At 49.5% G+C, this 254,125-nt stretch overlaps 4 protein-coding genes across 4 annotated transcripts; 2 read left to right on the forward strand and 2 right to left on the reverse strand.

The window, feature by feature from the left end:
* The first annotated feature begins 76,899 nt into the window (after positions 1-76,899).
* Positions 76,900-106,240, forward strand: LOC141264852 (thiosulfate sulfurtransferase-like). The gene is made up of 2 exons (XM_073677224.1): positions 76,900-77,521; positions 105,705-106,240. Exons 1-2 carry the CDS (start codon positions 76,945-76,947, stop codon positions 105,983-105,985), a joined length of 858 nt encoding a protein of 285 aa, XP_073533325.1. The 5' UTR covers positions 76,900-76,944; the 3' UTR covers positions 105,986-106,240.
* A 12,492-nt stretch (positions 106,241-118,732) lies between these two features.
* On the reverse strand, positions 118,733-149,000 carry RPS10 (ribosomal protein S10). The gene is made up of 6 exons (XM_073677226.1): positions 148,844-149,000; positions 125,434-125,583; positions 125,172-125,343; positions 123,641-123,718; positions 123,503-123,558; positions 118,733-118,822 (listed from the first exon to the last, which is right to left on the reverse strand). Exons 2-6 carry the CDS (start codon positions 125,581-125,583, stop codon positions 118,778-118,780), a joined length of 501 nt encoding a protein of 166 aa, XP_073533327.1. The 5' UTR covers positions 148,844-149,000; the 3' UTR covers positions 118,733-118,777.
* CCDC13 (coiled-coil domain containing 13) lies at positions 148,964-192,601 on the forward strand. The gene is made up of 15 exons (XM_073677221.1): positions 148,964-149,116; positions 165,644-165,856; positions 166,285-166,433; positions 168,323-168,456; positions 168,816-168,899; positions 177,006-177,122; positions 177,506-177,610; positions 183,185-183,349; positions 183,431-183,607; positions 184,036-184,242; positions 185,876-185,988; positions 186,922-187,005; positions 189,526-189,791; positions 190,031-190,133; positions 190,970-192,601. The coding sequence occupies exons 2-15, from the start codon at positions 165,651-165,653 to the stop codon at positions 191,127-191,129; spliced, it is 2,070 nt and encodes a 689-aa protein (XP_073533322.1). The 5' UTR covers positions 148,964-149,116; positions 165,644-165,650; the 3' UTR covers positions 191,130-192,601.
* Positions 192,602-193,347: 746 nt separating this feature from the next.
* RPS23 (ribosomal protein S23) lies at positions 193,348-196,917 on the reverse strand. Its single transcript, XM_073677227.1, has 4 exons — positions 196,779-196,917; positions 194,932-195,091; positions 194,115-194,235; positions 193,348-193,540 (listed from the first exon to the last, which is right to left on the reverse strand). Exons 1-4 carry the CDS (start codon positions 196,780-196,782, stop codon positions 193,394-193,396), a joined length of 432 nt encoding a protein of 143 aa, XP_073533328.1. The 5' UTR covers positions 196,783-196,917; the 3' UTR covers positions 193,348-193,393.
* Between the last annotated feature and the right edge of the window lie 57,208 nt (positions 196,918-254,125).

A 254,125-nucleotide genomic window follows, 5' to 3' on the forward strand; every position in this document is an offset into this window, starting at 1 on the left:
AACACACCCGCACCTGATCAGCTTCTGCACCCCAACACCCCCCCCACTGATCAGCCTCTGCACCCCAACACACCCCACTGATCAGCTTCTGCAACCCAACACAACCCCCACTGATCATCCTGTGCACCCCAACACACCCCCCACTGATCATACTGTGCACCCCAACACACCCGCACCTGATCAGCTTCTGCACCCCAACACCCCCCCCCACTGATCAGCTTCTGCACCCCAACACCACCCCCCCACTGATCAGCTTCTGCACCCCAACACCCCCCCCCCACTGATCAGCTTCTGCACCCCAACACCCCCCCACTGATTAGCTTCTGCACCCCAACACCCCCCCACTGATCAGCCTCTGCACCCCAACAAACCCCCCGCTGATCAGCTTCTGCACCCCAACACCCCCCCACTGATCAGCCTCTGCACCCCAACACCCCCCCACTGATCAGCCTCTGCACCCCAACAAACCCCCCACTGATCAGCTTCTGCACCCCAACACACCTTCCACTGATTAGCCTCTGCACCCTAACACCCCCCCCACTGATCAGCCTCTGCACCCCAACACACCCCTCACTGATCATCCTGTGCACCCCAACACCCCGCCACTAATCAGCCTCTGCACCCCAACACACCCCTCACTGATCAGCCTCTGCACCCCAACACACCCCTCACTGATCAGCTTCTGCACCCCAACACACCTTCCACTGATCAGCCTCTGCACCCCAACACCCCCCCACTGATCAGCCTCTGCACCCCAACACACCCCTCACTGATCATCCTGTGCACCACAACACCCCCACTAATCAGCCTCTGCACCCCAACACACCCCTCACTGATCATCCTGTGCGCCCCAACACCCCCCACTAATCAGCCTCTTCACCCTAACACACCCCCACTGATCAGCCTCTGCACCCCAACACACCCTTCACTGATCATCCTGTGCACACCAACGCACACCCCACTGATCATCCTGTGCACCCCAACACCCCCCCACTGATCATCATGTGCACCCCAACACACACCCCACTGATCATCCTGTTCAGCCCAACACACTCCCCACTGATCATTCTGTTCACCCCCAACATACACCCCACTGATCAGCCTGTCCACCCTCAACACACACCCCACTGATTATCCTGTGCACCTCCAACATACACCCCACTGATCATCCTGTGCACCTCCAACACACACCCCACTGATCATCCTGTGCACCCCCAAAACACACCCCACTGATCATCCTGTGCACCCCAACATACACCCAACTGATCATCCTGTGCACCCCAACATACACCCCACTGATCAGCCTGTCCACCCTCAACACACACCCCACTGATCATCCTGTGCACCCCCAACACACACCCCACTGATCATCCTGTGCACCCCCAACACACACCCCACTGATCAGCTTCTGCAACCCAACACAACCCCCACTGATCAGCTTCTGCACCCCAACACACACCCCACTGATCAGCTTCTGCACCCCAACACACCCTCCACTGATCAGCCTCTGCACGCCAACACCCCCCCCACTGATCAGCCTCTGCACCCCAACACACCCCCACTGATCAGCCTCTGCACCCCAACACACCGCTCACTGATCATCCTGTGCACCCCAACACACCCCTCACTAATCAGCCTGTGCACCCCAACACACACCCCACTGATCATCCTGTGCACCCCAACACACACCCCACTGATCATCCTGTGCACCCCAACACACACCCCACTGATCATCCTGTGCACCCCAACACACACCCCACTGATCATCCTGTTCAGCCCAACACACTCCCCACTGATCATTCTGTTCACCCCCAACATACACCCCACTGATCAGCCTGTCCACCCTCAACACACACCCCACTGATCATCCTGTGCACCTCCAACACACCCCACTGATCATCCTGTGCACCCCCAACACACACCCCACTGATCATCCTGTGCACCCCAACATACACCCCACTGATCATCCTGTGCACCCACCAACATACACCCCACTGATCAGCCTGTCCACCCTCAACACACACACCACTGATCATCCTGTGCACCCCCAACACACACCCCACTGATCATCCTGTGCACCTCCAACACACATCCCACTGATCATCCTGTGCACCCCAACATACACCCCACTGATCATCCTGTGCACCCCCCAACATACACCCCACTGATCATCCTGTCTACCCCCAACGCACACCCCACTGATCATCCTGTGCACCCCAACATACACCACACTGATCATCCCGTCCACCCCAACATATGCAACACTGATTAGCCTGTGCAGCAACAACATACACCCCACTGATTATCCTGTGCACCCCCAACATACACTCCGCTGATCATCCTGTCCACCCCAACATACACCCCACTGCTCATCCTGTGCACCTCAACAGACACCCCACTGATCATCCTTGCTCCCCAACATACACCCCACTGATCAACCTGTGCACCCCAACACACCCCCCACTGATCATCCTGTGCACCCCAACACACACCCCACTGATCATCCTGTGCACCTCAACACACACCCCACTGATCATCCTGTGCTCCCCAACATACACCCCACTGATCATCCTGTCCACCCCAACATACACCCCACTGATCATCCTGTGCACCCCAACACACACCCCACTGATCATCCTGTGCTCCCCAACATGCACCCCATTGATCATCCTGTGCACCCCAACACACGCCCCACTGATCATCCTGTGCTCCCCAACATACACCCCACTAATCATCCTGTGCACACCCAACATACACCCCACTGATCATCCTGTGCACCCCAACATACACCCCACTGATCAGCCTGTGCACCTCAACATACACCCCACTGATCATACTGTGCACCCCAACACACACCCCAGTGATCATCCTGTGCTCCCCAATGTACACCCCACTTATCTTCCTGTGCACCCCAACATACACCCCACTGATCATCCTGTGCTCCCCAACATACACCCCACTGATCATCCTGTGCTCCCCAACACACACCCCACTGATCATCCTGTGTCCCCACCTCACATCCCACTGATCATCCTGTGTTCCCCCAACATGCACCCCACTGATCATCCTGTGCACCCCAACGTACACCCCACTGATCATCCTGTGCTCCCCAACGTACACCCCACTGATCATCCTGTGCACCCCAATGTACACCCCACTGATCATCCTGTGCACCCCAACATACACCCCACTGATCATCCTGTCCACCCCAACATACACTCTACTGATCATCCTGTCCACCCCAACATACACCCCACTGATCATCCTGTGCACCCCAACATACACCCCACTGATCATCCTGTGCAGCCCAACATACACCCCACTGATCATCCTATCCACCCCAACACACACCCCACTGATCAGCCTGTGCACCCCAACATACACCCCACTGATCATCCTGTGCACACGCAACACACACCCCACTGATCAGCCTGTCCACCCCAACATACACCCCACTGTCATCCTGTGCACCCCAACACACACCCCACTGATTATCCTGTGCACCCCAACACCCCCCCCACTGATCATCCTATCCACCACAACATACACCCCATCTGATCATCCTATGCTCCCCAACATACACCCCACTGATCATCCTGTGCTCCCCAACATACACCCAACTGATCATCCTGTGCACACCCAACACACACCCCACTGATCATCCTATCCACTCCAACATACACCCCACTGATCATCCTGTGCTCCCCAACATACACCCCACTGATCATCCTATCCACCCCAACATACACCCCACTGATCATCCTGTGCACCCCAACATACACCCCACTGATCATCCTGTGCTCCCCAACATACACCCACTGATCATCCTGTGCACCCCAACACACACTCCACTGATCATCCTGTGCTCCCCAACATACACCCCACTGATCATACTGTTCACCCCAACATACACCCCACTGATCATCCTGTACACCCCACTGATCATCCTGTGCTCCCCAACATACACCCCACTGATCATCCTGTGCACCCCAACATACACCCCACTGATCATCCTATCCACCCCAACACACACCCCACTGACCAGCCTGTGCACCCCAACATACACCCCTCGGATCATCCTGTGCACATGTGGCACCCCAGGGGTCTGGTTTCCACAGTAACAGCAATGTTATGTCTGAGAGCAGGTGGGAGGTCTCTTGGTCAGGGATCCTGTGCATGCCACACCTCCTGCCCAGTCCTGGGAGGGGAAGAACTTCCCCTATATAAACCTAGGGCTGAGGCAGGGTTAGTGTGTAGAGAAGAAGTAGAGAAGAGAAGCAGATATAGGAAAAGAACATCAGGAGCTCTGTGGGAGCAGTGCTATAAGGAGTCAGGGGCTGGCAGCTGCAGAGCTCGCCCTGACTGAGAAGCTATCACCGGACCCGGAGTCCGAGGCTGTGGGGACTAATCTTTACCCAGCAGCAGAAACCGCCCGGCAGGGGATTTCAGGTCCTCTGGCCAAGAAACCCGAAGGCACGGTCACACGCGTGGGACCAGCACCGCCGTCGTGGAGCGGACGCCACTAGAAGGCCCCGAGTCACCGGCCATACGGGTGAGCACCACACGGTACACTCAGGGACGTGGGCTACTTATACCCGCCTCTAGCAAGGTAGCCAGAAGAGTACAGTCAGTTTGGGAGGCCTACAACTCCGCCTGGCCAGGGGAGATCCCATCTGCTCAAGGACTGACCAGGCCCCGATCGCTAGCCAGTACTCCGGGAGGGTCTATCTTTATCACCAGTAAAGACCCTGAACTACACCGCATCGTCTCTGAGTGATTCCTGCTACCCCCATCATCCACGTCGGCTGCCCTGAGGCCATACCCCTCCCGTTGGGGGTGATACTATCACGCTGCACAATCCTACCACCGGCCTCAGCGGTCTGCCCTGCAGCGGCAGCTCCTTCGCTGCATTCAACGGGTGGCGTAGTCGTCCAACATCTACTGCTAATACAACGCCACTTAGTCTGACTCCCTGGGCACGGACCGGGTCACCGCCACGAGACTACAACCCTCAACAGATCCGGCTCCGGGTAAGCTCCTGCATGCGCAACGCTGTGCGACACAGGTCCAGGGGTGCGTCAACTTTTGGCGTAGTCGGCAGGATCTCGTGCCCGCAACCACCGGGTACTGCGTGCCTGAAAAAGACTGTTCAAACTTACCAGTGGTGAAGATTCCCGCCATCCGTGGAGGTTTCCCGCCACCCGGCGCCATCTTCTACCTTCTTCCCGCCATCCGCGAAGTTTTCCCGCCATCCGGCGCCATCTTCTGCCTTCTTCCCGCCATCCGTGGAGTTTTCCCGCCGTTGGACGCCATCTTGAAGACGCCGCGCGGGAAGAAGAGGGGCGTGGACTACGAAAGCGCGCGAGAACTGAAGCCCCGCCTCACGTCCGGACGTTGCGTAAGGTCCTGGAAGGAGCCCAGCAGACGCCAACGTCACAGGAGCGCGACGGAAGGTCCTCAACCCTGACGATCCACTGCGGAGCCGCGGCCTACGGAAGAGGATCATCGCAAGGTAGGCCACGGTCCACTAGGGGGGAGGAAGATGTCGGATACGGAGGAGAGCTTCACTGCCTCAACCCCCGCCAGCGCCACCGCTGCTGCAGTCATGCCTTTCACCATGCCCTATATCCCGGGAGCGGCCTGGCTACCCCAGTACTCAGGGGAGTCACATACCCTGCATGACTTTAGAGAAAAGCTGGATAGCCTCTTCCAGGTGTATCCCCTCACAGAAGAGCAAAAAGTGAGCATCCTGGTGGCCCAATTAACCGGGGCAGCCCAAAGGGAGGTAAAGTCCTGGCCACCTGGGGGGAGGACTGTTGCAGGGATACTAACCCGGCTGAGGGACACCTTTGATACCCGCACCTCAGCCGAGATCAAGCTTAGATTCTACGGGTGCAAGCAGCGAGCACACGAGAGTATAAGGGACTATGCCCTGAACCTACAAGAGGCCCTGAGAGCCATTAAGCAGACCGACCCTGACGGCGTGGGAGACGAGGACAGGCTGTTGACTGAACAATTTATAGAGGGTTTATATTGCAATGCCCACCGAACCCAGTTGCGGGCAATGGCCTTACAGGACCCTCATCTGGGATTTGCACAGTTCAAGGACAGAGCCATCCGGGTGCTCCGAGAACCGGCACCAGGTGGCGTTGTGACCCACAGACGCCCCACTACCACTTACCACCAGGAGGCGGCACCCTTGTCGGCAGGGCCTGTGGGAGCTGATGCGCAGGCTTTGAACAATGACCCGGCTCCAGACCTGCACCATCAGGTCCAAGAGCTAGCTAAAAGCGTTGCCGCGCTAACCCGAACTGTGCAGTCTTTATAGGTTTCCACTCCAGGGAAGATCCAGCTGGCATCCGGACCGGAGGACATCCCGTGGCGTCGACCAAGGAGGACCCCACCGGCCAGAGGAAGACCCAGCGACCGATACAACGAGGACGGACAACCCATCTGCCGCCGCTGCAATCAACCCGGACATATGGCAAGGTACTGTCCTTTAAACTGGCACAACCTGGGGTAGAGGGCCAAACCCCAGGAAAAAGATCATCAGGCCCATCGAACTGGCACGACAAATATGTGGGAGGACGTCCAGTCTTGCCTGTGGTACTGGATGGCATCCCCATGAGTGCCCTACTGGACACCGGGTCACAGGTTACCACTATCCCGTACGTTCTCTTCAAGCAGTACTGGAATGACTCGGATATCACCCGCTACCCTGACGACGACTTGAGTATCATCGCCAGCAATGGTCAGCCCGTGCCACAGATTGGATTTAAAGAGGTGACCATTAAAATCGGTAGAGTCGAATTGGCGGCACAGGGACTGATCATTGTAGACATTGACAAGCGCGAGAGTCACCCAAAGATAACTCTAGGAACTAATGTAATTGAAAATTGTCTTGCAGAGGTGATTTTCCTTTTACAGCAGGTTGCCAAGAACGCCAGCTCCGGCCAGCAGCGAGTGCTCCAGAAAGAGATCCGGGCACTGATGCGACGGCAACAGATAGAACTCTCCGGTGGTGAGATTGGTAGCGTAAGAATGTGTGACCCTTTCCCTATTGCCATGCCCCCAAAAAGTGAAATGATGATTTGGTGCCGGGCAGCTATTGGTCTGAGAGGTAGAGATTACCAGGCAATGGTAGAACCAGTTTACTCAGACAGTAGGCCCACCATTTTGACAGCACGGGGGGTGGTCAATTTACGCCATGGGAGGGTGCCCGTTCGCATAATAAATATCGGGAAGAGGGAAGTGTACCTGCCCCGGTATGCCACGCTAGCCAAATTGTATACCATCAATCAAAACTCCATACAGTCCGTAGAACCCTTGCCTCCATCTTCCCCGGAGGAAAGTAACGGCTCTAAGGAAACAATGGAGGACTGGTGTCAGCAACTACATTTGGGTACTGACTCCACTCCCTCACACCAGAGACAGGGAGTCTATCGGGTGGTTCAAGAGTACGAGAGAGTGTTTAGTAAACACCCGTTAGACTTCGGGCGAGTCAAGGGGGTAGAACACCACATCCCCACGGGAGACCATCTTCCCATAAAAGAGAGGTATCGACCCGTACCCCCTGCACACTACCAACATGCCAAGGGGATGCTTAGGGACATGAAGGAGGCTGGGGTGATCAGGGATAGCTGTAGCCCCTGGGCAGCTCCACTAGTCTTAGTCAAAAAGAAAGACAACACCATGAGGATGTGTGTAGATTACCGGAAAATCAACCGTATCACACACAAGGATGCGTACCCCTTACCAAGGATAGAGGAGTCTTTGGCTGCTTTAAGATCTGCTAACTTCTTCTCTACCTTGGATCTCACTAGCGGGTACTGGCAGGTTCCTGTAGCAGAGGCGGACCGGGAGAAGACCGCATTCACCACCCCGATGGGACTTAGCGAGTTCACCTGCATGCTGTTCGGACTCTGTAACGCACCAGGAACCTTTCAACGATTAATGGAGTGCTGTCTGGGCCACAAAAACTTCGAGACGGTCCTGTTGTACCTGGACGATGTCATCGTATATTCCAAGACTTATGAGGACCACCTGAAACACCTGGCGGAAGTGTTCGAAGCTCTGGCAAACTACGGCCTAAAGGTAAAACCCTCCAAGTGTCACCTCCTAAAACCAAAGGTGCAGTACCTGGGACACGTGGTGAGCGCTGACGGAGTGGCTCCCGACCCTGATAAGATCACCGCAATTAAGGAATGGCCAAGTCCCTCCAGTGTAAAGGAAGTGCGGCAGTTCCTCGGATTGGTAGGCTATTACCGCAGATTCATCCCCGGTTTCACCAAAAAGGCAGCTCCGATGCAGGACCTCCTGATAGGCCAGTCCCGGAAGGCCAAGAACCAGAAGCCGCCCTTCAAATGGGAGAAGTTAGAAGAAGAGTCCTTCCGCCAGCTGAAGATGGCCCTCACGGGGGATGAAATCCTGGCGTACCCTGATTACAGCCAGCCCTTTATCCTCTACACCGACGCAAGTAACATCGGGCTAGGAGCCGTACTGTCCCAGATCCAGCAGGGGAAAGAACGAGTAATCGCTTACGCCAGTCGAAAACTGCGACCCACCGAAAGAAACCCTGAGAATTACAGCTCATTTAAGCTAGAGTTCCTGGCAGTGGTGTGGGCAGTCACCGAACGCTTTAAGCACTACCTCGCTTCTTCCTGGTTCACCGTGTACACGGATAACAACCCGTTGACACACCTGGACACGGCAAGACTCGGTGCCTTAGAGCAGAGATGGATGGCCCGTCTGTCCAACTACGAGTTCACAATCAAATACCGGGCAGGACGCTCCAACACCAACGCGGACGCCCTGTCCAGGATGCCAAACCTACCGGACGTAGGAGAAGATCCAGAGGGACTGGAAGAAGTCGAACTCCCCGCGTTCCACCGTCATGGGACTATCCAGTATTCCCATCGGGTAAGGAGTAAGCAAGCCGCTACGTTTAACCCCTTGCCTCACTACAACTGGGAGGAAACGCAAGACAGTGACCCTGCCGTCCGACTGGTGAAGGAGATGCTGACTCGGCCAGAGGCTCGCCTTGACCCAGACGCTCCGGAGGAAGCCAAACAACTGTGGGCTGAGAAGAGTCGACTGTTCCTTTACAAGGGGAAGTTGTGCCGCAGAATGGTTAACTCCCGGACGCATGAACTAATCTGGCAAGTAGTGGTGCCACGAAGAGACGCAGCCATGGTGATGGAGGCATACCACGACGGGGCTGGACACTTCGGATGGAAGAAGCTGGAGTTCCTGCTGCGCGGGCGGTTCCACTGGGTAGGCATGAGGGGAACCATCGAGAGGTGGTGCAGAGACTGTGGCCCGTGCAACCTAAGAAGGAAGGACCGTGCCAGCCAGAAGACCCCCCTTCAGTCCATCGTCACCAAGCAGCCGTTGGAACTGGTAGCCTTGGATCATGTAAAACTGACCCCAAGCAGAAGTGGCTACGTCTACGCGTTAACCATTGTGGATCATTACTCCCGGTTCTTGGTTGTCGTCCCCGTTAAGGACTTAACAGCTCAAACAGCAGCTAGAGCCTTCCAGCAGCACTTCTGCCGTCCACACGGGTACCCGGACCAAGTGCTGACGGACCAGGGACCTGCCTTTGAAGCGGAGGTCTTCCAGGAATTCTGCAATCTGTATGGCTGCCGGAAGATAAGGACGACACCCTATCATCCGCAAACTAATGGACTTTGTGAGAAAATGAACCAGGTGGTAATGGATCTTCTGAAAACGTTGCCCCTGGAAGAACGCAGTCTGTGGCCTGAGAAGCTGCCCGACCTGGTGGACCTATACAACTACATCCCTGTAGGTTCCACCAACTGTACCCCGGCTTACCTAATGAGGGCAAGGCCTGGTAAGCTACCTGTTGACCTGGAGATGGGAGTCCTGACACCCGAGGACACTTCACCGGAAACAGACTGGGACACAGAGAGGCAGCAGCAGTACCGGAAAGTACAGGAGAGCGTGGAGCGAAGTCTCTGTCTCGCTAGGGAAAGACAAGAGAAAACTTACAACCAGTATGCTCCCGCTGTTCCCCTGGTACCCGGAGAGCAGGTCTTGAAGAGGAAGAGACGGCTCCACAAGTTGGACGACCAGTGGGAGAAGGACCCGTACACCGTACTGCCCTCAAGCCACGACAACCCAAAGGTCTGTACCATCAGTAAAGACGGAGGGGAAACCACAGCCATTGTATCCCGGGATCACCTGAAGAAGTGTCCCGAACAGCTACGGAACCCAGAAGGAGAGCAAGAAGACCCTCGACCCGTAGAGGAAAGGGAAGATATGGTTAGTACTGTGCTCGGAGACTTCCCTCGGTCCTGGACTCAAGTCAATGGTGCAGTTGTGGTACCCGTCCTCACGTTCCTCCAACCAGCATCCCAAGTGCCTACGGAGCAACAGGTAGAGCTGGAAGAGCAGCCGGTCCAGGAGGCAGCAGACTCCACACAAGCAGAACAGGAGGATCAACCCTCTGCTCATAGTGAGCCTGCCGTACCCCTAGTGAGCCAAAGAGCCCGTAGACAGCTGCCCAGTTTACCCTTGACAGCTCCTACACCCTGTAGTTCAGGGCCAGACAGTCAGCTCCGTAGGTCCACTAGGGCCACTAGAGGCCAGTTACCCGCACGTTGGAGGATTTGAAGTGTTTAAATTGTTTTATTTGTGGTCACCTGTCTGTTACTTGTAAATAATTATGTGTTTCTAGTTATTTTTAGGAGTCCTTGGTGGATTTACCGGGAATCCTTGTACAATTGGTTGGAGCGTAACCTAGGAATGGACTAAAGACTGTTAAGGACTCGGGGCAGGACAGACCCCTACCTGGTTACGTCTCCCTGTTTTGGTGAAATGGACACCTTGCTTTTCTTCAAAACTGCACCCGGTTGCGGACACGCCGTAACCATCTTTATGTGTTTTTCTTATTGTATTATTATTGTTTATACCTTGTTATGTTTTTCTAAAAATATGTTTAGTCCCGGAGTACTAAATTTCACTAGGGGGGAATGTGGCACCCCAGGGGTCTGGTTTCCACAGTAACAGCAATGTTATGTCTGAGAGCAGGTGGGAGGTCTCTTGGTCAGGGATCCTATGCATGCCACACCTCCTGCCCAGTCCTGGGAGGGGAAGAACTTCCCCTATATAAACCTAGGGCTGAGGCAGGGTTAGTGTGTAGAGAAAAAGTAGAGACAGAGAAGAGAAGCAGATATAGGAAAAGAACATCAGGAGCTCTGTGGGAGCAGTGCTATAAGGAGTCAGGGGCTGGCAGCTGCAGAGCTCGCCCTGACTGAGAAGCTATCACCGGACCCGGAGTCCGAGGCTGTGGGGACTAATCTTTACCCAGCAGCAGAAACGGCCCGTCAGGGGATTTCAGGTCCTCTGGCCAAGAAACCCGAAGGCACGGTCACACGCGTGGGACCAGCACCGCCGTCGTGGAGCGGACGCCACTAGAAGGCCCCGAGTCACCGGCCATACGGGTGAGCACCACACGGTACACTCAGGGACGTGGGCTACTTATACCCGCCTCTAGCAAGGTAGCCAGAAGAGTACAGTCAGTTTGGGAGGCCTACAACTCCGCCTGGCCAGGGGAGATCCCATCTGCTCAAGGACTGACCAGGCCCCGATCGCTAGCCAGTACTCCGGGAGGGTCTATCTTTATCACCAGTAAAGACCCTGAACTACACCGCATCGTCTCTGAGTGATTCCTGCTACCCCCATCATCCACGTCGGCTGCCCTGAGGCCATACCCCTCCCGTTGGGGGTGATACTATCACGCTGCACAATCCTACCACCGGCCTCAGCGGTCTGCCCTGCAGCGGCAGCTCCTTCGCTGCATTCAACGGGTGGCGTAGTCGTCCAACATCTACTGCTAATACAACGCCACTTAGTCTGACTCCCTGGGCACGGACCGAGTCACCGCCACGAGACTACAACCCTCAACAGATCCGGCTCCGGGTAAGCTCCTGCATGCGCAACGCTGTGCGACACAGGTCCAGGGGTGCGTCACACACCCAACACACACCCCACTGATCAGCCTGTCCACCCCAACACACACCCCACTGATCATCCTGTGCTCCCCAACATACACCCCACTGATCATACTGTTCACCCCAACATACACCCCATTGATCATCCTGTGCAGCCCCAGCATACACCTGTCTGTGGGGAACACCATACTGTGTGTGTGGGAATCTATAGGGGACATCATACTTTGAAAGGGACTGTGGGGCAATCCTACAGTGTGTGGAGAGCTGTAGGTGACATATTTCTGTGTATGTGGAGCTTTAGAGGACATCATACTAAGCATGGGGAGCCATGGACGCATCATACTGTATAGGGGGGGCCTGTAGGGGCATCATACTGTGTAAGGTACTATGGAGGTATCTTACTGTGTGTGGAGGGATCTGGGGAATTATACTGTGTGGGACAGTGGGGGCATCATACTGTATGGGGGGAAATCATACTATGTGGGGACCTGTGTGGAAAATCATACTGGGTGCGGAGCATCATACAGTGTGGGGAGGTGGTGGACATCATACTGTGTATGGAGAGTTGTAGGCAGCATTATATTGTGTATAGGGAGCTGTGGGGACATATTACTTTGTGGGGGACTATGGGACATCATACTGTGTGTGGAATGCTATAGGGAAAGCATCCTGTGAAAGGGACTTCGGGGGCATCATACTGTGTGTGGGGAGCTGTAGGAGACATATTACTGTGTATATAGAGCTCATCATACTCTGTATGGGGACCTGTGAGCATATTATACTCTATAGGGGACTGTAGGGGCAGCATAACGTATAGAGGACTATAGGGACATCATACTGTGTAGGGTACTGTGGGATATCATATTGTGTGTGGATGGCTTTGGGGGAATCATACTGTGTGTGGGGGAGCTGTGTGGGAAAGCATACTGATTGGGGGCATCATACATTGTGGGGATCTGGTAGGGCATCATACTGTGTGTGGGGATCTGGTAGGGCATCATATTGTGTTTGGGAAGAGATGCGGGCATCATACTGTGTGTGGGGAGCTGGTGAGGAATCATGCTGCATGTGGAGAGAGCTGTGGGGACATTACATTGTGTGGGGGACATCATACTATGTGTGGGGAGCTATGATTGGTGTAACGGGTCTGGGAGGCGGAACCTCTGAGCTACTATACAAGGGGGCGGTCCTTGTAAGGGAGCGGGTGGCAATCAGGGATGACGGGCAAGCAGTCACAGCAGGTGACCGGGACAGTCTCTGAGTGGACGGGCTGGAGGTCACGGCAAGTGACCGGGGCAGTCTCTGGAAGAACGGGCAGGAGGTCACGGCAAGTGACCGGGGCAGTCTCTGGATGAACGGGCAGGGAGTTACGGCAAGTGACTGGGGCAGTCTCTGGATGAACGGGCAGGGAGTTACGGCAAGTGACCGGGGCAGTCTCTGGGTAAAGGGTAGGTACGACCTGTGATGGCAGAGCCTCCGGGTAGGCTAGCAGGCAGATGGTAGATGTGTGCTCCCAGGTGAGCAAGCGAGAGTCTCTGGAATGGTAGGTGGTCACAGCACGTGACGGCGAAGCCTCCAGGTAGGCTAGCAGGCAGGTAACAGGTGGGCGCTCCCAGGTGAGCGGGCAGGAGTCTCTGGAAAGGCAGATGGTCACAGCACGTGACGGCGGAGCCTCCAGGTAGGCTAGCAGGCAGGTAACAGGTGTGCACTCCCAGGTGAGCGGGCAGGAGTCTCTGGAAAGGCAGATGGTCACAGCACATGACGGCGGAGCCTCCAGGTAGGCTAGCAGGCAGGTAACAGGTGTGCGCTCCCAGGTGAGCGGGCAAGCTGGTCCATAGATAGACTGACAGGAGTTGGAAGGCAGACCGTCGGACCTCAGGCTAGCAGGCAGGTGACTGGATATCAGGCAGGACAAAGGCAGGAATCTGGCAGGTAACTGGCAGGTAACTGGCAACGGGACCTGAGGGCTGAAGCACAGGTGAGACACAGGTGCAAACAACATTGCTCGGGCACCTCCATTTTGGAGGAGGTGCCCTTTATATGGGAGGTCCTCCGGCAATTGGCCGGGGACTCCTTAGGACGGCGCGCGCGGTCCCTTTAAGAGAGGGGGAGCGCGCGCGCCCTAAGCACACTGCCGGGGAAGGAGCGCGCGCCGGAAGCAGCGGGGAGAGCAGCGCTGGAGGACGCCGCGCCAGGAGCGGGGAGGTGAGAGGGACGGCGTCTCTGCCTAGAACGGGGCAGAGACGCCGATGCTACAGTACCCCCCCCCTTTAGGCCCCCCTCTTTTTTAGGCCAGAAAGAAATTTTTCAAGGAGAAGCGGGGCGTTGATGTTCTCCCTGGGTTCCCAAGTTCTCTCCTCAGGACCAAACCCCTTCCAATCTACCAGAAAAAAGGTTTTTCCTCTTACCCTCTTGGAGGCCAGAATACTCTCTACCTCAAAGATGTCATCAGCGGAAACCGGAGCAGGAGGGGCACCTGGATTTTTGGAAAAAGAGTTAAAGACAACGGGTTTGAGGAGAGATACGTGGAAGGAGTTGGGGATCCGTAGGGTGGCCGGGAGTTTTAATTTGTAGGCCACAGGGTTAATTTGCCTGAGGACTTCGAAGGGGCCGATGAATCGAGGACCCAACTTGTAGGAGGGTATTTTGAGCCGCACATGTTTGGATGAGAGCCAAACCTTGTCTCCCGGACGGAATTGGGGCGGATCCAGACGTCTCTTATCAGCATATCTCTTCATCCGCTCAGAGGAGAGAAGAAGAGCGGACCTGGTGCTCTCCCAAATAGTAGAAAATTCGCTGACAAGAGACTCCGCAGCAGGGTTGTCCACAGAAACGGAGACAGGAAGTGGAATCCGGGGATGTTGGCCACCAACTATAAAGAACGGGGATTTGGAAGAGGACTCGCTCTCATGGTTGTTATAAGAGAACTCGGCCCACGGTAGAAGATCCACCCAGTCCGAGTGGTGAGCATCCACGAAGTGCAGGAGGTAGCTGGACAAGATCTGATTGATCCGCTCCACTTGACCATTGGACTGAGGGTGGTAAGCGGAGGAGAAATCCAGGGTAATGTCCAGCAGCTTACAAGTGGCTCTCCAGAAACGAGAGGTGAACTGAACCCCACGATCCGACACGATGTGGAGGGGCAGACCATGGAGACGGAAGATGTGGCGGATAAAGTCTTTAGCCAACTCGGGTGCAGACGGAAGACCAGGCAGGGGAATGAAGTGGGCCATCTTAGAAAAACGGTCAGCGACAACCCAAATGACGGTACAACCGGCAGAAACTGGAAGGTCGGTGATAAAGTCCATAGCGATGTGTTGCCAAGGAGCAGCAGGTACGGGAAGGGGCAGGAGATGGCCGGCAGGTAGATGTCGGGGAACTTTGTTACGAGCACAGGATGAACAGGCCGCGACGAAGTCTACCAAGTCCTTACGTAGGGTAGGCCACCAGTAATGCCGGGCAATAAGTTGAAAGGTCTTTTTTTGGCCAGCATGGCCAGCTAGTTTAGAAGAATGTCCCCAGCGAAGAACCCTCTCCCGATCTGGCACAGCTATGAACGTCTTACCGGGTGGAAGACGAGTTAGATCCAAGGGAGCCACATTCATCACCTTGGAGGAGTCGATGATGTGCGTAGGTTCCTCCTCTTGATCGGAGGACAGGAAAGACCGAGACAAGGCATCAGCTTTGACGTTCTTGTCCGCCGGACGGAAATGAAGAGTGAAGTCGAAGCGGGCAAAAAACAACGACCACCGGGCCTGGCGAGGATTGAGCCTCTGGGCATTTTGGAGATATGCCAGGGTTTTGTGATCCGTGTAGATAATTACCGGGTAGAGAGCCCCTTCAAGCAGATAGCGCCACTCTCCTAGTGCCAATTTGATGGCTAGCAATTCCCGGTCTCCAATGGAGTAGTTGCGCTCCGACGAGGAGAAGATTTTGGAGAAGAAGCCGCACGTTACCATTCTCCCGGTAGAAGACTTCTGGGTGAGCACCGCTCCGGCTCCGGAGGAGGAAGCATCAACCTCCAGGTAGAATTGTTTATTACAGTCCGGACGGTGCAGGACGGGAGCAGAGGCGAAGGCTTTCTTTAGGGAAAGGAAGGCCTCCTCGGCTTCAGGCGACCATATCCTGGGGTTAGCCCCCTTACGGGTAAGTGCAGATATGGGAGCAGTCCGAGACGAGAAGTGTGGGATGAAAATACGATAATAATTAGCGAAGCCCAGGAATCGCTGTATCGCCTTCAAACCTTCAGGACGAGGCCATTTTAGAACGGAAGAGAGCTTCTCGGGATCCATTTGCAGACCTGTTTGGGAGATGACATAGCCCAAGAACGGAAGGGAGGTCTGATCGAAGAGGCACTTCTCGTATTTGGCGTAAAGGTGGTTCTGCCGAAGCCTAAGCAGGACCTGACGAACATCCCTCCGGTGTGTGGGGAGATCCGGAGAGAAGACCAAGATATCGTCCAGGTATACCACTACGCAGGAGTACAGGAGGTCACGGAAGATGTCATTGACTAGTTCCTGAAAGACCACGGGAGCATTACAGAGACCGAAGAGCATCACAAGGTACTCGTAGTGACCGTCCCGGGTATTGAATGCCGTCTTCCACTCGTCTCCTTGACGGATACGGACCAGATTATACGCTCCTCGAAGATCCAGCTTGGAGAAGATCCTGGCGCCCTTGAGCCGGTCAAACAATTCGGAGATGAGTGGCAGGGGATATTTGTTTTTTACCGTAATGAGATTGAGTCCTCTGTAGTCAATACAAGGACGTAGCGAGCCGTCTTTCTTTTTGACAAAGAAGAATCCGGCTCCAGCCGGGGAGGTAGATTTTCGGATAAATCCCCTAGCCAGATTCTCTTCAATGTACTCAGACATGGCTCGGGTCTCGGCTGCAGATAACGGGTAGATACGCCCACGGGGAGGAGTGGTGCCAGGTACCAGGTCGATCGGGCAATCGTATGGCCTATGGGGCGGCAACGTCTCAGCTTCCTTCTTACCGAAGACGTCCGCATAGGGCCAGTAGGGAGCCGGGAGACCAGGTAAGTTAGCTGGAGTAGGCTGAGGGCGAAATGGACGGACCGGAACCAGGCAGGTCCTATGGCAGTCAGGACCCCATCGGAATACTTCACCGGGCCGCCAGTTCAATACGGGTTCATGTGTCTGGAGCCAAGGTAGACCTAGCAACAAGGAGTGAGAAAGTCCGGACAGCACATGGAATGAGATCTCCTCAGAGTGCAGCATTCCCACCTGTAGGGTTATAGGTTCGGTGACGAGCAGGATGGTCTCCGAGAGAAGTCTTCCATCCACGGAAGCAACTGACAATGGCTCCGCCAGGGACTTGGTGGGAATATGGTATCTCTCTACCAGAGACTGGGCGATGAGGTTTCCAGCAGCTCCAGAATCCAGATGGGCGAGTTCGAAGAGACGGTTTTCTCCCCAAGCAATAGAGACCGGTAAGGTCAGAGACGGAGAGGACTTACTTTTGTCTAGGACGACCTCTCCGAGTGGTCCTAGACACTGGCATTTCCCGGCTTTTCCGGGCAGGAACGGATGAAGTGCTTCTTACTGCCACAATAGAAACAGCTTCCCTCGGCTCGGCGAGATTCTTGGCGAGAACCGACCATCTTGGTCTGGTCGACCTGCATAGGCTCAGGAGAGACGGAGGGAGTGACGGGTTGCTGAAAAGTAGGAGCTAAGCGTGGAAACCTCCTCTCACGGGTGACCTCTTTGGCACGCTCCTGGAACCGCAGGTCAATCCGGGTGGCAAGAGCTATCAGGTCATCGAGGGTGGTAGGAATGTCCCGACCGGCAAGTTCATCTTTAATACGGCCGGACAGACCCTCCCAGAAGACTGAAACCAGAGCGTCATTATCCCAGGCCAGCTCCGAGGCAAGGGTACGGAACCGTATGGCATATTGGCCCACGGTGAGGCTTCCCTGACGGAGGCGTAGCAGTGACGATGCGGATGAGGTCTTCCGTCCGGGTTCGTCGAAGACTTTCCGGAAGGCCGTGAGAAAGGCAGGCAAGTTGGACACCAGGGGGTCTCCTCTCTCCCATAGAGGATTTAGCCAGGCCAGAGCCTCTCCGGTGAGATGGGACATGATGAAGACAATTTTGGCCCGGTCGGAGTTAAACTGGTGGGACAGGAGTTCAAAGTGCAGGGTGCACTGATTTATGAAGCCCCGAGCATGAGCGGAGTCGCCTCCGAAGCGAGGAGGTGCAGAAAGCCGGGGTCCGGGGTAGGATACCATGTTATTAGTGGGCAGTGGAGCTGCCGGATTGCGAATCATGGCGCTGGCGGAGGTTGCTGGCGGAGCAGTCAGAGTGTCCAGGCGAGAATTGACATTCCGCAGGTGACCCAGGATGGACTCCTGTTGGGACCTCTGGCGGGACAGTTCATGACACAGGTCCGAGAGCGAGGGAGCTTGGGTGCCACCGGGTTCCATGGCCCGAGCAAACTGTAACGGGTCTGGGAGGCGGAACCTCTGAGCTACTATACAAGGGGGCGGTCCTTGTAAGGGAGCGGGTGGCAATCAGGGATGACGGGCAGGCAGTCACAGCAGGTGACCGGGACAGTCTCTGAGTGGACGGGCTGGAGGTCACGGCAAGTGACCGGGGCAGTCTCTGGAAGAACGGGCAGGAGGTCACGGCAAGTGACCGGGGCAGTCTCTGGATGAACGGGCAGGGAGTTACGGCAAGTGACCGGGGCAGTCTCTGGATGAACGGGCAGGGAGTTACGGCAAGTGACCGGGGCAGTCTCTAGGTAAAGGGTAGGTACGACCTGTGATGGCAGAGCCTCCGGGTAGGCTAGCAGGCAGATGGTAGATGTGTGCTCCCAGGTGAGCAAGCGAGAGTCTCTGGAATGGTAGGTGGTCACAGCACGTGACGGCGAAGCCTCCAGGTAGGCTAGCAGGCAGGTAACAGGTGGGCGCTCCCAGGTGAGCGGGCAGGAGTCTCTGGAAAGGCAGATGGTCACAGCACGTGACGGCGGAGCCTCCAGGTAGGCTAGCAGGCAGGTAACAGGTGTGCGCTCCCAGGTGAGCGGGCAGGAGTCTCTGGAAAGGCAGATGGTCACAGCACGTGACGGCGGAGCCTCCAGGTAGGCTAGCAGGCAGGTAACAGGTGTGCGCTCCCAGGTGAGCGGGCAAGCTGGTCCATAGATAGACTGACAGGAGTTGGAAGGCAGACCGTCGGACCTCAGGCTAGCAGGCAGGTGACTGGATATCAGGCAGGACAAAGGCAGGAATCTGGCAGGTAACTGGCAGGTAACTGGCAACGGGACCTGAGGGCTGAAGCACAGGTGATACACAGGTGCAAACAACATTGCTCGGGCACCTCCATTTTGGAGGAGGTGCCCTTTATATGGGAGGTCCTCCGGCAATTGGCCGGGGACTCCTTAGGACGGCGCGCGCGGTCCCTTTAAGAGAGGGGGAGCGCGCGCGCGCGCGCCCTAAGCACACTGCCGGGGAAGGAGCGCGCGCCGGAAGCAGCGGGGAGAGCAGCGCTGGAGGACGCCGCGCCAGGAGCGGGGAGGTGAGAGGGACGGCGTCTCTGCCTAGAACGGGGCAGAGACGCCGATGCTACAATTGGCAGCATACCCCCCAACCTACTGTCTCCATCCTCATTCCTGTAGAATGTAAGCACGCAAGGGCAGGGTCCTCTTCCCTCTGTACCAGTCTGTCATTGTTAGTTTTGTTCACTGTAAGTGATATCTGTATTTTGTCATGGAATCAATGGCGCTATATAAATTAATAATAATAATAATACTGTGTGTGGGAGGGCTGTGGGGACGCCATAATGTGTCGAGGCTGCTGTGGGGATATAATACTGTGGGGGGGGCTGAGGCGGCATCATACTGTGTGGAATAATGCACTGTGGGGGTATTGTAAGAAAGTCCTTAATTAGAGCTGAAAGATAGGAGAAGACCCTCTAAACAATTCCTCTTTGAAGCAGGGACTGAGGTTTATTAGAGAAGCCCAACAGAGCAGATACAGAAGACAGGTGAGCTGAAGCACACGGACACGCGCAGGGGTCCAGACAAGTAACACTATGGTGGGCGATCTGGCCATGGTCCGGCCTCCAACAACAGTATAAGGGACTTTTTATACATGGTTAGACAAAAGAAACTACATCCTGCAGAGAAAAAGGTGCGTACATGATACGAGGATTACAACAAACCCTAATATAATCCATAAAACACCAAGAACCTTTTAGCTAATGTCATTACTCATATAATTCTTTAAAGAATGACATCCCTATTGTCCTGGTTTCTATCTCAATTCAACATATACACTACTTACTACCATATAATCAGGGGCGTAACGACCGTGGGCTTATGGACTACGGTCACCACTGCGACCGGGCCTGCAGGCTGAGGGGCCCGCCGATGCCAACCCCTGCTTCACCTAGATGTGCGCGGCCGGGAAACACTAAGAAGGTGAGTAGCAGCATTTATTGTTTGTTTTTTTTATGTGTGTTGAACAACAGCAGGGCCATATAGCAGGATGGGGCCATATAGCAGGATGGGGCCATATAGCAGGATGGAGCCATATAGCAGGATGGGGCCATATAGCAGGATGGGGCTATATAACAGGATGGGGCCATATATCAGGATGGGGCCATATATCAGGATGGGGCTATATAACAGGATGGAGCCATATAGCAGGATGGGGCTATATAGCAGGATGGGGCCATATAGCAGGATGGGGCCATATAGCAGGATGGGGCCATATAGCAGGATGGGGCCATATAGCAGGATGGGGCTATATACCAGGATGGGGCCATATAGCAGGATGGGGCCATATAGCAGGATGGGGGCTATATACCAGGATGGGGCCATATAGCAGGATGGGGCCATATATCAGGATGGGGCCATATAGCAGGATGGGGCCATATACCAGGATGGGGCCATATATCAGGATGGGGCTATATACCAGGATGGGGCCATATAGCAGGATGGGGGCTATATACCAGGATGGGGCCATATAGCAGGATGGGGCCATATACCAGGATGGGGCCATATATCAGGATGGGGCCATATAGCAGGATGGGGCCATATAGCAGGATGGGGCCATATAGCAGGATGGGGCCATATACCAGGATGGGGCCATATAGCAGGATGGGGCCATATACCAGGATGGGGCCATATATCAGGATGGGGCCATATAGCAGGATGGGGCCATATAGCAGGATGGGGGCTATATACCAGGATGGGGCCATATAGCAGGATGGGGCCATATATCAGGATGGGGCTATATACCAGGATGGGGCCATATATCAGGATGGGGCCATATATCAGGATGGGGCTATATACCAGGAAGGGGCCATATATCAGGATGGGGCCATATATCAGGATGGGGCCATATAGCAGGATGGGGGCATATACCACGATGGGGCCATATACCAGGATGCGGCCATATACCAGGATGGGGCCATATACCAGAATGGGGTCATATACCAGGATGGGGCCATATATCAGGATGGGGCCATATACCAGGATGGGGCCATATAGCAGGATGGGGCCATATAGCAGGATGGGGCCATATAGCAGGATGGGGCCATATACCAGGATTGGGCCATATATCAGGATGGGGCCATATAGCAGGATAGGGCCATATATCAGGATGGGGCCATATACTAGGATGGGGCCATACACCAGGATGGGGCCATATATCAGGATGGGGCCATATACCAGGATGGGGCCATATATCAGGATGGGGCCATATAGCAGGATGGGGCCATATAGCAGGATGGGGCCATATACCAGGATGGGGCCATATAACAGGATGGGGCCATATAGCAGGATGGGGCCAGATACCAGGATGGGGCCATATACCAGGATGGGGCCATATATCAGGATGGGGCCATATACCAGGATGGGGCCATATATCAGGATGGGGCCATATAGCAGGATGGGGCCATATATCAGGATGGGGCCATATACCAGGATGAGGCCATATACCAGGATGGGGCCATATATCAGGATGGGGCCATATACTAGGATGGGGCCATATACCAGGATGGGGCCATATATCAAGATGGGGCCATATACCAGGATGGGGCCATATAGCAGGATGGGGCCATATACCAGGATGGGGCCATATAGCAGGATGGGGCCATATAGCAGGATGGGGCCATATACCAGGATGGGGCCATATATCAGGATGGGGCTATATACCAGGATGGGGCCATATAGCAGGATGGGGGCTATATACCAGGATGGGGCCATATAGCAGGATGGGGCCATATAGCAGGATGGGGCCATATAGCAGGATGGGGCCATATAGCAGGATGGGGGCTATATACCAGGATGCAGCCATATACCAGGATGGGGGCTATATACCAGGATGGGGCCATATATCAGGATGGGGCCATATACCAGGATGGGGCCATATATCAGGATGGGGGCATATACCATGATGGGGCCATATACCAGGATGCGGCCATATACCAGGATGGGGCCATATACCAGGATGGGACCATATACCAGGATGGGGCCATATACCAGGATGGTGCCATATACCAGGATGGGGCCATATACCAGGATGGGGACATATACCAGGATGGGGAGATATATCAGGATGGGGACATATACCAGGATGGGGACATATATCAGGATGGGACCATATATCAGGATGGGGGCATATACCACGATGGGGCCATATACCAGGATGCGGCCATATACTAGGATGGGGCCATATACCAGAATGGGGCCATATACCAGGATGGGGCCATATATCAGGATGGGGCCATATACCAGGATGGGGCCATATAGCAGGATGGGGCCATATAGCAGGATGGGGCCATATAGCAGGATGGGGCCATATAGCAGGATGGGGCCATATAGCAGGATGGGGCCATATAGCAGGATGGGGCCATATACCAGAATGGGGCCATATACCAGGATGCGGCCATATACCAGGATGGGGCCATATACCAGAATGGGGCCATATACCAGGATGGGGCCATATATCAGGATGGGGCCATATACCAGGAAGGGGCCATATATCAGGATGGGGCCATATATCAGGATGGGGCCATATAGCAGGATGGGGCCATATATCAGGATGGGGCCATATATCAGGATGGGGCCATATAGCAGGATGGGGCCATATACCAGGATGGGGCCATATATCAGGATGGGGCCATATACCAGGATGGGGCCATATATCAGGATGGGGCCATATACCAGGATGGGGCCATATATCAGGATGGGGCCATATAGCAGGATGGGGCCATATATCAGGATGGGGCCATATAGCAGGATGGGGCCATATAGCAGGATGGGGCCATATAGCAGGATGGGGCTATATACCAGGATGGGGCCATATAGCAGGATGGGGCCATATAGCAGGATGGGGGCTATATACCAGGATGGGGCCATATAGCAGGATGGGGCCATATATCAGGATGGGGCCATATAGCAGGATGGGGCCATATACCAGGATGGGGCCATATATCAGGATGGGGCTATATACCAGGATGGGGCCATATAGCAGGATGGGGGCTATATACCAGGATGGGGCCATATAGCAGGATGGGGCCATATACCAGGATGGGGCCATATAGCAGGATGGGGCCATATACCAGGATGGGGCCATATATCAGGATGGGGCCATATAGCAGGATGGGGCCATATAGCAGGATGGGGCCATATAGCAGGATGGGGCCATATACCAGGATGGGGCCATATACCAGGATGGGGCCATATATCAGGATGGGGCCATATAGCAGGATGGGGCCATATACCAGGATGGGGCCATATACCAGGATGGGGCCATATATCAGCATGGGGCCATATAGCAGGATGGGGCCATATACCAGGATGGGGCCATATAGCAGGATGGGGGCTATATACCAGGATGGGGCCATATATCAGGATGGGGCCATATATCAGGATGGGGCTATATACCAGGAAGGGGCCATATATCAGGATGGGGCCATATATCAGGATGGGGCCATATAGCAGGATGGGGGCATATACCACGATGGGGCCATATACCAGGATGCGGCCATATACCAGGATGGGGCCATATACCAGAATGGGGTCATATACCAGGATGGGGCCATATATCAGGATGGGGCCATATACCAGGATGGGGCCATATAGCAGGATGGGGCCATATAGCAGGATAGGGCCATATAGCAGGATAGGGCCATATATCAGGATGGGGCCATATACCAGGATTGGGCCATATATCAGGATGGGGCCATATAGCAGGATGGGGCCATATATCAGGATGGGGCCATATACTAGGATGGGGCCATACACCAGGATGGGGCCATATATCAGGATGGGGCCATATACCAGGATGGGGCCATATATCAGGATGGGGCCATATAGCAGGATGGGGCCATATAGCAGGATGGGGCCATATACCAGGATGGGGCCATATAGCAGGATGGGGCCATATAGCAGGATGGGGCCAGATACCAGGATGGGGCCATATACCAGGATGGGGCCATATATCAGGATGGGGCCATATACCAGGATGGGGCCATATATCAGGATGGGGCCATATATCAGGATGGGGCCATATACCAGGATGGGGCCATATATCAGGATGGGGCCATATAGCAGGATGGGGCCATATATCAGGATGGGGCCATATACCAGGATGAGGCCATATATCAGGATGGGGCCATATACTAGGATGGGGCCATATACTAGGATGGGGCCATATATCAGGATGGGGCCATATACCAGGATGGGGCCATATAGCAGGATGGGGCCATATACCAGGATGGGGCCATATAGCAGGATGGGGCCATGTAGCAGGATGGGGCCATATACCAGGATGGGGCCATATATCAGGATGGGGCTATATACCAGGATGGGGCCATATAGCAGGATGGGGCCATATAGCAGGATGGGGCCATATAGCAGGATGGGGGCTATATACCAGGATGCAGCCATATACCAGGATGGGGGCTATATACCAGGATGGGGCCATATATCAGGATGGGGCCATATACCAGGATGGGGCCATATATCAGGATGGGGGCATATACCATGATGGGGCCATATACCAGGATGCGGCCATATACCAGGATGGGGCCATATACCAGGATGGGACCATATACCAGGATGGGGCCATATACCAGGATGGTGCCATATACCAGGATGGGGCCATATACCAGGATGGGGACATATACCAGGATGGGGAGATATATCAGGATGGGGACATATACCAGGATGGGGACATATATCAGGATGGGACCATATATCAGGATGGGGGCATATACCACGATGGGGCCATATACCAGGATGCGGCCATATACCAGAATGGGGCCATATACCAGGATGGGGCCATATATCAGGATGGGGCCATATACCAGGATGGGGCCATATAGCAGGATGGGGCCATATAGCAGGATGGGGCCATATATCAGGATGGGGCCATATAGCAGGATGGGGCCATATAGCAGGATGGGGCCATATATCAGGATGGGGCCATATATCAGGATGGGGCCATATAGCAGGATGGGGCCATATACCAGGATGGGGCCATATACCAGGATGGGGCCATATATCAGGATGGGGCCATATACCAGGATGGGGCCATATACCAGGATGGGGCCATATATCAGGATGGGGCCATATAGCAGGATGGGGCCATATACCAGGATGGGGCCATATACCAGGATGAGGCCATATACCAGGATGCAGCCATATACCAGGATGGGGCCATATCTCAGGATGGGGCTATATACCAGGATGCAGCCATATACCAGGATGGGGCCATATCTCAGGATGGGGCCATATAGCAGGATGGGGCCTTATACCAGGATGGGGCCATATACCAGGATGGGGCCATATACCAGGATGGGGCCATATAGCAGGATGGGGCCATATACCAGGATGGGGCCATATACCAGGATGGGGCCATATACCAGGATGGGGCCATATATCAGGATGGGGCCATATACCAGGATGGGGCCATATATCAGGATGGGGCCATATATCAGGATGGGGCCTTATAGCAGGATGGGGCCATATATCAGGATGGGGCCATATATCAGGATGGGGCCATATACCAGGATGAGGCCATATACCAGGATGGGGCCATATATCAGGATGGGGCCATATACTAGGATGGGGCCATATACCAGGATGGGGCCATATATCAGGATGGGGCCATATAGCAGGATGGGACCTTATAGCAGGATGGGGCCATATACCAGGATGGGGCCATATATCAGGATGGGGCCATATACCAGGATGGGGCCATATACCAGGATGGGGCCATATATCAGGATGGGGCCATATACCAGGATGGGGCCATATACCAGGATGGGGCCATATATCAGGATGGGGCTATATAGCAGGATGGGGCCATATATCAGGATGGGGCCATATATCAGGATGGGGCCATATAGCAGGATGGGGCCATATAGCAGGATGGGGCCATATAGCAGGATGGGGCCATATACCAGGATGGGGCCATATACCAGGATGGGGCCATATATCAGGATGGGGCCATATAGCAGGATGGGGCCATATATCAGGATGGGGCCATATACCAGGATGAGGCCATATACCAGGATGCAGCCATATACCAGGATGGGGCCATATCTCAGGATGGGGCTATATACCAGGATGCAGCCATATACCAGGATGGGGCCATATCTCAGGATGGGGCCATATAGCAGGATGGGGCCTTATACCAGGATGGGGCCATATACCAGGATGGGGCCATATATCAGGATGGGGCCATATACCAGGATGGGGCCATATAGCAGGATGGGGCCATATACCAGGATGGGGCCATATACCAGGATGGGGCCATATACCAGGATGGGGCCATATATCAGGATGGGGCCATATAGCAGGATGGGGCCATATATCAGGATGGGGCCATATACCAGGATGAGGCCATATACCAGGATGGGGCCATATATCAGGATGGGGCCATATACTAGGATGGGGCCATATACCAGGATGGGGCCATATATCATTATGGGGCCATATAGCAGGATGGGGCCTTATAGCAGGATGGGGCCATATATCAGGATGGGGCCATATACCAGGATGGGGCCATATACCAGGATGGGGCCATATATCAGGATGGGGCCATATACAAGGATGGGGCCATATACCAGGATGGGGCCATATATCAGGATGGGGCTATATAGCAGGATGGGGCCATATATCAGGATGGGGCCATATACTAGGATGGGGCCATATACCAGGATGGGGCCATATACCAGGATGGGGCCATATAGCAGGATGGGGCCATATAGCAGGATGGGGCCATATAGCAGGATGGGGCCATATACCAGGATGGGGCCATATATCAGGATGGGGCTATATACCAGGATGGGGCCATATAGCAGGATGGGGCCATATAGCAGGATGGGGGCTATATACCAGGATGGGGCCATATAGCAGGATGGGGCCATATACCAGGATGGGGCCATATAGCAGGATGGGGCCATATAGCAGGATGGGGGCTATATACCAGGATGCAGCCATATACCAGGATGGGGGCTATATACCAGGATGGGGCCATATATCAGGATGGGGCCACATACCAGGATGGGGCCATATATCAGGATGGGGGCATATACCATGATGGGGCCATATACCAGGATGCGGCCATATACCAGGATGGGGCCATATACCAGGATGGGACCATATACCAGGATGGGGCCATATACCAGGATGGTGCCATATACCAGGATGGGGCCATATACCAGGATGGGGACATATACCAGGATGGGGAGATATATCAGGATGGGGACATATACCAGAATGGGGACATATATCAGGATGGGACCATATACCAGGATGGGGCCATATAGCAGGATGGGGCCATATATCAGGATGGGGGCATATACCACGATGGGGCCATATACCAGGATGCGGCCATATACCAGAATGGGGCCATATACCAGAATGGGGCCATATACCAGGATGGGGCCATATATCAGGATGGGGCCATATACCAGGATGGGGCCATATAGCAGGATGGGGCCATATAGCAGGATGGGGCCATATATCAGGATGGGGCCATATATCAGGATGGGGCCATATAGCAGGATGGGGCCATATAACAGGATGGGGCCATATATCAGGATGGGGCCATATAGCAGGATGGGGCCATATACCAGGATGGGGCCATATAGCAGGATGGGGCCATATACCAGGATGGGGCCATATATCAGGATGGGGCCATATACCAGGATGGGGCCATATATCAGGATGGGGCCATGTAGCAGGATGGGGCCATATATCAGGATGGGGCCATATACCAGGATGAGGCCATATACCAGGATGCGGCCATATACCAGGATGGGGCCATATCTCAGGATGGGGCTATATACCAGGATGCAGCCATATACCAGGATGGGGCCATATCTCAGGATGGGGCCATATACCATGATGGGGCCATATACCAGGATGGGGCCATATACCAGGATGGGTCCATATATCAGGATGGGGCCATATAGCAGGATGGGGCCATATATCAGGATGGGGCCATATACCAGGATGAGGCCATATATCAGGATGGGGCCATATGTCAGGATGGGGCCATATACTAGGATGGGGCCATATACCAGGATGGGGCCATATATCAGGATGGGGACATATAGCAGGATGGGGCCTTATAGCAGGATGGGGCCATATACCAGGATGGGGCCATATATCAGGATGGGGCCATATACCAGGATTGGGCCATATACCAGGATGGGGCCATATATCAGGATGGGGCCATATACCAGGATGGGGCCATATACCAGGATGGGGCCATATATCAGGATGGGGCTATATAGCAGGATGGGGCCATATAGCAGGATGGGGCCATATACCAGGATGGGGCCATATATCAGGATGGGGCCATATACCAGGATGGGGCCATATATCAGGATGGGGCCATGTAGCAGGATGGGGCCATATATCAGGATGGGGCCATATACCAGGATGAGGCCATATACCAGGATGCGGCCATATACCAGGATGGGGCCATATCTCAGGATGGGGCTATATACCAGGATGCAGCCATATACCAGGATGGGGCCATATCTCAGGATGGGGCCATATACCATGATGGGGCCATATACCAGGATGGGGCCATATACCAGGATGGGTCCATATATCAGGATGGGGCCATATAGCAGGATGGGGCCATATATCAGGATGGGGCCATATACCAGGATGAGGCCATATATCAGGATGGGGCCATATGTCAGGATGGGGCCATATACTAGGATGGGTCCATATAGCAGGATGGGGCCATATACCAGGATGGGGCCATATACCAGGATGGGGCCATATACCAGGATGGGGCCATATATCAGGATGGGGCCATATACCAGGATGGGGCCATATATCAGGATGGGGCCATATAGCAGGATGGGGCCATATATCAGGATGGGGCCATATACTAGGATGAGGCCATATACCAGGATGCAGCCATATACCAGGATGGGGCCATATCTCAGGATGGGGCTATATACCAGGATGCGGCCATATACCAGGATGGGGCCATATCTCAGGATGGGGCCATATAGCAGGATGGGGCCTTATACCAGGATGGGGCCATATACCAGGATGGGGCCATATATCAGGATGGGGCCATATACCAGGATGGGGCCATATAGCAGGATGGGGCCATATACCAGTATGGGGCCATATACCAGGATGGGGCCATATACCAGGATGGGGCCATATATCAGGATGGGGCCATATACCAGGATGAGGCCATATACCAGGATGGGGCCATATATCAGGATGGGGCCATATACTAGGATGGGGCCATATACCAGGATGGGGCCATATATCATTATGGGGCCATATAGCAGGATGGGGCCTTATAGCAGGATGGGGCCATATACCAGGATGGGGCCATATACCAGGATGAGGCCATATATCAGGATGGGGCCTGTGATGAAAGCCGGCCGGTGGGTGCAGCTCTCTGGCGCCCCCTTACCTCTCAGGTCAGTCAAGGTACTGCACCTAGAGAAAGTAGTGCCAGGAAGCTGCAACCAGCGCAGGGAACACGGTAGTGTGTTATCCCTTTAACGTCACTAAGCCGTAACGTCACTACACAGCACAACTCGCTAGCGCCCTCTTAGCCTCAGGTCAGTCAAGGAACTGCACCTAGGATAAGCGGTCGCCAGGGAGACTGTCCTGTAACCTACTGGGTATCGGGGCCCTCTGTAGTGAGGGCGGTATATATATCTTCCTTGGCCGCGCCAGGAATATATATATCTGAACCTCCGACCGTCACTACCAGCCTTCCCCAATCCCCAGTTGGTATGCTGCCACCAGTCCCTATTTTAGATATACGCCCAGTCCGTGAATGGGCCTATATCGGGTCAGGAACCAACCCTGGGTAGCGTTTTTGGCTTGAGCCGAGCTCACACGGACGTGCGTTCGTTATGCAGAATAAAAGGCAGGCCCACAATTACTTGAGGTAATTGATTATAATAATACACTAGATACACGATATACAACTAAATATACACAGGTATAAGGTCAGGCTAAACTATACAACAATGGAATACAACACACAGAATCATCACAGCATATCAGTTACCGGTTTCTTGATTTTCTTGTGACGCAGGGAGAGGATTCTGCGGTCGCAGGCACGGTTCTTTGTTACAGGCTGAGGCCTACCACCGCATGGTCAAACTGCTCCTCCCCTTGGTGGCCTCAGCTGGTGCTCAGATGTTCAGCACACCACTCTTGGGTCAAAAACTGACTTGTCTCTTGTCTGTCCTGCTATCTTACCTGCCCCGTCCCGCCCACTGCTGGTGAGGTCAGCTGGCTCAGTCTCCACCCTCAGGTCTAACTTCGATCAGAAGCCCAAATTCTATGGAACCCAATAACTTCTTCTGGGATGGTCTCATGATACCCCCAGGGGTTCCCATGGATTCGGGCCGCCGTAACCGACCTTTTGATATCAATTATGATACCATACGGTCCTCAGGAATGGCTCCGCGCTATATCTTGGCTTCCAGAGCACGTACAAACGTCTACCGCGGAGGCTTGTGTGCGCAATGGCTCCGGGACGCCGTGATATTTTTTTATTGGCCCATCCCACGCAACATGCGTGTACTATTCATGTTTCTATATCTTATGCCTCCATGCTTGTGACAGACAAAGAAACTAGTCCTATGGGACAAATGGTCAGGTACAGATAGACGAAGCACCCCCCCCTGCTGGCTGTGTTTCCTCTCGAAGTCTTTGAAGCTCCTAGCATTCAAGTGTTAAGTAGGCTTCTTATCTTACAGGAGCCTGGATGGGGGGAAACTATCTAGTTGACGTTTTAACAGAAGGTCCCAAGGGTGGGGGCTGCTGAAGTGTGGCCATCCCTGGATATGATTTATCATTACCAAGATGGCGGCTACAGGTTCATCACACCTCCCCCTATACGAGGGCGCGAGGGGGTAGCACATTCCTGTGTTCCCCCGTGCGTCCTTCTGCACCCTCCCCTTGCCGGGATAACCCGTCAGCGTTACCGTGGTCACGGCCTCTTCTGTGGCGAATGGAGAAGTGGTACTGCTGGAGAGCGAGGCTCCAGCGTAGCAACCTGCCATTCGACCCAGAGACCGTGTGTAACCAGCTGAGGGGGTTGTGGTCCGTCTCCACGGTGAAATGGCTCCCGTACAAGTAGGGCTGCAGACGCTGCAGGGCCCATACAATTGCCAGGCATTCTTTTTCCACCGTGGAGTAAGCCACCTCCCGGGGCAGTAGCTTCCTGCTCAGGTACAAGACAGGATGTTCCTGGCCTGTCGTGTTGACCTGACTTAGCACAGCACCGAGGCCAAAGTCACTGGCGTCGGTCTGTACCACAAACGGCCGGTCGAAGTCGGCAGCTTGCAGTACAGGGGAGCTACTTAGGGCGGCCTTGAGTGCCCCGAAAGCTGTCTCGCAGGCGACTGTCCAGTCGACTGCGACGGGCAGCTTCTTCTTGGTGAGGTCCGTCAGGGGCTTGGCCAGGGTGCTATAGTGTGGGACGAACCTCCTATAGTACCCGGCGGTCCCCAAGAAGGACATCACCTGCTTTTTGGTCCTAGGAGTGGGCCAGGATGCGATGGCATCCACTTTCCCCGGTTCTGGCTTCAGAACCCCCCCGCCTACCCGGTGACCCAGGTAGAGGACCTCACTCATGCCCAGCTGGCACTTTTCCGGCTTGATGGTCAAGCCTGCCCGGTGGATCCGACCGAGCACCTGCCGCAGGTGCTCTAGGTGATCCTCCCAAGTGGGACTGAAGACTGCAATATCGTCCAAGTACGCAGCCGCGTACCCTTCAAGTCCCTCAAGCAGCGTATTGACCATCCGCTGAAAAGTGGCAGGGGCATTCTTCATGCCGAATGGCATCACTGTGGACTCGTACAGTCCAAAAGGGGTGATAAAGGCAGAGCGTTCCCTTGCCGCTGGGGTCAGAGGAATCTGCCAGTACCCCCGGCTCAGATCCATGATGGTCAGGTACTTAGCCCCGGCCATCCGATCGAGCAGGTCATCGATGCGTGGTATGGGGAACGCATCGGTGACCGTTACAGCGTTGAGCCCCCGGTAGTCCACGCAGAACCGTGTAGTTCGGTCCTTCTTTGGTACGAGGACTACAGGCGAGGCCCACGCGCTGCTGGATGCCTGGATCACCCCCAGCTTCAGCATCTCGTCTATCTCTTGGCGCATGTTTCCCTGCACCTCGAAAGAGACCCGATATGCTGAACGCCGGATCGGCGGGTGATCGCCAGTGTCCACGTCGTGGACAGCCATCTCAGTCCTTCCGGGCAGGCTGCTGAACAGCCCCCGGAAGGGGTGCAGGGTGGTCCCCAGCTGGGACCGTTGGTCCTCCGTGAGCTGGTGGCCAACCCCCACATCCTCGATGGACCCACCCGCCTTGGCTTGGGTGAGCAGATCCAGGAGGGTTTCTACCTCTCCTTCCTCAGGAAGGTTGCACACTGGGTGGGCAGTCGCTTCCCGCTCATGATGAGCCTTCATCATGTTCACGTGGAAGGCCTTCCTCCTTCCACGGGCGTGATCCAGGGTGACCAGATAGGTGACGGCATTGAGTTTCTGGTGCACGAAGTAGGGACCTTCCCAGGCTGCCTGAAGCTTGTTCTGTGGTACGGGGACCAGTACCCACACCTTTTGACCCACCTGGTAGGTCCTCTCACAAGCATTCTGGTCGTACCACCGCTTCTGGTCGGCCTGGGCCTGGGCCATATTGTCCTGCACCAGCTTTGCCAAGGCCATCATCCTGTCCCGGTGGCGCACGACATACTCGATGACCGACACCTCGGGGGTGGCCAAATCCCCTTCCCATGCTTCCTTCACCAGAGCCAGGGGGCCCCGTACCCGTCGCCCGTACAGGAGCTCAAAGGGGGAGAACCCCGTTGAGGCCTGCGGAACCTCCCGGTAAGCAAATAGGAGGTGTGGGAGGTAACGCTCCCAGTCTCTCCCGTGGGAGTCGACCAACATCTTAAGCATCTGCTTTAAGGTGCCATTGAACCGCTCACACAGGCCATTAGTCTGTGGGTGATACGGGCTGGCCACCAGATGTTGCACCTGCATTTGCTTACAGAGGGACTCCATCAGCCGCGACATGAACTGGGTCCCTCGGTCGGTGAGCATTTCTTGGGGGAAACCCACTCTGGAGAAGATCTCCAGTAAGGCGGTAGCCACCTTGTCGGCCCGAATGGACGACAAAGCTACCGCTTCCGGGTACCGGGTGGCATAGTCCACTACCGTGAGTATGAAGCATTTCCCGGAGTGGCTGGGAGTGGACAGAGGTCCAATAAGATCCACAGCGACCCTCGAGAAAGGCTCTTCGATGATTGGCAGAGTTACCAGTGGGGCTTTGGGGCGCGGCCCCGCCTTCCCCACCCTCTGACAGGTGTCACACGAACGGCAGTAGGCACCCACCGCGGCTCCCATCCCAGGCCAGTAGAAATGCTGAGCTATCCTGGCCTTGGTTTTAGCGATCCCTAGGTGTCCGGCCATCGGAATCTCGTGTGCGATCCGCAACAATTCCGCCCTGAACGGATAGGGTACCACTAACTGTCGGTCCCTGGGCCACGCCTCCGGTGAACCCTGCTGGACCGTTACCCGGTACAGCCGTCCCTGGTCCCAGACCACACGCTCGCAGTCCGACTCCATGGGAGGCTGTGCCGCCTGTTCCTTGAGAGCTTTCAGGCTGTCGTCTGCTTCCAACGCAGCCTGAAATTCCTGACTTGATGTGGCCAGAATCGACGAAACTGCCACATCCTCTGTCAGCCCCTCCGGGCATGTCACCTGGCCGCTGTCTGACCCGGCAGACACTTGGTCAGAAGTGGGGAAGCCGTCGGACCTCTGCAAGGCTCCTTGGGCTCCGGCGCTCCCACTCCTGGTGACAGCGGCTATGACCGCTGTGACCGTGGGTAGTGCCTGCTTCCCCTCTGTTTCTGACCAAGCCGCCCGATCAGGCAGGCTTCCTAGGCCTTTGGACATCTCGGATGTGGGGAACTCCTGCCCTGGGGTCTTACCTGGCGGCTCCTCTCTTGGGACACCCCCACCTCCCATGGCCTGTTCCTCCCCCTGCAGTGGGCCTATACTCAGCAGCCTGGATACCCCTGGGAGCCCTACACTGCCGGTAGCTGCCCCCCTCTCCATCCCTGAGCTTCCCTCTACAGAATCCTGCCCGCCCCCTCCCTCACCGGAGGACAAGAGGTCACGGCACGCCGGCTGAGCACCTCTGCGGGCATCCCCACACTCCCCACCTGCTTTCACTAACCCTGTTTGTGTTGTGTCTGTGCAGGTGTTACCCTCAGGTTTCACTCCCTCCTCCTCAGCAGGACACACACTACATACAACATGGTTGGCATTAGCAGCAGACAAATCAATACACTCTTGGGGGGCCGAACTTGGGGGTTCAGAGGGTACATACTGCGATACTAGACGCCCCAAGTCGGTCCCTAATAAAACATTTGCGGGAATATTTGGCGTTACTCCCACCTCCCGCATCCCCCTTCCGGCACCCCAGTCCAAATACACCATGGCAACGGGAAGTGCCGGCTCCACGCCTCCAACCCCGGAGACGGAAAGAGTCTTTCCTGGTACCAAGTCCTGGGGGGACACCACCTCAGGCCGTACCAGTGTTCGTTCAGCGCCCGTGTCCCGCAGTCCCATGACCGCAGAACGGCCTATGGTGACGGGTTGGATGTTGTCCAGGGACCTACCACCACCCCCTCCCACACACAAAACATTGGGCGCTCTCTGGGACTGGGATGGGGTCTTTTGGCGCTGGGGACACTCAGCCCTAAAGTGTCCTGGTTTGTTGCATAGATGACAACGTCTTACGTCTGGTCCTTGCCTGGAGAGGGCAACAGGGGGATACACCCCTTGTGTTCTAGGGGCCGGGGAAACAGGGGCATGACTGGGCTTACCCCCTCTCCAGGTGCTGCTGGCAGACTTCTTCAGCTCAGGCGCCCTGTTATTGGCATACTCGTCTGCCAGGGCGGCTGTAGCAGAAGCCCCTGTTGGTTTTCGGTCACGGAGGAACTGTCGGAGGTCCTCTGGGCAGTTCCACAAAAACTGCTCCGTGACGAACAGTTCCTGGACCTCCTGGCGGGTAGTAAGCGCTAGACCCGAGGTCCAGTGCTCTGCGGCTCTCAACAGCGCCCGCATATGATCGGTCCAGGTGTCCTTGGGGCCACGCAGCAGGCTCCGGAACTTCTGGCGGTACGACTCGGGAGTGAGGTTGTACTGCCGGATCAGGGCCCGCTTGATGCAGTCGTAGTTCTGTACCTCCCCGGCAGGTAAGTCCCCCAAGGCATCCAGGGACTTACCCCTCAAACGGGGGGTCAGGTATCTGGCCCACTGATCCCGGGCCAGATGGTGCTGAAGACAGGTCCGTTCAAATGCCACCAGAAAGGAGTCCAGGTCCCCATCCTTCTCCAGTAGAGGGAAGTCCTCAGCTCGGACTTTGGACGACTTGGTCTCCTGATGGGTTGGTCTAGCGGAAGCCCCCGCTGGGCCAGGTCCAGTTGGTGCTGGCGCTCCGCAGCTCGCTCTGCACGCTCCGCAGCCTCCCGGCGCTCTGCAGCTTCACGCTCCGCAGCCTCCCGGCGCTCCGCAGCTTCGCGCTCCTCCTCCGCTGCCTTCTCTGATGCTGCCAGGAGGGTTTTGTAGACGGCATCGCCATGAGACTGGAGACTTGCCATAGCCGCTTGTAAAAGGGCTTGTGATCTGGACAGGCTGGGCTGGGTAGGTGGTGGGCAGCCCACTGCGGGACCGTATACTGGGGACTGGCTCCCTGAGGTGCCCGGGCTGGACTCCTCCTCGCCATGAGTAACAATGTCCTCCCCTCCTGCCACACGGACCGTAGCATTATCCTCCTGCAGGGTCTTGCTCCTGGTGCCGTCTGCCATCTTGGTAACCGACACCGCTGCAACCCTGAGTTTGCACACACCTTGTTATACTTTTAGCCTGACCGTCTAACGTTGGGCTGACCTTAAGACTCCAGCAGTGGAAGTTACCACTGGCAGTCTTTAGTGCCTGGGAGTAGGGGTCCCACAACACTATTATTCTGCAATCCCACCGCTCTGCCACCAATGTGATGAAAGCCGGCCGGTGGGTGCAGCTCTCTGGCGCCCCCTTACCTCTCAGGTCAGTCAAGGTACTGCACCTAGAGAAAGTAGTGCCAGGAAGCTGCAACCAGCGCAGGGAACACGGTAGTGTGTTATCCCTTTAACGTCACTAAACCGTGACGTCACTACACAGCACAACTCGCTAGCGCCCTCTTAGCCTCAGGTCAGTCAAGGAACTGCACCTAGGATAAGCGGTCGCCAGGGAGACTGTCCTGTAACCTACTGGGTATCGGGGCCCTCTGTAGTGAGGGCGGTATATATATCTTCCTTGGCCGCGCCAGGAATATATATATCTGAACCTCCGACCGTCACTACCAGCCTTCCCCAATCCCCAGTTGGTATGCTGCCACCAGTCCCTATTTTAGATATACGCCCAGTCCGTGAATGGGCCTATATCGGGTCAGGAACCAACCCTGGGTAGCGTTTTTGGCTTGAGCCGAGCTCACACGGACGTGCGTTCGTTATGCAGAATAAAAGGCAGGCCCACAATTACTTGAGGTAATTGATTATAATAATACACTAGATACACGATATACAACTAAATATACACAGGTATAAGGTCAGGCTAAACTATACAACAATGGAATACAACACACAGAATCACCACAGCATATCAGTTACCGGTTTCTTGATTTTCTTGTGACGCAGGGAGAGGATTCTGCGGTCGCAGGCACGGTTCTTTGTTACAGGCTGAGGCCTACCACCGCATGGTCAAACTGCTCCTCCCCTTGGTGGCCTCAGCTGGTGCTCAGATGTTCAGCACACCACTCTTGGGTCAAAAACTGACTTGTCTCTTGTCTGTCCTGCTATCTTACCTGCCCCGTCCCGCCCACTGCTGGTGAGGTCAGCTGGCTCAGTCTCCACCCTCAGGTCTAACTTCGATCAGAAGCCCAAATTCTATGGAACCCAATAACTTCTTCTGGGATGGTCTCATGATACCCCCAGGGGTTCCCATGGATTCGGGCCGCCGTAACCGACCTTTTGATATCAATTATGATACCATACGGTCCTCAGGAATGGCTCCGCGCTATATCTTGGCTTCCAGAGCACGTACAAACGTCTACCGCGGAGGCTTGTGTGCGCAATGGCTCCGGGACGCCGTGATATTTTTTTATTGGCCCATCCCACGCAACATGCGTGTACTATTCATGTTTCTATATCTTATGCCTCCATGCTTGTGACAGACAAAGAAACTAGTCCTATGGGACAAATGGTCAGGTACAGATAGACGAAGCACCCCCCCCTGCTGGCTGTGTTTCCTCTCGAAGTCTTTGAAGCTCCTAGCATTCAAGTGTTAAGTAGGCTTCTTATCTTACAGGAGCCTGGATGGGGGGAAACTATCTAGTTGACGTTTTAACAGAAGGTCCCAAGGGTGGGGGCTGCTGAAGTGTGGCCATCCCTGGATATGATTTATCATTACCAAGATGGCGGCTACAGGTTCATCACAGGGCCATATACCAGGATGGGGCCATATACCAGGATGGGGCCATATATCAGGATGGGGCCATATACAAGGATGGGGCCATATACCAGGATGGGGCCATATATCAGGATGGGGCTATATAGCAGGATGGGGCCATATATCAGGATGGGGCCATATACCAGGATGGGGCTATATACCAGGATGGGGCCATATATCAGGATGGGGGCCATATACCAGAATGGGGCCATATAGCAGGATGGGGACATATACCAGGATGGGTCATATAGCAGGATGGGGCCATATTTCAGGATGGGGCCATATATCAGGATGGGACCATATAGCAGGATGGGGCCATATACCAGGATGAGGCCATATACCAGGATGCGGCCACATACCAGGATGGGGCCATATCTCAGGATGGGGCTATATAGCAGGATGCAGCCATATACCAGGATGGGGCCATATATCAGGATGGGGCCATATACCAGGATGGGGCCATATACCAGGATGGGGCCATATACCAGGATGCAGCCATATACCAGGATGGGGCCATATCTCAGGATGGGGCCATATATCAGGATGGGGCCATATACCAGGATGGGGCCATATACCAGGATGGGGCCATATATCAGGATGGGACCATATACCAGGATGGGGCCATATACCAGGATGGGGCCATATAGCAGGATGGGGCCATATACCAGGATAGGGCCATATACCAGGATGCGGCCATATACCAGGATGGGGCCATATCTCAGAATGGGGCCATATATCAGGATGGGGCCATATATCAGGATGGGGCCATATACCAGGATGGGGCTATATAGCAGGATGGGGCCATATATCAGGATGGGGCCATATACCAGGATGGGGCCATATACCAGGATGGGGCCATATATCAGGATGGGGCCATATATCAGGATGGGGCCATATACCAGGATGGGGCCATATACCAGGATGGGGCCATATATCAGGATGGGGCCATATACCAGGATGGGGCCATATATCAGGATGGGGCCATATACCAGGATGGGGCTATATACCAGGATGGGGCCCTATATCAGGATGGGGGCCATATACCAGAATGGAACCATATAGCAGGATGGGGACCTATACCAGGATGGGCCATATAGCAGGATGGGGCCATATATCAGAATGGGGCCATATACCAGGATGGGGCCATATATCAGGATGGGGCCATATAGCAGGATGGGGCCATATACCAGGATGGGGACATATACCAGGATGGGGCCATATATCAGGATGGGGCCATATACCATGATGGGGCCATATACCAGGATGGGGCCATATACCAGGATGGGGCCATATCTCAGGATGGGGCCATATAGCAGGATGGGGCCTTATACCAGGATGGGGCCATATACCAGGATGGGGCCATATAGCAGGATGGGGCCATATAGCAGGATGGGGCCATATACCAGGATGGGGCCATATACCAGGATGGGGCCATATATCAGGATGGGGCCATATAGCAGGATGGGGACATATACCAGGATTGGGACAAATACCAGGATGGGGCCATATACCAGGATACGGCCATATACCAGGATGGGGCCATATCTCAGAATGGGGCCATATATCAGGATGGGGCCATATACCAGGATGGGGCCATATACCAGGATGGGGACATATATCAGGATGGGGCCATATACCAGGATGGGGACATATATCAGAATGGGGGCCATATACCAGGATGAGGACATATACCAGGATGGGTCCATATATCAGGATGGGGGCCATATAGCTGGATGGGGACATATACCAGGATGGGGGCTATATAGCAGGATGGGGGACATATAACAGGATGGGGCCATATATCAGGATGGGGGCCATATAGCAGGATTGGGCCATATACCAGGATGGGGCCATATAGCAGGATGGGGGCCATATAGCAGGATTGGGCCATATACCAAGATGGGGACATATATCAGGATGGGGCCATATACCAGGATGGGGCCATATACCAGGATGGGGCCATATAGCAGGATGGGGCCATATATCAGGATGGGGGCATATACCACGATGGGGCCATATACCAGGATGCGGCCATATACCAGGATGGGGCCATATATCAGGATGGGGGCCATATAGCAGGATTGGGCCATATACCAGGATGGGGACATATATCAGGATGGGGCCATATACCAGGATGGGGCCATATACCAGGATGGGGCCATATAGCAGGATGGGGCCATATATCAGGATGGGGCCATATATCAGGATGGGGGCATATACCACGATGGGGCCATATACCAGGATGCGGCCATATACCAGGATGGGACCATATACCAGGATGGGGCCATATACCAGGATGGGGACATATACCAAGATGGGGAGATATATCAGGATGGGGACATATACCAGGATGGGGATATATATCAGGATGGGACCATATACCAGGATGGGGCCATATAGCAGGATGGGGCCATATATCAGGATGGGGGCATATACCACGATGGGGCCATATACCAGGATGCGGCCATATACCAGGATGGGGCCATATACCAGGATGGGGCCATATACCAGGATGGGGCCATATACCAAGATGGGGCCATATAGCAAGATGGGGCCATATAGCAGGATGGGGCCATATACCAGGATGGGGCCATATACCAGGATGGGGCCATATATCAGGATGGGGCCATATACAAGGATGGGGCCATATACCAGGATGGGGCCATATATCAGGATGGGGCTATATAGCAGGATGGGGCCATATATCAGGATGGGGCCATATACCAGGATGGGGCTATATACCAGGATAGGGCCATATATCAGGATGGGGGCCATATACCAGAATGGGGCCATATAGCAGGATGGGGACATATACCAGGATGGGCCATATAGCAGGATGGGGCCATATTTCAGGATGGGGCCATATATCAGGATGGGACCATATAGCAGGATGGGGCCATATACCAGGATGAGGCCATATACCAGGATGCGGCCATATACCAGGATGGGGCCATATCTCAGGATGGGGCTATATACCAGGATGCAGCCATATACCAGCATGGGGCCATATATCAGGATGGGGCCATATACCAGGATGGGGCCATATACCAGGATGCAGCCATATACCAGGATGGGGCCATATCTCAGGATGGGGCCATATATCAGGATGGGGCCATATACCAGGATGGGGCCATATACCAGGATGGGGCCATATATCAGGATGGGACCATATACCAGGATGGGGCCATATACCAGGATGGGGCCATATAGCAGGATGGGGCCATATACCAGGATGGGGCCATATATCAGGATGGGGCCATATAGCAGGATGGGGCCATATACCAGGATGGGGACATATACCAGGATGGGGCCATATATCAGGATGGGGCCATATACCATGATGGGGCCATATACCAGGATGCGGCCATATACCAGGATGGGGCCATATCTCAGGATGGGGCCATATAGCAGGATGGGGCCTTATACCAGGATGGGGCCATATACCAGGATGGGGCCATATAGCAGGATGGGGCCATATAGCAGGATGGGGCCATATACCAGGATGGGGCCATATACCAGGATGGGGCCATATATCAGGATGGGGCCATATAGCAGGATGGGGACATATACCAGGATTGGGACAAATACCAGGATGGGGCCATATACCAGGATACGGCCATATACCAGGATGGGGCCATATCTCAGAATGGGGCCATATATCAGGATGGGGCCATATACCAGGATGGGGCCATATACCAGGATGGGGACATATATCAGGATGGGGCCATATACCAGGATGGGGACATATATCAGAATGGGGGCCATATACCAGGATGAGGACATATACCAGGATGGGTCCATATATCAGGATGGGGGCCATATAGCTGGATGGGGACATATACCAGGATGGGGGCTATATAGCAGGATGGGGGACATATAACAGGATGGGGCCATATATCAGGATGGGGGCCATATAGCAGGATTGGGCCATATACCAGGATGGGGCCATATAGCAGGATGGGGGCCATATAGCAGGATTGGGCCATATACCAAGATGGGGACATATATCAGGATGGGGCCATATACCAGGATGGGGCCATATACCAGGATGGGGCCATATAGCAGGATGGGGCCATATATCAGGATGGGGGCATATACCACGATGGGGCCATATACCAGGATGCGGCCATATACCAGGATGGGGCCATATATCAGGATGGGGGCCATATAGCAGGATTGGGCCATATACCAGGATGGGGACATATATCAGGATGGGGCCATATACCAGGATGGGGCCATATACCAGGATGGGGCCATATATCAGGATGGGGCCATATATCAGGATGGGGGCATATACCACGATGGGGCCATATACCAGGATGCGGCCATATACCAGGATGGGACCATATACCAGGATGGGGCCATATACCAGGATGGGGACATATACCAAGATGGGGAGATATATCAGGATGGGGACATATACCAGGATGGGGATATATATCAGGATGGGACCATATACCAGGATGGGGCCATATAGCAGGATGGGGCCATATATCAGGATGGGGGCATATACCACGATGGGGCCATATACCAGGATGCGGCCATATACCAGGATGGGGCCATATACCAGGATGGGGCCATATACCAGGATGGGGCCATATACCAAGATGGGGCCATATAGCAAGATGGGGCCATATAGCAGGATGGGGCCATATATCAGGATGGGGCCATATACCAGGATGGGGCCATATACCAGGATGGGGCCATATATCAGGATGGGGCCATATACAAGGATGGGGCCATATACCAGGATGGGGCCATATATCAGGATGGGGCTATATAGCAGGATGGGGCCATATATCAGGATGGGGCCATATACCAGGATGGGGCTATATACCAGGATAGGGCCATATATCAGGATGGGGGCCATATACCAGAATGGGGCCATATAGCAGGATGGGGACATATACCAGGATGGGCCATATAGCAGGATGGGGCCATATTTCAGGATGGGGCCATATATCAGGATGGGACCATATAGCAGGATGGGGCCATATACCAGGATGAGGCCATATACCAGGATGCGGCCATATACCAGGATGGGGCCATATCTCAGGATGGGGCTATATACCAGGATGCAGCCATATACCAGCATGGGGCCATATATCAGGATGGGGCCATATACCAGGATGGGGCCATATACCAGGATGCAGCCATATACCAGGATGGGGCCATATCTCAGGATGGGGCCATATCTCAGGATGGGGCCATATACCAGGATGGGGCCATATACCAGGATGGGGCCATATATCAGGATGGGACCATATACCAGGATGGGGCCATATACCAGGATGGGGCCATATACCAGGATGGGGCCATATACCAGGATAGGGCCATATACCAGGATGGGGCCATATACCAGGATGCGGCCATATACCAGGATGGGGCCATATCTCAGAATGGGGCCATATATCAGGATGGGGCCATATACCAGGATGGGGCTATATAGCAGGATGGGGCCATATATCAGGATGGGGCCATATACCAGGATGGGGCCATATACCAGGATGGGGCCATATATCAGGATGGGGCCATATATCAGGATGGGGCCATATACCAGGATGGGGCCATATACCAGGATGGGGCCATATATCAGGATGGGGCCATATACCAGGATGGGGCCATATATCAGGATGGGGCCATATACCAGGATGGGGCTATATACCAGGATGGGGCCCTATATCAGGATGGGGGCCATATACCAGAATGGAACCATATAGCAGGATGGGGACCTATACCAGGATGGGCCATATAGCAGGATGGGGCCATATATCAGAATGGGGCCATATACCAGGATGGGGCCATATATCAGGATGGGGCCATATAGCAGGATGGGGCCATATACCAGGATGGGGACATATACCAGGATGGGGCCATATATCAGGATAGGGCCATATACCATGATGGGGCCATATACCAGGATGCGGCCATATACCAGGATGGGGCCATATCTCAGGATGGGGCCATATAGCAGGATGGGGCCTTATACCAGGATGGGGCCATATACCAGGATGGGGCCATATAGCAGGATGGGGCCATATAGCAGGATGGGGCCATATACCAGGATGGGGCCATATACCAGGATGGGGCCATATATCAGGATGGGGCCATATAGCAGGATGGGGACATATACCAGGATTGGGACAAATACCAGGATGGGGCCATATACCAGGATACGGCCATATACCAGGATGGGGCCATATCTCAGAATGGGGCCATATATCAGGATGGGGCCATATACCAGGATACGGCCATATACCAGGATGGGGACATATATCAGGATGGGGCCATATACCAGGATGGGGACATATATCAGAATGGGGGCCATATACCAGGATGAGGACATATACCAGGATGGGTCCATATATCAGGATGGGGGCCATATAGCTGGATGGGGACATATACCAGGATGGGGGCTATATAGCAGGATGGGGGACATATAACAGGATGGGGCCATATATCAGGATGGGGGCCATATAGCAGGATTGGGCCATATACCAGGATGGGGCCATATATCAGGATGGGGGCCATATAGCAGGATTGGGCCATATACCAAGATGGGGACATATATCAGGATGGGGCCATATACCAGGATGGGGCCATATACCAGGATGGGGCCATATAGCAGGATGGGGCCATATAGCAGGATGGGGGCATATACCACGATGGGGCCATATACCAGGATGCGGCCATATACCAGGATGGGGCCATATATCAGGATGGGGGCCATATAGCAGGATTGGGCCATATACCAGGATGGGGACATATATCAGGATGGGGCCATATACCAGGATGGGGCCATATACCAGGATGGGGCCATATAGCAGGATGGGGCCATATATCAGGATGGGGCCATATATCAGGATGGGGGCATATACCACGATGGGGCCATATACCAGGATGCGGCCATATACCAGGATGGGACCATATACCAGGATGGGGCCATATACCAGGATGGGGACATATACCAAGATGGGGAGATATATCAGGATGGGGACATATACCAGGATGGGTATATATATCAGGATGGGACCATATACCAGGATGGGGCCATATAGCAGGATGGGGCCATATATCAGGATGGGGGCATATACCACGATGGGGCCATATACCAGGATGCGGCCATATACCAGGATGGGGCCATATACCAGGATGGGGCCATATACCAGGATGGGGCCATATACCAAGATGGGGCCATATAGCAAGATGGGGCCATATAGCAGGATGGGGCCATATATCAGGATGGGGCCATATACCAGGATGGGGCCATATATCAGGATGGGGCCATATAGCAGGATGGGGCCATATATCAGGATGGGGCCATATACCAGGATGGGGCCATACACCAGTATGGGGGCCATATAGCTGGATGGGGACATATACCAGGATGGGGCCATATACCAGGATGGGGCCATATATCAGGATGGGGCCATATACCAGGATGAGGCCATATATCAGGATGGGGCCATATAGCAGGATGGGGCCATATATCAGGATGGGGCCATATACCAGGATGAGGCCATATACCAGGATGGGGCCATATATCAGGATGGGGCCATATACTAGGATGGGGCCATATACCAGGATGGGGCCATATATCAGGATGGGGCCATATAGCAGGATGTGGCCTTATAGCAGGATGGGGCCATATACCAGGATGGGGCCATATATCAGGATGGGGCCATATACCAGGATGGGGGCCATATACCAGGATGGGGCCATATACCAGGATGGGGCCATATACCAGGATGGGGCCATATACCAGGATGGAGCCATATACCAAGATGGGGCCATATAGCAAGATGGGGCCATATAGCAGGATGGGGCCATATACCAGGATGGGGCCATATATCAGGATGGGGCCATATAGCAGGATGGGGCCATATATCAGGATGGGGCCATACACCAGGATGGGGCCATATATCAGGATGGGGCCATATACCAGGATGGGGCCATATATCAGGATGGGGCCATATAGCAGGATGGGGCCATATATCAGGATGGGGCCATATACCAGGATGAGGCCATATACCAGGATGGGGCCATATACTAGGATGGGGCCATATACCAGGATGGGGCCATATATCAGGATGTGGCCATATATCAGGATGGGGGCCATATAGCAGAATTGGGCCATATACCAGGATGGGGCCATATATCAGGATGGGGCCATATACCATTATAGGGGCCATATAGAAGGAGGGGCCATATGCCATGATGTGGCCATATACCAGGATGCAGCCATATACAAGGATGGGGCCATATATCAGGATGGGGCAATATATCAGGATGCAGCCATATACCAGGATTGGGACATATACCAGGATGGGGACATATAGCAGGATGGGGCCATATAACAGGATGGGGACATATACCAGGATGGGGACATATAGCAGGATGGGGCCATATACCAGGATGGGGGCCATATACCAGGATGGGGGCCATATAGCAGGATGGGGCCATATACCAGGATGGGGACATATACCAGGATGGGGCGATATATCAGAATGGTGCCATATACCAGGATGGGGCCATATACCAGGATGGGGCCATATATCAGGATGGGGCCATATACTAGGATGGGGCCATATACCAGGATGCAGCCATATACCAGGATGGGGCCATATATCAGGACGGGTCCATATACCAGGATGGGGCCATATATCAGGACGGGTCCATATACCAGGATGGGGCCATATACCAGGATAGGGCCATATATCAGGATGGGGCCATATACCAGTATGGGGGCCATATAGAAGGATGGGGCCATATACCAGGATGGGGCCATATATCAGGATGGGGCCATAAACCAGTATGGGGGCCATATAGAAGGATGGGGACATATACCAGTATGGGTCCATATACCAGGATGCAGCCATATACCAGGATGGGGCCATATATCAGAATGGGGCCATATACCAGGATGGGGCCATATATTAGCATGGGGCCATGTACCAGGATGGGGGCCATATAGCAGGATGGGGGACATATAGCAGGATGGGGCCATATATCAGGATTGGGCCATATATCAGGATGGGGCCATATACCAGGATGGGGGCCATATATCAGGATGGGGCCATATACCAGGATGGGGGCCATATATCAGGATGGGGCCATATACCAGGATGGGGCCATATATCAGGATGGGGCCATATACCGGTATGGGAGCCATATAGAAGGATGGGGCCATATACCAGGATGGGGCCATGTACCAGGATGGGGCCATATATCAGGATGGGGCCATATAGCAGGATGGGGCCATATACCAGGTTTGGGCCATATTCCAGGATGGTGCCATATACCAGGATGGGTCCATATATCAGGATGGGGGCCCTTATAGCAGGATGGGGCCTTATACCAGGATGGGACAATATACCAGGATGAGGCCATATACCAGGATGAGGCCATATACCAGGATGGGGCCATATACCAGGATGGGGACATATATTAGGATGGGGGCTATATACCAGGATGGGGCCATATACCAGGATGCTGCCATATACCAGGATGGGGACATATACCAGGGTGGGGACATATACCAGGATGGGGACATATATTAGGATGGGGGCTATATACCAGGATGGGGCCATATACCAGGATGCAGCCATATACCAGGATGGGGACATATACCAGGATTGGGGACATATAGCAGGATCGGTCCATATACCAGGATGGGGCCATATACCAGGATGGGGCCATATACCAGGATTCAGCCATATACCAGGATGGGGACATATACATGGGTGGGGACAAATACCAGGATGGGGACATATAGCAGGATGGGGCCATATACCTGGATGGGGCCATATACCAGGATTGGGGCTATATACCAGGATGCAGCCATATACCAGGATGGGGACATATACCAGGATGGGGACATATACCAGGATGGGGACATATACTAGGATGGGGCCATATATCAGGATGGGGCCATATAGCAGGATGGGGCCATATACCAGGATGGGGACAAATACCAGGATGGGGCCATATATCAGGATGCGGCCATATATAAGGATGGGGCCATATACCAGAATGGGGCCATATACCTGGATGGGGGCCATATATCAGGATGGGACCATATACCAGGATGGGGCCATATACCAGGATGGGGCCATATACCAGGATGGGGCCATATACCAGGATGGGGCCATATACCAGGATGCAGCCATATAGCAGGATGTTCCCATGTACCAGGTTGCAGCCATATACCAGGATGGGGACATATACCAGGATGGGGGCCATATAACAGGATGTTCCCGTGTACCAGGATGCAGCCATATACTAGGATGGGGCCATATACCAGGATGGGGCCATATACCAGGATGTTCCCATGTACCAGGATGCAGCCATATACCAGGATGGGGCCATATACCAAGATGGGGCCATATACCAAGATGGGGACATATACCAGGATGGGGGCCATATATCAGGATGGGGGCATATACCAGGATGGGGCCATAAACCAGGATGGGGCCATATATCAGGATGGGGGCCATATAGCAGGATGGGGCCATATACCAGGATGTGGCCATATACCAGGATGCAGCCATATACCAGGATGCAGCCATATACCAGGATGAGGCCATATACCAGGATGGGGACATATACCAGGATGGGGGACATGTACCAGGATGGGGCCATATATCAGGATGGGGCCATATATCAGGATGCAGCCATATACCAGGATGGGGAAATATACCTGGATGGGGCCATATACCAGGATGGGGACATATAGCAGGATGGGGCCATATAGCAGGATGGGGCCATATAGCAGGATGCAGCCATATACCAGGATGGGGCCATATCTCAGGATGGGGCCATAAATCAGGATGGGGCCATATACCAGGATGGGGCCATATACCAGGATGGGGGCCATATACCAGGATGGGGACATATACCAGGATGGGGCCATATATCAGGATGGGGCCATATATCAGAATGGGGCCATATACCAGGATGGGGCCATATACCAGGATGGGGCCATATATCAGGATGGGTCAATATACCAGGATGGGGCCATATACCAGGATGGGGGCCATATAGCAGGATGGGGCCATATACCAGGATGGGGCCATATACCAGGATGGGGCCATGTACCAGGATGGGGCCATATATCAGGATGGGGCCATATAGCAGGATGGAGCCATATACCAGGATGGTGCCATATATCAGGATGCGGCCATATATAAGGATGGGGCCATATACAAGAATGGGGCCAAATACCTGGATGGGGGCCATATATCAGGATGGGACCATATACCAGGATGGGGCCATATACCAGGATGGGGCCATGTACCAGGATGGGGCCATGTACCAGGATGGGGCCATATACCAGGATGCGCCATATACCAGGATGGGGCCATATACCAGGATGCAGCCATATACCAGGATGGGGCCATATACCAGTATGGGGCCATATATCAGAATGGGGCCATATACCAGGATGGGGCAATATACCAGGATGGGGCCATATACTAGGATGGGGCCATATACCAGGATGGGGCCATATATCAGGATGGGTCCATATACCAGGATGGGGGCCATATAGCAGGATTTGGCCATATACCAGGATGCAGCCATATACCAGGATGGGGCCATATAGCAGGATGGGGTCATGTACCAGTATGGGGGCCATATAGCAGGATGGGGCCATATACCAGGATGGGGACATATGGGGCCATATATAAGGATGGGGCCATATACCAGGATGCGTGTCATAAAGCAGATGGGGGCCATATACCAGGATGGGGCCATATACCAGGATGGGGGCCATATAGCAGGATGGGGCCATATACCAGGATGGGGCCATATACCAGGATGGGTCCATATATCAGGATGGGGGCCATATAGCAGGATGGGGCCATATTCCAGGATGGGGCCATATTCCAGGATGGGGCCATATACCAGGATGGGGGCCATATAGCAGGATGAGGCCATATACCAGGATGGGGCCATATTCAAGGATGGGGCCATATACCAGGATGGGGCCATATACCATGATGGGGGCCATATAGCAGGATGAGGCCATATACCTGGATGCAGCCAAGTATCAGGATGGGGCCATATATCAGGATGGGGCCATATATCAGGATGGGGCCATATACCAGGATGTGGCCATATATCAGGATGGGGCCATATACCAGGATGCGGCCATATATCAGGATGGGGGCCATATACCAGTATGGGGGCCACATACCAGGATAAGGCCATATACCAGGATGGAGCCATATGCCAGGATGGGGCCATATATCAGGATGGGGCCATATATCAGGATGGGGCCATATACCAGGATGGGGCAATATACCAGGATGGGGCCATATACCAGGATGGGTCCATATATCAGGATGGGGCCATATACTAGTATGGGAGCCATATAGCAGGATGGGGCCATATACTAGGATGCAACCATATACCAGGATGGGGACTTATACCATGATGCAGCCATATAGCAGGATGGGGACATATACCAGGATGGGGACATATAGCAGGATGGGGCCATATACCAGGATGGGGCCATATATCAGAATGGGGGCTATATACCAGGATGCAGCCATATACCAGGATGGGGACATATACCAATATGGGGCCATATACCAGGATGCAGCCATATAGCAGGATGGGGCCATATACCAGGATGCAGCCATATACCAGGATGGGGACTTATACCATGATGCAGCCATATAGCAGGATGGGGACATATACCAGGATGGGGCCATATACCAGGATGGGGCCATATACCAGGATGCAGCCATATACCAGGATGGGGACATAAATCAGGATGGGGTCATATACCAGGATGGGGCCATATAGCAGGATGGGGCCATATAGCAGGATGGGGCCATATAGCAGGATGGGGCCATATAGCAGGATGGGGCCATATACACACGTGGTCAAAATACCCCTCGTTAAATGAAAGAAAAACCCACAATGGTCAAAGAAAAAACTTGAATCTGACAAAAGTAATAAATTAAAAATCTATGAAAATGAAGAAATGAAAGTCAGACATTGCTTTTTTGCTTCCACAGAATTTTTTAAAAGATTAAACTCATGAAATCGGCCTGGACAGAAATGATGGTACCCCTGAAAATAATGTGACAAAAGGGACCTGTTGTAACGGGGCCCGGTGGTGGAACCTGTGTGCCTTGGAACAAGGAGGGACCCCCAGGGCAGGTGTTATACTGGGGACGACCTTGTAATAGAGCAGGTGGCTCCCACGGGTCAGGTAGCTGGGACTGACCGGAGTAGCGGGTGGACACAACAGGTAGGTAGCAGTCTCTGGGTGAGTAGGCTTGTGGTCAGGGAAGTGACGGAAGAGCAGGTAAGAGTCTCTTGGCTGGCAGGCAGGTGGTCACGGCAAGTGACGGCTGAACGGGTAAGAGTGTCTTGGCTGGCAGGCAGGCGGTCACGGCAAGTGACGGCTGAGCGGGTAAGCGTCTCTTGGCTGGCAGGTGGTCACGGCAAGTGACGGCTGAGCGGGTAAGAGTCTCTTGGCTGGCAGGCAGGCGGTCACGGCAAGTGACGGCTCAGCGGGTAAGAGTCTCTTGGCTGGCAGGCAGGTGGTCACGGCAAGTGACGGCGGAGCGGGTAAGAATCTCTTGGCTGGCAGGCAGGTGGTCACGGCAAGTGACGGCGGAGCCTCCAGGTAGGCTAGCAGGCGGGTAGCAGGTGAGCGCTCCCAGGCGAGCGGGCTAGCAGGTACGGCAGGTAGCAGGCAGGTGACTGGCAGGTGCTTCCTGGTCCGCAGGTGGACTTGCCCATAGACAGACTGGCGGATGCAGGAGACAGACTGTCGGGCTGAAGAGAAGACAAGCAGGCAAACAGGACTGGTAGTCAGGCTGGCAACGGGACCTGAGGGCTGAATCAGAGGTGAGTATGCTTTGCAACAACTTTGCTCGGGCACCTCCATTTTGGAGGAGGTGCCTTATATATGGGAAGTCCTCCGGCTATTGGCCGGGGACTCCTTAGGACGGCGCGCTCGGTCCCTTTAAGAGAGGAGGAGCACGTGCGCGCCCTAAGCACAGTGCCCGGGAAGGAGCGCGCGCCGGCAGCAGCGAGGGAAGGAGCGCTGGAGGACGCCGTGCGCTGAACAGGAAGGTGAGAGGGACGGCGTCTCTGCCTAGCAGGAGGCAGAGACGCTGATGCAACAGTACCCCCCACTTTAGGCCCCCCCTTTTTTAGGCCAGAGAGAAATTTCTCAAGGAGAAGCGGAGCGTTGATGTTCTCCCTGGGTTCCCAAGTTCTTTCCTCAGGACCAAACCCCTTCCAATCCACCAGAAAAAAGGTTCTCCCTCTTACCCTGTTGGTGGCCAGGATACTCTCCACTTCAAAGACGTCCTCAGCAGAAACCGGAGTAGGAGGAGTACCTGGATTGTCGGAAAAAGTGTTAAGGACAACGGGTTTGAGGAGGGATACGTGGAAGGAGTTGGGAATGCGTAGAGTGGCCGGGAGTTTTAATTTGTAGGCCACAGGGTTAATTTGCCTGAGGACTTCGAAGGATCCGATGAATCGAGGACCCAACTTGTAGGAGGGTACTTTGAGCCGCACATGTTTGGAAGAGAGCCAAACCTTGTCTCCCGGACGGAATTGAGGCGGATCCAGACGTCTCTTATCAGCATATCTCTTCATCCGCTCGGAGGACAGAAGAGCGGACCTGGTACTCTCCCAAATAGTAGAAAATTCGCTGACAAGAGACTCCGCGGCAGGGTTGTCCACAGAAACGGAGACAAGAACTGGAATCCGTGGATGTTGGCCACCGACTATAAAGAACGGGGATTTGGAAGAGGATTCGCTCTCATGGTTATTATAAGAGAATTCGGCCCATGGTAGGAGATCCACCCAATCCGAATGGTGGGCATTAACGAAGTGCCGGAGGTACCTGGTCAGGATCTCATTGATCCGCTCCACTTGACCATTGGACTGCGGGTGGTAAGCGGAGGAGAAGTCCAGGGTGACGTCTAGCAGCTTACATGTGGCTCTCCAGAAGCGTGAGGTGAACTGAACCCCACGATCCGACACGATGTGGAGGGGTAGGCCATGGAGACGGAAGATGTGGCGGATAAAGTCTTTAGCCAGCTCGGGTGCAGATGGGAGACCAGGCAGGGGAATGAAGTGGGCCATTTTAGAAAAGCGGTCAGCGACCACCCAAATGACTGTACATCCGGCAGAAATAGGAAGATCGGTGATAAAATCCATAGCTATGTTCTGCCATGGAGCAGCAGGTACGGGAAGGGGCAAGAGATGTCCAGCTGGTAGATGTCTGGGAACTTTGTTACGGGCACAGGATGAACAGGCCGCGACGAAGTCTACAACGTCCTTACGCAGGGTAGGCCACCAGTAATGCCGGGTAATGAGCTGGAAGGTCTTCTTTTGGCCAGCATGGCCAGCTAGTTTAGAAGAATGTCCCCAGCGAAGAACCCTCTCCCGATCTGGTACTGCTACAAACGTCTTACCGGGTGGAAGACGAGTCAGATCCAAGGGGGCCACATTCATCACCTTGGAGGAGTCAATGATGTGCGTAGGCTCCTCCTCTTGATCGGAGGACATGAAGGACCGGGACAAGGCATCAGCTTTGACGTTCTTGTCCGCCTTGCGGAAATGAAGAATGAAGTCGAAGCGGGCAAAAACAACGACCACCGGGCCTGGCGAGGATTGAGTCTCTGGGCATTTTGGAGATATGCCAGGTTTTTGTGATCCGTGTAGATGATTACCGGATAAAGAGCCCCTTCAAGCAGATAGCGCCACTCCCCCAGTGCCAATTTGACGGCTAGCAATTCACGGTCTCCTATGGAGTAGTTGCGCTCAGACGAGGAGAAGATTTTGGAGAAGAAGCCGCAGGTTACCATTCTCCCGGTAGAAGATTTTTGGGTGAGTACCGCTCTGGGTCCGGAGGAGAAGGCATCAACCTCCAGGTAGAATTGTTTATTACAGTCCGGACGGTGCAGGACGGGGGCAGAGGCGAAGGCTCTCTTTAAGGAAAGGAGGGCCTCCTCGGCTTCAGGCGACCATACCTTGGGATTTGCCCCCTTACGGGTAAGCGCAGATATGGGAGCAGTCCGGGACGAGAAGTGTGGGATGAAAATACGATAGTAATTGGCGAAGCCCAGGAATCGCTGTATCGCCTTCAAATTCAAACCTTCTGGACAGGGCCATTTTAGAACGGAAGAGAGCTTCTCGGGATCCATTTGCAGACCTGTCTGGGAGATAACATAGCCCAAGAATGGAAGGGAGATCTGGTCGAAGAGGCACTTCTCGTATTTGGCATAGAGGTGGTTCTGCCGAAGCCTAAGCAGGACCTGACGAACATCCCTCCGGTGTGTGGGGAGATCCGGAGAGAAGACCAAGATATCGTCCAGGTATACCACTATGCAGGAGTACAGGAGGTCACAGAAGATGTCGTTGACCAGCTCTTGAAAGACATCGGGGGCGTTACAGAGAACAAAGGGCATCACAAGGTACTCATAGTGACCGTCCCGGGTATTGAATGCTGTCTTCCACTCGTCTCCTTGACGGATACGGACCAGGTTATATGCTCCTCGTAGATCCAGCTTGGAGAAGATCCTGGCGCCCTTGAGACGGTCAAACAATTTGGAGATGAGCGGCAGGGGGTATTTGTTTTTTACAGTGATTAGATTGAGTCCTCTGTAGTCAATACAGGGACGTAGGGAGCCGTCTTTCTTTTTGACAAAGAAGAATCCGGCTCCAGCTGGGGAGGTAGATTTTCGGATAAATCCCCTAGCCAGATTTTCTTCAATGTATTCAGACATGGCCCGGGTTTCGGCCGCAGACAACGGGTAGATACGCCCACGGGGAGGAGTGGCGCCAGGTAACAGGTCGATCGGGCAGTCATATGGCCTATGGGGTGGCAACGTCTCTGCTTCCTTTTTACCGAAGACGTCCGCATAGGGCCAGTATGGAGCCGGGAGACCGGGTAGATTAGCTGGAGTAGGCGGAGGGCGAGCTGGGCGGACCGGAACCAGGCAGGTCTTATGGCAGTCTGGACCCCACCGGAGTACTTCACCGGATTGCCAGTTCAATACGGGTTCATGTGTCTGGAGCCAAGGTAGACCTAGCAACATGGAGTGAGAGAGTCCGGATAGCACATGGAAGGAGATCTTCTCTGAGTGCAGCATTCCCACCTGCAGAGTTAAGGGTTCAGTGACGAGCAGGATGGGCACTGGAAGGAGTCTACCATCCACGGAGGCAACTGACAAAGGTTCAGTGAGAGGCTTGGTGGGAATACGGTATCTCTCTACCAAGGACTGGGAGATGAGGTTCCCAGCAGCTCCAGAGTCCAGGTGAGCGATTTCAAAGTGCCCATCCTCTCCCCAGGAGAAAGAGACAGACAAAGTCAGGGAGGGAGAGGACTTACTTTTGTCTAGGACGACCTCTCCGAGCGATCCTAGACACTGGCGTTTCCCGGCCTCTCCGGGCAGGAACGGATCAGGTGCTCCTTGCTGCCACAATAGAAACAGCTCCCCTCGGCCCGGCGTGACTCCTGGCGGGATTTGACCAACTTGGTCTGGTCGACCTGCATGGGCTCGGGTGAGTGCGCCCGGGGAGTGACTGAAGAAGAGACAGGTCTCTGGAAGTTAGGAGCAAGGCGGGGAAACCTTCTCTCACGGGTGGTTTCCTTGGTACGTTCCTGGAACCGGATGTCAATCCGGGTAGCTAGTGACACCAGGTCGTCCAAGGTGGTAGGGATGCCCGACCAGCAAGTTCATCTTTAATCCGACCGGAAAGACCCTCCCAGAAGACGGACAGCAGGGCCTCGTTATCCCAGGCAAGCTCAGAAGCGAGGGTACGGAACCGTATGGCATATTGGCCTACGTTGAGACTCCCTTGGCGGAGACGTAGCAGAGAGGAAGCTGACGAGGTCTTTCGTCCCGGTTCATCGAAGACTTTCCGGAAAGCAGTGAGGAAAGCTGACAAGTTGGATACCAGGGGATCCCCTCTCTCCCACAGGGGATTTAGCCATGCCAGTGCCTCCCCAGTGACATGGGACATGATGAATGCCACTTTGGCCCGGTCGGTGGTAAAGTGATGTGCCAAGAGTTCAAAGTGCAAGGTGCACTGGTTAATGAAGCCTCGAGCCAAGGCGGGATCTCCACCAAAACGAGGCGGTGCAGAGAGCCGGGTACCCGGACCGGGTACCATGGCATTGATGGGTAGCGGCGCTGCCGGGGCGTGAGTCGTACGACTGGAGGCAGGTCCAGGTGGAGCAGTCAGTGTGTCCAGGCGGAAGTTGACATTACGCAGGTTGTTCAGAATGGATTCCTGTTGGGATCTCTGACGGGAGACTTCGTGGAACAGATCAGAGAGCGAGGGAACTGTAACGGGGCCGGGTGGTGGAACCTCTGTGCCTTGGAACAAGGAGGGACCCCGAGGGCAGGTGTTATACTGGGGATGACCTTGTAATAGAGCAGGTGGCTCCCACGGGTCAGGTAGCTGGGACTGACCGGAGTAGCGGGTGGACACAACAGGTAGGTAGCAGTCTCTGGGTGAGTAGGCGGGTGGTCAGGGAAGTGACGGAAGAACAGGTAAGAGTCTCTTGGCTGGCAGGCAGGTGGTCACAGCAAGTGATGGCTGAGCGGGTAAGAGTCTCTTGGCTGGCAGGTGGTCATGGCAAGTGACGGCTGAGCGGGTAAGAGTCTCTTGGCTGGCAGGCAGGTGGTCACGGCAAGTGACGGCGGAGCGGATAAGAGTCTCTTGGCTGGCAGGCAGGTGGTCACGGCAAGTGACGGCGGAGCCTCCAGGTAGGCTAGCAGGCGGGTAGCAGGTGAGCGCTCCCAGGTGAGCGGGCTAGCAGGTATGGCAGGTAGCAGGCAGGTAACTGGCAGGTGCTTCCTGGTCCGCAGGTGGACTTGCCCATAGACAGACTGGCGGATGCAGGAGACAGACTGTCGGGCTGAAGAGAAGACAAGCAGGCAAACAGAACTGGTAGTTAGGCTGGCAACGGGACCTGAGGGCTGAAGCAGAGGTGAGTATGCTTTGCAACAACTTTGCTCGGGCACCTCCATTTTGGAGGAGGTGCCTTATATATGGGAAGTCCTCCGGCTATTGGCCGGTGACTGCTTAGGACGGCACGCGCGGTCCATTTAAGAGAGGGGGAGCGCGCGCGCCCTAAGCACAGTGCCCGGGAAGGAGCGCGCGCAGGCAGCAGCGAGGGAAGGAGCGCTGGAGGACGCCGTGCGCTGAACAGGAAGGTGAGAGGGACGACGTCTCTGCCTATCAGGAGGCAGAGACGCCGATGCAACACCTGTTAAATCAAGTTGTGTCCACTAATTAGCATCACAGGTGTCTACAATCTTGTAATCAGTCAGTGGGCCTGTATATAGGGCTACAGATACTCACTGTGCTGTTTGGTGACATGGTGTGTACCACACTCAACATGGACCAGAGGAAGCAAAGGAAAGAGTTGTCTCAGGAGATTAGAAAGAAAATTATAGACAAGCATGTTAAAGGTAAAAGTTATAAGACCATCTCCAAGCAGCTTCATGTTCCTGTGACTACAGTTGCACATATTATTCAGAAATTTAAGATCCATGGGACTGTAACCAACCTCCCTGGATGTGGCTGCAGGAGGAAATTGATGACAAATCAAAGAGACGGATAATACGAATGGTAACAAAAGAGCCCAGGAAAACTTCTAAAGAGATTAAAGGTAAACTTCAAGCTCAAGGAACATCAGTGTCAGATCGCACCATCCGTCGTTGTTTGATCCAAAGTGGACTTCATGGGAGACGACCAAGGAGAATACCATTGTTCAAAAAAAATCATAAAAAAGCCAGACTAGAATTTGCCAAACTACAAACTTTTGGCAAGGCACATCAGCTCTATGTTCACAGATGGAAAAATTAAGCATATCAAGAAAAGAACACTGTCCCTACTGTGAAACATGGAGGAGGCTCTGTTATGTTCTGGGGCTGCTTTGATGCATCTGTCACCGGGTGTCTTGTATCCGTGCAGGGTACAATGAAATTTCAAGACTATCAAGGGATTCTAGAGAAAAATGTGCTGCCCAGTGTCAGAAAGCTTGGTCTCAGTCGCAGGTCATGGGTCTTGCAACAGGATAATGACCCAAAACACACAGCTAAAAACGCCCAAGAATGGCTAAGAGGAAAACATTGGACTATTCTGAAGTGGCCTTCTATGAGGATGGAGGGACATATACCAGGATGGGGGTCATATACCAGGATGGGGAAATAAACCAGGATGAGGCCCAGGAAGGGGGCCATATACCAGGATGGGGCCACATACCAGGATGGAGGCTATATACCAGGATGGGGCCATATACCTGGATGAGAGCCATATACCAGGATGGAGGCCATATACCAGAACGGGAAACATATACCAGATTGGGGAACATACCAGGATGGGGGATATATATATACCAGGATCTGGCCAGGATGAGGGACATATACCAGGATGGAGGGCATATATATATATATATATATATATATATATATATATATATATATATACCATAATGAGGAACATATATACCAGGATGGAAGACATGTACTGTATATATTTTTGAGGGGGGGGGGGCCAAATCTTGTGCCAGGGCCCATCAGACTCTAGTTACTCTACTGCATATAATACCACATATTAACCATCATAGTACCCTGCAGCTATTCCAGTTCCCGGATATAAAAGCCCTAAAAGAAGGCTTTTGGTGCCAAGAGAGTGTAAGGTGCAGACGTGCACAGGAGAAGATGCTGCAGCCAGAGTGACAGGCTGCAGCAGGAACCGTGTGCCAGCAGGGTGCTGGCAGCTTGCAGACAGGAATCATGACAACACCAGATCAGATCCAGAGCCCCAACTACACCAGTCAAGACCCGAGGACCCGATCTATACCGGTCAAGACTCAAGTCCAGACTGCGTCGGTCAATGCCCGAGGACCCGATCTATGCCGGTCAATACTCCAAGCCCAGACTGCGCTGGTCAAGGCCGGAGAACCCGATCTATGCCGGTCAAGACTCCAAGTCCAGACTGCGCCGGTCAAGGCCAGAGGACCCGATCTACGACGGTCAAGACTCCAAGTCCAGACTGCACTGGTCAAGGCCGGAGGACCTGATCTACTATGGTCAATACTCCAAGTCCAGACTGCACCGTCGAGGCCGGAGGACCTGCTCTACGCTGGTCAAGACTCCAAGTCCAGACTGCGTCGGTCAAGGCCCGAATCCTAGACCTGCGGCAGTCAAGATACCATACCCTATCAATGACACTCAAGATCCGGAGCCCAGCTATCTCCTGCCCAGATCCGGGAGATAACAGTCGTCAGTCAAGGAGTACAGGGATCTGCCTGGGTTAGGACAACAGGTGGGGTGGGGGCTGGTTGGTACGCAGGAAGCTCATCGTTCATTGATAGACTTTGTAAGAAGGACTTGTAGCCTAGCGGGAAAACCCGGTGACCACTACTAGGGCCATTGCTTCTGGAAGAGCTAACGTAGTAGCTCCTCAGGCACGGGTGTACCAACCTTGTGAGAAGGACACTAATCCCTGAGAGACATTTTCATTATTCAAATTGTATTCTGAACTCTACTGTATGTGTATTGCCATATGGTTTACTGCTGTTTCCTATTATTAACTGTTCCCTGACCACTGTGAATTTCCACCATATCGGGAGGCAGTTAAATGTGTTTTATATTAATTTATGTTTATGAATATAAATCCCTCTGGGGCTGCAGTTTAGCCTACATTAATGGCTGGCCCAGAGGGGGAACTGAGAGTTAGTGCCAAGTTAAGGAAGTGTCAGTTCAGTTGGGAGAAGTAAGGAGAAGTGACAGAAGTAGTCACAGGCAATAGGCTGCTAGGGCCAACATGAGCCTGTTACACGGGGCAGTGGATTTCCAAAGAACCCTTCCGTGCGAATCCGTCTGTCGGCCTGGGAACCACAAGATGTAAGTCGGGGCCCGGGGGGCACACTCAGTCTGCAAAGCTGCAGGGAAAGATGGACTCAAACTCACGCGGAGGGTGACGGAATCCGGGTGCACTGCTTGTGGTGGAGAATAATTCCTAGTGCTAGGGAAGTTAGCAAGAAGGATACTCTACCCACACCGAGAACCATTATGTCCAGTACCTGTAGGAAAGACTGTAACCCGTTGGGCCCTATCCTATATGCCTGATTGTACAGACTGCAAGCTGTCAAGTATAAAAGTTTGATTGTTTTTCCGAATTCCGTGTCTCCTGGATTGTTTGCTGCAAAGGCTCTGGAAGAGGAAAGTCCGGAGCCAGCTAAGGCCTAGAGGCCAGAAGTAAGTGTGATGCACCCCACACACAGCAGCACACCGGGATGGGGACTCGTTTTGCCTGTAGGGTGTCAGAGCGAGTGGAAGCCCACGACTACCTCGCTCAGGCACCTTACAGTTGCATTCGGTCACCTGCATTACATGGGCACATATAAATGACTTGTGAGGTCAGAGTAATGGCTTACCTGCCAAGTATACGCAACACAACATATACACCTGGTATGAGCTGCCCCTAAGAAAACTGCTAGTCCTTAAAGGAAGAGGCAACAATAAAGGACAGAGGGGCAATCCATAGGCTGCAAACGGGGGTCACAGAGTTCACTCGTCTTCCAAACCTACAGATCATTCACCTCCTCCCATATCTACGGGATATCAATACATTATTCTACCGCAGTAATGATGACAAGCCACTTTCCACTACCTACAACGTATGTAACAGTCCCTCGACCGCGGTGCACCGTCACCGGATTTATATCACACAGTTCAAGGTTATAACGAGCCGTCATGTAATATTATACTTTTGTCATTAGTCTGATTATTGTCATGTTCCTCTGATATCATATCTCACTTGTTTTACTTATGGGTCCTTCATTGCATTTATGGCCCATTATTTAACAATTTACTGTAAGAACTAATCTATTCACCACTTCACCTAATTACAGTTATGTAGAGGAGGTGCCCAGGTTATACCAGCGTGGTCCATGGCACGTCATACAAGATGTATAAATCGTACCAGCTGTACATATACAATTATATACAGGAGATGCCCAGGTTATACCAGCTGTACATATATAATTATATGCAGGAGATGCCCAGGTTATACCGGCTGTACATATGTAATTATATGGAGGAGATGCCCAGGTTATACCACCTGTATATATATAATTATATACAGGAGATGCCCAGGTTATACCAGCTGTACATATATAATTATATGCAGGAGATGCCCAGGTTATACCGGCTGCACATATATAATTATATACAGGAGATACCAGGTTATACCAGCTGTACATATATAATTATATACAGGAGATGCCCAGGTTATACCAGCTGTACATATGTAATTATATGCGGGAGATGCCCAGGTTATACCAGCTGTACATATATAATTATATGCAGGAGATGCCCAGGTTATACCAGCTGTACATATGTAATTATATACAGAAGATGCCCAGGTTATACCAGCTGTACATATACAATTATATACAGGAGATGCCCAGGTTATACCAGCTGTACATATGTAATTATATGCAGGAGATGCCCAGGTTATACCAGCTGTACATATATAATTATATGCAGGAGATGCCCAGGTTATACCAGCTGTACATATGTAATTATATACAGAAGATACCCAGGTTATACCAGCTGTACATATGTAATTATATGCAGGAGATGCCCAGGTTATACCAGCTGTACATATATAATTATATACAGGAGATACCCAGGTTATACCAGCTGTACATATATAATTATATACAGAAGATGCCCAGGTTATACGAGCTGCACATATATAATTATATACAGGAGATGCCCAGGTTATACCAGCTGTACATATATAATTATATACAGGAGATGCCCAGGTTATACCAGCTGTACATATGTAATTATATACAGAAGATACCCAGGTTATACCAGCTGTACATATGTAATTATATGCAGGAGATGCCCAGGTTATACCAGCTGTACATATATAATTATATACAGGAGATACCCAGGTTATACCAGCTGTACATATATAATTATATACAGAAGATGCCCAGGTTATACCAGCTGCACATATATAATTATATGCAGGAGATGCCCAGGTTATACCAGCTGTACATATATAATTATATACAGGAGATACCCAGGTTATACCAGCTGTACATGTATAATTATATACAGGAGATGCCCAGGTTATACCAGCTGTACATATATAATTATATACAGGAGATACCCAGGTTATACCAGCTGTACATGTATAATTATATACAGGAGATACCCAGGTTATACCAGCTGTACATATATAATTATAGACAGGAGATGCCCAGGTTATACCAGCTGTAGATATATAATTATATACAGGAGATGCCCGGGTTATACCAGCTGTACATATACAATTATATACAGGAGATGCCCAGGTTATACCAGCTGTACATATACAATTATATACAGGAGATGCCCAGGTTATATAAGCTGTACATATATAATTATATACAGGAGATGCCCAGGTTATACCAGCCATACATATATAATTATATACAGAAGATGCCCAGGTTATACCAGCTGTACATGTATAATTATATACAGGAGATGTCCAGGTTATACCAGGTGTACATGTATAATTATATACAGCAGATGCCCAGGTTATACCAGCTGTACATATACAATTATATACAGGAGATGCCCAGGTTATACCAGCTGTACATATACAATTATATACAGGAGATGCCAAGGTTATATAAGCTGTACATATATAATTATATACAGGAGATGCCCAGGTTATACCAGCCATACATATATAATTATATACAGGAGATGCCCAGGTTATACCAGCTGTACATATACAATTATATACAGAAGATGTCCAGGTTATACCAGCTGTACATATATAATTATATACAGGAGACGCCCAGGTTATACCAGCTGTACATATATAATTATATACAGGTGATGCCCAGGTTATACCAGCTGTACATATATAATTATATACAGGAAATGCCCAGGTTATACCAGCTGTACATGTATAATTATATACAGGAGATACCAGGTTATACCAGCTGTACATATATAATTATATACAGGAGATGCCCAGGTTATACCACCTGTATATATATAATTATATACAGGAGATACCCAGGTTATACCAGCTGTACATATATAATTATATACAGAAGATGCCCAGGTTATACCAGCTGTACATATTTAATTATATACAGGAGATGCCCAGGTTATACCAGCTGTACATACATGATTATATACAGAAGATAACCAGGTTATACCAGCTAAACCTATATAATTATATATAGGAGATATCCAGGTTATACCAGCTGTACATAGATAATTATATGCAGGGGATGCCCAGGTTATACCAGCTGTACATGTATAATTATATACAGAAGATGCCCAGGTTATACCCGCTGTACATATATAATTATATACAGTAGATGCCCAGGTTATACCAGCTGTACATGTATAATTATATACAGGAGATGTCCAGGTTATACCAGGTGTACATGTATAATTATATACAGGAGATGCCCAGGTTATACCAGCTGTACATATATAATTATGTACAGGAGATGCCCAGGTTATACCAGCTGTACATATATAATTATATACAGGAGATGCCCAGGTTATACCAGCTGTACATATACAATTATATACAGGAGATGCCCAGGTTATACCAGCTGTACATATATAATTATATACAGGTGATGCCCAGGTTATACCAGCTGTACATATATAATTATATACAGGAAATGCCCAGGTTATACCAGCTGTACATGTATAATTATATACAGGAGATACCAGGTTATACCAGCTGTACATATATAATTATATACAGAAGATGCCCAGGTTATACCAGCTGTACATATTTAATTATATACAGGAGATGCCCAGGTTATACCAGCTGTACATACATGATTATATACAGAAGATAACCAGGTTATACCAGCTAAACCTATATAATTATATATAGGAGATATCCAGGTTATACCAGCTGTACATAGATAATTATATGCAGGGGATGCCCAGGTTATACCAGCTGTACATGTATAATTATATACAGAAGATGCCCAGGTTATACCCGCTGTACATATATAATTATATACAGTAGATGCCCAGGTTATACCAGCTGTACATGTATAATTATATACAGGAGATGTCCAGGTTATACCAGGTGTACATGTATAATTATATACAGGAGATGCCCAGGTTATACCAGCTGTACATATATAATTATGTACAGGAGATGCCCAGGTTATACCAGCTGTACATATATAATTATATACAGGAGATGCCCAGGTTATACCAGCTGTACATATACAATTATATACAGGAGATGCCCAGGTTATACCAGCTGTACATATATAATTATATACAGGTGATGCCCAGGTTATACCAGCTGTACATATATAATTATATACAGGAAATGCCCAGGTTATACCAGCTGTACATGTATAATTATATACAGGAGATACCAGGTTATACCAGCTGTACATATATAATTATATACAGGAGATGCCCAGGTTATACCACCTGTATATATATAATTATATACAGGAGATGCCCAGGTTATACCACCTGTATATATATAATTATATACAGGAGATACCCAGGTTATACCAGCTGTACATATATAATTATATACAGGAGATGCCTAGGTTATACCAGCTGTACATATATAATTATATACAGAAGATGCCCAGGTTATACCAGCTGTACATATTTAATTATATACAGGAGATGCCCAGGTTATACCAGCTGTACATACATGATTATATACAGAAGATAACCAGGTTATACCAGCTAAACCTATATAATTATATATAGGAGATATCCAGGTTATACCAGCTGTACATAGATAATTATATGCAGGGGATGCCCAGGTTATACCAGCTGTACATGTATAATTATATACAGAAGATGCCCAGGTTATACCCGCTGTACATATATAATTATATACAGTAGATGCCCAGGTTATACCAGCTGTACATCTATAATTATATACAAGAGATGCCCAGGTTATACCACCTGTATATATAATTATATACAGGAGATACCCAGGTTATATCAGCTGTACATATATAATTATATACAGGAGATCCCCAGGTTATACCAGCTGTACATGTATAATTATATACAGGAGATGCCCAGGTTATACCAGCTATACATATATAATTATATACAGGAGAAGCCCAGGTTATACCAGCTGTACATATATAATTATATACAGGAGATGCCCAGGTTATACCAGCTGTACATATATAATTATATACAGGAGATGCCCAGGTTATACCATCTATACATATATAATTATATACAGGAGATGCCCAGGTTATACCAGCTGTACATATATAATTATATACAGGAGATGCCCAGGTTATACCAGCTGTACATATATAATTATATACAGGAGATGCCCAGGTTATAGCGGCTGTAGTTATATAATTATATACAGGAGATGCCCAGGTTATACCAGCTGTACATATATAATTATATACAGGAGGTGCCCAGGTTATACCAGCGTGGTCCATGGCACGTCATACAAGATGTGTAAATCGTACCAGCTGTACATATACAATTATATACAGGAGATGCCCAGGTTATACCAGCTGTACATATATAATTATATGCAGGAGATGCCCAGGTTATACCGGCTGTACATATGTAATTATATGGAGGAGATGCCCAGGTTATACCAGCTGTACATATATAATTATATGCAGGAGATGCCCAGGTTATACCGGCTGCACATATATAATTATATACAGGAGATACCAGGTTATACCAGCTGTACATATAAATTATATACAGGAGATGCCCAGGTTATACCAGCTGTACATATGTAATTATATGGAGGAGATGCCCAGGTTATACCAGCTGTACATATATAATTATATGCAGGAGATGCCCAGGTTATACCAGCTGTACATATGTAATTATATACAGAAGATGCCCAGGTTATACCAGCTGTACATATACAATTATATACAGGAGATGCCCAGGTTATACCAGCTGTACATATGTAATTATATGCAGGAGATGCCCAGGTTATACCAGCTGTACATATATAATTATATGCAGGAGATGCCCAGGTTATACCAGCTGTACATATGTAATTATATACAGAAGATACCCAGGTTATACCAGCTGTACATATGTAATTATATGCAGGAGATGCCCAGGTTATACCAGCTGTACATATATAATTATATACAGGAGATACCCAGGTTATACCAGCTGTACATATATAATTATATACAGAAGATGCCCAGGTTATACCAGCTGCACATATATAATTATATGCAGGAGATGCCCAGGTTATACCAGCTGTACATATATAATTATATACAGGAGATACCCAGGTTATACCAGCTGTACATGTATAATTATATACAGGAGATGCCCAGGTTATACCAGCTGTACATATATAATTATATACAGGAGATACCCAGGTTATACCAGCTGTACATGTATAATTATATACAGGAGATACCCAGGTTATACCAGCTGTACATATATAATTATAGACAGGAGATGCCCAGGTTATACCAGCTGTAGATATATAATTATATACAGGAGATGCCCGGGTTATACCAGCTGTACATATACAATTATATACAGGAGATGCCCAGGTTATACCAGCTGTACATATACAATTATATACAGGAGATGCCCAGGTTATATAAGCTGTACATATATAATTATATACAGGAGATGCCCAGGTTATACCAGCCATACATATATAATTATATACAGAAGATGCCCAGGTTATACCAGCTGTACATGTATAATTATATACAGGAGATGTCCAGGTTATACCAGGTGTACATGTATAATTATATACAGCAGATGCCCAGGTTATACCAGCTGTACATATACAATTATATACAGGAGATGCCCAGGTTATACCAGCTGTACATATACAATTATATACAGGAGATGCCAAGGTTATATAAGCTGTACATATATAATTATATACAGGAGATGCCCAGGTTATACCAGCCATACATATATAATTATATACAGGAGATGCCCAGGTTATACCAGCTGTACATATACAATTATATACAGAAGATGTCCAGGTTATACCAGCTGTACATATATAATTATATACAGGAGACGCCCAGGTTATACCAGCTGTACATATATAATTATATACAGGTGATGCCCAGGTTATACCAGCTGTACATATATAATTATATACAGGAAATGCCCAGGTTATACCAGCTGTACATGTATAATTATATACAGGAGATACCAGGTTATACCAGCTGTACATATATAATTATATACAGGAGATGCCCAGGTTATACCACCTGTATATATATAATTATATACAGGAGATACCCAGGTTATACCAGCTGTACATATATAATTATATACAGAAGATGCCCAGGTTATACCAGCTGTACATATTTAATTATATACAGGAGATGCCCAGGTTATACCAGCTGTACATACATGATTATATACAGAAGATAACCAGGTTATACCAGCTAAACCTATATAATTATATATAGGAGATATCCAGGTTATACCAGCTGTACATAGATAATTATATGCAGGGGATGCCCAGGTTATACCAGCTGTACATGTATAATTATATACAGAAGATGCCCAGGTTATACCCGCTGTACATATATAATTATATACAGTAGATGCCCAGGTTATACCAGCTGTACATGTATAATTATATACAGGAGATGTCCAGGTTATACCAGGTGTACATGTATAATTATATACAGGAGATGCCCAGGTTATACCAGCTGTACATATATAATTATGTACAGGAGATGCCCAGGTTATACCAGCTGTACATATATAATTATATACAGGAGATGCCCAGGTTATACCAGCTGTACATATACAATTATATACAGGAGATGCCCAGGTTATACCAGCTGTACATATATAATTATATACAGGTGATGCCCAGGTTATACCAGCTGTACATATATAATTATATACAGGAAATGCCCAGGTTATACCAGCTGTACATGTATAATTATATACAGGAGATACCAGGTTATACCAGCTGTACATATATAATTATATACAGAAGATGCCCAGGTTATACCAGCTGTACATATTTAATTATATACAGGAGATGCCCAGGTTATACCAGCTGTACATACATGATTATATACAGAAGATAACCAGGTTATACCAGCTAAACCTATATAATTATATATAGGAGATATCCAGGTTATACCAGCTGTACATAGATAATTATATGCAGGGGATGCCCAGGTTATACCAGCTGTACATGTATAATTATATACAGAAGATGCCCAGGTTATACCCGCTGTACATATATAATTATATACAGTAGATGCCCAGGTTATACCAGCTGTACATGTATAATTATATACAGGAGATGTCCAGGTTATACCAGGTGTACATGTATAATTATATACAGGAGATGCCCAGGTTATACCAGCTGTACATATATAATTATGTACAGGAGATGCCCAGGTTATACCAGCTGTACATATATAATTATATACAGGAGATGCCCAGGTTATACCAGCTGTACATATACAATTATATACAGGAGATGCCCAGGTTATACCAGCTGTACATATATAATTATATACAGGTGATGCCCAGGTTATACCAGCTGTACATATATAATTATATACAGGAAATGCCCAGGTTATACCAGCTGTACATGTATAATTATATACAGGAGATACCAGGTTATACCAGCTGTACATATATAATTATATACAGGAGATGCCCAGGTTATACCACCTGTATATATATAATTATATACAGGAGATGCCCAGGTTATACCACCTGTATATATATAATTATATACAGGAGATACCCAGGTTATACCAGCTGTACATATATAATTATATACAGGAGATGCCTAGGTTATACCAGCTGTACATATATAATTATATACAGAAGATGCCCAGGTTATACCAGCTGTACATATTTAATTATATACAGGAGATGCCCAGGTTATACCAGCTGTACATACATGATTATATACAGAAGATAACCAGGTTATACCAGCTAAACCTATATAATTATATATAGGAGATATCCAGGTTATACCAGCTGTACATAGATAATTATATGCAGGGGATGCCCAGGTTATACCAGCTGTACATGTATAATTATATACAGAAGATGCCCAGGTTATACCCGCTGTACATATATAATTATATACAGTAGATGCCCAGGTTATACCAGCTGTACATCTATAATTATATACAAGAGATGCCCAGGTTATACCACCTGTATATATAATTATATACAGGAGATACCCAGGTTATATCAGCTGTACATATATAATTATATACAGGAGATCCCCAGGTTATACCAGCTGTACATGTATAATTATATACAGGAGATGCCCAGGTTATACCAGCTATACATATATAATTATATACAGGAGAAGCCCAGGTTATACCAGCTGTACATATATAATTATATACAGGAGATGCCCAGGTTATACCAGCTGTACATATATAATTATATACAGGAGATGCCCAGGTTATACCATCTATACATATATAATTATATACAGGAGATGCCCAGGTTATACCAGCTGTACATATATAATTATATACAGGAGATGCCCAGGTTATACCAGCTGTACATATATAATTATATACAGGAGATGCCCAGGTTATAGCGGCTGTAGTTATATAATTATATACAGGAGATGCCCAGGTTATACCAGCTGTACATATATAATTATATACAGGAGGTGCCCAGGTTATACCAGCGTGGTCCATGGCACGTCATACAAGATGTGTAAATCGTACCAGCTGTACATATACAATTATATACAGGAGATGCCCAGGTTATACCAGCTGTACATATATAATTATATGCAGGAGATGCCCAGGTTATACCGGCTGTACATATGTAATTATATGGAGGAGATGCCCAGGTTATACCAGCTGTACATATATAATTATATGCAGGAGATGCCCAGGTTATACCGGCTGCACATATATAATTATATACAGGAGATGCCCAGGTTATACCAGCTGTACATATGTAATTATATGGAGGAGATGCCCAGGTTATACCAGCTGTACATATATAATTATATGCAGGAGATGCCCAGGTTATACCAGCTGTACATATGTAATTATATACAGAAGATGCCCAGGTTATACCAGCTGTACATATACAATTATATACAGGAGATGCCCAGGTTATACCAGCTGTACATATGTAATTATATGCAGGAGATGCCCAGGTTATACCAGCTGTACATATATAATTATATGCAGGAGATGCCCAGGTTATACCAGCTGTACATATGTAATTATATACAGAAGATACCCAGGTTATACCAGCTGTACATATGTAATTATATGCAGGAGATGCCCAGGTTATACCAGCTGTACATATATAATTATATACAGGAGATACCCAGGTTATACCAGCTGTACATATATAATTATATACAGAAGATGCCCAGGTTATACCAGCTGTACATATATAATTATATACAGGAGATGCCCAGGTTATACCAGCTGTACATATATAATTATATACAGGAGATGCCCAGGTTATACCAGCTGTACATATGTAATTATATACAGAAGATACCCAGGTTATACCAGCTGTACATATGTAATTATATGCAGGAGATGCCCAGGTTATACCAGCTGTACATATATAATTATATACAGGAGATACCCAGGTTATACCAGCTGTACATATATAATTATATACAGAAGATGCCCAGGTTATACCAGCTGCACATATATAATTATATGCAGGAGATGCCCAGGTTATACCAGCTGTACATATATAATTATATACAGGAGATACCCAGGTTATACCAGCTGTACATGTATAATTATATACAGGAGATGCCCAGGTTATACCAGCTGTACATATATAATTATATACAGGAGATACCCAGGTTATACCAGCTGTACATGTATAATTATATACAGGAGATACCCAGGTTATACCAGCTGTACATATATAATTATATACAGGAGATGCCCAGGTTATACCAGCTGTAGATATATAATTATATACAGGAGATGCCCGGGTTATACCAGCTGTACATATACAATTATATACAGGAGATGCCCAGGTTATACCAGCTGTACATATACAATTATATACAGGAGATGCCCAGGTTATATAAGCTGTACATATATAATTATATACAGGAGATGCCCAGGTTATACCAGCCATACATATATAATTATATACAGAAGATGCCCAGGTTATACCAGCTGTACATGTATAATTATATACAGGAGATGTCCAGGTTATACCAGGTGTACATGTATAATTATATACAGCAGATGCCCAGGTTATACCAGCTGTACATATACAATTATATACAGGAGATGCCCAGGTTATACCAGCTGTACATATACAATTATATACAGGAGATGCCAAGGTTATATAAGCTGTACATATATAATTATATACAGGAGATGCCCAGGTTATACCAGCCATACATATATAATTATATACAGGAGATGCCCAGGTTATACCAGCTGTACATATACAATTATATACAGGAGATGTCCAGGTTATACCAGCTGTACATATATAATTATATACAGGAGACGCCCAGGTTATACCAGCTGTACATATATAATTATATACAGGTGATGCCCAGATTATACCAGCTGTACATATATAATTATATACAGGAAATGCCCAGGTTATACCAGCTGTACATGTATAATTATATACAGGAGATACCAGGTTATACCAGCTGTACATATATAATTATATACAGGAGATGCCCAGGTTATACCACCTGTATATATATAATTATATACAGGAGATACCCAGGTTATACCAGCTGTACATATATAATTATATACAGGAGATGCCCAGGTTATACCAGCTGTACATATATAATTATATACAGAAGATGCCCAGGTTATACCAGCTGTACATATTTAATTATATACAGGAGATGCCCAGGTTATACCAGCTGTACATACATGATTATATACAGAAGATAACCAGGTTATACCAGCTAAACCTATATAATTATATATAGGAGATATCCAGGTTATACCAGCTGTACATAGATAATTATATGCAGGGGATGCCCAGGTTATACCAGCTGTACATGTATAATTATATACAGAAGATGCCCAGGTTATACCCGCTGTACATATATAATTATATACAGTAGATGCCCAGGTTATACCAGCTGTACATGTATAATTATATACAGGAGATGTCCAGGTTATACCAGGTGTACATGTATAATTATATACAGGAGATGCCCAGGTTATACCAGCTGTACATATATAATTATGTACAGGAGATGCCCAGGTTATACCAGCTGTACATATATAATTATATACAGGAGATGCCCAGGTTATACCAGCTGTACATATACAATTATATACAGGAGATGCCCAGGTTATACCAGCTGTACATATATAATTATATACAGGTGATGCCCAGGTTATACCAGCTGTACATATATAATTATATACAGGAAATGCCCAGGTTATACCAGCTGTACATGTATAATTATATACAGGAGATACCAGGTTATACCAGCTGTACATATATAATTATATACAGGTGATGCCCAGGTTATACCACCTGTATATATATAATTATATACAGGAGATACCCAGGTTATACCAGCTGTACATATATAATTATATACAGGAGATGCCTAGGTTATACCAGCTGTACATATATAATTATATACAGAAGATGCCCAGGTTATACCAGCTGTACATATTTAATTATATACAGGAGATGCCCAGGTTATACCAGCTGTACATACATGATTATATACAGAAGATAACCAGGTTATACCAGCTAAACCTATATAATTATATATAGGAGATATCCAGGTTATACCAGCTGTACATAGATAATTATATGCAGGGGATGCCCAGGTTATACCAGCTGTACATGTATAATTATATACAGAAGATGCCCAGGTTATACCCGCTGTACATATATAATTATATACAGTAGATGCCCAGGTTATACCAGCTGTACATCTATAATTATATACAAGAGATGCCCAGGTTATACCACCTGTATATATAATTATATACAGGAGATACCCAGGTTATATCAGCTGTACATATATAATTATATACAGGAGATCCCCAGGTTATACCAGCTGTACATGTATAATTATATACAGGAGATGCCCAGGTTATACCAGCTATACATATATAATTATATACAGGAGAAGCCCAGGTTATACCAGCTGTACATATATAATTATATACAGGAGATGCCCAGGTTATACCAGCTGTACATATATAATTATATACAGGAGATGCCCAGGTTATACCATCTATACATATATAATTATATACAGGAGATGCCCAGGTTATACCAGCTGTACATATATAATTATATACAGGAGATGCCCAGGTTATACCAGCTGTACATATATAATTATATACAGGAGATGCCCAGGTTATAGCGGCTGTAGATATATAATTATATACAGGAGATGCCCAGGTTATACCAGCTGTACATATATAATTATATACAGGAGATGCCCAGGTTATACCAGCTGTACATATATAATTATATACAGGAGATGCCCAGGTTATACCAGCTGTACATATATAATTATATACAGGAGATGCCCAGGTTATAGCGGCTGTAGATATATAATTATATACAGGAGATGCCCAGGTTATACCAGCTGTACATATATAATTATATACAGAAGATGCCCAGGTTATAGCGGCTGTAGATATATAATTATATACAGGAGATGCCCAGGTTATACCAGCTGTACATATATAATTATATACAGGAGATGCCCAGGTTATACCAGCTGTACATATATAATTATATACAGGAGATGCCCAGGTTATAGCGGCTGTAGATATATAATTATATACAGGAGATGCCCAGGTTATACCAGCTGTACATATATAATTATATACAGGAGATGCCCAGGTTATACCAGCTGTACATATATAATTATATACAGGAGATGCCCAGGTTATACCAGCTGTACATATATAATTATATACAGGAGATGCCCAGGTTATAGCGGCTGTAGATATATAATTATATACAGGAGATGCCCAGGTTATACCAGCTGTACATATATAATTATATACAGGAGATACCAGGTTATACCAGCTGTACATATATAATTATATACAGGAGATGCCCAGGTTATACCAGCTGTACATATATAATTATATACAGGAGATGCCCAGGTTATACCAGCTGTACATATATAATTATATACAGGAGATGCCCAGGTTATAGCGGCTGTACATTTTACTATCTTACTGTATTTATGTCAGACTTTACTCAAGGAGTAAACATATTTACATCCTTCGTGCAGTATGGATTGATTGATTGATTTCCTCAGCAGCGGACAAAGTACCTTCTAATTAATATTATCAGATTAATCATTAACAAATCAGCGTCTTCGTTATCAGTCGCACAGAAACAAATAATCATAAATAATTCCAGCCTCTGTGACCGGCGGTGAACGAAAATCTGCTCGTTATCATATCTTTACTATGGAAAGCGACAACCATATGATTGATCGCAGGGTCATACCCCACAAAGGTTGTCAGCAGCTTCCACGATTGGCTGCACTGTTGGGTTGAGCGGTGTCACCACTGAGTGACAATCTCTATGATACTCAGCTTTCCCACGAGCTGATATGTAGAAACAGGACTGAGGGACTGAGCCGTCGGACACCCAATGACCAGCAAGTTGTCACCGGACAGCCCCTTTAATTCTCCAGCCATGTGTTGATGATACATTCCATTGATCAACAGTATGATACAAAAGTGCAGTTTGATATTTGGCCACTGGGAGGCAGCACATCCTGATTCTCCAGCCTGTTTATCACTGGTTAAAAGGTGAAAATGGGAACATCTCACCTGCAATCATTGCAAATTTTAATTTCATCACAACCCTCCCAATCTATATGATCTGATGATGTCACACCGGAAAACAATCAGCAGCTGAAGCGTTAATTGCTGCTAATAAGTTAGAAACAATATATTTCACAATAATATATTACGACACCGAATGTTGTTAAGGGCCAAGATACAAGAAGTTGGCCAACAAGAGGCAGGATTGTGTGCACTCCCAGCTACACGGGGACAAGTGATACTTTCACCACAAATTGATACTTAATGATCTAGAAACCCAACTTTCCCTGACTCCTGAGACCACGACCAGGTGGCGCCCGCACCGTGAGACTCTGTCTTGTGTGTAATGTATCAGTCAATGTCACCACCTTCAGGAAACTAATTATTTTACACTTTTTTCATCCAAGTTTTATAGTTTTTTTTAGAGTTATTTTTTCTTTATTGGAACCTTTTTGGAGGAAATATAAAGCATTGAAAAACTTTTCCAAAGTTGCTTTTGGTTGTTTTTTTTTGTGTGAGAAGGGTGAATAAAACAGAAAGTTCGGCAATTTTAAGTGCGCGCGTGAGGTGACAGCTCATGGATGGGTTCGGGGTGACTGTTTTTTGATTTGTTTTGCTTTTTTATGTTTTGGTATGGACAGGCTTGTCAGCAGCTAAAGCGTTAATTGCCAGCTGAGGTCATTCTAGATGCCAGAATACAAATTTTGTGTATTTTATTTTATTTATTAATTTCAAAGGAGTTTAGAAAGTTATCCTCCATCCTTAAGAAAGGGTTAAGTTACTTATCAATGGGGGCCGGACCACTAGAAGCACCAACCAATCGGAGAACGAGACTCTGAAGACCCTGTCTGAATGGAGCCAAGGTCGAGCATGCTCACCTCCATTCCATTCATTGTTTTTGGGACTTTTGTTTCATTTAATTGGTCTTTTCAGAGCCCAGTTCTTTAAATTGGTGGGGGTCCCAGAAGTCAGACCCACAGTGATCAGTAAGTTATGTCTGGTCCTCTGGTTAACGGATAATTTTCAAATGTGGAATAACTGGAGAATAAACTTTTTTATTTTATTTATTTTATTTTACTCCCTTATATAGCGCCATTAATTCCACAGCGCCTTACATACATTATCGTCGCTGTCCCCATTGGGGCTCACAATCTAGATTCCCTATCAGTCTTTGGAGTGTGGGAGGAAACTGGAGAACCTGGAGGACGCAAACACGGGGAGAACATACAAACTCCATGCAGACGTTGTCCTTGGTGGGATTTGAACCCATGATCCCAGCGCTGTAAGGATACAGTGCTAACCACTGAGCCACCATATAGTGCTAACCACTGAGCCACCGTACAGTGCTAACCAGTGAGCCACCGTACCGTGCTAACCACTGAGCCACCGTACAGTGCTAACCACTGAGACACCGTACCGTGCTAACCACTGAGCCAACGTACCATGATAACCACTGAGCCACCGTGCCGTGCTAGCCACTGAGCCGCCGTACCGTGCTAACCACTGAGCCACCGTGCTGCCCAACTTTTTTGTGTTTTTTTCTTCTTTTTAATATTTTTAAGTATTGTATTTAATCAAAAGCCTCTGAGAGACCTTTATAAATATAACACATTATGGGTACATAGCCATCCATCTGCACCATATCCACGTCCGTCCCATAGAAGTGAACAGAGTGGCGGTTATTACGGCTCCATTCATACAAGGCACTTCTTGGATCCTCGAAATATCATCTATCATTGAATCCACTCTTCTACTAATCCACTCTTCTACTAATCCATGATTGTCAGTCTGCACTGTAGATCTGGCATTGTATTCATAAACCAGGAATTTCAGGATGAACAATGCCATAGATTCTCCAGGGTCAGGGATGTGGGTAGCTCCTGAGTGCTCTCAGCCCTGTCCTATCTAATGACTATGCAACCTACCTTCTGTAGCTGTCAACTCACTAATAATAATGACCTGAAAGCGTCTGATAAGCAGTGTCTACGCCACCTCCACACGGATGCCAAGATGCTGTAAGGCAATAATTAACTGCTGGATCTGCATAAGCCCCAGGAGCCTCCTCCTTAGAATAAAAACTATGGACAAGTGTCTTCTTCACCCATTGAAGCAGCCATGGTGAACCGGGCATTGGTCTCTGCAGGTTGGCTCGCTGTAGCCCTGAATGCCAAGAAAGCCCCATCCCTAAGGGTGCTGGACACAACCTGGTACTCACCAGGGGGTAAAGATGCCAGGAAGGAGTTTGCAGAGCGGCACATACCAGGAGCCTCCTTCTTCGACCTGGAGCAATGCAAAGACCAGCAGTCGCCCTATGAGATGATGCTGCCCAGTGCCGCCCAGTTTGCCAGGTACGCTGGTGAACTTGGCATCAGCAATGACTCCCACGTGGTGGTCTATGACTCCGACAGCTCGGGCATGCTCTACGCCCCCAGGCTTTGGTGGATGTTCCGTCTTTTTGGCCACGACAATGTATCGGTGCTGGACGGGGGTCTCACTAATTGGATGAAGCGGGGGCACCCGGTGACATCTGAGGACACAAATGTGACGCCCGAGACGTTTCAGGTGACAACGAACCATGCTCTGCTGAAGAGCTTCAAGGACATTGAGGAGAACATCACCAGCAAAAGGTTCCAGGTGGTGGACGCCAGATCCGAAGGGAGATTCCGGGGTCCGGAGCCAAAGCCCGGAGAAGGTGAGGACTAGGGGATAGCAGAGCACAATGATCATCTTGTGTGGGAAAATGATGAAATATATATATATATATACATACAGCAGGTGAAATAAGTATTGTACACGTCACCAAATTCCTAAGTAAATCTATTTTTAAAGGTGCTTCCTGTATGGAGAAACTAGTCGCAGGCATTGCTCAGGTGTCATTTTAGCCCATTCTTCCACAAAAATACTCTTCACATCCTGAAGCTCCCGTGAACTACTTCTTTGAACTTTGAGTTTTATATATGAATTCATCTAGGGGTGCAGTGATCATATTGATACCAAAGGTGTGTATCACAGAATTTTATACCATTGGACAGCAAAGAAAAAATACATTTTTACCACCATAATTTTGTTTTAGCCACATATTTTACAATTTCACATAGGGAAATGGGTAAAATGGCACCAAAATTTGTCCCCCAATTGCTGCTGAATGTGACAATACTCCATATGTGGCTGTATAGTACTGCTTAGCAACACAGCGAGACTCGGCAGAGACAGAGCGCTATTTGCCACCTGGAGCGCAGATTTTCCTAGAATAGTTTGCAGACTCCATATCCAGAGCTAGTGCTAGAAGAGCAGAATCCCTCCTCAAGTGACCCCATTTTGGAATTGATACCCCTTTGTGAATTTATCTACAGGTGTAGTGATGATTTTGACTCCATGGGTGTTTTCCAGAAACAATCAGCAGTGGATGTTGCTGAGTGAAAATTGCAAATCTGATATCGTAGTGACCAGTACATTGTAATGACCAGTACAATGTAGTGACCAGTACGTGTAGTGCCCAGTGCGTTGTAGTGATCAGTGCGTTGTAGCGACCAGTGCGTTGTAGTGACCAGTGCGTTGTAGTGACCAGTGCGTTGTAGTGACCAGTGCGTTGTAGTGACCAGTGCGTTGTAGTGACCAGTGCGTTGTAGTGCCCTGTACATTGTAGTGACCGGTGCGTTGTAGTGTCCAGTATGCTGTAGTGCCCAGCACGTTATGCCCAGCTCATGCTTCTGGAGACACGCATCTGTAAATTAGGCGAGCTCTCATCGCTACAGAAATGCCAAACATGTGGCTGCTAAATGTGGTTTAGGCACACTGGGGCTCAGAAGGGAGGGGGCATTTGGATTTGGGGGAGCAGAATTTGCTGAATTTCTTTTGGGGGACGAGGAACCATTTAGTTTTCCCAAATCCTTTGTACTACCAGTAACGTGGAAGTCCCAATATTTCCATTGACAGATGATAGACCTGAGTGGGGACTTGCTTTTTTCGTGGATTGAGTTGAAGCTTTTATTGGGAACATTTACATAACATTTTGGATCACATATGAGCTGGGGCTAAAATAACATTTTTGTGGGAAAAATTTGATTTTTTATTTTCACAGTTCAATGTTATAAACTTCTGTGAAGCAACTGGGGGTTCAAGGTGCTCACCACACATATAGATACTTTCTTTGAGGGGTCAAGTTTCCAAAATAGAGTCACGTGGGGGATTCCACTGTTTACGCACATCAGGGGCTCTCCAAACGTGACATGGCATCCGCTAATGATTCCAGCAAATTTTGCGTTCCAAAGGTCAAATGGGCTCCTTCCCTTCCGAGCCCTGCCGTGCGCCCAAGCAGTACTCAGGAGAAATTGCACAAGTTGTATGGTGCATTTTCTCCCGTTACCATTGTGAAAATGCAAAATTTGAGGCTAAAAGAGCATTTTTGTGAGAAAAATTACATTTTTTATTTTCATGCCTCTACGTCATAGACTTCTGTGAAGCACATAGGGGTTCGAGGTGCTCACCACACATCTAGATACATTCCTTGAGGGGTCTAATTTCCAAAATGGCATCACCTGTGGGTTTCCACTGTTTAGGCACATCAGGGGCTATCCAAATGCGACATGGTGTCCACTAATGATTCCAGACAATTTTGTGTTCAAAAAGTCAAACAGCGCTCCTTCCCTTCTGAGCCCTGCCATGCACCCAAACAGTAGTTTTCCTCCACATATGGGGTATTATCGTACTCAGGAGAAATTGCACAACAATTTCAGATTCATTTTCTCCTGTTATCCTTATGAAAATAAAAAAATTTGGGGCTAAAAGTACATTTTTGTGGAAAAAAATTTGATTTTTTTTGTTTTCACGGCTCAACGTTATAAATTTCTGTGAAGGACCTGGGAGTTCAAGGTGCTCACCACACACCTAGATAAGTTCTTTGAGGGGTCTAGTTTCCAAAATGGGGTCATCTGTGGGGGATTCCACTGTTTAGGCACATCAGGGGCTCCCCAAACACGACATGGTGCCCGCTCTCGATTCCATCCAATTTTGCTTTCAAAAGGGCACTTGGCGCTCCTTACCCTTTTGAGGTCTTCTGTGCGCCTAAAGAGTGGTTTTCCCCCACATATGGGAAGTCGTCATGCTCAGGAGAAGTTACACAACAAATTTTGGGGTCCATTTTCTCCTGTTACCTTTGTGACAATAAAAATTGGGGTCTAAAGTAAAAGTTTTTTTGTTCATTTTTTCCTTCCACATTGCTTCAATTCCTGTGAAGCACCTGAAGGGTTAATAAACTTCATGAATGTGGTTTTGAGCACCTTGACGGGTGCCGTTTTTAGAATAGTGTCAATTTTGGGTATTTTCTGTCATAAAGGCCCCTCAAAGTCACTTCAAATGTGATGTGGTCCCTAAAAAAATGATTTTGTAAATTTTGTTGGAAAAATGAGAAATCACTGGTCAAATTTTAACCCTTATAACCTCCTAACAAAAATATATTTTGGTTCCAAAATTGTGCTGATGTAAAATAGACATCTGGGAAAGGTTATTTATTAACTATTTTGGGTGACATATCTCTCTGATTTAAGGGTATAAAAATTGAAAATTGCAAAATTTTCAAACTGTTCGCCAAATTTCCGATTTTTCACAAATAAACGCAAGTCATAGCAAATTTTTTTTACCATTATCATGAAGTACAATATGCCAGAAAAAAACAATCTCTGTCCTTGAATCAGCAGGATCCGTTTTAGCGTTTCAGAGTTATTACCTCATAAAGTGACAGTGGTCAGAATTGTAAAATTTGGCCTGGTCATGAAGGTGAAAACAGGCTTGGGTGGTGAAGGGGTTAAAAGGTTTAAAAAAAAATGTGTGCAGCATTTACAGTAATGTGTATCCTGTCCTGTATAGATACACAGCACAGTACCACTCCTCCTGTCCTGTATATATACACTGCACAGTACCACTCCTCCTGTCCTGTATATATACACTGCACAGTACCACTCCTCCTGTCCTGTATATATACACTGCACAGTACCACTCCTCCTGTCCTGTATATATACACTGCACAGTACCACTCCTCCTGTCCTGTATATATACACTGCACAGTACCACTCCTCCTGTCCTGTATATATACACACTGCACAGTACCACTCCTCCTGTCCTGTATATATACACTGCACAGTTCCACTCCTCCTGTCCTGTATATATACACTGCATAGTACCACTCCTCCTGTCCTGTATATATACACTGCACCGTTCCACTCTTCCTGTCCTGTATATATACACTGCACAGTACCACTCCTCCTGTCCTGTATATATACACTGCACAGTACCACTCCTCCTGTCCTGTATATATACACTGCACAGTACCACTCCTCCTGTCCTGTATATATACACTGCACAGTACCACTCCTCCTGTCCTGTATATATACACTGCACAGTACCACTCCTCCTGTCCTGTATATATATACTGCACAGTACCACTCCTCCTGTATATATACACTGCACAGTACCACTCCTCCTGTCCTGTATATATACACTGCACAGTACCACTCCTCCTGTCCTGTATATATACACTGCACAGTATCCCTCCTCCTGTCCTGTATATATACACTGCACAGTACCACTCCTCCTGTCCTGTATATATACACTGCACAGCACCACTCCTCCTGTCCTGTATATATACACTGCACAGTACCACTCCTCCTGTCCTGTATATATACACTGCACAGCACCACTCCTCCTGTCCTGTATATATACACTGCACAGTACCACTCCTCCTGTCCTGTATACACTGCACAGTACCACTCCTCCTGTCCTGTATATATACACTGCACAGTACCACTCCTCCTGTCCTGTATATATACACTGCACAGTACCACTCCTCCTGTCCTGTATACACTGCACAGTACCACTCCTCCTGTCCTGTATATATACACTGCACAGTACCACTCCTCCTGTCCTGTATACACTGCACAGTACCACTCCTCCTCTCCTGTATATATACACTGCACAGTACCACTTCTCCTGTCCTGTATATATACACTGCACAGTACCACTCCTCCTGTCCTGTATATATACACTGCACAGTACCACTTACCCGGTCCTGTATATATACACACATTGCACAGTACCACTTCTCCTGTCCTGTATATATACATTGCACAGTACCACTTCTCCTGTCCTGTATATATACACTGCACAGTACCACTCCTCCTGTCCTGTATATATACACTGCACAGTACTGCTCCTCCTGTCCTGTATATATACACTGCACAGTACCACTTCTCCTGTCCTGTATATATACACTGCACAGTACCCCTCCTCCTGTCCTGTATATATACACTGCACAGTACCACTTCTCCTGTCCTGTATATATACACTGCACAGTACCACTCCTCCTGTATATATACACTGCACAGTACCACTTCTCCTGTCCTGTATATATACACTGCACAGTACCACTCCTCCTGTATATATACACTGCACAGTACCACTCCTCCTGTCCTGTATATATACACTGCACAGTACCACTCCTCCTGTATATATACGCTGCAGGTCTTTTTTTTATTGATAGAATAAGTACAGTACATGACAGAACAATAATACATTACAGGACACCGAACATAAGAACAAAACAAGACGACAAATCACAGAAAATAGAAACAAAATAAATCACCGCAGGAATATATACAAGAAATAACTATTATAAAACCTATAAAACCCCCGGCCCAGCTTCATTCATAATACTATATACAATCCCACACAACACTCACACCGTCCTATATACACATAAAACACCGTCCTATATACAAGATTATATACAATAAAACACTAAACCTAATATAACGTATATACAACCGGGAACTAACACTAACCTACTGGTCCCACTGCCTGACCTTAGTCACCCCCTTACCGCACCTCATTCACACCACAGAAAAACAAAAATAACAATATATACAATAGTGACATGAACAATTTTTTTTTTTTTTTTTTTTTTTTTTTATATTTTTTTTGTAATTTTTAATATATATACATAAAACACAGACCTACACTAACTATCCCGCCACCCCTGATCCAGCTCTGGCCACAAAGTTCAGGATTACTCCGAGCTAGGATCAGGCCCCAAAGTTTTTCCCCAGGCGGGGCCTGGACCAGGCCAGATCAGTCCTCTTATCACCGCCGATGAAAACCCCCCCAAATCCCCCACCCAACCTAACTAAAACCCCCTATTATACATTATATACAATATATACAGAACACAACCTACACACTCACCATCCAAGGCTCAAGTTCGATGCCGGCAAACCTTCTATTCAGGAGACAGAAATACAAAACAAAAATCTAGGGTGAAAAGACATCGGCCCACCACCAGGATATAGGAGTACTACCGGACTAAGGCACCCTGAAGGAAAAGCCCCTCCAGAGACGGGCCGCCCTCCGGGCACCCAGTCTTTCATACTCCAGAGAACGTACCTTCACCAGGTCACCTAGGATGTTCCTACAGACTTCATCTACATGGAGGATTTTACTCTGCGTCGAGACTAAAACTCGTGCGTTCCACGTGAAATACCTCACCACTGCGCTGACTATGAATAAAGTGTCTCGGTCCCTTCTCCCAAGGTCTCCGAACGCTCCATAGGCCCACCCGGCGTAGGACAGAGTAGCCAGCCGCGGCCAACCAATGGAAGCCCCCACCCTGTTGTACACCTCTGTATTAAAGGGACAATGAAGCAGGAAGTGCTCCATGCTTTCCAGCACGTTAGCACAAGCCTCACGGGGGCAATTCCTGTCCTCGGAGCTCCTGTACTTCAAATTGTCCCTCACATACAGCTTACCATGGAAGCAGCGCCAAGTCAAGTCCCAGTACTTCTCGGGGATCCTGGTAGAATTTAACAAACTCAACTCAACCTCCAGATCCCGACTTGGGCAGTCTTTGAGGGCCAATGGACTCTGAAAATGAGAAAGCAAGACCCTCATATCGAGGAGTTTCCTCGGGAGGGACCTCACCTCCCACATTCCCAGACCCCACCGGCGGATCATTTTCAGAACCGGGGTAACATAAGCCGGGAGATGCCCGTGTGGTGTGCGAAGATCCTTCAATCTTCCCCCTGTCTCCCATTCCTGGAAGAAAGGCTGAAACCATCCCTTGCAGGAGAATACCCACGGAGGAGCCCTCTCTTTCCAGAGGTTTGCCACGTTCACCCTCAAGAAAGTATTCACTAGGAACACCACGGGGTTCACCATATTCAAACCCCCTAGTCTCCTCGTGCGGTAAGTGACCTCCCGCTTGACTAGGTTCAGTCTGTTCCCCCATAACATCTGGAAGAACAGACTGTAGACCCGTGTCCAGAGAGGCTCTGGCAAGACACAGACGCTGCCCAGGTAGATTAGCAAGGGGAGCAGGAAAGCTTTGCACAGGCCAACCCTTTCCCTCAGGGTCAAAGACCAACCCCTCCATTGGTCCACTCTTTGGGCGACACCTTTGATTCTGCCTTCCCAGTTTTTCGTGGGGTAATCACCCTGGCCGAATTCGATGCCCAGGACTTTGGCATGTTCTTGGGGTTCGGGGAGGGTGTCCGGAAGATCAAACCCGGGATCTCCGCCTCCCAGCCAGAGACTCTCACACTTATCCTGGCTGACCTTGGACCCGGATGCCTCCGAGTAGCGCTCCACTTCTGACATCACCGCTGCTGCCTCCTCTTGCGAAGAAACAAAGACGGTGACATCGTCCGCGTAGGCCACCACCCTCAGGATAGTCTCCGGCGCCGCCCCGCCCATCCGCACCCCCGCCAACGGTCTACAATCGATCCTTCTGAGGAAGGGATCGATCGCAAACGCGTAAAGCAAAGGGCTAAGAGGACAGCCCTGACGGACACCGGATCCTACCCCAAAAGGTCGTCCAATCCACCCATTCACCAGAGGGAAAGTCTCAGCCCCTGCATACAAGGTCTTAAGCCAGTCCACAAACCCTCCAGGCAGACCATACCTCAAAAGAGTGGACCAGAGGTACTCGTGGTTAACCCGATCAAAGGCTTTTGCCTGATCCAGGGTCAGCAAGAACCCCTTCCAGAGGCCCGCCCTGCCTTGCTCCACGGCCTCTCGGACACCTAGAACAGCACTAAAAGTGCTACGGCCAGGAACGCAACAGTGCTGAACCTCCGAAAGGAGCCGGGGTGCAAACTTCACCAGCCTGTTGAAAAGTATCTTAGCCAAAATCTTCCTGTCCACATTGAGAAGTGCTATGGGACGCCAGTTCTCAATGCGTGACGGATCCTTACCCTTTGACAAAATGATCAAAGCTGACCTCCTTAATGATCTCGGCAGAGTGCCCGAGGAGAGACACTCGTTAAACACCTGAGTCAAGAGGGGGACCAAAGAGTCCCTAAAGGTCCTAAAGAACTCGGATGTTAAGCCATCCGGACCTGGCGACTTTTTGGGCCTAAGCCCATCGATCGCCAGTCTCACTTCCTCTTCTTTGATCGCTTCTGCCAAATCGCCCAGCGAGAGGTCAGCCCCTGGCTCAGGAACAGATTCAGCCAGGAAAGCCGACATCCCGTCACGATTAAGCTCCCTCCTTCCCAAGAGGTGCGAGTAGTAGGAACTGACAACCTCCAAGATCCCTGATCTGGACCTTCTCAGGGACCCCGTACTGTCCACCAGCCCCGTCACTATCTTACTATTCACTGACATCTTACAGTTTCTGTAAGGGTCGGGCGAGCAGTACTTCCCGTAGTCCCTCTCGAAAACCAAAGATGCGTGCCTATCGTACTGACACCTCTTCAGCAAGGACTTCACTCTGGAGATCTCCTCGCGGCTACCTCCAGTCGAGACAAGATACTCGAGTTTCCTCCTCAGGCTCTGATACAGGCGATCCCTGTTCAGGCTTCTGAGGTTCGAGAGCTGCCGGAAGAATCTCGCCACCCGATGTTTGAACATCTCCCACCACTCCGACTTAGTGTTACTTAGGCCCAGCAATGGTACCTGGCTCTGAAAGAATTCCTCAAAAGACCGTCTTACAGCTTCTTCCTCAAGGAGTGATGAATTCAGCTTCCAATAGCCTCTTCCCATCCGAGGAGTCTCTGTAACGTTGAGAGAAAACATAATCAAACAGTGATCGGAGAACTCCACCTCCACAACCGACAACGGCGAAGAGACGGCCTCCTCCTTCAAATAAAACCTATCTAGCCTAGACCTGCACTGACTACCTCTAAAAAAGGTGAATCCCGTGTCGCCCGGGTTGTGCCGGATGTGGACATCCACCAGGCGAGCCTCACTCACTATCCTGTTTAACGCGACGCAGTCATAAGCCAGCCGGTCTCCGGAACCTCCTCTATCACAGGATCTCGTGACATTGTTGAAATCCCCTCCGAAGACCACCCGCCGACTCGAAAATAAAAAAGGTTTGATCTTCAGGAAGAGACATTTGCGGTCCCACTTGGACTGGGAACCATAGATGTTAATGAGCCGAAGCTCTTGTCCCCCCATGGAGACATCTAGGATCAAGCATCTCCCCATTTCTAATTCGATCACTCGTCTGCATTCAACCGCTGCGGTCTTAAAAAGGACCGCCACCCCGCTATACGGCTCGGCCGCAAGAGACCAGTAGGAGGGCCCATGCCTCCACTCCCGCCTTGCTTTATGCAAGGTTGATATATCGGTCAACCTGGTCTCCTGCAAAAACAAAATGTCGGCGTCAAGTTGGCCGAGAAAATGAAAGGCCGTGTACCTTGCCGCATCTGACTTTATGCTGCAAACATTAATAGTTGCCAGCGTCAACGGGGTGGGTGCCGCCATCATGATTGATTGAATTAGATAGCCTTTTTCTTCCCACCACTGACAGTCCCAACCTCTTCCTCTGATAATGACGGGTTTTTAGTGCGCTTAAGACAAACAGATTCATCCATTCTCTCCTTACATAGATTCTTGCCCTCGTCTGGTGGTCCTGGGTTAGTCATCCCCCCAGAGGGCTTTGTATTTGCCCCCCGAGAGGAAGACCCAGCCATCTCCTGAGCCCCAACCACCTTGTCCGCAACCTCCGGCCCCGGGTCCCCACTTCCCCCCTCCAGAGGGAGGTCCTGGAGAGCCCCGAACCGGTTGGAGAGATCCACCAGAGGGGGGGCGGCTGAACCCTCCAATGGCGCTTGGATCATGGCCAGAGAGTCAGAGGGGTCGCACTCCAAAGAGGCAGCTCGAGACCTGGTCCCCCTCCTACCTCTGGCCGTTTTCCTGTTACCCTTTTTCTTTTTCTGTGACCACTCCCCCTCTCCCTCATCTAGACTGTCACCAGAAGAGGGTTCCTGGGAAGACGTGGCGTCCTCTCGCTCTTCCCTTTCAAGTCTCTTGACTTCCTCGCTCAATTCACTGTCTTTAGGATCCTCAGCTGCAAGTGAAGTACCTGGGTCAGAGTTTAGGGACATTACTCCCTGCCCCCTGTCCCCACGGCGCTTCTCCTGCCGCCTGATGGTGGATGGCGGCAGCTTGCTCCTCACCGGATCCCTGCCTCCCCCGCCCCTACTGGTCCCTTCACCGGCAAGATTAGTCCCGGCTTGCGCCTGTCCCACACTCGCCGCTTTCAGGACCGCATTGGCGAAGGAACGCGGACAGCGACTGAACGGGTGACCGAGGTCACCACACAAGTTACACCTAATCCTGCGACAGGCAGCAGCAAGATGACCGAGGTCCGCACACAGTGCGCATTTCTGGGTGGTACACTGCGCACTGAAGTGTGTGGGGCTACCGCACCTGTGACAGACCTTAGGCTGCCCCCGGTAGAAAATCAAGATCCTATCCCTCCCCAAAAAGGTTGAGGAGGGGATATGGGTAACAGTGTTTCCCGAAACCTTCAATCTCACCATGAAGGTCCAGGCCCCTGACCAGATACCATGGTCATCCAGATTCTTTTCGGGAATATTGGTGACCTCTCCGTATCTACTCACCCAGGTGGTAATGTCCATACAGGAAAGCGACTCGTTACTAGTCAGAACGGTCACTTTCCTGACTGAATCTTGGCGAGTTATTGCCAGGGGAAAGAGACCATGCCATTCGGGGCGACTCCGAGCCAGCTCATGGCGAGACCAGAAAAGCTCAAGGCCCTCCGGTCTCACGAAGCTGACATCGAAGTAGGAGGTCCCATAGGGATGGATCAAGGCAAAGATGTCATATGCCGCAAAGCCCATCCCCAGCAGGAGCTCAACCACCTTCGACCTATCAGGACAGGCATCCTTGCTTACCCACTGGAGACGGACCACGTTCCTACGGTTACTCCTCTGCCCCGTTGTCGGCAGAGACCAGACAGTCTCTGCCCCTCTATCTCGGAAGGCTGAAAGACCATGTCTCTCTATCCAGAAAGACAGATCAACCTCCCTCCCCTCTACAGTGATGGAGCTCTCCCCTCTCCTCAGGGCGTCCAGGAGCTGCTGTTGCAAGTCACCATCCCCAGGGCCACCAGACGAGGGCGCACTACTACCCCCAGCACTGACAGCTTCTGAATAGCTTTGGGCTGAAGCCCCCGCCAATGCTGGGGGGGCAGCGGGACCTACTTCCCCCCCACCAACACCAGTGCTGCTCCCACCATTCACTCCAGTACTATTCACACCATTCGCAGGACCATTACTCCCATCGTTCACTCCACTACTACTCACACCATTCGCAGGACCATTACTCCCACCATTCATTACACCACTACCCCCAACATTTGCTACACCACAACTCCCACCATTCCCACAACTCCCAGCATTCATTCCGCCACTACCCCCACCATTTGCTACATCATCATTCACTGCACCACTACCCCCACCATTTGCTGCATCATCATTCACTGTACCACTAATTCCACCATTCCTACTACTCTCATCATCTGCTCCACCATTACTCTCACTATCTGCTCCACCATTACTCCCATCATTCACTACACCACTATTTCTATTCTCTTTACTTGTCACCCCATTACCTCTGCTGTTCTCTGCACCTTCCACAGTCACCTCCATTCCTTCCTCCCTTGTGTCTGGTGTCTCTGCACTCACACCTGCTGGGCCGGGGGAGGGGAGCACTTCCAGAGACTCCTTTCCACACCCGTTTCCCTTTGGTTGCTGCTGGCTTTCTGCAGGTCGTCTGCTGGAGCGCCCCGCCCCCCTACTGCAGCATTTTGGTCCTTGTTCTGGCCAGACTGTTTTCTCGGCACCTCTGCCCACCCTGCACCCACAGACTTCGGGGTCTTAGTGTCCTTTTTGGGCGCTGGGGCACACTGCCCCCCTGTCGCAGCAGTGTGCCCAGTGTTCTTTTCTGATGTGTTTCTGATGTGTTTTTCACATCTTTCCCTGCCCCCCCAGCCCCGGTGATAACCGGCTTAGCCGCAGAGGGCAGGGTGGGAAACTCCACAGAACTCCCTTTGTCCGGCGCTGTGAGTACCTCCACAGCCTCGCCCCCTGCACTGTTCCCCGCACAGATGGCAGCATCGCCGGACGTCCGCCTCCTCTCCCCACCTTGCCTCTGCCTCGAGCCCACTGCAGAGCCCGTGCCTTTAGGTTTGGTGGGGTTTAAACAGAAGGTGGCAGGCGCAACATCAGACATTGGTACATACTTATAACTCACCACCTCCTGTGCAGCTCCTCCGGTCTTCTTCTTCTTCCTCTTCCCTGTCTCCTCCACTGGTTTGTCCTCACCGAAGGAAAACCGCGTCAGGTCCACTGGAGACTCCAGCAGTCGGATCTCCCTCAGCAGTCCTCCCTCCTCCTCCTCCCCCGACACTCCAGCCTCTGCTGTGGGAGTCCTCTGCCCTGCAGGGAGACCACTTGAGCTCCGGCTCTGCCCCTCACTGGCTCCAGCAACTGAGACTCCAGTCACCTCTTCATCCTCCTCCTCCTCTTCACTAAGGACGCCGGCTGGCGGTTCTCCTGAGGTGTTTAACCCCTTCATTTCTGAGAACCGCCGCTGGTTCTTAAACCTCTCCAGGAAGGGACCTGCGCTTTTCTCAATCCCCTCCCGGAGGAGCACTAACCTGACCACCTCGTCTCTGAGGGCTTTAACCCTCTGGGAGGTCGCGGGTCTCTCCTTGTTGGACGCCCGGGTGTTCAGGACCCGGGCCTCCCTCAGCTCCTCTTTCAGCTGGGTTAGTGCTTTGCCGGCGTCCTCGTACTCTCGCAACGTGGCGACCACTCGGGAGGAGAAGGAACTTGTGGACTCGCTGGAGCTCATCTCCCCCCAGGATCTTGCTGGGCTCTTGTTCCTGGGGCCTGGGGTGCCCCGGTCTCCCTCTCTGGGCTGGCGGTGAACAGTCTCGGGGTTGGAGCAGGTGGATGTATTCTTCCTCACCCTTCCCGATCTCCTCACTCCCTCCTGGGCCGGTTGTTGAGGCTCCTTCTCCCCCGCCGGCATAGACCGGGGGATAGGAGGCTGGGAAGCCATGCCGGCCTCCCAGTAAGCCTGCCTCTCCCTGGGGAGAAGAGAGGCAGACGACAACCCTCCTCCTGGAAGTGCTTGAGCTCCACAGACAGCTGCTACTCTCAGCACCACTCCTCCTGTTCTGTATATATACACTGCACAGTACCACTCCTCCTGTCCTGTATATATACACTGCACAGCACCACTCCTCCTGTCCTGTATATATACACTGCACAGTACCACTCCTCCTGTCCTGTATATATACACTGCACAGCACCACTCCTCCTGTCCTGTATATATACACTGCACAGTACCACTCCTCCTGTCCTGTATATATTCACTGCACAGTACTACTCCTCCTGTCCTGTATAGATACACTGCACAGTTCCACTCTTCCTGTCATGTATATATACACTGCACAGTACCACTCCTCCTGTCCTGTATATATACACTGCACAGTACCACTCCTCCTGTCCTGTATATATACACTGCACAGTACCACTCCTCCTGTCCTGTATATATACACTGCACAGTACCACTCCTCCTGTCATGTATATATACACTGCACAGCACCACTCCTCCTGTCCTGAATATATACACTGCACAGTACCACTCCTCCTGTCCTGTATATATACACTGCACAGTACCACTCCTCCTGTCCTGTATATATACACTGCACAGTACCACTCCTCCTGTCCTATATACACTGCACAGTACCACTCCTCCTGTCCTGTATATATACACTGCACAATACCACTCCTCCTGTCCTGTATATATACACTGCACAGTACCACTCCTCCTGTCCTGTATACACTGCACAGTACCACTCCTCCTGTCCTGTATATATACACTGCACAGTACCACTCCCCCTGTCCTGTATACACTGCACAGTACCACTCCTCCTGTCCTGTATATATACACTGCACAGTACCACCTCTCCTCTCCTGTATATATACACTGCACAGTACCACTCCTCCTGTCCTGTATATATACACTGCACAGTACCACTTCTCCTGTATATATACACTGCACAGCACCACTCCTCCTGTCCTGTATATATACACTGCACAGTACCACTCCTCCTGTCCTGTATATATACACACTGCACAGTACCACTCCTCCTGTCCTGTATATATACACTACACAGTACCACTCCTCCTGTCCTGTATATATACACTGCACAGTACCACTCCTCCTGTCCTGTATATATACACACTGCACAGTACCACTCCTCCTGTCCTGTATATATACACACTGCACAGTACCACTCCTCCTGTCCTGTATATATACACTGCACAGTACCACTCCTCCTGTCCTGTATATATACACTGCACAGTACCACTCCTCCTGTCCTGTATATATACACTGCACAGTACCACTCCTCCTGTCCTGTATATATACACTGCACAGTACCACTCCTCCTGTCCTGTATATATACACTGCACAGTACCACTCCTCCTGTCCTGTATATATACACTGCACAGTACCACTCCTCCTGTCCTGTATATATACACTGCACAGTACCACTCCTCCTGTCCTGTATATATACACTGCACAGTACCACCTCTCTCCTGTATATATACACTGCACAGTACCACTCCTCCTGTCCTGTATATATACACTGCACAGTCCCACTCCTCCTGTCCTGTATATATACACTGCACAGTCCCACTCCTCCTGTCCTGTATATATACACTGCACAGTACCACTCCTCCTGTCCTGTATATATACACTGCACAGTACCACCTCTCTCCTGTATATATACACTGCACAGTACCACTCCTCCTGTCCTGTATATATACACTGCACAGTCCCACTCCTCCTGTCCTGTATATATACACTGCACAGTCCCACTCCTCCTGTCCTGTATATATACACTGCACAGTACCACTCCTCCTGTATATATACACTGCAGGTCTTTTTTTTATTGATAGAATAAGTACAGTACATGACAGAACAATAATACATTACAGGACACCGAACATAAGAACAAAACAAGACGACAAATCACAGAAAATAGAAACAAAATAAATCACCGCAGGAATATATATATATATACAGGAAATAAATATTATAAAACCTATAAAACCCCCGGCCCAGCTTCATTCATACTACTATATACAATCCCACACAACACTCACACCGTCCTATATACACATAAAACACCGTCCTATATACAAGATTATATACAATAAAACACTAAACCTAATATAACGTATATACAACCGGGAACTAACACTAACCTACTGGTCCCACTGCCTGACCTTAGTCACCCCCTTACCGCACCTCATTCACACCACAGAAAAACAAAAATAACAATATAATAGTGACATGAACAATTTTTTTTTTTTTTTAATTTTATATTTTTTTGTAATTTTTAATATATATACATAAAACACAGACCTACACTAACTATCCCGCCACCCCTGATCCAGCTCTGGCCACAAAGTTCAGGATTACTCCGAGCTAGGATCAGGCCCCAAAGTTTTTCCCCAGGCGGGGCCTGGACCAGGCCAGATCAGTCCTCTTATCACCGCTGATGAAGAACCCCCCCAAATCCCCCACCCAACCTAACTAAAAAACCCCTATTATACATTATATACAATATATACAGAACACAACCTACACACTCACCATCCAAGGCTCAAGTTCGATGCCGGCAAACCTTCTATTCAGGAGACAGAAATACAAAACAAAAATCTAGGGTGGAAAGACATCAGCCCACCACCAGGATATAGGAGTACTACCGGACTAAGGCACCCTGAAGGAAAAGCCCCTCCAGAGACGGGCCGCCCTCCGGGCACCCAGTCTTTCATACTCCAGAGAACGTACCTTCACCAGGTCACCTAGGATGTTCCTACAGACTTCATCTACATGGAGGATTTTACTCTGCGTCGAGACTAAAACTCGTGCGTTCCACGTGAAATACCTCACCACTGCGCTGACTATGAATAAAGTGTCTCGGTCCCTTCTCCCAAGGTCTCCGAACGCTCCATAGGCCCACCCGGCGTAGGACAGAGTAGCCAGCCGCGGCCAACCAATGGAAGCCCCCACCCTGTTGTACACCTCTGTATTAAAGGGACAATGAAGCAGGAAGTGCTCCATGCTTTCCAGCACGTTAGCACAAGCCTCACGGGGGCAATTCCTGTCCTCGGAGCTCCTGTACTTCAAATTGTCCCTCACATACAGCTTACCATGGAAGCAGCGCCAAGTCAAGTCCCAGTACTTCTCGGGGATCCTGGTAGAATTTAACAAACTCAACCCAACCTCCAGATCCCGACTTGGGCAGTCTTTGAGGGCCAATGGACTCTGAAAATGAGAAAGCAAGACCCTCATATCGAGGAGTTTCCTCGGGAGGGACCTCACCTCCCACATTCCCAGACCCCACCGGCGGATCATTTTCAGAACCGGGTTAACATAAGCCGGGAGATGCCCGTGTGGTGTGCGGAGATCCTTCACTCTTCCCCCTGTCTCCCATTCCTGGAAGAAAGGCTGAAACCATCCCTTGCAGGAGAATACCCACGGAGGAGCCCTCTCTTTCCAGAGGTTTGCCACGTTCACCTTCAAGAAAGTGTTCACTAGGAACACCACAGGGTTCACCATATTCAAACCCCCTAGTCTCCTCGTGCGGTAAGTGACCTCCCGCTTGACTAGGTTCAGTCTGTTCCCCCATAACATCTGGAAGAACAGACTGTAGACCCGTGTCCAGAGAGGCTCTGGCAAGACACAGACGCTGCCCAGGTAGATTAGCAAGGGGAGCAGGAAAGCTTTGCACAGGCCAACCCTTTCCCTCAGGGTCAAAGACCAACCCCTCCATTGGTCCACTCTTTGGGCGACACCTTTGATTCTGCCTTCCCAGTTTTTCGTGGGGTAATCACCCTGGCCGAATTCGATGCCCAGGACTTTGGCATGTTCTTGGGGTTCGGGGAGGGTGTCCGGAAGATCAAACCCGGGATCTCCGCCTCCCAGCCAGAGACTCTCACACTTATCCTGGCTGACCTTGGACCCGGATGCCTCCGAGTAGCGCTCCACTTCTGACATCACCGCTGCTGCCTCCTCTTGCGAAGAAACAAAGACGGTGACATCGTCCGCGTAGGCCATCACCCTCAGGATAGTCTCCGGCGCCGCCCCGCCCATCCGCACCCCCGCCAACGGTCTACAATCGATCCTTCTGAGGAAGGGATCGATCGCAAACGCGTAAAGCAAAGGGCTAAGAGGACAGCCCTGACGGACACCGGATCCTACCCCAAAAGGTCGTCCAATCCACCCATTCACCAGAGGGAAAGTCTCAGCCCCTGCATACAAGGTCTTAAGCCAGTCCACAAACCCTCCAGGCAGACCATACCTCAAAAGAGTGGACCAGAGGTACTCGTGGTTAACCCGATCAAAGGCTTTTGCCTGATCCAGGGTCAGCAAGAACCCCTTCCAGAGGCCCGCCCTGCCTTGCTCCACGGCCTCTCGGACACCTAGAACAGCACTAAAAGTGCTACGGCCAGGAACGCAACAGTGCTGAACCTCCGAAAGGAGCCGGGGTGCAAACTTCACCAGCCTGTTGAAAAGTATCTTAGCCAAAATCTTCCTGTCCACATTGAGAAGTGCTATGGGACGCCAGTTCTCAATGCGTGACGGATCCTTACCCTTTGACAAAATGATCAAAGCTGACCTCCTTAATGATCTCGGCAGAGTGCCCGAGGAGAGACACTCGTTAAACACCTGAGTCAAGAGGTGGACCAAAGAGTCCCTAAAGGTCCTAAAGAACTCGGATGTTAAGCCATCCGGACCTGGCGACTTTTTGGGCCTAAGCCCATCGATCGCCAGTCTCACTTCCTCTTCTTTGATCGCTTCTGCCAAATCGCCCAGCGAGAGGTCAGCCCCTGGCTCAGGAACAGATTCAGCCAGGAAAGCCGACATCCCGTCACGATCAAGCTCCCTCCTTCCCAAGAGGTGCGAGTAGTAGGAACTGACAACCTCCAAGATCCCTGATCTGGACCTTCTCAGGGACCCCGTACTGTCCACCAGCCCCGTCACTATCTTACTATTCACTGACATCTTACAGTTTCTGTAAGGGTCGGGCGAGCAGTACTTCCCGTAGTCCCTCTCGAAAACCAAAGATGCGTGCCTATCGTACTGACACCTCTTCAGCAAGGACTTCACTCTGGAGATCTCCTCGCGGCTACCTCCAGTCGAGACAAGATGCTCGAGTTTCCTCCTCAGGCTCTGATACAGGCGATCCCTGTTCAGGCTTCTGAGGTTCGAGAGCTGCCGGAAGAATCTCGCCACCCGATGTTTGAACATCTCCCACCACTCCGACTTAGTGTTACTTAGGCCCAGCAATGGTACCTGGCTCTGAAAGAATTCCTCAAAAGACCGTCTTACAGCTTCTTCCTCAAGGAGTGATGAATTCAGCTTCCAATAGCCTCTTCCCATCCGAGGAGTCTCTGTAACGTTGAGAGAAAACATAATCAAACAGTGATCGGAGAACTCCACCTCCACAACCGACAACGGCGAAGAGACGGCCTCCTCCTTCAAATAAAACCTATCTAGCCTAGACCTGCACTGACTACCTCTAAAAAAGGTGAATCCCGTGTCGCCCGGGTTGTGCCGGATGTGGACATCCACCAGGCGAGCCTCACTCACTATCCTGTTTAACGCGACGCAGTCATAAGCCAGCCGGTCTCCGGAACCTCCTCTATCACAGGATCTCGTGACATTGTTGAAATCCCCTCCGAAGACCACCTGCCGACTCGAAAATAAAAAAGGTTTGATCTTCAGGAAGAGACATTTGCGGTCCCACTTGGACTGGGAACCATAGATGTTAATGAGCCGAAGCTCTTGTCCCCCCATGGAGACATCTAGGATCAAGCATCTCCCCATTTCTAATTCGATCACTCGTCTGCATTCAACCGCTGCGGTCTTAAAAAGGACCGCCACCCCGCTATACGGCTCGGCCGCAAGAGACCAGTAGGAGGGCCCATGCCTCCACTCCCGCCTTGCTTTATGCAAGGTTGATATATCGGTCAACCTGGTCTCCTGCAAAAACAAAATGTCGGCGTCAAGTTGGCCGAGAAAATGAAAGGCCGTGTACCTTGCCGCATCTGACTTTATGCTGCAAACATTAATAGTTGCCAGCGTCAACGGGGTGGGTGCCGCCATCATGATTGATTGAATTAGATAGCCTTTTTCTTCCCACCACTGACAGTCCCAACCTCTTCCTCTGATAATGACGGGTTTTTAGTGCGCTTAAGACAAACAGATTCATCCATTCTCTCCTTACATAGATTCTTGCCCTCGTCTGGTGGTCCTGGGTTAGTCATCCCCCCAGAGGGCTTTGTATTTGCCCCCCGAGAGGAAGACCCAGCCATCTCCTGAGCCCCAACCACCTTGTCCGCAACCTCCGGCCCCGGGTCCCCACTTCCCCCCTCCAGAGGGAGGTCCTGGAGAGCCCCGAACCGGTTGGAGAGATCCACCAGAGGGGGGGCGGCTGAACCCTCCAATGGCGCTTGGATCATGGCCAGAGAGTCAGAGGGGTCGCACTCCAAAGAGGCAGCTCGAGACCTGGTCCCCCTCCTACCTCTGGCCGTTTTCCTGTTACCCTTTTTCTTTTTCTGTGACCACTCCCCCTCTCCCTCATCTAGACTGTCACCAGAAGAGGGTTCCTGGGAAGACGTGGCGTCCTCTCGCTCTTCCCTTTCAAGTCTCTTGACTTCCTCGCTCAATTCACTGTCTTTAGGATCCTCAGCTGCAAGTGAAGTACCTGGGTCAGAGTTTAGGGACATTACTCCCTGCCCCCTGTCCCCACGGCGCTTCTCCTGCCGCCTGATGGTGGATGGCGGCAGCTTGCTCCTCACCGGATCCCTGCCTCCCCCGCCCCTACTGGTCCCTTCACCGGCAAGATTAGTCCCGGCTTGCGCCTGTCCCACACTCGCCGCTTTCAGGACCGCATTGGCGAAGGAACGCGGACAGCGACTGAACGGGTGACCGAGGTCACCACACAAGTTACACCTAATCCTGCGACAGGCAGCAGCAAGATGACCGAGGTCCCCACACAGTGCGCATTTCTGGGTGGTACACTGCGCACTGAAGTGTGTGGGACTACCGCACCTGTGACAGACCTTAGGCTGCCCCCGGTAGAAAATCAAGATCCTATCCCTCCCCAAAAAGGTTGAGGAGGGGATATGGGTAACAGTGTTTCCCGAAACCTTCAATCTCACCATGAAGGTCCAGGCCCCTGACCAGATACCATGGTCATCCAGATTCTTTTCGGGAATATTGGTGACCTCTCCGTATCTACTCACCCAGGTGGTAATGTCCATACAGGAAAGCGACTCGTTACTAGTCAGAACGGTCACTTTCCTGACTGAATCTTGGCGAGTTATTGCCAGGGGAAAGAGACCATGCCATTCGGGGCGACTCCGAGCCAGCTCATGGCAAGACCAGAAAAGCTCAAGGCCCTCTGGTCTCACGAAGCTGACATCGAAGTAGGAGGTCCCATAGGGATGGATCAAGGCAAAGATGTCATATGCCGCAAAGCCCATCCCCAGCAGGAGCTCAACCACCTTCGACCTATCAGGACAGGCATCCTTGCTTACCCACTGGAGACGGACCACGTTCCTACGGTTACTCCTCTGCCCCGTTGTCGGCAGAGACCAGACAGTCTCTGCCCCTCTATCTCGGAAGGCTGAAAGACCATGTCTCTCTATCCAGAAAGACAGATCAACCTCCCTCCCCTCTACAGTGATGGAGCTCTCCCCTCTCCTCAGGGCGTCCAGGAGCTGCTGTTGCAAGTCACCATCCCCAGGGCCACCAGACGAGGGCGCACTACTACCCCCAGCACTGACAGCTCCTGAATAGCTTTGGGCTGAAGCCCCCGCCAATGCTGGGGGGGCAGCGGGACCAGCACCTACTTCCCCCCCACCAACACCAGTGCTGCTCCCACCATTCACTCCAGTACTATTCACACCATTCGCAGGACCATTACTCCCATCGTTCACTCCACTACTACTCACACCATTCGCAGGACCATTACTCCCACCATTCATTACACCACTACCCCCAATATTTGCTACACCACAACTCCCACCATTCCCACAACTCCCAGCATTCATTCCACCACTACCCCCACCATTTGCTACATCATCATTCACTGCACCACTACCCCCACCATTTGCTGCATCATCATTCACTGTACCACTAATTCCACCATTCCTACTACTCTCATCATCTGCTCCACCATTACTCTCACCATCTGCTCCACCATTACTCCCATCATTCACTACACCACCATTTCTATTCTCTTTACTTGTCACCCCATTACCTCTGCTGTTCTCTGCACCTTCCACAGTCACCTCCATTCCTTCCTCCCTTGTGTCTGGTGTCTCTGCACTCACACCTGCTGGGCCGGGGGAGGGGAGCACTTCCAGAGACTCCTTTCCCTGCAGCACCACACCCGTTTCCCTTTGGTTGCTGCTGGCTTTCTGCAGGTTGTCTGCTGGAGCTCCCCGCCCCCCTACTGCAGCATTTTGGTCCTTGTTCTGGCCAGACTGTTTTCTCGGCACCTCTGCCCGCCCTGCACCCACAGACTTTGGGGTCTTAGTGTCCTTTTTGGGCGCTGGGGCACACTGCCCCCCTGTCGCAGCAGTGTGCCCAGTGTTCTTTGCTGATGTGTTTTTCACATCCTTCCCTGCCCCCCCAGCCCCGGTGATAACCGGCTTAGCCGCAGAGGGCAGGGTGGGAAACTCCACAGAACTCCCTATGTCCGGCGCTGTGAGTACCTCCACAGCCTCGCCCCCTGCACTGTTCCCCGCACAGATGGCAGCATCGCCGGACGTCCGCCTCCTCTCCCCACCTTGCCTCTGCCTCGAGCCCACTGCAGAGCCCGTGCCTTTAGGTTTGGTGGGGTTTAAACAGAAGGTGGCAGGCGCAACATCAGACATTGGTACATACTTATAACTCACCACCTCCTGTGCAGCTCCTCCGGTCTTCTTCTTCTTCCTCTTCCCTGTCTCCTCCACTGGTTTGTCCTCACCGAAGGAAAACCGCGTCAGGTCCACTGGAGACTCCAGCAGTCGGATCTCCCTCAGCAGTCCTCCTTCCTCCTCCTCCCCCGACACTCCAGCCTCTGCTGTGGGAGTCCTCTGCCCTGCAGGGAGACCACTTGAGCTCCGGCTCTGCCCCTCACTGGCTCCAGCAACTGAGACTCCAGTCACCTCTTCATCCTCCTCCTCCTCTTCACTAAGGACGCCGGCTGGCGGTTCTCCTGAGGTGTTTAACCCCTTCATTTCTGAGAACCGCCGCTGGTTCTTAAACCTCTCCAGGAAGGGACCTGCGCTTTTCTCAATCCCCTCCCGGAGGAGCACTAACCTGACCACCTCGTCTCTGAGGGCTTTAACCCTCTGGGAGGTCGCGGGTCTCTCCTTGTTGGACGCCCGGGTGTTCAGGACCCGGGCCTCCCTCAGCTCCTCTTTCAGCTGGGTTAGTGCTTTGCCGGCGTCCTCGTACTCTCTCAACGTGGCGACCACTCGGGAGGAGAAGGAACTTGTGGACTCGCTGGAGCTCATCTCCCCCCAGGATCTTGCTGGGCTCTTGTTCCTGGGGCCTGGGGTGCCCCGGTCTCCCTCTCTGGGCTGGCGGTGAACAGTCTCGGGGTTGGAGCAGGTGGATGTATTCTTCCTCACCCTTCCCGATCTCCTCACTCCCTCCTGGGCCGGTTGTTGAGGCTCCTTCTCCCCCGCCGGCATAGACCGGGGGATAGGAGGCTGGGAAGCCATGCCGGCCTCCCAGTAAGCCTGCCTCTCCCTGGGGAGAAGAGAGGCAGACGACAACCCTCCTCCTGGAAGTGCTTGAGCTCCACAGACAGCTGCTACTCTCAGCACCACTCCTCCTGTTCTGTGTATATACACTGCACAGTACCACTCCTCCTGTCCTGTATATATACACTGCACAGTACCACTCCTCCTGTCCTGTATATATACACTGCACAGTTCCACTCCTCCTGTCATGTATATATACACTGCACAGTACCACTCCTCCTGTCCTGTATATATACACTGCACAGTACCACTCCTCCTGTCATGTATATATACACTGCACAGCACCACTCCTCCTGTCCTGTATATATACACTGCACAGTACCACTCCTCCTGTCCTGTATATATACACTGCACAGTACCACTCCTCCTGTCCTGTATATATACACTGCACAGTACCACTCCTCCTGTCCTGTATACACTGCACAGTACCACTCCTCCTGTCCTGTATATATACACTGCACAGTACCACTCCTCCTGTCCTGTATACACTGCACAGTACCACTCCTCCTGTCCTGTATATATACACTGCACAGTACCACTTCTCCTGTCCTGTATATATACACTGCACAGTACCGCTTCTCCTGTATATATACACTGCACAGTATCACTTCTCCTGTCCTGTATATATACACTACACAGTACCACTCCTCCTGTCCTGTATATATACACTGCACAGTTCCACTCCTCCTGATATATATATATATATGTATATATGTATATATGTATATATATATATATATATATATATATATATATATATATATATATATATATATATATATATATACACACAGTACAGACCAAAAGTTTGGACACACCTTCTCATTTAAAGATTTTTCTGTATTTTCATGACTATGAAAATTGTACATTCACACTGAAGGCATCAAAACTATGAATTAACACATGTGGAATTATATACTTAACAAAAAAGTGTGAAACAACTGAAAATATGTCTTATATTCTAGGTTCTTCAAAGTAGCCACCTTTTGCTTTGATGACTGCTTTGCACACTCTTGGCATTCTCTTGATGAGCTTCAAGAGGTGGTCACCGGAAATGGTTTTCACTTCACAGGTGTGCCCTGTCAGTTTTAATAAATGGGATTTCTTCCCTTATAAATGGGGTTGGGACCATCAGTTGTGTTGTGCAGAAGACAGGTGGATACACAGCTGATAGTCCTACTGAATAGACTGTTAGAATTTGTATTATGGCAAGAAAAAAGCAGCTAAGTAAAGAAAAAGGAGTGACCATCATTACTTTAAGAAATGAAGGTCAGTCAGTCCGAAAAATTGGGCAAACTTTGAAAGTGTCCCCAAGTGCAGTTGCAAAAACCATCAAGTGCTACAAAGGAACTGTCTCACATGAGGACCGCCCCAGGAAAGGAAGACCAAGAGTCACCTCTGCTTCTGAGGATAAGTTTATCCGAGTCACCAGCCTCAGAAATTGCAGGTTAACAGCAGCTCAGATTAGAGACCAGGTCAATGCCACACAGAGTTCTAGCAGCAGACACATCTCTACAACAACTGTTAAGAGGAGACTTTGTGCAGCAGGCCTTCATGGTAAAATAGCTGCTAGGAAACCACTGCTAAGGACAGGCAACAAGCAGAAGAGACTTGTTTGGGCTAAAGAACACAAGGAATGGACATTAGACCAGTGGAAATCTGTGCTTTGGTCTGATGAGTCCAAATTTGAGATCTTTGTTTCCAACCACCGTGTCTTTGTGCGACGCAGAAAAGGTGAACGGATGGACTCTACATGCCTGGTTCCCACCGTGAAGCATGGAGGAGGAGGTGTGATGGTGTGGGGGGCTTTGCTGGTGACACTGTTGGGGATTTATTTAAAATTGAAGGCATACTGAACCAGCATGGCTACCACAGCATCTTGCAGCGGCATGCTATTCCATCCGGTTTGCGTTTAGTTGGACCATCATTTATTTTTCAACAGGACAATGACCTCAAACACACCTCCAGGCTGTGTAAGGGCTATTTGACCAAGAAGGAGAGTGATGGGGTGCTACGCCAGATGACCTGGCCTCCACAGTCACCAGACCTGAACCCAATCGAGATGGTTTGGGGTGAGCTGGACCGCAGAGTGAAGGCAAAAGGGCCAACAAGTGCTAAGCATCTCTGGGAACTCCTTCAAGATTGTTGGAAGACCATTTCCGGTGACTACCTCTTGAAGCTCATCAAGAGAATGCCAAGAGAGTGTAAATCAGTCATCAAAGCAAAAGGTGGCTACTTTGAAGAACCTAGAATATAAGACGTATTTTCAGTTGTTTCACACTTTTTTGTTAAGTATATAATTCCACATGTGTTAATTCATAGTTTTGATGCCTTCAGTGTGAATGTACAATTTTCATAGTCATGAAAATACAGAAAAATCTTTAAATGAGGTGTGTCCAAACTTTTGGTCTGTACTATATATATATATATATATATATATATATATATATATATATATATATATATATATATATATATATATATATATATATATATATATATATATATACTGCTCAAAAAAATAAAGAGAAGACTTAAACAGAATATAACTCCAAGTAAATCAAACTTCTGTGAAATCAAACTGTCCATTTAGGAAGCAACACTGATTGACAATCAATTTCACCTGCTGTTGTGCAAATGGAATAGACAATAGATGAAAATTATTGGCAATTATCAAGACCCCCTCAATAAAGGAGTGGTTCTGCAGGTGGGGACCACAGACCACATCTCAGTATCAATGCTTTCTGGCTGATGTTTTGGTCACTTTTGAATGTTGGTTGTGCTTTCTCACTCGTGGTAGCATGAGACGGACTCTACAACCCACAGAAGTTGCTCAGGTAGTGCAGCTCATCCAGGATGGCACATCAATGCGAGCCGTGGCAAGAAGGTTTGCTGTGTCTGTCAGCGTAGTGTCCAGAGGCTGGAGGTGCTACCAGGAGACAGGCCAGTACACCAGGAGATGTGGAGGGGGCCGTAGGAGGGCAACAACTCAGCAGCAGGACCGCTACCTCTGCCTTTGTGCTAGGAGGAACAGGAGGAGCACTGCCAGAGCCCTGCAAAATGACCTCCAGCAGGCCACAAATGTGTATGTGTCTGCACAAACGGTTAGAAACAGACTCCATGAGGGTGGTATGAGGGCCCGACGTCCACAGATGGGGGTTGTGCTCACAGCCCAACACCGTGCAGGACACTTGGCATTTGCCACAGAACACCAGGATTGCCAAAGTCGCCACTGGCGCCCTGTGCTCTTCACAGATGAAAGCAGGTTCACACTGAGCACATGTGACAGACGTGACAGAGTCTGGAGACACCGTGGAGAGTGATCTGCTGCCTGCAACATCCTTCAGCATGACCGGTTTGGCAGTGGGTCAGTAATGGTGTGGGGTGGCATTTGTTTGGAGGGCCGCACAGCCCTCCATGTGCTCGCCAGAGGTAGCCTGACTGCCATTAGGTACCGAGATGAGATCCTCAGACCCCTTGTGAGACCATATGCTGGTGCGGTTGGCCCTGGGTTCCTCCTAATGCGTTCCCCAGACCTGAATCCGAATGAGCACATCTGGGACATCATGTCTCGCTCCATCCACCAACGTCACGTTGCACCACAGACTGTCCAGGAGTTGGCGGATGCTTTAGTCCAGGTCTGGGAGGAGATCCCACAGGAGACCATCCGCAACCTCATCAGGAGCATGCCCAGGCGTTGTAGGGAGGTCATACAGGCACGTGGAGGCCACACACAATACTGAGCCTCATCAGGAGCATGCCCAGGCGTTGTAGGGAGGTGATACAGGCACGTGGAGGCCACACACAATACTCAGCCTCATCAGGAGCATGCCCAGGCGTTGTTGGGAGGTCATACAGGCACGTGGAGGCCACACACAATACTGAGCCTCATCAGGAGCATGCCCAGGCGTTGTAGGGAGGTCAGACAGGCACGTGGAGGCCACACACAATACTCAGCCTCATCAGGAGCATGCCCAGGCGTTGTAGGGAGGTCATACAGGGACGTGGAGGCCACACACAATACTCAGCCTCATCAGGAGCATGCTCAGGCATTGTAGGGAGGTCATTCAGGCACGTGGAGGCCACACGCAATACTCAGCCTCATCAGGAGCATGCCCAGGCATTGTAGGGAGGTCATTCAGGCATGTGAAGGCCACACACAATACTCAGCCTCATCAGGAGCATGCCCAGGCGTTGTAGGGAGGTCATACAGGCATGTGGAGGCCACACCCAATACTGAGCCTCATCAGGAGCATGCCCAGGCGTTGTAGGGAGGTCATACAGGCACGTGGAGGCCACACACAATACTCAGCCTCATCAGGAGCATGCCCAGGCGTTGTAGGGAGGTCATACAGGCACGTGGAGGCCACACACAATACTCAGCCTCATCAGGAGCATGCCAAGGCATTGTAGGGAGGTCATACAGGCACGTGGAGGCCACACACAATACTCAGCCTCATCAGGAGCATGCCCAGGCGTTGTAGGGAGGTCATACAGGCACGTGGAGGCCACACACAATACTGAGCCTCATCAGGAGCATGCCCAGGCGTTGTAGGGAGGTCATACAGGCACGTGGAGGCCACACACAACACTGAGTCTCATCAGGAGCATGCCCAGGCCTTGTAGGGAGGTCATACAAGCACGTGGAGGCCACACACAATACTGAGCCTCATCAGGAGCATGCCCAGGCGTTGTAGGGAGGTCATACAGGCACGTGGAGGCCACACACAATACTCAGCCTCATCAGGAGCATGCCCAGGCGTTGTAGGGAGGTCATACAGCCACGTGGAGGCCACACACAATACTCAGCCTCATCAGGAGCATGCCCAGGCGTTGTAGGGAGGTCATTCAGGCATGTGGAGGCCACACACAATACTCAGCCTCATGAGGAGCATGCCCAGGCGTTGTAGGGAGGTCATACAGGCATGTGGAGGCCACACACAATACTCAGCCTCATCAGGAGCATGCCCAGGCGTTGTAGGGAGGTCATACAGGCACGTGGAGGCCACACACAATACTGAGCCTCATCAGGAGCATGCCCAGGCGTTGTAGGGAGGTCATACAGGCACGTGGAGGCCACACACAATACTCAGCCTCATCAGGAGCATGCCCAGGCGTTGTAGGGAGGTCATACAGGCACGTGGAGGCCACACACAATACTCAGCCTCATCAGGAGCATGCCCAGGCGTTGTAGGGAGGTCATACAGGCACGTGGAGGCCACACACAATACTCAGCCTCATCAGGAGCATGCCCAGGCATTGTAGGGAGGTCATACAGGCACGTGGAGGCCACACACAATACTCAGCCTCATCAGGAGCATGCCCAGGCGTTGTAGGGAGGTCATACAGGCACGTGGAGGCCACACACAATACTCAGCCTCATTGTGACTTGTTTTAAGGACATTACATCAAAGTTGGATCAGCCTGTAGTGTGTTTTTCCACTTTAATTTTGGGGGTGACTCCAAATCCAGGCCTCCATTGGTTAATAAATGTGATTTCCATTGATGATTTTTGTGTGATTTTGTTGTCAGCACATTCAACTTTGTACAGAACAAAGTATTCAATGAGAAGATTTCATTCATTCAGATCTAGGATGGGGTATTTCAGTGCTCCCTTTAGTTTTTCGAGCAGTGTATATACACAGACACGCTACCACTTTTGGTTGTAATTCTCAGCTTCTGCTCTAGTTTTGGGGAGGTTTAGTAACATTTTCTCCTTTTCTTCAGGTATTGAGCCCGGACACATTCCCGGATCCGTGAATCTTCCTTTCTCCGTCTTCCGGACGCAGGACGGCTATGAGAAGCCAGCGCATGAGATCCGGCAGCTCTTTGAGGAGAGAGGCATCGACTTGACCAAGCCGCTGACCGCCTCCTGTCGCCGGGGGGTCACTGCCGCCCACCTGGCTCTGGCCGCATTCGTGCTGGGAAAAGAAGACGCGGCCATCTATGATGGTTCTTGGTCAGAATGGTATCACAGGGCCAAGCCGGAGCACAAAGTTTTCGATTAGAGGAATGGGGTGTAATAAATACGGGGGGGCTGTGGTGGACTTGATGGGTCAATTTGGAGGCAGCTGCACTAGGAAAGTGAACTGTATATACTCTGTTAATGGACACATTTATTTGTAATTATGAGCTTCCATTGGGGTCTATGGAGATCCAAAAGCCTTGATTGATATGATATTGCCATTTGTAAATTGTCCACTAGGTGTCAGTATAACAAAGAAATCAATGATCACAATAAATCTTCTCTTTTTCTGGTCCAATGTGTAAGTGTCCCACCACACGGTTGGCATCTATGGTCTGATTGGCATCTATGGCCTGGTTGGCATCTATGGTCTGATTGGCATCTATGGCCTGGTTGGCTTTGCAATTGGCATTAAATACACTATGGCCTGAAGAGAATCCACAGCTACGAAACAATGCCATCTACAGACGGGTGTCTCTTTACTCTGCCATCAGGACTGGCTTATAAAGGCCTCTAGAGGAGGCAATACCGTGAGATCTTATTTTACTGCTGTATGAGAACTATTTTGCATAACAGCTGGATCTCCACAAGGAGTGACGGTAACTTCTGCGAAGTAGAAAATACTGTGGGGTGCAGTGCTCAGAGTGGTCACCAGAGGGCACCCCACCACAACAGTAACTTGGGGGAGAATTCTGCAAAAAAAGCATTGAAAATTTATATAAAATCCAAATAATTGACATTTATTAGGTTGGCTGAGCGTCTTTTTGAGATTCCTGCACTATAAATCTGTCCAAAAGTTTTGGACCTTGCTCTGCAGACGATGCACAAGGTCACCTAATGTAACACATTTACAGCAACACACAAGCAGGGAATGTGCAAACTGAAGGATCCAAAATGCACAGTGTTCCCTCACTTCCTCTAACAGAGAAGGACGTCACATGACAGCTGCAACTAATCACTGGCTGCAGTGGTCACCTGACATCCCCCCCTTTGTCAGTGGAAGCGAGAGAACTGAGGCAGCGGTACAGTGGTGCGGTGGGTGATCTTTAGTGCCAGTCTAGTGGTGCAGGTGCTGGAGAAGCCATGGTGGCCAGTATGGGCACACGCGGCTCCTGCAACTTCACATTAAAGGGGACTGACATCTACATCCTGCCCGCTCGTGGTGGCTGCACCAGCCATTTTTGCTCAGGACATTAAAAGTTTCATGGATGTTCATTTATATAACGTTCCCATATTATCAGGGGTCCCAAATCAAATCCCTCTCTTGGTACACAGTGGTATCCCCCCCACTTACACAGCTGGAGCAGACCCCATTGCAGGGCCCAGGAGCGGTGGTACAACTTTGAGACAATGATGACGTCATGGTGGGTGAACATATAATTTAACAGTATGGTATAAAAGCCACAATGAACAGCAAGTGAAAAATAGTGAAACCTTTAACCCCTTAGTGCAAAATGCTGTAGCTGTATGGCGGCAGCTGAGCTGTCTCCACACGGTAGATGCCATCTACGCTACATATCTGCGTCAGTCAGCAGCGTCCGGACCGGAGATCCCTGCTGTTAACTACTTATTGCTGCTGTCAATGTCTTCTGATAATGACGTTTAAATCAGTGATGGGAAGCTTGTTTCTGCCAGGGGCCATTTGGATATTTATTCCATCCTTCGGGGGCCGCACAAAATTATCAACTTGAAATTTACCCGGCAATATTTGGTCACACATTTAATTCCCTCCCCCCCAATGTGACGGCTGGTGCGGCTTCTCTTTTGTGCGGCTGTGATGTTAGGTGGTCTGGATGATGTTGCTTCTTGTATCTGCGTTTCCAGGTTTGCGTCAGTCTGGAGCACAGGAGACTCTTTGGGATAAGTTTTGTTAAGAACTCGCAGCAGTAAGTCGTACCGATCACAGATGTATGTTACACCGCAGGTCTCCTCACAGGAGGAAATTCATCACTGCACACGTTACATATATAGAACTCAAGCAGTGTGAGGTCTTCAGTATACAGCCCACAGGAGACACGGCGACGGCGGCGGCACGCGCGGCCCACACGAGAATTTTTAAAAATGAGATTCTCAAAGCACAATCGTTAACAATCCCAAAAAGTAGGAAGAATGGGAAGCATTTAAGGAAACCAGGATGGATGAACACAGAACTTAAAAACATGCTAAAAAGAAAGAAATCTTTATCAAATGGAAAGAGGGAGGCATATCTAAAGAAGATTATAATGCAGTCTGCAGAACCTGTAGGGCACGTATCAGGTTAGCTAAAGCTGACAATGAATTAAGACTTGCAAGAGATGTCAGAAGCAATAAAAAAGGATTTTGGGGGTATGTCAAAAGTAAAAGAAAAGTCAAAGATGCTATAGGATTTTTACAGGATGAAAATGGTGAAATGGTAAGAAAGGATGTTGAGAAGGCTGAACTTTTTTATTCCTATTTTGCATCTGTTTTCTCTCAGAAAGAAAATGTAACATCAGCTGATCTTCACTGTCCTATTAAAGGAATAGAAGAATCCAAGTTATCTGTAAACAGAGAGATTGTGAGGGAATATTTAGCTAACATAAATGAGTTCAAGTCTCCAGGTCCAGATGAATTACACCCCAGAGTACTGAAGGAGATCGTAGAAGAAATTTTAGAACCACTCTCCATAATCTTTGAAAATTGTTGGAGAACAGGAGAAGTCCCAGAAGACTGGAGAAGAGCAAATGTTGTTCCTAACTTCAAAAAGGGGAAGAAGGTGGACCCAAGGAACTATAGGCCGGTGAGTCTGACTTCTATACCAGGAAAGATCTTTGAACAAATTATTAAACAACATTTATGAAAGTACCTGGATAAGAATGAAGTGATTAACCAGAGTCAGCATGGGTTTGTAACTAACAAGTCATGTCAGACTAACTTAATTTCCTTCTATGACAGAATCACTGACTGGGTGGATCAGGGAAATGCTGTAGATATAGTATATCTTGACTTTAGCAAAGCATTTGACAAAGTATCTCACACCATCCTTATTGAAAAAATGACCAAGTATGGAATGGACAAGGCAACTGTTAGGTGGATTCATAACTGGCTTAGTGATTGGACCCAAAGAGTGGTCGTAAATGGCTTCACATCCAGTTGGATGAATGTCTCAAGTGGGGTACCACAGGGCTCCGTCCTGGGACCTGTATTGTTCAACATCTTTATCAATGATTTAGATGAAGGAATTGAGGGTAAACTGATTAAATTTGCTGATGACACAAAGCTAGGAGGGATAGCTAATAGTGTTGAGCGAGCATGCTCGACACTGCTCGGTACTCGCCCGAGTATCTCACTACTCGGGATGTTCGGCGAGCAGAGAGCATTTCCGGGTTGCTCGGCGGGAGCTCGGGTCTCCGCCCTGCATGTTTGGCGCTCTTTACAGAGCCAATGAACATGCAGGGATTGCCAGCCAGTCACTGTAATGCCGCAGCCATGTTGTTTGTGGGCATTACAGTGATTGGCTGGCCGCACAGCGTCAACTCGAGTATTTAAAACCGGGCGCCGCCATCTTGGACACAGTCGCTCGGGCTCAGACAGTGTAGGGACAGTGCTGCTGAGCTAGGGAGAGATTTATACTGCGAAATAGGTAGTGTAGGGTCTGTAACGGTTGCCAGAACAAACAAACAGTCCTTCTCAGGACTAATATCCATCCCAGGTATATCAGGCAGGCAGGCTGTATAGGAGGCACAGTGGTTATACCAGCAAACGCTGCATTACAGTCCTGTGTGCTCCGGTTTCTGAAATTGCTGGACTTATCGCCCGGTCTCAGGGGCCAGTAAAATTTTATTTTTTTTAATCTAAATCCTGTATTTTTTTTTTCCTCAGTCAGACTGTCCAAATACGCGTCTTATTAACCGTTTGGTATCCCCCCCCCCCCCCCAAAAAAAAAATTGAGTGTGTCTGTGACTGTTCAGACACCAATATATCTGTTTAAAAGATTCTGGTGTAGGCCAGAGAACTAGAACTGTGGTTTTCCTCTTCCACAGTTCTAATCTACTCTTTATTACCCTTTTTCCATTGATAGTGCGAGTGTAAGATATTTTACTTCCTTTACAATGGGCAAGGCGTGTGGCAAGGGACGTGGAACTGGATGTTCTAGTGATGGTTCGTGCAGAGGACGGGGCCGTGGCCAAGGTGAAAATGTGCCACAACCAACAGCCACATCTTCTCGCTCCCACTTCTTGACCGAATTACTAGGGAAGCACAGAACAACACCAGTATTGCGAACTGATCAGTGTGAACAGGTTATTAATTGGATAGCAGATAATACTTCCAGTCACCTGGGCACCACCACCTCCGGTCTGTCTTCCACACGGTCAAGTGTGAGTAGCTGTGAGTCTCGACCGCATACTCCTCCTCACCCTGATGCTCCTTCCTCCCACCATGCCGAGTGTCGTCAGACAGCACGTGATCACACACTTGGACACTCTGAAGAGCTGTTCACTGGTCCATTTTCAGATTTGTGCCCCTCGCCTGATACGCTTGAAGTGGTGGAAGAGGAGATCCCATGTAGCGATGCCCAAATATTTGAACAGCCACGGCCAGAGGAAGTCGACGCTGGCAATTTGTCACAAGAGGTGGACGATGACGAGACACAATTGCCAGGAAGTGAGGAGGAGGATCGTGGTGCGCAAGTGGAAGAGGAGGAGGTGGTGGATGATCTAGTAACTGACCCAACGTGGCAGGAGGACACGCAGAGTGAGGCCAGCAGCACACAGGGGGAGGGAGGCAGAGTACCCCAACAGGCAGGAAGAAGCAGTGTGGTGGCCGCACACAGAAGGCGGGCAACAGTTCCCCGTAACACCAACACGAGGGACGTTGCCAGTACAAGCGGTAGGTCTTCCAGAGTCTGGAATTTTTTTAAAGACTCTGCTGATAACCCTAAAAAGGCCATATGTTCCACCTGCCATGCCAGCATCAGCAGGGGTGACAAAACTACCAGCCTGACCACCACCAGCATGATCACCACCAGCATGATCAGGCACATGTCAGCAAAGCACGCGACTTTGTGGGGCGAACCCCAGGGTCCACGACCAGTGTCAGCGGATGTCACCACTGCTTCTTCCGCTGTTGTGTGTGTAAGAGAACCCCCTGTTGTGCGTGGAAGGCAATCCCTTGTCCATACTGCATGCAAAGATGCCCCCTCCTCTCAGTCTTCACTTGTTATGGCAGTTTCTCAAGAAACAGCATCAATGTCCACGTTCACGTCCCACTGCAGCGTTCAATTGTCCATATCGCAGAGCTTTGAACGAAAGCGCAAATTTGCAGCCAACGCCCCACAGGCCACAGTCCTAAATTCGCTTGCATTGGAAATGCTGCCTTTTAGGCTGGTGGAGACCGAATCCTTCCGCAACCTTATGGTGGTGGCCGTCCCTCGGTACTCGGTCCCCAGCCGACACTATTTTGCCCGGTGTGCCATCCCCACACAACACAAGCACGTGTCCCAAAACATCTGCCGTGCCCTCAACAACGCAGTTACTGGGAGAGTCCAACGGACACGTGGACAAGTGCTTGTGGCCAGGGATGGTACATCTCCCTGACGACACACTGCGTAAACATAGTGGAAGCCGGGACCCAGTCGGACCTTGGGACGGAACACATCCTCCCCACACCGAGGATTGCGGGCCCTATGTCAGTCAGAGTTGCCCCCACAGTGTACAGCTCCTGCGCATCATCCTCCTCCTCCTCCTCATGTTCAGCTTCCATCTCAGATATCACCACATCAGTTGCAAGCTGGAAGCACTGCAGTACTGCCTCAGCCAAGCGGCAACAGGCTATGCTGAAACTCATAAGCTTAGGTGATAAACCTCACACTGCTTGTGAGTTGTGGACAGCTGTGAAAGAGCAGGCAGATCTGTGGCTGACACCGCTGAACCTACATCCCGGCATGGTCGTGTGTGACAATGGCCGTAACCTGGTGGCGGCTCTGAGGCAAGGCGAGATCACACACGTACCATGCCTGGCTCATGTGCTTAACCTCGTGGTTCAGCGGTTTCTTAAATCATACCCTGAGTTGCCAGATCTGCTCGTCAAAGTACGCCGCCTGTCAGCTCATTTTCACAAGTCGGCTACAGCCTCCGCCGCCCTTGCTGTGTTGCAGCAGCGTTTGCAGCTTCTGGCACACCGACTGGTGTGTGATGTCCCCACATGTTGGAACTCTACCCTCCACATGTTGCAAAGGATTTGTGAGCAGAAGAGAGCAGTTGTGGAGTACCAGCTGCAACAAGGCCGTCGATATTCAGGTCAGACTCCACACATAAGACCTCAGGAGTGGACCTGGATGTCTGACATATGTACCATCCTGACAAACTTTGGAGTCCACCAAGATGGTGAGTGGCGATGACGCCATCATTAGCGTCAGTATCCCACTTGTCTGTCTTTTGCAACGCTCTCTGCAGAGAATTAAAGAGGAGGCATTGCAGCCAGAGTATGAGGAGATGGATCAAGAAGCCGTAATGGGCGATTACACACAGCCCACCCTCATCTCCTCCCAACGTGCATGGGGGACAATGAGGGAGAGGAGGAGGAAGAACAGGAGCTGGTATCATGCGTTGTAGACGGTAGTACCTGTACAACTGTCATACCGTCGGTTCAGAGTGGGTGGCCTGAGAACAAAGGGGAGGAGGAAGAGGAGGAGGAAGAGGAGGAGGAGAGCATGGCCAGTCGTCATCTTGGTGAGGACACTGAAGTCTTGCCAGTTACGTCTGGCATGCATGGCTGACTTTGTTACGCTGCCTTAACCGTGACCCTCGCGTTGTCAAAATGTTGGGTGACAGTCATTACTGGTTGGTGACACTTTTAGACCCCCGCTACAAGGAGAACTTTTACTCTCTTATTCCTGAGGTGGAGAGGTCTACAAAAATGGGGCAGTACCAGAAGGCCCTCGCTGCAGAACTGTTAAAAAAATTCCCATCTGAACACGCTAGTGGCTGAGGTCACAGTTCGTTGACCAATCAAGGCGTACAGGCGAGAGAGACGCAACTCCAATCCAGCAGAGGCAGGGGAACACTGTCAAAGTTCTGGGAGAGTTTTCTGACACCCGCCCAGCTTACAGGCCCTGAGGCGGGGGGTACTCTCACAAGGAGTGGAAAGTTTCAAAGATGGTGAGGGAGTACCTTGCCGACCGTACCAGCGTCCTCCGTGATTCCTCTGTGCCTTTTAATTATTGGGTATCCAAGCTGGACACTTGGAATGAACTCGCTCTGTACGCCTTGGAGGTCCTGGCCTGCCCTGCCGCTAGCGTGTTATCGGAGCGGGTTTTTAGTGCCGCTGGGGGAATTATAACTGATAAGCGCACTCGCCTGTCAACTGACAATGCTGACAAGCTGACCCTTATCAAAATGAACAAGGGCTGGATTGGGCCAGACTTCTCATCACCACCAAATGACAGCAGAGTAACAAAGTCAAATCCACTGTGTTATTTCGGGAGGTGTATTCCCATGCACCACTTCACACCCACACATGGGTATACGCTTCCTCATTTCGGCTGTTTTTTGCTCTTCTCCTTATCCTCCGCCACCACTATACCACCAGGGTGACCATGGTCCGTGTTGCCAGCATTGCAAGTTCCTCCGTCCTAATTTTTGGCAGCTTTTGCTTGGAAGGCATAAGCAAAGACTATGGGAGACTCACTCCCCAATACTGGGAATAATGTTTTTAATATGCTGTAGTGCATGGCTCTTGTAAGGGGCATTAAAACCGTCTTGTTAAACTACTGCGACCTCCACCACTTTTCCAAGGCGCATTGATCTTGTCTTTTTATTCCACTGCGACCTCCACCATTCTTCCAAGGGGCATTAAAACCGTCTTGTTAAGCTACTGCAACCTCCAACACTTTTCCAAGGGGCATTAAAACCGTCTTGTTAAACCACTCAACTCCACAGCTCTTCCAAGGGGCATTGAAATGTTGTATTTAATTATCTCTAACCTCCACGACTCTTCCAACGGGCATTGCATTTCCTCCTAATTTTAGTCTTGCTTTTCAATGCATAGGCGAACACTAAGGGAGACCCACTCCCCAATAATGGGTAGAAGGTTTTTAGTACGCTGTAATCCACGTCTGTTTCAAGGAACATTGCAGTTCCTCATAATTTTTGGAAAGCCTTCCATTCACTGCTTAGGCCAACAGTGTACAGGAGACCCAGTTGATATAAATGGAAAAAACGGTTTAGTTAAGGCCCTCTGACCTCCATGTCACTTCCAAGGGGCATTGGAGTGCCTCAAAATTTTTGGTAGGCATTGCACTCACTGTATGCCCTATAACTGTGTAGCCGAACCGCTCCTTTTGGTACAGAAACATATCCTACAAGACATGTGTGGTTGACGGGCCTGATATTGATGTGAATGGTCCCTGTTCCTCTTGCCCTTTCTCCTTTGCCACGACCTCATCCATCATTCATCACCTGAACTCATCATAGAACCGGGATAGTAGCAGGAAAACATCCAGCAATCCTCGGAGGAGGTAAGATATGCGCCAAAAAGCTGACCACCTCAGGCCTAGCCGCTACTACATACATGTGCTTGCATTCCAAGGAACAGAAAGCTAAGGAGGTGGATGGCCTCATGATCATGAATAATTTACTCGTTGTGTAGGAGGCCGACCACTGCTGCTGTCTACCTTCTGAACTTTGTGTTGAAGCCTGATTGACCCAGGACCCGCAATCCTCTGTCTGGAGGACGTGTTGCATCCCAGTGTCCAACTGTGTCCCGGCTTCCACAATATTAACCCAGTGTGAAGGCGTCAGTCAGATGGACCATCCCTGGCCACATTCACTTTTGGACGTGTTTGTGGTTAGGCTGTCCTTCAAATAGGGGCGGCTGGGGATCGTTTATGGACACCCGGCCGCCCCCAGGCGGCTGGGGACCGTATGTGGGCACCCGGACGCCCCCTGGCGGATAGGGACCAAGCGTGGATACCCGGGCGCCGGGCGGCTGGGGACTGAGTATGGATACCAGACCTTCGACGCAGCCATGATGTTGTGGCCAGATTCCACCTCCACATACCTAAAAGGCCCAATTTCAATTGAAAGCAAGCTAGCAGTATGGTATTGCAGCCTGGGGGGGGGTGGGGGGGTGGGGGGGGGGGGGTGGCAGGCTGCACACTTACGCTTGCATTCCAAGAAAACAAAGCAGATGCTAACTTCTATCATCATCATGCTCCTCACCTTGGCACTCTCAACTCCCCTGATGGAGAAGCCAGGGCCCACCCGAGGAGTCTGGTTGTCTGGTGGGCTCAGCCAATGCTGCCCTAAAGCAGGCCAAGCTAAGAAAAGTGTGGGGGAAGATCCCAGGAGAAATAGGGGCGGCTGGGGACAGTTTATGGACACCCGGCCACCCCCAGGCGGCTGGGGACCGTGCGTGGACACATGGCCGCCCCCTGGCAGCTGGGGACCGAGCGTGGACACCCGGTCGCCGGGCGGCTGGGGACTGAGTATGGATACCAGGCCGCCGACGCAGCCATGACATGGTAGCCGGCGTCTGCCTCCACATGCCTAAAAGGCCCAATTTCAAGTGCAAGCAAGCTAGCAGTATGGTATTGCAGCCTTTGGGTGGTTGGCTGCATACTTGCGCTTGCATTGCAAGGAATGGGGGAGGTACAATTGAACACTGCCCTGGGACAAGGACTTGCACGGGGATAGTTGCAAGTCTGCATCTTCTGATGCGGAAAGGATCACTTCTGATTTGCACACTTTTAGGCAGTGACCTGGGTGTCAGAGATGCTTCCAGGGGTCTTCCCCATGCTGTTCCCTTGTCTTTTCAGCACTGTATGCATGTGTCACACAGCACCTGGCCAGATAAGGTTGTAAAATGTTAAAATGACATTTCCCGGTGAATGCATTTGTCACGGTTGAAAGCAATACAAAAGTGCAAAAACGCATCAAAAAAATGCTACTTGTGAACATAGCCCAAGGTGTGGAGGAGTAATTTTGTTTGTGGTTATTTATTTTACCTTATACACAAGTCTTTACCCTGGAAAGGAAGTTCCTTAACATATTTCACAGGAAAACCGTTTCAGTTTCGTTTTTGAACGTTTTATTGTGAGCCCGTAAAAGTGGCTTAATACCTCTGACCACGTCGTTGACAGCAGTGACCTGGGGGTCAGAAATGCTTCCAGGGGCGATGCCCATGCTGTCCCTATGTCATTTGAGCACTGTCACTATCGTTTTGGGCAGTTTTTAGGCTTTCTACAGACTGCCGGGGGTGCCGCCGCAAAAATGCTCGGGTCTCCCATAGACTTACATTGGGCTTGTTGCTCGGGTCGAGCACCAGAGTATCACAGTGAGCTCGGCCTGAGCTTCGAGCACCCGAGCATTTTAGTGCTCGCTCAACACTAATAGCTAACACTAGAGAAGAGAGAGAGAGGCTTCAAAAAGACCTAAATAAACTGGAGCAGTGGGCAGCAACCAACAGAATGGTTTTTAACAGGGAAAAATGCAAAGTACTACATCTGGGCAATAAAAATGAAAAAAGCATATACAGAATGGGAGGAATAGAGCTAAGCAACAGTACATGTGAAAAAGACTTAGGTATACTAATAGATCATAGACTGAACATGAGTCAACAGTGTGATGCAGCAGCAAAAAAGGCAAATACAATTCTGGGATGTATTAACAGAAGCATACAGTCTAGATCACGTGAAGTCATTATCGGTCTTTACTCCTCTTTGGTCAGACCTCATCTGGAATACTGTGTACAGTTTTGGGCACCACATTTTAAAAAAGACATTGAAGAAACTGGAGCAAGTTCAGAGAAGAGCGACCAGAATGGTGACCGGTCTGCAAACCATGTCCTATGAGGAACGGTTACAGGATTTGGGAATGTTTAGCAAAAAAGAAGACTGAGAGGAGACTTAATAGCTGTCTACAAATATGTCAAGGGCTGTCACATTGTAGAAGGATCATCTTTATTCTCATTTGCACAAGGAAAGACTAGAAGCAATGGGATGAAACTGAACAGGAGGAGACACAGATTAGATAGAAGAAAAAACTTTTTGACAGTTAGGGTGATTAATGAGTGGAACAGGCGGCCACGAGAGGTGGTGAGTTCCCCTTCAATGGACGTCTTCAAACAGAGGCTGGACAGACATCTGTCTGAGATGATTTAGTGAATCCTGCTTTGAGCAGGGGGTTGGACCAGATGACCCAGGAGGTCCCCTCCAACTCTACCATTCTAGGATTCTATGAGACGCGGCCTGAACGGCCCACACGGCGGCGGCCGTATATACATCACATAGGAAACACCCAGACCGCCATATACTCATCACAATACGAGTCACCAAGTGTTGTATATAAATCACATAGGAAACACCCGTATATAGATCACGTAGGAGACACCAAGCCTGCTGTATATACATCACAGAGACTGCCATATACAAATCACGGAGACACACTGCTGTTTATACATCACATAGGAGAGACAGACTGTCATATACACATCACATAGGAGACAGTGGGGCAGGTGTATATAAACATCACTAGGCGGTGGTGCTCGGTCATACATCACATAGGAGACACTGCGGTTGAAGCTTCGTCGAGGGTCGGGAGCGCGGTGCGTCACTCTGCCCACATAGAAGGTCCTGGCACCGGCCGGTGTCAGGACATGATCCTTCGCAGCATGTGCCACAGAGATCAGTACTGAACGTGGAGTGCGCTTGGTAGTGTAGAGAGGAATTAAAGGGCCAGCGGCTGAAGCACTGCTATCCTCAGGAATCTGCCTGGGGGCAAGAGAAAATGACGTCCAGGCCATAAACAGCCCGTGGGCCACAGGATCCCCATCCCTGACTTCAATGGACCAGTTGGAGGGATCGAGAGGCACCACGGCCATCTCGGTACTATGAAGCTCAGCCACAGGCCAGACTCCATAGGAGACCGAGAGGTCACTACAGTATATACTGCAATACAGTGGTACACAGCATAAGTGACCAGATGATGGCAGGGTCAAGTACCCCGGGATTAAAACTACTCTTCTCTATTACAGATCTAGAACATGTATTGAGACGTCCCAAAATATCCAATCAAAACATAAAACTTAAATAACTAAGAGATTTTCCTGTTCACAACCCGAGTGCCTGAGTACTGTTTTTTTTAGTTGCTGCTCCTCCAAGAAAGTTAATGAAAACCAACCAAAATATTACATGTTCGATAAATTGACAAAGTCACGTTTGCCGCACAAAAAAAATCCCCTCTAACTGCTCCACGGACAGGATTGTTAACACAATTGTGAAATATTCTTCTGTAGCCAGTTTTTATTGAAAGGCTGGACAGCGGCACAATGAGGGTCTGCAGGAAGGAGTGGCGCATGGTGGAGGGTCTGGCAGGTTTGTCGATCTATTTCTGCAAATGATGTTGGGGATTGGGTCAGGAATAATGGTGTCCTCAATGCCGAGAAATCCAGGCAGATACTTCTCCATTATGTAATACCATCAGGAGGCATCTCAGACATCAGATTTATCCTGGACCCCCAACATCCAGCCAAGGTCACTAAAAATGAGGAGTCTTGGGAGTGATGATCCGACCAAAGAGAGCCCCGATCTCATCATCCAGTCTGTCTGGGATCACATGAAGGATCCGCACACGGCTCATACACAGAAGATCTGGGGTCAGGTCTCCCAGGTTCAGCTCTGGATGGTGCAAAGACCTCAGCCCGGCTCGGGCCGCGCACCATGCTGCCATCACAGCGCAGCTCCTAGAAGTGCACTTTCAGAAAAGACTATAATACTATACACGAATATTCATCACTGACCCTTTATATGGCGAATAAAAAAGGCAGAAAATGCTTTTGAGTGACAAAGTGTTTTATTGAGAAAAAATACAGAGTCGCATCACTGTGGGGGCTGTTGTCCGCGACCGCGTCCGAAGCCGCCTCTCTGCAATACAAGACGACAATGGTAAGACACTGAGGACTTTATTATTAGCGTCAATTAACAATGCCATAGAGGGGACAAGAAGGGGACACGCAGCCCCAACTCCCACCACCGGTATCCGCTGCGATTATAAAGCTGCAGATCTCATGCACGGATTCACTACTTTAGATTTTACCTATTCTAGTGTTATCTTTATATTGTGCTTTTTTTATGTTTTTTTTTTCAGCCGCAGCTTTTATCTTTTTTTGGTCAGGTTTAACCCCTTAAGCCCTGGAGCATTTTCCGTTTTTGCATTTTCGTCTTTTGCTCCCCTTGTTCCCAGAGCCATAGCGTTTTTATTTTTTGGACAATATGGCCGTGTGAGGGCTTATTTTTTGCGGGACGAGTTGTACTTTTCAACACCATTACTAGTTTTACCATATCGTGTACAGGAAAACGGGAAAAAAATCCAAGTGTGGTGAAATTGCAAAAAAAGTGCAATACCACAGTTGTTTTTTATTTATTTATTTTTTTACCATGTTCACTGAATGCTAAAACTGACTTGCCATTATTATTCTCCAGGTCATTATGAGTTCATAGACACCAAACATGTATAGGTTTCTTTTTATTTAAGTGGTGAAAAAAAATTCCAAAATTTGGTTAAGAAAAAAAAAAAAAATAGCGACATTTTCTAAGACCTGTAGCGTCTCCATTTTTTGGCATCTGGGGCCGGGAGAGGGCTTATTTTTTGCGCACCGAACTGAAGTTTTTATTGATACCATTTTGGGGTAGATACGATGTTTTGATCGCCCGTTATTGCAATGCTTCAGAGACTGGGAGTTCTGTGGAAACTGTTTGGGTAAGAATACAAGGAGAGAACAACAGAAAGGACACCATTGTAGGCATTTACTACAGGCCACCTGGGCAAGCTGAAGATATGGATGAACTCTTTATGTATCAAATGACCAAGTTCTCCAAAAAATATGACGTAGTGGTCATGGGAGATTTCAACTATCCAGACATTTGTTGGGAATCTCTCTCAAGTAAAACTAACAGGTCAAGCAAATTCTTATCCTCTCTTGCTGACAACTTTATCTTCCAAAAGGTAGGGGAGAAAACAAGGGGATCTGCTACTTTGGATCTAATCCTTATAAACAGGGAGGAAATGGTTGAGGAGGTAAAGGTGGCTGGGACCCTAGGAGGCAGCGATCATGTGATTACAGAATTTTGGATAACTAGAGGAGGAAGACATGTGAAGACTCAAACTTCAAGGTTAGATTTTAGAAAGGCAGATTTTAAGAGACTCAGAAAGAGAATAGGAGGGATCCAATGGCTGGATGTCCTTAAGGACAAAAATGTCCAGGAAGGATGGGAAATTTTTAAAAATGAGATTCTCAAAGCACAATCGTTAACAATCCCGAAAAGTAGGAAGAATGGGAAGCATTTAAGGAAACCAGGATGGATGAACACAGAACTTAAACACATGCTAAAAAGAAAGAAATGTTTATTAAATGGAAAGAGGGAGGCATATCTAAAGAAGATTATAATGCAGTCTGCAGATCCTGCAGGGCACGTATCAGGTTAGCTAAAGCTGACAATGAATTAAGGCTTGCAAGAGATGTCAAAAGCAATAAAAAAGGATTTTGGGGGTATGTCAAAAGTAAAAGAAAAGTCAAAGATGCTATAGGATTTTTACAGGATGAAAATGGAGAAATGGTAAGAGAGGATGTTGAGAAGGCCGAACTTTTTAATTCCTATTTTGCATCTGTTTTCTCTCAGAAAGAAAATGTAACATCAACTGATCTTCACTGTCCTTTTAAAGGAATAGAGGAATCCAAGTTATCTGTAAACAGAAAGATTGTGAGGGAATATTTAGCTAACATAAATGAGTTCAAGTCTCCAGGTCCAGATGAATTACACCCCAGAGTACTGAAGGAGATCGTAGAAGAAATTTTAGAACCACTCTCCATAATCTTTGAAAATTCTTGGAGAACAGGAGAAGTCCCAGAAGACTGGAGAAGAGCAAATGTTGTTCCTATCTTCAAAAAGGGGAAGAAGGTGGACCCAGGGAACTATAGGCCGGTGAGTCTGACTTCTATACCAGGAAAGATATTTGAACAAATTATTAAACAACATGTATGTAAGTACATGGATAAGAATGAAGTGATTAACCAGAGTCAGCAAGGGTTTGTAACTAACAAGTCATGTCAGACTAACTTAATTTCCTTCTATGACAGAATCACTGACTGGGTGGATCAGGGAAATGCTGTAGATATAGTATATCTTGACTTCAGCAAAGCATTTGACAAAGTATCTCACACCATCCTTATTGAAAAAATGACCAAGTATGCAATGGACCAGGCAACTGTTAGGTGGATTCATAACTGGCTTAGTGATCGGACTCAAAGGGTGGTTGTAAATGGCTTCACATCCAGCTGGATGAATGTCTCAAGTGGGGTACCACAGGGCTCCGTCCTGGGACCTGTATTGTTCAACATCTTTATCAATGATTTAGATGAAGGAATTGAGGGTAAACTGATTAAATTTGCTGATGACACAAAGCTAGGAGGGATAGCTAATACTAGAGAAGAGAGAGAGAGGATTCAAAAAGACCTAAATAAACTGGAGCAGTGGGCAGCAACCAACAGAATGTTTTTTAACAGGGAAAAATGCAAAGTACTACATCTGGGCAATAAAAATGAAAAAAGCATATACAGAATGGGAGGAATAGAGCTAAGCAACAGTACATGTGAAAAAGACTTAGGTATACTAATAGATCATAGACTGAACATGAGTCAACAGTGTGATGCAGCAGCAAAAAAGGCAAATACAATTCTGGGATGTATTAACAGAAGCATACAGTCTAGATCACGTGAAGTCATTATCGGTCTTTACTCCTCTTTGGTCAGACCTCATCTGGAATACTGTGTACAGTTTTGGGCACCACATTTTAAAAAAGACATTGAAGAAACTGGAGCAAGTTCAGAGAAGAGCGACCAGAATGGTGACCGGTCTGCAAACCATGTCCTATGAGGAACGGTTACAGGATTTGGGAATGTTTAGCAAAAGAGAAGAGTGAGAGGAGACTTAATAGCTGTCTACAAATATGTCAAGGGCTGTCACATTGTAGAAGGATCATCTTTATTCTCATTTGCACAAGGAAAGACTAGAAGCAATGGGATGAAACACAGATTAGATATTAGAAAAAACTTTTTGACAGTTAGGCTGTGTTCACACGATGCGTATTTCATGCGTTTCCGCGGCGTTTTTGCAGTTGCGTAAACGCCGCGGAAACGCATGAAAAACGCATGGTAGAAGGGCAGCAATGTTCCCCAATGGAAATCCGCATGTGCTGTGCCCATGATGCGGATTTTTCCGCAGCGTTAACGCTGCGGTCAAAAATCCGCAGCATGTCAATTAATTTTGCGGAAACGCGGCGATTTCGCCGCCATTGACTTGCATTAGAACGCGCCAATTCCGCAAGACAGCATTTGTACTTGCGTAATTGGTGCGTTCTAATGTGCGGATGGTACCCGGGTGTGGAGGAGAGGAGAGTCTCATCCACACCCAGGTACCATTGAAAAAGCTGTAAAAAGAAGAATAAAATAAAAAATAAATGTATTCTTACCATCTGTCGGCCCGCGCAGCGCTCCCGCTTGGTTCCCGGCACTTGCAGTGAGTTGTAGGACCTGCGGTGACGTCAGAGTCATGTGACGGGTCACGTGACGCTGACGTCGGCAGGTCTTTCAATTCAAAGTTGCCGGGAGAACGGAGTGAGCAGGACAGCGCGGGCCATCGGAGGTAAGTATATACACTCTCTCGGTTCACACTGTATAAATCCATGCTGTTTGCATGGATTTATACAGTGTGACCTAGTTATCAAGCACTTTCCAGGTGATGCTAACATCGCCTGGAAAGCGCTTGTCAATCTGCATGCGGAAACGCATGTGAATCTGCATGTGGATCCGCATGTATTCTGCAGGAAAAACGCATGCACAATCTGCATGCGTTTTTTCTGCCAGGGAGATGCAGAAATGATGCAGAAATTTTCTGCTTCATTTCTGCATCGTGTGCACATACCCTTAGGGTGATTAATGAGTGGAACAGGCGGCCACGAGAGGTGGTGAGTTCCCCTTCAATGGACGTCTTCAAACAGAGGCTGGACAGACATCTGTCTGAGATGATCTAGTGAATCCTGCTTTGAGCAGGGGGTTGGACCAGATGACCCAGGAGGTCCCTTCCAACTCTACCATTCTATGATTCTATGACCCACGATCACGCGACGGGGGTCGCCGTTGGGCGGGGCTTAGGACGCGCTTCCAGGAAGCGCGTATTAAATGCCGCTGTCGGAGATTGACAGCGGCATTTAACATGTTAACAGCCGCGGGTGGATCGCGATTCCACCCGCGGCTGTTGCGGGCACGTTAGCTGTAAGAATCAGCTGACATGTGCTCGGTTCAGTGCGGGCTCAGCGCAGCAGCCCTCACTGAACCGGGGGGTACGCAAATGTGCGTACTAATACATCACCCGTTGTTAAGGGGTTAAAATAAAAGGGCTTTGTTTAGCATCCGCATCACTTAGCTGCGATAAAACCATCGATAAAATTCATGTGAAAATTACATATATATTTTTTTAGTGAGTTTCTTCCAACTCATTGTAGGAACTTAAAATATTCATCTAAAGCTGAAGGTTGATGAAACTTACAAACTGGAATTCTGTGGCCGCTCCAGCGCCGGCCTCTGCTTTCTTGTCTGAACCAGCTGCAAAGAAAAAAGAAAAAAAAAAGATATTATATATGCATCAACTGGTCCGGAGGTATAAATCATTGCACTGGAGACTTACGTGGAGCAGCGCTGCGTCTGTAGGTGTCTCTGTCGGTCTCCCCACGGGACAAGCGGGCAGGACGCTCGCCCTCCAGACCTGAGAGAAAGCCAAGAAATACATGCAAGATAAGATTCATGATCCCGACAGATCCCGGATAGTTTACTGACCACAGTTAATATTTGCCAGAAAAAAAATAAAAAAATAACAGTAAATGTTTGAATAAAACCCCTTTTATTATGCGTATCCTAAAATCGGAGCAGATGATATTCTGAAGGAGCGCCGCGTCCTGTACACAGCGGACGCCGCGGGGAGTGCGATGCTTATGTTGTATCATCATCACCAGTCGTCTCCTATGAAAGGATTTTACTGCAGACCATCACTACCAAAGTTAGGGGTAAGGATCAAACCGGGCTGGGCCTCATAGGTGCCAACATGGCAGGCACGGGGGTCTTTAGTTGGCAACCCATCGGCCCCCTAAGGTCATGGGATGGTGAGGGCCGGATATGACCCCCTCCCCCATTGCCTTTGTTCCTAACCGCCTAAATGCTGCTGTCGCAATGGTCAGTGGCATCTAAGAAGTTAATGTCTGGTGATTGCTGATCGCTCCCATCGCAGTAGTTAAAAATGGCGCATTGCTAAAGAGCGTCTCATCATAAAGACCCAAAGACGGGAAGTGAAAGGGCACCATTTCTGGAGAGGACGCTTTAGTTTATAAATGCTATGGGGTTTTATGAGACTTTGCTGGAGGTGCGACTACGGCAAACCAACAATCGCCAAACTAAAGTGAGTGAGGTGTGAATGAGAAAAAAAAAATCACGCAAGTCGGCCCCAATATAAAGGAAATCTGTCATCACATATAAAGCCCCGCAACCACCGCCAGGGCGTTACACCACAAAATAGGCTCAGAAAGATGTCACTCACGGCATAAATGTGTAAAAAAAATAAAGGTAACGTAACAGCACTCGCTGTAAATAGTCATGTGGGCGGCCCGGTGTCAGGACTAGTCCCGGCTCGCACAGAAAGTGGAGGCCAGTACTCCTCACTGCACAAGCATCGAATGCCGACAATCAGGACTCGATTACTGCTCACGGACAAGGACCGCCCACCTGACTATTCCTCCTAGCACATAGATCTTAGCTGCTTTACGCTGAACAGGACATTTTAGAGACTAGCAACTTTACAAAGCCTAATACCCCGTGTAACGCTATCTGCAGACACTTAGGCCGGAGTCACAAGCCTGTCATATACAGCAGCCCACGGTGGGATCAAAACATGGAGTCCGGACACAGGTCGTCTGAGCCGAGCGATCCCCTCATGCAAAAAAAGAGACAGTCCGTGCAGGTGTGGAGACCCATACATTAGGTGACCCAGCCTTAGGTGACACCCCACAAAGCCAGTAGGAGGGGGGACACTGTTCACCAATACACGGGAGCTTTGACACCGTGCCATACCAAGTGCACAGTCCATGACAAAGGGGCTCTGCGTCCCCCCGTCCATTAGGCACCACATTGCCTGGCACTGCCCCACAAGCCCAGCAGCCATTGCTCACCTTTAGGTCGTGGTCTTCCGGTCTCGGGACGACTCCTCCTTAGAGTAGCGGGGACGATCTCTGGGGGCAGGTGCAGGAAATCCCGCAGATACTGGATCCCTTCGTTTGTCAGGTACCAGTAGAAGTGACGCCAGGCGAACTGCTCCTTCACATACCCGCGGGACTTCAGAGACTGTGGGGGGAGAAGCACAAAACCATCAGGCGCTCGTCCTCCGCACAACATAGCGGTATACTGATGCGGCACCGACACACGGGGACGGACCTGCATGGCCTTCATCACATGGAGGTTGGGCACGTTCTTGTCGCTCAGTTCTGGATGCTTCGGCATGTGGACATCCTTCTTGGCCACCATAACTCCCTCCTTAAACAGGAGCTCGTAGATGGCAATGCGATCTTTCTTGGGCATCAACATCTAAGAGCACAGAAAAGAAAGAAAATACTGATCATCTGGATGACAGAGGCAGATCCACCACTAGAAGTAAGAAAGCAGGAACATGGCTGCCTGTCTGGTATCTGTACTATGGGCGCAAATCCCAAAAAACTGTGTGGCAAGAATCAGTGAGGCAGTTACCATCCATCCAGATAAAACGTGCGTCAGGAGGGGGAGGTAGTGCATGTAAAAATCCAGAAACGTAGGTCATGGGGATCGGGGGACCACAACCACCTTAGGGCGCCCGACAGGGACACTCATGATCCCACATACTTGGTAAAACGTGTGCATTAAAGATGATCAAAAATTTGGAGGAGCCCTGGTCAGACGGCCATGCAAACCTCCTCGCTACCAGTACAAGGTCACATTGATAAGTTTGACGTCATCGCTGCGATGTGCAAATAACTTCCTACCCCAACTAGTAATCAAAAGAGACGACGGGAATTTCTACAGCAGGAAGGAGGTTTGCAGGGGTCGGGCAACAGACTAGCAAAAAAACATGGCGGCAGCCATGTTTGTAATCTCTAGTGTGAACACAAAGGCCTCGGCGCCTTTTACTTCCATGAGATTTTGATCAATTCCTGATCTAAAAAGATTCGTCCAGTGAAAAAGTTACCCATCACCTGTCTAGAGGCAAGGTAGTAACGGAGATCAGTGCTGGGAGCCGAATGGGAAACTCACCCCCATTATAGCACGGAGCGGCCGGTCACACGACTGCTGCCCCATTCATTCCCACGGTGCTCGGATGTGACCGGCAGCCCCATAGAGAATGATTGTAGCGGCAGTCGGGTGTACAACCTGCAGCGGGGATAGTACACAGTCCCGGTAGTTGGACACCTAATCGATCAGTCCTCGTTTTCACTCAACAACCCCTTTAATTCTCTTTCATACGGTATTAAAAAAAAAACAAAACGCGATCACAACAAATAATGGCGGCGCTGCTGGTTGTTGCATCACCAGTAACAATAAAAAGTCCAAATGTGTCACAAAGTATTAAACCAAGAAAAAGATTGAAATGGAATTATTAACATCAAAAAGTGCAAAAGGAGCAAAATAAAATCAATGAAATTCTACCGCGATGAAATAGAGAAGAATCAGCATTTATTCTACTGCTGGTGAACGTAGAAAGGCAAGAAACCCCCTCAATGCCGCCCTCCATCAATACGGGTGACCCCAATCTGGCTCCATTAATACTCATCACACTGGGAGATAATCCCTCGAGCCTCAGGGCCAACAACGCCCCCAACATCCAGGATCTCTGCTCTCCTCACCCTCCGCGGCACCCAACATCCAGGATCTCTGCTCTCCTCACCCTCCGCAGCCCCCCAACATCCAGGATCTCTGCTCTCCTCACCTTCCGCAGCCCCCCCAACATCCAGGATCTCTGCTCTCCTCACCTTCCGCAGCCCCCCCAACATCCAGGATCTCTGCTCTCCTCACCTTCCGCAGCCCCCCCAACATCCAGGATCTCTGCTCTCCTCACCCTCCGCAGCCCCCCCAACATCCAGGATCTCTGCTCTCCTCAACCTCCGCGGCCCCCAACATCCAGGATCTCTGCTCTCCTCACCCTCCGCGGCCCCCCAACATCCAGGATCTCTGCTCTCCTCACCCTCCGCGGCCCCCCAACATCCAGGATCTCTGCTCTCCTCACCCTCCGCGGCCCCCCAACATCCAGGATCTCTGCTCTCCTCACCCTCCGCGGCCCCCCAACATCCAGGATCTCTGCTCTCCTCACCCTCCGCGGCCCCCCACATCCAGGATCTCTGCTCTCCTCACCCTCCGCAGCCCCCAACATCCAGGATCTCTGCTCTCCTCACCTTCCGCGGCCCCCCAACATCCAGGATCTCTGCTCTCCTCACCTTCCGCGGCCCCCCAACATCCAGGATCTCTGCTCTCCTCACCTTCCGCGGCCCCCCAACATCCAGGATCTCTGCTCTCCTCACCCTCCGCGGCCCCCCAACATCCAGGGTCTCTGCTCTCCTCACCCTCCGCGGCCCCCAACATCCAGGGTCTCTGCTCTCCTCACGCTCCGCAGCCCCCCACATCCAGGATCTCTGCTCTCCTCACCCTCCACAGCCCCCAACATCCAGGATCTCTGCTCTCCTCACCCTCCGCAGCCCCCAACATCCAGGATCTCTGTTCTCCTCACCCTCCGCAGCCCCCCACATCCAGGATCTCTGCTCTCCTCACCCTCCGCAGCCCCCAACATCCAGGATCTCTGCTCTCCTCACTCTCCGCAGCCCCCAACATCCAGTATCTCTGCTCTCCTCACCCTCCGCAGCCCCCCACATCCAGGATCTCTGCTCTCCTCACCCTCCAACATCCAGGATCTCTGCTCTCCTCACCCTCCGCAGCCCCCAACATCCAGGATCTCTGCTCTCCTCACCCTCCGAAGCCCCCCACATCCAGGATCTCTGCTCTCCTCACCCTCCGCAGCCCCCAACATCCAGGATCTCTGCTCTCCTCACCCTCCGCAGCCCCCCACATCCAGGATCTCTGCTCTCCTCACCCTCCGCAGCCCCCCACATCCAGGATCTCTGCTCTCCTCACCCTCCAACATCCAGGATCTCTGCTCTCCTCACCCTCCACAGCCCCCAACATCCAGGATCTCTGCTCTCCTCACCCTCCGCAGCCCCCAACATCCAGGATCTCTGCTCTCCTCACCCTCCGCAGCCCCCAACATCCAGGATCTCTGCTCTTATCACCCTCCGCAGCCCCCCACATCCAGGATCTCTGCTCTCCTCACCCCCCAACATCCAGGATCTCTGCTCTCCTCACCCTCCGCAGCCCCCAACATCCAGGATCTCTGCTCTCCTCACCCTCCGCAGCCCCCAACATCCAGGATCTCTGCTCTCCTCACCCTCCGCAGCCCCCAACATCCAGGATCTCTGCTCTTATCACCCTCCGCAGCCCCCCACATCCAGGATCTCTGCTCTCCTCACCCCCCCAACATCCAGGATCTCTGCTCTCCTCACCCTCCGCAGCCCCCAACATCCAGGATCTCTGCTCTCCTCATCCTCCGCAGCCCCCAACATCCAGGATCTCTGCTCTCCTCACCCTCTGCAGCCCCCAACATCCAGGATCTCTGCTCTCCTCACCCCCCAACATCCAGGATCTCTGCTCTCCTCACCCTCCGCAGCCCCCAACATCCAGGATCTCTGCTCTCCTCACCCTCCGCAGCCCCCCACATCCAGGATCTCTGCTCTCCTCACCCTCCGCAGCCCCCAACATCCAGGATCTCTGCTCTCCTCACCCTCCGCAGCCCCCCACATCCAGGATCTCTGCTCTCCTCACCCTCCGCATCCCCCCACATCCAGGATCTCTGCTCTCCTCACCCTCCAACATCCAGGAACTCTGCTCTCCTCACCCTCCACAGCCCCCAACATCCAGGATCTCTGCTCTCCTCACCCTCCGCAGCCCCCAACATCCAGGATCTCTGCTCTCCTCACCCTCCGCAGCCCCCAACATCCAGGATCTCTGCTCTCCTCACCCTCCGCAGCCCCCAACATCCAGGATCTCTGCTCTCCTCACCCTCCGCAGCCCCCCACATCCAGGATCTCTGCTCTCCTCACCCTCCAACATCCAGGAACTCTGCTCTCCTCACCCTCCACAGCCCCCAACATCCAGGATCTCTGCTCTCCTCACCCTCCGCAGCCCCCAACATCCAGGATCTCTGCTCTCCTCACCCTCCGCAGCCCCCAACATCCAGGATCTCTGCTCTCCTCACCCTCCGCAGCCCCCAACATCCAGGATCTCTGCTCTCCTCACCCTCCGCAGCCCCCAACATCCAGGATCTCTGCTCTCCTCACCCTCCGCAGCCCCCAACATCCAGGATCTCTGCTCTCCTCACCCTCCGCAGCCCCCAACATCCAGGATCTCTGCTCTCCTCACCCTCCGCAGCCCCCAACATCCAGGATCTCTGCTCTCCTCACCCTCCGCAGCCCCCAACATCCAGGATCTCTGCTCTCCTCACCCTCCGCAGCCCCCCAACATCCAGGATCTCTGCTCTCCTCACCCTCCGCAGCCCCCCAACATCCAGGATCTCTGCTCTCCTCACCCTCCGCAGCCCCCCAACATCCAGGATCTCTGCTCTCCTCACCCTCCGCAGCCCCCCACATCCAGGATCTCTGCTCTCCTCACCCTCCGCAGCCCCCCACATCCAGGATCTCTGCTCTCCTCACCCTCCGCAGCCCCCCACATCCAGGATCTCTGCTCTCCTCACCCTCCGCAGCCCCCAACATCCAGGATCTCTGCTCTCCTCACCCTCCGCAGCCCCCCACATCCAGGATCTCTGCTCTCCTCACCCTCCGCAGCCCCCCACATCCAGGATCTCTGCTCTCCTCACCCTCCGCAGCCCCCCACATCCAGGATCTCTGCTCTCCTCACCCTCCGCAGCCCCCCACATCCAGGATCTCTGCTCTCCTCACCCTCCGCAGCCCCCAACATCCAGGATCTCTGCTCTCCTCACCCTCCGCAGCCCCCCACATCCAGGATCTCTGCTCTCCTCACCCTCCGCAGCCCCCAACATCCAGGATCTCTGCTCTCCTCACCCTCCACAGCCCCCAACATCCAGGATCTCTGCTCTCCTCACCCTCCGCAGCCCCCAACATCCAGGATCTCTGCTCTCCTCACCCTCCGCAGCCCCCCACATCCAGGATCTCTGCTCTCCTCACCCTCCGCAGCCCCCAACATCCAGGATCTCTGCTCTCCTCACCCTCCGCAGCCCCCAACATCCAGGATCTCTGCTCTCCTCACCCTCCAACATCCAGGATCTCTGCTCTCCTCACCCTCCGCAGCCCCCAACATCCAGGATCTCTGCTCTCCTCACCCTCCGCAGCCCCCCACATCCAGGATCTCTGCTCTCCTCACCCTCCGCAGCCCCCCACATCCAGGATCTCTGCTCTCCTCACCCTCCGCAGCCCCCAACATCCAGGATCTCTGCTCTCCTCACCCTCCGCAGCCCCCAACATCCAGGATCTCTGCTCTCCTCACCCTCCGCAGCCCCCAACATCCAGGATCTCTGCTCTCCTCACCCTCCGCAGCCCCCCACATCCAGGATCTCTGCTCTCCTCACCCTCCGCAGCCCCCCACATCCAGGATCTCTGCTCTCCTCACCCTCCGCAGCCCCCAACATCCAGGATCTCTGCTCTCCTCACCCTCCGCAGCCCCCCACATCCAGGATCTCTGCTCTCCTCACCCTCCGCAGCCCCCCACATCCAGGATCTCTGCTCTCCTCACCCTCCAACATCCAGGATCTCTGCTCTCCTCACCCTCCACAGCCCCCAACATCCAGGATCTCTGCTCTCCTCACCCTCCACAGCCCCCAACATCCAGGATCTCTGCTCTCCTCACCCTCTGCAGCCCCCAACATCCAGGATCTCTGCTCTCCTCACCCTCCGCAGCCCCCCACATCCAGGATCTCTGCTCTCCTCACCCTCCGCAGCCCCCAACATCCAGGATCTCTGCTCTCCTCACCCTCCGCAGCCCCCAACATCCAGGATCTCTGCTCTCCTCACCCTCCAACATCCAGGATCTCTGCTCTCCTCACCCTCCGCAGCCCCCAACATCCAGGATCTCTGCTCTCCTCACCCTCCGCAGCCCTCCACATCCAGGATCTCTGCTCTCCTCACCCTCCGCAGCCCCCCACATCCAGGATCTCTGCTCTCCTCACCCTCCGCAGCCCCCAACATCCAGGATCTCTGCTCTCCTCACCCTCCGCAGCCCCCAACATCCAGGATCTCTGCTCTCCTCACCCTCCGCAGCCCCCAACATCCAGGATCTCTGCTCTCCTCACCCTCCGCAGCCCCCAACATCCAGGATCTCTGCTCTCCTTACCCTTCGCAGCCCCCCCACATCCAGGATCTCTGCTCTCCTCACCCTCCGCAGCCCCCCCACATCCAGGATCTCTGCTCTCCTCACCCTCCGCAGCCCCCCCACATCCAGGATCTCTGCTCTCCTCACCCTCCACAGCCCCCAACATCCAGGATCTCTGCTCTCCTCACCCTCCACAGCCCCCAACATCCAGGATCTCTGCTCTCCTCACCCTCCGCAGCCCCCAACATCCAGGATCTCTGCTCTCCTCACCCTCCGCAGCCCCCAACATCCAGGATCTCTGCTCTCCTCACCCTCCACAGCCCCCAACATCCAGGATCTCTGCTCTCCTCACCCTCCGCAGCCCCCAACATCCAGGATCTCTGCTCTCCTCACCCTCCGCAGCCCCCCACATCCAGGATCTCTGCTCTCCTCACCCTCCGCAGCCCCCAACATCCAGGATCTCTGCTCTCCTCACCCTCCGCAGCCCCCAACATCCAGGATCTCTGCTCTCCTCACCCTCCGCAGCCCCCCACATCCAGGATCTCTGCTCTCCTCACCCTCCAACATCCAGGATCTCTGCTCTCCTCACCCTCCGCAGCCCCCAACAACCAGGATCTCTGCTCTCCTCACCCTCCGCAGCCCCCCACATCCAGGATCTCTGCTGTCCTCACCCTCCGCAGCCCCCAACATCCAGGATCTCTGCTCTCCTCACCCTCCGCAGCCCCCAACATCCAGGATCTCTGCTCTCCTCACCCTCCGCAGCCCCCCACATCCAGGATCTCTGCTCTCCTCACCCTCCAACATCCAGGATCTCTGCTCTGCTCACCCTCCACAGCCCCCAACATCCAGGATCTCTGCTCTCCTCACCCTCCACAGCCCCCAACATCCAGGATCTCTGCTCTCCTCACCCTCCGCAGCCCCCAACATCCAGGATCTCTGCTCTCCTCACCCTCCGCAGCCCCCAACATCCAGGATCTCTGCTCTCCTCACCCTCCGCAGCCCCCAACATCCAGGATCTCTGCTCTCCTCACCCTCCGCAGCCCCCCACATCCAGGATCTCTGCTCTCCTCACCCTCCAACATCCAGGATCTCTGCTCTCCTCACCCTCCACAGCCCCCAACATCCAGGATCTCTGCTCTCCTCACCCTCCGCAGCCCCCAACATCCAGGATCTCTACTCTCACCTCCGCAGCCCCCCACATCCAGGATCTCTGCTCTCCTCACCCTCCGCAGCCCCCAACATCCAGGATCTCTGCTCTCCTCACCCTCCGCAGCCCCCAACATCCAGGATCTCTGCTCTCCTCACCCTCCGCAGCCCCCAACATCCAGGATCTCTGCTCTCCTCACCCTCCGCAGCCCCCAACATCCAGGATCTCTGCTCTCCTCACCCTCCAACATCCAGGATCTCTGCTCTCCTCACCCTCCGCAGCCCCAAACATCCAGGATCTCTGCTCTCCTCAACCTCCGCAGCCCCCCACATCCAGGATCTCTGCTCTCCTCACCCTCCGCAGCCCCCCACATCCAGGATCTCTGCTCTCCTCACCCTCCGCAGCCCCCCACATCCAGGATCTCTGCTCTCCTCACCCTCCAACATCCAGGATCTCTGCTCTCCTCACCCTCCACAGCCCCCAACATCCAGGATCTCTGCTTTTATCACCCTCCGCGGCCCCCCAACACCCGGGATCTCTGCTCTCCTCATCCTCCGCAGCCCCCAACATCCAGGATCTCTGCTCTCCTCACCCTCCGCAGCCCCCAACATCCAGGATCTCTGCTCTTATCACCCTCCGCAGCCCCCCATATCCAGGATCTCTGCTCTCCTCACCCCCCAACATCCAGGATCTCTGCTCTCCTCACCCTCCGCAGCCCCCAACATCCAGGATCTCTGCTCTCCTCACCCTCCGCAGCCCCCCAACATCCAGGATCTCTGCTCTCCTCACCCTCCGCAGCCCCCAACATCCAGGATCTCTGCTCTCCTCACCCTCCGCAGCCCCCAACATCCAGGATCTCTGCTCTCCTCACCCTCCGCAGCCCCCAACATCCAGGATCTCTGCTCTCCTCACCCTCCGCAGCCCCCAACATCCAGGATCTCTGCTCTCCTCACCCTCCGCAGCCCCCCACATCCAGGATCTCTGCTCTCCTCACCCTCCAACATCCAGGATCTCTGCTCTCCTCACCCTCCACAGCCCCCAACATCCAGGATCTCTGCTCTCCTCACCCTCCGCAGCCCCCAACATCCAGGATCTCTGCTCTCCTCACCCTCCGCAGCCCCCAACATCCAGGATCTCTGCTCTCCTCACCCTCCGCAGCCCCCAACATCCAGGATCTCTGCTCTCCTCACCCTCCGCAGCCCCCAACATCCAGGATCTCTGCTCTCCTCACCCTCCGCAGCCCCCAACATCCAGGATCTCTGCTCTCCTCACCCTCCGCAGCCCCCAACATCCAGGATCTCTGCTCTCCTCACCCTCCGCGGCCCCCCAACATCCAGGATCTCTGCTCTCCTCACCCTCCGCGGCCCCCCACATCCAGGATCTTTGCTCTCCTCACCCTCCGCGGCCCCCCACATCCAGGATCTCTGCTCTCCTCATGCTCCGCAGCCCCCCACATCCAGGATCTCTGCTCTCCTCACGCTCCGCAGCCCCCCACATCCAGGATCTCTGCTCTCCTCACCCTCTGCAGCCCCCAACATCCAGGATCTCTGCTCTCCTCACCCTCCGCGGCCCCCCAACATCCAGGGTCTCTGCTCTCCTCACCCTCCGCGGCCCCCAACATCCAGGGTCTCTGCTCTCCTCACGCTCCGCAGCCCCCCACATCCAGGATCTCTGCTCTCCTCACCCTCCGCAGCCCCCAACATCCAGGATCTCTGCTCTCCTCACCCTCCGCAGCCCCCAACATCCAGGATCTCTGCTCTCCTCACCCTCCGCAGTCCCCAACATCCAGGATCTCTGCTCTCCTCACCCTCCGCAGCCCCCCACATCCAGGATCTCTGCTCTCCTCACCCTCCAACATCCAGGATCTCTGCTCTCCTCACCCTCCGCAGCCCCCAACATCCAGGATCTCTGCTCTCCTCACCCTCCGCAGCCCCCCACATCCAGGATCTCTGCTCTCCTCACCCTCCGCAGCCCCCAACATCCAGGATCTCTGCTCTCCTCACCCTCCGCAGCCCCCCACATCCAGGATCTCTGCTCTCCTCACCCTCCAACATCCAGGATCTCTGCTCTCCTCACCCTCCACAGCCCCCAACATCCAGGATCTCTGCTTTTATCACCCTCCGCGGCCCAACAACACCCGGGATCTCTGCTCTCCTCATCCTCCGCAGACCCCAACATCCAGGATCTCTGCTCTCCTCACCCTCCGCAGCCCCCAACATCCAGGATCTCTGCTCTTATCACCCTCCGCAGCCCCCCACATCCAGGATCTCTGCTCTCCTCACCCCCCCACATCCAGGATCTCTGCTCTCCTCACCCTCCGCAGCCCCCAACATCCAGGATCTCTGCTCTCCTCACCCTCCGCAGCCCCCCACATCCAGGATCTCTGCTCTCCTCACCCTCCGCAGCCCCCAACATCCAGGATCTCTGCTCTCCTCACCCTCCGCAGCCCCCAACATCCAGGATCTCTGCTCTCCTCACCCTCCGCAGCCCCCAACATCCAGGATCTCTGCTCTCCTCACCCTCCGCAGCCCCCCACATCCAGGATCTCTGCTCTCCTCACCCTCCAACATCCAGGATCTCTGCTCTCCTCACCCTCCACAGCCCCCAACATCCAGGATCTCTGCTCTCCTCACCCTCCGCAGCCCCCAACATCCAGGATCTCTGCTCTCCTCACCCTCCGCAGCCCCCAACATCCAGGATCTCTGCTCTCCTCACCCTCCGCAGCCCCCAACATCCAGGATCTCTGCTCTCCTCACCCTCCGCAGCCCCCAACATCCAGGATCTCTGCTCTCCTCACGCTCCGCAGCCCCCAACATCCAGGATCTCTGCTCTCCTCACCCTCCGCAGCCCCCAACATCCAGGATCTCTGCTCTCCTCACCCTCCGCAGCCCCCAACATCCAGGATCTCTGCTCTCCTCACCCTCCGCAGCCCCCAACATCCAGGATCTCTGCTCTCCTCACCCTCCGCAGCCCCCCACATCCAGGATCTCTGCTCTCCTCACCCTCCGCAGCCCCCCACATCCAGGATCTCTGCTCTCCTCACCCTCCGCAGCCCCCAACATCCAGGATCTCTGCTCTCCTCACCCTCCGCAGCCCCCCACATCCAGGATCTCTGCTCTCCTCACCCTCCGCAGCCCCCCACATCCAGGATCTCTGCTCTCCTCACCCTCCAACATCCAGGATCTCTGCTCTCCTCACCCTCCACAGCCCCCAACATCCAGGATCTCTGCTCTCCTCACCCTCCACAGCCCCCAACATCCAGGATCTCTGCTCTCCTCACCCTCTGCAGCCCCCAACATCCAGGATCTCTGCTCTCCTCACCCTCCGCAGCCCCCCACATCCAGGATCTCTGCTCTCCTCACCCTCCGCAGCCCCCAACATCCAGGATCTCTGCTCTCCTCACCCTCCGCAGCCCCCAACATCCAGGATCTCTGCTCTCCTCACCCTCCAACATCCAGGATCTCTGCTCTCCTCACCCTCCGCAGCCCCCAACATCCAGGATCTCTGCTCTCCTCACCCTCCGCAGCCCCCCACATCCAGGATCTCTGCTCTCCTCACCCTCCGCAGCCCCCCACATCCAGGATCTCTGCTCTCCTCACCCTCCGCAGCCCCCAACATCCAGGATCTCTGCTCTCCTCACCCTCCGCAGCCCCCAACATCCAGGATCTCTGCTCTCCTCACCCTCCGCAGCCCCCAACATCCAGGATCTCTGCTCTCCTCACCCTCCGCAGCCCCCAACATCCAGGATCTCTGCTCTCCTTACCCTCCGCAGCCCCCCCACATCCAGGATCTCTGCTCTCCTCACCCTCCGCAGCCCCCCCACATCCAGGATCTCTGCTCTCCTCACCCTCCGCAGCCCCCCCACATCCAGGATCTCTGCTCTCCTCACCCTCCACAGCCCCCAACATCCAGGATCTCTGCTCTCCTCACCCTCCACAGCCCCCAACATCCAGGATCTCTGCTCTCCTCACCCTCCGCAGCCCCCAACATCCAGGATCTCTGCTCTCCTCACCCTCCGCAGCCCCCAACATCCAGGATCTCTGCTCTCCTCACCCTCCACAGCCCCCAACATCCAGGATCTCTGCTCTCCTCACCCTCCGCAGCCCCCAACATCCAGGATCTCTGCTCTCCTCACCCTCCGCAGCCCCCCACATCCAGGATCTCTGCTCTCCTCACCCTCCGCAGCCCCCAACATCCAGGATCTCTGCTCTCCTCACCCTCCGCAGCCCCCAACATCCAGGATCTCTGCTCTCCTCACCCTCCGCAGCCCCCCACATCCAGGATCTCTGCTCTCCTCACCCTCCAACATCCAGGATCTCTGCTCTCCTCACCCTCCGCAGCCCCCAACAACCAGGATCTCTGCTCTCCTCACCCTCCGCAGCCCCCCACATCCAGGATCTCTGCTGTCCTCACCCTCCGCAGCCCCCAACATCCAGGATCTCTGCTCTCCTCACCCTCCGCAGCCCCCAACATCCAGGATCTCTGCTCTCCTCACCCTCCGCAGCCCCCCACATCCAGGATCTCTGCTCTCCTCACCCTCCAACATCCAGGATCTCTGCTCTGCTCACCCTCCACAGCCCCCAACATCCAGGATCTCTGCTCTCCTCACCCTCCACAGCCCCCAACATCCAGGATCTCTGCTCTCCTCACCCTCCGCAGCCCCCAACATCCAGGATCTCTGCTCTCCTCACCCTCCGCAGCCCCCAACATCCAGGATCTCTGCTCTCCTCACCCTCCGCAGCCCCCAACATCCAGGATCTCTGCTCTCCTCACCCTCCGCAGCCCCCCACATCCAGGATCTCTGCTCTCCTCACCCTCCAACATCCAGGATCTCTGCTCTCCTCACCCTCCACAGCCCCCAACATCCAGGATCTCTGCTCTCCTCACCCTCCGCAGCCCCCAACATCCAGGATCTCTACTCTCACCTCCGCAGCCCCCCACATCCAGGATCTCTGCTCTCCTCACCCTCCGCAGCCCCCAACATCCAGGATCTCTGCTCTCCTCACCCTCCGCAGCCCCCAACATCCAGGATCTCTGCTCTCCTCACCCTCCGCAGCCCCCAACATCCAGGATCTCTGCTCTCCTCACCCTCCGCAGCCCCCAACATCCAGGATCTCTGCTCTCCTCACCCTCCAACATCCAGGATCTCTGCTCTCCTCACCCTCCGCAGCCCCAAACATCCAGGATCTCTGCTCTCCTCAACCTCCGCAGCCCCCCACATCCAGGATCTCTGCTCTCCTCACCCTCCGCAGCCCCCCACATCCAGGATCTCTGCTCTCCTCACCCTCCGCAGCCCCCCACATCCAGGATCTCTGCTCTCCTCACCCTCCAACATCCAGGATCTCTGCTCTCCTCACCCTCCACAGCCCCCAACATCCAGGATCTCTGCTTTTATCACCCTCCGCGGCCCCCCAACACCCGGGATCTCTGCTCTCCTCATCCTCCGCAGCCCCCAACATCCAGGATCTCTGCTCTCCTCACCCTCCGCAGCCCCCAACATCCAGGATCTCTGCTCTTATCACCCTCCGCAGCCCCCCATATCCAGGATCTCTGCTCTCCTCACCCCCCAACATCCAGGATCTCTGCTCTCCTCACCCTCCGCAGCCCCCAACATCCAGGATCTCTGCTCTCCTCACCCTCCGCAGCCCCCCACATCCAGGATCTCTGCTCTCCTCACCCTCCGCAGCCCCCAACATCCAGGATCTCTGCTCTCCTCACCCTCCGCAGCCCCCAACATCCAGGATCTCTGCTCTCCTCACCCTCCGCAGCCCCCAACATCCAGGATCTCTGCTCTCCTCACCCTCCGCAGCCCCCAACATCCAGGATCTCTGCTCTCCTCACCCTCCGCAGCCCCCCACATCCAGGATCTCTGCTCTCCTCACCCTCCAACATCCAGGATCTCTGCTCTCCTCACCCTCCACAGCCCCCAACATCCAGGATCTCTGCTCTCCTCACCCTCCGCAGCCCCCAACATCCAGGATCTCTGCTCTCCTCACCCTCCGCAGCCCCCAACATCCAGGATCTCTGCTCTCCTCACCCTCCGCAGCCCCCAACATCCAGGATCTCTGCTCTCCTCACCCTCCGCAGCCCCCAACATCCAGGATCTCTGCTCTCCTCACCCTCCGCAGCCCCCAACATCCAGGATCTCTGCTCTCCTCACCCTCCGCAGCCCCCAACATCCAGGATCTCTGCTCTCCTCACCCTCCGCGGCCCCCCAACATCCAGGATCTCTGCTCTCCTCACCCTCCGCGGCCCCCCACATCCAGGATCTTTGCTCTCCTCACCCTCCGCGGCCCCCCACATCCAGGATCTCTGCTCTCCTCATGCTCCGCAGCCCCCCACATCCAGGATCTCTGCTCTCCTCACGCTCCGCAGCCCCCCACATCCAGGATCTCTGCTCTCCTCACCCTCTGCAGCCCCCAACATCCAGGATCTCTGCTCTCCTCACCCTCCGCGGCCCCCCAACATCCAGGGTCTCTGCTCTCCTCACCCTCCGCGGCCCCCAACATCCAGGGTCTCTGCTCTCCTCACGCTCCGCAGCCCCCCACATCCAGGATCTCTGCTCTCCTCACCCTCCGCAGCCCCCAACATCCAGGATCTCTGCTCTCCTCACCCTCCGCAGCCCCCAACATCCAGGATCTCTGCTCTCCTCACCCTCCGCAGTCCCCAACATCCAGGATCTCTGCTCTCCTCACCCTCCGCAGCCCCCCACATCCAGGATCTCTGCTCTCCTCACCCTCCAACATCCAGGATCTCTGCTCTCCTCACCCTCCGCAGCCCCCAACATCCAGGATCTCTGCTCTCCTCACCCTCCGCAGCCCCCCACATCCAGGATCTCTGCTCTCCTCACCCTCCGCAGCCCCCAACATCCAGGATCTCTGCTCTCCTCACCCTCCGCAGCCCCCCACATCCAGGATCTCTGCTCTCCTCACCCTCCAACATCCAGGATCTCTGCTCTCCTCACCCTCCACAGCCCCCAACATCCAGGATCTCTGCTTTTATCACCCTCCGCGGCCCAACAACACCCGGGATCTCTGCTCTCCTCATCCTCCGCAGACCCCAACATCCAGGATCTCTGCTCTCCTCACCCTCCGCAGCCCCCAACATCCAGGATCTCTGCTCTTATCACCCTCCGCAGCCCCCCACATCCAGGATCTCTGCTCTCCTCACCCCCCCACATCCAGGATCTCTGCTCTCCTCACCCTCCGCAGCCCCCAACATCCAGGATCTCTGCTCTCCTCACCCTCCGCAGCCCCCCACATCCAGGATCTCTGCTCTCCTCACCCTCCGCAGCCCCCAACATCCAGGATCTCTGCTCTCCTCACCCTCCGCAGCCCCCAACATCCAGGATCTCTGCTCTCCTCACCCTCCGCAGCCCCCAACATCCAGGATCTCTGCTCTCCTCACCCTCCGCAGCCCCCCACATCCAGGATCTCTGCTCTCCTCACCCTCCAACATCCAGGATCTCTGCTCTCCTCACCCTCCACAGCCCCCAACATCCAGGATCTCTGCTCTCCTCACCCTCCGCAGCCCCCAACATCCAGGATCTCTGCTCTCCTCACCCTCCGCAGCCCCCAACATCCAGGATCTCTGCTCTCCTCACCCTCCGCAGCCCCCAACATCCAGGATCTCTGCTCTCCTCACCCTCCGCAGCCCCCAACATCCAGGATCTCTGCTCTCCTCACGCTCCGCAGCCCCCAACATCCAGGATCTCTGCTCTCCTCACCCTCCGCAGCCCCCAACATCCAGGATCTCTGCTCTCCTCACCCTCCAACATCCAGGATCTCTGCTCTCCTCACCCTCCGCAGCCCCCAACATCCAGGATCTCTGCTCTCCTCACCCTCCGCAGCCCCCAACATCCAGGATCTCTGCTCTCCTCACCCTCCGCAGCCCCCAACATCCAGGATCTCTGCTCTCCTCACCCTCCGCAGCCCCCAACATCCAGGATCTCTGCTCTCCTCACCCTCCGCAGCCCCCAACATCCAGGATCTCTGCTCTCCTCACCCTCCGCAGCCCCCAACATCCAGGATCTCTGCTCTCCTCACCCTCCGCAGCCCCCAACATCCAGGATCTCTGCTCTCCTCACCCTCCGCAGCCCCCAACATCCAGGATCTCTGCTCTCCTCACCCTCCGCAGCCCCCAACATCCAGGATCTCTGCTCTCCTCACCCTCCGCAGCCCCCAACATCCAGGATCTCTGCTCTCCTCACCCTCCGCAGCCCCCAACATCCAGGATCTCTGCTCTCCTCACCCTCCGCAGCCCCCAACATCCAGGATCTCTGCTCTCCTCACCCTCCGCAGCCCCCAACATCCAGGATCTCTGCTCTCCTCACCCTCCGCAGCCCCCAACATCCAGGATCTCTGCTCTCCTCACCCTCCGCAGCCCCCAACATCCAGGATCTCTGCTCTCCTCACCCTCCGCAGCCCCCAACATCCAGGATCTCTGCTCTCCTCACCCTCCGCAGCCCCCAACATCCAGGATCTCTGCTCTCCTCACCCTCCGCAGCCCCCCACATCCAGGATCTCTGCTCTCCTCACCCTCCGCAGCCCCCAACATCCAGGATCTCTGCTCTCCTCACCCTCCGCAGCCCCCAACATCCAGGATCTCTGCTCTCCTCACCCTCCGCAGCCCCCCACATCCAGGATCTCTGCTCTCCTCACCCTCCGCAGCCCCCCACATCCAGGATCTCTGCTCTCCTCACCCTCCGCAGCCCCCCACATCCAGGATCTCTGCTCTCCTCACCCTCCGCAGCCCCCAACATCCAGGATCTCTGTTCTCCTCACCCTCCGCAGCCCCCCACATCCAGGATCTCTGTTCTCCTCACCCTCCGCAGCCCCCCACATCCAGGATCTCTGCTCTCCTCACCCTCCGCAGCCCCCCACATCCAGGATCTCTGCTCTCCTCACCCTCCAACATCCAGGATCTCTGCTCTCCTCACCCTCCACAGCCCCCAACATCCAGGATCTCTGCTCTCCTCACCCTCCACAGCCCCCAACATCCAGGATCTCTGCTCTCCTCACCCTCCGCAGCCCCCAACATCCAGGATCTCTGCTCTCCTCACCCTCCGCAGCCCCCCACATCCAGGATCTCTGCTCTCCTCACCCTCCGCAGCCCCCAATATCCAGGATCTCTGCTCTCCTCACCCTCCGCAGCCCCCAACATCCAGGATCTCTGCTCTCCTCACCCTCCAACATCCAGGATCTCTGCTCTCCTCACCCTCCGCAGCCCCCAACATCCAGGATCTCTGCTCTCCTCACCCTCCGCAGCCCCCCACATCCAGGATCTCTGCTCTCCTCACCCTCCGCAGCCCCCCACATCCAGGATCTCTGCTCTCCTCACCCTCCGCAGCCCCCCACATCCAGGATCTCTGCTCTCCTCACCCTCCGCAGCCCCCCACATCCAGGATCTCTGCTCTCCTCACCCTCCGCAGCCCCCAACATCCAGGATCTCTGCTCTCCTCACCCTCCGCAGCCCCCAACATCCAGGATCTCTGCTCTCCTCACCCTCCGCAGCCCCCCAACATCCAGGATCTCTGCTCTCCTCACCCTCCGCAGCCCCCCACATCCAGGATCTCTGCTCTCCTCACCCTCCAACATCCAGGATCTCTGCTCTCCTCACCCTCCACAGCCCCCAACATCCAGGATCTCTGCTCTCCTCACCCTCCGCAGCCCCCAACATCCAGGATCTCTGCTCTCCTCACCCTTCGCAGCCCCCAACATCCAGGATCTCTGCTCTCCTCACCCTCCGCAGCCCCCAACATCCAGGATCTCTGCTCTCCTCACCCTTCGCAGCCCCCAACATCCAGGATCTCTGCTCTCCTCACCCTCCGCAGCCCCCAACATCCAGGATCTCTGCTCTCCTCACCCTCCGCAGCCCCCAACATCCAGGATCTCTGCTCTCCTCACCCTCCGCAGCCCCCAACATCCAGGATCTCTGCTCTCCTCACCCTCCGCAGCCCCCCAACATCCAGGATCTCTGCTCTCCTCACCCTCCGCAGCCCCCCACATCCAGGATCTCTGCTCTCCTCACCCTCCGCAGCCCCCCACATCCAGGATCTCTGCTCTCCTCACCCTCCGCAGCCCCCCACATCCAGGATCTCTGCTCTCCTCACCCTCCGCAGCCCCCAACATCCAGGATCTCTGCTCTCCTCACCCTCCGCAGCCCCCCACATCCAGGATCTCTGCTCTCCTCACCCTCCGCAGCCCCCCACATCCAGGATCTCTGCTCTCCTCACCCTCCGCAGCCCCCCACATCCAGGATCTCTGCTCTCCTCACCCTCCGCAGCCCCCAACATCCAGGATCTCTGCTCTCCTCACCCTCCGCAGCCCCCCACATCCAGGATCTCTGCTCTCCTCACCCTCCACAGCCCCCCACATCCAGGATCTCTGCTCTCCTCACCCTCCAACATCCAGGATCTCTGCTCTCCTCACCCTCCACAGCCCCCAACATCCAGGATCTCTGCTCTCCTCACCCTCCACAGCCCCCAACATCAAGGATCTCTGCTCTCCTCACCCTCCGCAGCCCCCAACATCCAGGATCTCTGCTCTCCTCACCCTCCGCAGCCCCCAACATCCAGGATCTCTGCTCTCCTCACCCTCCGCAGCCCCCCACATCCAGGATCTCTGCTCTCCTCACCCTCCGCAGCCCCCAACATCCAGGATCTCTGCTCTCCTCACCCTCCGCAGCCCCCAACATCCAGGATCTCTGCTCTCCTCACCCTCCAACATCCAGGATCTCTGCTCTCCTCACCCTCCGCAGCCCCCAACATCCAGGATCTCTGCTCTCCTCACCCTCCGCAGCCCCCCACATCCAGGATCTCTGCTCTCCTCACCCTCCGCAGCCCCCCACATCCAGGATCTCTGCTCTCCTCACCCTCCGCAGCCCCCAACATCCAGGATCTCTGCTCTCCTCACCCTCCGCAGCCCCCCCACATCCAGGATCTCTGCTCTCCTCACCCTCCGCAGCCCCCCCACATCCAGGATCTCTGCTCTCCTCACCCTCCAACATCCAGGATCTCTGCTCTCCTCACCCTCCACAGCCCCCAACATCCAGGATCTCTGCTCTCCTCACCCTCCACAGCCCCCAACATCCAGGATCTCTGCTCTCCTCACCCTTCGCAGCCCCCAACATCCAGGATCTCTGCTCTCCTCACCCTCCGCAGCCCCCCACATCCAGGATCTCTGCTCTCCTCACCCTCCACAGCCCCCCACATCCAGGATCTCTGCTCTCCTCACCCTCCGCAGCCCCCAACATCCAGGATCTCTGCTCTCCTCACCCTCCGCAGCCCCCCACATCCAGGATCTCTGCTCTCCTCACCCTCCAACATCCAGGATCTCTGCTCTCCTCACCCTCCACAGCCCCCAACATCCAGGATCTCTGCTCTCCTCACCCTCCGCAGCCCCCCAACATCCAGGATCTCTGCTCTCCTCACCCTCCGCAGCCCCCCACATCCAGGATCTCTGCTCTCCTCACCCTCCGCAGCCCCCAACATCCAGGATCTCTGCTCTCCTCACCCTCCGCAGCCCCCAACATCCAGGATCTCTGCTCTCCTCACCCTCCGCAGCCCCCAACATCCAGGATCTCTGCTCTCCTCACCCTCCGCAGCCCCCCACATCCAGGATCTCTGCTCTCCTCACCCTCCAACATCCAGGATCTCTGCTCTCCTCACCCTCCGCAGCCCCCAACATCCAGGATCTCTGCTCTCCTCACCCTCCGCAGCCCCCCACATCCAGGATCTCTGCTCTCCTCACCCTCCGCAGCCCCCAACATCCAGGATCTCTGCTCTCCTCACCCTCCGCAGCCCCCCACATCCAGGATCTCTGCTCTCCTCACCCTCCAACATCCAGGATCTCTGCTCTCCTCAACCTCCACAGCCCCCAACATCCTGGATCTCTGCTTTTATCACCCTCCGCGGCCCCCCAACACCCGGGATCTCTGCTCTCCTCATCCTCCGCAGCCCCCAACATCCAGGATCTCTGCTCTCCTCACCCTCCGCAGCCCCCAACATCCAGGATCTCTGCTCTTATCACCCTCCGCAGCCCCCCACATCCAGGATCTCTGCTCTCCTCACCCCCCAACATCCAGGATCTCTGCTCTCCTCACCCTCCGCAGCCCCCAACATCCAGGATCTCTGCTCTCCTCACCCTCCGCAGCCCCCCACATCCAGGATCTCTGCTCTCCTCACCCTCCGCAGCCCCCAACATCCAGGATCTCTGCTCTCCTCACCCTCCGCAGCCCCCAACATCCAGGATCTCTGCTCTCCTCACCCTCCGCAGCCCCCCACATCCAGGATCTCTGCTCTCCTCACCCTCCAACATCCAGGATCTCTGCTCTCCTCACCCTCCGCAGCCCCCAACATCCAGGATCTCTGCTCTCCTCACCCTCCGCAGCCCCTAACATCCAGGATCTCTGCTCTCCTCACCCTCCGCAGCCCCCAACATCCAGGATCTCTGCTCTCCTCACCCTCCGCAGCCCCCAACATCCAGGATCTCTGCTCTCCTCACCCTCCGCGGCCCCCCAACATCCAGGATCTCTGCTCTCCTCACCCTCCGCGGCCCCCCAACATCCAGGATCTCTGCTCTCCTCACCCTCCGCGGCCCCCCAACATCCAGGATCTCTGCTCTCCTCACCCTCCGCGGCCCCCCACATCCAGGATCTCTGCTCTCCTCACGCTCCGCAGCCCCCCACATCCAGGATCTCTGCTCTCCTCACGCTCCGCAGCCCCCCACATCCAGGATCTCTGCTCTCCTCACGCTCCGCAGCCCCCCAACATCCAGGGTCTCTGCTCTCCTCACCCTCCGCGGCCCCCAACATCCAGGGTCTCTGCTCTCCTCACGCTCCGCAGCCCCCCACATCCAGGATCCCTGCTCTCCTCACCCTCCGCAGCCCCCCACATCCAGGATCCCTGCTCTCCTCACCCTCCGCAGCCCCCCACATCCAGGATCCCTGCTCTCCTCACCCTCCGCAGCCCCCCACATCCAGGATCCCTGCTCTCCTCACGCTCCGCAGCCCCCCACATCCAGGATCTCTGATCTCCTCACCCTCCGCAGCCCCCAACATCCAGGATCTCTGCTCTCCTCACCCTCCGCAGCCCCCAACATCCAGGATCTCTGCTCTCCTCACCCTCCGCAGCCCCCAACTTCCAGGATCTCTGCTCTCCTCACCCTCCAACATCCAGGATCTCTGCTCTCCTCACCCTCCGCAGCCCCCAACATCCAGGAACTCTGCTCTCCTCACCCTCCGCAGCCCCCAACATCCAGGATCTCTGCTCTCCTCACCCTCCGCAGCCCCCAACATTCAGGATCTCTGCTCTCCTCACCCTCCGCAGCCCCCAACATCCAGGATCTCTGCTCTCCTCACCCTCCGCAGCCCCCAACATACAGGATCTCTGCTCTCCTCACCCTCCGCAGCCCCCAACATCCAGGATCTCTGCTCTCCTCACCCTCCGCAGCCCCCAACATCCAGGATCTCTGCTCTCCTCACCCTCCGCAGCCCCCCACATCCAGGATCTCTGCTCTCCTCACCCTCCGCAGCCCCCCACATCCAGGATCTCTGCTCTCCTCACCCTCCGCAGCCCCCCACATCCAGGATCTCTGCTCTCCTCACCCTCCGCAGCCCCCCACATCCAGGATCTCTGCTCTCCTCACCCTCCGCAGCCCCCAACATCCAGGATCTCTGCTCTCCTCACCCTCCGCAGCCCCCCACATCCAGGATCTCTGCTCTCCTCACCCTCCGCAGCCCCCCACATCCAGGATCTCTGCTCTCCTCACCCTCCGCAGCCCCCAACATCCAGGATCTCTGCTCTCCTCACCCTCCGCAGCCCCCAACATCCAGGATCTCTGCTCTCCTCACCCTCCGCAGCCCCCCACATCCAGGATCTCTGCTCTCCTCACCCTCCGCAGCCCCCCACATCCAGGATCTCTGCTCTCCTCACCCTCCAACATCCAGGATCTCTGCTCTCCTCACCCTCCACAGCCCCCAACATCCAGGATCTCTGCTCTCCTCACCCTCCGCAGCCCCCAACATCCAGGATCTCTGCTCTCCTCACCCTCCGTAGCCCCCCACATCCAGGATCTCTGCTCTCCTCACCCTCCGCAGCCCCCCACATCCAGGATCTCTGCTCTCCTCACCCTCCGCAGCCCCCAACATCCAGGATCTCTGCTCTCCTCACCCTCCGCAGCCCCCAACATCCAGGATCTCTGCTCTCCTCACCCTCCGCAGCCCCCCACATCCAGGATCTCTGCTCTCCTCACCCTCCAACATCCACGATCTCTGCTCTCCTCACCCTCCACAGCCCCCAACATCCAGGATCTCTGCTCTCCTCACCCTCCGCAGCCCCCAACATCTCTGCTCTCCTCACCCTCCGCAGCCCCCCCACATCCAGGATCTCTGCTCTCCTCACCCTCCGCAGCCCCCCCACATCCAGGATCTCTGCTCTCCTCACCCTCCGCAGCCCCCCCACATCCAGGATCTCTGCTCTCCTCACCCTCCAACATCCAGGATCTCTGCTCTCCTCACCCTCCACAGCCCCCAACATCCAGGATCTCTGCTCTCCTCTCCCTCCACAGCCCCCAACATCCAGGATCTCTGCTCTCCTCACCCTCCACAGCCCCCAACATCCAGGATCTCTGCTCTCCTCACCCTCCACAGCCCCCAACATCCAGGATCTCTGCTCTCCTCACCCTCCACAGCCCCCAACATCCAGGATCTCTACTCTCCTCACCCTCCACAGCCCCCAACATCCAGGATCTCTGCTCTCCTCACCCTCCGCAGCCCCCCACATCCAGGATCTCTGCTCTCCTCACCCTCCGCAGCCCCCCACATCCAGGATCTCTGCTCTCCTCACCCTCCACAGCCCCCAACATCCAGGATCTCTGCTCTCCTCACCCTCCGCAGCCCCCCACATCCAGGATCTCTGCTCTCCTCACCCTCCGCAGCCCCCCACATCCAGGATCTCTGCTCTCCTCACCCTCCGCAGCCCCCAACATCCAGGATCTCTGCTCTCCTCACCCTCCGCAGCCCCCAACATCCAGGATCTCTGCTCTCCTCACCCTCCGCAGCCCCCCACATCCAGGATCTCTGCTCTCCTCACCCTCCGCAGCCCCCCACATCCAGGATCTCTGCTCTCCTCACCCTCCGCAGCCCCCCACATCCAGGATCTCTGCTCTCCTCACCCTCCGCAGCCCCCCACATCCAGGATCTCTGCTCTCCTCACCCTCCGCAGCCCCCCACATCCAGGATCTCTGCTCTCCTCACCCTCCGCAGCCCCCAACATCCAGGATCTCTGCTCTCCTCACCCTCCGCAGCCCCCCAACATCCAGGATCTCTGCTCTCCTCACCCTCCGCAGCCCCCCACATCCAGGATCTCTGCTCTCCTCACCCTCCGCAGCCCCCCACATCCAGGATCTCTGCTCTCCTCACCCTCCGCAGCCCCCAACATCCAGGATCTCTGCTCTCCTCACCCTCCGCAGCCCCCCACATCCAGGATCTCTGCTCTCCTCACCCTCCAACATCCAGGATCTCTGCTCTCCTCACCCTCCGCAGCCCCCAACATCCAGGATCTCTGCTCTCCTCACCCTCCGCAGCCCCCCACATCCAGGATCTCTGCTCTCCTCACCCTCCGCAGCCCCCAACATCCAGGATCTCTGCTCTCCTCACCCTCCGCAGCCCCCAACATCCAGGATCTCTGCTCTCCTCACCCTCCGCAGCCCCCCACATCCAGGATCTCTGCTCTCCTCACCCTCCAACATCCAGGATCTCTGCTCTCCTCACCCTCCACAGCCCCCAACATCCAGGATCTCTGCTCTCCTCACCCTCCAACATCCAGGATCTCTGCTCTCCTCACCCTCCACAGCCCCCAACATCCAGGATCTCTGCTCTCCTCACCCTCCAACATCCAGGATCTCTGCTCTCCTCACCCTCCGCGGCCTCCCAACATCCAGGATCTCTGCTCTCCTCACCCTCCGCAGCCCCCAACATCCAGGATCTCTGCTCTCCTCACCCTCCGCAGCCCCCAACATCCAGGATCTCTGCTCTTACCACCCTCCGCAGACCACCAGGATCCACGATCGCAGCCCCCACCTCCCCCGGCTCTCAGCCACCAGCCCGGGAGGCCGCAGACTCTCCCTCTCTAATATCACCGCACTCCACGCTAAACCCCACACATATATGGCGGCCCCACTCCATCCACAGCTCCTATACACATTGCACCATCAGTAGGCGCCGAGCAGCCCCGGATTGCCGCCATTCACGCTGGATTACCGGGCGCCCGCAGAAACTCACCTCTGCTGCTTTCTCGGAAGCCTGAGGAGGAAAGGAAAGAGCATGCGCAGAACGGTCACACTTCCCTCTGAGAACAGGACCCCGGATGAGGTGTCCTCTTTACTGCCTGTTTGCAATTGCTGAACACGTGACAATGTGACGTCACTGCTTGCGGCCTGCACGCAGCTCAGAGGGGAGTGCGCTGCCTGATGACGTATGGCGCCGTTTCTATGGAGCCGGTCGCCTTGGTTACGCATCCTCCTCCTCCTGAGGACGGTGAGAACGGGAGAGCGGGTGAGTGATCCGAGAAGATGGGGTGACCGGTGACATCCTCTGTAGAGCAGTGGTTACACCGCTGAGGATGCGGCGCAGTGTGCGAGGATGAATGATGGTATAAGGCTGTGTGCCCACGTAGCGTTTTTCAAGCGTTTTTGATGCGGAATTTCCGCAGCGGAAACGCTTGTAAAATGCTTGGTAACCCGCACCCCATGGTCCCCAATGGGTTTCCGCAACTTCTATGCACATGCTGCGGATTTTTCCGCAGCGTTTATGCCGCGTTCAAAAATCCGCAGCATGTCATTTAATTTTGCGTTTCCGCATGCAGAATTGCCTTTGTCCAATGCATAAAAAACGCAAGGCAATTCCGCATGTGGAAAACGCGTGAAAAACGCGCGAAAAAAGCGCGATAAACGCGTGCGGAATTCCGCATGCGTTTTTCCGGGAGAGGACTTGCATTTATGCAGCAGAAATTTTCTGCTTCATAAATGCAACGTGGGCACATAGCCTATCACACTGCATAGAGTGTAAACATGTATCCCCCTCCCCGATATTGGAAAAACTCAGGAGCCCCCATAATAATCAAATACCTCCATGATAATCAGATAGCCCCATAATCTCCCGGTACGTCATCTGACCCTACCTGCAAACCCCACGCTGCAGATCTGTCTGTCCAGACTGTTTCTATCTGTCTCCCGGTACGTTCCCTGTATCCAGTATCTGCTGTGCATCCACTGATCCCTGCTGATTTCATTCTATCTGTCCTTGGTATGTTCGGTCCAATCTGCACATTCATCACCTCAATCCTTTGATCCCAATACACACTGGTCCCTATCTCTCTGTTTCCTGAATTCATTTAGCCTCTGTGTCCTAATTACTCCCCCCTCCACCCATGCTTTTGTGAGCCGTGTCCCTGCGACTCCTCCGCTCCTGCACACCTGACCCACCTCATGTGCTGGCCAGAGCTCCATAAATCAAGGGAGCCAAGTCTGGCTTTTAAAGGGGCTAAAAATGAAATATGCCAGAAAAAGGCCAGAAGTGACCAGAAGATACAAATAACTATTTACTACTTGTACTTAGATTCCCTTTCTCATTCACACTTAGCATTCAACATGCTTACATATGGCCTTACTGTTTTTGCCCCACTAATCCTCACTCTCCTTCGCTATCCCCAAACCCCAGCACCCTCTAACCAAATCATCATCTCTCCTTCCCTCCTACCTCCCCACCTAACCTCATCTACAGACCTGCTCCTCAACCTCAGATCGATCCTCCCAAAACATAAAACAAGACGGACACTCTCCTTCTCCCACCTGCTCTCCCTCTCTCTGCTTCTCCTCACTGCTGGTGACATATCTCCCAATCCTGGACCCCCACAGCTTGCACCTTCCACCAATTCCCCCACCTATCGCATCAAACCAACTGCAAACTACCACAACCTCTCTTACGCAAAACCGGTCCCCCTGACGCCCACCCCGCTGCTCCCTCTCTCTGGAGCACTGTGGAATGCACGCTCTGTCTGCAACAAGCTCCATTTTGTCCACGACCTCTTTACCTCTCTCCATCTCGCCTTCCTGGCCATCACAGAGACATGGCTAACAACCTCTGACACTGCCTCCCCTGCTGCACTGTGTTACGGTGGCCTCCACTTCACCCACACTCCTCGCCCTGGTAACAGACATGGTGGAGGAGTGGGTCGTCTCCTCTCTAATAACTGCACCTTTAGCCCTACTCCTCCTCTTCCCTCCCTTATTCTCCCTTCTTTTGAAGTCCACTCTGTCCGCATCTACTCTCCCTTCAACCTCCAAGTGGCTGTCATATACCGACCCCCGGGCCCGATCACTGCCTTTATCGACCAATTCTCCACCTGGCTTCTTCACTTTCTCTGTGCTGACATTCCCACAATCATCATGGGCGATTTCAACATCCCCACTGACACTCGCCAGTCAGCAGCATCCAAACTATTGTCGCTTACTTCATCCTTTGGACTTACTCAGTGGTCCTCCTCAGCCACCCACACAGACGGACACACACTAGACCTCATCTTCACCCGACTCTGCTCCCTATCTAACCTCACAACCTCCCTCCTACCCCTATCTGACCACCATCTACTCACATTCTCATCCCTGTCCTCCTCACCTGTCACCCATGTCCAGCAACTAGCACACCCACGCAGAAACCTTGCACATCTAGACACTCACACACACTCTGACTCTGTTCTACCACTGACATCTCATATACTCACTCCATGACACAGACAGCGCCACTGCTTTCTACAATGCCACTCTGGCATCAGCCATTGACTCGGTCGCCCCTCTTTTGCATGGTAGAGCGCAACGAGTCAACAGGCAACCCTGGCACAACAACCTCACTAAATAGCTTCGACAAGCGTCCAGGGTTGCAGAGCGGCGTTGGAAGAAAACACATACTCAAGATGACTTCACTGCATTCAAACAAGCAACGCTCGCATTCAAATCAGCACTCACCTCTGCTAAACAGGCCTACTTCACAACCCTCATATCCTCCCTATCCTACAACCCCAAACAGCTATTCAACACTTTTAACTCTCTCCTCCGCCCTCCACTGCCCCCTCTGACCTCCGTCATCTCTGCTGAGGAGTTTGCCACACACTTCAAAAACAAGATTGACCAAACATGGCAATTCTTTACTGTCCGACCACCACAACCCCTTTGTTTTCCACACCATTTCCCTACCCCCCATAACCTCTTTTCCCAACATCACGGAAAGAGACCTTACTCTTCTCCTCTCGTCTCCTCTCCGAATCACACCTCACCACATATGCACTCGACCCCATCCCATCCCACCTCCTTCCCAACCTCACCCCCACACTCATCCCATCCCTAACCCATCTCTTCAACCTATCATTAACTTCTGGTACCTTCCCCTCAGCCTTCAAACATGCCACAATCACACCCATCCACAAAAAGCCATCCCTCGACCCAACCGCCTTGTCCAGCTATCTCCCCATATCGCTGCTCCCATTCGCCTCCAAACTACTTGAGCAACACGTTCACTCTGAACTTTCCTCCCACTTCTCATCTAACTCTCTCTTCGACAACCGACAATCCGGTTTTTGCCCCCACCATTCCAGCGAAACTGCCCTTACTAAAAAAGCTAACAGACAATTCTCTGTACTCCTTCTTCTTGACCTGTCCTCTGCTTTCCATACAGTTGACCACTGCCTCCTACTACAGATCCTCTCTTCCCAGACCTCGCCCTCTCCTGGATCTCCTTATACCTTTCTAACCGCACATTTAGCGTCTCCCACTCCCACACTACCTCCTCACCCCGCCCCCTCTCTGTTGGAGTCCCTCAAGGCTCTGTCCTAGGACCCCTACTCTTCTCAATCTATTCCCTTGGCCTGGGACAGCTCATAAAATCCCATGGCTTCCAGTACCATCTGTACGCTGATGACACCCAGATCTACCTGTTAGAACCTTGCTCTTAGGTTTTTTTTCCTTTGCTGGTCACATGACCTTGTTGGCCTATTTAATCCTGCTCCGCCCTTCTGGCTTTGCTGGACTTCATTGTATATCTACTTTCTAGCTAGCCTGTGCTCTGTGTCTTGCTCTGTTAGTTTGCTTGGTCTACTGACCTCTATGTTCTATATATTTTGTTTGTTCGTCTGTCTGCTACTATTTCTGTTAGGAGGTGTCCCATATTCCTCCCAGTCCTTAGTACTTGTAGGGATTCCTTCCCCACATCTATAGGTCTCCGTACAGACTAGCTTAGGACTTTAGCAGGTCTGATCGCAGGATCAGGTTCCCTGTTACATCGTAGGGATTCAGCTGAGTTCTATCGTAGGGACAGATCTCCTCTCTTTCCTTAGCTCTGGTAGCAGAACATAACAGTAAGTCCAGCCTGCAAATTCTCTAAGGAAAGATTTTTCTGTTCCATCATGGTGTCGGTTCAGGATTTGGCTCATCGCCTGCAGGGACTCTCTCTGGAGGTGGCCGAGCTCCGTCAGCACGTGAGTAGCTGTCCTGGAGCACATTTCTTGGAGCCTAAGGTATGTTTGCCGGATTTATTTTTTGGTGAACACCGAGAATTTTTTTCATTTAAAAATGCTTGCTTATTGTATTTTTGTTTGAGACCTAAGTCCTCTGGGGATGAATCCCAGCGCGTAGGGTTCATAATGTCACTTTTGCGCAAAGAGCCTCAGGAGTGGGCCTTTTCTTTGCAACCTAGTGATACATGCTTCAGATCAGTGGATAGTTTTTTTTCTGCTTTGGGACTATTATATGATGATCCTGACCGTGTCGCATCAGCTGAGACTGAGTTGAGACGTTTAAAACAGGGATCAGGTAATGTGGAAAAATATTGTACTCATTTCCGTCGTTGGTCTACTCAAACAGGGTGGAACGATTCTGCTCTGAAAAGTCTATTTCTTGCTGGGCTCAGTGAAAGGGTTAAAGACCTGCTAATTGCTTATCCTACACCTGAAGATTTGCAACAGGCTATGCAATTAGCTATACGGGTGGATAGAAGACTGCGTGCAAGGGTTAATGAGAGCAAATCCTCTCCTATGTCAGTTTCTAGTTATGAGAATGTGTGTACTAACAGTGGTGAACCGATGGAGATTGGATCGGTGGCACCTCGCTCTCAAGAAAAAGACCGTCGATTTTCTGAAGGCTTGTGTTTCTATTGCGGAAAATCTGGTCATTTGATTAAAGGCTGTGAGCTTCGTATGAAGAAAGAAAAAAAAATGGTCAGTCACGCCCGTATTGCCTGTTTAAATTCCAAGGGTATATTTTTAGCTGCTTCCACGATTGCTCAGAAAAAATTAATGGAATTTCGGGTGTTTGTTGATTGCGGGTCTACTCTGAATGTAATTGATGGGGGATTCGTGGAAAGACTCAATTTAAAACCCGAACCTTTATCATCCCCCATTGCTGTGGTTTCTGTGGATGGTTCCCCTTTGAAGAATATTACTCTCAAGGTCTGTGAATTTCCTCTCACTATTAATGGTGTTCACCATGAGAAATTGGATTTGGTAGTGTTGAATAACTTGCCTTCTCCAGTAATATTGGGATTGCCCTGGTTAAAATTTCACAATCCTGTACTGGATTGGTCTACCAGTGAAATTAAATCCTGGAGCCATAAATGTTATGACAAGTGTTGTAACGGGCGTATTGCAGCTTTGGATAGGGGAGAATTGCCTGTTCCTATTCAGGATTTTTGGAGAGTTTTTTCTGAGAAGGAATCGCAGGTTTTGCCTCCCCATAGAGACTATGATTGTTCTATTGAATTTGTCCCTGGAGCGACTCTTCCTAAAAGTCGTTTATTTAACCTTACTATTCCTGAGAGGAAGGCTTTGGAGGAATACATACAGACAAGTTTGGCCGCCGGTCACATTAGGCCCTCTAAGTCTCCTGTGGCGGTTGGATTTTTTTTTGTAAAAAAAAAGGACGGCGGTTTACGTCCTTGTCTGGATTTTCGTGAGATTAACAAAATTACTGTACGCAATCCTTACCCACTGCCATTGATTCCTGATCTGTTTAACCAGTTAATGGGGGCCAAGTGGTTCTCTAAAATTGACCTTAAGGGGGCATACAATCTGTTGCGCATGAAGGAGGGTGACGAATGGAAGACTGCTTTTAACACTCCTGTGGGTCATTTTGAGAATCTGGTTATGCCTTTTGGTCTTACTAATGCTCCTGCATTTTTTCAGAATCTTATTAATGACATCCTTAGACCTTTGATCGGTAAAAATGTGGTTGTGTATTTGGATGACATTTTGATTTATTCGCCAGATCTGGAGTCTCATTGGCGGAGCATGCGTGAGGTATTACAGTTATTAATGGACAATTCGCTTTTTGCTAAGCTGGAGAAATGTGAGTTCGCTGTACAGTGAATTAGTTTTTTGGGCTACATTATCTCCAGCAAAGGTTTTGAGATGGATCCGGTTAAGGTTCAGGCTGTGCAGGAATGGCCTAGGCCTATTGGTTTGAAATCGATACAGAGGTTTTTGGGTTTCGCCAATTACTACAGAAAATTCATAAAAAATTTTTCTAGTATTGTCAAACCGCTGACCGATCTCACCAGGAAAGGTGCTGATGCGGTTCAGTGGTCTTCTGAGGCCATTGAAGCTTTTGTGTATCTCAAGGAGAGGTTCACCTCTGCTCCCATCCTTATGCAGCCTGATGTGACTAAGCCGTTTTTGGTTGAGGTTGATGCTTCCTCTGTGGGGGTTGGCGCAGTATTGTCTCAGGATAACGGGGATGGATTACATCCCTGTGCCTTTTTTTCAAAAAAATTTCGGAGACTGAACTGAATTACGATATTGGTAATCGGGAATTATTGGCTATTAAACTCGCATTTGAACACTGGCGCCACTTCTTGGAAGGTGCGGAATTTCCCGTTCAGGTTCTTACGGATCATAAAAATCTGATATATCTTGATGCTGCCAAGCGCCTGAATGCCCGTCAGGCTAGGTGGGCACTGTTTTTCTCGCGGTTTAATTTCTCCGTTACTTACATCCCTGGTACTAAGAATGTTAAGGCGGATGCCTTGTCTCGCAGTTTTTCTCCCATAGTCGGTGCTGAGAAAGAGGAGAACATTTTACAAGAAGGTGTTGTGATAGCTGCTTTGGACTCCGTTTTGGAAAATGAGATTCTTAAAGCACAGGAGAATGCCCCTTCTAACACTCCTCATGGGAGGTTGTTTGTGCCTGGGACCTTTAGGAGAGATTTGTTTGTTGAGTGTCACGAATCTCGGTTGGCAGGTCATCCCGGAATCTCTGAGACCAAGAGACTGGTGGGTCGCAGTTTTTGGTGGCCTGGATGGCAGAAGGAAGTCATTAAGTGGGTGCGTCAATGTACTATATGTGCTAGATCTAAGTCCTCACATACTCCTGCTGCGGGGTTGCTTTGTCCTTTGGAGGTTCCCAGTGCTCCTTGGACACATTTGGCTATGGACTTTATAACTGACCTTCCCCCCTCTGAGGGTTTTACTGTCATCTGGGTGGTCGTGGACCGTTTTAGCAAGATGTGTCACTTGGTTCCTTTCGTCAAACTGCCCTGCGCTAAAACTCTCGCTAAGGCCTTTGTCAAGGAAATTGTCAGACTTCATGGCGTTCCTACTGACATTGTTTCTGATAGGGGTCCTCAGTTCGTGGCTCGTTTTTGGCGTGCCTTTTGTGATAGGTTGGGAGTTCATTTGTCGTTCTCGTCCGGATATCATCCTGAATCTAATGGCCAGACAGAAAGGAAAAACCAGGATGTTGAGCAGTTCTTGCGTTGTTTTGTGGCAGACAATCAAGAGGGGTGGTCTGAGTTTCTGCCACTTGCTGAATTTGCTCTGAACAATCATACATCTTCTTCTGCTGGTTGTTCGCCTTTTTTTTGTTGTTCTGGGAGACATCCGTCGTTTGGGTCGTTCTCCAAGTTGGGATCTGCCGTGCCTGAGGAGGAGAATTTTTCCGGTGATTTGGAGAGAGTTTGGACGGATGTGCGTGGTAATCTTCAGGAGGCCAACAGAAAATCTAAGGACTACTTTGATAGGAAACGACAGGAGGTTTTGTTCGCTGTTGGTGACATGGTTTGGTTGTCCTCTAGGAATCTGCGGTTGAGGATTCCTTCAAAGAAATTGGGTCCCAAGTTTGTAGGGCCCTTTAAGGTGCTTCAGGTTGTCAACCAATCTGCTGTTAGGTTGGAGGTTCCTACCTCCTGGAGAATTAATCCGGTATTTCATGTCTCTCTGTTGAAAAAAGCTGTTGTATCGGATTGTGACGCCTCTGCCTCTGTTCCTCCGGTGGTGGAGGACGGGGAATATGAAATTTCTCGCATCCTTAACTCTAGACGGTATAGAGGTAGTTTGCAGTATCTTGTGGCCTGGAAAGGTTTCGGTCCCGAGGATAACTCTTGGGTGAGGTCGGATGATGTTTCCGCGTCCAGACTTATCAGAGCGTTTCACAGGAGATTTCCTGATAAGCCTGGTCCTAGGGGATCCGGAGGATCCTCTTAGAAGGGGGGGTACTGTTAGAACCTTGCTCTTAGGTTTTTTTTCCTTTGCTGGTCACATGACCTTGTTGGCCTATTTAATCCTGCTCCGCCCTTCTGGCTTTGCTGGACTTCATTGTATATCTACTTTCTAGCTAGCCTGTGCTCTGTGTCTTGCTCTGTTAGTTTGCTTGGTCTACTGACCTCTATGTTCTATATATTTTGTTTGTTCGTCTGTCTGCTACTATTTCTGTTAGGAGGTGTCCCATATTCCTCCCAGTCCTTAGTACTTGTAGGGATTCCTTCCCCACATCTATAGGTCTCCGTACAGACTAGCTTAGGACTTTAGCAGGTCTGATCGCAGGATCAGGTTCCCTGTTACATCGTAGGGATTCAGCTGAGTTCTATCGTAGGGACAGATCTCCTCTCTTTCCTTAGCTCTGGTAGCAGAACATAACACTACCTCTCTGGCCCAGACGTCACCTCTCTGCTGTCCAGAATCCCAGCATGTCTAGCAGCCATATCCTCCTCCTTCTCCTCCCGCTACCTCAAGCTCAATGTAGACAAAACTGAACTCATTATCTTTCCCCCATCTCGCATATCTTCCCCACCTGATCTGTCTATCACAATAAATGACATCACTCTTTCCGCTGTACCGACAATCCGCTGCCTCGGAGTAACCCTTGACTCTGCCCTGTCCTTCAAACCCCACATCCAAGCCCTCGCCACCTCCTGTCGCCTCCAGCTCAAAAACATTTCCAGAATCCGTCCTTTCCTCAACCCTCAATCTACTAATCTGCTTGTGCATGCCCTCATCATCTCCCGCCTCGACTACTGCAACATCCTCCTCTGTGGCCTCACTGCTAACACTCTCGCACTCCTCCAGTCCATCATTAACTCTGCTGCACGACTGGTTCATCTCTCGCCTCGCTACTCCTCTGCTATCCCCCTTTGCAAATCCCTTCACTGGCTCCCATTTCCCCAGCGTATCCAGTTCAAACTACTAACACTGACCTACAAAGCCATCCATAACCTCTCTCCTCCGTACATCTCTGAACTAATCTCCCGATAACAATATATTCCCTTACGTAATCTCCGGTCCTCCCAAGACCTCCATCTCTCCTCCACACTCATTTGTTCCTCACACAATCACCTCCAAGATTTCTCCCGAATATCCCCCATCCTATGGAATTCTGCGCCTCACCACGTCCGATTATCCACCACACCTGGATCCTTCAGACGGAACCTGAAAACCCATCTCTTCAAACAAGCTTACTGTTAGAACCTTGTTCTTAGTTTTTTTCTATTGCTGGTCACATGACCTTGTTGGCCTATTTAATCCTGCTCCGCCCTTCTGGCTTTGCTGGACTTCATTGTATAACTACTTTCTAGCTAGCCTGTGCTCTGTATCTAACTCTGTTAGTTTGCTTGGTCTACGGACCTCTATGTTCTATATATTTTGTTTGTTCGTCTGTCTGCTACTATTTCTGTTAGGAGGTGTCCATTTTCCTCCCAGTCCTTAGTACTTGTAGGGATTCCTTCCCCACATCTATAGGTCTCCGTACAGACTAGCTTAGGACTTTAGCAGGTCTGATCGCAGGATCAGGTTCCCTGTTACATCGTAGGGATTCAGCTGAGTTCTATCGTAGGGACAGATCTCCTCTCTTTCCTTAGCTCTGGTAGCAGAACATAACAGTAAGTCCAGCCTGCAAATTCTCTAAGGAAAGATTTTTCTGTTACATCATGGTGTCGGTTCAGGATTTGGCTCATCGCCTGCAGGGACTCTCTCTGGAGGTGGCCGAGCTCCGTCAGCACGTGAGTAACTGTCCTGGAGCACATTTCTTGGAGCCTAAGGTATGTTTGCTGGATTTATTTTTTGGTGAACACCGAGAATTTTTTTCATTTAAAAATGCTTGCTTATTGTATTTTCGTTTGAGACCCAAATCCTCTGGGGATGAATCCTAGCGCATAGGGTTCATAATGTCACTTTTGCGCAAAGAGCCTCAGGAGTGGGCCTTTTCTTTGCAACCTAGTGATACATGCTTCAGATCAGTGGATAGTTTTTTTTCTGCTTTGGGACTATTATATGATGATCCTGACCGTGTCGCATCAGCTGAGACTGAGTTGAGACGTTTGAAACAGGGATCAGGTAATGTGAAAAAATATTGTACTCATTTCCGTCGTTGGTCTACTCAAACAGGGTGGAACGATTCTGCTCTGAAAAGTCTATTTCTTGCTGGGCTCAATGAAAGGGTTAAAGACCTGCTAATTGCTTATCCTACACCTGAAGATTTGCAACAGGCTATGCAATTAGCTATACGGGTGGATAGGAGACTGCGTGCAAGGGTTAATGAGAGCAAATCCTCTGCTATGTCAGTTTCTGGTTATGAGAATGTGTGTACTAACAGTGGTGAACCGATGGAGATTGGATCGGTGGCACCTCGCTCTCAAGAAAAAGACCGTAGATTTTCTGAAGGCTTGTGTTTCTATTGCGGAAAATCTGGTCATTTGATTAAAGGCTGTGAGCTTCGTATGAAGAAAGAAAAAAAAATGGTCAGTCATGCCCGTATTGCCTGTTTAAATTCCAAGGGTGTATTTTTAGCTGCTTCCACGATTGCTCAGGAAAAATTAATGGAATTTCGGGTGTTTGTTGATTGTGGGTCTACTCTGAATGTAATTGATGGGGGATTCTTGGAAAGACTCAATTTAAAACCCGAACCTTTATCATCCCCCATTGCTGTGGTTTCTGTGGATGGTTCCCCTTTGAAGAATATTACTCTCAAGGTCTGTGAATTTCCTCTCACTATTAATGGTGTTCACCATGAGAAATTGGATGTAACGGGTCTGGGAGGCGGAACCTCTGAGCTACTATACAAGGGGGCGGTCCTTGTAAGGGAGCGGGTGGCGACCAGGGTAGACGGGCAGGCAGTCACAGCAGGTGACTGGGACAGTCTCTGAATGAACGGACAGGAGGTCACGGCAAGTGACCGGGGCAGTCTCTGGATGAACGGGCAGGAGGTCACGGCAAGTGACCGGGGCAGTCTCTGGATGAACGGGCAGGAGGTCACGGCAAGTGACCGGGGCAGTCTCTGGATGAACGGGCAGGAGGTCACGGCAAGTGACCGGGGCAGTCTCTGGGTAAAGGATTGGTACGACCTGTGGCGGCTGATGATAGACGTGAGCTCCCAAGTGAGCAGGCGAGAGTCTCTGGATAAACGGGTGGTCACAGCATGTGACGGCGGAGCCTCCAGGAAGACCAACAGACAGGTAGCAGATGAGCGCTCCCAGGTGAGCGGGCAGGAGTGTCTGGACAGGCGGGTGGTCACAGCACGTGACGGCAGAGCCTCCAGGTAGGCTAGCAGACAGGCAGCAGATGAGCGCTCCCAGGTGAGCGGGCAGAAGTCTCTGGACAGGCGGGTGGTCACAGCACGTGACGGCAGAGCCTCCAGGTAGGCTAGCAGACAGGCAGCAGATGAGCGCTCCCAGGTGAGCGGGCAAGCTGGTCCTTAGACAGACAGACAGGAGTTGGAAGGCAGACCGTCGGACCTCAGGCTAGCAGGCAGGTAGCAGGATATCAGGCAGGAATAAGACAGCAGACTGGCAGGAATCTGGCAGGTATCTGGCAGGTAACTGGCAACGGGACCTGAGGGCTGAAGCAGAGTAGTGAACAGAGCTACAACATTGCTCGGGCACCTCCATTTTGGAGGAGGTGCCTTTTATATGGGAGGTCCTCCGGCAATTGGCCGGGGACTCCTTAGGACGGCGCGCGCGGTCCCTTTAAGAGCGGGGGAGCGCGCGCGCGCGCGCCCTAAGCACACTGCCGGGGAAGGAGCGCGTGCCGGAAGCAGCGGGGAGAGAAGCGCTGGAGGACGCCGCGCCAGGAGCGGGGAGGTGAGAGGGACGGCGTCTCTGCCTAGAACGGGGCAGAGACGCCGATGCTACATTGGATTTGATAGTTTTGAATAACTTGCCTTCTCCAGTAATATTGGGATTGCCCTGGTTAAAATTTCACAATCCTGTACTGGATTGGTCTACCAGTGAAATTAAATCCTGGAGCCATAAATGTTATGACAAGTGTTGTAACGGGCGTATTGCAGCTTTGGATAGGGGAGAACTGCCTGTTACTATTCAGGATTTTTGGAGAGTTTTTTCTGAGAAGGAATCGCAGGTTTTGCCTCCCCATAGAGACTATGATTGTTCTATTGAATTTGTCCCTGGAGCGACTCTTCCTAAAAGTCGTTTATTTAACCTTACTATTCCTGAGAGGAAGGCTTTGGAGGAATACATACAGACAAGTTTGGCCGCCGGTCACATTAGGCCCTCTAAGTCTCCTGTGGCGGTTGGATTTTTTTTTTTTTTAAAAAAAAAGGACGGCGGTTTACGTCCTTGTCTGGATTTTCGTGAGATTAACAAAATTACTGTACGCAATCCTTACCCACTGCCATTCATTCCTGATCTGTTTAACCAGTTAATGGGGGCCAAGTGGTTCTCTAAAATTGACCTTAAGGGGGCATACAATCTGTTGCGCATGAAGGAGGGTGATGAATGGAAGACTGCTTTTAACACTCCTGTGGGTCATTTTGAGAATCTGGTTATGCCTTTTGGTCTTACTAATGCTCCTGCATTTTTTCAGAATCTTATTAATGACATCCTTAGGCCTTTGATCGGCAAAAATGTGGTTGTGTATTTGGATGACATTTTGATTTATTCGCCGGATCTGGAGTCTCATTGGCGGAGCGTACGTGAGGTATTACAGTTATTAATGGACAATTCGCTTTTTGCTAAGCTGGAGAAATGTGAGTTCGCTGTACAGAGAATTAGTTTTTTGGGCTACATTATCTCCAGCGAAGGTTTTGAGATGGATCCGGTTAAGGTTCAGGCTGTGCAGGAATGGCCTAGGCCTATTGGTTTGAAATCAATACAGAGATTTTTAGGTTTCGCCAATTATTACAGAAAATTCATAAAAAAATTTTCTAGTATTGTCAAACCTCTGACTGATCTCACCAGGAAAGGTGCTGATGCGGTTCAGTGGTCTTCTGAGGCCATTGAAGCTTTTGTGTATCTCAAGGAGAGGTTCACCTCTGCTCCCATCCTTATGCAGCCTGATGTGACTAAGCCGTTTTTGGTTGAGGTTGATGCTTCCTCTGTGGGGGTTGGCGCAGTATTGTCTCAGGATAACGGGGATGGATTACATCCCTGTGCCTTTTTTTCAAAAATTTTTTCGGAGACTGAACTGAATTACGATATTGGTAATCGGGAATTATTGGCTATTAAACTCGCATTTGAACACTGGCGCCACTTCTTGGAAGGTGCGGAATTTCCCGTTCAGGTTCTTACGGATCATAAAAATCTGATATATCTTGATGCTGCCAAGCGCCTGAATGCCCGTCAGGCTAGGTGGGCACTGTTTTTCTCGCGGTTTAATTTCTCCGTTACTTACATCCCTGGTACTAAGAATGTTAAGGCGGATGCCTTGTCTCGCAGTTTTTCTCCCATAGTCGGTGCTGAGAAAGAGGAGAACATTTTACAAGAAGGTGTTGTGATAGCTGCTTTGGACTCCGTTTTGGAAAATGAGATTCTTAAAGCACAGGAGAATGCCCCTTCTAACACTCCTCATGGGAGGTTGTTTGTGCCTGGGACCTTTAGGAGAGATTTGTTTGTTGAGTGTCACGAATCTCGGTTGGCAGGTCATCCCGGAATCTCTGAGACCAAGAGACTGGTGGGTCGCAGTTTTTGGTGGCCTGGATGGCAGAAGGAAGTCATTAAGTGGGTGCGTCAATGTACTATATGTGCTAGATCTAAGTCCTCACATACTCCTGCTGCGGGGTTGCTTTGTCCTTTGGAGGTTCCCAGTGCTCCTTGGACACATTTGGCTATGGACTTTATAACTGACCTTCCCCCCTCTGAGGGTTTTACTGTCATCTGGGTGGTCGTGGACCGTTTTAGCAAGATGTGTCACTTGGTTCCCTTCGTCAAACTGCCCTGCGCTAAAACTCTCGCTAAGGCCTTTGTCAAGGAAATTGTCAGACTTCATGGTGTTCCTACTGACATTGTTTCTGATAGGGGTCCTCAGTTCGTGGCTCGTTTTTGGCGTGCCTTTTGTGACAGGTTGGGAGTTCATTTGTCGTTCTCGTCCGGATATCATCCTGAATCTAATGGCCAGACAGAAAGGAAAAACCAGGATGTTGAGCAGTTCTTGCGTTGTTTTGTGGCAGACAATCAAGAGGGGTGGTCTGAGTTTCTGCCACTTGCTGAATTTGCTCTGAACAATCATACGTCTTCTTTTGCTGGTTGTTCGCCTTTTTTTTGTTGTTCTGGGAGACATCTGTCGTTTGGGTCGTTCTCCAAGTTGGGATCTGCCGTGCCTGAGGAGGAGAATTTTTCCGGTGATTTGGAGAGAGTTTGGACGGATGTGCGTGGTAATCTTCAGGAGGCCAACAGAAAATCTAAAGACTACTTTGATAGGAAACGACAGGAGGTTTTGTTCGCTGTTGGTGACATGGTTTGGTTGTCCTCTAGGAATCTGCGGTTGAGGATTCCTTCTAAGAAATTGGGTCCCAAGTTTGTAGGGCCCTTTAAGGTGCTTCAGGTTGTCAACCAATCTGCTGTTAGGTTGGAGGTTCCTACCTCCTGGAGAATTAATTCATGTCTCTCTGTTGAAAAAAGCTGTTGTGTCGGATGGTGACGCCTCTGCCTCTGTTCCTCCGGTGGTGGAGGACGGGGAATATGAAATTTCTCGCATCCTTAACTCTAGACGGTATAGAGGTAGTTTGCAGTATCTTGTGGCCTGGAAAGGTTTCGGACCCGAGGATAACTCTTGGGTGAGGTCAGATGATGTTTCCGCGTCCAGACTTATCAGAGCGTTTCACAGGAGATTTCCTGATAAGCCTGGTCCTAGGGGATCCGGAGGATCCTCTTAGAAGGGGGGGTACTGTTAGTACCTTGCTCTTAGGTTTTTTCTATTGCTGGTCACATGACCTTGTTGGCCTATTTAATCCTGCTCCGCCCTTCTGGCTTTGCTGGACTTCATTGTATAACTACTTTCTAGCTAGCCTGTGCTCTGTATCTAACTCTGTTAGTTTGCTTGGTCTACGGACCTCAGTGTTCTATATATTTTGTTTGTTCGTCTGTCTGCTACTATTTCTGTTAGGAGGTGTCCCATATTCCTCCCAGTCCTTAGTACTTGTAGGGATTCCTTCCCCACATCTATAGGTCTCCGTACAGACTAGCTTAGGACTTTAGCAGGTCTGATCGCAGGATCAGGTTCCCTGTTACATCGTAGGGATTCAGCTGAGTTCTATCGTAGGGACAGATCTCCTCTCTTTCCTTAGCTCTGGTAGCAGAACATAACACTTACAGCCTGCAATGACCACGCTGCCTCCCCAACAACACCGGAGCTGCTGCAACCCCCCAACCTACTGTCTCCTCCCCATTCCCGTAGAATGTAAGCCTGCAAGGACAGGGTCCTCCTCTCTCTGTACCGTTCTATCATTGTTAGTTTGTTTACTGTAAGTGATATCTGTATTTGTTATGTAACCCCTTGTGTACAGCGCCATGGAATCAATGGCGCTATATAAATTAATAAAAGTAATAATCAGGAGCCCCCCCACCATGATAATCAGGAGCCCCCCATGATAATCAGGAGCCCCCCCATAATAATAAAGAGCCCCCCATAATAATCACAAACCTCATAATAGGTGCCCCCATAATAATCAGGAGCTCCCCATAATAATCAGCAGCTCCATAATAATCAGGATCCCCCATAATAATCAGGAGCCCCCCATAATAATCAGAAGCCCCCATGATAATCAGGAGACCCCCATAATAATCTGGAGCCCCCCATAATAATCTGGAGCCCCCCATAATGATCAGGAGCCCCCATAATCACAAGCCCCATAATAGTTGCCCCCATAATAATCAGCAGCGCCATAATAATAAAGAGCCCTCCATAATGATCAGGAGCCCTCCATAATGATCAGGGGCCCCCATAATAATCACAAGCCCCATAACAATCAGGATCCCCCATAATGATCAGATACCCCCATGATAATCAGGAGCCCCATAATAGGTGTCCCCCATAATGATCAGATACCCCCATAATAATCAAGAGCCCCATAATGATAGATACCCCCATAATAATCAGTTGGCCCCATAATAATCAGGAGAGCCCCATAATAATCAGGTGGTGCCATAATAATCAGGAGAGCCCCATAATCATGAGAGCCCCATAATAATCAGGACCCCGTCCCATAATAATCAGGACCCCCCCATAATAATCAGATGCCCTCATGATAATCAGATGAATCATGGGGATCCTGATTATCATGGGGCACATCATCAGATTGGGGCAGATGCCAGAACCCCCTATTGTGCCCGTGTCCGGCCCATCCTGCTATGTTGGACCCTTTAGGCCCAGATGACTCGTTATGGGGCCAGGCAGTTGGAGGATGGGTGATTACCTACTGACAACCACTGACAACCTCCCGCCTTCTTAGCTGTGATAGCGGGGGGATTCAGTCGCCCCATCCCTCAGAGGCTTCCTCTAGTCTTTGGGGTCTTCTGTAACTAGTCTCTCTCCCTCCAGGATTATCATGGAGTCGGACGCCGCCGTGAACGAGAACCTGCGGCTGCAGTTCCGTGCGTTGCAGGAGCAGCAGCAGAAGCGTCTGCAGACACTGATGGAGAGGAAGAGAGAGAAACTCAGCGAGGACGACAAGAAGGCCAACACTTTCGGCGTTCAGGACCGGCTGAACCTGCTGCAGACTGACGCTGAGTCCTCCGGCGAGCTGGGGAAAAGGTGGGAACGTCCGGCGGCTGGATGCCACCGCTCCATCAGTTCCTCCAGAGCTGATACTGCAGAGAGCCATGGCCTCAGTGCTACACGGTGTCATCTCTACTATTGTAACGTTAGGACTTGTCAGTGATCACCACTGCATGGCGTACACCTGCCGAACCCGGGCTCCTGGCTGCTGCTGCTTCACAAGCCCTCATATATCAGCACAGCTTCATTCCTGCCGTGATTTCCCATCCATCCCCTGGTCGCTCTGCTTTCTCTCTGCCTTGTGTGCACTTTCCTCCCTATCCACTGTGGTGATAATCTGCCTTTCTAAGATGCATTTCCCCCTCTCCTGACAGGTACAACCTCCTCCTCGACCCCGCAGTCATTAGGACCCGTCGACCCCGCAGTCTATAGGACCTGTTCACTAAACCTTTCCCACATTACAGGCTCCTGGAAGACGAGAACGAGCAGCTGCAGGGCCAAGTCTGGGAGCTGCAGGACGAGAACGGCCGGCTCCACAAACTCCTCAAGGAGAAAGACTTTGAGATCAAACATCTAAGGAGGAAAGTAGAAGAAAGCAAGATGGCGCTGGCAGGTTAGTGCACCCTGACCTCCAGACCTGAGCTTGACAGAAGTATATGAGGCTGTGACCAGGGACCGGTCCATGCATTATCCACACACAGATCGTGATGCCCGGACGTCTGGATGAGGGTTTAAGCTGCAACAAATCCGCATGTATCATCCGCTGATACAGTGCTGGTCACCATTAGCGGCACCCCTTCATTTTTTTCATAGACTGTACAATATCTTCAGAAATAAATGGAAATGCACCAAAGTTATATCCTCAGGATTTTTTAATTACTGGTCCAAAGTAATACAACAATAAAACATTGTTTTTCAATTTCCATGTTGCAATTTCCAAGAAGAAACAGAGTAAACAGCATGTGCAGCAATAAAGGCCCCCCTAATTAATACTTGATTGCACCCCTAATTAATACTTGATTGCACCCCTAATTAATACTTGGTTGCACACCCTTTGGCATTGCTGACATCCTCCGCCATCTATAAACTCCTTGCACTTCTCACCTGGAATTTTCTCCCATCTTCCTTTGCAGTTTGTTCAGGCTCTTGAATGTTTGCAGGTTCTTTTTCCCAATGGCAGATTTCAGATCACCCCAAAGATTTTCAATGGGATTGAGGTCAGGACTCATTGCTGACCATTTAAAACAGTCCATTTTTTCTTTTTCAACCATTCCTGTGTACTTTTGGATGTGTGCTTTGGGTTATTGTCTTGCTGGAGGACCCATGAACTTCAACTCAAACCAAGTTTTCTCACACTGGGTAGGACATTTTGATCTAAAATCTCTTGATAATTCTCTGATTTCATGATTCCTGTGATACGGTCAAAGCCTCTAGCACCAGATGCAGCAAAGCAACCCCACAGCATGATGGATCCTCCACCATACTTAATTGTTGGTAAGGTGTTCTTTTCCTTATAAGCTTCATTCCGTGGTCTGTAAACAAACTGTTGCTTAGCATTGCCAAAAAGCTCTATTTTTGTTCCATCTGTCCACAGAACATTTTTTCCAGAAGGATTGTGGTTTGTCAAGGTTTTCTTTGACAAAGATCAGTCGTTCCTTTTTATGTCTTTTCTTCAGCAATGGTTTCTTCCTTGGCCTACGCCAATAAAGTTCTGCTTGGTTTAGTATGCTGTGTATGGTACTTGTTGAAACCATGACCCCAAACTGTTCCAGGTTGGCCTTGAGGTCTTTGACATGGTGTTTTTTCCACCATTCGCACCAACCTTAGAAGACATCGCTTGTCAATTTTCCTCTTTCCCCCCACATGTCTAGGGAGGTTTTTGACGGTTCCATGCTTAGAAAACTTCTTAGTAATTTTGTGCACTGTTGAATTGGTGATACCAAGGTCTTTGGAGATGGCCTCATTTCCTTCGGAAGTCTTATGTTTGCTAATAATAGCAGTTCTGATGTCCTCAGACAGCTCCTTTGTCTTCACCATTGTGACAAAGGAACAGGGCCTACCATGTGGCTTTTTAAAACACTGAAGTCATCTTTCATTGGCTAATTCATGTCACATGGGCACCGACAATTAATCACAGGTGAATCTCTTTTGTGATTTACCACAGGTGAGTCAAATGTGTTTCCATACTAAATTAATGTAAAGGTGTCAATACCAGAGACACAGCAGCTTTAGGTTTTTCTGTTTTTCCCTCCCGTTGTTTTTTGTTGTAAATTATCGTTTATCATTTGCTCTTTTGTATTTAACACGAGTCTCTATACAAAAAACTGTTTTGCTTGATGCATTTTTTTCAGGCGATATTCCACATTATGTACTTAACCTTCATGGAGGCCAATAACGAGGAGCAGGACTGTACAGTGATTTTTAATACTAAAACCTCCCAATGTAAAAATAGATGATTTGTGGCATGTAGCAAGTCTCACGGCTGTGTGCGTCTGCCTGCAGGGACGGCTGGAGATGTCGCAGCCACCAAAATCGTAGAATTGTCCAAAAAGAATCGGGAACTGAGCGCCGAAATGGAAAGCGAGAAAAGCAAAGCGAGACAGATGAATAACAAAGTGACGGCGCTGGAGAGAGAGGTAAGAACATGGCGGACGATCAACCACCGACGCCACAGAGGGTCTGACCTACCGCCGGCCACGTATCCATCGTAACTAACCGTCCCTACTGTTTTGTGTATACAGCTCCCATGCAGAGCGATGTGTCTTCATGGTTACAGATTAACCCCGTACAGTCTGATGCCGCAGTCACGCTTCCCCTCACCCTCTCTGCCACCTCTTCTGCCACCTATGGAAGGGTGTGGGGTAAGATGCGACTGCAGGGTTGTCTGACAACTGTCTCCATAGTTGTATTATTCCTCCATTATTGTGCAGCGGGAGGTGAACACATACAGTGAATGGCACTTGGGGCGCGTGACCCTTTTTTTTTTTTTTGGCAGCTTCAGAACTCAAATCTTGCAGAAAACTTTGGGAAGGTTTCAGGACCTGGGCTCAAAGTCTCCCGCTCTGCAGAAGTCACTCCGGTGAGTTTCATACAGATCTCATATGTTACCCATAAATCTGTGCCCTCACCCCACCAATCAAGGGCTGTAATGAGAGCTCATACCCGTGAAGGGACCTCATATCACACACCATCTGACACACGGATGCACTTCCCTTAGTAGTGACTGTGTAAATCTGTATGTAGTGATCTCCCCCTGGTGGTGACTGTGTAAATCTGTATGTAGTGATCTCCCCCTAGTGGTGGCTGTATAAATCTGTATGTAGTGATCTCCCCCTGGTGGTGACTGTGTAAATCTGTATGTAGTGATCTCCCTCTAGTGGTGGCAGTATAAATCTGTATGTAGTGAGCTCCTCCTAGTGGTGACTGTATAAATCTGTATGTAGTGAGCTCCCTCTAGTGGTGACTGTATAAATCTGTATGTAGAGAGCTCCCTCTAGTGGTGGCTGTATAAATCTGTATGTAGTGAGCTCCCCCTAGTGGTGGCTGTATAAATCTGTATGTAGTGAGCTCCCTCTAGTAGTGGCTGTATAAATCTGTATGTAGAGAGCTCCCTCTAGTGGTGGCTGTATAAATCTGTGTGTAGTGATCTCCCTCTAGTGGTGGCTGTATAAATCTGTATGTAGAGAGCTCCCTCTAGTGGTGGCTGTATAAATCTGTGTGTAGAGAGCTCCCTCTAGTGGTGGCTGTATAAATCTGTATGTAGAGAGCTCCCTCTAGTGGTGGCTGTATAAATCTGTATGTAGAGAGCTCCCTCTAGTGGTGGCTGTATAAATCTGTATGTAGTGAGCTCCCTCTAGTGGTGGCTGTATAAATCTGTATGTAGAGAGCTCCCTCTAGTGGTGGCTGTATAAATCTGTATGTAGTGAGCTCCTCCTAGTGGTGACTGTATAAATCTGTATGTAGTGAGCTCCCTCTAGTGGTGACTGTATAAATCTGTATGTAGTGAGCTCCCTCTAGTGGTGGCTGTATAAATCTGTATGTAGAGAGCTCCCTCTAGTGGTGGCTGTATAAATCTGTATGTAGTGAGCTCCTCCTAGTGGTGACTGTATAAATCTGTATGTAGTGAGCTCCCTCTAGTGGTGACTGTATAAATCTGTATGTAGAGAGCTCCCTCTAGTGGTGGCTGTATAAATCTGTATGTAGTGAGCTCCCCCTAGTGGTGGCTGTATAAATCTGTATGTAGTGAGCTCCTCCTAGTGGTGGCTGTATAAATCTGTATGTAGTGAGCTCCCTCTAGTGGTGGCTGTTTAAATCTGTATGTAGTGAGCTTCCTCTAGTGGTGGCTGTATAAATCTGTATGTAGTGAGCTCCCTCTAGTGGTGGCTGTTTAAATCTGTATGTAGTGAGCTTCCTCTAGTGGTGGCTGTATAAATCTGTATGTAGTGATCTCCCTCTAGTGGTGGCTGTATAAATCTGTATGTAGTGAGCTCCCTCTAGTGGTGACTGTATAAATCTGTATGTAGTGAGCTCCCTCTAGTGGTGGCTGTATGAATCTGTATGTAGTGAGCTCCCTCTAGTAGTGGCTGTATAAATCTGTATGTAGTGAACTCCCTCTAGTGGTGGCTGTATAAATCTGTATGTAGTGAGCTTCCTCTAGTGGTGGCTGTATAAATCTGTATGTACTGAGCTCCTCCTAGTGGTGGCTGTATAAATCTGTATGTAGTGAGCTCCCTCTAGTGGTGGCTGTGTAAATCTGTATGTAGTGAGCTCCCTCTAGTGGTGGCTGTTTAAATCTGTATGTAGTGAGCTTCCTCTAGTGGTGGCTGTATAAATCTGTATGTAGTGAGCTCCCTCTAGTGGTGACTGTATAAATCTGTATGTAGTGAGCTTCCTCTAGTGGTGGCTGTATGAATCTGTATGTAGTGAGCTCCCTCTAGTAGTGGCTGTATAAATCTGTATGTAGTGAACTCCCTCTAGTGGTGGCTGTATAAATCTGTATGTAGTGAGCTTCCTCTAGTGGTGGCTGTATAAATCTGTATGTAGTGAGCTCCCTCTAGTGGTGGCTGTATAAATCTGTATGTAGTGAGCTTCCTCTAGTAGTGACTGTGTAAATCTGTATGTAGTGAGCTCCCTCTAGTGGTGACTGTATAAATCTGTATGTAGAGAGCTCCCTCTAGTGGTGGCTGTATAAATCTGTATGTAGAGAGCTCCCTCTAGTGGTGACTGTATAAATCTGTATGTAGTGAGCTCCCTCTAGTGGTGGCTGTATAAATCTGTATGTAGAGAGCTCCCTCTAGTGGTGACTGTATAAATCTGTATGTAGAGAGCTCCCTCTAGTGGTGACTGTATAAATCTGTATGTAGTGATCTCCCCCTAGTGGTGGCTGTATAAATCTGTATGTAGTGATCTCCCCCTAGTGGTGGCTGTATAAATCTGTATGTACTGAGCTCCCTCCAGTGGTGGATGTATAAATCTGTATGTAGTGAGCTTCCTCTAGTGGTGGCTGTATAAATCTGTATGTACTGAGCTCCCTCCAGTGGTGGCTGTATAAATATGTATGTAGTGAGCTCCCTCTAGTGGTGGCTGTATAAATCTGTATGTAGTGAGCTTCCTCTAGTGGTGGCTGTATAAATCTGTATGTAGTGAGCTCCCTCTAGTGGTGACTGTATAAATCTGTATGTAGTGAGCTCCCTCTAGTGGTGGCTGTATAAATCTGTATGCAGTGAACTCCCCCTAGTGGTGACTGTATAAATCTACATGTAGTGAGCTCCCTCTAGTGGTGGCTGTATAGATCTGTATGTAGTGAGCTCTCTCTAGTGGTGGCTGTATAAATCTGTATGTAGTGAGCTCCCTCTAGTGGTGGCTGTATAAATCTGTATGCAGTGAACTCCCCCTAGTGGTGACTGTATAAATCTACATGTAGTGAGCTCCCTCTAGTGGTGGCTGTATAAATCTGTATATAGTGAGCTCCCCCTAGTGGTGACTGTATAAATCTGTATGTAGTGAGCTCCTTCTAGTGGTGGCTGTATAAATCTGTATGTAGTGAGCTCCCTCTAGTGGTGGCTGTATAAATCTGTATGTAGTGAGCTCCCTCTAGTGGTGGCTGTATAAATCTGTATGTAGTGAGCTCCCTCTAGTGGTGGCTGTATAAATCTGTATGTAGTGAGCTCCCCCTAGTGGTGGCTGTATAAATCTGTATGTAGTGAGCTCCTTCTAGTGGTGGCTGTATAAATCTGTCTGTAGTGAGCTCCATCTAGTGGTGACTGTATAAATCTGTATACAGTGAGCTCCCTCTAGTGGTGGCTGTATAAATCTGTATGTAGTGAGCTCCCTCTAGTGGTGGCTGTATAAATCTGTATGTAGTGAGCTCCCTCTAGTGGTGGCTGTATAAATCTGTATGTAGTGAGCTCCTTCTAGTGGTGGCTGTGTAAATCTGTATGTAGTGAGCTCCATCTAGTGGTGACTGTATAAATCTGTATACAGTGAGCTCCCCCTAGTGGTGGCTGTGTAAATCTGTATGTATTGAGCTCCCTCTAGTGGTGGCTGTATAAATCTGTATGTAGTGAGCTCCCTCTAGTGGTGGCTGTATAAATCTGTATGTAGTGAGCTCCTTCTAGTGGTGACTGTATAAATTTGTATACAGTGAACTCCCTCTAGTGGTGGCTGTATAAATCTGTATGTAGTGAGCTCCCTCTAGTGGTGGCTGTATAAATCTGTATGTAGTGAGGTCCCTCTAGTGGTGGCTGTATAAATCTGTATGTAGTGAGCTCCCCCTAGTGGTGGCTGTATAAATCTGTATGTAGTGAGCTCCTTCTAGTGGTGGCTGTATAAATCTGTATGTAGTGAGCTCCATCTAGTGGTGACTGTATAAATCTGTATACAGTGAGCTCCCTCTAGTGGTGGCTGTATAAATCTGTATGTAGTGAGCTCCCTCTAGTGGTGGCTGTATAAATCTGTATGTAGTGAGCTCCCTCTAGTGGTGGCTGTATAAATCTGTATGTAGTGAGCTCCTTCTAGTGGTGGCTGTGTAAATCTGTATGTAGTGAGCTCCCTCTAGTGGTGACTGTATAAATCTGTATGTAGTGAGCTCCCTCTAGTGGTGGCTGTATAAATCTGTATGTAGTGAGCTCCCTCTATTGGTGGCTGTATAAATCTGTATGTAGTGAGCTCCCCCTAGTGGTGGCTGTATAAATCTGTATGTAGTGAGCTCAGCTCCCTCTAGTGGTGGCTGTATAAATCTATATGTAGTGAGCTCCCCCTAGTGGTGGCTGTATAAATCTATATGTAGTGAGCTCCTTCTAGTGGTGGCTGTATAAATCTGTATGTAGTGAGCTCCCCCTAGTGGTGGCTGTATAAATCTATATGTAGTGAGCTCCTTCTAGTGGTGGCTGTATAAATCTGTATGTGGTGAGCTCCCTCTAGTGGTGGCTGTATAAATCTGTATGTAGTGAGCTCCCTCTAGTGGTGGCTGTATAAATCTGTATGTAGTGAGCTCCTTCTAGTGGTGACTGTATAAATCTGTATGTAGTGAGCTCCCTCTAGTGGTGGCTGTATAAATCTGTATGTAGTGAGCTCCCTCTAGTGGTGGCTGTATAAATCTGTATGTACTGAGCTCCTCCTAGTGGTGGCTGTATAAATCTGTATGCAGTGAGCTCCCTCTAGTGGTGGCTGTATAAATCTGTATGCAGTGAGCTCCCTCTAGTGGTGGCTGTATAAATCTGTATGTACTGAGCTCCCTCCAGTGGTGGATGTATAAATCTGTATGTAGTGAGCTCCCTCTAGTGGTGGCTGTATAAATCTGTATGTAGTGAGCTTCCTCTAGTGGTGGCTGTATAAATCTGTATGTAGTGAGCTCCCTCTAGTGGTGACTGTATAAATCTGTATGTAGTGAGCTCCCTCTAGTGGTGGCTGTATAAATCTGTATGCAGTGAACTCCCCCTAGTGGTGACTGTATAAATCTACATGTAGTGAGCTCCCTCTAGTGGTGGCTGTATAGATCTGTATGTAGTGAGCTCTCTCTAGTGGTGGCTGTATAAATCTGTATGTAGTGAGCTCCCTCTAGTGGTGGCTGTATAAATCTGTATGTAGTGAGCTCCTTCTAGTGGTGGCTGTATAAATCTGTATGTAGTGAGCTCCCTCTAGTGGTGGCTGTATAAATCTGTATGTAGTGAGCTCCCTCTAGTGGTGGCTGTATAAATCTGTATGTAGTGAGCTCTCTCTAGTGGTGGCTGTATAAATCTGTATGTAGTGAGCTCCCTCTAGTGGTGGCTGTATAAATCTGTATGTAGTGAGCTCCTTCTAGTGGTGGCTGTATAAATCTGTATGTAGTGAGCTCCCTCTAGTGGTGGCTGTATAAATCTGTATGTAGTGAGCTCCCTCTAGTGGTGGCTGTATAAATCTGTATGTAGTGAGCTCCTTCTAGTGATGACTGTATAAATCTGTATGTAGTGAGCTCTCTCTAGTGGTGGCTGTATAAATCTGTATGTAGTGAGCTCCCTCTAGTGGTGGCTGTATAAATCTGTATGCAGTGAACTCCCCCTAGTGGTGACTGTATAAATCTACATGTAGTGAGCTCCCTCTAGTGGTGGCTGTATAAATCTGTATATAGTGAGCTCCCCCTAGTGGTGACTGTATAAATCTGTATGTAGTGAGCTCCTTCTAGTGGTGGCTGTATAAATCTGTATGTAGTGAGCTCCCTCTAGTGGTGGCTGTATAAATCTGTATGTAGTGAGCTCCCTCTAGTGGTGGCTGTATAAATCTGTATGTAGTGAGCTCCCTCTAGTGGTGGCTGTATAAATCTGTATGTAGTGAGCTCCCCCTAGTGGTGGCTGTATAAATCTGTATGTAGTGAGCTCCTTCTAGTGGTGGCTGTATAAATCTGTATGTAGTGAGCTCCATCTAGTGGTGGCTGTATAAATCTGTATGTAGTGAGCTCCCTCTAGTGGTGGCTGTATAAATCTGTATACAGTGAGCTCCCTCTAGTGGTGGCTGTATAAATCTGTATGTAGTGAGCTCCCTCTAGTGGTGGCTGTATAAATCTGTATGTAGTGAGCTCCCTCTAGTGGTGGCTGTATAAATCTGTATGTAGTGAGCTCCTTCTAGTGGTGGCTGTGTAAATCTGTATGTAGTGAGCTCCATCTAGTGGTGACTGTATAAATCTGTATACAGTGAGCTCCCTCTAGTGGTGGCTGTGTAAATCTGTATGTATTGAGCTCCCTCTAGTGGTGGCTGTATAAATCTGTATGTAGTGAGCTCCCTCTAGTGGTGGCTGTATAAATCTGTATGTAGTGAGCTCCTTCTAGTGGTGACTGTATAAATTTGTATACAGTGAACTCCCTCTAGTGGTGGCTGTATAAATCTGTATGTAGTGAGCTCCCTCTAGTGGTGGCTGTATAAATCTGTATGTAGTGAGCTCCCTCTAGTGGTGGCTGTATAAATCTGTATGTAGTGAGCTCCCTCTAGTGGTGGCTGTATAAATCTGTATGTAGTGAGGTCCCTCTAGTGGTGGCTGTATAAATCTGTATGTAGTGAGCTCCCCCTAGTGGTGGCTGTATAAATCTGTATGTAGTGAGCTCCCTCTAGTGGTGACTGTATAAATCTGTATGTAGTGAGCTCCATCTAGTGGTGGCTGTATAAATCTGTATGTAGTGAGCTCCCTCTAGTGGTGGCTGTATAAATCTGTATGTAGTGAGCTCCCTCTAGTGGTGGCTGTATAAATCTGTATGTAGTGAGCTCCATCTAGTGGTGACTGTATAAATCTGTATACAGTGAGCTCCCTCTAGTGGTGACTGTATAAATCTGTATGTAGTGAGCTCCATCTAGTGGTGGCTGTATAAATCTGTATGTAGTGAGCTCCCTCTAGTGGTGGCTGTATAAATCTGTATGTAGTGAGGTCCCTCTAGTGGTGGCTGTATAAATCTGTATGTAGTGAGCTCCCTCTAGTGGTGGCTGTATAAATTTGTATACAGTGAACTCCCTCTAGTGGTGGCTGTATAAATCTGTATACAGTGAGCTCCCTCTAGTGGTGGCTGTATAAATCTGTATGTAGTGAGCTCCATCTAGTGGTGACTGTATAAATCTGTATACAGTGAGCTCCCTCTAGTGGTGGCTGTATAAATCTGTATGTAGTGAGCTCCCTCTAGTGGTGGCTGTATAAATCTGTATGTAGTGAGCTCCCTCTAATGGTGGCTGTATAAATCTGTATGTAGTGAGCTCCTTCTAGTGGTGGCTGTGTAAATCTGTATGTAGTGAGCTCCCTCTAGTGGTGACTGTATAAATCTGTATGTAGTGAGCTCCCTCTAGTGGTGGCTGTATAAATCTGTATGTAGTGAGCTCCCTCTATTGGTGGCTGTATAAATCTTTATGTAGTGAGCTCCCCCTAGTGGTGGCTGTATAAATCTGTATGTAGTGAGCTCAGCTCCCTCTAGTGGTGGCTGTATAAATCTATATGTAGTGAGCTCCTTCTAGTGGTGGCTGTATAAATCTGTATGTAGTGAGCTCCCCCTAGTGGTGGCTGTATAAATCTGTATGTAGTGAGCTCCCCCTAGTGGTGGCTGTATAAATCTATATGTAGTGAGCTCCTTCTAGTGGTGGCTGTATAAATCTGTATGTGGTGAGCTCCCTCTAGTGGTGGCTGTATAAATCTGTATGTAGTGAGCTCCCTCTAGTGGTGGCTGTATAAATCTGTATGTAGTGAGCTCCTTCTAGTGGTGACTGTATAAATCTGTATGTAGTGAGCTCCCTCTAGTGGTGGCTGTATAAATCTGTATGTAGTGAGCTCCCTCTAGTGGTGGCTGTATAAATCTGTATGTACTGAGCTCCTCCTAGTGGTGGCTGTATAAATCTGTATGTAGTGAGCTCCCTCTAGTGGTGGCTGTATAAATCTGTATGTAGTGAGCTCCCTCTAGTGACGACTGTATAAATCTGTATGTAGTGAGCTCCCTCTAGTGGTGTCTGTATAAATCTGTATGTGGTGAGCTCCCTCTAGTGGTGGCTGTATAAATCTGTGTGAGCTCCCCCTAGTGGCGGCTCTATAAAGACAGTTTTACCATAGGTCATGAATGTTGCGGGGGAGCTGAGCCCTGAATATTGTGAAGCAGAGTGGGGGAAAGGGAAGTGACAACCATATTCCTCATGTTTAGTCCTTTACCTTCTATATACCCTTCTCTTCTTTATACGTCTGCAGCAGGACAGCTCTGAACTGAAGTCTGTACAAGACAAGCTGGCGGCCGCCAACCTGAAACTGTCCGAATATCGTAACCAAATCCAGACCACACGGCAGGAGCTGAAGATGGCGCACAAGGTACATGTGATGTAACTTAAAGGGGCGTTCCTGTAATCTGGACCTATCCACAGAATAGCTGATAAGTGTCTGATTGCTGGGGGTCTCTACACTCTGAAGAATGGAGGTCTCGTGTCAGTGGAGTGGCTTACGTGCATGCTAAGTGTAAAGGACTGATAGATGGCGCTCCCCGATCTGCATCATGTGCAACCGCTGCTGCATTGAAACTAGGGACATGTGACCGCAGTCTAGTGACCACTGAGGGGCTCAACAGTGGGACCCCCTGCGGACAGACACTGATCACCTGTTCTGTGGATGAGTAATACATTGTCATGCTTGGAACACCTCTTTAATGTTTGTATTTCCTAACAATGAAGGATTCATATTGTCACGTGTACCTACAGGTGTTAGTGAGCGAGGTCGGTGAAGATGTGACCATTTCTCAACTACTTTCTTCAGTGGGCGGCTGGAGGGGGCGAGCACAACAGATACTGGTGTTACAAGGACGGGTGAGTAGTATGGGGATATATGTGCAGATAAGAGGAGGAATCTGTGTATTAACTGCCTCCTAATGGCTGCAAAGTGTACCGCCACCTAATGGCTGCAATGTGTACCTCCACCTAATGACTGCAATGTGTACCTCCACCTAATGGCTGCTATGTGTACCGCCACCTAATGGCTGCTATGTGTACCGCCACCTAATGACTGCAATGTGTACCGCCACCTAATGACTGCAATGTGTACCTCCACCTAATGACTGCAATGTGTACCTCCACCTAATGGCTGCAATGTGTACCTCCACCTAATGACTGCAATGTGTACCTCCACCTAATGACTGCAATGTGTACCTCCACCTAATGACTGCAATGTGTACCTCCACCTAATGGCTGCAATGTGTACCGCCACCTAATGACTGCAATGTGTACCTCCACCTATTGGCTGCAATGTGTACCTCCACCTAATGGCTGCAATGTGTACCGCCACCTAATGACTGCAATGTGTACCTCCACCTAATGGCTGCTATGTGTACCGCCACCTAATGACTGCAATGTGTACCGCCACCTAATGGCTGCAATGTGTACCGCCACCTAATGACTGCAATGTGTACCTCCACCTAATGACTGCAATGTGTACCTCCACCTAATGGCTGCAATGTGTACCGCCACCTAATGACTGCAATGTGTACCTCCACCTAATGACTGCAATGTGTACCTCCACCTAATGACTGCAATGTGTACGGCCACCTAATGGCTGCAATGTGTACCTCCACCTAATGGCTGCAATGTGTACCGCCACCTAATGACTGCAATGTGTACGGCCACCTAATGACTGCAATGTGTACCTCCACCTAATGGCTGCAATGTGTACGGCCACCTAATGGCTGCAATGTGTACGGCCACCTAATGACTGCAATGTGTACCTCCACCTAATGGCTGCAATGTGTACCTCCACCTAATGGCTGCAATGTGTACCGCCACCTAATGACTGCAATGTGTACCTCCACCTAATGGCTGCAATGTGTACCGCCACCTAATGACTGCAATGTGTACCTCCACCTAATGGCTGCAATGTGTACCTCCACCTAATGGCTGCAATGTGTACCTCCACCTAATGGCTGCAATGTGTACCTCCACCTAATGGCTGCAATCTGTACCGCCACCTAATGACTGCAATGTGTACCTCCACCTAATGGCTGCAATGTGTACCTCCACCTAATGGCTGCAATGTGTACCTCCACCTAATGGCTGCAATGTGTACCGCCACCTAATGACTGCAATGTGTACCGCCACCTAATGACTGCAATGTGTACCTCCACCTAATGGCTGCAATGTGTACCAACACCTAATGACTGCAATGTGTACGGCCACCTAATGGCTGCAATGTGTACCTCCACCTAATGGCTGCAATGTGTACCTCCACCTAATGGCTGCAATGTGTACCGCCACCTAATGACTGCAATGTGTACCTCCACCTAATGACTGCAATGTGTACCTCCACCTAATGACTGCAATGTGTACGGCCACCTAATGGCTGCAATGTGTACCTCCACCTAATGACTGCAATGTGTACCTCCACCTAATGACTGCAATGTGTACGGCCACCTAATGGCTGCAATGTGTACCTCCACCTAATGGCTGCAATGTGTACCGCCACCTAATGACTGCAATGTGTACGGCCACCTAATGACTGCAATGTGTACCTCCACCTAATGACTGCAATGTGTACCTCCACCTAATGACTGCAATGTGTACGGCCACCTAATGGCTGCAATGTGTACCTCCACCTAATGGCTGCAATGTGTACCGCCACCTAATGACTGCAATGTGTACGGCCACCTAATGACTGCAATGTGTACCTCCACCTAATGACTGCAATGTGTACCGCCACCTAATGGCTGCAATGTGTACCTCCACCTAATGGCTGCAATGTGTACGGCCACCTAATGGCTGCAATGTGTACGGCCACCTAATGACTGCAATGTGTACCTCCACCTAATGGCTGCAATGTGTACCTCCACCTAATGGCTGCAATGTGTACCGCCACCTAATGACTGCAATGTGTACCTCCACCTAATGGCTGCAATGTGTACCGCCACCTAATGACTGCAATGTGTACCTCCACCTAATGGCTGCAATGTGTACCTCCACCTAATGGCTGCAATGTGTACCTCCACCTAATGGCTGCAATGTGTACCTCCACCTAATGGCTGCAATCTGTACCGCCACCTAATGACTGCAATGTGTACCTCCACCTAATGGCTGCAATGTGTACCTCCACCTAATGGCTGCAATGTGTACCTCCACCTAATGGCTGCAATGTGTACCGCCACCTAATGACTGCAATGTGTACCGCCACCTAATGACTGCAATGTGTACCTCCACCTAATGGCTGCAATGTGTACCAACACCTAATGACTGCAATGTGTACGGCCACCTAATGGCTGCAATGTGTACCTCCACCTAATGGCTGCAATGTGTACCTCCACCTAATGGCTGCAATGTGTACCGCCACCTAATGACTGCAATGTGTACGGCCACCTAATGGCTGCAATGTGTACCTCCACCTAATGGCTGCAATGTGTACCTCCACCTAATGGCTGCAATGTGTACCGCCACCTAATGGCTGCAATGTGTACCTCCACCTAATGGCTGCAATGTGTACCGCCACCTAATGACTGCAATGTGTACCTCCACCTAATGGCTGCAATGTGTACTGCCACCTAATGACTGCAATGTGTACCGCCACCTAATGGCTGCAATGTGTACCGCCACCTAATGACTGCAATGTGTACCTCCACCTAATGGCTGCAATGTGTACCGCCACCTAATGACTGCAATGTGTACCGCCACCTAATGGCTGCAATGTGTACCGCCACCTAATGGCTGCATTGTGTACCGCCACCTAATGATTGCAATGTGTACCGCCACCTAATGGCTGCAATGTGTACCTCCACCTAATGACTGCAATGTGTACGGCCACCTAATGACTGCAATGTGTACCTCCACCTAATGGCTGCAATGTGTACCGCCACCTAATGACTGCAATGTGTACCGCCACCTAATGGCTGCAATGTGTACCGCCACCTAATGGCTGCATTGTGTACCGCCACCTAATGGCTGCATTGTGTACCGCCACCTAATGATTGCAATGTGTACCGCCACCTAATGGCTGCAATGTGTACCTCCACCTAATGACTGCAATGTGTACGGCCACCTAATGACTGCAATGTGTACCTCCACCTAATGGCTGCAATGTGTACGGCCACCTAATGGCTGCAATGTGTACGGCCACCTAATGGCTGCAATGTGTACCTCCACCTAATGGCTGCAATGTGTACCGCCACCTAATGGCTGCAATGTGTACCGCCACCTAATGACTGCAATGTGTACCGCCACGTAATGGCTGCAATGTGTACCTCCACCTAATGGCTGCAAAGTGTACCCACCCCTCCCCTCCCCCCCCAAAAAACTACATTTACAAAATTACTGAAAAAAAGTCTGCTTACCAATATCTGGTTGCTGTATTTTGCACTGTATGGATATTGGGACCAGTTATTGGGAAGTAGGCGTTTTTTTCTGGGTTTCTTTTTTTTAAGCCCTTTGCTAGTGACCATTAAAGGGTTTGTCCTGTTAAAACAAGTGATCACCTAATAATAGGGTAGTTATACTCATTACAAAATGGCACGGCAGGTCTTGTGGGGTGTTCCCGGTATACGGCGGGTCTTGTGGGGTGTTCCCGGTATACGGCGGGTCTTGTGGGGTGTTCCCGGTATACGGCAGGTCTTGTGGGGTGTTCCCGGTATACGGCAGGTCTTGTGGAGTGTTCCCGGTATATGGCGGGTCTTGTGGGGTGTTCCCGGTATACGGCGGGTCTTGTGGGGTGTTCCCGGTATACGGCGGGTCTTGTGGGGTGTTCCCGGTATACGGCAGGTCTTGTGGAGTGTTCCCGGTATACGGCAGGTCTTGTGGAGTGTTCCCGGTATACCGCAGGTCTTGTGGGATGTTCCCGGTATACGGCGGGTCTTGTGGGGTGTTCTCGGTATACGGCGGGTCTTGTGGGGTGTTCCCGGTATACGGCGGGTCTTGTGGGGTGTTCCCGGTATACGGCGGGTCTTGTGGGGTGTTCCCGGTATACGGCGGGTCTTGTGGGGTGTTCCCGGTATACGGCGGGTCTTGTGGGGTGTTCCCGGTATACGGCGGGTCTTGTGGGGTGTTCCCGGTATACGGCAGGTCTTGTGGGGTGTTTCTGGTCTGAGGAAGGAGAATCGGCCTCGGTGCTATAGGAGTTCCTGGTCTTTGATGCAGGTGGGGAGCGATCAACTAGAACAGCGACTGGACACAAGTTACTGATGTCCTACTGACTATGATAGAAAGGTGTCAGGACAAGCAGAGCATCGCAGCTATGATAGAAAGGTGTCAGGACATGCAGAGCATCGCAGCTATGATAGAAAGGTGTCAGGACACGCAGAGCATCGCAGCTATGATAGAAAGGTGTCAGGACATGCAGAGCATCGCAGCTATGATAGAAAGGTGTCAGGACATGCAGAGCATCGCAGCTATGATAGAAAGGTGTCAGGACAAGCAGAGCATCGCAGCTATGATAGAAAGGTGTCAGGACATGCAGAGCATCGCAGCTATGATAGAAAGGTGTCAGGACACGCAGAGCATCGCAGCTATGATAGAAAGGTGTCAGGACATGCAGAGCATCGCAGCTATGATAGAAAGGTGTCAGGACACGCAGAGCATCGCAGCTATGATAGAAAGGTGTCAGGACACGCAGAGCATCGCAGCTGTGATAGAAAGGTGTCTCCACATGCAGAGCATCGCAGCTATGATAGAAAGGAGTCATGACATGCAGAGCATCGCAGCTATGATAGAAAGGAGTCATGACATGCAGAGCATCGCAGCTATGATAGAAAGGAGTCAGGACACGCAGAGCATCGCATCTATGATAGAAAGGTGTCAGGACATGCAGAGCATCGCAGCTATGATAGAAAGGTGTCAGGACACGCAGAGCATCGCAGCTGTGATAGAAAGGTGTCAGGACATGCAGAGCATCGCAGCTATGATAGAAAGGTGTCAGGACACGCAGAGCATCGCAGCTATGATAGAAAGGTGTCAGGACACGCAGAGCATCGCAGCTATGATAGAAAGGTGTCAGGACATGCAGAGCATCGCAGCTATGATAGAAAGGTGTCAGGACATGCAGAGCATGGCAGCTATGATAGAAAGGTGTCAGGACATGCAGAGCATTGCAGCTATGATAGAAAGGTGTCAGGACATGCAGAGCATCGCAGCTATGATAGAAAGGTGTCAGGACATGCAGAGCATCGCAGCTATGATAGAAAGGTGTCAGGACATGCAGAGCATTGCAGCTCGCTGTGTATGGGGGTTGTAGGCGCAGAGCAGTGCCCATACTGACTATCATCTGCCTCCATTGGGCGCAGGAGCATCAGACCTGGACCTTGGAGAGGCAGCTGGGCTCCTGTAATGTCGCATCACCTTAATATGAAGCCATTTACGTCCTGTAGATATGAAGCTTTTACGTTATCACCTATGTGACCCGCTCTTGTCCTCCCCGAGGTTCGGGAGCTGGAGACCCAGCTGGGGCAGGCGAGGAGCCCGGTGTCTGAGCTCAGCCTAGAAGACGAGATGTTGGGCATTTCTGTACCCAAGAGATTCGCCGCTCAGGAGAAGAACCTGTTCAGGATCCGCAACCTGGAGAAAGAAAGGAAGGAAACCTTAGAGGTGAGTGACCTGCCGGCGTGACACAATATGGCAGCACGTTATGTGACAGCACGGAGACGTCATCCTTGTGTGTGATCCTAGCGGCTGACCGGAGAACACGACGCTCTGAAGAAAGAGCACGAGGAGCTGAAAAAGAAGTGTGATGGCTCCAAAGCCAGGAACAAGTCCTTGTCTAATGATCTGAAGACCCTGAAGATGCAGGCGGTGACGCTGCTGGAGAAGGGGAAGCACGACGACGAGCTGATCGATGCTTTACTGGTAACGTCACAGTCCGTACTCAGCACCACACGACGGACGCTGTCTGATGGGAGGGAGTCAGGTCTGCTTATTCTCTGGTGGTCTAAAGCAAAAAGTGGGGCTCATATTTTATTCCCTGGTTGTCTAAGGTAATGTTTGTTACTTGGGTGGTCTCGGGTACAAGAAGGCAGTCACCATCATACCTGATGGTCCAGGGGGCAGAAGCCATATATACCTGGTGGTTTATGGAGAGAGGATGTTTCAGATTTTATTACCTGGTGGTCTTTATAAAAGATCTGACCTATTATTAAGGCGGCACTTAGGGTCCGGCACCCCCCTGACTCCACACTATCAGACACAGAAACATTTTACCACATACCCACCACGGTGAAGATCTCACGCCTGTAATGCCATGCCGCAGACATGTAGTAATCAGCGTCTCCTTCCAGGATCAGCAGAAGAACATGCAGGAGATCTTAAGTCGTCTCAGTCAGCAGGAGCAAAAGCACAAAGACTCCCAGCAGACCCTGAACCTGCAGCAGAACAGCGAGAGCCAAAAGCAGAACGCCCTGGTGGCCCAACTGAAGGGGATGGTGGCCGAGAGAGAGGCGAAGGTGACAGAGCTGGAGAAGGAGGTGCAGCAGCTGACACTGAAGGTGAGACCTCCGACTCCTCGTCCATTAATTTCTGTATGTTAAATATTGAGAAAAGTATGTGCCCCCTCCAACCGTGCAGCTTCTCTGACCTCCATCCATTGCCATTAATATAGAGTCGTCCTCTGCAGATATAACGGCTCCCGCTCTTCTGGGATTTCTACAAGATTTCGCAGGCGTCTGTGAGACGTCTTCATCCAGAAGAGCATTTGTGGGGTCAGACCCTGATGTTGGGGGATCCGGGCTCACAATCTCCATTATAGGATGGTGTCGGGGTCCGGGCTCTGTGCGGCCGCTCATGTTCTCCCCTCCATGTCTGTATGGAGCTTGTGCACTGGGCGCAGTCATAGGGGGCAGATAAGGGTCTTCCCCAAACTGTTCCCACAAAGCTGAAGCTACAATTGTCCGCAATGTCTTGTGCTGAAGATTTCCCATCACTGGAGCTGAGGGTCTGCGGCCGCCCCCCTGATAACAGCCCTTAGCGTTATCCTCCTCCGCTATCTGTACAGCGGCACAATGCAGTCAGGGGGTAACATCCTCCTGGAATTACCAAACCCAGACTCCTCCATCAGACGCAGATAGAGAAGTGCAATCCGTCACTGCACAGAACACGTCTCCTCCAGAGTCCAGTGGTGGCGGCTTTACACCACGCCATCCGACGCTCGGCACAGTGCTTGGTGATGTACGGCTGCATGCAGCTGCTCGGCCATGAAGCTCCCGGCAGTGGCGCAGTGTTTGTACTGATACCAGAGGGGGTCTGAACTCTGCAGTTATGGGGTCTGCAGAGCGGCGGTGACTTTTCTGCCCTCTGCTCCTAAGCACTCGGCCCCCCGCTCTATAACATTGTGGGGTCTCCACTTCGTGGCAGAGTTGCTGCGGTTCCTTCCACTTCTCAGTAATATCACTCACAGGTGATGGGGGAAGATCCAGGAGGAGAAATGTCATGGATGGACTTGTCTCCCCGCTGGCTCCTATTACAGGACCGCGCAGGTATCAGGGAACTCTGCACCACCGGCCGCTCTGTCACATGGTAGTAAAAGCAGATGGCATGGCGGGGGGCCGGATGTTATACACCGGGAGGAGAGGGGCCAGAGGTTATTCACTGGGGGGCGAGGTGCCGGAGGGTATGCAGCGGGGGGCGAGGTGCCAGAGGGTATACACCGGGGGGCGAGGTGCCAGAGGGTATACACCGGGGGGCGAGGTGCCAGAGGGTATACACCGGGGGGCGAGGTGCCAGAGGGTATACGCCGGGGAAGGAGGGGCAGGAGGTTATACACCGGGGAAGGAGGAGCAGGAGGTTATACACCGGGGAAGGAGGAGCAGGAGGTTATACACCGGGGAAGGAGGGGCAGGAGGTTATACACCGGGGAAGGAGGGGCAGGAGGTTATACACCGGGGAAGGAGGAGCAGGAGGTTATACACCGGGGAAGGAGGAGCAGGAGGTTATACACTGGGGGATGAGGGGTGGAGGTTATACTCTGGTGGACGAGGGGCCGAATGTATATATACTGAGGGTTGGTGGGACTGAACGTGAAATCTGATTTCAGTGGTCAGGACGTTCAACATAATACCTTTCTCCATAAAATGTATTTGCAAACTTTTTTCATATATACAATGTAAGTATTTCCAATGACAGGGCCCCAGTGACAAGCAAGCGAGAAGTAAAAGTGCTGCAGAGGGGACGAGATGTGAGAGCTGCACCCCGGAGCGGTCCCTGCCGGACAGCGAGGACTCCCTGGACACAGCCAGGTAACACCCGAGTGATCACTATCAGGCTTAGTGACTTTTCTAGGTTATTGATCGATAGATTCCATCCCGGGCTCGTCTCATGGTTTGTGTCTGATACTAGAGCGTTTCCTTTCACGCTGCTGTGTATGAAGGGGTCTGGCTTAGCTATTGAATTGCGCAGGCAGCCAGCCCCCTTCATGCACAGTACTGGCCAGAGGGGAGCTTGTGGGTGAAGCCTGGGGCACCACACAATGTAAAGTAGGGTAGCCAGTTGTACTAATGTAAAGGGCTATTCTCAAGTTTGTAAGTAATTTCTTATCCCTGGAATAGGAGATAACTTCCCAATCATTAAGGGTCTGACAGTTGACCCCCACCGATCCCGAGAATCACACGTATGAATGGAGCGGTGGTCGATCATCCCTTTTGCCGCTCAAATTCATTGTTAGGCGAGTGCTCGGACCTCCCACAATCGGGAATGTATCTGCTGTCTCAATGATAGGTGATAAACCTCCAAGCTTAAGACAACCCCCTCCAGCTTCTTAAAATCGAGTTTGTAAAGCCAGAGATCCCCTGAGATCTGCTGCATCTTCTGGGGTTTACACCTCTGGAGGTAAGAGTCTGACATCAGCTCCAGACGGCCTGGAAGTAACGTAGGGAAAAAAAAAGAGTGTCCTGTCCCCCCGCACCGCGTGTCCCTGCTGTACAGAACCGTGATAGCACCGAGCGACATTGTGCCCGCAGCGGTGTACCGTCACATGTGCTCCGTCCAGGCGTCACCATCCATGCAGTGCTCTCATGGACGCAGCGGGACCCCGGCTGAGGACATATGGGGGCCGCTGTCAGTCAGACACTACAGTAGCTCTGCACTAAGTATTCTGAGAAATGTCAGTGCCGCCCTCTCCTGTATGACGCCCCGTATATGTGATGTTAGTTATGTCTCCTCTCATTATGCAGGACGGTGTCAAAACTGGGACATGAACTAATAGAGACAGCGCCGGCCTCCTCCCCGGTTGTACGCTCCGGATCCTCACCTCACAGGTAGATGGAGTCATTCAGGACAACCCACTGCATCACATGTAAAGTAAGGGCATTACTAGTACACCCACCAGGACATGCCAGGCATTACTAGTGCACGCGACAACAGGCCGGGCACTTATCTGTGCACATGATGACATGCCAGGCATTACTAGTGCACGTGATGAATGACATGCCAGGCATTACTAGTGCACATGATGACATGCCAGGCATTACTAGTGCACATGATGACACTGCAGGCATTACTAGGGCGCATGATGACACTGCAGGCATTACTAGGGCGCATGATGACACTGCAGGCATTACTAGGGCGCACAATGACACTGCAGGCATTACTAGGGCGCATGATGACACTGCAGGCATTACTAGTGCACATGATGACATGCCAGGCATTACTAGGGCGCATGATGACACTGCAGGCATTACTAGTGCACACTATGACACTGCAGGCATTACTAGAGCACATGATGACACGGCAGGCATTACTAGTGCACATAGAATCATAGAATCATAGAATGGTAGAGTTGGAAGGGACCTCCTGGGTCATCTGGTCCAACCCCCTGCTCAAAGCAGGATTCACTAGATCATCTCAGACAGATGTCTGTCCAGCCTCTGTTTGAAGACTTCCATTGAAGGGGAACTCACCACCTCTCGTGGCAGCCTGTTCCACTCATTAATCACCCTAACTGTCAAAAAGTTTTTTCTAATATCTAATCTGTGTCTCCTCCCATTTAGTTTCATCCCATTGCTTCTAGTCTTCCCTTGTGCAAATGAGAATAAAGATGATCCTTCTACAATGTGACAGCCCTTGACATATTTGTAGACAGCTATTAAGTCTCCTCTCAGTCTTCTTTTTTGCAAGCTAAACATTCCCAAATCCTGCAACCGTTCCTCATAGGACATGGTTTGCAGACCAGTCACCATTCTGGTCGCTCTTCTCTGAACTTGCTCCAGTTTGTCTATGTCTTTTTTAAAATGTGGTGCCCAAAACTGTACACAGTATTCCAGATGAGGTCTGACCAAAGAGGAGTAAAGACCGATAATGACTTCACGTGATCTAGACTGTATGCTTCTGTTAATACATCCCAGAATTGTATTTGCCTTTTTTGCTGCTGCATCACACTGTTGACTCATGTTCAGTCTATGATCTATTAGTATACCGAAGTCTTTTTCACATGTACTGTTGCTTAGCTCTATTCCTCCCATTCTGTATATGCTTTTTTCATTTTTATTGCCCAGATGTAGTACTTTGCATTTTTCCCTGTTAAAAACCATTCTGTTGGTTGCTGCCCACTGCTCCAGTTTATTTAGGTCTTTTTGAATCCTCTCTCTCTCTTCTCTAGTATTAGCTATCCCTCCTAGCTTTGTGTCATCAGCAAATTTAATCAGTTTACCCTCAATTCCTTCATCTAAATCATTGATAAAGATGTTGAACAATACAGGTCCCAGGACGGAGCCCTGTGGTACCCCACTTGAGACATTTATCCAGCTGGATGTGAAGCCATTTACAACCACCCTTTGAGTCCGATCACTAAGCCAGTTATGAATCCACCTAACAGTTGCCTGGTCCATTGCATACTTGGTCATTTTTTCAATAAGGATGGTGTGAGATACTTTGTCAAATATCTACAGCATTTCCCTGATCCACCCAGTCAGTGATTCTGTCATAGAAGGAAATTAAGTTAGTCTGACATGACTTGTTAGTTACAAACCCATGCAGACTCTGGTTAATCACTTCATTCTTATCCATGTACTTACATACATGTTGTTTAATACTTTGTTCAAAGATCTTTCCTGGTATAGAAGTCAGACTCACCGGCCTATAGTTCCCTGGGTCCACCTTCTTCCCCTTTTTGAAGATAGGAACAACATTTGCTCTTCTCCAGTCTTCTGGGACTTCTCCTGTTCTCCAAGAATTTTCAAAGATTATGGAGAGTGGTTCTAAAATTTCTTCTACAATCTCCTTCAGTACTCTGGGGTGTAATTCATCTGGACCTGGAGACTTGAACTCATTTATGTTAGCTAAATATTCCCTCACAATCTTTCTGTTTACAGATAACTTGGATTCCTCTATTCCTTTAAAAGGACAGTGAAGATCAGTTGATGTTACATTTTCTTTCTGAGAGAAAACAGATGCAAAATAGGAATTAAAAAGTTCGGCCTTCTCAACATCCTCTCTTACCATTTCTCCATTTTCATCCTGTAAAAATCCTATAGCATCTTTGACTTTTCTTTTACTTTTGACATACATGATGACACTGCAGGCATTACTAGTGCACTTGATAACATTGCAGGCATTACTAGTGCACATGATGACACTGCAGGCATTACTAGAGCACATGATGACACGGCAGGCATTACTAGTGCACATGATGACACTGCAGGCATTACTAGTGCACTTGATAACATTGCAGGCATTACTAGTGCACATGATGACACTGCAGGCATTACTAGTGCACTTGATAACATTGCAGGCATTACTAGTGCATGTGATGAGATTATGTTATCGCCCTCTGGTGACAGCTCGGAGCTGCGGCTTTGGCGGGCGCAGGCGGCAGAGTTCAGAGCGCTGTGCCAGGCCGCAGAGGTGGAGAGGGATCGCCTGGTGGAGTTTGTGTCCGTCCTGCAGCGGAGGGTAGAGGAAGGTAACACGAAGGTGCTGGAGGCAGAGAAGAAGCTTCAGGAGGAGAGGAAGCGCTGCGTTCTCCTGGAACAGCAGCTGGAAAAGATGAAGATGGAGGCCGGGAGAAACGGGAGCACACAAAAGCCGTCTGCCCGCGGAAAGGCCGGTACGTTCCCGACATCTGTGCCTTAAAGAAACGGAGTGTATGGGGATCTCGGGGGTCAGCTGTGTCACCCAGGGTTAATATAGCGTTATAAATCCTAATTCACAGTATAAACTCGTCACTCATGTATTCCTGGCGCCCCCTGCTGGTCCAGTGCTTTCACCTACCAGCTCCATAGGCGCGCACACAACGAGCACGGAGCCTGGTGTTTCACCCCCTCACACCGTCTCTTCTCTCCGCAGCTCCGTCTCTCAACAACTCCAGACACTTCCTGAACTTCAGTGAAATAAGCGAGCTGTCGTCCAACGTCCCCCTGGAGGCACAGATGGAGGAGCTCCGCACAAAGTAAGGCCGGCCTCCGCCCACAGTAAGGCCGGCCTCCGCCTAGGCACAGTCCGTGGCATCTCATGGAGGACTCGGCCCAGACAGATCCGCGTGTTGTCGTAGAAAGCGACACCCATAAGAGATCACATCCATCCTGACGCGCGCCTCTGCTGGGCAGTTAGTGGGGGCAGCCGCTCCCTTTGGTGGAGAATTTTCAGGTCTTCTTTAAAAGGGGCCTGATCCTCCAGATTGACACACACACATCCATTTTAATTATGGGGTGTTTTAAAGGGATTGTCTTCTGTGGACAACCCCTTTACCATCGAGGAGACCCAGTCAATGCGGATTCTGCAGCTGACACCCCGCCCGGCAGAGCCGTTACCTGCATCCATGGCAGGAGACAAGGCCTAGTACAGGGGGGGTCATTTAAAGGGGTTTAATCCAAGAGCTGAGAATTTGTGGGGGGGGACCTCTACTCGCCTTTTCAGTCCTCTGCTGCACCTGTGGTCCCCGCCAGTCTCTACTTTCCTGCTACGATCACAGACTGTTCAGCATTCAAGTGGTCACTGCAGTCAATCACAGGACTGCATGTGCGGCACATGACCGCTGCTGCGGTCAGTGATTGGCTGCAGCAGTGAGCAGAGACTCCAGCCACCAGAGCGGAGGCGGTGCAGTAGAGGGTGAGAGAAATGGTGAGTGCTCGTGGTTGTGGGAGAAGTAGATGGGGCCCCATCTCTATAAGATGGGACAGAACCCGTGAGATTTGGACCAGCGCCTGTAGCGGTAATAGAGGCCGTATTAGCGGTGCCCACGAGCAGCTCATTCATTTTCCTCTCCGTATCACATCCGTATTTCAGGCTCGACATTCAGGTCGATGAAAACGAAGCGCTGAAAACGGCAGTGAAGAGCGCGCTGAAGAGCAAGGAGGACGACCTGCGGCTCTACCACGACATGATCGCCCAGGTGAAGCAGATCTTCCTCCAGGCCCTGCGGCAGCACAAGCACAGCACCCTCTAGTGTCCCCCCTGAATGTGACCACTAGACAGAAGTCCAGAACTTGTACGGTTCCCTCAAGTGTCCAAAGACGCGTCACATCAAAGTACTGACATATATACCGGGCCGGCACATGTCCTGCAAAACAGCACGAGCCCAATCTGCTCCACTCACCTCCAGGGACAAACAAGAACATTTCACAGCCCCCCAACACTTTGTGATGGGCTCTTAAAGAGGAACTGCAGCTTTTATAACAATGAGGGGCTCTGCTGATGCCCCCACTTGGGCTCAGATTATCCTGGTTTCCAATGAATGCGGAGAATATAAGGCCAGACTCACATCCAGCATTCTTGGTGCGAGGACCGGCTCCGATGTCTTAAGTCACACCGCCGTATAAAACATCACCCATTTTTAAAAATTGAAGGTATAAACTCAAATTTATTTAGTTTTCTTATATCCCAGGACTTAATTTATTAGTTAAAAAACGGAAAAAACAGACTGAGAATTGAAGATGTAAGAACATCAGCATGTTGTCTTATTCATGGCTCTTCATAGACCATCACAGCAGAGTCTGATTCACAAAACGATTGGTGAAACACTAGCGGTTCGGGCATCGACCAAGGAAAAGACAGCACATGGAGGTATGAACGGATCCCCCCTGGGCACAGATGAGGCCGCAAACCCTGCCCGCGCTCAGGAACAGTGGGCTGTCACTATTCTGTAAGTCACTGGCATCAATACCCATCACCAATGCATGACAAGTAGCACACAGGATGGACTATTAGGGACTGGTCATTTTATCCCCCGCAGATGTGATATCAGGTCCCGAAACTGCAGCCTGTGATTAAATGGCCGCACGTATAACGCTGGTAGATTGTGGTTAAGCTGCGTTTTATCCCCGCACACTGCCACATAGATGAACATTGGAGAGATCAGTCCTAGTTTTGTTTTTAATAAAAAAAAAAGTGTCAATAAAATTTGATAAGAGATTAATAATTGTATCTGGTATGAAATATACTGGTTATAATTAAAGGGGAACTCGTCAGGCAACACCATCCTGGAACCGAGCTACAGTACCTGTCTGCAGCCACCACCATCGGAGCAAATAACCGTTGATCTTGGAGGTGCCGGTGTCTGGACTGATGCGATATTGATGACCTAGCCTATTGGGATTTGTCTATGCTGCCAACTACACAGCGTTCAGCTGCTCAGAAGCATCGACAGCTGAATATGCCAGCGACCACAGGATTGCCGGGTGTATGCCAGGACAGCAGAGCTGCTTGGTTCTAGCAGATCAGCTCTAACATGGGACCCGTCACTGGATCGGGATCTTTTTCCTCTATCTGATGCAAGACTTACCTTGAGGGGGTAAAAATAAAGTTTGATATTTTTGAAAACATGTGAACCCCAAAACAGCACAAAAGAGAAAATGTACAAGTTTTGTTTTTTTGTTTTTTTTGCATTAAACGTAGCCCCAATCACATGCAAAAAAAAAATGAAAATGACAAGACGCTGAAAAGAGGCAAAAATGAATAACGTTTGGCCAGTCATTAAGGCCCATTCTGGGGTTAAGAAGTTTTTTCCTTCAAGTGGCGGCATGCTGCCAACAAGCCAGTGCGGCTTCACCCATCAAGGACAGGTTGGTTTTCGGCGTGGGGAGGACAGAGTTGTATCGGGGCCGATGCCTCTTCATTTATCTGTGGGCAGCATAAGATAGTGGCATATACCCAGACCCCAGCAGTGCATCGCTTACTGGGCTTCTTGCTGTAGTTTTGATAAAACCACCATTTTATCTGCGGCAGCTGTGCGTCTCCTCAGTGCTGAGCTCTGACCCATCACTAACACTAGAGAAGTTTCTATCTATACTGCACATAGGAAGAACGCTGCCAATCAATAACGGCGGGCACAGACAGCGGGTCACATTACAAGGGCTCATCGTTGATTTCACACTACTACTGCAAGAAGCAGCACTGGAATCAGTATCTCTGTCCCTAACTTTATGATGCAGTCACATGGGGCAGCAAAAAAAGTGACAGCTTTTCTCTGTGGGGGTAGAAAAATCTTTTAATTCAATGTACAAAGCTGATCCTGCAATACCGCTACTAGTACACCGGTCCACTAATCACAACTACAGGGGGCAGCCCGTCACAGGACAGGACGCCTCCTCCTGACCAGCGAGCACTGATCCCCAATGTAAGAAATGGGAGTATAAATAACAAAAAGGTGCAGCGATGACAACCCGCAGTGTGAGAAAACTGTTTATTGTACGAGGGGACGGCAGAAGACGTCTAGGATCTTGGTCTCTCCTTCTTGCCTTTGTACAAAGCCAATAGAGACACATTGGCAACTTTCACAACCTTGAACCTGACACCGGGAATGTCACCAACAGCGTGACCGGCCCGACCGAATCCAGCCACCAAAACTTCATCGTTCTCCTAAGAGAAAAACAAAAGGGGGAAATGTACGTGTCACAAAAGAACCACACTAGACGCAGACAATGCACGGGCGGAGGGTGCGGCGCTCACCACTTAGCCGCGGCGCTCGCCGCTCTGCACTACCTTCATTCACTCTTGTATTAATGAAATTCAATAATCAAGTAGGAGAAAGGGAACCTGTACGTGGGATTTCACCCACCAGTCACTGTTACATTAGGTCATGTGCCTTCTAAAACTGTTCAGGATCTTGTAAACGCTGTTTCCTTGAGGTTTTTTGTGCCAACCAGCCAAGTTATCCCTTACTCACAGGATAAGGGTTAACTGATTGCTGGGGGCCTGACTGCTGGGACCCCACATGCAATCAGAGCCCTGTTCTCACAATCAATAGGGGTATCAGCAGTAGGAGAAGGCTTACGTGGTTGGGGCAGCCCCTTTAATCACGTTATTCTGCTGAGGTGAAGGATTTGGAGGCGCTCAGATTAGTCAGGGAGACCGAGCTCCAGATCCCTTCACTATGGCTTGACCGAAACCCCGGGACAGAAGAAATCATGTGAACCAGTCCGACCAAAATTACCTCAATGAAGTTCAAGCAGCCGTCATTGGGAACGAAGGCGGTGATCTTCTTGCCGTTCTTGATGAGCTGCACTCGAACACATTTCCTGATGGCAGAGTTCGGCTGTTTGGCCTCAACACCACTAAACACATAAAAACAGACCAGAATAAGATCAGGCTGCAGATCACAGAGTAATACCGAAATAGAAAAAAACACCACACATTCAGGCTCAGTTCACACACTGCACCCTTGGTGCAGGTTTTCTACGTGAATTTGCGTGCAGAAACCACATGATGCAATAGTAGCAACTGATCTGCAGTGCACAGCAAGTCAACTGTTTGTGCATATGCAGCACGAATTTCACCATCTGTAATGGAAAGAGGAATTTTCCAAATCCAAGGGAAAATCTGCAAGTAACAAGAACATATATGCTACGGAAACAACTGCACAACCGTGCAAGTCTGACTGCGGGGCAGGATAGTGATCACACGATGTAGAAAGTCGCTCCTCGCTGCACATAATGCACATGTATTCAGTGCAAAAATCCAGGCACGCTGCTTAATATATCTGGGGGCATCTCTGCGCTACAAATTCACCAAATTCTGGAATAATTGCAGTATTCTAGGATTAGAAAAACGTGCTTTTTTTTTTATGTTGGATAACCTCTATAATAAAAGTGTCGGCACAATGGTCATCCTGCCCCCATTGGCTTTTGACCATTCACTGTTGAAAGGGTGAGAAGTCTCACATTTTAGCACTAAATACAACTTGTGCCAAAATCTGCAACATTTTCACACCACAAATGCACACACAAAGACACACAAGTCCGGCCACTTACACTTTTTCCAGGACGATGCCTTTGGCGTGGGAAGCGCCTCCAAAAGGGTTCGCCTTGAGCGCAGTCCCCAGGTGGGCCTTCTTGTACTGCTTGTCGTGCCACTTCTGCTCGCGTCGGTTATCGCGGAGCTTTCTTGCTGTACGAAGACCACGGCACTTACCTGAGAAGAGAGAAATGTGTTAGTAAAAATATATATCTGCTGCCTGGGCATGCTGGGAATTGTAGTTTCATACCAGCTAAAAGTAACAGGTTAGAGTGCACTGACAATTTTCACAGTTTTCTGACTGCAATAACTCTATTCGCCCCCCCCCCCCCCCCCCACAATGGTCTTGCGGGGTGAGGGCAGCTTCTTGGGGTACATGTATTGAACCGAAAATGCTGTATTCGTTTTTAGAGAAATTGGGGAATCAGCAGATCTAGATTTAATGCTGCATAGATTGGCATCACTGCAAACTTATTTAAAATAATGTAAAAAAAAAGACCATATAATTGTTTTACTAACAGTTTTCAGCTCTTTGGCTTTTTTTTTTTAAATTTCTGGGACCATATGTATACATAATATACTTACCTTCTGCCCCCTTACCACTCCTCCATCCCTCTGGCCATGTCCCCCACCACCAATGGGGTCCAATTCCTTCTGATGTGACTGATGCAGCTCTTAATTGGGGACTACTCCCAAAGAGAAGACTTACAGGGACATGGCCAGAGAGACAGAGGCAGCGGGGGACCGGAAAGCAAGTACATGTTATTTTTACCATGTAGAGGTCATAAGTAAGGTTAAAGGGGTGAAAACCCCCTTATATCATTTTAAATGTTGTTTTAGTCCAGAAGTGGGGGGATAACAGATGTGCTGGGATGTCAGACTTTATGGACACTGCTACTCCACAGGATGCTAAAGAAACCCCCTGCAGACAATATTTTCAATGGCATTTAATGAGCCCAGATCAGCGTAATCTCAGATATTTTCCATCACTGACATGAGTGACAGCTGGAAGATGCAGCCAGCGACCACAAGTGAGAGGGTACGGGCAGCATCAAAGGGGGAATTTACTAGGTAAAATGTAGCACAGGATTGGTGCCAGCTTCTGGATCGCTGGGGTCAGACTTCTAGGACCCCCCCCCCCCCTGCCAATCTACACGTTACCCCTAATTCTGTGGGTAAGTGTGTGTCAGCCCTCAGGACTCCACCCCAGACTAATTAGAAGTTCTCAGCAATGTTTATGGTGGAAAGTCTCCAAGGCGTCATGTATCTGCTGTGCGGCCCTAGGGGGGGCAGATACAGAGACCCCGGGCATTGATGGCCCCGAACTGTATCTGCTACACATCACGGAGGGACGGAGCAGAACTTTCCGACCCCCCAGACATGCGGAGGCCCAGGAAAAGGTGAAGGAAATCAGGAGCCACGTGACAGGAGCGGTGAGGGGTAGCAAGAAGATTTGGGTATTTTTTTGGGGAGGGGGGGGGGGGGTGAGATTTAACCCCTTCTAAGTTATCACTTCAGTAAATCAAACAAAAAAAAGATAAAAAAAATAAATAAATCTTCCAAATCCAATCTTCATTGGCATTTAGTGAGATCTGATCGGTTGCAGATCGGCTCCAGCATCTCTCGTTGTTCCCCCAATATAACAGGATGCGGCCTCCTCTCCTCATGGAGCTCCGCACATCACACGGCGGCTGTCATGGCGCCTCCTCACTGCGCCTCATGGAGTCACCAGTCCCCGCGTCTCGTCCCCCCGAGCCCCGGCCGCGCTCCCTCCCGCCACCCCGGGTCCTGCCGCCCGCTCCCCGCACAGCACGGTCCCCTCCCGGCCGCACAGCAGCCGCTTCATCCGCACAGCTTCACTCACCCATCCTGCCTGTATCAGGGCCGACTGCGGAAAGATCGACTCCCAGAAGCCACCGAGAGACCCAGGAGCGGTCAGGACCCCAGTGAGGCTGTCCACCCCTATGCCTGATCCGAAGATACTTTCTTATAGCCGGTATCGCTCTCTAGACCAACCTTACATGAGGGGTACTGACGGGACAATATTCATGGTTTACCTAGACAACATGTGAATCATTTTATGCTTAAAATATTGAAGTTTTATTTTACCCGCTGCAGGCAGTAGCTGTCTAAACACTTAGTAAACTACAAATCCCGTGATGCTTAGCGTCTCAGGGGGCCTAAGGCTGGCTCCGCCCACCAGACGGCTTCTTGCAAAGTAGTCTGATCACGTGGGCATGACGCTGGTCATAGAGAGTTGTCTATGGGGGATGGAGGCGGAGGAGCTGAGACTTGTTCCCCTCAAACAACTGCAGGCGCCGCTGTCCATTATCAGTGTGTGAGAGACCGTGCCCCCATAGTAACCAGGTGTCCCCCTTATAGCCACAGTGCCCCCATAGTCACCAGTTGCCCACCTTATAGCCACAGTGCCTCCATAGTAACCAGGTGCCCCCCTTATAGCCACAGTGCCCCCATAGTAACCAGGTGCCCTCCTTATAGCCACAGTGCCCCCATAGTAACCAGGTGCCCCCCCCCCTTATAGCCACAGTGCCCCCATAGTAGCCAGGTGCCCCCCTTATAGCCACAGTGCCCCCATAGTCACCAGGTTCCCCCCTTATAGCCACAGTGCCCCCATAGTCACCAGGTTACCCCCTTATAGCCACAGTGCCCCCATAGTCACCAGGTTCCCCCCTTATAGCCACAGTGCCCCCATAGTCATCAGGTTACCCCCTTATAGCCACAGTGCCCCCATAGTCACCAGGTTCCCCCCCCTTATAGCCACAGTGCCCCCATAGTAACCAGCTGCCCCCCTTATAGCCACAGTGCCCCCATATTCACCAGGTTCCCCCCTTATAGTCACCAGGTTCCCCCCTTACAGCCACAGTGCCCCCATAGTAACCAGGTGCCCCCCTTATACCCACAGTGCCCCCATAGTCACCAGTTGCCCACCTTATAGCCACAGTGCCCCCATAGTCACCAGGTGCCCCCCTTATAGCCACAGTGCCCCCATAGTAACCAGGTGCCCTCCTTATAGCCACAGTGCCCCCATAGTAACCAGGTGCCCCCCCCTTATAGCCACAGTGCCCCCATAGTAATCAGGTGCCCCCCTTATAGCCACAGTGCCCCCATAGTCACCAGGTTCCCCCCTTATAGCCACAGTGCCCCCATAGTCACCAGGTTCCCCCCTTATAGCCACAGTGCCCCCATAGTCACCAGGTGCCCCCCTTATAGCCACAGTGCCTCCATAGTAACCAGGTGCCCCCATAGTAACCAGGTGCCCTCCTTATAGCCACAGTGCCCCCATAGTAACCAGGTACCCCCCCCCTTATAGCCACAGTGCCCCCATAGTAACCAGGTGCCCCCCCCCTTATAGCCACAGTGCCCCCATAGTAACCAGGTGCCCCCCCCCTTATAGCCACAGTGCCCCCATAGTAACCAGGTGCCCCCCTTATAGCCACAGTGCCCCCATAGTCACCAGGTTCCCCCCTTATAGCCACAGTGCCCCCATAGTCACCAGGTTCCCCCCTTATAGCCACAGTGCCCCCATAGTCACCAGGTTCCCCCCTTATAGCCGCAGTGCCCCCATAGTCACCAGGTTCCCCCCTTATAGCCGCAGTGCCTCCATAGTCACCAGGTGCCCCCCTTATAGCCGCAGTGCCCCCATAGTAACCAGGTGCCCTCCTTATAGCCACAGTGCCCCCATAGTAACCAGGTGCCCCCCCCTTATAGCCACAGTGCCCCCATAGTAACCAGGTGCCCCCCCCCTTATAGCCACAGTGCCCCCATAGTAACCAGGTGCCCCCCTTATAGCCACAGTGCCTCCATAGTAACCAGGTGCCCCCCTTATAGCCACAGTGCCCCCATAGTAACCAGGTGCCCTCCTTATAGCCACAGTGCCCCCATAGTAACCAGGTGCCCCCCCTTATAGCCACAGTGCCCCCATAGTAATCAGGTGCCCCCCTTATAGCCACAGTGCCCCCATAGTCACCAGGTTCCCCCCTTATAGCCACAGTGCCCCCATAGTCACCAGGTTCCCCCCTTATAGCCACAGTGCCCCCATAGTCACCAGGTTCCCCCCTTATAGCCACAGTGCCCCCATAGTCACCAGGTTCCCCCCTTATAGCCACAGTGCCCCCATAGTCACCAGGTTCCCCCCTTATAGCCACAGTGCCCCCATAGTCACCAGGTTCCCCCCTTATAGCCACAGTGCCCCCATAGTCACCAGGTTCCCCCCTTATAGCCACAGTGCCCCCATAGTCACCAGGTTCCCCCCTTATAGCCACAGTGCCCCCATAGTCACCAGGTTCCCCCCTTATAGCCACAGTGCCCCCATAGTCACCAGGTTCTCCCCTTATAGCCACAGTGCCCCCATAGTCACCAGGTTCCCCCCTTATAGCCGCAGTGACCGAATAATAAACTCCTCGCAGCCCCTCTTTGCTTTTGCTTTCCCCCCTCTCCTTGGAGGAACCATATCTTTTCTATTTTCCGGTATATAGTGATGTATCAGGGCTCATTATTTCCGGTACGAGCCGCAGTTTTCACCTTCAATGTTTTGGGGTCTGTACAACTTTCTGATTTATTTAATTTCTGTTTTTGGGAGGTGAAGTCACCATGAAACAGCGATTTTGCCATTTTGATATTATTCTTATTTTGGGGAAAAGATGTGATCTGATTTGTTTTAACATTTTTTCACTGATCTAAATGAACTAACAACATAAATTGTACCGTTCATTATATACACACATGACAATGTTTCCCAAATCCACAGTGATCAGTGCAGGTCTCTCCAGCGGCCGAGGCAGTGGTCACCGCGTCTAGATACATTAACAGAATAAATAGAAATAGTCTTCTGCTTTGTGTCCGCCAAACTAACAATACCTTCAAATATGACACAGTCAAAATTATGTAAAATGTAACATTTATTAATTGAGGTGAAAAACAGTGGCGCTGGTAGGTGGTCTAATAGGCCTGCAGCAAATTTGGACAAGAGTCACTACTTGTCCAAAGGTACCGGGACTGTTATCAAAAGGTTAAAATAGTATTGGTAATAATTTGCACTAAGAGACAAGGACAAGGGATGTAAATAGGTCGATAAAAGTGAAAAAGATGCGAGAGGGATAAAACAGTATCGGTTTATTAGATAAAGTTTAAAAGTAGAGAATTAAAATAACATAAAATGAGGCAGGTAAATCACGAGCAGTAGTGGCATGGGCTCGAAGTCTTAATTAAAATCCAGTGGTCCAAATAATTAATGGAGAATACACCGATTTTGTATGGTAGTTATCTTCCCCTGTAGGGAACAGAAAAAGGGGGGACGAATTAATATGAGAAAATGTAACTCTATAGAGAGTGCGCGTAGGTATATAGGTACCAGCGGTTATTACCTGGATGTCTGATATTTCTGATATATACCGGTGGCGGGATCGTCCACACTTGCTTATGAAGAGGTGCTGGTTGGAATAAATTAGGGTTATTATTAAAATAAATGGAGAGGGTGGTCTCTCAATTAGATTATATTTAAAAATGATAATAATTACCTGTCTCTGGGATGGGGCTGTGGTTGTAGTTAATGTCTTGTTCATGAAAGTTGGTAGCAGGAGATTGAACAAGTGTAGTGGAGGTTCCTGCTGCGAGCCAAGGTGGATGAAAATAGGCCGATGTAGTGACAACCTACTCAGGTGAAATGTGTGTGGAACCAATAGGAGATACCTGTTGTGGTACCTGGCTAGAGAGGCAAATCCACTGTAAGGTTACTACTAGGAGTAAGACATGAGTATTTGTAACTTTACAGGAGGAACAGTGGGCCGTGGGTGGCGCAGCGGTCCGTAATGGTGGGCCCTCAGGGATGGTGTCTATCTGGGATGCTGCGCACTGTAGGGTACCCAGATATATGGAGTGTATGGGTGCCAGTTGCGGTATCTTCTCTAATGGTGATAGACGGTGGAAAATGATGCCTTTGAGTCGTCTAGCAGATGTAGTGGAGATGTGCGGCGTACCTCCACTCTGCTGTGCTGGAATCGCCAGATATGCCGGGTAGGCAGTGGATGTGGGCAGCGGTGCGTGCAGGGGCAGAGTCCCGGCCGGTGACTCGTGCTCTGGTAGTACCTGGCGCAGTGGTACGGCGGCGGTGCAGGACCTGGCGAGATGTCACTGTCAAGTGTTGAGCACGTGGTCTGGTTAGGTACAGAGCAGAAGGACCAAAATCTGACGCGTTTCGAAAGCAGCGGCTTTATTCGTCAGGGATGGTACAACTTCTGCCAGTGGTTCTTATATCTATATATATATATATATATATATATATATATATATATATATATATATATATATATATATATATATATATATATATATATATATATATATATACTCATTAACGAGTCACTCATTAGGCAATCGTTACTCATTGAAAGCGAAGATTTCAATCTCGCTATTGAGTCCTTTTGGCTTGAGTGTATCCAATTAAAATATCCCAAAACTTTCAGTGCGGGACATGCTTTTTATGTAGTCACCTTTTCGCCAGTTCCTTGGTACAGTTTGTATCCCCGTTATCTGGGTACCTTCTGTTCTTCCCTCATGTCTCTCTGAATAATGTACCGATAAAGGGTGTCCAGTAAAATGATTTCTAATGTTGCGTAGATGTTCATTAACACGTTTGAACGTGGGGTGTTTGGTACGCCCTATGTACATTGTTTGGACCCGTAGAAGCGTTTGTAAGACGTTAAACGGCCGTCGTCCTCTCGTCTCCCCTTCACCTCTGATTGTCCAGAATACTATGAAATAAAGGACTTTTAGCCTAAGGACTTGGTAGGTGCTGCTATTCATTTTTCTACTTGTTGAACATTGATATACAATGTAGTTGCACTTTATATGTAATTACTCTATCTGACCCGAGCATCATTGATATATTCTGATATAGGCAGTGTTGGATGCGTTATTGTTATTTTTATGATACACTCTGTATGCGGTGTTCAATTTCTTAAACTTTTCTATGTTAGAGTATGTACCGATCCCATGGTGCCTGATTATTTGGGCATTTCTTTCCTATTTTATGTTACTTGTTATATTAGATTAATTAATAAATATTACATTTTATATCATTTTGACTATGTGTCATATTTGTAGGTATTGCCTAGATACATTGTAGCAGGAGAAGCCAAGAATTGTTTCTCTTATATTGTCTACACTGGCAGAACCGCTAGGTACAGGTATAAAAGCTGCAATCCTGATCAGGGTGTAGCAGCGGATGATATCAGTGTAGTCTAATCCTGATCAGGGTGTAGCAGCGGATGATATCAGTGTAGACTAATCCTGATCAGGGTGTAGCAGCGGATGATAATAGTGTAGTCTAATCCTGATCAGGGTGTAGCAGCGGATGATAACAGTGTAGTCTAATCCTGATCAGGGTGTAGCAGCGGATGATATCAGTGTAGTCTAATCCTGATCAGGGTGTAGCAGCGGATGATATCAGTGTAGTCTAATCCTGATCAGGGTGTAGCAGCGGATGATAACAGTGTAGTCTTAGCCAGCCTGGATCAGACAGGGGATAGCATATATTGGACCTCTCTCTAGGCTGAATTGAATGTCAGCATTGTATTCACATGTCGCGTCCCCTTTGGAGGTCGGCAGGACCCTGCTAATCATCTACAGTTCATAGGTCTGGTGTCTTTATCACCTGCCCTCTGCTGCTGATAGTTTGCTGGACTGATTAGTTTTGATATCAGTGATACAATGTAATGATAATGAGGGACAGTGTAGCATCGGCGTCTCTGCCCCGTTCTAGGCAGAGACGCCGTCCCTCTCACCTCCCCGCTCCTGGCGCGGCGTCCTCCAGCGCTGCTCTCCCCGCTGCTTCCGGCACGCGCTCCTTCCCCTCCCTTAAATGGACCGCGCGCGCCGTCCTAAGGAGTCCCCGGCCAATTGCCGGAGGACCTCCCATATAAAAGGCACCTCCTCCAAAATGGAGGTGCCCGAGCAATGTTGTAGCACTGTTCACTACTCTGCTTCAGCCCTCAGGTCCCGTTGCCAGTTACCTGCCAGATACCTGCCAGATTCCTGCCAGTCTGCTGTCTAATTCCTGCCTGATATCCTGCTACCTGCCTGCTAGCCTGAGGTCCGACGGTCTGCCTTACTACTCCTGTCAGTCTGTCTAAGGACCAGCTTGCCCGCTCACCTGGGAGCGCACATCAACTACCTGCCTGCTTGCCTGAGGTCCGACGGTCTGCCCTCCAACTCCTGTCAGTCTGTCTATGGACCAGCTTGCCCGCTCACCTGGGAGCGCTCATCTGCTGCCTGTCTGCTAGCCTACCTGGAGGCTCTGCCGTCACGTGCTGTGACCACCCGCCTGTCCAGAGACTTCTGCCCGCTCACCTGGGAGCGCTCATCTGCCGCCTGTCTGTTGGTCTTCCTGGAGGCTCCGCCGTCACATGCTGTGACCACCCGTTTATCCAGAGACTCTCGCCTGCTCACCTGGGAGCTCACGTCTACCATCAGCCGCCACAGGTCGTACCAACCCTTTACCCAGAGACTGCCCCGGTCACTTGCCGTGACCATTTGCCCGTTCACCCAGAGACTGCCCCGGTCACTTGCCGTGACCATCTGCCCGTTCACCCAGAGACTGCCCCGGTCACTTGCCGTGACCATCTGCCCGTTCATCCAGAGACTGCCCCGGTCACTTGCCGTGACCTCCTGCCCGTTCTTCTAGAGACTGTCCCGGTCACCTGCTGTGACTGCCTGCCTGGTCGCCACCCGCTCCCTTACAAGGACCGCCCCCTTGTATAGTAGCTCAGAGGTTCCGCCTCCCAGACCCGTTACAGTTTGCTCGGGCCATGGAACCCGGTGGCCCCCAAGCTCCCTCGCTCTCGGACCTGTGTCATGAACTGTCCCGTCAGAGGTCCCAACAGGAGTCCATCCTGGGTTACCTGCGGAATGTCAATTCTCGCCTGGACACTCTGCCTGCAACCACCGCCAGTGCCATGACTCGCAATCCGGCAGCTCCACTGCCCACTAATAACATGGTATCCTACCCCGGACCCCGGCTTTCTGCACCTCCTCGTTTCGGAGGCGACTCCGCCCAGGCTCGGGGCTTCATAAATCAGTGCACCCTGCACTTTGAACTCCTGTCTCACCAGTTTAACTCCGACAGGGCCAAAATTGCCTTCATCATGTCCCATCTCACCGGAGAGGCCCTGGCCTGGCTAAATCCTCTATGGGAGAGAGGAGACCCCCTGGTGTCCGACTTGCCTGCCTTTCTCACGGCTTTCCGGAAAGTCTTCGACGAACCCGGACGGAAGACCTCATCCGCATCATCTCTGCTACGCCTCCGTCAGGGAAGTCTCACCGTGGGCCAATATGCCATACGGTTCCGTACCCTTGCCTCGGAGCTGGCCTGGGATAATGACGCTCTGGTTTCCGTCTTCTGGGAGGGTCTGTCCGGCCATATAAAAGATGAACTTGCCGGACGGGATATTCCTACCACTCTCGATGACCTAATAACTCTTGCCACCCGGATTGACCTGCGGTTCCAGGAGCGTGCCAAAGAGGTCACCCGTGAGAGGAGGTTTCCACGTCTAGCTCCTACTTTTCAGAAACCCGTCACTCCCTCCGTCTCTCCTCAGCTACACTCTCCTGAGCCTATGCAGGTCGACCAGACCAAGATGGTCGGTTCTCGCCAAGAATCTCGCCGAGCCGAGGGAAGCTGTTTCTATTGTGGCAGTATGAAGCACTTCATCCGTTCCTGCCCGGAAAAGCCGGGAAACGCCAGTGTCTAGGACCACTCGGAGAGGTCGTCCTAGACAAAAGTAAGCCCTCTCCGTCTCTGACCTTACCGGTCTCTATTGCTTGGGGAGAAAACCGTCTCTTTGAACTCGCCCATCTGGATTCTGGAGCTGCTGGAAACCTCATCTCCCAGTCTCTGGTAGAGAGATACCATATTCCCACCAAGTCCCTGGCTGAACCATTGTCAGTCGCCTCCGTGGATGGAAGACTTCTCTCGGAGACCATCCTGCTCGTCACCGAACCCATAACCCTGCAGGTGGGAATGCTGCACTCTGAGGAGATCTCATTCCATGTGCTGTCCGGACTTTCTCACTCCCTGTTGCTAGGTCTACCTTGGCTCCAGACACATGAACCCGTATTGAACTGGCGGTCCGGTGAAGTACTCCGATGGGGTCCTGACTGCCATAGGACCTGCCTGGTCCCGGTCCGTCCACTTCGTCCTCAGCCTACTCCAGCTAACTTACCTGGTCTCCCGGCTCCCTACTGGCCCTATGCGGACGTCTTCGGTAAGAAGGAAGCTGAGACGTTGCCACCCCATAGGCCATACGATTGCCCGATCGACCTGGTACCTGGCACCACTCCTCCCCGTGGGCGTATCTACCCGTTGTCTGCAGCCGAGACCCGAGCCATGTCTGAGTACATTGAAGAGAATCTGGCTAGGGGATTTATCCGAAAATCTACCTCCCCGGCTGGAGCCGGATTCTTCTTTGTCAAAAAGAAAGACGGCTCGCTACGTCCCTGTATTGACTACAGAGGACTCAATCTCATCACGGTAAAAAACAAATATCCACTGCCACTCATCTCCGAATTGTTTGACCGTCTCAAGGGCGCCAGGATCTTCTCCAAGCTGGATCTACGAGGAGCGTATAATCTGGTCCGTATCCGTCAAGGAGACGAGTGGAAGACGGCATTCAATACCCGGGACGGTCACTACGAGTACCTTGTGATGCCCTTCGGTCTCTGTAATGCTCCCGCATTACATTTCAGGAACTAGTCAACGACATCTTCCGTGACCTCCTGTACTCCTGCGTAGTGGTATACCTGGACGATATCTTGGTCTTCTCTCCGGATCTTCCCACACACCGGAGGGATGTTCGTCAGGTCCTGCTTAGGCTTCGGCAGAACCACCTTTACGCCAAATACGAGAAGTGCCTCTTCGATCAGACCTCCCTTCCGTTCTTGGGCTATGTCATCTCCCAAACAGGTCTGCAAATGGATCCCGAGAAGCTCTCTTCCGTTCTAAAATGGCCTCGTCCTGAAGGTTTGAAGGCGATACAGCGATTCCTGGGCTTCGCTAATTATTATCGTCTTTTCATCCCACACTTCTCGTCTCGGACTGCTCCCATATCTGCACTTACCCGTAAGGGGGCTAACCCCAGAACATGGTCGCTTGAAGCCGAGGAGGCCTTCCTTTCCCTAAAGAAAGCCTTCGCCTCTGCTCCCGTCCTGCACCGTCCGGACTGTAATAAACAATTCTACCTGGAGGTTGATGCCTCCTCTTCCGGAGCCGGAGCGGTGCTCACCCAGAAGTCTTCTACTGGGAGAATGGTAACATGCGGCTTCTTCTCCAAAATCTTCTCCTCGTCGGAGCGCAACTACTCCATTGGAGACCGGGAATTGCTAGCCATCAAATTGGCACTGGGAGAGTGGCGCTATCTGCTTGAAGGGGCTCTCTACCCGGTAATTATCTACACGGATCACAAAAACCTGGCATATCTCCAAAATGCCCAGAGACTCAATCCTCGCCAGGCCCGGTGGTCGTTGTTTTTTGCCCGCTTCGACTTCATTCTTCATTTCCGTCCGGCGGACAAGAACGTCAAAGCTGATGCCTTGTCCCGGTCCTTCCTGTCCTCCGATCAAGAGGAGGAACCTACGCACATCATCGACTCCTCCAAGGTGATGAATGTGGCCCCCTTGGATCTGACTCGTCTTCCACCCGGTAAGACGTTCGTAGCTGTGCCAGATCGGGAGAGGGTTCTTCGCTGGGGACATTCTTCTAAACTAGCTGGCCATGCTGGCCAAAAGAAGACCTTCCAACTTATTACCCGGCATTACTGGTGGCCTACCCTGCGTAAGGACGTGGTAGACTTCGTCGCGGCCTGTTCATCCTGTGCCCGTAACAAAGTTCCCCGACATCTACCTGCCGGCCATCTCCTGCCCCTTCCCGTACCTGCTGCTCCTTGGCAACACATCGCTATGGACTTTATCACCGACCTTCCAGTTTCTGCCGGTTGCACTGTCATTTGGGTTGTCGCTGACCGTTTTTCTAAGATGGCCCACTTCATTCCCCTGCCTGGTCTTCCGTCTGCACCCGAGCTGGCTAAAGACTTTATCCGCCACATCTTCCGTCTCCATGGTCTGCCCCTCCACATCGTGTCGGATCGTGGGGTTCAGTTCACCTCTCGCTTCTGGAGAGCCACATGTAAGCTGCTGGACATTACCCTGGATTTCTCCTCCGCTTACCACCCTCAGTCCAATGGTCAAGTGGAGCGGATCAATCAGATCTTGTCCAGCTACCTCCGGCACTTCGTTGATGCTCACCACTCGGACTGGGTGGATCTCCTACCATGGGCCGAGTTCTCTTATAACAACCATGAGAGCGAGTCCTCTTCCAAATCCCCGTTCTTTATAGTCGGTGGCCAACATCCCCGGATTCCACTTCCTGTCTCCGTTTCTGTGGACAACCCTGCTGCGGAGTCTCTTGTCAGCGAATTTTCTACTATTTGGGAGAGCACCAGGTCCGCTCTTTTTCTATCCTCTGAGCGGATGAAGAGATATGCTGATAAGAGACGTCTGGATCCGCCCCAATTCCGTCCGGGAGACAAGGTTTGGCTCTCATCCAAACATGTGCGGCTCAAAGTACCCTCCTACAAGTTGGGTCCTCGATTCATCGGCCCCTTCGAAGTCCTCAGGCAAATTAACCCTGTGGCCTACAAATTAAAACTCCCGGCCACCCTACGGATCCCCAACTCCTTCCACGTATCTCTCCTCAAACCCGTTGTCTTTAACTTTTTTTCCAAAAATCCAGGTGCCCCTCCTGCTCCGGTTTCCGCTGATGACATCTTTGAGGTAGAGAGTATTCTGGCCTCCAAGAGGGTAAGAGGAAAAACCTTTTTTCTGGTAGATTGGAAGGGGTTTGGTCCTGAGGAGAGAACTTGGGAACCCAGGGAGAACATCAACGCCCCGCTTCTCCTTGAGAAATTTCTTTCTGGCCAAAAAAAGAGGGGGCCTAAAGGGGGGGGTACTGTAGCATCAGCGTCTCTGCCCCGTTCTAGGCAGAGACGCCGTCCCTCTCACCTCCCCGCTCCTGGCGCGGCGTCCTCTAGCGCTGCTCTCCCCGCTGCTTCCGGCACGCGCTCCTTCCCCGGCAGTGTGCTTAGGGCGCGCGCGCGCGCGCTCCCCCTCCCTTAAAGGGACCGCGCGCCGTCCTAAGGAGTCCCCGGCCAATTGCCGGAGGACCTCCCATATAAAAGGCACCTCCTCCAAAATGGAGGTGCCCGAGCAATGTTGTAGCACTGTTCACTACTCTGCTTCAGCCCTCAGGTCCCGTTGCCAGTTACCTGTCAGATTCCTGCCAGTCTGCTGTCTAATTCCTGCCTGATATCCTGCTACCTGCCTGCTAGCCTGAGGTCCGACGGTCTGCCTTACTACTCCTGTCAGTCTGTCTAAGGACCAGCTTGCCCGCTCACCTGGGAGCGCACATCAACTACCTGCCTGCTTGCCTGAGGTCCGACGGTCTGCCTTCCAACTCTTGTCAGTCTGTCTATGGACCAGCTTGCCCGCTCACCTGGGAGCGCACATCTGCTACCTGCCTGCTAGCCTACCTGGAGGCTCTGCCGTCACGTGCTGTGACCACCTGCCTGTCCAGTGACTCCTGCCCGCTCACCTGGGAGCGCTCATCTGCTGCCTGTCTGCTAGCCTACCTGGAGGCTCTGCCGTCACGTGCTGTGACCACCCGCCTGTCCAGAGACTTCTGCCCGCTCACCTGGGAGCACTCATCTGCCGCCTGTCTGTTGGTCTTCCTGGAGGCTCCGCCGTCACATGCTGTGACCACCCGTTTATCCAGAGACTCTCGCCTGCTCACCTGGGAGCTCACGTCTACCATCAGCCGCCACAGGTCGTACCAACCCTTTACCCAGAGACTGCCCCGGTCACTTGCCGTGACCATTTGCCCGTTCACCCAGAGACTGCCCCGGTCACTTGCCGTGACCATCTGCCCGTTCACCCAGAGACTGCCCCGGTCACTTGCCGTGACCATCTGCCCGTTCACCCAGAGACTGCCCCGGTCACTTGCCGTGACCATCTGCCCGTTCACCCAGAGACTGCCCCGGTCACTTGCCGTGACCATCTGCCCGTTCACCCAGAGACTGCCCCGGTCACTTGCCGTGACCATCTGCCCGTTCATCCAGAGACTGCCCCGGTCACTTGCCGTGACCTCCTGCCCGTTCTTCTAGAGACTGTCCCGGTCACCTGCTGTGACTGCCTGCCTGGTCGCCACCCGCTCCCTTACAAGGACCGCCCCCTTGTATAGTAGCTCAGAGGTTCCGCCTCCCAGACCCGTTACAGACAGTAATTAATAACCTTTGTATTGTTCTATTAGTATCCAGCAGCTAATAAGCAGACAGGATTAGGTGTAGTCAGCGCTGATGATATAATAGACATGATTCTTCTTGTAGTCTGGCTGCCCCCGGCTTCCCTGTACGTAGCGGTTCTCCCAGTGTTGACAATTTTTGGCTTCTCTTTTACACCGATGAGAACCTGCTAAAATGTATCTAAAGCACTATGGCTCTGCTACAATGTATCTACGTGCAGTGGCTCTGCTACAATGTATCTAGTCACGGTGGCTCTGCTACAATGTATCTAGATGCGGAGGCTCTGCTACAATGTATCTAGATGCGGCGGCTCCGCTACAATGTATCTAGATGTGGCGGCTCCGCTACAATGTATCTAGGTGCAGTGGCTCTGCTACAATGTATCTAGAAGCGGTGGCTCTGCTACAATGTATCTAGATGCGGTGGCTCTGCTACAATGTATCTAGATGCGGTGGCTCTGCTACAATGTATCTAGGTGCAGTGGCTCTGCTACAATGTATCTAGAAGCGGTGGCTCTGCTACAATGTATCTAGATGCGGTGGCTCTGCTACAATGTATCTAGATGCGGTGGCTCTGCTACAATGTATCTAGGTGCAGTGGCTCTGCTACAATGTATCTAGGTGCAGTGGCTCTGCTACAATGTATCTAGGTGCAGTGGCTCTGCTACAATGTATCTAGGTGCAGTGGCTCTGCTACAATGTATCTAGGTGCAGTGGCTCTGCTACAATGTATCTAGATGCGGTGGCTCTGCTACAATGTATCTAGATGCGGCGGCTCTGCTACAATGTATCTAGATGTGGCGGCTCCGCTACAATGTATCTAGGTGCAGTGGCTTTGCTACAATGTATCTAGAAATCTAGAAGCGGTGGCTCTGCTACAATGTATCTAGATGCGGTGGCTCTGCTACAATGTATCTAGATGCGGTGGCTCTGCTACAATGTATCTAGGTATGTTGGCTTTGCTACAATGTATCTAGAAGCGGTGGCTCTGCTACAATGTATCTAGATGCGGTGGCTCTGCTACAATGTATCTAGATGCGGTGGCTCTGCTACAATGTATCTAGGTGCAGTGGCTCTGCTACAATGTATCTAGGTGCAGTGGCTCTGCTACAATGTATCTAGATGCGGTGGCTCTGCTACAATGTATCTAGATGCGGCGGCTCTGCTACAATGTATCTAGATGTGGCGGCTCCGCTACAATGTATCTAGGTGCAGTGGCTTTGCTACAATGTATCTAGAAATCTAGAAGCGGTGGCTCTGCTACAATGTATCTAGATGCGGTGGCTCTGCTACAATGTATCTAGATGCGGTGGCTCTGCTACAATGTATCTAGGTATGTTGGCTTTGCTACAATGTATCTAGAAGCGGTGGCTCTGCTACAATGTATCTAGATGCGGTGGCTCTGCTACAATGTATCTAGATGCGGTGGCTCTGCTACAATGTATCTAGGTGCGGTGGCTTTGCTACAATGTATCTAGATGCGGTGGCTCTGCTATAATGTTTCTAGGTGCAGTGGCTTTGCTACAATGTATCTAGGCGCGGTGGCTCTGCTACAATGTATCTAGATGTGGCTCTGCTACAATGTATCTAGGCGCGATGGCTCTGCTACAATGTATCTAGATGTGGTGGCTCTGCTACAATGTATCTAGGCGCGGTGGCTCTGCTACAATGTATCTAGATGTGGCTCTGCTACAATGTATCTAGGCGCGATGGCTCTGCTACAATGTATCTAGGCGCGGTGGATTTGCTACCTAACTGACCACGGCTGCTGGAGAGACCTGCACTAATCACATATTGTAATGTGTGTATAATAAGGGCACGGTTTATGATGTTAGTCCACGTACATCAGTGATATTTTAGTGGATTTATGAGCATCGTAGGTCCTTGTGCGATGATTTGTTTTTAACATTTTGTAATATTGCTGTGTATTGTGAAATCTCCAGTCTCCTATGAAGCCCACCCACAGCTGTGCAAACATGACAGACACAGGGGGGTCTTCAGTAGGCACCTGGCTGTCATGACAACATCGATACCCCACAATTCTGTTGTGTCTGAAGGGACAACCCCATTTCTAACCTCTTCAATGGGGTTAAACTTCTCCATACATGCAGTGCACACAAGGCCGAGTGGGCCCCGAGTTCGCCAGCTGCTGGTGTAAGCACTCAGAAAGTGCTACCATAAGCAAGAGTCACAATTTCCCCATAATAATCAAGTGCCCTTATAACAATAAGTGCCCCCATATCAGCCACAGTGCCATCTTACTAACCAACATGCCCCATAGAAATCATTCTGACTTCTTGGTAATTCAGTGTCTTCATTACAGTCACAGTGCCTCCATAGTAATTAAGTACTCCCATAATAATTAAAATATAAATATATGTGTATGCAGCTGATCAAGAAGGGGCAGCACTGTGATCCTCAATCCTTTCAATGATGTGGGGTGATTTGAGCCGTGATACTGAGAGCAAACATCTTACATTTTGGTATGCCGTGTTCTGAAGGTGAATTTTTTTTTTATTCCATAGTCTTCACTTATTACCCCATGTTGGATGTGATCTTATGATCAAGAATATGATCCATTGTAATCAAGTATTGAAACCAAGAATCCATTTAGCTAAAGAAATATCAATAAAGTTCTTCCAGAGTTGTATGCTTATTATTGGATTATATGAACACCCATTGCGGTTCCTCTTCTATGACTCAAAGCAGCAAGGTCAACCCAGTGCTATTCTTGGGATGGACCCACTAAATGACATGGGGTTATCACCTTCACCGGGAATTTTCAGAGTTTAGACAACCTCAGTGTTTTATTAGCAGTGGGTAGTGTGAGCACCCATAGCGGTTCCCCTGCGATGGTTCTAGAATCAACACTATCATCATTTAGGAGGGGAAACACACATGACAATGAGTATATTGTACATTCTTGTAATACCTATTTATGTAACAAAGCTCGTCCCTCAAAATAAAAGGCTGTTGCAAATACTTGGGATTCTATATTTTTCAGACTGTAAAATGCCCTGGAATGTAAATCCAAATTTAGATAACGGAAAATCAAGCTAAAAATAGTTCGCTTCCCTGGTGGTCTGGAGTAGTTAATTCTTCTTTGGTTATTTAGCTTAAAAGAGGGGTTGGTATTTTATTCCTTTGTGACCTAATGTAATGTCCCCTATTTTATTCCCTGGTGGTCTAGGACAGTACATCTCAGACTGAGGTGTTCTCTAGTTGGTGGTGAGACGCAGCTGGGAGGCCTTTATTTTACATAAGTGGCGATAAGCTGCACAATCTCAGATTTATCAACATGCGTAAATAATTTTCTACTAATTTTAGTGTTACGTGGAGTTTAGGAAATAAAATACTATTCAATTTATTTTAACTTTTGGTATAGAATTCCACAATCGAGGCCCAGGTGTCAAATGTTGCTTTTTAATACTGATTCACTAAAAAGTGAATAAAAAGCGATGAAAAAGTCATATGTAAAAAAAAAATGGTATGAATGAAAACGCCAAACTGTCCCTCAAAAAACAAGCCCTAATATGGCTCATTTGGCAAAAAAATAAAAAAGTTACAGCTCTCAGAATATGACGATGCAAAAACAAATTCATTTTTTGTAAAATATTGTTTTTAGTGTGTAAAAACAGTAAATCCTAAAAAAAATATATACATCTGGTATCGCTGTAATCGCACCGACCGGAAGAATAAAGTCGTCTAATCACTTATACCGCACGAGGAACGGTGTAAGAACTATTCTGGTACTGCTGTCTATTTGTTCATTCTGTCTCCAAAAAATCGGAACAAGGCTCGGCTCACATTTATCCTGCGCTCTCCGATGAGCACTTACCTCGGACTTTCCATGTAAATTCTCCAAAACCGTGATTCAGACAAAACCCCGGACGGAACCACTCACTTATGAGGCAGATGGAGCCACTTTGAACTGGTCTCTGCTCCGGCGGTCGGTGTCCCATCATTTTAGTTGTCTTTTTAGCGCACGAGTGTGGACGACCATAGATCTGTGTGCGCCTAAAAAGATGGAGACCACCGGAGCAGGCGTCAAAAGCAGCCCAAAGTGTCTCAATCTGGCTCATTATGGTGGGTGGTTCCATTGGGGATTTCGTCTGAATTGCATATTTGTGGAATTTACACGGAAACTCCAACGTAAGTGCTCAACGTAGAATACAAAAAGGTGATCCAGCCTTACTCTAGAAGCAATCGAAAATTATGTACCCCAAAATGTTACCAATCACACCCTAATTTATCCCACACAAAACCAGCCCCCACTCATGTCCGTCATCTTTCACTGGAACTATAGGGGGTCCCACATTACTGGTAGAACAAAGACTCTGGAAAAGCGACATGGCTCCCGCTCCCTCAAATGAAATCCAGTGAATTCTGCGCTCCCAAATCCAAATGCCCCCTTCTTCTGAGCCCCACTGTGCCTAAACCGCAGTAAGCGGCCACATGTTTGGCATTATTGTAGTGGGTAGAGAGCCGTTAACAATTTACGGGGTGCGTATCGCCAGAAGCACAAGCTGGGTACAACGTATGGGGGCGCTACACTGTATGGGGGCACAATGTATGGGCACTAAACTGGCATATTTGCAATTCTCCAGAATGAAGCCTGGCGTGGATGTTACAAAATAGTCACTGCAGCCGTAGATGAATCCATTGAGATGTGTAATTTCTACAATGGGGTCACTTTTGGGGTTTTTCTGCTGTTTTGGCACCTTTGGGGCTCCGCAAATGTCACCTGCAAACTATTCTAGCAAAATCTGTGCTCCAAAAGCCAAATAGTGCTCCTTCCTTCTCAGCCCTGACGTGTGGCCTAACAGTAATTGCTGATGACATATGAGGCATCACCGCGTTCGGGAGAAATTGCGCAATAACTTATTGAGTCCAGTTTTACCTATTAACCCTTGTGTACCTGAAAAAAATTGCAGCAAATACAATAATTTCATTGTTACCACTAAAATATCATATTTCCATGTCTCAATGTTATAAAATTCTATGATGCACGTATGGGTTCAAAATACTCACTACACCTCTAGATGAATCCCTTAGGCAGAGGAGTTTCCAATATGGGGTCACCTGGGGGGGGTTTTGCTGTTCCTGGGACCTCAGGGGCTCGGTTAATAGAGCTCACAATCTATTCAAATGGAATCTGCGCTCTAAAACCAAATATCGGGTACTTCCATATTTGGGACAAATTGTGTAACAAATTGTGGGGTCCAATTTCTCCAATTACTACTAGTGTAAATTATAAATTTGGTGCTAAAATAGTATTTTAGTGGAAAAAATTTTTTTTTTTTGTTCTCACATCTAAATGTTATAAAGTTTTGTGAGTCACCTGTAGGTTAAAAATGCTCAGTACACTCCCAGATGAATTCATTGAGGGGTCTAGTTTCCAAAATGGGGTCACTTGTGGGGTGTTTCTGCTGTTTTCGCATGACAGGGGCTCTCCAAATGTAACATGGCATTCACAACCTATTCCAGACAAGTAGCGCTCTTTCCTTTCCTAGCCCTGCCATTTGCCCAAACAGAAAATGTTGACCACATATGGGGCATCATCGCGTTCAGGAGATATTGCATAACAAATTATGGGGTCTGTTTTCACCTATTATCCGTTGTGAAAATGTCAAATTTGGGGCTAGAAGAACATTTTGTGAAAAAAAATGAAAATTTTCAATATGACGACCTAATGTTATCAAGTTCCGTGCTACCAAATAATAGTTTTCCCTCCACATATGGGGTATCAGCGTGCTCAGGAGAAACTGCACAACAAATTTTGTGTTCTATTTTCTCCTGTTACCCTTGTGAAAATAAAAAAAAATTGTGGCCTGGTCATTAAGGTCAAAATTGGCTCAGTCACTAAGGGGTTAAGGTAGAAAAGCGACTAATATAATATTCCCTGGTAGTCTAAAGTAGAAGAGAGGGTAATAATGTATTTCCTGGTGAGAAATGGTATTAGAGGGTTTCATATTTTATTCCCTGTTGGTCCGAGGTAGAAGAGTGGTTGATATTTTATTTACTGGTATTGTAGGATAGAAGACTGGTTGTTATTATGGTCCCTGGTGGTCTAGGGTGGAAAAAGTTTATTGTTTATTTAGGGGTAGTTCCCCAAGTACTTTACACATTTATAAGCATTTCTGTAATTTTCCTCTACCAAAAAAAAAAAAAAGCATCAAACCTTTTTCTAATCCATCCATGTTAAAGAAGCCATGTATCCTCTGGAGATTGAACCTGTCTTTCTCTAGGCAGAGGGAGCGCTTGGCGGTAAGTGTCCAATATCCCTGCAGCACCTCCACAGGGGAGACTGAGCATTACACAATGTCAAGTTACATCTATAGGTTGTCAGTGTAATGCAGGACGACACGCTCATCCCTGCTGCTAAGAGATTAGGCTCCAGAGTATAGGACCCCCCACTATTACATCAGAATGGACGCAGCACCACAGACAGACACAGCAAGACAGACAGACGCGGCACCCCAGACAGACGCGGCACCCCAGACAGACGCGGCACCACAGACAGACGCTGTCACGGGTGTGTCAGGGGCGACAGACAGTCGCCCTGCAGTTGGTTGCAGGAGATCTCTAAGTTTGGCATTTCAGACATCTTCTTAGATGAGAGGCTGTCTCTAGGACCCAGCGGCTACCTCCCTCTGGTAGTTGGCTCCCCGACCTGGTGTGTCTGAGAGGTGTAACATCCCTGGTGGCGTGCTTGCATAGTGCACCACCTCCCACCATGCAAGACGGCAATCTTACCCATCAGTTCAGTCTGCAAACCTTGCTCCACTTCATGCTGTGTGCATGTCTCTTGTCTGATTGCTTAGGGCGGCGGCCCGGTTACTTCCTGATTCTTATAGCTGCAGTGGGTGCACTCCTAATGCGTCCCCAGCCTGTTGCTGTGAGTCACTGGATATTTAAACCCCCTCCACACAGAAGGAGGTGCCTGAGCAACACTATCAGTGTGCTCTCTGCCTCTGAGTTGCCAGGTCTTGTCCTGTATCTTGTCTGTTTCTGCCACCCTGGGGGCTGCATACCCAGGCCTGTTATCTCTGACTTCTAGTCTGTTTCCGCCACCCTGGGGGCTGTATACCCAGGCCTGTTATCTGTGACTTCTAGTCCATTTCTGCCACCCTGGGGGCTGTATACCCAGGCTCGTTCCTCTATCTTGTTGCAGTGTCAGTTCGTGTCTGAACTGTCTCCTAGTCTGTTACCTGTTTGTCTCTATGTCCGTACCCTCCCTTTTCCTGCAGTGTCTGAACCTGCACCTAACTCCAACTCGTTGTCTCTGTACTTCTGTTTGTGAGTTTTGTGTCCACTTGCTAATTCATTGTAAGCACCTTGTGTGTATCTGGTTGTTTGTCCCTTTTCCCTTCCTCCGTATCTACCTCCTGTGTTCTAACCATCTTCCTGTATTTTCCAGTCTGTTCCATGTGAACAGAGCCCTGTCCTCTCTGCCTGCACCTGCAGCCCTGTTCTGCTCTGCTTGCTCACCGCACCAGCGGTTTCTCTCTGCTCTGCCTTGCCCACCGCTCCGGCGGTTCCTCTCTGCTCTGCCTAGTCCACCGCACCTGCGGCTTCGCTCTGCTCTGCTTGCTCACCGCACTTGCAGCTTCGCTCTGCTCTGCCTTGTCCACCGCTCCGGCGGTTCCTCTCTGCTCTGCCTTGTCCACTGCTCCGGCGGTTTCACTCTGCTCTGCCTTGTCCACCGCACCTGCGGTTTCACTCTGCTCTGCTTGCTCACTGCACCTGCGGTTTCGCTCTGCTCTGCCTTGTCCATCGCTCCGGCGGTTTCGCTCTGCTCTGCCTTGTCCACCGCACCTGCGGGTCCTCTCTGCTCTGCCTTGTTCTCCGCTCCGGCGGTTCCTCTCTGCTCTGCCTTGTCCACCGCTCTGGCGGTTTCGGTCTGCTCTGCCTTGTCCACCGCACCTGCGGTTTCGCTCTGCTCTGCTTACTCACCACACCGGCGGTTTCGCTCTGCTCTGCCTTGTCCACCACTCCGGCGGTTCCGCTCTGCTCTGCCTTGTCCTCCGCTCTGGCGATTTCACTTTACTTTGCTTGTCTACCGCATCTGTGGCTCTGTTCCTGTCTCCCAGTCTGTACTGGACCCTATCCAGTCTGCACTCCAGCCGTGCTTGCCAGTATCTCCCTGTCTGCACTCCAGCCGTGCTTGCCAGTACCCACCTGTCTGCATACCAGCCGTGCTTGCCAGTACCCACCTGTCTGCATACCAGCCGTGCTTGCCAGTACCCACCTGTCTGCATACCAGCCGTGCTTGCCAGTACCCACCTGTCTGCATACCAGCCGTGCTTACCAGTACCCACCTGTCTGCATACCAGCCGTGCCTGCCAATACCCACCTGTCTGTATGCCAGCCTAACCTGCCTGTTCCTGCATTCCCCGGTGTGGGTCAACAGCTGTGACCGGGGTCTGACCTGGAGTAGCACCTGGCCCCTCTGCTCGGTTCCTCCTTGGTTCACGGAGTCAACTGAGCTACCGTACAACCTTGGTCGGATCGGGTTGATACTTAGTTACGCCCCTCCAGGCACTCCTCGGTTCATGGTACAGTGGGATCACTAATCACGCTCACGCCAGTCAGTCCAGGCGCGAGCGTAACAAGAGGTAGATGCGGGCGATATTCATTACTGCTTGTGAAGGCTTATCAAGAGCAGTACTTCGTCCTCTCTGGAGCTTGAGGCCGAGTTCGCATTTGTTTGGAGTCGTCTAAAGCTAAGCAATTCCTCCTGTTTGTCTACCCTTGTTGTCTATAGAGTTTAGTGGAGATCGACTAGTGCTCATCTCCTCCCTTCCCTAGCCTTAGCCATACACCAGGGAAAGACAGGGCAAGGCATGCGTGTGGCGATTGAAGAGGCAATATAGGGGAGACAGGGTGATACTAGCCCAGACTAAGAGGTCTCCACTTCCCCCTTTCCCTAGTGTCTGGGCTCCCTTTTCCTCTGTGTTGCACTAAGTCTTTCCCACACTTGGAAAGACGCTGCACCCAAGACAGAGGCAGCGCCACAGATATATAAATAAAAAGATTATTATTATTATAGCGCTAACATATTCTGCAGCGCTTTACAATTTAGACAATTTACAGACATTATCATCACTGTCCCCATTGGGGCTCACAATCTACATTCCCTATCAGTATGTCTTTGGAGATAGATAGATAATAGATACTGATGCTTGTTGTAGTGCTTCCTATAATCCTGCAGATGTCACTGTTACTCAGTGATACAGCCAGAGACTTTAGGGTACGTTCCCACTTTGCTGCGGTTTTGACGTTGCGTATTTATGCATCATCAAATCCAGATGTTACAGCATAATGGATGGATTTCTAGAAATCGCATGTCCACTATGCGTCTCCGTGCTCCTACGGATCACCTAAAGATGCTAAAGATTATGCCCAAGAAAACCTGCAAACAGTTTGCTGAAGGCAAGCAGACTAAGGACATGGATTTCTGGAGCCATATTCTTAGCCTGATGAGACCAAGATAAACTTATTTGGTTCAGATGGTGTCAAGCTTATGTGGTGGCAACCAGGTGAGGAGCACAAAGACAATTGTGTCCTGCCTACAGTCAAGCATGATGGTGGGAGAGTCATGTTTGGGGCTGCATGAGTGCTGCCGGCTGTGGGGGGCTACTGTTCATTGAGGGAACCATGATTGCCAACATGTACTGTGACATACTTCAGAAAAATGATGACACTGCAGGCATTACTAGCACACATGATGACACTGCAGGCATTACTAGCACACATGATGACACTGCAGGCATTACTAGTGCACATGATGACACTGCAGGCATTACTAGAGCACATGATGACACGGCAGGCATTACTAGTGCACATGATGACACGGCAGGCATTACTAGTGCACATGATGATATTTCAGGCATTACTAGTGCACGTGATGACACTGCAGGCATTACTAGGGCGCATGATGACACGGCAGGCATTACTAGTGCACATGATGACATTGCAGGCATTACTAGTGCACATGATGACACTGCAGGCATTACTAGAGCACATGATGACACGGCAGGCATTACTAGTGCACATGATGACATTGCAGGCATTACTAGTGCACATGATGACACTGCAGGCATTACTAGAGCACATGATGACACGGCAGGCATTACTAGTGCACATGATGACACGGCAGGCATTACTAGTGCACATGATGATATTTCAGGCATTATTAGTGCACATGATGACACTGCAGGCATTACTAGTGCACATGATGACATCAGGCATTACTAGTACACATGCCATGCTGTATAAGAACTATCGCTCTCTGGTGTGACAGCTCAGAGCTGCCACTTTGGCAGGCTCAGTCTGCAGAGTTCTGACCGATGTCTGGGGGTCTCAGCTCGGGGTTAATACGACATACAGTGAAGAGAGCGTTTCTCCCCCCCTCACACAATCTATTCTCTCCGCAGCTCTGTCTCTCAGCAACTCCAGACCCTTCATGAATTTCAGTGAAATGAGCGAACTGTCGTTTAACGTGCCCCTGGAGACACGGGTGTGGGAACTCCGCACACAGCAAGGCCGCCCTCCACCCACAGTAAGGCCGCCCTCCACCCACAGCAAGGCCGCCCTCCACCCACAGTAAGGCCGCCCTCCACCCACAGCAAGGCCGCCCTCCACCCACAGTAAGGCCACCCTCCACCCACAGCGAGGCCGCCCTCCACCCACAGTGAGGCCGCCCTCCACCCACAGCAAGGCCGCCCTCCACCCACAGTAAGGCCACCCTCCACCCACAGCAAGGCCGCCCTCCACCCACAGTGAGGCCGCCCTCCACCCACAGCAAGGCCGCCCTCCACCAACAGTAAGGCCACCCTCCACCCACAGCAAGGCCGCCCTCCACCCACAGTAAGGCCACCCTCCACCCACAGCAAGGCCGCCCTCCACCCACAGTAAGGCCACCCTCCACCCACAGCAAGGCCGCCCTCCACCCACAGTAAGGCCACCCTCCACCCACAGCAAGGCCGCCCTCCACCCACAGTAAGGCCGCCCTCCACCCACAGCAAGGCCGCCCTCCACCCACAGTAAGGCCACCCTCCACCCACAGCAAGGCCGCCCTCCACCCACAGTAAGGCCGCCCTCCACCCACAGTAAGGCCACCCTCCACCCACAGCAAGGCCGCCCTCCACCCACAGCAAGGCCGCCCTCCACCCACAGTAAGGCCACCCTCCACCCACAGCAAGGCCACCCTCCACCCACAGTAAGGCCACCCTCCACCCACAGCAAGGCCGCCCTCCACCCACAGCAAGGCCGTCCTCCACCCACAGCAAGGCCGCCCTCAGCGCGCACAGTTCGGCCGGCCTCCGCGCACAGTTCGGCCGGCCTCCACTCTGTCACTGGGGATGCGCCTTTACTGTATTTACTAGGAGACATCACTGCACATTTATGGCTCTTGTGCTTTGCATTCAGCCCCTATTGCCAATACCAGGATCGTGCGGGGCAGGAGCTTAGTCCGCTGTGTTATAGACCGTCTGCCGCAACTGTGACACCCCAGGGGTCTGGTTGCCACAGTGATAGAGATATTACGTCTGAGAGCAGGTGGGAGGTCTCTTGGTCAGGGATCCTATGCATGCCACACCTCCTGCCCAGTCCTGGGAGGGGAAGAACTTCCCCTATATAAACCTAGGGCTGAGGCAGGGTTAGTGAGTAGAGAAGAAGTAGAGACAGAGAAAAGAAGCAAATATAGGAACAGAACATCAGGAGCTCTGTAGGAGCAGTGTTACAAGGAGTCAGGGGCTGGCAGCTGCAGAGCTCGCCCTGACTGAGAAGATTTCTTACCGGACCCGGAGTCCGAGGCTGTGGGGACTAACTCCTACTCAGCAGCAGAATCCGTCAGGCAGGGGATTCCAGGTCCTCTGGCCAAGAAACCCGACGGCCCCGAGTCACCGGCCATACGAGTGAGCACCACACGGTACACTGAGGGACGTGGGCTACTTATACCCGCCTCTAGCAAGGTAGCCAGAAGAGTACAGTTAGTTTGGGAGGCCTACAACTCCGCCTGGCCAGGGGAGATCCCATCTGCTCAAGGACTGACCAGGCCCCAATCGCTAGCCAGTACTCCGGGAGGGTCTATCTTTGTCACCAGTAAAGACCCTGAACTACACCGTACCGTCTCCGAGTGGTTCCTGCTACCCCCATCATCCACGTCGGCTGCCCTGAGGCCATACCCCTCCCGTTGGGGGTTATACTATCACGCTGCACAATCCTACCACCGGCCTCAGCGGTCTGCCCTGCAGCAGCAGCTCCTTAGCTGTACTCAACGGGTGGCGTAGTCGTCCAACATCTACCGCTGATACATCGCCGCTCAGTTTGACTCCCTGGGCACGGACCGGGTCACCGCCACGAGACTACAACCCTCAACAGATCCAGCTCCGGGTAAGCTCCCGCGTGCGCAACGCAGCGCGACACAGGCCCAGGGGCGCGTCAACTTTTGGCGTAGTCGGCAGGATTTCGTGCCCGCAACCACCGGGTACTGCGTGCCTGAAAAAGACTGTTCAAACTTACCTGTGGTGAAGATTCCCGCCATCTTCAGCCTTCTTCCCGCCATCGGTGAAGATTCCCGCCATCCGGCGCCATTTTCAGCCTTCTTCCCGCCTTCCGTGGAGTTTTCCCGCCGTTGGACGCCATCTTGAAGACGTCGCGCGGGAAGAAGAGGGGCGTGGACTCCGAAAGCGCGCGAGAACTGAAGCCCCGCCTCACGTCCGGACGTCGCGTAAGGTCCTGGAAGGAGCCCAGCAGACGCCGACGTCACAGGAGCGCGACGGAAGGTCCTCAACCCTGACGATCTACTGCGGAGCCGCGGCCTACGGAAGAGGATCATCGCAAGGTAGGCCACGGTCCACTAGGGGGGAGGAGGATGTCGGATACGGAGGAGAGCTTCACTGCCTCAACCCCCGCCAGCGCCACCGCTGCTGCAGTCATGCCTTTCACCATGCCCTATATCCCGGGAGCGGCCTGGCTACCCCAGTACTCAGGGGAGTCACATACTCTGCATGACTTTAGAGAAAAGCTGGATAGCCTCTTCCAGGTGTACCCCCTCACAGAAGAGCAAAAAGTGAGCATCCTGGTGGCCCAATTAACTGGGGCAGCCCGAAGGGAGGTAAAGTCCTGGCCACCTGGGGGGAGGACTGTCGCAGGGATACTAACCCGGCTGAGGGACACCTTTGATACCCGCACCTCAGCCGAGATCAAGCTTAGATTCTACGGGTGCAAGCAGCGAGCACACGAGAGTATAAGGGACTATGCCCTGAACCTACAAGAGGCCCTGAGAGCCATTAAGCAGACCGACCCTGACGGCGTGGGAGACGAGGACAGGCTGTTGACTGAACAATTTATAGAGGGTTTATATTGCAATGCCCACCGAACCCAGTTGCGGGCAATGGCCTTACAGGACCCTCATCTGGGATTTGCACAGTTCAAGGACAGAGCCATCCGGGTGCTTCGAGAACCGGCACCAAGTGGCGTTGTGACCCCCAGACGCCCCACTACCACTTACCACCAGGAGGCGGCGCCCTTGTCGGCAGGGCCTGTGGGAGCTGATGCGCAGGCTTTGAACAATGACCCGGCTCCAGACCTGCACCATCAGGTCCAAGAGCTAGCTAAAAGCGTTGCTGCACTAACCCGAACTGTGCAGTCTTTACAGGTTTCCACTCCAGGGAAGATCCAGCTGGCATCCGGACCGGAGGACATCCCGTGGCGTCGACCAAGGAGGACCCCACCGGCCAGAGGAAGACCCAGCGACCGATACAACGAGGACGGACGACCCATCTGCCGCCGCTGCAATCAACCCGGACATATGGCAAGGTACTGTCCTTTAAACTGGCACAACCTGGGGTAGAGGGCCAACCCCCAGGAAAAAGATCACCAGGCCCATCGAACTGGCGCGACAAATATGTGGGAGGACGTCCAGTCTTACCCGTGGTACTGGATGGCATTCCTATGAGTGCCCTACTGGACACCGGGTCACAGGTCACCACCATCCCGTACGTGCTCTTTAAGCAGTACTGGAATGACTCGGATATCACCCGCTACCCTGACGACGACTTGAGTATCATCGCCAGCAATGGTCAGCCCGTGCCACAGATTGGATTTAAAGAGGTGACCATTAAAATCGGTAGAGTTGAACTGGCAGCACAGGGACTGATCATTGTAGACATTGACAAACACGAGAGTCACCCAAAGATAACTCTAGGAACTAATGTAATTGAAAATTGTCTTGCAGAGGTGATTTTCCTTTTACAGCAGGTTGCCAAGAACGCCAGCTCCGGCGAGCAGCGAGTGCTCCAAAAAGAGATCCGGGCACTGATGCGACGGCAACAGGTGGAACTCTCCGGCGGTGAGATTGGTAGCGTGAGAATGTGTGACCCTTTCCCTATTGCCATGCCCCCAAAAAGTGAAATGATGATTTGGTGCCGGGCAGCTATTGGTCTGAGAGGTAGAGATTACCAGGCAATGGTAGAACCAGTTTACTCAGACAGTAGGCCCACCATCTTGACAGCACGGGGGGTGGTTAATGTACGCCATGGGAGGGTGCCCGTTCACATAATCAATATCGGGAAGAGGGAAGTGTACCTGCCCCGGTATGCCACGCTAGCCAAATTATATACCATTAACCAAAATGCTATACAATCTGTGGAACCCTTGCCTCCATCTCACCCGGAGGAAGGTAACGGCTCTAAGAAAACAATGAAGGACTGGTGTCAGCAACTACATTTGGGTACTGACTCCACTCCCTCACACCAGAAACAGGGAGTCTATCGGGTGGTTCAAGAGTACGAGAGAGTGTTTAGTAAACACCCGTTAGACTTCGGGCGAGTCAAGGGGGTAGAACACCACATCCCCACGGGAGACCATCCTCCCATAAAAGAGAGGTATCGACCCGTACCCCCTGCACACTACCAACACGCCAAGGGGATGCTTAGAGACATGAAGGAGGCTGGGGTGATCAGGGATAGCTGTAGCCCCTGGGCAGCTCCACTAGTCTTAGTCAAAAAGAAAGACAACACCATGAGGATGTGTGTAGATTACCGGAAAATCAACCGTATCACACACAAGGATGCGTACCCCTTACCAAGGATAGAGGAGTCTTTGGCTGCTTTAAGATCTGCTAACTTCTTCTCTACCTTGGATCTCACTAGTGGGTACTGGCAGGTTCCTGTAGCAGAGGTGGACCGGGAGAAGACCGCATTCACCACCCCGATGGGACTTAGCGAGTTTACCTGTATGCCGTTCGGACTCTGCAACGCACCAGGAACCTTCCAGCGATTAATGGAGTGCTGTCTGGGCCACAGAAACTTCGAGACGGTCCTGTTGTACCTGGACGATGTCATCGTATATTCTAAGACTTATGAGGACCACCTGAAACACCTGGCGGAAGTGTTCGAAGCTCTCGCAAGCTACGGCCTAAAGGTGAAACCCTCCAAGTGTCACCTCCTGAAACCAAAGGTGCAGTACCTGGGACACGTGGTGAGTGCTGACGGAGTGGCTCCCGACCCTGATAAGATCACCGCAATTAAGGAATGGCCAAGTCCCTCCAGTGTAAAGGAAGTGCGGCAGTTCCTCGGGTTGGTAGGCTACTACCGCAGGTTCATCCCCGGTTTCACCAAAAAGGCAGCTCCTATGCAGGACCTCCTGATAGGCCAGTCCCGGAAGGCCAAGAACCAGAAGCCGCCCTTCAGATGGGAGAAGTTGGAAGAAGAGTCCTTCCGCCAGCTGAAGATGGCCCTCACGGGGGATGAAATCCTGGCGTACCCGGATTACAGCCAGCCCTTTATCCTCTACACCGACGCAAGTAACATCGGGCTAGGAGCCGTGCTGTCCCAGATCCAGCAGGGGAAAGAGCGAGTAATCGCTTACGCCAGCCGAAAACTGCGACCCACTGAAAGAAACCCTGAGAATTACAGCTCATTTAAGCTAGAGTTCCTGGCAGTGGTGTGGGCAGTCACCGAACGCTTTAAGCACTACCTCGCTTCTTCCCGGTTCGTCGTGTACACGGATAACAACCCGTTGACACACCTGGACACGGCAAGACTCGGTGCCCTAGAGCAGAGATGGATGGCCCGCCTGTCCAACTACGAGTTCACCATCAAATACCGGGCAGGACGCTCCAATACCAACGCGGATGCCCTGTCCAGGATGCCAAACCTACCTGACGTAGGAGAAGATCCAGAGGGACTGGAAGAAGTCGAACTCCCCGCGTTTCACCGTAATGGGACTATCCAGTATTCCCATCGGGTAAGGAGTAAGCAAGGCGCTACGCTTAACCCCTTACCTCACTACAACTGGGCGGAAACGCAAGACAGTGACCCTGCCGTCCGGCTGGTGAAGGAGATGCTGACTCGGCCAGAGGCTCGCCTTGACCCAGACGCTCCGGAGGAAGCCAAGCAACTGTGGGCAGAAAAGAGTAGACTGTTCCTTTACAAGGGGAAGTTGTGCCGCAGGATGGTTAACTCCCGGACGCATGAACTAATCTGGCAAGTAGTGGTGCCACGACGAGACGCAGCCATGGTGATGGAGGCATACCACGATGGAGCTGGGCATTTCGGATGGAAGAAGCTGGAGTTCCTGCTGCGCGGGCGGTTCCATTGGGTAGGCATGAGGGGAACCATCGAGAGGTGGTGCAGAGACTGTGGCCCATGCAACCTGAGGAGGAAGGACCGTGCCAGCCAGAAGACTCCCCTGCAGTCCATCGTCACCCGGCAGCCGTTGGAACTGGTAGCCTTGGATCATGTAAAACTGACCCCAAGCAGAAGTGGCAACGTCTACGCGTTAACCATCGTGGATCATTACTCCCGGTTCTTGGTTGTCGTCCCCGTCAAGGACTTAACGGCTCAAACAGCAGCTAGAGCCTTCCAGCAGCACTTCTGCCGTCCACACGGGTACCCGGACCAAGTGCTGACGGACCAGGGACCTGCCTTTGAAGCGGAGGTCTTCCAGGAATTCTGCAATCTGTATGGCTGCCGGAAGATAAGGACGACACCCTATCATCCGCAAACTAATGGACTTTGTGAGAAAATGAACCAGGTGGTAATGGATCTTCTGAAAACGTTGCCCCTGGAAGAACGCAGTCTGTGGCCTGAGAAGCTGCCCGATCTGGTGGACCTATACAACCACATCCCGGTAGGTTCCACCAACTGTACCCCGGCTTACCTAATGAGGGCGAGACCTGGTAAGTTACCTGTTGACCTGGAAATGGGAGTCCTGACACCCGAGGACACTTCACCAGAAGCAGACTGGGACACAGAGAGGCAGCAGCAGTACCGGAAAGTACAGGAGAGCGTGGAGCGAAGTCTCTGTCAGGCTAGGGAGAGACAAGAGAAAACTTACAACCAGTATGCTCCCGCTGTTCCCCTGGTGCCCGGAGAGCAGGTCTTGAAGAGGAAAAGACGGCTCCACAAGTTGGACGACCAGTGGGAGAAGGACCCCTACACCGTACTGCCCTCAAGCCACGAGAACCCGAAGGTCTGTACCATCAGTAAAGACGGAGGGGAGACCACAGCCATTGTATCACGGGATCACCTGAAGAAGTGTCCTGAACAGCTACGGAACCCTGAAGAGGAACAAGAAGACCATCGACCCGTAGAGGAAAGGGAAGATATGGTTAGTACTGTGCTCGGAGACTTCCCTCGGTCTTGGACTCAAGTCAATGGTGCAGTTGTGGTACCCGTACTCACCTTCCTCCAACCAGCATCCCAAGCACCTACGGAGCAACAGGTAGAGCTGGAAGAACAGCCGGTCCAGGAGGCAGAAGACCCCACACCAGCAGATCAGGAGGATCAACCCTCTGCTTGCAGTGAGCCTGCCATATCCCTAGTGAGCCAAAGGGCCCGTAGACAGCTGCCCAATTTACCCTTGACAGCTCCTACACCCTGTAGTTCAGGGCCAGACAGTCAGCTCCGTAGGTCCACTAGGGCCACTAGAGGCCAGTTACCCACACGTTGGAGGATTTGAAGTGTATAAATTGTTTTATTTGTGGTTACCTGTTTTTCTTGTTGCTTGTGTATAATTATGTGTTTCTAGTTGTTTATAGGAGTCTTTGGTGGGTTTACCGGGAATCCTGTGTACATAGTTGGAGCGTAACCCAGGACGGACTAAAGACTGTTAAGCACTCGGGGCAGGACAGACCCCTACCTGGTTACGTCTCCCTGTTTTGGTGAAATGGACACCTTGCTTTCTTCAAAGACTGCACCCGGTTACGGACATGCCGTGACCACCTTTATGTGTTTCTTTATTGTATTGTTATTGTTATATCTTGTTATGTTTTTCTAAAATATGTTTAGTCCCGGAGTACTAAATTTCACTAGGGGGGAATGTGACACCCCAGGGGTCTGGTTGCCACAGTGATAGAGATATTACGTCTGAGAGCAGGTGGGAGGTCTCTTGGTCAGGGATCCTATGCATGCCACACCTCCTGCCCAGTCCTGGGAGGGGAAGAACTTCCCCTATATAAACCTAGGGCTGAGGCAGGGTTAGTGAGTATAGAAGAAGTAGAGACAGAGAAAAGAAGCAAATATAGGAACAGAACATCAGGAGCTCTGTGGGAGCAGTGTTACAAGGAGTCAGGGGCTGGCAGCTGCAGAGCTCGCCCTGACTGAGAAGATTTCTTACCGGACCCGGAGTCCGAGGCTGTGGGGACTAACTCCTACCCAGCAGCAGAATCCGTCAGGCAGGGGATTCCAGGTCCTCTGGCCAAGAAACCCGACGGCCCCGAGTCACCGGCCATACGGGTGAGCACCACACGGTACACTGAGGGACGTGGGCTACTTATACCCGCCTCTAGCAAGGTAGCCAGAAGAGTACAGTTAGTTTGGGAGGCCTACAACTCCGCCTGGCCAGGGGAGATCCCATCTGCTCAAGGACTGACCAGGCCCCAATCGCTAGCCAGTACTCCGGGAGGGTCTATCTTTGTCACCAGTAAAGACCCTGAACTACACCGTACCGTCTCCGAGTGGTTCCTGCTACCCCCATCATCCACGTCGGCTGCCCTGAGGCCATACCCCTCCCGTTGGGGGTTATACTATCACGCTGCACAATCCTACCACCGGCCTCAGCGGTCTGCCCTGCAGCAGCAGCTCCTTAGCTGTACTCAACGGGTGGCGTAGTCGTCCAACATCTATCGCTGATACATCGCCGCTCAGTTTGACTCCCTGGGCACGGACCGGGTCACCGCCACGAGACTACAACCCTCAACAGATCCGGCTCCGGGTAAGCTCCCGCGTGCGCAACGCAGCGCGACACAGGCCCAGGGGCGCGTCACAACAGCCGTTTAACCCCTCAGATGCTGTGGTCTATGGCAATTGCAGCATCTAATCAGTTAAACAGAGGAGGGTTTCTCCTGCACCCCATCAACACCGCATCACAGCAATCAAAGGTCACCGGCTAAAGAAATGCTGCGCTAACACATTGCAATGCATCCAAAAAACGACATCTCGTCCCGCAAAAAACAAGCTGAATCGACAGGAAAGAAAACTTGTGGCTCTCAGAATATGGTGCAATTTATTATTGCATTTACGCTTATTTTTGTCTATTTTTTTTTTTTATAATTTTTCATTTTCACCTAATTCTTCTAATTTGCACCTTTTTCAAAAGTCTTATTTTTATGTCTTTGCTGCTTTGTTTCTTTTTTTTTTCTTTGTGTTGTTTTTTTTTTTTTATTATTGAAAGGTTGTAAACTATATAAAAAATAAAATAAAAAGGGTTGAATTAACCACCCCTTAAAATTACATGTAATAAAATATATATAACCTTTTTTTTATTACATTTAATTTTATGGGGCGGTTAATTCAACCCTTTTTATTTTTCTTTATATAGTTTACAACCTATTTTCTTATTAAATATTGTTGTTTTTTTTATATTGATTTATTTTACGGTCACCACAAGGGACTGGATCCTGCAATTATTGGATCGCTTGTGTTATATACTGTAATACTTCACTATTGCATATAATTCAACCGACCCTCCCCCATCCCCACTTGTCCTGTCCAAAAGTAAAGAAATTAAAATAAGTTAATCATATTTGGTGTGACCTCGTCTATGAACTTCCAATTTATGAATATAAAAATATTACATTTTATTAACTGACATAATGGGAAAAAAAAATTGGCAAAAAAATGAAAAAAGGTGTGTTGTCATGAAGGAGTTAAGCTCTAGCAGGAGATCATACAGGTGAAGCAGGTCTTCCTCCAGCCTTGTGACTGCACAATCAGGAAGGCAGCGCCCTCTAGTGGTGGTGATAATGAGCTACAGAATGTCAGATTCACATTCATTATTTATCAGAACTGATTAATTAGCGCAAACCTACACTAATGTATTGGAAAATCGCATGACTGGCAATTCCCTAATATTCTCATGGGGTCACAGGGTGCTGTAGCAGGCGATTCCCTAATTTAACCGCACTGCGGCTGAGATACTGAGTGCGGAAACCCCGAGTCTGAAGCCGAATCGCTGATCCCTCAGACTGCGAACATTGCCTCAACTCCAGGAGAGAAGGAGCCGCGGCCCGATACTAATATAGACTGGAAAACGATCCCTGCTCTATATTAAGAGCGCTGCGAGCCAAGGGAGGGTCCGATTACTGACCGCAGATCCACCGCACCTGCACCTGCTGTCTAGAGAATTAAAGGGGCTTCTCATTCCTCCAAGGAGAAAGTCACCTTACACATTACAGCCCACATGTGCAGAGTATATAGCGTATGTACACAAGCACTGAGCTGCCATATATATAGCAGATATATTCTTGTACATAAGGGCAGTATTATAGTAGTTATATTCTTGTACATAGGGGCAGTATTATAGTAGTTATATTCTTGTACATAGGGGGCAGTATTATAGTAGTTATATTCTTGTACATAGGGGCAGTATTATAGTAGTTATATTCTTGTACATAGGGGCAGTATTATAGTAGTTATATTCTTGTATATAGGAGCAGTATTATAGTAGTTATATTCTTGTATATAGGAGCAGTATTATAGTAGTTATATTCTTGTACATAGGTGCAGTATTATAGTAGTTATATTCTTGTACATAGGGGCAGTATTATAGTAGTTATATTCTTGTACATAGGGGCAGTATTATAGTAGTTATATTCTTGTATATAGGGGGCAGTATTATAGTAGTTATATTCTTGTACATAGGAGCAGTATTATAGTAGTTATATTCTTGTACATAGGGGCAGTATTATAGTAGTTATATTCTTGTACATAGGAGCAGTATTATAGTAGTTATATTCTTGTACATAGGGGCAGTATTATAGTAGTTATATTCCTGTACATAGGAGCAGTATTATAGTAGTTATATTCTTGTACATAGGGGCAGTATTATAGTAGTTATATTCTTGTACATAGGGGCAGTATTATAGTAGTTATATTCTTGTACATAGGGGCAGTATTATAGTAGTAATATTCTTGTACATAAGGGCAGTATTATAGTAATTATATTCTTGTACATAAGGAGCAGTATTATAGTAGTTATATTCTTGTACATAGGAGCAGTATTATAGTAGTTATATTCTTGTACATAGGGGCAGTATTATAGTAGTTATATTCTTGTACATAGGGGCAGTATTATAGTAGTTATATTCTTGTACATAGGGGCAGTATTATAGTAGTTATATTCTTGTATATAGGGGGCAGTATTATAGTAGTTATATTCTTGTACATAGGAGCAGTATTATAGTAGTTATATTCTTGTACATAGGGGCAGTATTATAGTAGTTATATTCTTGTACATAGGGGCAGTATTATAGTAGTTATATTCCTGTACATAGGAGCAGTATTATAGTAGTTATATTCTTGTACATAGGGGCAGTATTATAGTAGTTATATTCTTGTACATAGGGGCAGTATTATAGTAGTTATATTCTTGTACATAGGGGCAGTATTATAGTAGTTATATTCTTGTACATAGGGGCAGTATTATAGTAGTTATATTCTTGTACATAGGGGCACTATTATAGTAGTTATATTCCTGTACAAAGGAGCAGTATTATAGTAGTTATATTCTTGTACATAGGAGCAGTATTATAGTAGTTATATTCTTGTACATAGGGGCAGTATTATAGTAGTTATATTCTTGTACATAGGGGCAGTATTATAGTAGTTATATTCTTGTACATAGGGGCAGTATTATAGTAGTTATATTCCTGTACATAGGAGCAGTATTATAGTAGTTATATTCTTGTACATAGGGGCAGTATTATAGTAGTTATATTCTTGTACATAGGGAGCAGTATTATAATAGTTATATTCTTGTACATAGGGGCAGTATTATAGCAGTTATATTCTTGTACATAGGAGCAGTATTATAGTAGTTATATTCTTGTACATAGGGGCAGTATTATAGTAGTTATATTCTTGTACATAGGGGCAGTATTATAGTAGTTATATTCTTGTACATAGGGGCAGTATTATAGTAGTTATATTCTTGTATATAGGAGCAGTATTATAGTAGTTATATTCTTGTACATAGGGGCAGTATTATAGTAGTTATATTCTTGTACATAGGGGCAGTATTATAGTAGTTATATTCTTGTACATAGGGGCAGTATTATAGTAGTTATATTCTTGTATATAGGGGGCAGTATTATAGTAGTTATATTCTTGTACATAGGAGCAGTATTATAGTAGTTATATTCTTGTACATAGGGGCAGTATTATAGTAGTTATATTCTTGTACATAGGGGCAGTATTATAGTAGTTATATTCCTGTACATAGGAGCAGTATTATAGTAGTTATATTCTTGTACATAGGGGCAGTATTATAGTAGTTATATTCTTGTACATAGAGGCAGTATTATAGTAGTTATATTCTTGTACATAGGGGCAGTATTATAGTAGTAATATTCTTGTACATAAGGGCAGTATTATAGTAATTATATTCTTGTACATAAGGAGCAGTATTATAGTAGTTATATTCTTGTACATAGGAGCAGTATTATAGTAGTTATATTCTTGTACATAGGGGCAGTATTATAGTAGTTATATTCTTGTACATAGGGGCAGTATTATAGTAGTTATATTCTTGTACATAGGGGCAGTATTATAGTAGTTATATTCTTGTATATAGGGGGCAGTATTATAGTAGTTATATTCTTGTACATAGGAGCAGTATTATAGTAGTTATATTCTTGTACATAGGGGCAGTATTATAGTAGTTATATTCTTGTACATAGGGGCAGTATTATAGTAGTTATATTCCTGTACATAGGAGCAGTATTATAGTAGTTATATTCTTGTACATAGGGGCAGTATTATAGTAGTTATATTCTTGTACATAGGGGCAGTATTATAGTAGTTATATTCTTGTACATAGGGGCAGTATTATAGTAGTTATATTCTTGTACATAGGGGCAGTATTATAGTAGTTATATTCTTGTACATAGGGGCAGTATTATAGTAGTTATATTCCTGTACATAGGAGCAGTATTATAGTAGTTATATTCTTGTACATAGGAGCAGTATTATAGTAGTTATATTCTTGTACATAGGGGCAGTATTATAGTAGTTATATTCTTGTACATAGGGGCAGTATTATAGTAGTTATATTCTTGTACATAGGGGCAGTATTATAGTAGTTATATTCCTGTACATAGGAGCAGTATTATAGTAGTTATATTCTTGTACATAGGGGCAGTATTATAGTAGTTATATTCTTGTACATAGGGAGCAGTATTATAATAGATATATTCTTGTACATAGGGGCAGTATTATAGCAGTTATATTCTTGTACATAGGAGCAGTATTATAGTAGTTATATTCTTGTACATAGGGGCAGTATTATAGTAGTTATATTCTTGTACATAGGGGCAGTATTATAGTAGTTATATTCTTGTACATAGGGGCAGTATTATAGTAGTTATATTCTTGTACATAGGAGCAGTATTATAGTAGTTATATTCCTGTACATAGGAGCAGTATTATAGTAGTTATATTCTTGTACATAGGGGCAGTATTATAGTAGTTATATTCTTGTACATAGGAGCAGTGTTATAGTAGTTATATTCTTGTACATAGGGGCAGTATTATAGTAGTTATATTCTTGTACATAGGGGCAGTATTATAGTAGTTATATTCTTGTACATAGGGGCAGTATTATAGTAGTTATATTCTTGTACATAGGGGCAGTATTATAGTAGTTATATTCTTGTACATAGGGGTAGTATTATAGTAGTTATATTCTTGTACATAGGGGCAGTATTATAGTAGTTATATTCTTGTACATAGGGGCAGTATTATAGTAGTTATATTCTTGTACATAGGAGCAGTATTATAGTAGTTATATTCTTGTACATAGGAGCAGTATTATAGTAGTTATATTCTTGTACATAGGAGCAGTATTATAGTAGTTATATTCTTGTACATAGGGGGCAGTATTATAGTAGTTATATTCTTGTATATAGGGGCAATATTATAGCAGTTATATTCTTGTACATAGGAGCAGTATTATAGTAGTTATATTCTTGTACATAGGGGCAGTATTATAGTAGTTATATTATTGTACATAGGGGCAGTATTATAGTAGTTATATTCTTGTACATAGGAGCAGTATTATAGTAGTTATATTCTTGTACATAGGGGGCAGTATTATAGTAGTTATATTCTTGTATATAGGGGCAATATTATAGCAGTTATATTCTTGTACATAGGAGCAGTATTATAGTAGTTATATTCTTGTACATAGGGGCAGTATTATAGTAGTTATATTATTGTACATAGGGGCAGTATTATAGTAGTTATATTCTTGTACATAGGAGCAGTATTATAGTAGTTATATTCCTGTACATAGGGGCAGTATTATAGTAGTTATATTCTTGTACATAGGAGCAGTAATATAGTAGTTATATTCTTGTACATAGGGGGCAGTATTATAGTAGCCATATTCTTGTACATAGGAGCAGTATTATAGTAGTTATATTCTAGTACATAGGAGCATTATTATAGTAGTTATATTCTTGTACATAGGAGCAGTATTATAGTAGTTATATTCTTGTACATTGGGGGCAGTATTATACTAGCTATATTCTTGTACATAGGGGGCAGTATTATAGTAGTTAAATTCTTGTACATAGGGGGCAGTATTATAGTAGTTATATTCTTGTACATAGGGGGCAGTATTATACTATCTATATTCTTGTACATAGGGGGCAGTATTATAGTAGTTATATTCTTGTACATAGGGGGCAGTATTATAGTAGTTATATTCCTGTACAAAGGAGCAGTATTATAGTAGTTATATTCTTGTACATAGGAGCAGTATTATAGTAGTTATATTCTTGTACATAGGATCAGTATTATAGTAGTTATATTCTTGTACATAGGGGGCAGTATTATACTAGCTATATTCTTGTACATAGGGGGCAGTATTTTAGTAGTTATATTCTTGTACATAGGGGGCAGTATTATAGTAGTTATATTCTTGTACATAGGGGCAGTATTATACTAGTTATATTCTTGTACATAGGAGCAGTATTATAGTAGTTATATTCTTGTACATAGTAACAGTATTATAGTAGTGATATTCTTGTATATAGGAGCAGTATTATAGTAGTTATATTCTTGTATATAGGGGGCAGTATTATAGTAGTTATATTCCTGTACATAGGAGCAGTATTATAGTAGTTATATTCTTGTATATAGGAGCAGTAATATAGTAATTATATTCTTGTACATAGGGGGCAGTATTATAGTAGTTATATTCTTGTACATAGGGGCAGTATTATAGTAGTTATATTCTTGTACATATGGGCAGTATTATAGTAGTTATATTCTTGTACATAGGAGCAGTATTATAGTAGTTATATTCTTGTACATAGGAGCAGTATTATAGTAGTTATATTCTTGTACATAGGAGCAGTATTATAGTAGTTATATTCTTGTACATAGGGGGCAGTATTATAGTAGTTATATTCTTGTATATAGGGGCAATATTATAGCAGTTATATTCTTGTACATAGGAGCAGTATTATAGTAGTTATATTCTTGTACATAGGGGCAGTATTATAGTAGTTATATTATTGTACATAGGGGCAGTATTATAGTAGTTATATTCTTGTACATAGGAGCAGTATTATAGTAGTTATATTCCTGTACATAGGGGCAGTATTATAGTAGTTATATTCTTGTACATAGGAGCAGTAATATAGTAGTTATATTCTTGTACATAGGGGGCAGTATTATAGTAGCCATATTCTTGTACATAGGAGCAGTATTATAGTAGTTATATTCTAGTACATAGGAGCATTATTATAGTAGTTATATTCTTGTACATAGGAGCAGTATTATAGTAGTTATATTCTTGTACATTGGGGGCAGTATTATACTAGCTATATTCTTGTACATAGGGGGCAGTATTATAGTAGTTAAATTCTTGTACATAGGGGGCAGTATTATAGTAGTTATATTCTTGTACATAGGGGGCAGTATTATACTATCTATATTCTTGTACATAGGGGGCAGTATTATAGTAGTTATATTCTTGTACATAGGGGGCAGTATTATAGTAGTTATATTCCTGTACAAAGGAGCAGTATTATAGTAGTTATATTCTTGTACATAGGAGCAGTATTATAGTAGTTATATTCTTGTACATAGGAGCAGTATTATAGTAGTTATATTCTTGTACATAGGGGGCAGTATTATACTAGCTATATTCTTGTACATAGGGGGCAGTATTTTAGTAGTTATATTCTTGTACATAGGGGGCAGTATTATAGTAGTTATATTCTTGTACATAGGGGCAGTATTATACTAGTTATATTCTTGTACATAGGAGCAGTATTATAGTAGTTATATTCTTGTACATAGTAACAGTATTATAGTAGTGATATTCTTGTATATAGGAGCAGTATTATAGTAGTTATATTCTTGTATATAGGGGGCAGTATTATAGTAGTTATATTCCTGTACATAGGAGCAGTATTATAGTAGTTATATTCTTGTATATAGGAGCAGTATTATAGTAATTATATTCTTGTACATAGGGGGCAGTATTATAGTAGTTATATTCTTGTACATAGGGGCAGTATTATAGTAGTTATACTATTGTACATAGGGGGCAGTATTATAGTAGTTATATTCCTGTACATAGGAGCAGTATTATAGTAGTTATATTCTTGTACATAGGAGCAGTATTATAGTAGTTATATTCTTGTACATAAGGGCAGTATTATAGTAGTTATATTCTTGTACATAGGGGCAGTATCATAGTAGTTATATTCTTGTACATAGGAGCAGTATTATAGTAGTTATATTCTTGTACATAGGGGCAGTATCATAATAGTTATATTCTTGTACATAGGGGGCAGTATTATAGTAGTTATATTCTTGTACATAGGAGCAATATTATATTAGTTATATTCCTGTACATAGGAGCAGTATTATACTAGTTATATTCTTGAACAAAGGAGCAGTATTATAGTAGTTATATTCTTGTACATAGGAGCAGTAATATAGTAGTTATATTCTTGTACATAGGGGGCAGTATTATAGTAGCCATATTCTTGTACATAAGAGCAGTATTATACTAGTTATATTCTTGTACATAGGAGCAGTATTATAGTAGTTATATTCTTGTACATAGTAACAGTATTATAGTAGTTATATTCTTGTACATAGGGGGCAGTATTATACTAGCTATATTCTTGTACATAGGGGGCAGTATTATAGTAGTTATATTCTTGTACATAGGGGGCAGTATTATAGTAGTTATATTCTTGTACATAGGGGGCAGTATTATACTAGCTATATTCTTGTACATAGGGGGCAGTATTATAGTAGTTATATTCTTGTACATAGGGGGCAGTATTATAGTAGTTATATTCCTGTACATAGGAGCAGTATTATAGTAGTTATATTCTTGTACATAGGAGCAGTATTATAGTAGTTATATTCTTGTACATAGGAGCAGTATTATAGTAGTTATATTCTTGTACATAGGGGGCAGTATTATACTAGCTATATTCTTGTACATAGGGGGCAGTATTTTAGTCGTTATATTCTTGTACATAGGGGGCAGTATTATAGTAGTTATATTCTTGTACATAGGGGCAGTATTATACTAGTTATATTCTTGTACATAGGAGCAGTATTATAGTAGTTATATTCTTGTACATAGTAACAGTATTATAGTAGTGATATTCTTGTATATAGGAGCAGTATTATAGTAGTTATATTCTTGTACATAGGAGCAGTATTATAGTAGTTATATTCTTGTATATAGTAGCAGTATTATAGTAATTATATTCTTGTACATAGGGGGCAGTATTATAGTAGTTATATTCTTGTACATAGGGGCAGTATTATAGTAGTTATACTATTGTACATAGGGGGCAGTATTATAGTAGTTATATTCCTGTACATAGGAGCAGTATTATAGTAGTTATATTCTTGTACATAGGAGCAGTATTATAGTAGTTATATTCTTGTACATAGGGGCAGTATTATAGTAGTTATATTCTTGTACATAGGGGGCAGTATTTTAGTAGTTATATTCTTGTACATAGGGGGCAGTATTATAGTAGTTATATTCTTGTACATAGGGGCAGTATTATACTACTTATATTCTTGTACATAGGAGCAGTATTATAGTAGTTATATTCTTGTACATAGTAACAGTATTATAGTAGTGATATTCTTGTATATAGGAGCAGTATTATAGTAGTTATATTCTTGTACATAGGAGCAGTATTATAGTAGTTATATTCTTGTATATAGGAGCAGTATTATAGTAATTATATTCTTGTACATAGGGGGCAGTATTATAGTAGCTATATTCTTGTACATAGGGGCAGTATTATAGTAGTTATACTATTGTACATAGGGGGCAGTATTATAGTAGTTATATTCCTGTACATAGGAGCAGTATTATAGTAGTTATATTCTTGTACATAGGAGCAGTATTATAGTAGTTATATTCTTGTACATAGGAGCAGTATCATAATAGTTATATTCTTGTACATAGGGGGCAGTATTATAGTAGTTATATTCTTGTACATAGGAGCAATATTATATTAGTTATATTCCTGTACATAGGAGCAGTATTATAGTAGTTATATTCTTGTTCATAGGAGCAGTATTATAGTAGTTATATTCTTGTTCATAGGAGCAGTAATATAGTAGTTATATTCTTGTACATAGGGGGCAGTATTATAGTAGCCATATTCTTGTACATAGGAGCAGTATTATAGTAGTTATATTCTTGTACATAGGAGCAGTATTATAGTAGTTATATTCTTGTACATAGGAGCAGTATTATAGTAGTTATATTCTTGTACATAGGGGGCAGTATTATACTAGCTATATTCTTGTACATAGGGGGCAGTATTATAGTAGTTATATTCTTGTACATAGGGGGTAGTATTATAGTAGTTATATTCTTGAACATAGGGGGCAGTATTATACTAGCTATATTCTTGTACATAGGGGGCAGTATTATAGTAGTTATATACTTGTACATAGGGGGCAGTATTATAGTAGTTATATTCCTGTACATAGGAGCAGTATTATAGTAGTTATATTCTTGTACATAGGAGCAGTATTATAGTAGTTATATTCTTGTACATAGGAGCAGTATTATAGTAGTTATATTCCTGTACATAGGAGCAGTATTATAGTAGTTATATTCTTGTACATAGGAGCAGTATTATAGTAGTTATATTCTTGTACATAGGGGCAGTATTATAGTAGTTATATTCTTGTACATAGGGGCAGTATCATAGTAGTTATATTCCTGTACATAGGAGCAGTATTATAGTAGTTATATTCTTGTACATAGGAGCAGTATTATAGTAGTTATATTCTTGTACATAGGGGCAGTATTATAGTAGTTATATTCTTGTACATAGGGGGCAGTATTTTAGTAGTTATATTCTTGTACATAGGGGGCAGTATTATAGTAGTTATATTCTTGTACATAGGGGCAGTATTATACTACTTATATTCTTGTACATAGGAGCAGTATTATAGTAGTTATATTCTTGTACATAGTAACAGTATTATAGTAGTTATATTCTTGTATATAGGAGCAGTAATATAGTAGTTATATTCTTGTACATAGGAGCAGTATTATAGTAGTTATATTCTTGTATATAGGAGCAGTATTATAGTAATTATATTCTTCTACATAGGGGGCAGTATTATAGTAGCTATATTCTTGTACATAGGGGCAGTATTATAGTAGTTATACTATTGTACATAGGGGGCAGTATTATAGTAGTTATATTCCTGTACATAGGAGCAGTATTATAGTAGTTATATTCTTGTACATAGGAGCAGTATTATAGTAGTTATATTCTTGTACATAGGGGCAGTATTATAGTAGTTATATTCTTGTACATAGGGGCAGTATCATAGTAGTTATATTCTTGTACATAGGAGCAGTATTATAGTAGTTATATTCTTGTACATAGGGGCAGTATCATAATAGTTATATTCTTGTACATAGGGGGCAGTATTATAGTAGTTATATTCTTGTACATAGGAGCAATATTATATTAGTTATATTCCTGTACATAGGAGCAGTATTATAGTAGTTATATTCTTGAACAAAGGAGCAGTATTATAGTAGTTATATTCTTGTACATAGGAGGCAGTATTATAGTAGTTATATTCTTGTACATAGGAGCAGTATTATAGTAGTTTTATTCTTGAACAAAGGAGCAGTATTATAGTAGTTATATTCTTGTACATAGGAGGCAGTATTATAGTAGTTATATTCTTGTACATAGGGGGCAGTATTATAGTAGTTATATTCTTGAACAAAGGAGCAGTATTATAGTAGTTATATTCTTGTACAATAGGGGCAGTATTATAGTAGTTATATTTTTGTACATAGGAGCAGTATTATAGTAGTTATATTCCTGTACATAGGAGTAGTATTATAGTAGTTATATTCTTGTACATAGGAACAGTATTATAGTAGTTATATTCTTGAAGAAAGGAGCAGTATTATAGTAGACATATTCTTGTACATAGGAGCAGTATTATAGTAGTTATATTCTTGAACAAAGGAGCAGTATTATAGTAGTTATATTCTTGTACATAGGAGGCAGTATTATATTAGTTATATTCTTGTACATAGGGGGCAGTATTACAGTAGTTATATTCTTGTACATAGGAACAGTATTATAGTAGTTATATTCTTGTACATAGGAGCAGTATTATAGTAGTTATATTCTTGTACATAGGAGCAGTATTATAGTAGTTATATTCCTGTACATAGGAGCAGTATTATAGTAGTTATATTCCTGTACATAGGATCTGTATTATAGTAGTTATATTCTTGTACATAGGAGCAGTATTATAGTAGTTATATTCTTGTACATAGGAGCAGTATTATAGTAGTTATATTCCTGTACATAGGAGCAGTATTATAGTAGTTATATTCCTGTACATAGGAGCAGTATTATAGTAGTTATATTCTTGTACATAGGGAGCAGTATTATAGTAGTTATATTCTTGTACATAGGAGCAGTATTATAGTAGTTATATTCCTGTACATAGGAGCAGTATTATAGTAGTTATATTCTTGTACATAGGAGCAGTATTATAGTAGTTATATTCTTGTACATGGGAGCAGTATTATAGTAGTTATATTCTTGTACATAGGGGGCAGCATTATAGTAGATATATTCTTGTACATAGGAACAGTATTATAGTAGTTATAGTCTTGTACATAGGAGCAGTATTATAGTAGTTATATTCTTGTACATAGGGGGCTGTATTATAGTAGTTATATTCTTGTACATAGGGGCAGCATTATAGTAGACATATTCTTGTACATGGGGGCAGTATTATAGTAGTTATATTCTTGTACATAGGAACAGTATTATAGTAGTTATATTCTTGTACATAGGAGCAGTATTATAGTAGATATATTCTTGTACATGGGGGCAGTATTATAGTAGTTATATTCTTGTACATAGGAGCAGTATTATAGTAGTTATATTCTTGTACATAGGGGGCAGTATTATAGTAGTTATATTCTTGTACATAGGGGGCAGTATTATAGTAGTTATATTCCTGTACATAGGAGCAGTATTATACTAGTTATATTCTTGTACATAGGAGCAGTATTATAGTAGTTATATTCTTGTACTTAGGAGCAGTATTATAGTAGTTATATTCTTGTACATAGGAGCAGTATTATAGTAGTTATATTCTTGTACATAGGAGCAGTATTATAGTAGTTATATTCTTGTACATAGGAGCAGTATTATAGTAGTTATATTCTTGTACATAGGAGCAGTATTATAGTAGTTATATTCTTGTACATAGGGGGCAGTATTATACTAGCTATATTCTTGTACATAGGGGGCAGTATTATAGTAGTTATATTCTTGTACATAGGGGGCAGTATTATAGTAGTTATATTCTTGTACATAGGGGGCAGTATTATACTATCTATATTCTTGTACATAGGGGGCAGTATTATAGTAGTTATATTCTTGTACATAGGGGGCAGTATTATAGTAGTTATATTCCTGTACAAAGGAGCAGTATTATAGTAGTTATATTCTTGTACATAGGAGCAGTATTATAGTAGTTATATTCTTGTACATAGGAGCAATATTATAGTAGTTATATTCTTGTACATAGGGGGCAGTATTATACTAGCTATATTCTTGTACATAGGGGGCAGTATTTTAGTAGTTATATTCTTGTACATAGGGGGCAGTATTATAGTAGTTATATTCTTGTACATAGGGGCAGTATTATAATAGTTATATTCTTGTACATAGGAGCAGTATTATAGTAGTTATATTCTTGTACATAGTAACAGTATTACAGTAGTGATATTCTTGTATATAGGAGCAGTATTATAGTAGTTATATTCTTGTACATAGGAGCAGTATTATAGTAGTTATATTCTTGTATATAGGAGCAGTATTATAGTAATTATATTCTTGTACATAGGGGGTAGTATTATAGTAGTTATATTCTTGTACATAGGGGCAGTATTATAGTAGTTATACTATTGTACATTGGGGGCAGTATTATAGTAGTTATATTCCTGTACATAGGAGCAGTATTATAGTAGTTATATTCTTGTACATAGGAGCAGTATTATAGTAGTTATATTCTTGTACATAAGGGCAGTATTATAGTAGTTATATTCTTGTACATAGGGGCAGTATCATAGTAGTTATATTCTTGTACATAGGAGCAGTATTATAGTAGTTATATTCTTGTACATAGGGGCAGTATCATAATAGTTATATTCTTGTACATAGGGGGCAGTATTATAGTAGTTATATTCTTGTACATAGGAGCAATATTATATTAGTTATATTCCTGTACATAGGAGCAGTATTATACTAGTTATATTCTTGAACAAAGGAGCAGTATGATAGTAGTTATATTCTTGTACATAGGAGCAGTAATATAGTAGTTATATTCTTGTACATAGGGGGCAGTATTATAGTAGCCATATTCTTGTACATAGGAGCAGTATTATACTAGTTATATTCTTGTACATAGGAGCAGTATTATAGTAGTTATATTCTTGTACATAGTAACAGTATTATAGTAGTTATATTCTTGTACATAGGGGGCAGTATTATACTAGCTATATTCTTGTACATAGGGGGCAGTATTATAGTAGTTATATTCTTGTACATAGGGGGCAGTATTATAGTAGTTATATTCTTGTACATAGGGGGCAGTATTATACTAGCTATATTCTTGTACATAGGGGGTAGTATTATAGTAGTTATATTCTTGTACATAGGGGGCAGTATTATAGTAGTTATATTCCTGTACATAGGAGCAGTATTATAGTAGTTATATTCTTGTACATAGGGGGCAGTATTATAGTAGTTATATTCCTGTACATAGGAGCAGTATTATAGTAGTTATATTCTTGTACATAGAAGCAGTATTATAGTAGTTATATTCTTGTACATAGGGGGCAGTATTATAGTAGTTATATTCCTGTACATAGGAGCAGTATTATAGTAGTTATATTCTTGTACATAGGAGCAGTATTATAGTAGTTATATTCTTGTCAATAGGGGTAGTATTATAGTAGTTATATTCTTGTCAATAGGGGTAGTATTATAGTAGTTATATTCTTGTACATAGGGGGCAGTATTATAGTAGTTATATTCCTGTACATAGGAGCAGTATTATAGTAGTTATATTCTTGTCAATAGGGGGCAGTATTATAGTAGTTATATTCTTGTACATAGGAGCAGTATTATAGTAGTTATATTCTTGTACATAGGAGCAGTATTATAGTAGTTATATTCCTGTACATAGGAGCAGTATTATAGTAGTTATATTCTTGTCAATAGGGGTAGTATTATAGTAGTTATATTCTTGTACATAGGGGGCAGTATTATAGTAGTTATATTCCTGTACATAGGAGCAGTATTATAGTAGTTATATTCTTGTATATAGGAGCAGTATTATAGTAGTTATATTCTTGTATATAGGAGCAGTATTATAGTAGTTATATTCTTGTACATAGGAGCAGTATTATAGTAGTTATATTCTTGTACATAGGGGCAGTATTATAGTAGTTATATTCTTGTACATAGGAGCAGTATTATAGTAGTTATATTCTTGTACATAGAGGCAATATTATAGTAGCTATATTCTTGTACATAGGAGCAGTATTATAGTAGTTATATTGTTGTACATAGGAGCAGTATTATAGTAGTTATATTCTTGTACATAGGAGCAGTATTATAGTAGTTATATTCTTGTACATAGGAGCAGTATTATAGTAGTTATATTCTTGTACATAGGAGCAGTATTATAGTAGTTATATTCCTGTACATAGGAGCAGTATTATAGTAGTTATATTCTTGTCAATAGGGGTAGTATTATAGTAGTTATATTCTTGTACATAGAGGGCAGTATTATAGTAGTTATATTCCTGTACATAGGAGCAGTATTATAGTAGTTATATTCTTGTACATAGGAGCAGTATTATAGTAGTTATATTCTTGTACATAGGGGGCAGTATTATAGTAGTTATATTCCTGTACATAGGAGCAGTATTATAGTAGTTATATTCTTGGACATAGAAGCAGTATTATAGTAGTTATATTCTTGTACATAGGGGGCAGTATTATAGTAGTTATATTCCTGTACATAGGAGCAGTATTATAGTAGTTATATTCTTGTACATAGGAGGCAGTATTATTGTAGTTATATTCTTGTACATAGGGGCAGTATTATAGTAGTTATATTCTTGGACATAGAAGCAGTATTATAGTAGTTATATTCTTGTACATAGGGGGCAGTATTATAGTAGTTATATTCTTGTACATAGGGGGCAGTATTATAGTAGTTATATTCTTGTACATAGGAGCAGTATTATAGTAGTTATATTCCTGTACATAGGAGCAGTATTATAGTAGTTATATTCTTGTCAATAGGGGCAGTATTATAGTAGGTATATTCTTGTACATAGGGGCAGTATTATAGTAGTTATATTCTTGTATATAGGAGCAGTATTATAGTAGTTATATTCTTGTACATAGGAGCAGTATTATAGTAGTTATATTCTTGTACATAGGAGCAGTATTATAGTAGTTATATTCTTGTACATAGAGGCAGTATTATAGTAGTTATATTCTTGTACATAGGAGCAGTATTATAGTAGTTATATTCTTGTACATAGAGGCAGTATTATAGTATTTATATTCTTGTACATAGGGGGCAGTATTATAGTAGTTATATTCTTGTACATATGGGGCAGTATTATAGTAGTTATATTCTTGTACATAGGGGGCAGTATTATAGTAGTTATATTTTTATGCATAGTATTTTAGTATAGTAGATGATATAGAGCAGTAGATCTAGTTCATGCTGATGGATGATGACTTTTGCATTGATAGTTATAATGATATTTCCGTCCTGGACTCCTTTGCCATTATGGAATGAAGACAATGTCTTCCATTCAGGACTATTTGGCGGTACAGTACAGATGTATGAAATGCTGGTGGTGGCCTCGGGCTTTCTATTTGCTGCACTTATAAGGAAATCTCCTGAGATAATTACCTTTTTCTGTGTAGCTGAAGCTGCTGGATAGACATGTCCTTTACTTACATGTTTCTGATCTGGTGTGACATTATTTCTTATACTGTAGTTGCATCTTGAGTGTCTTTGTCTTGTTCCTAATTTGCAAATGATAGAATTTCCAGTTTTAGATTGAAAATGACAGTGGCAGAACTGTGATTTCAGCTCCGGATGTGACTGGAGTAGAAGACCTGATGTAGTTGTAGATAAGAGGAGGATTTATAAAGATGCTGAATGTTATGAAGAATGAAGTTGAGATTCCGTGTGTTTTGTAGGAACATGTATAATGATGCCCCAGTAGTTGCCCCTTGGTGATATAATAGCCTGGCTCGGTGAGCAGGGGCATTTCTCCGGGTACAATGCTGAGCTTGTCTCTAGGTTTATAATCACATAATCAGCCCCACATTACAATGATTGTGTTATAGGTAACACTAGCTGACCCCATTACACAGATTACACAATGCCACCGCTGTTACCTGCCCACCATCGCTGCCAAGACGCCCATAGATAGGAGCCAGGAGGGTAGAGAATAGGGAACATGAGACACGATTCATCCCTGGCCCTGGAGTCACATTGTGTTTCCCATCCCATAATATAAGGAGAGGAATTGACAGGATAAATGAGGACCAGACAGGGCAGATCAGGACAGATGAGGACCGGACAGGACCAGACAGGACAGGACAGGACCGGACAGGACAGATCAGGACCGGACAGGACAGATCAGGACCGGACAGGACAGATCAGGACAGATGATGACCGGACAGGACAGGACAGGACAGGACCGGACAGGGCAGATCAGGACAGATCAGGACCGGACAGGACAGGACCAGACAGGACAGGACCAGACAGGACAGATCAGGCCCAGACAGGACAGGACCAGACAGGGCAGATCAGGACAGATCAGGACCGGACAGGACAGGACCAGACAGGACAGGACAGGACCAGACAGGACAGGACAAGACCAGACAGGACAGATCAGAACCAGACAGGACAGATCAGGACCAGACAGGACAGATCAGGACCAGACAGGACAGATCAGGACCAGACAGGACTGGACAGGACCGGACAGGGCAGATCAGGACCGGACAGGACAGGACCAGACAGGACCAGACAGGACAGGACAGGACCAGACAGGACAGGACCAGACAGGACAGGACCAGACAGGACAGATCAGGACCGGACAGGACAGGACAGATCAGGACCGGACAGGACAGATCAGGACCAGACAGGGCAGATCAGGACAGATCAGGACCGGACAGGACAGATCAGGACAGATCAGGACCGGACAGGACAGTACCAGACAGGACAGATCAGGACCAGACAGGACAGATCAGGACCAGACAGGGCAGATCAGGACCGGACAGGACAGGACCAGACAGGACAGGACAGGACTGGACAGGACAGGACAGGACCGGACAGGATAGATCAGGACCAGACAGGACAGATCAGGACCAGACAGGACAGGACAGATCAGGACCAGACAGGACAGGACAGATCAGGACCGGACAGGACAGATCAGGACCAGACAGGACAGGACAGATCAGGACCAGACAGGACAGGACAGATCAGGACCAGACAGGACCAGACAGGACCAGACCAGACAGGACCAGACCAGACAGGACCAGACCAGACCAGACAGGACCAGACCAGACCAGACAGGACCAAACCAGACCAGACAGGACCAAACCAGACAGGACCAAACCAGACAGGACCAAACCAGACAGGACCAAACCAGACCAGACAGGACCAAACCAGACAGGACCAGACCAGACAGGACAGGACCAGACAGGACCAAACCAGACAGGACAGGACCAGACAGGACAGGACCAGACAGGACAGGACAGGATAGATCAGGACCAGACAGGACAGATCAGGACCAGACACGGCAGGACAGATCAGGACCAGACAGGACAGGACAGATCAGGACCAGACCAGACCAGACAGGACCAGACCAGACAGGACCAAACCAGACCAGACAGGACCAGACAGGACAGAACCAGACAGGACAGAACCAGACAGGACAGGACCAGACAGGACAAGACAGGACCAGACAGGACAGGACCAGACAGGACCGGACCAGACAGGACAGGACCAGACAGGACAGGACCAGACAGGACAGGACCAGACCAGACAGGACAGGACCAGACAGGACCAGACAGGACAGATCAGGACCAGACAGGACAGATCAGGATAGGACCAGACCAGACAGGACAGATCAGGACAGATCAGGACCAGACCAGACAGGACAGATCAAGACCAGACAGGACCAGACAGGACAGATCGGGATCAGACAGGACAGATCAGGACCAGACAGGACAGATCAGGACCAGACAGGACAGATCAGGACCAGACCAGATAGGACCAGACTGGACCAGACCAGATAGGACCAGACTGGACCAGACCAGACAGGACCAGACTGGACCAAACCAGACAGGACCAGACTGGACTAGACCAGACAGGACCAGACTGGACCAGACCAGACCAGGCAGGATCAGACCAGACCAGACAGGACCAGAGAGGACAGATCAGGACCAGACAGGACAGATCAGGACCAGACCAGGACCAGACCAGACAGGACCAGACCAGACAGGACAGATCAGGACCAGACCAGACAGGACCAGACCAGACAGGACCAGTCCAGGGCAGATCAGGACCAGACAAGGCAGATCAGGACCAGACAAGGCAGATCAGGACCAGACAAGACAGATCAAGACCAGACAGGACCAGACAGGGTAGATCAGGACCAGACAGGGCCAGACAGGACCAGACAGGACAGATCAAGACCAGACAGGACAGATCAAGACCAGACAGGACAGATCAAGACCAAACAGGACAGATCAAGACCAGACAGGACCAGACAGGGTAGATCAGGACCAGACAGGGCAGATCAGGACCAGACAGGGCAGATCAGGACCAGACAGGGCAGATCAAGACCAGACAGGGCAGATCAAGACCAGACAGGACCAGACAGGACCGGACAGGACAGATCAAGACCAGACAAGACAGATCAAGACCAGACAGGGAAGATCAGGACCAGACAGGGCAGATCAGGACCAGACAGGGCAGATCATGACCAGACACGGCAGATCAGGACCAGACAGGACCAGACAAGACAGATCAAGACCAGACAGGACCAGACAGGGCAGATCAGGACCAGACAGGGCAGATGAGGACCAGACAGGGCAGATCAGGACCAGACAGGGCAGATCAGGACCAGATCAAGACAGATCAAGACCAGACAGGACCAGACAGGGCAGGTCAGGGCCAGACCGGGCAGGTCAGGACCAGACAGTACAGATCAGGACAGGACAAATTAGGACCAGACAGGACAGATCAGGACCGGACAGGACAAGAGAAAATAGGACAGGATAAGAAAGATAAGGAATAGACAGGACAAGACAAAACATAACAAGACAGGTTATACCAGGACAAAATATGGGACTGATCAGGTAAGATGGAACAAATAAGAAATATAAGAATTGAACAAGACAAGACAGGACGGGGTCTCCAGCAACAACCTCCTGTCTGAAAATATCTTAGTGTACTGTATTTGCCCCCAGTGCCCCCTGTGGAGGGTAATAAATGATAACAGCAGCTCATCATAGAGATTATAGGGACTGATTATAGTGAAGGAATCAAATGCCCTGGAGCTTGTACCATTCAGGGGCCCCATGTAACCCACCAGCCTAGGGGCCCATGGGAAGCTAACTTCAAGGTGTCAGCTGTCATATTGCTTAAAAGTATCACATAATAGATATAGCATCTCAGCAGACAGTATCACACAGGATAGGGTTAGATACACGGCTCAGTAAACAGTAGCACACAAAATAAATTTAGATACTTCAGTTCAGCAGACAGTATCCCATGATAGGATTAGGTGTCCCAGTCAGAGGCGTAGCTGGGGATTCAGCTCAGGGGGGCCAGAAATCTAACCGGTAACCCTGATTACAACTGATTATAACTATGGTGGCGCACTGATATTACCGCCATATGGTGACATATAGTGGTAGATGCCAGTGCTGCAGAACATATAAGAGATTATAGTACAGTTACAGCTGACGTTCTTTCTGATGGAGTCGTTCATTTTTCATCTGTGTCCTGAGCTGGAGCAGGATACAATTAAAGTTTTGTTTCAATGACAGCAAGCAGAGATTGAATCACAATATATACTAGAAACCATTGGCGTTCATTTAGCTCTATCATCCTAAGAGAAATACTAATTCTGTAAATGTCTGAATATTCCAAGCAGAGATACAACTCGCCTTCTGCTTTGTAAGGCCACGGCCCCACTATCAAGAGGAGTGGGAGATAAATGCAGAATTGTTGCACTTGTTTCTATTCTACCTTTTCGCTGATTGTTCCTCACCTGGTTTTGGCTCCCACTCCTGAGAAAAAATACTGACCGAATACTGACCAAATACTGATAGTGGGGCCGTGGCCTTAGAGATTTAGTAGAGCTGGTTCAACAGCAGACCCATGTAACACCCCAAATAATGCAGGATCATATCACCAGGAGCCGAATGACGAGCTCAGCTCTGCTACCTCGGGGACAGGAGCGTCACTGCTCGCATTCAGTCAATCCTGCCTATGATCAGTTCCAGACCAGCACTTCGCTGCCAAGTACAGAACCAGCCGCCCATGACCCTCCTTGTCCTCTCCTGTATAACAACCTACAGACATTGCACCATCTCCAGGCAGTGCAGACATTACAGGACCTTATTTTAAGAATTTAGCACCTTTTTACACCTCTGCTTCTTGTCATCACCCATAGGCTGAAACATATTGTACAAAACTCCTCACAGCTGAGGATTCGTCACAACTGTATCCAGTCTAGATAATCCCTAAGAGAGAAAAAATGCTTGCAAAAATTTTGACCCTAATGAATGAGGGGGATGAAGACCTTGCGACAGTTCACATCGAGCGCAGGGTTAGATGTAGCAGAGGTAGCGTCGCAGTGTGTGCAGGGGCTTCTAGGGGTTTGTCACGTCTACAACTTTACAATAGACTTTGCTTCAGTCACCAATTGTTAACATTTCTGCTACCTGACAGTGAACCCTTTATTTTACATCTAAGGGTATGTGCCCACGATGCGGAATTGAAGCAGAAAATTTCTGCAGCGTTTCTGCATGTTCTTGGCAGTAAAAAAAAAACGCTTGCGGAATTTACACGCTTTTTTTGAGGCGTTTTTGCAGAGTTTTTACAAGCGGATTTGACTTGCGTTTTTCAAATGCATTGGGACCTCAAATCCGCATGTAAAAACGCACAAATAATGGACATGCTGCGGATTTTTCCGCAAGGAAAATCCGCTGCGGAAAATTCCGCAGCATGTGCACAGAACATGCAGATTTTAATGGGGATCATGCGGCACGGATTACCAAGCGTTTTTTAAGCGTTTTCACTGTGGAAATTCCGCATCAAAAACGCTTGAAAAACGCATAGTGGGCACGCAGCCTAAAGGTTGATATCCTGTACAGATCTTATACTTCTCATATATGCGTGTTTGTTACAGTTGTATTTGTATAAAGTCTACACAATCCTCTCTGAGCTGAACAGCTCGGAACCCAGACTGATACATATTACCTGCACTGACACATTGTAACAACCCATCAGCCTGGACCCCAGACTGATACATGTTACCTGCACTGATACATTGTAACAACCCATCAGCCTGGACCCCAGACTGATACATGTTACCTGCACTGATACATTGTAACAACCCACCAGCCTGGACCCCAGTCTGATACATGTTACCTGCACTGATACATTGTAACAACCCATCAGCCTGGACCCCAGACTGATACATGTTACCTGCACTGACACATTGTAACAACCCATCAGCCTGGACCCCAGACTGATACATGTTACCTGCACTGATACATTGTAACAACCCATCAGCCTGGACCCCAGAGTGATACATGTTACCTGCACTGATACATTGTAACAACCCACCAGCCTGGACCCCAGACTGATACATGTTACCTGCACTGATACATTGTAACAACCCACCAGCCTGGACCCCAGTCTGATACATGTTACCTGCACTGATACATTGTAACAACCCATCAGCCTGGACCCCAGACTGATACATGTTACCTGCACTGACACATTGTAACAACCCATCAGCCTGGACCCCAGACTGATACATGTTACCTGCACTGATACATTGTAACATCCTACCAGCCTGGACCCCAGACTGATACATGTTACCTGCACTGATACATTGTAACAACCCATCAGCCTGGACCTCAGTCTGATACATGTTACCTGCACTGATACATTGTAACAACCCATCAGCCTGGACCCCAGACGGATACATGTTACCTGCACTGATACATTGTAACAACCCACCTGCCTGGACCCCAGACTGATACATGTTACCTGCACTGATGCATTGTAACAACCCACCTGCCTGGACCCCAGACTGATACATGTTACCTGCACTGATACATTGTAACAACCCATCAGCCTGGACCCCAGTCTGATACATGTTACCTGCACTGATACATTGTAACAAATCATGTAAAGAGCAATGTCTGCTCTAGATGTGTCTTTCATACAGTGGATTGCCTAAATTGGATACAGTTGTAACAAATCCTCTGCTGTGAGATGAACATTATTTCAACTACTGGATATAGACATAAACATTACAGGCGCATCTCACTGAATTAGAATATCATCAAAAAGTTAATTTATTTCAGTTCTTCAATACAAAAAGTGAAACTCCTATATTATATAGAGTCATTACACACAGAGGGATCTATTATATAGAGTCATTACACACAGAGGCATCTATTATATAGAGTCATTACACACAGAGGGATCTATTATATAGAGTCACTACACACAGAGGGATCTATTATATAGAGTCATTACACACAGAGGCATCTATTATATAGAGTCATTACACACAGAGGGATCTATTATATAGAGTCATTACACACAGAGCGATCTATTATATAGAGTCATTACACACAGAGGGATCTATTATATAGAGTCATTACACACAGAGGGATCTATTATATAGAGTCATTACACACAGAGGGATCTATTATATACAGTCATTACACGCAGAGGGATCTATTATATAGAGTCATTACACACAGAGGGATCTATTATATAGAGTCATTACACACAGAGGGATCTATTATATAGAGTCATTACACACAGAGGCATCTATTATATACAGTCATTATACACAGAGGGATCTATTATATAGAGTCATTACACACAGAGGGATCTATTATATAGAGTCATTACACACAGAGGGATCTATTATATAGAATCATTACACACAGAGGGATCTATTATATAGTCATTACACGCAGAATGATACATTATATAGAGTCATTACACACAGAGGGATCTATTATATAGAGTCATTACACACAGAGGGATCTATTATATAGAGTCATTACACGCAGAGGGATCTATTATATAGAGTCGTTACATGCAGAGGGATCTATTATATAGAGTCATTATACACAGAGGGATCTATTATATAGAGTCATTACACACAGAGGGATCTATTATATAGAGTCATTACACATAGAGGGATCTATTATATAGAGTCATTACACACAGAGGGATCTATTATATAGAGTCATTACACACAGAGGGATCTATTATATAGAGTCATTACACACAGAGGGATCTATTATATAGAGTCATTACACACAGAGGGATCTATTATATAGAGTCATTACACACAGAGGGATCTATTATATAGAATCATTACACACAGAGGGATCTATTATATAGAGTCATTACACGCAGAATGATCTATTATATAGAGTCGTTACACGCAGAGGGATCTATTATATAGAGTCATTACACACAGAGGGATCTATTATATAGAGTCATTACACACAGAGGGATCTATTATATAGAGTCATTACACACAGAGGGATCTATTATATAGAGTCATTACACGCAGAGTGATCTATTATATAGAGTCATTACACACAGAGGGATCTATTATATAGAGTCATTACACACAGAGGGATCTATTATATAGAGTCATTACACACAGAGGCATCTATTATATACAGTCATTATACACAGAGGGATCTATTATATAGAGTCATTACACACAGAGGGATCTATTATATAGAGTCATTACACACAGAGGGATCTATTATATAGAATCATTACACACAGAGGGATCTATTATATAGTCATTACACGCAGAATGATACATTATATAGAGTCATTACACACAGAGGGATCTATTATATAGAGTCATTACACACAGAGGGATCTATTATATAGAGTCATTACACGCAGAGGGATCTATTATATAGAGTCGTTACACGCAGAGGGATCTATTATATAGAGTCATTATACACAGAGGGATCTATTATATAGAGTCATTACACACAGAGGGATCTATTATATAGAGTCATTACACATAGAGGGATCTATTATATAGAGTCATTACACACAGAGGGATCTATTATATAGAGTCATTACACACAGAGGGATCTATTATATAGAGTCATTACACACAGAGGGATCTATTATATAGAGTCATTACACACAGAGGGATCTATTATATAGAGTCATTACACACAGAGGGATCTATTATATAGAATCATTACACACAGAGGGATCTATTATATAGAGTCATTACACGCAGAATGATCTATTATATAGAGTCGTTACACGCAGAGGGATCTATTATATAGAGTCATTACACACAGAGGGATCTATTATATAGAGTCATTACACACAGAGGGATCTATTATATAGAGTCATTACACACAGAGGGATCTATTATATAGAGTCATTACACGCAGAGTGATC

Source organism: Phyllobates terribilis, unplaced genomic scaffold (assembly GCF_046119375.1).
Source record: "Phyllobates terribilis strain yellow unplaced genomic scaffold, ASM4611937v1 Scaffold_4__5_contigs__length_816908805, whole genome shotgun sequence".
NCBI lineage: Eukaryota > Metazoa > Chordata > Amphibia > Anura > Dendrobatidae > Phyllobates > Phyllobates terribilis.

Coding starts and splice junctions, on each gene's coding strand:
- LOC141264852 (XM_073677224.1), top strand. CDS start 76,945: ATGGTGAACCGGGCATTGGTCTCTGCAGGTTGGCTCGCTGTAGCCCTG. Junction 77,522..105,704: donor GGAGCCAAAGCCCGGAGAAG/GTGAGGACTAGG, acceptor CCTTTTCTTCAG/GTATTGAGCCCGGACACATT.
- RPS10 (XM_073677226.1), bottom strand. CDS start 125,583: ATGTTGATGCCCAAGAAAGATCGCATTGCCATCTACGAGCTCCTGTTT. Junction 125,344..125,433: donor ATGTGATGAAGGCCATGCAG/GTCCGTCCCCGT, acceptor CTCCCCCCACAG/TCTCTGAAGTCCCGCGGGTA. Junction 123,559..123,640: donor CAGACGCAGCGCTGCTCCAC/GTAAGTCTCCAG, acceptor TTTTCTTTGCAG/CTGGTTCAGACAAGAAAGCA.
- CCDC13 (XM_073677221.1), top strand. CDS start 165,651: ATGGAGTCGGACGCCGCCGTGAACGAGAACCTGCGGCTGCAGTTCCGT. Junction 177,611..183,184: donor TACTGGTGTTACAAGGACGG/GTGAGTAGTATG, acceptor GTCCTCCCCGAG/GTTCGGGAGCTGGAGACCCA. Junction 190,134..190,969: donor ATGGAGGAGCTCCGCACAAA/GTAAGGCCGGCC, acceptor TCCGTATTTCAG/GCTCGACATTCAGGTCGATG.
- RPS23 (XM_073677227.1), bottom strand. Junction 194,236..194,931: donor GGCATCGTCCTGGAAAAAGT/GTAAGTGGCCGG, acceptor TTATGTGTTTAG/TGGTGTTGAGGCCAAACAGC. Junction 193,541..194,114: donor GCTGCTTGAACTTCATTGAG/GTAATTTTGGTC, acceptor TTTTTCTCTTAG/GAGAACGATGAAGTTTTGGT.